The sequence below is a fragment of the Papio anubis genome, chromosome 12, assembly GCF_008728515.1.
Source record: "Papio anubis isolate 15944 chromosome 12, Panubis1.0, whole genome shotgun sequence".
NCBI lineage: Eukaryota > Metazoa > Chordata > Mammalia > Primates > Cercopithecidae > Papio > Papio anubis.
In genome coordinates this window covers 86,571,112-86,827,187 of record NC_044987.1, presented here as the reverse complement: position 1 = coordinate 86,827,187, position 256,076 = coordinate 86,571,112, and the positions used below count along the sequence as shown (strand labels likewise).

The 256,076-nt window shown below is 39.3% G+C and overlaps 3 protein-coding genes and 1 long non-coding RNA gene across 4 annotated transcripts in view; all 4 read left to right on the top strand.

Annotated features, from left to right (window-relative positions):
* LIN7C (lin-7 homolog C, crumbs cell polarity complex component) overlaps positions 1-7,615 on the top strand; it is a 12,222-nt gene extending 4,607 nt beyond the window's left edge. The window contains exons 2-5 of the mRNA XM_003910104.4: positions 307-425; positions 665-736; positions 2,507-2,716; positions 3,263-7,615. Coding sequence (XP_003910153.1) covers positions 307-425; positions 665-736; positions 2,507-2,716; positions 3,263-3,418 — 557 coding nt within the window. The 3' untranslated portion in view covers positions 3,419-7,615. The remainder of the gene's footprint in view (positions 1-306; positions 426-664; positions 737-2,506; positions 2,717-3,262) is intronic.
* Positions 7,616-30,810: 23,195 nt separating this feature from the next.
* Positions 30,811-137,898, top strand: LGR4 (leucine rich repeat containing G protein-coupled receptor 4). Its single transcript, XM_009186405.4, has 18 exons — positions 30,811-31,478; positions 90,537-90,608; positions 111,336-111,407; positions 112,683-112,754; positions 118,398-118,613; positions 119,438-119,509; positions 121,601-121,669; positions 122,897-122,968; positions 123,152-123,223; positions 123,521-123,589; positions 125,103-125,174; positions 126,658-126,723; positions 127,487-127,558; positions 129,790-129,861; positions 130,158-130,283; positions 131,440-131,555; positions 132,139-132,222; positions 134,713-137,898. The coding sequence occupies exons 1-18, from the start codon at positions 31,294-31,296 to the stop codon at positions 135,987-135,989; spliced, it is 2,856 nt and encodes a 951-aa protein (XP_009184669.2). The 5' UTR covers positions 30,811-31,293; the 3' UTR covers positions 135,990-137,898.
* A 1,700-nt stretch (positions 137,899-139,598) lies between these two features.
* Positions 139,599-163,632, top strand: CCDC34 (coiled-coil domain containing 34). The gene is made up of 6 exons (XM_031653388.1): positions 139,599-141,009; positions 145,843-145,981; positions 153,168-153,275; positions 160,586-160,744; positions 161,313-161,454; positions 163,109-163,632. The coding sequence occupies exons 1-6, from the start codon at positions 140,552-140,554 to the stop codon at positions 163,321-163,323; spliced, it is 1,221 nt and encodes a 406-aa protein (XP_031509248.1). The 5' UTR covers positions 139,599-140,551; the 3' UTR covers positions 163,324-163,632.
* A 931-nt stretch (positions 163,633-164,563) lies between these two features.
* Positions 164,564-193,804, top strand: LOC108581940. Its single transcript, XR_001894881.3, has 2 exons — positions 164,564-165,680; positions 193,586-193,804. It is a non-coding gene; the product is annotated as an uncharacterized LOC108581940 (long non-coding RNA).
* Positions 193,805-256,076: the final 62,272 nt, after the last annotated feature.

Genomic DNA, 256,076 nt, shown 5'->3' with positions numbered 1-256,076 from the left:
CATTTGGTATTTTGTGTTCAATTTGCCTGTGTTTCTCCAAGGTCTTACTTTATGCTTCTGTAATCTCAGTAGTTTTTCCTATCTACTGTAAAATTTAGTGTTCTTACATTTTACATTCTCACCCTTCATGTGTGTACACACGCACAGTCTCCTCCCCACCAAACACATGTGCAAATTTAATGCTTTTTTCCCCACTATTGTCTGTATATTATTAGCCGTTGAAGAATGAATCCTAAGTGCTACACTGTTACATAGGCATTGAGAAAACCCTTCGAGAAAATTATCTGTGTGTGTGTTTAACTCTAGATATTTGTAGAGCAATTGAATTATTGGAAAAACTACAAAGGAGTGGAGAAGTACCACCACAGAAACTTCAGGCTTTGCAAAGAGTCCTTCAAAGTGAGTTCTGCAATGCTGTGAGAGAGGTGAGTAAACATCTTTAAAATTTACTAAAAATTTGAGTTAATTAGGTCAGATAATACTCTAAATTTGCGTTCAAAATTTCTTAAGAAAAACTTCAGAAAACGTTAAAACCAATCCCTTTCATTTTTGGAATTTCTGATAGAAAAAACATTTTATAAAGATGCATAACTTTGCCTGAAATTTTAACTTCACAGAGAACTCAAGCGTGGTATATTCTGAGATATAACTTTGGCTTTTACAGGTATATGAACATGTCTATGAGACTGTGGACATCAGTAGCAGTCCCGAAGTGAGAGCAAACGCTACTGCAAAGGTAAATTTTTTTGTTTACCAAAAGTGAGAATTCTTCATAAATTAGAAGTTTAAAATATGCAATTATTAAATTCGTAATAAACTTACTTTGAAGACTAACATGTATCTTTCAAGCTACACCAAATTTCTCAAGTACTAAGAAGACATTTGTTTCTACTGGCTTTACATAAATGGTCCATGATAAATAGCTTTACATAAGCTATGTTACGCAGTTTAGATAATGCAATAGAAATGTACTTGCATACAATATCGTGCAATATATAATTGTGTTGTATATGTTACATATATGATACTATATAATATTCATTATACAAAATCTAATCATAATTTTAAGATATGAATTACTATCCTCGTCTTATTGATGAGGAAGCGTGAGGTTATTTGCCCCAAACCACACAAATAGCATATGATAGAGCTGTGGTACTACCCTGAGCTGATTTGTGCTTTCTTCTTTACATTATCTGCATTTCTGTGCCATTGTTTTCCGCAAATAATTTAGGTATTGACCTCACTATTCATGATAGGTGGTTTGAACAGGATAATACCAGCAGTCGGTGACTTAAATTAATCATCAGCAGATAATTTTTTATGGATAGTTACTGGCTCTCAGAAGGAAATGGTGGATTCTTTGTTGAATACAAATGCTTAAACACGTGGATGTAGTTTGTCAGTGTAGAAAAGACCAGAGAAACATGGTTTTAATTGCTGAGTTGTGTGACTTTGATAGCCTACTGAATTTCTGAGCCTTAGATAACGGGTATTCAGTAAATCTTCATTTCTTCAAAGATAACGAGTGTTCAGTAAATCTTGATTTCTTTGAAGATAACAGGTATTCAGTAAATCTTGATTTCTTTCTTCCTCCCCATTTTTGTGATCCATCACAAAAAAAAAGGTACTAGACAATTACCCTTAAAAGCAAAGTGAAACAAAATCTCAACTTTATAATTAGTTTGGATTAGTCTAAATTTGAGCTTTAAATAAGATATGGCTCTGTTTCATCTTCTATGGGGATTTTTAGTTGTGACTAGTTAACTAAAGCAACAAAAACATTCAGATTGGCTATATGTACCTCTCTTTTTCTCATTATTGAGTTATTTCTTGATATCTTAGATATTTAGTATATGGTACAAATAGTGTAGAAGCCAAAATGATTACATATAGGGACAACTCCATGTTGATTATATAGGTAGGTTGTGTCCTGCACAGAGGCTCCTGAAGGAGTTGGGCAATCCCGATCTAAAGCTCAGGGCTGCTGGCATGGTGGGGGAGGGGTTTTCCTCCTTACCATGTATAATGTGCATCTGCCCAGCAAGTCTGCTTGCCAAGCCCTGTGCATATGGGACTGCACCAAAGACTGAGACTGGGTGCTGGATGGGCTAGGAATGACCTGAAAAATCATAACATTTCCTGTGTAACTCAGAATTATTCATTTGTCATCTCTAAAATACCTTCTGTTTAGCTTACCTTCTCAGAGTCACCAGTGAATTTGTGAGTATTCAAATGTCAAAAATACGTGCTCAAAAGTAGTTTTTAAAAAGAGGCCAGGTGCGGTGGCTCACGCCTGTAATCCCAGCACTTGGGAGGCCAAGGTGGGCAGATCACGAGGTCAGGAGATCAAGACCATCCTGGCTAACACGGTGAAACCCTGTCTCTACTGAAAATACAAAAAATTAGCCGGGCGTGGTGGCAGGTGCCTGTAATCTCAGCTAAAGAGACATAAGAACCAAAGTAAATAAAAGTCATACTTTTAATACGTAAAACTTGCTTTCAGGCTACTGTTGCTGCATTTGCTGCCAGTGAAGGACATTCTCATCCTCGAGTTGTTGAGCTACCAAAAACAGAAGAGGGCCTTGGATTCAATATTATGGGAGGCAAAGAACAAAATTCTCCAATCTATATATCTCGAATAATTCCAGGTGGAATTGCTGATAGACATGGGGGCCTCAAACGTGGAGATCAACTCCTCTCTGTTAATGGCGTGGTAAGGATGAATTTTATTTCTATTTGTAGTGATCTGTTGTGACCACCTGGGGGCGTATTTGAGTTGTAGGAGAAACCTAAGAAACTTGTGGTTTATAAATGCCTTGAGGGAATCCTAGGCAGTACTATTAATACAGTGATCCTTTTTTTTTTAAGCACTGTAAGTGTATTTTGCAGTGTAAATTAGCAGTGCTTAGTGTATGTAATTTTTATGACATAAGCTCTTTATTAAAGGCAATACATTAAATCAGAAGTCTACCCTAATTTTACTCTTACGGCAATTGCTTGATCTACTGACATAATAAGGCATATAGATTGATATGTTAATTATTTGGAACTTAAAAGCCAGTTTTTAGATTATAAACAGAATATATGTAAGAGAGGATTTCATATAGATTAAAATGGTAAGGCAGGATTATTTCTTAGTTTTATAATGTTGGAATAATATAACATTAAAACTTTCTTCCTTATATATATTTTAATAATTTTTGCATTTTGAGTTACTTTCAAAACTTAGTGTATGGTTGTTTGTTTGTTTTTCCCCTAGAGTGTTGAAGGAGAACATCATGAAAAAGCTGTAGAACTGCTGAAAGCTGCACAAGGAAAGGTTAAATTAGTGGTGCGATATACACCCAAAGTCTTAGAAGAAATGGAGTCGCGCTTTGAAAAAATGAGATCAGCAAAACGCAGGCAACAGACCTAATACATTTCAAAACTTGATATTTCATTTTGCATTTTAGCTAGAGAAGTTTTCCTTGTGACTTACTAATGGCTGCAATGCCAATGATTGTAAGAAAACAAACAAATTTATCATGAAATTCTCCTTGCCATTTTATAAATGCCTATTTTAACATCATTTATGGTTCTAGAGATGCATACACTTTTTTCTGACAAGAAAAAGTAAAAGGTGATGAGGGCAATTCTGTCCTACTGTTTTTACAGGCCTTTTTCAAATGCAGATTTTGTCATAAAGTTGTTATAGATTTTTTAAAATGCTTTTTTAATATTAAAATGTACTTTTACATTCTTAATCTTTTTTTAGAAAGGAAAAGTTTTCTTCATTTGGCTGCTGATTTAAAAGTAAAGTTCTCCAATTCTTTTTTTGCTTACTCTGTTTTTTTTAACCTGTGAAATTTCTTTACAGTTTTCCAAGAAGTTAAACATAACAGTCTCACCTAAGCAGTTCATTACACCGTCAATGTTAACATCATTGCTGCATTTTGTACTTTGAACACACACACAATATATATAAAACCAGTGGTAAATCATGACTCAGCCCAGTGCAAGTTTTTTCACTTTTACTTAAGCATAATATATAATGGATATTCATTTATATTGATTTTTAAAAGTAAGTTTTTAAACACTGAAACAATCATTGCTAAAGGATGTATTCTTAATATTTGAACATTGAAGCAAGAGGATGTAATCGATAGCATTACTTATTACATCCCTATTTATATTCAACAATACATCAAATTATAAATGCAAAACAGGTTCAGATTTCATCTTTTGCAATTTATTTTAAATACTATTCATTTTTATTTAAATGCACAGTATTTCCCCTATATTTTGGTCCTTCCATTCCTAGAGAGAAACCAGTTATTTTGTGGTGGGAAGTAGCTGAAGCAAAAAAGGAAAAGTAATACCGTTAACCTCACTAGCTTCGAGAGTAGACATTCTTACTAGCTCAATTTAAATAATTGATTTTAGGAAGAAAAGAGGATATATTTAAGATACATAGAAATTATGATGTGATGTTTTCATGAGAATCTGTAGATTCCATCAAAATAAGTAGGAACTCATACTAAAATTGTTGGATTTAGAGATGCACCTTTTGTTTATGATTCAAATATGGGAATTTGAGAAATATTTCATTTGTCCACTGGATGTCACTATTTCACTAAAAGGCAGCTATTAGTGTGTGACTGTGACTGAGGTCTTAAAGACTGAGAGTTGAGGTTCATTTTCTCTCACAACTTACAGGAACATGTGTACTTTAAGAAAAACTTAAGTGACAAATGTTAGAAGATGATGGATTGAAAAATATAAGTAATTTGGCATCGTTATTGACCTTGTATAAAAGAGTGGGCATTTTGTAACATTCCTTCAGGAAGAATAGTATGCTTTTATCTGCATGTTTGTGATCTCTGTGAGTGAGTCTCAGATGATTATTCCAGTTTTCAATGATTTTTCAAAACAAAAGTCAATCGGCATTGTTATTTATCATTTAGGTATTGAACACTGGATTGCATGGTTGAATGTGTCTTTAATCCACTGCAAAATGTGCTTGTTATTGATAGGATCATGTTGTTAAATTGTATATTTTCAAAATTAATTGATGTTTTAAAAATGTTGAGACCAAAGTAGTATAGAAGTATGGACTTAATTTAATTGTAAAATTATTAGAGGTATTTGTTGTAGAGCTTTATATATTAAAGAGAGGTATTGGTGCATATAAAAACAGTAATATTATTGTTATGCTTGTATTCTTGCATTTCAGGTTAAGTAAACCCTGAAGAAATCTTATTTTAGTATAGCTACAGCTGCAATAGCTTTTACGGATGTATCAACGTTTCATTATAAATTATAGTTTCCTGGGTCTGTGTCTCAGCTGTTTAAGAACTTTCGGCCAAGTTAAATCTTTTTTGGTGTTGAAACTTTTAGTAAGTTGAGTAAGCTATTTTTTTTTCCCTACGGTAATCCCAATCTGTTCTTTGTGTGGGTTGACACCTATTTATAATTCCTAAAATAAGGGTAGCTCAAAGGAGCCAAATATAGTAGTTTAGCTTGCTACTGTTGAGCATGAATAGCAGTAGTTGTTTTCATTAATGCAGTTTTCATAATGTATCCCAGAATTTTAAATCTTGACCATAGAAAAATACAGTCATTCATTGCCAGAGATGTACAGTGGTGGTTTAGTGCACTGAGGAAATGATGGGAATTTTTATCTTAGAAATGGATGATTCATGAATAAAACTAGGTACATAGTATATGATAGATGTTTGTCAATTACAAATATAAATTATCACCCCCATTTCCATTTATTTTCTTGATATATCAAAATGTGTTGACTTAGTGATTCTCAATCTTAGCTACATATTAGAAAGCCCAGCAGAGCTTTAAAAAATTGATACCTGGGTCCTATTCCGTAACAACTACATCAAAACCACTTTTTTTTTTTTTTTTTAAGCTTTCCAAGTGGTTCTAAAGGACACCTAGGGTTGAGAACCCATTATAAAATGATCTGATTACACTGGACACTGTCAGGAAGTATCAGAATAGAACAGTTTAATTTGCAGCTACTTAATGATTAATTATATTTCTTAGTTTTTTGTTTTTTGTTTTTTTAAAGAGACAGGATCTTGCTTTGTCTCCCAGGCTGGAACACAGTGGTATGATCATAGTTCACTGCAGCCTGAAACTCTTTGGCTTCCACCTCAGCCTTCCAAAGCATTAGGATTATAGGCCTGAGCCACTGCACCTGGCCAAGTAATTTCTTTAGGAATAAAAGGTACTTGGCATTTCTTATTTGGGAAGTAATTACAGTCTTATCTTTTTTTTTTCTTCTTTTTTTTTTTTAAATAAAATCTACCAGTAGTTTAAATGTGAGCTTTTTATGTCTGTCATCAATCTGCCCCCTTTGCCTTTAAAACTTACAAGAATACGTGTCTGTTACTTGAGAAAGCATGTTTAAAAATTGCAGATGAGCAGTATTGTCGTTAATTTATGTGCTATCTTAATGTGAGCACTTGATTTGTTAGTGTAGTAGTAGATTATAACAGCCTAGTTCTTTAGGATTTGATGATTCAAACATGTTTTTGGTTTTTTTGTTTCTTTTGTTTTTTTTTTTTTGAGACGGAGTCTTGTTCTGTTGCCCAGGCTGGCATGCAGTGGTGCAATCTCAGCTCACTTCAACCTCCGCCGCCTCAAGGCAGTTCAAGCGATTCTCCTGCCTCAGCCTCCCAAGTAGCTGGGACTACAGGCGTGTGCCACCACGCCCAGCTAATTTTTTTGTATTTTTAGTAGAGACGGGGTTTCACCATGTTAGCCAGGAAGGTCTCAATCTCCTGACCTCATGATTCACCCCCCGCGGCCTCCCAAAGTGCTGGAATTACTGGCATGAGCCACCATGCCCAGCCTCAAATATGTTTTTAAAAAATATCATTGTCCTCCTCCTCTAAGATTTTTAAAGTTCTTTTGCTCAAGTACTTAAGTAGTTTGGCTCAAGTACTTTGTTTACAATTAAAATGGATATTATAGCATTTAATAGAAGAAATGGTTATGGCTTATCCAAAAAGAATGTCAGCATGACGACTTTAAAAACTACATGTTTGTGAATATTTTATAATGTGGAATGATCATTGAAATATCAAGGATTCTAGTAATTGTATTTCCTGAATAAATGTATGTTTATGAATTTTCTAACCTACATTTTGTTGTGTCCTCTGCCAACAATCTGGTTTTATAATTGTTGTCTAAAGTTTGCTGGTAGTGTTTCTTCAAAGGTTATTCCAGTTATGGTTAAGTAGTGGGAAAAATTACTTACTAATTTTCAAGAACTTTGAGACTAATTTGTATTGACTCGGTTTTTAAAAATACTGGCAAATACTATGCTTCTACTTTTAAAATTTGTGGTAATACCCAGAATGGATGTAAAATGGCACTTTTTCAATAGATTAATTCATTTATCAATTTAATTCTGATTTTAAGGCATATTTAAAATAAATTTGTATGAGTTATGTCCTCGTTCTTTGGAATTGAAAAAAGTTGATATAACTACACAATAGATAATTTTTGGGAAAGCTATGTATAAAAAAGCATAATTCATGGTGGCTGCCGAAATGAAACTTTGAATTTCTATATTTTGGTTTGTCTTTCATAAAATTAAAAAAAAAAAAAACATTTTCTTGTGTTATTTCGAGAGTGGCAATATGACATGTGATTGAGAGCACAGATTCTGAAGCCAGACAACTCTGGTTTCAATCCCAGTTCCACCATTACCGTGTGTCACCTTAAAACAAATTGCTTGATTTCTTTGTGCCTTAGTTCCCTCACCTGTCATTGGTAATAAAAATACCTGTAAGTGTCATGCCATTTTCTGTAAGGCCCTTAAAAAGGTGCCTGGCATAGTAAATACTGTTTGTGTTTGCTTTTGTTCATGTAAAATAGCTTCAGAACCTTATGAGCTAAAGGAAATAATTCTGGTCAAAAAATTAAAATTAGCAAGTTTTTATTTTTGATGTTTAGAAAACAGCCTTTATGCTTAAAAACTTTAGAAGAATAAGATTCATAAGAAATTATCAAATTTCTATTTTGGTCAAAGAAACTCAGAATTTTTAAATTGGAACTTTGAGGATTGAGGCCATATTCAAATGAAAATCATTGGAAAATAAGTCCAAGTAAGGATTTGTTAAACTGTAAGGCAACAACCTAGTTCTAGAGATAGTAGACTGCTGGACTAGGTGTTAGTACAAGGCATCACCACCATTAACTTTAAAAAAGTGTGGAAATGTGCCATGCAGCCACGGAACAACAAAAAGCATTTAGTGTTAAGACTCAGTTTTTTCAAAACTTTCGTAGACCAGAGTATCCATTTGCTAAATTTTTCGAGTTGGGTTTTGTTATATTCATTATTTTGATTATTCTGATTTTAATATAATCAATTACTGACCCATATTTTGTACATGTATTTATTAGTGGCAGATAATCTCCCTGATGGAATCTTTAAGATTTACTTTATATACAGAGCAAAAGGTAAATTCATACAGAACCCATTTATCGATTTTATTTTTTTGAGGTTTAAATTTTAAAGGGACAAATGCTTCATTTCAATAAGGTATATGTAAGACCTCTCCTAATTCTCATAAACTACACCTGTTGGTTAGAATGAGAAGTCATCCACACTTTCTTACCTAGAGACAACTTTAAAAACATCAAATCTTTTTTTTTTTTTTTTTTTTATTTTGTGACAGGGTCTATTTGGACACCACAATATGTATATTTAAAATCACCAAACATCAAGATTTGGTGTTTTGGGGCCAGGTGCAGTGGCTCACACCTGTAATCCCAGCACTTTGGGAGGCTGAGGCAGGTGGATCGCTTAAGCCCAGGAGTTTGAGACCAGCCTGGGCAACATGGCAAAAACCCGTCTCTACTAAAAAGACAAAAATTGAGGCCCAGCATAGTGGCTCACGCCTGTAATCCCAACACTTTGGGAGGCCAAGGAGGGTGGATCACTTGAGGTCAGGAGTTCAAGACCAGCCTGGCCAACATGGCGAAACCTTGTCTCTACTGAAAATACAAAAATAAGCCAGGCATAGTGGCATGTTCCTGTAATCCCAGCTACTTGGGAGGCCGAGGCAGGAGAATTGCTTGAACCCGGAAGCCAGAGGTTGCAGTGAGCTAAGATTTCACCACTGCACTGCAGCCTAGGCAACAGAGTGAGACTCTGTCTCAATAAAAGTACAAAAATTAGCCAGGTGTGGTGGCACGTCCCTGTAGTCCTAGCTACTAGGGAAGCTGAGGTTCTCATGAGAATTGCTTGAGCCCAGGAGGCAGAGATTGCACTGAACTGAGATAGCACCACTACACTCCAGTCTGGGCAACAGAAACCCCATCTCAAAAAAAAAAAAAAAAAAAGATTTGGTGTTTTTAGAGTTATCTCTAGGTAAGAACCTGTGGATGATTTCTCATTCTAACCAATAGGGATAGAAATTTTAGCCACTGCAGCAGGTAAGTTTCCTGTGTATGGCAGTTACTGGAAGTAATTCATTTCATCAGAGAGTATTAAAAACCCAAAACTAATTTTGTGTTTGTTTTTTATTTGACAAAGAAATGCAATCAAACCATGTAGAAGGAAGTTATTCCTGGTATCTCTTATTTGACATAATTTTGAGCCCAGACTTTAAATACTATCTAACCTTTGTGTTTTACAGAGTTACGGGTTGAATTGTGGTCCTCTAAGATAGGTTGGAGTCCTAACCTCCAGTACCTCAGAATGTGACTTCATTTTGAGATAAAATCTTTACGGGGTAATCCAATTAAAATGAGGTCATTTGGGTGGGCCCTAATTCAGTATGGCTAGTACCATACTTTTTGAAAAGCTGAGAGAGATTTGAACACAGACGCACACCCAGGGAGAACACGATGGGTAGATGAAGGCAAAGATTGGGGTGATGGTTCTACAAATCAAGAAATATTGAAGATTGCCAACAAACTCCCAGAAGCAAGAAGAAAGGCATAGACCAAATTCTCCCTCACACTGAGAAGGAACCAAGTCTCCTGACACTTTGATCTTGGACTTAACAGCCTCCAGACCGTGAAACAATAACTCACTGAAGCCACCCAGTTTGTGGTACTTTGTTATGCCAGCCCTAGAAAATGGATATGTGAGAGAATCCACCTTTCGGCAGCATCACTACCAAAACTGGGTACAGAAGCAAAATTAAATGTTGGTTCTCCAATGTGTGATAAAAACATTCCAGTAGAAGTGGCTTTGGCTAAGAAAGGATGAAATTCCTGGCCCTTGGGGGTGAGGAGAATGCTGGTTTCTTTGTTTTCTATGGTTGAAATGCTTCCTTGGACACCTGTGCAGCTGTGTAACTGAGCTTGTGCCTCCACGTTGGCCCCCTGGACTCATAAGCACCTAAGCACCTAGCTGTTTCTTCACTTTAGGTTGGCAGTTACTGCATGGCTGCGTCTTAACCCCGGGACTTGTCAGGAGTTGGTATGGTCAGGGCATTGTCTCCTTCAGCACTGAGAGTAGTTTCTGCAGCAGTCCTTGCTCCAGCTGGAGTGAGATGAGGATTTGTCTTTGACCTGGGGCATTTCAGCCTGTAAAGGTTTGTACAGGTTCCTTATGATCCATGGGCCTAGTACCAAGCATTAAGTAAGTCAGAACTGATTGTGTTGCTCCCTCTTTAAAACTCTGCATTGTACTTAGGATAAAATCCAAATATCTTGCCATGACCTCAAAGGTTCCGCATAATCCATGCCCTACTTCCTCTCAGGCCTCATCTCGGTCCGCCGCCCTATTTGTTTTGCTCCACAGCCTATTCCCTTACCGGAAGGCTTCCCTCTAGTTATTCCACTAACTGGCTGCCCTCGTTCAGGTGTCAGCTGAAGTTGCTTTGCCTGTTAAGTTCACCATCTCAAGGCTGATTCCTCATCCTTTAATATGGCAACACCTTGTTGTTTTTGATTTTTGGGGTGTTTTTGTTTCTGGTTTTTTGTTGTTTTTTTTTTTTTTTTTTGAGAGACAGTTTCACTCTCGTTGCCCAGGCTGGAGGTCAGTGGCGTGATCCAAGCTCACTGCAACCTCCGCCTCCCAGGTTCAAGCGATCTTCCTGCTTCAGTCTCTTAAGTAGCTGGGATTACAGACATGCCACCATGCCCAGCTAATTTTGTATTTTTAGTAGAGATGGGGTTTCACCATGTTGGTCAGGCTGGTCTCGAACTCCTGACCTCAGGTGATCCACCCACCTTGGCCTCCCAAAGTGCTGAGATTATAGGCATCAGCCACCGTGCCCAGCCAAAACCTTGTTTATATTAACATGCTTAATCGTTTCTTTTCCATTAGAATTTAAGTTACATGACAGCAAGAAGGACACAACTGTACCCCTATTAATACAGTGCCTAAAACATGGTATGATGACTTGTTATACCTTGTTGAATTGACTGGCTTTCCATAATTCCACAGGTAGATCAATAACTTATATTAGAACTATATAAAAACAAACATGTGTATCAGGTAGACACAGTATCAACTGATCTTGATGTTAGATGTCCTAGAACGGATCAAAATACTAAAGGGACAATACCCTTGTCAATCTTTTATTAGCTCACGCCATTAAAATGCCAAGTACCGTTTGTGGAGGACAACAATTAAGGTTACTTTCATCTTTTATGTAAAACTGTTCCAACTAATGTTAATAGATAAAATTTGTACAGTAACACCTAATTTTTAAAAATAGACGCCGGGCGCGGTGGCTCAAGCCTGTAATCCCAGCACTTTGGGAGGCCGAGGCGGGCGGATCACAAGGTCAGGAGATCGAGACCATCCTGGCTAACACCGTGAAACCCCGTCTCTACTAAAAAAAATACAAAAAACTAGCCGGGCGTGGTGGCGGGCGCCTGTAGTCCCAGCTACTTGGGAGGCTGAGGCAGGAGAATGGCATGAACCCGGGGGCCGGAGCTTGCAGTGAGCCGAGATTGCACCACTGCACTCCAGCCTGGGACACAGAGCAAGAGTCCGTCTCAAAAAAATAAAAATAAATAAAATAAAATAAAAATAGAACAAAGATTCTCTTTCTTTGGGTATTGCAACAACCAAAATTAAATGAAGAATTGTGCACTGCTTGGCCGGGCGTGGCAATTCACGCCTGTAATCCCAGCACTTTGGGAGGCCGAGGCAGGCGGAGATCGAGGTCAGGAGATCGAGACCATCCTGGCTAACGTGGTGAAACCCCGTCTCTACTAAAAATACAAAAAAAAATTAGCCGGGCGTGGTGGTGGGCGCCTGTAGTCCCAGCTACTCGGGAGACTGAGGCAGGAGAATGGCATGAACCCGGGAGGCTGAGCTTGCAGTGAGCCAAGATCGTGCCACTGCACTCCAGCCTGGGCAACAGAGCAAGACTCCGTCTCAGAAAAAAAAAAAAAAAAAAAAGAATTGTGCACTGCTACCAAGACCTAGTTTTTAAAATGTCTATTGTGTAATTTTAAATAAAAAATAGCCGGGCTGGACACAGTGGCTCACACCTGTAATCCCACCACTTTGAGAGGCCAAGGCAGACAGACCGTTTGAACCCAGAAGTTCAGGACCAGCCTGGGCAACACGGCGAAACCCTGTCTTTACAAAAAATACAAAAGTTAGCCAGGCATGGTGCACACCTGTAGTCCCAGTTACTGGGGAGGCTGAGGCAGAGAATCAGTTGAGCCTGGGAGTTCAAGGCTGCTGTGAGTCCTGATCATGCTACTGCCCTCCATCCTGGATGACAGAATGAGACCCTGTCTCAAAAAATAACAGCAATGACAAAGTGTAGTGGAAGAAACACTGGACTTATGTTCCAGTTCTGCCATTAACATGATCCTTAAGTCTTCATTTTCTTGATTGTATAATAAGGGAGGTTGGTAGTTTCCAATCTGGTTTCATTTCTCTATTCCTTAGAAAAGTCCTCTCTTCAGCCAAAGCCTAATATATAGAACTATGCTGTTTCAAGAAGGCTGTCCCTCTTCAACCCACCGTCCCATGCTGCAGACAGGAGTTCCTCTGAGCACAGTTTGAAAACCTTTGTCCTAGAGCTGAGGTCCCCAACTCCACGCTGCAGATCTGTTAGTGTCTGGTAAATCTGTTAGGAACCAGGCTACACACCAGGAGGTGAGTGGCAGGAATGCGAGAGCATTATCGCCTGAGCTCCGCCTCCTGTCAGATCAGCGGTGACGGCATTAGATTCTCATAGGAGCGTGAACCTTATTGTGAACTGTGCATGCATGCAAGGGACCTAAGTTGCCTACTCATTATGAGAATCTAATGCCTGATGAGCTGAGGTGGAACAGTTTCATCCTGAAACCATTCCTATCTCCCCGTAAACCACCGCCTTCCCCCGCAACCCCTGTGGAAAATATTATCTTCCACAAAACCATTCCCTGGTGCCAAAAAGGTCAGGGACCAGTTTAAAGTCCATTACTGTTCTAAAAGTTCAATAACATTAACATGCAATTGGTTTGATGTGAACTATTTTGTATCATGTGATGACATATAAACTAGTTTATGCACAAAGGGGGTATTTGTTAAAATATCAGAAATATTGATAATCGGCCGGGCGCGGTGGCTCAAGCCTGGAATCCCAGCACTTTGGGAGGCCGAGACGGGCGGATCACGAGGTCAGGAGATCGAGACCATCCTGGCTAACACGGTGAAACCCCGTCTCTACTAAAAAATACAAAAAACTAGCTGGGCGAGGTGGCGGGTGCCTGTAGTCCCAGCTACTCGGGAGGCTGAGGCAGGAGAATGGCATAAACCCGGGAGGCAGAGCTTGCAGTGAGCTGAGATCCGGCCACTGCACTCCAGCCTGGGCGACAGAGCGAGACTCCGTCTCAAAAAAAAAAAAAAAAAAAAAGAAATATTGATAATCATGCATGGCTGCCTTTCATAAAGCATCTACTAAGCACTGCATCTAATCCTTATACCCCCCAATAAGATGGGTGTTATTCTGTTTCACAGAATCAAAAACACCAAATAGCTTATTCATAATTACACACTCATACTAACTCATGGACCAGATTCTAATCCCAAGTTTGTTCTCAAAACCCATAATTTTTCACCAATACCGCCTTGCACTTTTAGCAAGATTTTGTCTCTCATTCATTTTATTTTAATTTTTTTAGGTTTCTTGTTGGATTTGTTGCAGTTGTTTTTTTTTTTTTTTTTTAATCTAGAGTCGTGTATGAAAACAAAAAAGCAGAGTATGAATCTAACTAGTATATTTATGTGAATATTCAACTGGATATTTTTAAGTTGATATCTCTTCACCAGCATACAGGTATTATTATTTCATTAAATAGCATTAGTACGCTGAAAATACCACCTATTGTTTTCTACCTTTGTTACTTTGTATCACAAAATTATAAAAAGAATGTTGTAGCAATTAAAAATTTTTAAGCGATGAATGCTACAGAAAATGGCAGCAATCTGAATTATTTCCATAGGAAAAAAAAAAAAACATTCAAAAAAAACAGGCTGGGTGTAGTGGCTCACGCCTATAATCCCAACAATTTCAGAGGCTGAGGTGGGAGGATTTATTGAGGCCAGGATTTGGAGACCAGCCCGGGCAACATAGACCCTATTTCTACATAAATTTTTTATTAAAAAATAATGAAATAACATTTTATTAACTGTTGATGATAGTGAAAGTAACTAACTAAAGAAATGACAATGGGAAAAATTGGAAGAAGAAAGTGATCAGCTATGGTTTTATACATTTCAATAAAATGAGCTTGATTTTGAGTCTTGTTTTACTGGGTACATACCATAAAATTAATTCATTCATTTATTCATTCACTCAACATGTATTTATTGAGCATCTATTATGTACTGGACAGTGTACTTAAGATATAGATATAGCAGTCTACAAGATAAAATCCTGCTGATAAGGAGCACATATTCTAGTGGGAGAAGCAGAAGAACAAGAGAACAAATAACGTAATTTTAGGTAGTGACAAGTATTATAAAGTCCAGCAGGCTCGGGGAGCTGGAGAGCAATAAAAAAAATAAGACTCACGGACATTCAGTCACTTGTCAAGGTGCCAGCTAAATCCCACAGTCCCTTCTCCTCACACTGGGGTATGTCTGGGGTGGACTCAGGGACCTGGGCTCAACGTGTCTAAGCAGCTTATTGTAGCTTTTGTCAGAATCTCCATACAGCACCAACTGCACTTCCCATCATGCTTGTAATTACTAAGCACTCATATTACCATTTTTTTCTTTTTTTCTTTTTTCTTTTTTTTTTTTTGAGACGGAGTTTTGAGCTCATATTCTGGCCCTCTGTCACCCAGGCTGGGGTGCAATGGCACGACCTCAGCTCAGTGCAACCTCCGCCTCCCAGGTTCAAGCGATTCTTCCTACCTCAGCCTCCCAAGTAGCTGGGGTTACAGGCACCCGCCATCATGCCCGACTAATTTTTGTATTTTTACTAGACATGGGGTTTCACCATGTTGGCCAGGCTAGTCTTGAACTCCTGACTTCAGGTGATTTGCCTGCCTTGGCCTCCCAAAGTGCTGGGATTACAGGGGTGAGCCACTGCACTCAGTCAGCACTCATATTATCTTGAAAGCACTTGCTGTGTGCTGGTGAGTCCTTTCTACCAGTTATCCTTAAGACATCAGTTGGCTGCCCAGCCCAGTTAGAATAGAAACCCAAGCCCCTCACCATGACCCACCAAGCCCTGCATAATCCAGCTTCTGCTTCCCTCCCCAGCCTTCACTCATACACTTTTTCCCTCTCTGTCTCCAAGTATCTCCAGTAGGACAGACCTTCACACTTGCGGTTCTCTCTACCTGGAACCTTCTTTACCCTCTGTTGCTATGTATTTATTTGTCCATTTTGGCTACTCCCTCCTCAAGATTATAAACTTGAGGGCAGGCAGGACACTGTGTAGTTTTCTGTTATATATTTATAGCTGAGAACAGCACCTACCACATAGTAAACAGTATTTGTTCACAGAAGAAACAATTTGAAAGAAGACTGGTGGTGTTTTTGATAGGGCAGGTAAGGACATCTGAGATGACATTTAAAGAGAGATCTGAATGGTGTGAACTGAAGAAGCCACTCTTGGACTGTCTGGGAAATCGGGGGTTTTGACAGGGATCAACAAAGAGTATCTCCCTTCCCCACTTGGGTTCTAGGTACAGCAGGAAATAAATGAGTGGCAGATGAGGGCCAGAATATGAGCTTTATTACTTATTAATTTATACTGACCACAAATGTTTGTCAGATGTCCACCATTTACCAGCCACGGTTAGGGGCTGGGAATTCTGTGGAAAACAGAACAAAGCTGTTGCTCTCACAGAGCTGACATTCTGCTCAAGGCTGGGCAGGGGCATGTACCTGAGGCCTGAGAAGAAAATGGGCATTCTCAAAACTGGCCAGAGAAGCTTCTCAGAGAAGCCTGCGGCTGGGGGCTCAGTCTGGACAATTTTCAGGCATGGAATGGGCATGGTCGGGACTGAACTCTGATGGTGCCAATCCCGCAGGGGCAAAGCTTGCCCCCTCTCTAGGCGTGTCCAGGATAAGGGCCTGTTGCTGCCTCCCAGATTACCAGTCAGTTGCCACTCTACTCCCATGGAGTGAATTTTACCAAGGGTGGAAGCAGTTAGGAGTCACTCACGTGATGACACCTAGAAAGTATGGTATCTCTGCAGCCAGGTAAATACATGAACATATCAATAATTATAAAATAGAATGGCTGCTAACAAAATTAAAATCACTTTTGTTGCAAATATTGGCAGTATTGGAATTTATATATGATATTTTCCTTTCAAAGCTAAAGACAGAAGGACTTCATCACACACACACACACACGCACTGATCCCCACACTGCCTTCTGTAAATACATACAACTCACAGATTTATTATACTATTTGCATAACCCTTTTCTCCTAGCTTTTCACATTTCACCACAAGGTGGCGCCAAAGCGCTATTGTTTCTATTTTAGACTTCTCTAGCAGTACTTGCTAACTGAAGCTCAGACCTAAGCTTTAAAATGTACTCCAACTTTTCTTTTTAATTCAAAATTAAAATTGAAATGTATTTCACAAAATTCAAAGCTTTGTAAATGTGGAGAAACAACTCCTCCCAAATAAACCCTAAAGAAAACAAACATGTAAAATATCAAATTACACGAATAGTCATCTACCATTTAGTATAAAGGTTTGGGAAGGTGGTGGGGTGGTGTAGTTCATACTGTTTTTTGGCCCTTCTACTAAATATAAACAACTTTAGATGATTGGAAATTATCTTTGGCTTTGCTTCTCTTACGTGTCTTCACCCTTCACAGGATGTTTGAGAAAGGTAATTTCAGAGGGCATGTGGCAACTTCTTTTAAATAAACTGGAGACCATCTGAATCATTGCGATTAACTTGTTGTGTGTGACAATAGACTTGTCAAAAATTTTCTTTTCCATGAAAATTTAAAATAAAAATTAAACTGACTACAGAGTAGAAAGAGCAATTGACCTAGAAATTAGCTCCAGTTCTGTCTGTAACTAGGTACGTTGTGGCCTTGGGTAATTTGGTTATCCTCTGTGGGTCTGATTTCTCACTATTAAATGAGGGGATTTAGCACATATCCCCAAAGTTTCTTCTATTCCTGAGGATCTTTTTTTTTTTTTTTTTTGAAACAGTGTCTCTTTTTGTCACCCAGGCTGGAGTGCAATGGTGTGATCATGGCTCACTGCAGCCTCAACCTCCTGGGCTCACGTGACCTCCTACCTCAGCCTCCTGAGTAGCTGGGACTATAGGTGCAGGCCAGCACATCTGGCTAATTATCATATATATATATATATATATATATATATAGACATTTCATGGGAAATTATAATTGTTTCATACTGTTTCCTGAAAACGCTAATACAGCATAGGTCAAAGAAAACACCAAAAGTATAATAGAAGAGGCTGTATACGTATATTCTTTAGTATATCCTTTACCTTTAGAAATTTTTTGGAGACAAGAGTCTCCCTGTCACCCAGGCTGGAGTACAGTGGCATGATCTCGGCTCACTGTAACCTCTGCTTCCTGGGTTCAAGCGATTCTGGTGCCTGAGCTTCCCAAATAGCTGAGATTACAGGCATGCACCACCACACCGGGCTATTTTTTGTATTTTTAGTAGTGACAGGGTTTCGCTATGTTGGCCAGGCTGGTCTCAAACTCCTGACCTCAAGTAATCCACCTGCCTCGGCCACCCAAAGTGCTGGGATTACAGGCCTGAGTCACCATGTCCAGCCTAAAAACAGTTTTTTAAAAAAAATATTAACTGTAATTTTAAAACTAAACTGCCAGGCGCAGTGGCTCACACTTGTAATCCCAGCACTTTGGGAGGCCGAGATGGGTAGATCACGAGGTCAGGAATTCAAGAGCAGCCTGACCAACAGGGTGAAACCCTGTCTACTAAAAATACAAAAATTAGCCGGGCATGGTGGCAGGCACCTGTAATCCCAGCTACTCGAGAGACTAAGGCAGAAAAATTGCCTGAACCCAGGAGGCGGAGGTTGCAGTGAGCCGAAATCGCCCCCTGCACTTCAGCCTGGGCAACAGAGAAAGACTCCGTCTCAAAAAACAAACAAGCAAACAAAACACTAAAGCGTGCAGTTTGCTCCAATGTGTCTCAAAGTCAAACTGGCAGGAACAGACTTATAAAAAGCTAATAGATATACCTAACTTGGAAGACTTGTATCCTTATGCCATATTTTATCATTTGTCTACTAAAAAAAGAAACTGAATTAAAAGAATCCATCTCAAGCATGCTGAGATGATAGTATTAACACAATGCAAACATCAGAATATCCAATAAAGTTAACAAGCCAAGGCAATTTTGTTACATAAATTAACCCACTTATTATAGGCCTCTGATGGTGACTTTACGGTGACAGCAGAGGTGGTATTGTAGGTCCAGGCACCGCCAGCCACTGTCTTCATGCAGGAACCACCGTGCCAGATCCCCACAGCTCATCTCTTCATCTTGGTTTTGCCACAGAAAGAGCAAATGTACTTGGTGCGCTGGGTGATTTAAGTTTTTCTTCACCATTTTCCGGAGGGAGGCCCCATAGCAGGTCCCACAATTACGGATGATTCTGACTTTCTTGGTGCATTTGGCCATGTCGCCGCGAACTAAGTCCGAGTCCAGAGGGCTATGTTTTGTTTTTTAGTAGAGATGAGGTCTCACTGTTGCCCAGGCTGGTCTTGAACTCCTGAGCTCAAGCAATCCTCCCACCTCAGCTTCTCAAAGTGCTGAGATTACAGGCATAAGCCACCACACCCAGCCTTATTTCTCATTTTTAAAGCATCAAGAACACACAGTTTGTCACAACATAATAGAACTTTCTAACAGACAGAAGTGCCCAAAGATGGACTACTCCCCGTGGAGGTATGAATATGCCAACTCTAAGGTATCTAAGAATAGCAGGGATGCTGTTCAGCCTTCTTAAGCCCTAGGTAATTAAACTAGTGTTAATGTCTTTTCTAACCCCGCGTTTCTACATTCTGAAAGTTGAATTGTAAACTGCTTGAAGGAGAGCTCCATGTCGTACCTTATATCCTGGGGCTGCGGTGAAAGGCACCTGTCAGACCTCTGACTGTGGGGACACTAATTGAGTAACAGTCCTAAGGTAAAATCCTTCACCCTGTTTGTGCCAAGGCCACACTTCCTACGGGCTGGTCCCAGGCAATGACTGAGCATGGCGGGGATACTAAGGCAGTCTTGTTCCTGGGACATGTGAGACTCTGGCAGATCATTTTTGTGGCCTTGCTGAAATTTTATGGAACTGCAGTGCAATCTAAGACTCTTTTCCTTCCTTCACCTCCTCACCTGGGGCCAGACCCACACATCTCAATCTGATGGTTTTTCAGACGCTTTTAGCTCCCTCCCCATTTTCCCTTCACAATCACTTCCCCTAACAAATCTCTTGCATGAGTAATCCCATATTGATGTCTGCTTCTCAGAGGACCCACATTTGCCTTATCCTGTAGCAAAAAGTCATACATCTATGTCAGAATCTGGAACTTTTTAAACACTGGGAATTCAGGGACCCACAGAGACCCTCTATAATAGAATCAGTGGAGATGGAATCTTGGAACTTCTGTATTACAAACCTTCCCAGGGTGATTTATATGCAGACAGCCCAGCATCAGTTAAAACTCTTCAGTGCCCAAGATAGTAAATTCTGAAAAGTAGGTGTGTGGTAAATAGTCCTTGAAAAACAAAATCCAGCCAGGTGTGGTGGCTCCTGCCTGTAATCCCAGCACTTTGGGAGGCCAAGGCGGGGCAGATCACCTGAGGTCAGGAGTTCGAGACCAGCCTGGCCAACATGGTGAAACCCCGTCTCTACCAAAAATACAAAATTAGCCAGGCATGGTGGTGCAGGCCTGTAGTCCCAGCTACTTGGGAGGCTGAGACAGGAGAATTGCTTGAACCCAGGAGGTGGAGGTTGCAGTGAGCCGAGATTGTGTCACTGCACTCCAGCGTAGGCAACAGAGTGAGACTCCATCTCAAAAAAAAAAAAAAAAAAAAAAATTCAAAGAATGTTGAAAAGTCTGACAAGTTTGTGTTATTTTAGAATAAAAGGGGCAAATTGGCAGAGTTACTATAAAGTTTTTCCCTATTATCTCAACATCCTTCATTTTCTCTTTCATATCAAACATTTTCTAAATTTTCTCTTACATTCTACAGATCGCCAAGTATGTTTTAACATTAGCCTGAGGCAGAGGGAGAATGAGAGAGAGATATTAGCAGATATTACCAGATTTTGCCAACCATCTTCAGTATCATCCTGACATCCAGCACCACGGACCCAGCCTTGAAGCTTTGCTTTGCCCCTTTCCAAAGTAATCTTGGAAATTACAAATGGCTGGCAGTTTGCCTGTGTCTTTAAAAGCACTGCTTCAGGGTTTTTTATTTTGAAAATTAGAAGACATTTTCAAAAATTTTCGGATTGCTAACATTTTCATTCTGACTGCCGCTTTTCTTATTTGAAGACAGCCATGGTAGCTGTCACTAGACAAGAATAACAGCTTGGGAATTACCAAAGAGGTATTTAAGAGTGTTCCTTTTTTTTTTTTTTTTTCTTTTTTGAGACAGTATTTGGTGTCTAGTTAGGAAAAAGACAATTTACAGAACATGGAGTCTTCCCTCCACATCCTACCCAGTATTTCTCCTTGGGTCTACATTTAATTTCCTCTTTCTTTTCTAGACTTCTTTCACAACATGTTCCTGTAGACAAAGAAGAGCTTTTCAGAACATTTTAGCACCACCACCACCACAGCCCCCTACTCCACCCTGAGTGCTGGTTTTCTGATTACACATCAGCGTGGTATGCGCAGATTTTGCATGTAGTTTCTTGAAATAATTGTGTCATGCTAATATCTTTCTAAAATGTTCAAAGTTTCATTTGGGATTCTGAGGGAGTGAAAACTACCCAATTCCATGGCTAAACTTTGTGTTGGTATTTTGGTCTTAACAAATTATCAGTTTGACCAGCTGGTAGTCTTCCTGCCTTTCTATTCTGATTTTTCTACCTTTACTTTTCTATCTCTCTAACATCTGGTTTCTTGAACAATCATTTAATTTTTGCCTACTTCTATTTCTCACCAGTAGTTTATGCATTCAGACTTTGGAACCCACACGTGGTTCTGTAATTCAGAAGTTGCTCCCTTGAGTCTCATTTTCCTCTTGTGTTAGAATTGAAAGGGAAAGATCAGGAAAAGAAAATCAGATTTAGAAAAGATTAGGCGGCCGGGCGCGGTGACTCACGCCTGTAATCCCAACACTTTGGGAGGCCGAGACGGGCGGATCACGAGGTCAGGAGATCCAGACCATCCTGGCTAACACGGTGAAACCCCGTCTCTACTAAAAATACAAAAAATTAGCCAGGCGCCGTGGCAGGCGCCTGTAGTCCCAGCTACTCAGTAGCCTGAGGCAGGAGAATGGCGTGACCACGGGAGGCCGGAGTTTGCAGTGAGCTGAGATCGCACCACTGCATTCCAGCCTGGGCGACAGAGCGAGACTCCGTCTCGGGGAAAAAAAAAAAAAAGAAAAAGAAAAGATTAGGCATGGCCGGGCACGGTGGCTCACGCCTGTAATCCCAGCACTTTGGAAAGCTGAAGTGGGCAGATCATCACCTGAGGTCGGGAGTTTGAGACCAAACTAACCAAAAACAAGAAGAAACCCCGTCTCTACTAAAATTACAAAATTAGCCAGGTGTGGTGGCACACGCCTGTAATCCCAGCTGCTAGGGAAGCTGAGGCAGGAAAATCACTTGAACCTGGGAGGCAGAGGTTGCGGTGAGCCGAGATCGCGCCATTGCACTCCAGCAACAAGAGCAAAACTCTGTGAAGGAAGGAAGGAAGGAAGGAAGGAAGGAAGGAAGGAAGGAAGGAAGGAAGGAAGGAAGGAAGGAAGGGAGGAAGGATTAGGCATTTCCATATTTCTGATATGTATCCAAATGTTTTGACATTTTGGGTCAATATGGGTCTTCAGAAGTATTGAAAGGCTATCTGACCCCGTAATATCCAACCAGCTCAAGAGAGTAAGATTCCTTTAGGTGATGTTTTGAAAAAGGGCTGGCTTCAAGAGTGGCCTTCAGCCAGTCCTGCCAGAAGCCTCACTACCAGCCCTCACTTCCCAAAGGTCCTATCATTTCTACACAAGTGGCATGTGCTGCTGTCAGCCATCTTTCACCCTCGCTCCAGCTCTAGGTACAGTTAAAGAGGGCCAAGAAGCCCAAATTTGGTCACATGTGTAGCTTAAAAAGATGTTTAAAATTTGTCAACAATTTTACATTGTTACTTTTTGTTCAAAAAAATCATTGTTTTCAATTAGCCCAAAAAATTAGATTCTGTTTCCTGTGCGTAATAGGACCACTCTAGGAATGTTGATAAGGTGGGTAAAAGTACCTTGAGACCATGATAGAATGACTGCAAGCCTCTGGGGCCTAATGTGAAAGCTCTTCCATCCCAAAGCTCCCCATGCAAATATGGAGGCATCAGAGCCTAGAAACTATGCACTACCTTGAAGATTTACTCACTAGAGTAGGTGCATATCAGATATCTGATCAGTAGGGATTAGACTTGATATTCTTTCCTTTATTCCTTAATCCTATCATGTTTTGAAATATGTATATATGTATATTTATGTATTTCTGTATACAAATCTATATACACACACACAGTTTTGTTTTGTTTTGTTTTGTTTTTAGACAGAGTCTCACTCTATTGCCTAGGCTGGAGTGCAGTGGCATGATCTCGGCTCACTGCAACCTCCGCCTCCTGGGTTCAAGCAATTCTTCTGCCTCAGCCTCCCAAGTAGCTTGGACTACAGGTGCACGTTGCCACACCTGGCTAATTTTTGTATTTTTAGTAGAGACAGGGTTTCACCATATTGGTCAGGCTGGTCTGGTTTTGAACTCCTGACCTCGTGATCTGCCCATCTCGGCCTCCCAAAGTACTGAGATTATAGGCATGAACAACCACGCCCAGCCAATACAGGTATATTTTTAATGTATAGCCAGCTTCTCACTTCAGGTAGCTTTTTTGCACTTATGCTTTTGTTTAAGCTCTGTAACTATTTCTCACAGGTTATGTTATTATTTGGGTCAAAAATATTTAGGGTGCCTTTTACACAAAGGGTAAGGTAAACTCTAAGTGCCCAGGACTCCCTCTGTGTCCTTCATTGTAGAAAGCAGGGCATTTTAAAGCTTGCACTCTTCATGGCTCAGTCTACAATATAATCTTCAGCATGAGGTCACCATGGAGACTGCAATTTTGAAAGTGCTTGATCTTAACTTGCAATAAAAGATCGTTACCTTTGAGGTGTGTCCCTCTGAATTTTACATAATCATGTAAATTGTTTCCAAAACAATCAGTAGGCTGGGCGTGGTGGCTCACTCCTATAACCCTAGCACTTTGGGAGGCTGAGGTGGGAGGCTCCCTTGAAGCCAGGAATTTGAGACCAGTGTGGGCAACATAGCAATACTAGGTCTCTACAAAAAAGATAGTAATAATAATAATTAGCTGGCATGGCGGTGCGAGCCTACAGTCCTAGCTACTCTGGAGGTTGAGAAGGATGGATCCCTTGAGCCCAGGAGTTTGAGGCTGCAATGAGCTAAGATCATGGCATGCAATTGGGTGACACAGGAAGAGCCTGTCCTTTAAAAACAAGCTAGCAAACAAAAACAAACAGAAATAATGAGTATATTTTAATAAAGGATTAACATCCTATAAAACAGGGTTAGCAAACTATGACCTATGGGCCAGAACTAGTCCAATACCTGTTTTTGTCAAAGAAATGTTACAGGAATACAATGATATCTATTGTGTATTACGATTGCTTTTGTGCTGCATGGCAGAATTGAATAGTTGTGACAGAGACCATATGGCCCACAAAGTCCAAAATATTTACTACTGGGCCCTTAACAGAAAACCTTTGCTGATCCCCACTATAAAACCATAAAAGCAAATATAAACAACTCAACGGAAAACAAACAGGCAAAGGAAATGAATGGGCAATGCATAGAACAGCACACAAGAATGTCCAATAAATACATGAAAATATGCAGTTGGAATCAGGGGAACTCGAATTTAAACCACACAGATTTCATTTCCTATGCGTTAGATTCGTAAACATTTAAGCCTTACAATATCAGGTATTGGTAAGATGTTGAGTAATAGGGGTTGTTATTCTCTTCTGAGGGAAGCATAACTAACTGCAGTCACTTTTGAGAGCAATTTAGCAACATCTAATAATGCACATAATCTACAACCTAACAATTCTGCTTTTTTTTTTTTTTAAGACCGGGTCTTGCTCTTGTCCTAGGCTGGAGGGCAATTGTCCAATCGTACTCCCAAGCTACAGTGCAGTGGTACAACCTTGACCTCCCAGACTCAAGCCATCCTCTCACCTCAGCCTCCTAAGTAGGTGGTACTACAAGTGTGGACCACCAATCTTGGCCAATTTTAAAATTTTTTTGTAGAGATGGGGTCTTGCTGTGTTGCCCAGGCTGGTCTCGAACTCCTGGACTCAAGTGATCCTCCCATTTTGGTCTTTCAAAGTATTGGGATTACATGCATGAGCCACAGTGCCCAGCAGCATTCCACCTCTAGACACACACACATACACACATATACACATGAGTATTTAAAGAAAATATACACATTTTAGAGAAACTGTTACATGTATGAACAAACAAATATATACAAAAATATCCATAGTCAAATTGTTATTAGAAAAAATAAAAATAAACAATATTAACCCAGAGGATGGATAAATAAATACTGAGAATAATGATGAATTTTATGTGTCAACTTGACTGGGCAAAGAATGGCCAGATAGCTGGTAAAACATTACATCTTGGGTGTGTCTGTGAGGGTATTTCTGGAAGAGATTCAGTAGACTGAGTAAGAAGATGCCCTCGTGTCAGTCGGGCACGGTGGCTCACGCCTATAATCCCAGCACTTTGGAAGGCCAAGGCGGGCAGATTACCTGAGGTCGGAAGTTTGAGACCAGCCTGACCAACATGGAGAAACCCTGTCTTTACTAAAAATACAAAATTAGCCAGGCATGGTGGCACATACCTGTAATCCCAGCTACTAGGGAGGCTGAGGCAGGAGAATTGCTTGAATCTGGGAGGTGGAGGTTTCAGTGAGCTGAGATCATGACATTGCACTCCAGCCTGGGCAACAAGAGTGAAACTCTGTCTCAAAAAAAAAAAAAGATGCCCTCATACAACCCATTGAGGGCCTGAATAGAACAAAAAGACAATGGAAGGCTGGGCGCAGTGGGTCACACCTGTAATCCCAGCACTTTGGGAGGCTGAGGTGGGTGGATCACTTAGGCCAGGAGTTCAAGACCAGCCTGGCCAACATGGCGAAAACCCTTGTCTACTAAAAATACAAAAATTAGTTAGGTGTGGTGGTGCATGCCTGTGGTCCCAGCTACTTGAGAGACTGAGGCAGGAGAATCACTTGAACCCAGGAGGCGGAGGCTGCAGTGAGCTGAGGTCATACCATTACACTCCGTCCTGGACCACAGAGAGAGACTCCATCTCAAAAACAAAACAAAACTCCTTTTAAAAAAAAAAAAAAAACAGTGGAAGGATGAAAAGGTAAATTTGCTTTCTGCTTGAGCTGGGACATCTGTCTTCAGCTCAGACTTCACTGCTCCTAATTCTCAGGCCTTCAGACTTGGACCAAAACACTATTGATTCCTTTGGGTCTTAGGCCTTCGAGTTTGGACTAGAACAAATCCACCAGCTTTCCTGGGCCTTCAACATGTAGATGGAAGATTGTCACTTAGTCTCCATAATTGTGTGAGTCAATGCCTCACGATAAATCTCTTTTTGTATTTCTATATATATCCTATCAGTTCTGTTCTCTGGTGAACCCTAACACACTGGGCATATTCATTAAGTGGAATATTATATAGTAATGAAAATGAAGTTACAATAGCCATGTAGTTCATGAACATCGATTATGCTCACAGGTTAAGTGAAAAAGCAGGTTGCAGAACAGTATACAATGATGTTGATTTATATATGCAAAACAATAGTGTTTATTGTTTAGGGATACATGCATAGGAAAAGCATGAAAATATGCATGGGAATTAATTACAAAGTTTAGGAAAGTGCTTCTCAGGGAGAGGAAGAAAAGGAATATGATTGGGGAGTGGTACAAAGGGAATATAAACTATATTTGTAACATTATTTCTTAAGCTGATTGCCATTAACAATTTCTAAGTTGAAATATTTCATAAAAAGTGAAATTCTACATGTTTGAGGACTTTTATCCAGTCAATCATGATAGCACTTCCTGAGAGCCCCCACTGTCTCTGAGCTGTTATTGCTGTAACAGAGCACCTGAAACCATTCACCCAACAGGTAGGGACTCTGCATATACTTGTTCAGGTTCTATGTTTATAAGAGTTCTCGGGTAAAGGGGTGATAGAAGGGAAGTCCAGCTTATCCACCAGTCAACAAGCCCTGTGTGCTCTGCACAAAGACACCAAGGCAAGCATCACTACAATAGGGTACTTTCTTCATGGCCCAAAAGCTCCATGCCACGTGTACAGAGGGGTTGCAGCCCAGTTCTACTTTTTTTTTTTTTTTTTTTTGAGACGGAGTCTCGCTCTGTCTCCTGGGCTGGAGTGCAGTGGCCGGATCTCAGCTCACTGCAAGCTCTGCCTCCGGGGTTCACGCCATTCTCCTGCCTCAGCCTCCCGAGTAACTGGGACTACAGGCGCTGCCACCTCGCCCGGCTAGTTTTTTGTATTTTTTAGTAGAGACGGGGGTTCACCATGTTTGCCAGGATGGTCTCGATCTCCTGACCTCGTGATCCACCCGTCTCGGCCTCCCAAAGTGCTGGGATTACAGGCTTGAGCCACCGCGCCCGGCCAGTTCTACTTTTTCTCTAGTCTGTGGATGCTGCAAATTTACTTATCCCAAAGCAGTGAAAACTTTTTTTTTTCTTTTTTTTCTTTTCTTTTTTTTTTTGAGGCCAGTCTCGCTCATCGCCCAGGCTGGGAGTGCAGTGGCGGATCTCCAGCTCACTGCAAGCTCCGCCTCGGGTTTATGCCATTCTGCCTCAGCCTCCCCGTGCTTCTGGGACTACAGAAACATCCCGCCACGCGCCGGCTAGTTTTGTATTTTTTAGTAGAAGCGGGGTTTCGCAGCATTAGCCAGGATGGTCTCGATCTCCTGACCTGCGTGATCCGCCGTCTGGGCCTCAAAGTGCTGGGATTACAGGCAGGCCACGCAGCGCCCGGCCAACCGAGTGAAAACTTTAAAGAGAATTGATCTGTAGACAGAGACCATATTATTTTTGCTTGCCATCAATTTTTATTTGATTTATTTCAGTATCTTTTTCAGTACTTATGGTTTTATTTAGAGTAGTCATTTTTTTCTCCTAGTTATCACGAGGTAAAGTATCTTAATCATTAGTTTTTTTGGTTTTTGTCTATACTCTCTTAGGACATCTTATTCAAGAGATGGAACTAATTTACCAATTTATCTTTAATGCAAAGCACACAAAATGTAGCAAATAAGAAATAAACACTTTAATGCTCTCGTCCTGTTGTTCCCCTACCCAAGTCTTTTTTTGTTCTGATCTTTTATCTTCCTGTAAGCTAAGCTACAAATTGAATCTTCCTTTCTTACATTTGTCATCTAATGAACAATAGGAATTTATTCTTTTACTAGTAAAATCTGCATCTTTCCTTTTTTTCAAATCTGAGCTCTCTTTTCACCTAAGTTTTCAGCCATAAGACGTTATTTGAAGACAAAGAGAATAAAGTTCTCAAGTGTGGTTCATGGATCACCTGTGTCACTTTCACTTGCTGTGCAAAAATGCTGGTTTCTGGGCCCCACGCCAGGCCCTACTAAATCATTCTCCATTTTTAATCAAGATTTGCATGTAAGCCAGGCTCCATGGCTCCTGACTGTAATCCCAGCACTTTGGGAGGCTGGTGGAGTGGATCACTAGGTGAGGGAGTTCGAGACCAGCCTGGCCAACATGAGAAACCCTGTCTCTGAAGTAAAAAAGTGGCTAAGCACAGTGGTGGGCACCTGTAATCCAGCTACTGAGTGAGGCTGAGACAGGAGAATCACTTGAACCTGGGGAGGTGGAGGTTGCAGTGAGTAAACTGTGCCACTGGACACACTGAGACAGTCTCAAAAAAAAAGAGAGATCTTTTTGAGGAGTGAGGGTCTGGCCCTATGTCCTGCCCAGGCTGGGTGCGGTAAAGCGATCTCGGCCTCACTGCAGGCTCGCCTCCGGGTTTCACGCCCATTCTCCTGCCTCAGCCTCCCGGTAGCTGGGACTGGGCGCCCGCCACCTCGCCCGGCTAGTTTTTGTATTTTTTAGTAGAGAGGCGGGGTTTCACCATGTTAGCCAGGATGGTCTCGATCTCTGACCTCGTGATCCACCCGCTCGGCCTCCCAAAGTGCTTTTAGATGAAACTTTTAGCTTTCCCAGCGCCCGGCTAAAAAGAGAGATCTTAAAGAACCGATTACAGAAACTAACTTTACAATTTCTTCCTTATTTCATTTGTTCATGAAATTTGCTAGAAAATAATGGAAATGATTTAGACGATGAAAGCCAACTTAGGGAAGGCTCCAAGAGCACCAGATTGGGAGCCAGGAGCCAGGAGCCCAGGAGCTGTTCCGTGACGATGATGGGCAGAACACACTCTCTTGAGAGCCTCAGATTTCTTATCTATAAAACCAGAGTTGTCCGGGGATCTTTAAGTTGTCTTTCAGCCCTACAGTGAGAGGAGGTATGTCATTCCTAAAACTTGAAATGAAGGCATATTAAACTCTCTAGCTTCTAGACATATTTACTGTATGTGACTTATGTGTCCAACCTGACATTATCTTTTAGATAAACTCCCAAATACAAAGATGATAGAAGTTTTTCATTTTAAACTTATAGGTCTGCATCAACCTGTTTCCATTGTTCTAAGTTTTATTTATATACGATGGCTAGTCAACTTTATATGATAATTATTTTTAAATCCTGCTTTTTTTGTTTTGTTTTGAGACGGAGTTTTGCTCTTGTTGCCCAGGCTGAGTGCAACGGCGCCATCTCCAGCTCACCGCAACCTCTGCCTCCCGGGTTCAAGCAATTCTCCTGCCTCAGCCTCCCGAGTAGCTGGGATTACAGGCATCTGCCACCACACCCGGCTAATTTTGTATTTTTAGTAGAGATGGGGTTTCTCCATGTTGGTCAGGGTGGTCTAGAACTCCCAACCTCAGGTGATCTGCCCGCCTCGGCCTCCCAAAGTGCTGGGATTACAGGCGTGAGCCACTGGGCTTGGCCCGGCGAATCCTGCTTGTTTTAATGTATTCATTAAAAATGTCTCCATTATAGAGTAAAACAACGCCACAGCAGAGAGCAAGAAAGGAAGTACCCCTAAAGCAGTAGTTGGTACAGATAATGTGGGGTCCACAGATTCTGTGGGGTCTATTAGGCCACAGGGACTCAAAATTCAGCAGAGGAGGGAATGCTGATAATTACCTAACACCAATGTTGCTGCCGGCTTCTCAGCCGTAGTCACCTCCCACTCAGATGTTTTGGAAATTGTCCAGTGTTCAGAAACATCATTTTCTCCGACCTTTACAACATTCCTGTGTTTCAGGATTTTAAAGTGTGTGCGAAAGGAGTCTGATTTGCAGTCACCAAAAACACCAAATACAGAGAGAGGACTGGGGAGAATGAATTGCTAAGTAAGACTTAGCTACCAAATGCATATCAAGATAGGTGTAAAGATCCCAGGTGAAGTTACGCACTGGAGAGGGTACACTTTTAGCTTAGTGTATAGCTAAAATCCAAAGATGTGTGTCACATCGAGGGAAACTTCTTTCCTCCTCTTCAAAATCTTTTTTCCGTTTACAGAGCTCCAGACGTCCTCGCCCTTTGGAACAGCGGAGAGTCATTTGAAACTTAACTGAACGCTGGAGGGAAGTTCTACTTTCCAGGTCATCCAATTTAGGAGATCCAATTTCTGCGGAGGGAAGAAAAAGATGGCTGGGGGAGGGAAAAAATAGACCCCTTGTCCGCTTATCCTTCTACCTTCAATCCACAACCTGCCACACAAATCCAGCCAAGTCAGGGATTTTGCCTTGAACCACCACCACCACCACCACCACCACCACCTTGTCACTCACACCCGAAAAACACGCCCCTCTGGTCCTACTCTTGGCCAATGGCGGCTCTCTTCTCTGCATACTAATGAGCTCGAGACCTCCCCGGGCCAATGGCGCTCCGGGAGAAGGGGTAGTTTTGCATGTACCTAAGTGATTTGCATAAGCCAGCGGCCGGGGGCTTGGGAACCAGAGCGTGCAACCCTAGAAGGGAAAAGGACGGGAAGAGATTGATCCGCGGCGGGGAGAGAGCGAGCCAGAGTCTGGGCGTTTGTGCGAGAGCCGCGGCGGGGGCTGGGGCGAGTGGCCGGCATGGCTGAAGGCTGCGCTCTGCAACCTTGAAGAGCCGCTGCATTGGGAGGCCGGGGACAGGGAGGCGGGTGCGATGGCAGAGTGCGGCCCCCGCCGCTGCGCCGGGCCGGCCCTGCTGGCCTGAGCCGCCGGAGGAGCGGGGCTGCCTCTGCGCGTCCATGGAGCAGCGGGAAGGGCGAAACTCCGGAGCTCCGCGTCCCTGCGCGGCTGCGGCGGACTGCTGAAGGGGCCGAGCCCGCGCGGACCGCCGAGGAAGAGACCCCTGCCCCAGCCCGCAGGCCGGCTGCCCAGGGGAGGAGGGGGGCGTCGGAGGGCAGCGGAGCAAGCGGCGCCGCGGGAGAGGCCGGCGCCGGAGGCGGCCGCAGCAATGCCGGGCCCGCTGGGGCTGCTCTGCTTCCTCGCCCTGGGGCTGCTCGGCTCGGCCGGGCCCAGCGGCGCGGCGCCGCCTCTCTGCGCGGCGCCCTGCAGCTGCGACGGCGACCGTCGGGTGGACTGCTCCGGGAAGGCGCTGACGGCCGTGCCCGAGGGGCTCAGCGCCTTCACCCAAGCGCTGTGAGTGCGGGCGGCGGGGACGCGGGGGAGGGGGCCCAGCGGGGGGCGCCGCGGGGCGGAGCCAGGGGTCAGTCCCACCCCACCCCGCCCCGCCGCCGCCCGGGCCTGGGAAGGGGGTCCGCCGGTCACCTGCGTGCGGGCTGACTGGCACCCACTCCTGCGCCACGGGCTTTCCGCACTTTGCCAGTCCATGGTCGAGCCAGCAGTAGCTTTCGTTCCCAGACTTTTTGGGCACAAGCACCCTCCCACCCCACCGCGCACACCCCCAACTCACAAGGGCATCTGGGGCCAAGGAGGAGGAAGGAATCTAAACACGCTTGCCCCGGACAGCCTGTCCACGCGACCTTCCCTTCTCTTGCGGGCCCTCGCTCAGCTAGCAGGAGTTCCGCCACTGGCGGGGCTGAGGGCGCCGAGAACTTGGCCTCAGTCTGCAGACTGAGGCACGTCTCGTGGGGAAGCACCTGGAGCCTCCTGGGTTCCAGCATGTGGGGAGAAGAAACACCTGTACCTCAGTCAGGGCGAATCTCCTTCCAATTTGGCCCCATCCCGGTAGTGCGTCCTGGCACCTACTTCCCCCCAGTTCCACTCGGGACTAGCCCTCTAACGCCCAGGCTTCTGCAGCACGCAGGGGAATCCGAGAAAACAAGGGAGAATTACAGGGTTCTCTTGGTGGACATGATGTTACCCAACACGGTCTTTTAAAGAAGGAATGCTGACTTGAGGTGCAGGATGTTGGAAGAGAAGCAAGTTCCGGAGCATATGCTCAACCCAGGCTGCAAGGTAGCAGCCGGTTTCTAATGCACCTTCACGCAGCCAACAGATCTTTTCTTTTGAGCTGTCTGAGATCGAGAGACACTCAAATGTTTCAGGCTTCCAAAATCTCCCTGTTCAAACGGGGACTTGAGAGCTTTAGATGTTCCCTTGAGAAAAGAAGAGGAATCTGAACTAGGTTGTGAGGTGGTAGCAAAGGCCACGGATAGAGGAGGAAGAGGTTGACTGAGGGCAGGGCTTGCGTGTTCTTATTGCTGCTTATGTTGCGTGGCCAGCTGAATGCTTAAATCAGGAGGAGTCAAAGAAACGTGTGAGAGAGGAAGGGATCCTGAGGGGCCCGAGGGTAGACGGAATTTCCTTTTACCTATTGTGGAAGGGACCTCTTAGAAACAGAAAGTTTTAAAGGACCCTGTGAAGAAATCTTTATGCAGGCAGGAGCATTGCTGTATTTCCAGGTCGGTGGTGGCAAAGGTGTTCTCCCTGCCCTCTCAGAATGGACTTTTAGTGAGCATCGAGGCCTGTTGTCTGGGAACCTGTTTCATTCTTTCACCCTCAGCCTTCCCCTCCCCATTTGTTATTTTTCCTGTCTCAGGTTAGTTTTACTTATGTATTTGAGGTCTTTTTTTTTTTTTTCAGTATAGTGAAGTTTAACTTATATTAAAAAACAAAAGTTAACTTTGCGGTGAAGAGCATTTTGTTCACAAAGCTACATTAAGTGGGAAAATTTGAGCAGGAATGAATTGAATCAAGAGAAAGAAGACCTGTGGAGAGGAAATGGGGCTAATTTTTCCCCAAGTTCTCTACAAACGTTTAGGGAATTTGTGCAGAAAGAAAGGTCCCTCTACCTGAACCTCTTGCAAGGCTCTGCATAGAACAGAAAAGCATGATTTTACTATTTTGACTAGTTGTAAAGACCTTGTTTAGCAGATTCCTCACATTTTAGTGAGTAGACTTGTCCTATAAGGAAAAGGGCTGTTTTACATTAGTATCTAAAACCACAAAGAAATAATCACATTTTTATGGGAACATACTCCTCTCTCCAAAGCATCTTCTGGTAGAACTCACTGAAGGTAGTGAAATGCTGTATCTTCAACTTTGGGCCTTAGATTAAGTTAGTGTTCATGGCTTAGGAAACAAAAATAATTGGTACCAGTCTAAATTGGAGTGCCTAAACTAGCATTATTTTAGCACTTTCTGAGCTTTGGTGGTGTGAAAATGTGTTTTATTTTCTTAGATTTGTGACCCATAGGTAGAGTGATCATACATTCTGGTGACTCCTTATTTCTCCCTACTACTCATTTCACCCTCAAAAATATATATAACCACCCTCTCTAAAAGGGTTTTCAAGAGCAGCATATTTGCGTTTTACTCATGGGGACACTAGCTCATTCAGTGATTCTCAAAAGCCATGTATGAAGCGAGGCCAGTGCTGCAGGTCTGCACACTCCAGTCGATCGTATATAGGACATGTTGTGATCAGCTAGGGTCTTTTTCCAAGTACTTCCAGTCTGTTCTCCCATCGCAGCTTTACTTAGCTACAGTTACACATCAGGAGACTAGTTCCGTGGTCTCTAAGCGTTTGTTCACCTATTCTTAATTTCTGGAGCATGTGAACCAAAAACCTCTGTAGTTATACAGAAAATTACAATCATGAAAGTAGAAGTTAAAAAGATGAGACTATAATTACTAATCAGAGTTCTTCATTTTCTTCTCATTGCTCAATGGCTTGTCCTGGAGTAGTGCTTTCACCTCCCCTGGGGACAGGGGTGGAGGGTGCATTCCACTTTAGAGATCCTGGGACTGACAGAGCAGTGATTTTATTTTACTCAACTTGGGGTCCCCAGAGCCTGGTATATAGGAGGCACTTAAAAATGCTGGAGTGAATAAATAAGGATGCAAGGCCACACTGAGAGCAGAACCATGGCATGGAATTCAGACACCATTCCTACAGGGGATTTTCAGATGCAACATTCTCAGCACTTAGCCTTTTGTCCAGATTTGAGAAGGTCCCAGAGAGAGAATACCTGCTTCTTCTCCTTGAGGCTCGTTGAAACTTGTTCAGTCTAACAGTGTCTATTTCCTGGTGAAAGCTGCTTTACCGGAGTCTGGGGACAGCATCAAATGTAATCCTCAGTACTGTGAATGGGATTCCTGTGTTCACACCATTTGCTGCACCTGTAGTGACTATTTATGTTTTTGAACGACAGTGTTCAATCTTGTGTCACAATGGACTGACCTGTCACAATTCACCCTGAAGAGTGTTCAAGGCCGTAATCTTACTAATATTAAAATTCCAAAGTTTAATCAGAAGGATTCAAGGTTATTACCGTATTTGTGGTAATAACTCAATCACCTACATTCCAAGATTGGGAGAAAGAGATGAAGTCATGGGGAGGGGAATGTGTATGTGAGTCCTCTCATTTGTGTGTTATTGCTATGGTGTTTGAGAAACGTAGACCTTGAGCACAAATTTGCACGTCCTAGGTTATGTTTGGCATATAGTTTTAAGATTAGCAAGGCTATTTCTGTGACCTCGTGAAGAAAGTGGTGGACCTGAGTACTTGATCACAGCCTTACTACGCCACTGAATAATTGTATGGCCTTGGGCAAGTCATTCACTTTTTTTTCTTTTTTTTTTCGTGACAATTTCCTCATCTGAAAAATGAAGCAATTCACTGACAATTTCCTTATCTGAAAAGTGAAGCAATTGGATTCACTTGATCACCTCTAAGGCTGCTGCTTACTTCCAGAAGTTTTATGACTTTATATTTTTTATGCAATTTTAGGATGGCAAGGTGACAATAAGGTTATGATCCTCTCATAAAAGTATCCCAGGAGTAGCAGAATATCCTTTTAGTTGAACTCACACGAACCTGTTTATTACTTGGAGGAGTTCTTTGTGTTTAGAAGTGTGTGTTAGGAAATTTGCCATGGAGACTTGTTGCAGAATGCATGACTAGCTAAGGCACTCTGCTAGGGTAGAATAGCCTTGGTTGTTTCCTGTGGGTAGGCTTAACACTTGGAAAAGAAAATCACTCTGTTTCAGTAATTTGGATACTGTACAAAAAGTTACTCAACATCTTCACTTCCATATAATTAGTCATAATCTCTCAAACCTTCACAGTATGTATCCTGTACATGAGCAGGTTGTCCAGCTTTTTATATAGAATTGAGTTACCTGAAGGGCTTTAGAGTGTTTTTAAAGAATCTCCTTTTGGAAAGATCATCTCAGATTCTTCCCTAAGGTGTATTTTTTTTTTTTTCACTATTCCAAGCACCTTTCTTCTTTTACTAATACCATTTGAAAGTATTTTTTTAACATATTTTCTGATATCTACTGTATATTCTCTGGCAGGTCTGGTTAGTAATCAGTGGCTACATGTTTATATTTATTGATGGTAGAGTTTTGTCATCTTTTGATTTCTGAATTACAGAAATCAATTGTTGGCTTAGTTTGTGTTGTGTGTCTTTCTAGAGATGCGTTAGTTTATTTATATACAAGTGAACTTTGTTCAAAACAAGAACGATGTATGAATATCTTTAAGTATAGGTCCTTTATTTTCTGAACTAGTGAACCATGGATTCTCTTTAAATATAAGCGAGGAAAAAATATTCTGCCAGGCATAGGGAGAGCTGGGTTCCAGATCTGTCAATAATTCACAGGAGTGACCTTGAATGAATCACATGCTTAACCCTTCAGGACCTTATTTTCCTCATCTGTAAAACAAGCCAACAACTCTCACTGCCAAAAGTTTTTTTGTTGTTGTTCTCTATTTAATTTAATTAATTAATTTTTTGAGATGGACTCTTGCTCTGTTGACCAGGCTGGAGTGCAGTGGCACGACCTCGGCTCACTGCAACCTCCGCCTCCCAGGTTCAAGCAATTCTCTGCCTCAGCCTCCCAAGTAGCTGGGATTACAGGCACCTGCCACCACACCTGGCTAATTTTTTTGTGTCTTTAGTAGAGTCGGGGTTTTACCATCTTGACCAGGCTGGTCTTGAATTCCTGACCTTGTGATCCACCGGCCTCAGCCTCCCAAAGTGCTGGGATTACAGGTATGAGCCATCATGCCCGGCCTTAATTTGATGTTTATACATTCTTTGGGTCCTCTGTATTGTCTTAAATGAAATATAGGTGTCTAAATTGTAGACTGTCTCACCTACCCAGGAGACTCCTCCAGTTGTCCAGTTCACCTGAAACATTTCCACTGAATGGGGAACTCATGCCTCACAGGCAAAAGTGTACTGGATATGACCTGAGCAATTCTTAAGACTTGAGGCCAGGTGTGGTGGCTCACGCCTGTAATCCCAACACTTTGGGAGGCCAAAGTGTGTAGATCCCTTGAAGTCAGGAGTTCAAGACCAGCCTGGCCAACATGGTGAAACCCGTGTCTACTTAAAATTTTAAAAGTTAGCTAGGCATGGTGGTGCACGCCTGTGGTCCCAGCTACTTGGGAGGCTGAGGCAGGAGAATCTCTTGAACCCAGGAGGCAGAGGTTGCAGTGAACCGAGATTGTGCCACTGCACTCCAGCCTAGGCAACAGAGCGAGACTCCTCTCAAGAAAAAAAAAAAAAGAGAGAGACATGAACCAGTAATTCCCTCACTTAGGGGTCCTTAAGGCTTATAGTAACCAATAATGTTTTATAATTTCCAGTCAAACTAAATGCTGTGCCGGTTATGGTATCATAAGTGATTTTTAATGTCCAGGCCCTTGGCTCTTAACATTAGGATTGTAAGGTAACATTTGACAACTTAATCTCTTAGGAAAGATCAAAGTTCTGTATTAGTAGGTGGATCCAGGCAAGTTTAGGCATATTCTTGGCCTCTGTCTCTGTCAAGTCTATCTGTCAGCTTCTTATTTTAGTCATCTTTATAATAATGGAAAGTACTGGCAGCTTGCAAGTTTGGAGTTTAGTTTCTGGTCTCCTTGATGGTGCCTTTTATTCTCATTCTTCTAATCAATAAATAATGGACATTTGACTAGATGATGGCTAACGCCTCTCTCTTTGCTTTGAATTTCTGTGAATCTGAGTAGAATATTAAGTAAAGTTGTAAGAATCGTTTAGTAATTCATGGAAATATTTTTAAGACTGTCTCCCACCTTTTCTCTATTAAAAAATGATAACTATCTTTAACAGTACAGTATTTGTTGATATACTTGGGTTAAAAGTTAAAACCCTGCAAAATGTGCCTTTAACTCTGAAAAATAAAAGTAATGTAACTTAGAGTATTCTTTATAAGACAGCTTTGCTCTTTTAATGTTTTAAACTTGATCTCAAGGTTTTGGATTGAGAAATATGTTACCCAGCTTGCTATTTAACCATCCTGTGCGGCCTTCAAGTTGTTGGCAAGGTTAAAGCTTGTTTTCCTATATATAAAAGAATATGGATGACTTTTTTCTTTTTTTCCCCAACTTTGTTCGGTGAAGTGTGGTTTTTTAAAAGCTTGATTGAAGATGATAAAATGCTGTAATTGTAAATCCTGTCAGTGAAAAAAAAAAAAATCTAGGACATTTAGCAAATCAGTACTCTTACACAATGGCTAATTTGTCTGCCTCTCTTGACATTTCTTTTGTGCCTTTCAGCACCTGATGGTCACACTGTATGCTAGGTGTCAACTCTATTGTCTACAATTGGGTGAGTTAAAAATTGAGTTTAGAAATCAGTCTTAGCATGAGACAGATCGTGATTTTTAGCTCATGTACAGTTAATAACTTCTCAATTTTCCAAAGACTAACAAGTTAGTATTCAAACACCTCTTTTAAATTGCAAGATGTAATTGTGTGGTAGTATACTCTCAGTTCACTCACACATAGACAAATATTTGTTATTAAACTTTGTGTATGGCTGAGCTATTTTTAGCAAGATTTTTAAAGCATACTAAAATATTCTGTGTCGTGTCCAGGCAATTAAAACCCTGAATAATTGGGTTGGTTGATTTTAATCTCTAAAATGTGTTTTTTATACCATTACATATTTTAATTGTCAAAAAAGCTCACCAGCCTGGTCTTTCCCCAACCACAAGATTTGGCATTATGCACCTCTTATTTTAGATGCAAGTGACCGAGGTTCAGTAATACCCTTGTAATAGTCCAGGTCCCAGAAATGAATATTTAAAAAATATATACTTCTTAGCTTTCTGTCATTAAAGATCTTATGGGTAAGGCATTGAACCACCCTCCTGTGGCAACATGTTGGTTCATAAGTATATAAGCATATCCTTGTAAGGAAATGTAAACCATAGATATTTTGGGAGGCAGCTGGGCCAAGATTGGGTATACGTTTAGATCCCAGGCTGGCCTGCTGTTTGTGCTAGTGAGAAAATGTGCAGAGGAAGCATATTTAATATGTTACAAGACATTTAGTGGTTCTTTATTCTTTATATTTAATTTGTAATTAAGTATTCTGAATCAAGATAAGCCTTTTTAAAAGGCCATGTAAACCCCTTTAGCTGGTTGTATTTTCTAGATTTGCACTAAGAGAATGTAGTTTTTTTTTTCTTTCAAAGTTTTAAAAACAAAATTGACCCTTGAAAGAGTGAAAATCTCATTGTACCCTGGCAGCAAAGTATTTTTGGTATTTGAATCAGGATGTAGAACCCGATATCCAGAAAAAATAACAAGTTAGATTCTCTCTATCCCCTTATATTTTTAAAGTTCTATTTGGGGAAATTTTTCTTCCCAAGAAGAGTGACATAAATTTGGCAGGGAGATAGCTCCTTACCTTGGAGCTGTAATAGGCATAGCTAAGGAATGTGCCTGGGATTGCTTCAGGTCGCACTTCTCCACTCCCCTCAGGCTTTGAGGTTCCTTGTGTAGCTCTTAGTGTAAACAGCAGAGTCATTTAGTACAAGTGGTGACATCAAAACTCCCCTAAAGAGCTTTATTAGAGCTGTTTTCATGTGAGGGGTGATGAATTTTATAATTCTCACTCTTCAAGTGTCTGGTTTTGAAGTTGCTGAATGGGAGGTGTGTTTGCAAACTGGCGATCTCTTCTCTGAAACTCTAGGGAGTAAGGCGTGGGCTATACCATGGCTAACTTCCTGGTTTTTCCCATTTCCGTAAGGGATCAGCTTTATGTTTAGAAGCCCTTGAAGAAACCATAAGGGTCATATATGAAGGGCTTGGCAGACCAGATATTTTCAGGAGAGAGGAAACTAATGGTTGCCACTCCATTCTAGATTATCAGCCTTCTTCTGTGTGCAAACCATCTCAGAGAGCTGGATTTTTGCAGAATAATTCTCCAGAGAAGGAGAGAACACTCTTGAGTAACTTAACAGGAACTCTTAGGCTAGCCTATCAACTCTTTTCTGTAGTAGGGGAGAGAAAGCAGATATGTTAACTGTGGACCTTCAGATTTCAGTTCGTGGAAACTGTTCATGTGCTCTTCAGCCTTCTGTTTTAGATACTAAATTAATCCAGTCTTTGCATATTTTAAATGTGATAATTGCTCTTTAGTTGCCCTTCAGGATCTCCTTCTCTCACACAAGTTGAAGTGTACACAGAATTCTTACATAATTTAATCTGAGTTCACGAGAAGGGAATATTAAATGAATTTAATACATTTCAAATATCTTTCTGTCCTGTTTTTGTTTTGTTTTGTTTTGAGGTGGAGTTTCATTCTTGTTGCCCAGGCTGGAGTGCAGTGGCACGATCTCAGTTCACTGCAACCTCCGCCTCCTGGGTTTAAGTGATTCTCCAGCCTCAGCCTCCCAAGTAGCTGGGATTACAGGCACCTGCTACCACACTTGACTGGTTTTTGTATTTTTAGTAGAGACAGGGTTTCACCATGTTGGCCAGGCTGCTCTCGAACTCCTGAGCTCAGGTGATCTGCCCGCCTCAGCCTCCCAAAGTGCTGGGATTACAGGTGTGAGCCACTGCGCCCAGCCAAGCGGCATGTTTTAAATATTCTACATTATAGGTTTATTAACTGATATTTAGCAGTTTATCATAATCTCGGTTTTCATCCCTTCTCTGCTATTTCTGCTATTTATTTCATTTGATTAATTTTTAAACATCTTAATGTTTTTCTACAAAGAAAAATTTTCTGGTTGGCCTTCCATTCTCCAAGTTCATTTTGAGTCCATGGTCATGTCATCTAGCTTTTTAAGTTACTATCAACTCCCCATTCTTTTTATTTTTGAGACAGGCTCTCACTGTGTCACCCAGGCTGAAGTGCAGTGGTGCAATCACGGCTCACTGCAGCCTTGACCTCCCAGGCTAAGGGCATCCTCGTACCTCAGTCTCCGAAGTAGCTGGGACTACAGGTGAGCGCCACCTTGCCTGGCTAAGTTTTGTTTTTTTTTTTCCTTTTTTAGAGACAGGGTCTCACCATGTTGCCCAGGCTGGTCTCCAACTCCTGGGCTCAAGTGATCTGACTGCCTTGGCCTCCCAAAATGCTGGGATTACAGGTGTGAGCCACTGTGCCAGGCCCTCAGGCTTCTTTTATAGGCGTATTTTTATGAATAGATTTTCCAAAATGGTTTTTTTTCCTTTTTTCTTTTCTTTCTTTCTTTCTTTTTTTTTTTTTTTTGAGGAGTCTGACACAGGACATGAACACCTCTGAGTTCAGAAAGGCATTGTACAGCTTGGGCAAATCACTTAACCACTTTGGACTTAGCATTTCCCTTGTGCAAGAAGAGGGAGCTTGCATTATCTTTAGGGTTGCACCAAGGAAACGCTTCAGCATGACTTTTTTTTTTTTGAGACAGAGTCTTGCTCAGTCGCCCGGCTGGAGTGCAGTGGCGCCATCTTGGCTCACTGCAAGCTCCACCTCCCGGGTTTTACACCGTTCTCCTGCCTCAGCCTCCCGAGTAGCTGGGACTACAGGCGCCCGCCACCGCGCCCAGCTAATTTTTTGTATTTTTAGTAGAGACGGGGTTTCACCATGTTAGCCAGGATGGTCTCGATCTCTTCACCTCGTGATCCGCCCATCTCGGCCTCCCAAAGTGCTGGGATTACAGGCGTGAGCAACCGCACCTGGCCGCAGCATGACTTTTTTGAGTGACACCGAGTGAAAACTCAATTTGTTGTCATTTCTTGTGGGAGTGACTAAGCCGTTGTGTGTGTGTGTTATAACAGTGACTTAAAATTCTAACCCTGTTTCTTTGGTTCTTTGAATATATATCAGGTTCAAAGCCCATAGACTTCACAGGTGAGCCACTGTGCTAATGGAAAAAGGCTACTCATCTGGTAGATTTTTCGTGCAAAAATCCATAAAGACCCTGTTAGAGAAACAGTAGTACATCTGATTTTATAAAGATACCTTCTTGTAGATGGTGCCACTTCCCTCTAACAAGAAAGCCTTATGGAGGAGAGATACGGTTTATCTGGAGGAGGGAGCTCAAGGGAAATCTTACATTTTTTGCCTGGGTCTCTGTGACTTGTTGCTGCTTTCCTGAGATGGCTGGTCAAGTGCCGGGCGCGGTGGCTCAAGCCTGTAATCCCAGCACTTTGGGAGGCCGAGACGGGTGGATCACGAGGTTAGGAGATGGAGACCATCCTGGCTAACATGGTGAAACCCCGTCTCTACTAAAAATACAAAAAACTAGCCGGGCGTGGTGGCGGGCGCCTGTAGTCCCAGCTACTGGGAGGCTGAGGCAGGAGAATGGCGTGAACCTGGGAGGCGGAGCTTGCAGTGAGCTGAGATCCAGCCACTGCACTCCAGCCTGGGTGACACAGCGCGAAACTCCGTCTCAAAAAAAAAAAAAAAAAAAAAAAAGTGCTGTCCTAACAGGCGAATGTAGGGTTTCTCTTCAGAGCAAATGGGTGTGTGATAGCCCATCCTTTAAAGACAGTGTCAATGTGATCTGTAGATACTGACTTTCTACTTCCAGACTTTTTGACAATGAGGACTTTCATTAAAAATCCTAACTCAGTGGCTGGGGACGGTGGTTCACGCCTGTAATCCCAGCACTTTGGGAGCCAAGGCGGGTAGATTACCTGAGGTCAGGCGTTCAAGACCAGCCAGGCCAATGTGGTGAAACCCTGTCTCTACTAAAAATACAAAAAAGAAGTTAGCTTGGCATGGCAACGGGCGCCTGTAGTCCCAGCTACTTGGGAGACTGAGGCAGGAGAATTGCCTGAATCCGGGAGGCGGAGGTTGCAGTGAGCCAAGATCCAGTCCGGACGACAGAGTGAGATTCTATCTCAAAAAAAAAAAAAAAAAATCCTAACTCAGTCTTTGGGAACCTTCATGCCAATGAGAGCCCACTGTAGTTTTTCAGATCACTTTCTTTCTTTCCATGTGGACATAAGGAGCACGAGTGTCCAATCTTTTGGCTTCCCTGGGCCACACTGGAAGAAAAATTGTCTTTGGCCACACATAAAATATACTAACAGTAACGATAGTTGATGAGCTAAAAAAAAAAAAAAAAAGTGCAGAAAAATCTCATAATGTTTTTAGAAAGTTTATGAATTTGTATTGTGCTGCATTCAAAGCTGTCCTAGGCTGCATGTGGCCTGTGGACTGTGGGTTGGACAAGCTTGATGTAGAAGATGGGTAAGATTTACTTATCATGGACAATTTGGCTGCATTCTTATTTTTCACATCAGTTTGTTCTAGAAATATGCAGATTACAAAAGAACTTTTTAAGTATTTTGAAAGTATTTCTTTTACGATTTTACTGGTTATTGGATACCTGTGTGTTTTTTATTTTTATTTTTTTAATTTATGGAGATAGGTTCTCATTTTGCTGTCCAGGTTGGCCTCGAACTCCTGGCCTCAAACGATCCTCTTGCCTCAGCCTCTGAAAGTGCTGGGTTTACAGGTGTGAGCCAGCGTGCTCCTATTTTTTTTTTTTTTACATTTGCAATTAATGCTTGGTTTTGTGGCTAAAGAAAAGCTTATTATCTTAAAAGTAAATTTAAAACTAAAATCCTTTCTTTAAAGTATTACATATTTTTAAAAAGTTATCTGACATTCTTAAGCACAGTTAAATCTTTCTCAGAAACTTTAAAAACTTTTCTGAGTTTTGATTCAGACCTGATTTGAACATGAATTATAAAGCCAGAATAGTAGCTAACATATGCAGTAGCACTCACAACCTATTTAGATTGGCTGAGTGTTTCAAATACAGTTGTGCATTTTCTACCCTGGGTCTCTTTCTTAAAAAAAAAAAAAAAAAAAAAAAAAAATGTTTGAGATGTTTTTCCCATTACCATCTTGACATCTGCCTGGTTACACATGAATAGCTTGACCCAGTCCCTCAGCAGGGAGACTACCGTGGCCTTGCTTTCAATAGCCTTGTCACTGACAAAGAAAACATATGGAATATTTCATTCCTATCCTTCACACACAGAGTCTGGGGCTGTGAGGGCATGCAGCAGAATGCTTTGTACTTTATGGTAGGTTGGCAAATCTGTGCACAAACCACAGGCTCTGCTGTTAGTAATCAAACTGTGTTTTCCAGAGCCTCATTATATTCTGTGGAAAGAAAATCCCTTGTTTTGGATAAATCAATTTCTAATATCAATTTGAATTAACTTAGGATGGCCTGCTTCCATAATGGGTTTTCTACCTAATCATGTATTTCACCAAAGGGCATTTGGGTATTGCTCTCCCACATTTGATATGTGGTGTGTGTTGGGATCACAGATGCTTGAATTCCCAGTAGGATAGACCTTGAAGACTGCCTGCCTTTATGTTTATCTTCTTGTCAGTCCACAGAAAGAGATCAATTGATCATTGTCCTGCTAGCCAAACACTGCTGCAATGACCTTTAAAAGTTTCTGTTGCATATAGTACTAGCCTTCTACTTGGGGGCTCGATTTCAGCTCAGCTAGCATTGAGGACTTTTGTCTGTGGCATCTAAATCTATAGTATTGAGGCTCATCAGCAGGTGTGATAGGAGATGGTCAAGAACATGAAATTGAAGAGTAAGTTAATTCCTGTCTTTCTCAGCTCTTATTCTTTTGTTTGAGACGGAGTCTTGTTCTGTTGCCCAGGCTTAAGCATAGTGGCACCATCTCGGCTCACTGCAGCCTCTGCCTCCCAGTTCAAGTGATTCTCGTGCTTCAGCCTCTCGAGTAGCTGGGACCACAGGCACATGTCACCACGCTTGGCTGATTTTTATTTTTTTTAGTAGAGACGGGGTTTCACTATGTTGGCCCCGCTGGTCTCAAACTCCTGACCTCAGGTAATCCACCTGCCTCGGCCTCTCAAAGTACTGGGATTACAGGAGTGAGCCATTGCGCTCAGCCTCTCAGCACTTATTCTGTGTTAAAAGAATTTGCCAGCCAGGCACTGTGGCTCATGCCTGTAATCTCAGTACTTTGGGAGGCCGAGGTGGGTGGATCATGAGATCCGGAGTTTGAGACCAGCCTGGCCAAGATAGTGAAACCCTGTCTCTACTAAAAATACAAAAATTTGGTGGGTGTGGTGGTGAGTGCCTGTAATCCCAGCTATTTGGGAGGATGAGGCAGGAGAATCACTTGAACCCAGGAGGTGGAGGTTGCAGTGAGCCGAGATCGCGCCAGTGCACTCTAGCCAGCATGACAGCAAGACTGTCTCAAAAAAAAAAAAAAAAAAAAAAAAGAATTTGCCCTTCACACCATCCTGGCTGAGGTGGCATTCCAGAAGTAGGAAAAAACCCCCGCTGTGACATCCAAGGATAAGAAGATTTATGATTTTGGCAGAGGAAGTAATGACATCCATTTCATCAGGGTCCTTCCCAACCCTCAAGTTACTCCAGCCTGAATTTCTAGTTTCATTGTTTTTCAGACATGTTGACTGGTTTTGACAGAAGTTGATGATTTATCTAAAAGGCAGTGAGCTGTAATCCCAGCACTTTGGGAGGCCGAGACGGGCGGATCACGAGGTCAGGAGATCGAGACCATCCTGGCTAACACAGTGAAACCCCGTCTCTACTAAAAATACAAAAACTTAGCCGGGCGAGGTGGCAGGCGCCTGTAGTCCCAGCTACTCGGGAGGCTGAGGCAGGAGAATGGCGTGAACCCAGGAGGCGGAGCTTGCAGTGAGCTGAGATCCGGCCACTGCACTCCAGCCTGGGTGACAGAGTGAGACTCCGTCTCAAAAAAAAAAAAAAAAAAAAAAAGGCAGTGAGCTCCCATTGATTATTTTATCCCTGATATAGCCAAATATTTAAATTTATATAGACATCTCTTCTAGAAGTTATTTCTGATGGTTCTTGGTATCATTACTGAACATAAGCTGAATAACAATGTGCTAATAGAAATTATTGGCCTTCACGTTTTCTCATAAGAGTGATTCCTTTTGTAATTCTTGATTATGATAGATTTCCTTTAAATTTATTGGCTCTTTTAAGGTTAAATTTTTAAAAGTTTCTGTTTTATGGTTCTTCATAAACGAATCTGTGGTTCCCTTTTTATTTATTGCCTCCGTATTTTTATCCTAAAATAAATGGTTAATCTTAGATGTTCCATCTTCCTTACTTTGACCGCTTCCTTGACTTTCAAAACTATAAATTAAAGGCCTGGCATGGTAGCTCACACTTGTAGTCCCAGCACTTTGGGAGGCCGCGGTGGGTGGATCACCTGACATCAGGAGTTTGAGACCAGCCTGGCCAACATGGTGAAACCCCATCTCTACTAAAAACACAAAAATTAGCCAGGCATAGTGGCAGGCGCCTATAGTCCTAGCTACTTGGAGGCTGAGACAGGAGAATTGCTTGAACCCAGGAGGCAGAGGTTGTAGTGAGCTGAGATCGTGCCGTTGCATTCCAGCCTGGGTAAAAAGAGCGAAATTCCATCTCAAAAAAAAAAAAAAAAAATTAAAAAAACAAAACTGTGAATTCATAGAGAAAACTTCCCCAAGCTCCTCAATTTTAAAATGCCTCCTTTTTAGTGTTCAGTTCTGTGAGTTTCAAAATGTATACAGTCATATGACCACAGTCACTGTGAATATATAGAGCATTTCTTCACTAGCTGAATTTCCAGGCCTCTCTGTAGTTATCTCCTCTCTTCACCTCCAACCTCTGACAACTGCTGAACTGTTTTCTACCTTGGTTTCCTCACTTTATGTAGTTTTGCCTTTATTAGGATGCCATAAAAATGTAATAGAACAATGTAGCCTTTTGTGTCTGGCCTCTTTTACTCACTGTACTGCATTTGAGATTGTAACATGTTGTTACATATATTAATATGTAATACTCACTTTCTTTTCTTTTTCTTCTTTTTCTTTTTGAGATAGGGACTTGCTTTGTTGCCCAAGCTGGAGCACGGTAGCATGATCACAGCTCACTGCAGCCTCTAACTCCTGGGCTCAAGCAGTCCTCCTACCTCAGCCATCCAAATAGTTGGGACTACAGGCATGTGCCACCATGCCCGCCTGATTTTTTTATTTTTTTGCAGAGATGGGGTCTTGCTGTTTTTCCCAGACTAGTCTTGAACTCCTGGCCTCAAATGAGCCTCCTGCCCTGGCTCCCGAAGTGCTGGGATTACAGGTGTGAGCCACTGTGCCTGGCTAGTACTCATTTTCATTGCTAAGGAGTGTTCCATTGTATACATATACTATAATTTGTTTCTCCATTTGCCGGTTGAGGGACATTTGCCCTATTTCTAGATTTTTGGCAATTATAAATAAAGCTACCGTAAATATTCACATAGAGGTTTTTGTACGAACTTAGGTTTTTATTTCATTTGCGTAAATACTAGAGTGAGATCCTGGGTTATATGCTAAATGTATGTTTATAAGAAAATCTCAATTTTAATGTCTTGGACTGTGGTGAGGTTTGTTATCACCAATTCCTTATAGTCACAATATATTGTTAGCATGGTGTGTAGTATTAGCAAAAGCTGTTAAAAACTGATTTTGTTTAAATGTTTGCTTTCTTTTTTTAAGTTCTTTAAACTCTTCTAAACTGAGAATGTCTGCTTTTAAAAGAATTCTTAGCTTGCTTTATGATACCTAGCAGTTACTATAATACCCGCCAGAGACTCCTGTAGAAATTACCCTAACGTGAAGCATTTTGCTTACAGTGAAAAAAGTTTGAATTATTAATATATTCATATTTGGAATGTCTGATTTTTTTAAAAACGGAAATTTAATGAAGAATTGCAGGGCCTATTATGCATCTTACATGTGCTAATGGGAATTCCCACAGTAACCATCTTGGTCCATGGCAGGATTCCCATTTTGTCACTGAGCAAACTGGGATTTAAAAGGATTAGGTAACTTGGTCAAATATCCCACAGTTAGTGGATGGTAGTTTGTGAAGCTCAGGTGTTCCATATTTAAGTTTGTTCATCCCTGTAGTTTGCTTAGATGTTTGACAATTTATCAGAAGAGGAAAAGGTGAAATGAGAAACAAAATGGTGAGAAGCTACAGGTTATTACAGGAAAAAAAAAAAAAGAACAGAAAAAAATGTGTATCCAAAAAGCACACACACACCTGTATGTTTGTATACACTGGGAGACTATGACTTGATTTAGATTCAAAATCTATTGTGTAAAATGAAGTTATCTGTTATTCGTAGCAGAACTTTTAAAAAGTATCTCTAACTTAGTCTTTTTGCTTTTTATACATACTTGTTTAAAAACTTTCACATCATTTCCCATGTTAATAGTGTTTTTTTGTGTGTGTCTGGAAAGTATCAGTCATATGCTTTTTGACTTGCTTTTTCTTTCTTGCATGAACTTCACTTACATGGTATATGAGGATCAGATCTGTTAGTGGACTCACTGTTCTGTTTCTAAAGAAGCAAATTTCTGAATATGCTGCTTTAAACCAAAACCTTGCAGTCGATTAAAAAGCAAAATGTGCAGTATGATGGTTTCCATATAGCTGCCCCCATTCACTCACTGGAATTTCCTGCCTCTCCTGTTGAAGATGTTTTTATAGGGAAGTCAGCATAAAAGTGAATCACCCATGAGCCTTTTTTTCCCCCAAGGCATTCATTTAGTCAACTTGGTATTAATTTAGTTGGTACTCTTTCGTTGACTCAAATACCGTGTGTGTTGATGGTGTGAGCTGATGTTTATTAAGCTGTTAATGTTTTACAGACTTGATGGGTTTCCATTTGGATCTGTGTGCTCTTTCCTTTAGCAGCAGGGCTATTCATGATTGAATCTGTGGCCACAGTTTTAATTTTGAATGTACTGGTAATAGCCAGCCTCATCCTAAACAGTCATTTGCTTGGTGATTCTAAAGGTTGTCTTCTTCCCCTGGAAGCATTTTGCTTTCTCATTTCCCTTATGTTGCATTCTTACTCATGAAGAGCTCTCCAGTCTGTCCTGCCATTCAGATAATATCATCACCATCCTCTTGTTATTAACTTAGATGCTCATAATAATGTTATTGAGTGCCAGGTACTAAGGGAAATGCTTAACACATATTATCTATTTAATCCTCCCAATAGGCCTCTAAAGCAATGCTGTTATTATTCTCCCCATTTTAGAGATGGAAAAACCATGGCAAGTGAGGACTTATTACCACTAGTAATGAGAGGTTTTGCAGGCAGGGTGTTGGATCTTGCTTTTATAGACTAGGGTTATTTGGTTGAGTGGGTTGTATAACAGTGTCTTTCAGTGCTCTTCCTAAATGTAGGCGTTCATCCATTGTACATGTCTTAGGTATCGTAAACTTCTCATTATGTAGATGGGGAATTAATTCTGGAGAGGTTTTGTTTTGTTCTGTGCTTGAAGTGTTCTCAGCTCCTTAGAATGTAGATTTGGAAAGGATCTAGTCATCTAGTGCAGTGGAGCTAAAACTCTTGTGTATTATGGTCCACCCATCAAAAAGGCTATGTCGTTCCATGGGGAAAGCAAAAAATCAATTTCTTCCAATGGCGTATATTTGTTTATAGACATGGTAGTTATTATTTGCTAAACTTTTCAGCCACGTAAATCGTAACACCAAATTCTCCTGTTGATTTTTGTTTTTAGACTTTTCTCCCTTCTCAGTATACTTCTGTTAGGAGCTGGCAGTTGCTCTGGCCCAAATTCCCCATTTAATGGGGGAGAAATTCAGTTACATTTAGTTGTACGACATGACCAGAAACATTTATAGTGCTCCAGGGTATGTTAAAAATGAAACACCCCGTCTCTACAAAAAATAAATTAGCCTGGCATGGTGGCACACACTTGTAGTCTCAGCTACTCAGAAGGCTGAGGCAGGAGGATCACTTAGAGACCAGGAATTTGAGGCTGCAGGGAACTATGATGTTGTCCCTGCACTCCAGCCTGGGCGACAAAGTGAGACTTGAAAAAAAAAAAAAAAAGAAAGAAAGACAAACAAGGCAAGTGGAAGAGCATTATCAGAAGAGATGGTCCTTTGACTGTGTTAATCTTTAACATTTAATTTAATATTAACGTTTAGTGAGACTTTTGACTTGTGTTGCTGTGGCTTGTGTCTGTTGGATGACAATATAAAATTTCCTGTGCGTCTTCCTCGTCTTCCCAGTTTTCCATGGGCTCGGTACTTTGTTGAAAATGTTGGAGATAATTTGTGGAGGTAAATAAAAATGTTTAATGCAAATAATTTTACTTTTTTTTTTTGAGACAGAGTCTTGCTCTGTCATCCAGGCTAGGGTGCAGTGGCACGATCTCGGCTCACTGCAACCACTACCTCGCTGGTTCAAGCAATTCCCCTGCCTCAGCCCCCTGAGTAGCTGGGATTACAGGTGCACGCCACCACATCAGGCTAAGTTTTAGTATTTTTAGTAGAGACGGGGTTTCACCATGTTGGCCAGACTGGTCTTGAACTCCTGACCTCAGGCAATCTATCTGCCTTGGCCTCCCAAAGTTCTGGGATTACAGGCGTGAACCACCATGCCCAGCCAATAATTTTATTTATTCAAACTATTCTTTGAGAGCTACAAATATTTGTATAATGGTTCATGGAATTGTCAGCCCAAAAGTATCTGTGACAGATCTCAGTCAATTTAGAAAGTTGATTTTGCCAAGGCTAAGGACTTGCCCATGACACAGCCACAGGCAGTCTTGAAGATGTGGTTGGGGTACAGCTGCTTTTATACTTTTTAGGGAGATGTAATATATCAATCAATACCTGTAAGATGTACATGGGTTTGACCTGGAAAGGCGGGACAACTTGAAGCCAGGGAACTTCCAGGTTATAGTTAGATTTAAAAATTTTCTGATTGGCAATTGGCTGAAAGAGTTTAGTTATTATCTAAATGCCTGGAATCAAGAGAAAGGAATGTCCAGGTTTCAATGATAAGGGTTGTGGAGACCAAAGTTTTATCATGCAGATGAAGTCTCCAGGTAGCAGGCTTCTAAGAGAATAGATTGTATTATAAATGTTTCGTATAAGTCTTCAGGTCTGTGTTGATGCTCAGCTGGTCGACTCTTACTGAATTCCAAAAAGGTGTATGTAGGATATAATGAGGCATGTCCAACTTCCCCTTCCCATCATGGTCTGAACTAGTTTTTCAGGTTAACTTTGGAATGCCTTTGGCCAAGAGGAGGGTTCCATTCAGAAGGTTGGGGCCCTTAGAATTTTATTTTTGGTTTACAGAATCAGTACTCTTTCAACTTTTAAGTAATAATTACTGAGATAATAAGTTGGAACTTTAAAAATTAATTTGTTCAACATTTGTTTATTAAGTGTCTGATGTGTTAGGGACTGTTTTTGGTCCTGGGGACACAGAATTGAACAATATCTGACGCCATCCTTGCACTGCTATAACTTACCTGGTGTGGGGGTGGAGCGGGGAGTTTTGGTAGGCAGTAAATAAGCACAATGAATATAAAACAGGTAATATTAAATACTGTCAAGGAGAATAAAACAAGATGAAGGTGGTTTGCTGTTAAAGTAGGGTAGTCAGGGAAGGCTGCAATGAAATTTAGATATTAAGATAATTAGTCAGTATCTATCAGAATATGAATCCATCTTAAGCAATGGCAAAACAAAGTTTAAAAAGTTCCTCCTGGCCGGGTGCGGTGGCTCACGTTTGTAATCCCAGCACTTTGGGAGGCCAAGGTGGGCAGATCATGAGGTCGGGAGTTCGAGACCAGCCTGGCCAACACAGTGAAACCCCATCTCTACTAAAAATACAAACATTAGCTGGGCGTGGTGGTGGGTGCCTGTAATCCCAGCTACTCGGGAGGCTAAGGCAGGAGATTGGCTTGAACCCGGGAGGTGGAGGTTGTGGTGAGCCAAGATCGCACCATTGCACTCCAGCCTGGGTGACAGAGCTAGACTCCATCTCAAAAAAAAAAAAAAAAAAAGTGTCTCCCTACCCCATAGTGACAACTTAATTAAACATAAAAGTCACTGTGCGTGTAGGAGCATTAAAAAAGAAAATAAAAGAAAAAAGAAAAAACATAAAAAGGTTTAAAATCAATGTGGCAGAGTAAATTGGTATGTCAATACAACAGGCTCATGTCTGTAAACCCAGGACTTTGGGGGGCCAAGGCGGGAAGACAGCCTGAGCCCAGAAGTTCGAGAACAGTCTGGGCAACAGGGCAAATCCCTGTCTGTACAAAAAAAATACAAAAGTAATACAAACTATTGATACACATGACTATGGATAGTTTTCAATGGTATTAAGGCTGAATGATTAAAACCAAACTCAAAAAGTTGTATACTGTATGATTCCAGGTTTACTATAAATGACAAAATTATAGTGTTGGAGAACAGAGCAGTGGTTGCTAGGGTTGGGGATAGGAAAATGATGCGAGAGAAAGGTGTTGCAGGAGGGCATTTCTTTGCAGTGATGGAGCAGTTCTTTATCATGATTGTAGTGATAGTTACATGAATCCATCTAAGTAGGGTCTGTAGTGTTAGCAGTGTTGCATCAAAGTAAATTTCCTGGTTTAGCTAATATATTATGATTATGTAAGATGTTGCCATTGGGAAAAGCTGTATGAAGGGCATGCAGGAACTGTCTGTACTATTTTTGCAACTTCTGGTGAGTCTTATTTAAAAAACAACAACAACAAGTATACCAGATCTGTTGAGAGTCCTGAGAAGTCGTAGTCATGGCCTTACCCCTTAAAGAAGATGAGGAAACTGAGTCTCTGAGGCAAGATGACAGCCTGGGGTTGCAAAGCCAGAGTCTCAATCTAGATCTTTTAACTTTCACATCAACATTATTTTGCTCCCTGAGAGCATAACCAGTTTTAATTTGCTATTGAGCAATTGTTGGAAGATTATGTGGGTGTCCATTTTTCTCCCCAGCTTCATGCCCACATTCCCCCCAGCTATGTATGTGTGTATGTGAATTCTCTTTTATGTTCTGAAGCAGAGAAAGTACAATATACAAATTATGCATTAGGTTTATAATTTAAATGGTTTGAATCATAATTTTGAATGGAATGGACATGGATCTCCTATTATGAAAGTATTTCATTACTGAGTGCTTGGTACACTCTAAGTAGTATGAGGAATGACCTTGGATCTCTGCCTGTGAATTAGTAGCTGAATGGTGTTTTACTTCTGATGATTCAGTATATTTGCCTTAATTGCTGGATTAACCAATTTCTTGCCTCCCACTAAAAGCACACACAGTTATCTAAACAGAGGATGAATGAATGAAGTTTTAGGGACTAATTTTTGTGGTATTTAAGCAACAATAGTCTAGATTACCCACAACCTTAATTTCCTTTCATGAGTCCTGTAGATGGGCTTTGTCACCATTTACACTTGATTACTTCATTGTTAACCCCAGTGATGTGATTTAGCATGCAAAGACTTAATTATTCCTTTCTGGCCTAGTGAGAAATTTCCTTCCAATAATTGCCTCCACTGCCCTTTAGCCTCTTTAAAACATTTAGTTTGTTTGAAACAACGTGGTTGCTCAGTAAGCAATTCCAAGCTCAGCAGTGCCTGGCGCTGTCTTTGGACCATAATTTGTACCTTTGACATGGTGACTTAGGCCTCAGTTCTTAAGTGATGTCTGGTCGGTACTCTTCATTAAAGTAGTGGTGTGAAGCATTTGTCTGAAGTTATGGTTCCTAACTAAATGGTCCTAAACAGTTCTCTGGTAGTCTCTTTAAATTTAACATTACCTTATTTTAAGTGAAAAATTGTGCCAACTTTGAAAATAAAAGTAGACTCTTTAAACTTTAGTTTTAAGTATTGAAAAGTACCATTCATTTAGTTGTGAATACTAAAAACTGTAGTATTTTTAAGAAGTGTTTTTTTAAGGAGTCCTAGAAATAGTATAGATCCTTACATAACCTAGAAATAGTAATCCTGGAAGTAGTATATAGATCATTACATAACCTGCCACTGGACATTATTCTGTCCCAGGGTATCAGACTTGTTGGAGAAATTGAAACGTTTATGAAGAGTTGGCAAAGAGATGGTTTTGTTTTGTTTTTAAATACAGGTGCATTGCATCTAGCACCCCAAAGCAAGGAATAGATGTGAGAGTACAATTTCTTTCTTTCTCTCTCTCTTTCTCCTTCCTTCCTTCCTTCCTTCCTTCCTTCCTTCCTTCCTTCCTTCCTTCCTTCCTTCCTTCCTTCCTTCCTTCCCTCCCTCCCTCCCTCCTCCCTTTTTTCGCAGTTTCACTCTTATTGCCCAGGCTGGAGTGCAATGGCATGATCTCAGCTCACCGCAACCTCTGCCTCCCAGGTTCAAGCGATTCTCCTGCCTCAGCCTCCCAAGTAGCTGGGATTACAGGCATGTGCCACCACCCCCAGCTAGTTTTGTATTTTTAGTAGAGATGGGGTTTCTCCATGTTGCTCAGGCCGGTCTCAAACTCCCTAACTCAGGTGATCCACCCACCTCAGCCTCTCAAAGTACTGGGATTCACAGACGTCAGCCACCACGCCGGGTCTGAGAGCACAATTTTCTGTGAGAGTATTTTTTATTATACAGCAAAAACATTATGGGAAGTTCCGTTTCATTTTCCAAGTGGAAGTTTGTGGAATTGAAAGTGTCTATTTTCTACCAGGAGAAATTGAAGATATTCTGCCAGAAGGAAAGTATTCTGCCAGGAGGAGTTGAAAAGTATTAATTGTACCATGTTTCAAGTAGAGGAATATACCTGTGTCTCTACTGACAATGTATAAGGCTTGTTGAATGTTGCTTTTTAAATCTTTTTGGTAGCATAGGTTTAGAGCTTTAGTCTTAAGGCCCTATTGTCCGTCTTCAAAATTCTGTCCCTTCCCATGTCCTTAATATTAACAGCTTCATTTTGCTCAGAGGATCTAGAATAACAATAGCATATAGGGAATTGGATATTCTACATTAAAAATACTAGCATGCCAGTCTTTTGGAAAGCAGAATATTACATTTATCAGACATAATAAAAGCATTTTTCAGGGAAATGTAGCCAAGTTCCACCTTTCAGTTTGCATGTCGTACAAGGCATTTTTGCTTTAAATCATCAGCTTTTAGGGGAACCAACTTTTAGGTAACCTAGAAATAAGTCAAAGGAACACTCACTGAAGAGATATCGATAATAAAGCAGTTCTAATTATTAAAATACTGATCAGGAAGCATAGCAGAAACAATTGAAGCTCATCCTGTTTTATTTTCTGGAGTGTTTTTAAAGAGTTTAGACTATTTAACTTATTATAGACATATGTCATTTGAATTCTGTAAGTGATATCTCCTACAGAATTTTTCTCAGAAATGATATAATTGTCAACATTTTAAACTTTATTTTTATTTAATTTACTTTTTAATTTATTGGTCTTTTTTTTCTTTCTTTCTTTTTTTAGTAATAGTAAATAACCAAGCAAGTTTTTGAATTTTTTAAGAGACAGCGTCTCACTTTGTCACCCAGGCTGGTGTGCAGTGGCATGATCATGGGTCACTGCACGCTGAAGCTCTTAGGCTCAAGTCACCCTCCTGCCTCAGCTTTCTGAGTAGCTGGGACCACAGGCACAGACCACCATACCTGGCTAATTTTTTATGTTTTGTAAAGGTGGTGTCTCGCTGTGTTGCCCAGGCTGGTCTTGAACTCCTGAGCTCAAATGATCATCTTACCTCAGCCTCCTGAAGTGCTGGGATTATAGGCATGACCATCTCGCCTGGCCGACATTTGACAAAATGATTGAAATAGATTTTTGTTAAACTTTAATTATTATGATACTGTACATTCAATATCAAAAAATAAACTCTTAGGCATGTCTTGAGGATTCACTCATTATACTTCAGTAGGTATTGGTTATTTTATAGCAGCTGATAAGTATCTGGACAGTTTTGATGATAGGCATCATGTTCTCTTGGATGAAGGTAATACAAATAATATTCTTTACTTTTGATAGTTTTATTATTATAGTTTAGCTAACTTGTGATAGTTAGATATTGTCAACTAGGTGAGTTTTACCTCCCATTTGCATACTTCCATAGAAAAATAAGAAAAGATGTAAAAATTTATTATAGTATGTGTTTATTATGTTTTATTTAGTTTTTATGAAGTATCAGTGAGTGAATGAGAAAGGCATTTGTTGGTAGTCTTAATCTAGTGAGAGTAGAGGTGAAAGGCAGTACTCCTGCCCTCAGGGGGCTTGCTCCAGTGGTTGATTTAAGGAGCTCATTTTTGTTAGTCTCATGACTCTCTTCTAGAAAAATGGAATACAGTAAACCTGCCTGATATTTTCAAATGCAAATACATATCTGTAGCTTTAATGCTTTATTCAGACTCATGAAATTAGTGTTTCATGACAAAATAATTTGGATTATGAACAAATGTATAGCAAAATCATTTTGTTTCCATACATTCTTTTCAGCTAAAGAACAACTGAGGTGGGGTGTGGTGGCTCACGCCTGTAATCCTAGCACTTTGGGCGGCTGAGTCGGGTGGATCACCTGAGGTCGGGAGTTCGAGACCAGCCTGACCAACATGGAGAAAACCCCATGTCTACTAAAAATACAAAATTAGCTGGGTGTGGAGGCGCATGCCTGTAGTCCCAGCTACTTGGGAGGCTGAGGCAGGAGAATCGCTTGAACCCGGGAAGTGGAGGTTGCGGTGAGCCGAGATCGTGCCATTGCACTCTAACCTGGGCAACAAGAGCAAAAGCTCTGTCTCAAAAAGAAAAGAAAAAAAGAACAACTGAAACTCTGGATGATTTATTCTAATTTAAAAATGATTCTAACTTACTGATGATTTTATTAAACTAGGTCTTACTAGATTGCTACATTTAAGCCAGTGATCCTGTATTTCATGGTAAGGTCTTTGAAAAGAGCATTATGGAAACAAAATGATTTTACCACACATTTGTTCATGATCCAAATTCTTTAATTTCATGCATAAGTAGTTTTGACTCTTACGGTGCTACAGAGAGCAATAACTGTAATCATAGAACCACAGGATATAGACCTGGAACGCATACACGGTGCTATGTTAACATGAAGCGTTAGTGAGAATTATAAGGTTCATTGAAGTATATTAAATATAACATACATAAACCCTATTACTTTCTATTCCTTTAGTGAAATGCGATACTTTGATTGTACATATATTTTAAAAATATTTAAAGACTTTAAAAATATTTAAAGTCTAATGAGAAAATGCACATTAGATAAACATATTGTGAAAGCGTAGTGTCAGCCATGAATACAATAGACATATAGTTCTAGATGCTTTGTCATAGGATGAACCCCAAAATTGGGGTTCAACCTACGAGACCATGGGAATTCTTGGCTTTGCACAGGAAGGAATTCAAGAATGAGTGACGAAGTTAAGTGAAAACAAATTTATTAAGAATGTAAAGGAATAAATTGGCAGAGCAACCCCAAGGGCTGCTGGTCAGCTATTTTTATGGTTATTTCTTTATCATATGCTAAACAAAGGGTGGATTGTTCATGAGTTTTCCAGGAAAGGGGCAGGGAGTTCCCTAGAAGTGAGGGTTCCTCCCCCTTTTCAGACCAAATAGGGTAACTTCTGGACATTGCCATGACATTTGTAAACTCTCATGGCACTGGTGGGAGGTTCCTTTAGTATGTTAATATATTATAATTAGCATATAACGAGCAGTGAGGATGTCCAGAGGACGCTCATGCCACCTTGGTTTTGGCAGGTTTTGGCCAGCTTCTTTATTGCATCCTGTTTTATCAGAGGGGTCTTTACGACCTGTATCTTGTGCAACCACTCCTGCTGACCTCCTATCAGCTTCATGCTCAGAATCATTTGTAGGCTCTCTCTCTCTCTCTCTTTTTTTTTTTTTAATTATACTTTAAGTTCTAGGGTACATGTGTACAACATGTAGGTTTGTTACATAGGTATACATGTGTCATGTTGGTGTGCTGCACCCATTAACTCATCATTTACATTAGGTATATCTCCTAATGCTATCCCTCCCCACTCCTACCCCACGACTGGCCCTGGTGTGTGATGTTCCCCACCCTGTGTCTAAGTGTTCTCATTGTTCAGTTCCCACCTATGAATGAGAACATGTGGTGTTTGGTTTTCTGTTCTTGAGATAGTTTGCTCAGAATGATGGTTTCCAGCTTCATCCATGTCCCTACAAAGGACATGAACTCATCCTTTTTTATGGCTGCATAGTATTCCATGGTGTATATGTGCCACATTTTCTTAATCCAGTCTATCATTGATGGGTATTTGGGTTGTTTCCAAGTCTTTACTATTGTGAATAGTGCCGCAATAAACATACGTGTGCATGTGTCTTTATAGCAGCATGATTTATAATCCTTTGGGTATATACCCAGTAATGGGATGACTGGGTCAAATGGTATTTCTAGTTCTAGATCCTTGAGGAATCGCCACACTGTCTTCCACAGTGGTTGAACTAGTTTACAATCCCACCAACAGTGTAAAAGCGTTCCTATTTCTCCACGTCCTTTCCAGCACCTGTTGTTTCCTGACTTTTTAATGGTTGCCATTCTAACTGGTGTGAGATGGTATCTCATTGTGGTTTTGATTTGCATTTCTCTGATGGCCAGTGATGATGAGCATTTTTTCATGTGCCTGTTGGTTGCATAAATGTCTTCTTTTGAGAAGTGTCTGTTCATATCCTTTGCCCACTTTTTGATGGGGTTGTTGCATGACTAAAACACCAAAAGCAATGGCAACAAAAGCCAAAATTGACGAAAGGGATCTAATTTAACTAAAGAGCTTCTGCACAGCAAAAGAAACTACCATCAGAGTGAACAGACAACCTACAGAATGGGAGAAAATTTTTACAATCTACCCATATGCCAAAGGGCTAATATCCAGAATCTACAAAAAACTTAAACAAATTTACAAGAAAAAAATCAAACAACCCCGTTTGTAAGCTCTCTAAGGGCAGGAATCAACTCTCACTCAGTATCTTTTTAGTTCTTCCCTTGCTTATATTTGTGCCTTGCATGTAACATACTCTTAAATGTTGAATAGTTTGAAGGACATAGACAGATTGTCTTTCAATATTCTATTATATTTTACTGGCGACATTTTATTAATTAACTTGCTTAGCCAAAGTTTATACCGTGAACATCAAATGTGTGCTTACTGCACTTTTTTTTTGAGACGGTCTCACTCTGTTGCCCAGCCTGGAGTACAGTGGCACCATCTCAGCTCACTGCAACCTTTGCCTCCAGACTCAAGTGATCTACCAGCCTCTGCCTTCAGAGTAGCTGGGACTGCAGGCATGCACCACGAGGCTTGAATAATTTTTAAATTTTTCTGTGGAGACGAAGTCTTACAGTCTTGCCTAGCTGGACTCAAACTTTACCTCACACCATCCTTCTACCTCGGCCTCCCAAAATGCTTGGATTACAGGTGTGAGCCACTGAAACCAGCCTCTATTGTACTTCTAAGTGTGCTGCTGTATTCATGGGGGGAGGAGGGACAATATAAACTCTTCTTCCTGTTTTAACATTTATGAAGCCCTTCATGTGTACCAGATATCATGCTGAGAGCTTTATATATGTGAGTTTACTTGATCATCATAACAGCTGTGTAAGAGGTATTATCTCCATTTTAAGCTCAGAAAACTGAAGTACAAAATGTTTAAATACGCATTAGTCAAATATATTGAAAATATATATCCAAGGTCATGATTTATAATCTCTAACCAGAATTTGAACCCACATAGTCTGACTCCAGAGCTTGTGCCGTCCAGTCTCTCACACTGGCCCGCACGTGTCTGTAGGTGATAGGGTTTGGTGGAAAAGATAGACATAAACAAATAAAATACAGTATGAGAGTACCCTAAAGGAGGGATGAACAAAGGGCTGTGGGAGCAAAGAGGAGGGGAATTTACTCTGCCTTGGGGATTGGAAGGCTTCGCAGCAGAGGTGACATTTGAGCTGGGTCATTTAGTCTTCTGTAGGGCAGCTGCCCGAGTTCTGCCTTGTTTGAAATAAGCACATTTACAAGAGAATAGTGGAGCACATTCCACTTGATGGATTGGATTGACAGATTGAAAGTAACTCCCCAGAATGATGGCTTTGTTAGGTATTTGTTCTCTGAGAACCCTACCTGCCACTCCCCTTTGGTGAATTGTGGCAAGAAAGCTGTCACATTAAGCTGTCACTCAGGATACTTGTGAGAGGGGGAGGGAAGAACAAATTATGGGCAGAACTAGGTATTTTTAGAACAGTCTAAAACCCGGAAAGATTATATTTCAGAGCATTTAAAAATGAACACAACAGCCTTTTTTTAAGTTGTGCAAAAAGAAAATTGAATAATGAAAACTTAATTAGGCTATGGATATTTTTAAAGCTGGACATTCTGATTCTTATCCACCCTAATTATATGAAGCTTTTTAAAGGTCAAGATAGAAAAAGAAATCAATTATAGACCTACACAAAGTTCTTATAGAGATTGTTTAATTGTAAAAATATCTTTTTTGTGTGTGGTTTTTAAGGAGTGTTTCAGAAGCAGATTCAATTCCAATTTGTATTACCTTTTGTCTCGGTTGACTAGTTGTTTGCTCTAAGAATATTTCATGTTTTGCTGTTTCTTTCAGTTTGTAGGTGCTAAGCTATTGAAAGGTCTAGAGACTAATCTAGGTCTTTCTAAATTATGGCTGCTTGCAGTTTTATTCCTGGCGAAATGGTTTAACAGCACTTCTTTGAGTTGGCACTCTTCTGCCTGTCTCAGCTTTAACTTTCCCGCCTCCTTCTCAGTAGTCCCTCTTTCACCCTCCACTCCCCAAGCCTGAAATGGAAAGAACTTGCTTTGTTACTGATGATAATATTTAAGCTCTAAAATTTTAACAGTATTTCAGTTGCAAATAAATGGAAATTGTGTATTCTGTTTAATGTGTTTCAGAAAATCCCTGCTATTTTTTTTTCTTTAAATACAAGAAAACAGGCGTGTAATGCCTCATTGAAAAAAGCCTGTAGGGGTGCTTTGTGCAGGTCTTAATTAAGGGCTTTGAAAGACCAAACAAAAGGAAAAAGGAAAATGCTACAGGGTTATTGTTATTCCACCCCATTGGCTCAGCTAGCTGACCATCCATTGGAGCATTTTGTCCATTTTGAAACTGAATGACACTTTTGTTCGTGATTAACAGAGGTGAAAGAAGCCAATTATTGGGCCGTCTTTTTCCATAGAGCAGCTGCTGTTGGATTTAACTGCAGGCAAATATGGCCTTTTACTACCACAAGGATGTTGTGATGACAGTTTATTTTTATAGAACTCTGGTAGAAAACAAAATCTGTCTGACTCCTGTTATGAATATGCCCTGGAATTTTCATGAAAGGGTCATTTTAATGTTCTAGCTGTCCCAGAGGTCTCTTTAAAAAACAACATATATGTATATAAATACCTATGTACATATTTTTAACAGCTCCTTGTGTATGGATTCAGCCTTAAAGTTATGTAAAGATTTTTAAAATTTGTACATTTGTAAGCTGCTTCAGCCTTCCCCCATTTCCATTTTAATAAAATCCTCCAAAGCTTGTTAAAGTGACCAAGTAATTAGGGGAAAACAGAGTAGTCTTGCTCAAGCTGTTTTGATATACAGGCTACTTAGGTGGGACGCATGAGTCTCAGAGACCACCTACCCATTAGTTCAGACTTCTAGCCTCTCTGGTGTTCAGTGGTAGGAATGAGCTTGGGGAGGAATTTCCCATTGTGCGATGATACTACATGAGTGTGTAATAACAGGTGTAGCTGGGAGAGGGGCACATGGTTCAGTTCTCAGGATCCACCCAACTCTGATATGCCCTTAGACAATGGAGTAGGAGATGGGGTTCGGGGACCAGCGATCTGCCAGGATTTCTTTCAGTGAGACTCCAGGCCTTCCATTTTTGAGGCATCCTTGTGCTGTGGATAAAGTGCCCTGTCCAGTGTTTCCTTGGGCAAGTTTCTTAACCTTTCCGAGTCTCAGTTTCATCCTCCAGTTGGAGTTAATAATACCTGTCTCTCAGAATGCTTCTGAGAATTAAATGAGTTGAGCATGATATGTGTCTATCACAGTCCCTGTTATATAGGAAATATTTGATGAATACTAACTTCCTTTATTTCTCTTTTGCTGTGAACATTCCTTATACCAAAATCTGAAACCAAACTCTGCTTCTTACCCAGTTAGTCTTCTTCCTCTCAGATTTTCAAGTAGCAGAGGATTCAGTTTTCAGGGATAATTTAATGAAAAGAAATGGCTTCTCTCTATAGCCCTCTCTTCTTCATTTGTCTAGAACAGAACCAACACAGCTCTGTGTACAATGTGAAGAACATGGACTATTGATCCTTTGTTTGTGATTGATTGTCATAATTCATTTGAGAGTCTTCTCAGGTCTGGTGCTGTTGTGCCCTGTAGTCTTTTGAAAATCACCTGTGTTTTTTTGTTTTCGTTGTTGTTGACAACATAGTGGTAACAACATTTAACTCACTACCCCTCAGATGTGTTTTGAAGATGATTATAAGTGGTTTATAAGCCCTCTGTAGATATCATTACATTAAAATGGAAGGATGAGGCCCCTAAAATTGTAAAACAAAACAAAATAAAGTTTTCTGGCAAGGTAGGTAACGTAGTTGTGTAGCTGCATGAGACTAAGTTATTAGTTGAACAAGGTGTTTAATAGTGAGGTTCATCTTGTTGCCTATCAGGTTCTTTGGATGGCACTTTCACCCCCACAAAAGAGTGAGTAGTTCTATTTGTAGACCTCCCACAAAAGGTGGTATTGGAGCTGGGTTGCTTGTCTCTTCTTCTCTGGTTTGATTTCCTACTCTTCTTCTTAATCCTAAGCCCTTGCTTGCCCCATTCGGTCTAACCCTCTTCCATGGTTGATACACTTTTCTCCGTCTCAGCCTGTTCACTGGCTCTTCCCTGAGGAACTGCTTCCCCTGCAGACTTTTGGTTAGAGGCTGCTCATCTTCCTACACTGTTAAGAGAATAGCATTGATTCTCACCACTCCTCGTTGCTGCCCATGGGTCACTGGGCTTTCATCTTCACTCACGACCTCTGTTCTGTCTGTGGTCCATGACCTTTAGTTCTGATCCCTCGCAAATACTGTCATCTACTGGCTCCTCTATTGGTCCCCTTTAAAGGAGAATTGGGTGCCAAGTTCATGATCTTATGATTTCTGCTATCCTCTCCCCTGCCTAAGTTCTGTCATTTACCCAACATGAACAATCCTTCCAACACTTTTGCCTCTCATTTCATTTATCTCCATCACATTGGTGAGCCCTGTCTTAACTCCTCTTCAGCCTTTTCCTCCCATGACCACATCTTGGACCTTGTGAACACAGAACTGCTAAAGCACTCTGACTACAACCTCTCTTGCTCTCTTTTTAAGAAAAATTTTAGCTCAGTGTATACAACTTTTTCCGCCTCATTAAACCCTCATGCCCCTTGAACTTTTACTTTCTATCATTCATTTCTTTCTCTGGTTAGATTAAGATCTACTGTCCATTCCTTTAACCTCAGTGTCCTTAACCCTCTTACCCTGTTGTCTTATCAAAGACATTCAAAGACATTCATTTTTATGTAATGATGAAATCAGTCTTATTTAATCACCCATGCCACTTTTTTTGTGTGTGAGATACTTAGTAAGTCCCAAACTAAGTACTTGTCACACACAAGTCATCATTTGAGGAGGTAGTTAACTAGTAGAGGCTGACTGCTTAGATGGAATGGTTTGATTGAGAGTGAGGATGGCACTTTGGCAGGAGAAGAGGCTTTCCATTTGGGCATGTGTGATCTTGTTCATATCATTGAGGCTCTGGGTTGTAGTCGCCTCACCTGTGCATTGAGGCTACTTGGTTACGTGATCCCCAGTATTTCTCTAGTTCTATGAATTTCTTATTCTAACTGTTTGTTTAACTATGTCACTTTAGGTAAGTCAGGGGACTCCTCTGGGCCTCAATTTCCCCATTTGTAAAAGGGGACACTCTCCCAACTCTACCTGCCTTGTAAAGTTGCTGTGAAGTCCAAATAATTTCACGAGCATAAAAGTGCTTTGTGAGAGCTGGGCAGTGGTTCCCCATTGTGCCGCCATAATGTGTATTCAGATCACTGGGAGGGCTGTGTAAAACACATTGCTGGGCCCCACCTCTAGGATTTTTGATTCTGTCAGCCTGGGTGGGGACCCAGTTACTTGTATTTCTGGCAGATTTCCAGGTGATATTGGTGCTGCTAGTTCTGAGAGCACAATTTGAGAACCCCTACTTTAAGGAGTTCTGGATATGTGAGGTACTACCTTACCCTTTCAGACAGTTCCATGCGGGTATGTTAACCATACTTCTTAGTCAAAAGTAAAGACAAGCCTCCGGGTCTTTGTGGGAACAAAGTTACAAATTAATTGAAATCCATACTCTTCCTAAGCAGCTTAGACCTACTATTGTAGGTATGCAAAACTACATTTTGCCAAGAATTAACTCGTGAAAACCATTGAACTTGTATTTAAAGTCAGCTTAACAGTGGTACTGTGCTCTGTAAAACCAGAATATTTTCCCACAAGATGCATGTAAATAAGAGACCTCAAAAATAGAAAGACTCTGTTTTTCAAAGAATACAAACAGGTGTCACATAGAAAACTTGAGATGACATGGGGATTATTTTTCTCAGGTTTCACAGACTGCGGTCCCGGGTGGCTTTCAGGATTGATTTGGAGAAGGGTCTATCTGCTGGGTGGGCAGGTAGGTATCTTCCTTCCCATGTGCTCTGTGCCTCTCCACACCCCTCCACTGTGGTCAAGATGCATTGTAGAAATCCTACCTCAAGACCAGGCGGAGTGACTCACGCCTGTAATCCCAGTACTTTGGGAGGCCGAGGAGGGAAGGTCACCTGAAGTCAGGAGTTCAAGACCATCTTGACCAACATGGTGAAACCACGTCTCTACTAAAAATACAAAAATTAGCTGGGCGTGGTGGTGGGTGCCTATAATCTCAGCTACTTGGGAGGCTGAGGTGGGAGAATCGCTTGAACCTGAGAGGCGGAAGTTGCAGTGAGCCGAGATCGCACCACTGCACTCCAGTCTAAGCAACACAGCGAGACTCTGTCTCAAAAAAAAAAAAAAAGACATCCGCCTCAAGGAAAACCAGAGAGTGACAATTCATATTTAAAAAATCACTCCCTAGGGTGTCTTTAAGAGTGCCCCAGTTTTTAAAGTATTGGCCCACTACCTGCTTCATAAAATGGCCAGGGTACAGGGAGGGAAGTGGAGCAGAGAGAGGTAGACAGAAGAAAACTTCTGCTATTGAGAGCATTGCTGATTAAAAATGCACCCAAGGGAATGTAAAATGGCATAGCTTCTGTGGAAAACAGTGTGGTGGTTCCTCAAAAAATTAAAATAGAGTTTCCATATGGCCCAGCATTTTCACTCCTGGGTATATGCATTCCCCCCAAATTGAAGGCAGGATTTTAAAAGAAATATTTGCACACCTGTGCTCATAGCAGCGTTATTCACAGTAGTCAAAATGTAGAAGCACCCCATATGTCCATTGATGGGTAATTGGACGAACAAAATATGGTATATACACACATACAATGGAATATCGTTTAGCCTTAAAAAGGAAGGCAATCCATCCTGACACATGCTACAAAATGGATGAACTCTGAAGACATGCTAAGTGAAAGAAGCCAGTCACAAAAGGAGAAACACTGTATAATTCCCATTCATATAGGTACTTAGAGTAGTCAAATTCATAGAGACAGAAAGTAGCATGGTGGATGCCAAGGGCTAGGGGGAGTGGGGAATAGGGAGTTACTGATTAATGGGTAGAGTTTCAGTTTTGCAAGATGAAAAAAGTCCTGTGTGGATGGATGGTAGTGATGGATGCTACTGAACTGTACATTTAAAATGGTAAATCTCCATTTACCATCATGACATCTCCATTACGAAAATGTCAATATTCTTTTTTTTTTTTTTTTTTTTGAGACGGAGTCTCGCTCTGTCACCCAGGCTGGAGTGCAGTGGCCGGATCTCAGCTCACTGCAAGCTCCGCCTCCCGGCTTCACGCCATTCGCCTGCCTCAGCCTCCCGAGTAGCTGGGACTACAGGCGCCTGCCACCTCGCCCAGCTAAGTTTTTTTAATGTATTTTTTAGTATAGACGGGGTTTCACTGTGTTAGCCAGGATGGTCTCGATCTCCTGACCTTGTGATCCGCCCGTCTTGGCCTCCCAAAGTGCTGGGATTACAGGCTTGAGCCACCGCGCCCGGCCGAAAATGTCAATATTCTTATACATTGGGTTTTTTAACCTTGGCATTGACATTTTGTGCTGGGTAATTCTTGTTGTAGGGGCCAGTATTAGCATGGGTTTTCCAGAGAAATAGGACCAGTGGAATATATATAGGATACATGTATATATGTTTACTGAGATTGATTAAAAGAAATTGGCTCAGGTGGTTATTAGAGGTATAGTTCCAGTCCACGACTGAAGGCCTGGGACCCAGGAGAGCTGATGAGATAAGTTTCAGTTAGAATCTGAAGGCCTGAGAGCCAAGAGAGTCAATGATGTAAGTTCTAGTTCGAGTATGAGTTGGAACGCCAATGTCTTAGCTCAAAGACAGTTAGGCAGAGAGAGCAAATTCTCCTTTACTTTACCTTTTAATTGTTTTCTAACCTTCAACAGATTGGATGAGGCCCACCCATATTAAGGAGTGCAATCTGGTTTACTCAGTTTACTGATTAAAATGATAATCTCATCCAGAAACACCCTTACATATATACCAAGAATAATGTTTAACCAAATATGTGGGAACTCCATGGCTTAGTAAGTTGACACATAAAATTAACCATCACAGGGCCTGTCCTATGCATTGTAGGAGGCTTAACACCATCCCTGGCCCCTAATCATTAGATACCAGTGACCTCCCAGCTTCTGCCTGCCAAGTGGTGGCAACCAAAAATATCCTCAGACATTGCCAAATGTCTCCAATGCCAAATCACCCCTGGTTGAGAACTATTGCTAAACATTCTTCAGAAGAGTATAAATGTTTTAGGTAAGGAAAGTAGATATTCATTCTAGACTTGCATTTGTTTTGCCATCCCTTGCAATTTTTAGATTCTGATATTTTTATATAACACATGCTAGTTATCAGGTTGTATTGGGAGAAATGTGGGAAATGCACAGACCAAAATTTGGGTCTTGATTCTGGTTGTGTGGCCTTGAAAAAAGAAATGGCCTTTGATTTACTCGTCAGTACAAGTTCCAAAGGTGGGGGTGAGAATGACTTGAACTAGGTCATCTCTATGGTTTCTTTCTTTTTTTTCCTGGGGCAGGCAGAGAGTCTTGCTGTGTTGCTCAGGCTGGAGTGCAGTGGAGCAATCATAGCTTACTGCAATCTCAACCTCCCAAGTTCAAGTGGTCCTTCCATCTCAGCCCCTTCACCCCTGTCTTGAGTATCTGGGACTACAGGGGCACGCCACCCCTCCTGGCTGTATTTTTAATCTTTTTTGTAGAGACAGAATCTCACTGTGTTATCCAGGCTGATTTCAAACTCCTGGACTCAGGAGCTCCTCCTGCCTGGACCTCCCAAAGTGCTGGAATTATAAGCTTGAGCCATTGCACCTAGCCTTATGGTTTCTTTTTAGCATAAACACACGCGCACACACCACCAGCCCTTTAAAAGACATTCAAGTAAAAATCCATAAAGACTTTAGAAATAGGACCACCTTCTTTTCATGCCTAGCATTACAAGGATTTGAAGGACGGATCTAGTCCCTGTTCTTGCAGGAAATACCTGACCAGGTGACATGCAATAAAAATAGCCACTCCGTCTCAATTTTGACTCGCTATTTATTTTTAAAGCGCTTGATAAAAAGTGCATTTTATGGAGGTACGTTAGTTTTAATGATTGCTTCTAGGTAGCACTTTGAAACTTTTCTCAACACTAGAAAATAGTAGCATGTCTTTGGTCTGTTCAACACACATGGATAATCATAATTTCTTTTCAAAATAGCAATTTATAAAAAAAAAATGGCCAAAACAGTAGGGTTCCTTGACTATTTTTAGGGAAGAAATTACTAAGATGCAAAATAAGTTTTAAAATATAAACAAGTGTGTGTATATTTGGACTAACTTACATGTTTACGTTGGTTGTCCTGACTCAGCCACATAAGTGGCAGTTTGCATTCTGGGCCAAGCTTTTTAGCCTGCTGGCCCCCAAATTTAAGACCCATCCCAACTTTTTGGCTCATGTTTCTATCTAAATATTGGGTGGAAACAGCAGAAGAACCAAAGTAAAATGGAAGGGGGGATTATTTGAAATTAAAACTAGTTAGTAACCAAGCAGGCAGATATATGCCAGATTTTTTAGGGCCATTCCCACCCCCTCAAATCCCTCCATCTCCCTTCACCCCTTCCTATTCCCACTTTGCTTTGCTTAGACAGGTATAGCTAAGGTGCCTAGTGATTAGGGAGATTCAGGATTTTGCAAGCATGAGTCATGGAGTGGTCAGAGTTACCTGCAGCTGTGACATCATTGTGAGTGATAACATTATGAACAAAGTTCCATTTGGCCGGGCACGGAGCTGGCTCACACCTGTAATCCCAGCTACTTTGGGAGTGCCGAGGTGGGCGAATCACGAGGTCAGGATGATCGAGACCATCCTGGCTAACACGTGTAGAAACCCCGTCTCTACTAAAAATCACGAAAAATTAGCCTGGGCTTGTGTGGCGGGCGCCTGTAGTCCCAGCTACTACAGGAGGCATGAGGCAGGAGAATGGCGTGAACTACAGGAGGTAGAGCTTGCAGTGAGCTGAGATCGGGCCACTGCACTCCAGCCTGGGGACTCTGTCTCAAAAAAAAAAAAAACAAAGAAGTTCCATTTCCAGTTCTGTAAAATGAGAATAGTGATAGGACCTACCTCTTAGGATTATTGTGAGGTTAAGGTATGTGGAATCATTTGAATGCATTCAAAGTAGTTGATGAGCTGGACACAGTGGCTCATACCTGTAATCACAACACTTTGGGAGGTTGAAGTGGGATGATCACTTGAGGTCAGAAGTTCAAGACCAGCCTGGCCAACATGATGAAACCTCATTTCTACTAAAAATACAAAAATTAGCTGGCTGTGGTGGCGGGTGCCTGTAATCCCAGCTACTCAGGAGGCTGAGGCAGGAGAATAGCTTGAACCTAGGAGGCGGAGGTTGCAGTGAACCAAGATTGCACCACTGTACTCCAGCCTGGGCAACAGAGTGAGACTCCATCTCAAAAAAAAAAAGTAGTTGATGAACAGAAGAGGCACTTGGTCAAATAAGTGTTATCTAGAAAGGATAATACCATTATTAGAATTTGATCATTTAAGAGACTCTGTCTAGTAGCATTGTTATCTCTGAGTTTTTTTTGTTGTTGTTTGTTGTTTGTTTTTTGAGACAGAGTCTCACTCTGTTGCCCAGGCTCGAGTGTAGTGGCACAATCTCAGCTCACTGCAGCCTCTGCCTCCTGGATTCAAGCTATTCTCCTTCCTCAGCCTCCCAAGTAACTGGGATTACAGGCGTGCGTCATCATGCCCAGCTAATTTGTATTTTTAGTAGACGCGGGGTTTCACTATATTGGCCAGGCTGGTCTTGAACTCCTGATCTCAAGGGATCTCCCGCCTTGGCCTCCCAAAGTGCTGGGATTACAGGCATGAGCCATCGCATCTGGCTGAGTTTTAATATATAAGTAGCTTGTCAGGAAGGTCATCTGGTGTAATGATGTGGATTTCCAGCTACCTGTTTAACAAATTGCATGGCAAAATATGAAAACTAGGGGTATTGTCTTGATTTTTAAGTGAATCTATTCTTATTCTATTTAATTTCCTATTAAATAGAATAAGAATTTAAAGGGCCGTCTTTTATTCTAAGATCATACCCTTTGGCTCTTTAGATTGATGGAGTTGTTTTATAAATGTGCTTACAAGTCAAGTCAAAATAAAAAGTTGACAACCTTGAATTGGTCTCTCCAGTTGTGTGGTATTTCAGGGGGTATGGGTAGGCATTGTATTGATTTAAGGTACCAGAACTCCAGGAGTCACATTCATGGTAGGAAGCCTTTCTCCAGTGTCCTTGACAGATTGTCTTTAGCCACTGCCTTTAGTATCTCTGGCAAGGCAGGTGCTTCTCTTACTGAACAGCTCAAGACATTAACAGTAATCTTTTTTGTTATATTTTGTAACAATTAGCTTCCCAGTTCAGTATAGTGGACAGACCATGGACCTCTCCTTCACCAAAAATTATTTTACTTTGGGTATGTAAGACCAGAGTTGTGAATATTAAATGGGGAAATGAGATGGAAACACTAAGCTATATTAAACATTTTGGAATTACTAGTTCCTTTCTTCCTTCCTTTCCCATCGAAAGCATCTATTGATTGTACTTAATTCACGTATCTAGAGCAATGGAGATATTCTTCCCTTATTTACATGAGAGCTCTTCAAGTTTCTTCCTCAATCTTATCTTCTCCAGACTAAATAGCCTCTCTTTTCAGTGGCTGCCCTCGTCAGGTTCCAGATCCCTCACTGTCCTAGCGTTCAGTTTTGGAGGCTGAATACGTGAAGTTTCTATGTTTGGTTCATGAATTCTGCATGGGCATCTAGTATATGTAGAATAGTAATAAAAATGCCTTAAGTTCCCAGAAGACTGTAGTTTTAATGGTGCTTTCCAATCTTCCCAGCCCTGTGGTAGGGGAGATATTTTCCCTTTTGACTGTGAGGAACCTGAGAGCCTTTCTAAGAACAAACAGACATCATTTAATTTTAGAGTTGGGAAGGCTTTGCATGCCAAGCCGACCTCATATCCCAGAAGAGAAACTAGAAGCTCAGAAGAGTTAAGGGACTTGCTTCAGGTCACATGGCCAAAGCTTGGCTGTGGCCCATGGGAATTGGACTCCATTTTTAAGTCCCATTTTAACCCAGAAATTGAACCACCGCACTGTGCTGCCTCTGTGTTGTGCAAAGGATGAGAGAAGCATAAGGCAAATAACAGGCTCCTTAGTGCAAAGAACTTGCACAGGAATAGAGTGAATTATTTGTTTTGACTTTCTGTTTAATTCATTAAAAAAATTCCAGCAGCTTACATGATGATAGGGTACAAACTATAGGAGAAACCTTCACATTGGGTGAGATTGTTCATGGAGGATAGTTTAGAGCACACTCTGAAGAACATTAGGTTGTGGGAGAAAAGAATAGAAGAGTGGGCCTGGCGTGGTGGCCCATGCCTGTAATCCCAGCACTTTGGGAGGCTGAGGCAGGCAGATCACGAGGTCAGGAGATTGAGACCATCCTGGCTAATATGGTGAAACCCCATCTCTACTAAAAAAAAAAAAAAATTAGCTGGGTGTGGTGGCGGGCACCTGTGGTCCCAGCTACTCGGGAGGCTGAGGCAAGAGAATGGCGTGAACCCAGGAGGCGGAGCTTGCAGTGAGCTGAGATGGCACCACTGCACTCCAGTCTGGGCGACAGAGCAAGACTCTGTCTCAAAAAAAAAAAAAAAAAAAAAAAGAAAAGAATAGAAGAGTGTTCCCTGTGAGTGATCTAGGGTAGTGTTCCTTAACATTCCTGTGCTGAGGTGCCAGTTTTGTTTTGTTTGTTTGTTTTTTTAATTTCCAATCCAATATGGTTCATGTTTTTATAAAATATAAAGATTAATTTTCAGGAAAATAAAATGGAACAAAGAAAGTCTACATAATACAAACCCAAAGTTCTTATTGTTGATTCAAAGTCATAAAATTTGTCCTGTTGCCATGATGTGAACTTTCAGTAGCTCTGCTTGTCTCATTGTGGAATGTTAACAGTTTACAGACTACTCAGGTTTTGAGTAGCATTGGTGTAGTGGGAACAAAAGTGGGAAGAAACCAGCTGTTGTGGTGGGGAGGATATAGGGGTAAGGAGATCTAGGGGAAGAGGACCTGGCCAGAGCGGAAGAGTATAGGTAAAGCATGCAAAGGAAAAGGTTAAGGCAGTGTAACTGATGGAGAATCTCAGTTTCTTCCAGTGGGTGGAGAGGAATTTGAATTTGCCTCTAGAAGCACAATGGGGGGCCTCTATAAGATCTTAGGCTTGTCAGAGCTATGCTTTAGACACTCTTGAGTGTTCCTAGTAATTCTAAGATATTTACTGCTGTCTGTAAGTTCTGTGTATATCCAGAACTTCTTTGTTATATGTCAATTGTTCTTCCACGATTTCTTTTCTCTTAATTTTCCTCTGTTATTTGAAGGGCAGAAATTGGCTGCTTTTTCTGTGTCTTCCTCTTTGAATTTTGCCATTGGGTCTTCTCTGGGACAAGCACTTTGTAGGTCAGCCAGTCTCCTGTACTCCTTGTCCTGTGGCTTGACCACCTCTGGGCGATTTCATTCAACTGCAGTCATCTTCCAGGAAATGTCTAATTTGTTAAACAAATACTTGTTTTATTTCTGAGCATTTTGAAAGCAAGATCAAAGATGGTGGCTGGGGAGAGAAGGTGTTCAAGTGGAAAAGGCTACTAGTGTACAGTAGGAAACTGTGAGAAGGAGGACTTAGGGAATTATAAAGACTAGCTCATCTTAAGGAGGGTTAGTGCTCCTGGTATGTGGAATGCCTTTTTATTCCTTGCCTAGGAGTGAGTGGTAATGCTCTGCTATATAGATCAGTATTTCAGTCCTGAACCATCAGGGCCAAGAATTTGCCATCCTACTAGGGATAATAACCAGCAGGATGTGACATATTACAGTCAATGTGCATAGAGTACTTTCCTTATGTCAGCATGATCCAAACACTTTACGTGATGAATTACTTTATTCTCACAGCAACGTTGTGAGGTGGATGCCATGATTCATTATTTATAGATGAGGAAGCTAAAGCACAGAATTTAATCCATCTGTTGAAGATTACACAGCTAATACATTGTAGAACTTGGATTTGAACTCAGGCAGCCTTGCTGAAAGTCATGTTCTACTTCTTGAGACTGAAATAATGTTGTATGGATGTAGTACTCTTGAAGATTGGTCATCTTGCATGGATTAGTAAGTTCTTTGGATGGACAATCCTTTTGTCCTGAGCATCAGGAAATATGGAAGAAAAATATCGTGACCCAAGAGTCATGGAAGAAGAAAAACAGAAGGAAGAGCAAACCCAGGCTAGGCAATGTCTTTGGGGGATGATGAAAAACAACAGACCATTTAAACGTCCATGATGTTTACATAGCTTTAGTTTAGTAACACAAATACTGGTTATGAAATAGGATATCTCCTCCTCGTGAATGTTTATAGTATGTTAGGTGTTGGGCTAGGGGTTAGAAAATTGTTGGTGAACAAGGCAGACTAGATCTTTGTCCTCATAAATGTTCTCTTCTAGTGGGGAAGACCATGAACACATAAGGGGCCACTGTAATATACTGCAGTGGTTCTCACATGTGAACGTGCATCAAAATCACATGGAAAGTTTGTTAATACCCCTAGAGTATTTGATTAGTTGGGCTGGAGAGGACACAAGAAAGTGCCTTTCTATCAAATTATCATTCCCAGGTGACATAGGACAACTTTCTGAGAACCCCTAGCTCAGTGGTTAATGCTGAAGAAAGTTTGTTTTCGAATAAAGTAAAAGGAAAGAAGATAAATCCAATGATAACTAGACAGAGGAAATAAACTGGTTGGTAATATAGAGTTAACTGGTGGCCATTTTAGGGGGGCTAAGGAGAGACTGTGAAGGGGTGACATTTGAGATAAAACCAGGATATAAGAAGGAGGTGCTATGGGAAGAGCTAGGGAAGAGTAGACCAGGCAGAGAACAAGTGCAAAGGTGGAAGGAGGAGAGGTTTGCGTTCTTGTGGGAGTTGGGGGAGCTGGGAGTGGGGTGAGGATGATTTGAGATGATGTTGGGGAGGATGCAGGAGCAAGTTCAGGTAGGGCCTTGATATAGAACAAAGAGAGTGCTAAGCACTGGATGGGCATGAATTGTCTTCTTGTTTTAAAAAGATTGCTTTGACTGCCATGTGTAGGTTGAATTCAGAGGGGCAAGCATGGAAAGAGGGAGACCAGACAGAAGGCTACTGTCGTGGTCCTGGGAGAGATGGTGATGGCTTGGATTGAGGCAAGGGGTCGAGGGGTGGAGAAACAAGATAGAAGTGAGCTGGAGGAATGCACTGTTTTTGTTTCTACTGGCTTATCACCGCCTGGGGATGTTCATAATGGAGGCCCGTGAAAAGCTTAAATTATATTTCCTATGTGCTGTTTTAGAAAGCAGAGAAGCACAAATAACATATTAGAAAAATAGTCATTATCAAGTTATTTAAGTGTCTGTGCCTCCACCTCCTCCATTCCCCTGAAGGTAAACCTCAGCTATCTGGAAAGCTTGGCTGTCCAGGGCAACTTGTTCTCTGAGATCTCTGATTTAGCCCTATTAACATGGAGTATAATCTGTGTGTGTGTCATTGCTTAATTGTTGGCATGTAGTGACTCAACTGGTAATTTAAATTAAAAGACTGCATATAAGCATACTATTGTTCTTCTTGGATCTCGATGGAGCTTTGATTGGCACTTAAGTGATGGCGTCTTTGAATTAATTACTATAGCTGGGGAAGAGCTGAGAAAACACACTAGGAAAAAAATACATAGTTGTGATGTAGGAGTGAGAGGAGTACATTCAACGTGAAAGTGAGCCTAGAATGAACCATACTGGAGTCAGAGAATAAAGGAATAGATGCCAAGTACTCACAGATGTCTGGGGCCCCATCTACACCACTGCACCCTGCTGAGGTGTGGTCAGGAGGTAGCCCCACCTGCTCACTGATGGGGGAACTTCCCCCTGCCCTGCAGGGCTGCAGGGGGAACAGTCACATGGAGGTCCCCCCTCTTCCTGTCTCTCAGGATCCCAGCCCAGGAAGATCCACCTCAGGCAGTCTCTTTCTCACATGTTTACACACATCCTCTTCAAACCTTGTGTTTCTTTTCCTTTGCTCTTTTAAATCTTGCCCAGTCACCTCAGGAAATTCTCTCCTTTTCTTTGTTCTGCTCCAGAGCCAAAATAAGGGAAAAAAATTTTTAGTCATAGTTAATATGCGTGAGATTCATGCTATGATAAACATATAGACAAATGATCTAATTACTAAATCCTGTGGCTCCTCTATTTACAGATTCCTTTGCAACCTTGGACAGCAGAACACTTTCTGTCCTGGAAGCTTTTCTTTTAGGTTCCTCCTCTGTTTCCTGATCACTCCTGCTTCCCACCTCCCCTTCCTGTTTCTATTCCTTTTTTTTTTTTTTGAGAGGGAATCTTGTTCTGTCGCCCAGGCTAGAGTGCAGTGGTGCAATCTCAACCCACTGCAACCTCCACCTCTGGGGTTTGTGATTCTCCTGCCTCAGCCTCTTGAGCAGCTGGGACTACAGGCGCCTGCCACCATGCCCAGCTAATTTTTGTATTTTCACTAGAGACGAGGTTTCACCATGTTGGCCAGGCTGATCTTGAACTCCTGACCTCAAGTGATCTGCCCACCTCAGCCTCCCAAAGTGCTGGGATTACAGGCGTGAGCCACTGTGCCTGCTCTGTTTCTATTCCTCAACTTTGGTTATGTCTAGAAATGTTTTTCTCAGCCGTTTTCTTTATTTTTCTCCTCTTTATCTCTAAGTGATGCCATCCACTTCTGCAGTTTTAATGCTCCATGTTGCCCATTCCCTCACCTTTACCTCCTCTTTGACATTTCTTCTCAATTCTAGGCTTGAATTTACAACTCCCTGCTGGATAACAACACATGACCCAACAGACCCAACACACAGTTTCCTCCTGTTGTGTCTCCAAGTGACGGCAGCATCACTGTACCGGACACATGGACCAAAAAACCAACATGTCATCTTCAGAGTTTGCCTTTAAGCTGGGCACAGTGGTACGTGCCTGTAGTTCCAGCTACTTGGGAGGCCAAAGCAGGAGGATCCCTGGAGCCCAGGAGTTTGAGTCCAGCCTGGGCAACATAGCAAGAGCCTGTCTCTTAAAAAGAAAAAAAGAAAAAAAAGAAAAGTTCACCTTTTTTTCCAACCTCTAATCAGTAACATTCAGTAACAAAGTTCTACTGGTTCTGCGCCCTGAGGGGGCTCTTATCTATCTATCCCTTTCTGTCCCTTGTGCTGCTCTTTTGGCTCAGGATCTCATTTATCCCTCAGAGTTGATCTTTCCTTCTTGACTCTGCAATCACCTTTTTATACTTCCAAGCAAGATATGTTTGGGCATTTGTTGGCGTATGCATGCCAGGCACATAGAGGCTGCTCACAAGATACTAATATAATCCATTTTATTCCAAAAAGAGTGCAAGATAAGCCGGGTGCAGTGGCTCATGCCTGTAATCCCAGTACTTTGGGAGGCCAAGGCAGGCAGATCACTTAAGGTCAGGAGTTTGAGACCAGCCTGGCCAACATGGTGAAACAGTCTCTACTAAAAATACCAAAAAATTAGCCAGATGTGATGGATGCCTGTAATCCCAGCTACTCAGGAGGCTGGAGGAGGAGAATCACTTGAACCTGGGAGGCGGAGGTTGCAGTGAGCTGAGATTGTGCCACTGCACTCCAGCCTGGGTGACTGCATCTCACAAAAAAAAAAAAAGAAAAAAAGAAAAAGAATGCAAGATAGCTTATCAAAAAAATGCGTAAGATAAAATGCAAAATAAGTCGATGAGATGACCAGGAACCACCCCCAACCCCCGACTCTTGCCAAACAGGGTGAGAAAATACGAATCCAGGACAGGAATTACTGAAGCTGCTCACCTAATGTACGCATTTGTAAACATCAGGTTACAATTTTGGCTCACAGAATCTTTAGCTGATAGGGAAAGAGGGTCCATTTCTGTGATTCCACGTTGTCCATAAGATAAAAAAGATGAGTCGTGAAGGAGAAACGCAGCTATTCTTGGAATTGAGGTCAGAGAGAACTTTTTTCCCAAGGGCTCTGATAAAGGGAATTCGGTGTAGCTTCCTGAATAGTAACCTCATTGGCATTCTTGGAATATGCATAGCAATCAGTTTCTTGAAGCTGCTACTTCTAACATCACTCATTGTGGGCCAGGAGAAGAGTGCCAATGTGCTGTTTCAATAAAAGTAGTTGCAAAGGTGTAGGGAATGTAAAAATTGTGCCTACCCACCAGAATTTCTTTGTAAAGCAAACTTGTTTATGTTCCTTAAAAAATATTTCATACCTTCTTGTTCCATTCTCAAACTCTATATTATATGGAACTTCCCTGGCAACTGTAATATGAGCCTGGGTTATCTTTCTAGGTTGTTCAGAGACCCCAGCCTCCATCTGCCAATGTGCAGCCCCATAACCCAGCCATACTTGTCTACTTGCAGTTTCCTGAATGGCTCTGTCCTCTAGACTCTACCTTCGTGCCAGCTGTTCTTTCGTTTCAGAGGCCCTTCCCTGTACTCCTTTACTTGGCTGTCTTCCCCACTTGCATACAGCTGCTCTTTTTCCCCTTAAGATCAGAGGGAATGTTTTGCTCATCACGCCAATAAAGATATGTTGATCAACAACCAGAAAAGCTGTGAGTTTTTTAAGTAAAACTGAACATATTACCATCAATAGCACATCCACTCCTTTTAAAGGTACCCAGAATTCCATGTTATAAATTTTGCCTCATTTTAAATTTATTAAACTTCTACAAGGGCCATTATTCTTAATAAGCAAGAAGAGACTTTTCCTGCATTTCCTTGGTTAGGTACTGGTAGTACTGTTTTTCTCTTTGTTTTGATGTTTTGTTGTAACATTAAGTCATTAGTTTAGCTACAGGGAGGGGCTCACCCCGCTCTGACCCATTAACCTCATAGTCTAAGCACCATTTGACCATTGTTTCTGGGGAAATTATTTTCCCAAATTCCAAAGCATATTTTTAAAACATAACTGCAACACAATCCAGCTTAAGGTAGTGGAAAGAATCATGGACCAGGATTTATCATTTGGAGTCTGATCTTGGTGCTTTAATTAATTATTTAACCCCTCTGGGTCTCAGTTCCCTCATTATTAAAATGAGATGGTTAGATTAGATGGTGTTGCATGTTGGTGGTAATAGAAAAATAATAATAACTGACTCTTTGCTATGAGCTGGGCATTCGCCAGAGCTCATGTCATCTAATCTTTATAGCAGTGTTCTAAAGTCAGAATCGTTATCCCCGTTTACACTTGCAGAAACTGAGGCACAGAGATTAAGGGACTTGCCCAGGGTTATACATCTAGTAAGAGTTATACAGCAGGCTCTTGGGCTGGCTTGGGGAAATTGGTAACCACTATGCTTTCTAGTTCAGTGGTTCTGTGAGATACTATTTATAGGATAAAGCATGTATTTTGAAATTTTGAGGAAGAAAAATTAGTTTTACTGAAATCCAGTTTTACATCATTCCCCCCAAGCTATTTTTAACGCAGTAACTTGTATTTAAATGAAAACCTTACTCTCTTCCCTGCTTTTTCCCCAATGTGTTTGCATGTAAAATTATTTGGTTGTAGCAATAGACAGGGAGGAAATCTGTTGTTAATGCTCTGTCCATAGGAAATACTGGTCTTTCCCAGAAACTTATTAGGTGTCACATGTAAAGAAGATATTTTATATGTCTTCCCTTTCTTTCCTCCTGCAACCAGCCCTTTGATTTAGATGGCTGGAAAACTATTAGACCTGTTTTTCTTTGGAAGTGCCAAGTAAGTACTTGCTACTATTACTATGTAAAGCATTTAATGCAATGTCTGGCACATCATTCACTCAACAGTTGCTATGACCACACATGGTACTAGAGGCTTGGCATACAACAGTGAGCAAAACACAGACCCTACCCTAACAGAGGAGCATAGGGGTCCAGGAAGAAGAGCAGGGGATCGATCAAAGAGATATTGATAAACTTTACAGATTCTCCATAAGTTTAAGTTTTTCTTAATATTATAATATTGTACAGATGAGGAATTAGCCTTTTATTCAAGCTCTTTTCCCAAGGCAGTCCAAACCAAAAATTTTACCTCTTCCCATCACAACCCACCCAACTTCATTCAGCCATATCTACTGCTATTAGTGGAATGGTCAGTTCATTTACTGTCCATAGTAGGATACCTTTGAGAGTGAAAGGGTGTACTATTAATATTTATGATGGAGGCTGGTTATGGTGGCTCCTTCTTATAATCTCAGCACTTTGGGATGCTGAGGTGGGACCTTCACTGAGGCCAAGAGTTCCAGACCAGCCTGGGCAACAAAGCAAGATCCTGTCTCTACAAAAAAATTTAAAAAATTAGCCCTGCATGCCTGTAGTCCTAGCTACTGAGGAGGCTGAGCTGGGATAATCTCTTGAGACCAGGAGGTCGAGGCTGCAGTGAGTTCTGATTGTGCTACATGTATTCCAGCCCGAGTGACAGAGTGAGACTCTGTCTCCAAAAAAAAAAAAAAAAAAAAAAGAACTATGCTGAGACAATAACTATAAACTGGAATTGTACCAGGCCAACCAGAATATATTATTATTGTCACCTACTTCATGGTATCTGAGTTGACCCTCCAACTTACATTCTTTATTTTTTATTTTATTTTTTATGTATATTTTTTTTTTGAGAGACAGGGTCTCACTTTATCGCCTAGGCTGGAGTGCAGTGGTGCCATCTTGGCTCACTGCAGCCTCACCCTCCCAGGTTTAAGCAGTCATCCCACCTCAGCCTCTGAGTAGCTTCCCTCAGGCTCCTGAGCAGCCTCACTATGTTGCTGAGGCTTGTCTCGAACTCCTGGACTCAAGCAATCTTACTTCCTCGGCCTCCTAAAGTGCTGGAATTGCAGGGGTGAGCCACTGTGCCTGCCCTTATATTCTTTAAGATTATTCTCTTTATAATGTATATGTGTGTGTGTAGGTATGTGAATCAGAGGTGTGTGGCTGGTTTTGCTGGAGGTTAGAGGAATTAGGTATTCTCTTCCTTGTAGGAGCTTATTTTCTAAGACATTTGTTTTTCTGCTTACTAATTTAGTAACAGAAGCTGCTTCAGTAAAAAACCAGATCAGCGGCAGAATTGAGAAATTTTCTCAGGTAAATGTCATAAAGCAGTAACTCTCAGTCATCTTTCTCTGGACAGAAAACTATGTTCTGCTGTGAAATTTGTGTTTGTGTCTGGGTGTGTGTATGCCTCGTTCTCTATTTTTTCTTATTAAGCAAATTTCATGGCAGCACGTTGTTTTCTCCCTAGAGAAAGAAACAAGGGACCATATTATTCGTATTGATTGCAGAAATTAAAAATAATTTAAACTTTTTGTTTCTGGGACTTTTAGAACTTAAAGACTTGTCACAAGTGGAGCTGTCCAGGAGTATTACAAACCAGGTTTAAGAATATTTGCTCCCCAAGATTCAGGACCTTGTCATGCTCTGATGGCACAGCCTCTTCTATACTGAATAAATCATTAGTGATTTTAATGAGTTATAAGTCATTCCCAAGGGAATATCTCTAGTGACATTTTATAAATCATCATTATCAATGTCTGTTGTCTTACAGTTAATAGAAACAATTGAGTCATTCCAGTTATAATTTTGAGTCATTTCTTTAAGGAGAGAATACATTTTTATAAGCCTTTAAAAAATGGCCATCAGAGCAGAGGGGAGAAAGGAGAGAGAGAGTGTGTGTGGGGTATGTGTTTGGGAGGGGAGTCTGCACGCCTCATCGCCTGAAGGGAAGTGATTGCTCCACAAGCCTGCATTACAGGGATGGTGAAATCCCAGGGAGCCTGCCTTTGGGTTCAGGCCCTGACGGTTGGCAGCTGGTCTTCAGGGTATATAGATTGCCTCATCATTTAGAATTCTTCTCTTGCCTCAACATAATGAGGTCAGTGCCTTAGTGTCTTAGAAACTGGAGCTGCTCTTGCCTAGGTCACTTATTGGATGTACAAACGGTGCTTATTGGAAGGCCCCTTTCAGACTGGGGGCATTAGGAGGGATTTACTGGAGTGTAGGTTTTTTGTGGTTTTTCCCCCTTGTTTTGTTTTTTTAATCTTAAAATCAAAATACGTAGGGATGATTTTATCAAGGTTGTGTATAAACATTTTATGCACAGGAAGTGAAAAAAATGTCACAATGTTACTGTATACTTATAAAAACTCAATAGAACCCAGGGGTAGCAGAGTGAAAATAGAGCTATCTCAGTTTATCACCCCACCGGTTCTATAGAAACAGTGGAAAATAGAAGTGTAAGAAATTCTCTTAAATACCCCATGGGATCTCATTGGCATTCTCTCATACTGTTACTGTCAGTTTTAGAGAGCCCATGTCACTAAAATATTAAAGATTAGGATGTGGACAAAGAAAAGGGAAACTTTAAAGGTTTTTAAAATCACTGGGCCAAGCTTGTGGTACTAGGAAGGCAGCTATAATTTTGATTCAGTTTAAGTGGAGGAATAAGAAATATTTGACTTGAGTAGGCAATTCCTTGAACTCATGGTTTTAACTCTGTTTCATGGACAATATATTCGAACTTGGGGCTAAACCAGGGCATTCAGAGTTTGCAATCAGGAAGAGAGAAGCAGGTACATGCTGAAACAAATTTTCCTGAATTGATAGTTACCTTTACAGCATTTGATGCATTCTGGCATTTTTCTGTTCTATTCTTTCCTATTTCAATTTTTTAAAAAAGTTGGCTCTGACCCATTGAAGTGATTTCACAATCCATTACTTGTTGTGAGCCGAAGTTTAAAAAATACGCGTCTAAACAGAAGTTTTCGTGGGCGTGCATGTTTGAAGGCAAGGACGGTGAAGTAATGTTTTCCTATCAGTCGTGTTAATAAGTGTAGCCATAATAAAACATAAACCATTTAGTTAATTAGAATATTTGCCATACTAAATGCTGTTGGATTGTTTTCTTTATGAATAGTGCATTTTGTCTGCTAGGATGAAGTAATTGAGTGTTTCCAATTTGCCCAGACGATAATCTTTATAATGCTTCTTGTTGATGTTAAATGGACTACTGAAATAGTATTTTGTCTGTGTGTCTTGGCTGGTAATAAACACCGTTTTGTCATCGTAAGGTTACCAGAACAGCTGTTGACACCCAAAGAATGCCTGGGAACACCAGTTAGGTAGGAAGAAAACAAGGAATATTATAGTTTTAACCCTTATCTATTCCCTGTGATGCCAGATGGTAGGGTTCTTGATCAAATTAGAGACAGGAAAGTAATTTTTTTTTGTCTTTGGCATTTATTTTTCTTTGCCATTTAATAGACATTACTCCAGAATTAGAGCATTTTATATTTTTCTCTTTACAACATATCCCACACTTGTGAAAACTAACCTGTTTAAAAAGACCAAAAGAAAAACAGACAAACAAAAAAACACAAAAGAAGCTGAAACTTGTTTTAAAGCTAGAAAATATTGAATTAGTCTAATTAGTTTTATTTGTTTTATTTTATTTTATTTATTTCTTTGTAGGTGGGCACCATCCAATAGTTTTATTTTTTAGTTACCCTTTAAGAATTTGTAATTTAAGCCACACATACCTTTTGTTGTGTTGTGATATTTACACACCAGTGTTTTATCCTCACTCTTTTCTACCTTCTAGCGTTAGCATCCTCTTGAAGAACACACCCTTAAATGTCTCCTAGGCTGTATTGCTTCATCAAGAGTGTAAACAATTACAGCATAAAATAGTACCTTTGGAAATGAAGTCATGCATCTTTCTTAATTGCTGAACTCTTATAATTCTGAAAGGGGTCTATTTTAGCCTGTACTTACTCCCATACTTGCTAACACAAGCAAATGGGCCTACACATACAGATAGGAAAAGCATGAATCTAAGGGTTTCTTAGGGTTCCATAATTATGCATGGAATGTGCAGGAGCAGGAATGTCGAAGTAGGAGTAATAATGATAGATTTAGAAAGGGCCTTAGAGGTTAGTTGGTATACAGTATTTTACAGTGAAGGAAGCTGGAATTGAGCAGGTCTGGGTTTCTTCTTCCTAGTTTCCCCTCCCTTCGTCCCATTGTAATATGTGGCTGTCAGGATGACGTTTCTACAGCAAACTTGATGTGCATAAACTTTGCTGGCAGCTTTCTACACTTTTAGAATAAAGTTCTGATTTCTGAAGGTCACATATGAAGACCTTTTGGGATGTAGTTTTTGCTTGTCTGGGTAGCTTTTCTCACCGCTTGTACACATACTGCCTATAATGATCAAATTCCTTGGTGGTCTTATCTTTTTTGACCATACTGCTTGTAATTCTCTAATTCCTTGATGGTTTTATCTCTTTGACCACTGTGGTTTAATCTCATTTGACCATGCTTTCACACATGATATTCTTTCTGACAGGAAGGCGCCCTCCACCTTCCCCCAAGACACACATTATCTAGTTCAGAGGCTTCCAAAAATAAATTTATTTTAGTATAAACCCAGTGTGGATTACGTTTATATTATGACCATATACATATATAGGCGTGTGTGTATGAATGAACATGTGTGTATGTATATTATATGTAATATATATTTTATATGTAAATCTAAATAATTGTCATGAACATGCTTATTTTTATATGTGATATACTTAACTTTATATTAGTGAGATCTGCCCTTTGTAACTGCACAGCAGCTTTGGTGTTGGAAGGCTTTTTTGAGCTCCAGGTCTGATTCGATCATCTTCACTTGCTGGGTCACACATGTCATAGTATTTACTTGTTTTGTTCCTCTCACTGCCTCAGACAGCTCTTGAGGGTAGAGACTATGTCTCACTCATCGTCGCACACAGGCACAGACCTAATAGGTGCTTAGTAAAGAGATAATGAAGAAACTGAGCCCAGTGTTCTGCTACAAATTGATAGCCAAAATCGCAAAGACAGAAAAGAGCCCCCATGTTTCTCGATTCTCAAGACAGAGCTATGCATCGCAATTTTTCATTTGGAGTAGGACTTGCAGAATGGTTAGACATAGGATGAATTATTTTTTTTCTTGAAGGAGAAATGTGAGGAGACACTATCATATATGCCTTAGTTATAAAGGAAAAAATCCCACAAAATACAGGTATTAAGGCTTAATTACATACAGCCAAATTCACACTTTTTAATATATAGTTGTTTTGAAAAACTGTACAGTTGTGTTACTGCTATCAAAATCAAGATATAGATCATTTCTATCACCACATAAATGTTTTTAATGCCTCTTTGTAGCCAGTCTTTTCTCCACCCCCCAGCTGTTACCACCTCTGATCAATTTTCTGTGTCTGTAAGTTCACGTTTTCCAGAATGCTGTATAAATAGAATCATGCAATATGTAACCTGTTGCATCTAGCCTCTTTGTCTTAGTATAAGGTGTTTGAAATCATCCATGTTGTTGCTTATATCAGTAGTCTGCTCCTTTTTGTGCTGGATAATATTCCATTGTATAGATATACCAGAATTTCTTTATCCATTCACTAATTCAGGTTGTTTCCAGTTTGGGGCAAATATATATAATTTATGTCTAGGATTCCTGGGTCATATAGTCATAAGTATATGTTTAATTTTATGAGAAATTACCGAACTGTTTTCCAAAGCGGTCGTACCATCTTGCTTATTGCCAACAGCAGATGAGAGTTCCAGTTGTTCTACATCTTTATCAGTACTTGATATTGTCAGCTGCTATTTAAAAAAATTTTAGCCATTCTAATAGTTGTAAGATGTCTCATTGTGGTCTGATTTGCATTTCCTTATTAACTACTATGCACATCTTTTCCTGTGCTTATTTGCCATTTGTGTATCTTATTTGGTGAAGTATCTGTTCAAATCTTTTGCCCATTTTAAAATCAGACTTTTCTTATTATTGATTGTAAGAGTTCTTTATACATTGTAATAGAAATTATTTATATTTTTGTAAATATTTCTTCCCAATCTTTGTGTTGTTTCATTTTCTTAACAATGGCAGCACAGCTTTGAAAGTCTTTGAAGGGAATATCCTAAAAGGTACTAAAATAGAGGTTTTACCAGCCTGGGCAACATAGTGAGACCTGGTCTCTATAAATAATAAAAAAATAATTAGCCGAGTAAGGTGGTGCTTGCCTGTAGTCCCGGCTACTTGGGAAGCTGAGGTGGGAGAATTGCTTGAGCCTGGGCAGTTGAGGCTGCAGTGAGCCATGATTGTGCCACTGCATTCTAGCCTGGGCAACAAAGTGAGACTCCAGTCTCAAAAAAAAAAAAAAAAAAAAAAGAAAAAGAAAAAGAAGAAAAATATTTCAATCCAGTAAAGTAGATGATCATAAAATGAATTAAATGTTTTTCTGATAGAAACAAGTTTTTTAAATTCATTTCTAAGATTTGAAGGTGACATTTTCTCTAGCCTTTCCAAGTTGTTAAGAAAGATTATACTTAGGATGTTGAAGTACCTTAAATAGATGACTTTACAAGTTGATAACTTGTCTCTGCCGTAATTAATGTTTATTTTTAAGTGTCAATATGGGTGTTGTGGCATCTGTCCCCTTAAGAATTCCAAGGCTGTAGAGAAGCATGTTTTGGATTCCTCTTGCTGGGAAGTACTGAGCCTTGGTACCTGAAAAAAACAGAGAAGATGTCAGACAGCATGGAGCCAGTTTATCCTACTGCTCAAAACTGTTTGTAGTAGAAATGGTGCACAGACATTAGAAGGGTGTCTATTGTGACACTTGGTTGGATTCTAGTCATGCTAAAACATGTAGGGTCAACAAAAAATATCTTTGGAGCAAAATCTAACATGGCACATACACTGTTTTGGCCGCATTTCTGCAGTTTAAATAGCCATATCTTCATGTAGCTGTTCTTGTTTTCAAAATGAAATAATGCAATTTTAAAACAGTTAAATTTAATTGAATGTTGCAACAATATCTTCAACAGTAATAGCAAGTTAAGAATAGAGTGGACTGATGGAGTTTAATACAAAAAAAAAACCCTATTGATAACATCTTTTTGCATAAAAGCCTTACTATCCTCGCACAGTACCTTGCACGTATGTGCATAATGGATATTTTGTAAATATTTGTTAAATGGATGACAGGATATCTCCTTTTCCTCTTGTAAAGGAAAGCCCTTAATTAACCTCTATTCCTTTTGACATGGTGGCTTTCAGTAGCAAAGATGTTCCAATCCCATGATGTATGGGCTGCTAAAAATAGATTGATATATATTAGGCTTCAGTGTTTACACTTTCATTTGAAGGTATTTTCGAGGAAGACTTTTTTCATTTTGCAAATGAAGAATCTTTTTGGTGTCAAGAGATGAACATGTTCAGAACTATACGATTTCAGATTTGTAAAAATATGTACCATACATAGAAAAAATACGTAATGAAATTCATGAAATATGGCAGTGGTACCAGTGGGTGTTGATATTGTGGATGGTTTTCTCTGTATTTCAATTTTTTAAAAACAATTAACAGTGGTTACTTTGGTTATTATAAAAAGGTGGGGAGAAAATGAGATTACTTGCCCAAAGATATGGAATAGTGTCAAAAATCAAATCCTTAATGAACTTTGATTAGAACTTTGGTGTTATGTGTGTCTTTACTACTTGTGGTTGAGAGAGACCTTCCCTTCAAATTTGTTCCACCGGAGGCATTTTGCAAAGTTCATTTTTAGTTTTTAGTTTTTGGTCATACTATAGACCCTGGAAAAGTCATTGGGAGAGTTGTTTTTTTTTTAATTTATTTTTAAGATTTGAAGGTGACCTTCTTGGTCATTATCAACATGTGTTTTTTGAGTTTATGGACATCACCATCATTTTTTTTTTCTTTTCCTAGAGAACACTTTAGAGAACCCTGTGTTCTCTTGAACCTGTATATAATTCAGTGACTTTTTAAACTGCCAGGTAATATTTGAGATAAAATCAACAATATAGTAGTAGCAGTACAGTTTTATCTAATACAAATAGGAGGGCTTGTTCAAATTTAGATAACATTGGGTCAATCACAGTATATTTAAAATTAAATAATTCTGTGGCAGAAGGCCCAGACCCAGTAAGGATGCAGTGTTAGAGTCCACAGTGGTACATGCTTACCCATCAGCAAACTGGTTGGGCTCGCTTAGGGATCATTTTACAGGGATCTTAAAAGGTACCTTGTTGAAACATGATATTCTTTACTCTGTAGATACTTTAGCATTAGTGAATTTTATGGGGGAAAAAAGATGAGAGTTTAACCACTGGAGAGATTTGGCAGTTTCAATTAAACAATTGCACCCTTTAAATTTTAATTTTGAAATCAATGACTGCTGGTATTTGGGAGTTCATGTTTATTTTTCTGGGAAGGTGGTGTGCTTTTGTATTTCTAATCTTTTGTTTAAATGAAGTATTTGATCTCGAAGGGTTCTCCCAGCTTAAAATCTTTGTCTCCTGGGGTTCTGGAGTTTAGTTTTGTGTTTAGGAGCAACCGCTCCAAGTTTTAGGTCTTCTGTAACATTTAGTGTCTTCTGTAAAAGTGATTTCTTTCTGAGAAGGCCAACAAAGGCAATGTGGTGTCTCCTTTTAGTCTGGTCTTGGTCCATTGTATTCAGATGGCTTCCAGGAGCAGCAAAAACAGGGGATGATGATGAGATAACAGCTTTTTCTTGTTGAACTTATTACACATGACCTGACATTTTCTGATCTTCACAGCAGTCTATAAGGTTCAGTTATTACTGCCTCCATTTTACAAACGAAGAAACCAGGGCACAGAAAAGATGAACAATTTGCAAAGATCACACAGCTAGTGGTAGTGAATTCATATGTAAACCTTGGTCTGTCTGGCGCCAAAGCCTGTATTCAATGCTGGCTCCAAGTAAGGCCATCAGCTTTCTGGAAATTGCCCTTGTGAGATATTTGTGAGTTGGTGGTGCTTTGACCTCATATGATATATATTTATATTTAGTTCTCTATCCCAGAAGGTGAATTCCTGGGATTTATTACTGATGCCACTGGTAAGATTGTGCTACTCATGTGAATTTGAAGGTACTAATCTGTGGGAGCATCTTCTGGCTGAAAATTCTTTAAACAACGTCCTTTTATTTCCTTTTATTTATGTATCATAGTAATTTATATGGCTTTTGAGCCTCATACATTTGTAATTATTGTCATAGGTCATCATTTCTAACCTCTTATTTATAAAGTCTCTTTATGGTGTTGGTAATGTCAGGTCTAGAATTTACTCTTAAGACTATCCATAGGTTGTTTATCACCATCAGCCCTCATTATTTTAAATGGATACCCACGCATCTATACTCTGTCACCACAGGTTTCCAGAGCTTCTCCAGAGATAGCATCTTGTAGCTCACCACTGCCCCCACCCCCAACTTTTTACTTCATAAATGTTGTAACTGAATCCCAGAAAGTATGAGAGAAAACATCTGTAAAGAGGGAACCTCTCCGGGTGTGTGAAATTAAGAAAAATTTAGAAATAAGTATTGCTCCTGAATCTGAAGCTTTGAAAGAAAAACTCACTGTGTGTTTTACATATATTAGTTTGTAAATATGGAGTCTCACTAATTGCATTAACAGCTCACAGCAAAACTACCTGTTATGTCTTGTTACTATAAGGAAAAAAATGAGAGCTGTGTGTGTGTGTGTGTGTGTGCATGTTTTAAAAAACTGGAATAGTGTGGTGTAAATTGTCTCTAATTATGTGTCTTTTTCTGGTGAGGTAATTAATTGGTTCTCTCCCAGACCTTTTTCTGATGAGGAAATTAATCAGTTTTTCTGTTACAGTGATATCTCACCTGAATTCAGGTGTGCCAAGCTTAGAGGAAACTGTGCAGAATGCCTCATTTTGTAAAGCAGTTATTGTTGTCCTTTCTCTTTTTATTGGAATGACTAAAAAGCACCACAACTGTGTGATATTTTACAGAATGATTGTTTACTCATATCGGATCATTATTTTGCTTTCAATATGATTAAATGTTTTGTTGTATTCTTGAGAAGGATTTTACTGGTTAAGGCCAAATGTATCTCCCATGAGAGTGACTTAGTAATTTAACAATGACAGAGGGATAGTCTTTAAACTTTGCGTCGTGATAAATTTTTCAGAAGCATTCTGTAAAATGAATCTCATCTGTTTTTATCTGAAAAGGTGGACTCCTCCATGAAGAAACTACAGAAAAGGGTGAATCAGCATATAATGTCAGTATAAAGGCGACAGTATATCATGTCAGGCCAGGAAGCCACCCAACCAATCAGCTTCAACTTACTGATGAGCAGATGGAGGCCCAGTATCACACAATGGCTATGTGGCAGGGTGGGAGTTGCGCCTGCCTTTTCTGCCCCTGTTTTGATGCCATTTCTCCAGTATCTTGCTAGAGTGTTTATGAAACACAAAGCATTTCCTCTCCCCTTCCCCCAGGGCTAATGATCACTGACTAAAGTAGTATTGAGGCCTGGGTTTTAAAATAGTAATTCCTAGAGAAGCATAGTAATTTGACTTTTCTTATAAGTTTCTTTAGTAGGACTTGAGTTGTTTTCAGTGATATAAAATTTTAGAGTGCACTTATGTCTCTGTGGTCATAAGATTCATCTAAAGGGAAATTTCTTGTGCTAAGAAATGTATATTAGTATTGGTTAATGTTGGTTCCTTAATTGCTAAAGCTATTCCTGGTCCTCCTTTTTTTTTTTTTTTTTTTTTTTTAAACCCCAGTTGTCAAGCAAAAGTGCTCTTCCAGAGATTCATGGATAATTATGTGAAGGTGTTAGGGGCATTATTCTTCCCAGTTTTTAAGCTTGATGGGACTCAAGTATTTGTTTTACATTTTGACTACCACTGGAGAGAAGTATTAATAACAGGATTCAAATAATACTTAAGAAGACTCATGATTTGCACTTAACGTCATAGGCTCTGGTGTTTTCTGTTATACCGCTTGTTGAATGGTCTTGGGGAAGCTTTTTTAACCTCAGTAAGCCTCAGTTTCCCCATTTGTAAAGTAAGATTTTCTGTCTAGTCTTACCATGTTACAAGCATGCACTGCATCTTAGCTGCTGCTCCTGCTGTTTTTGTTGCTGCTACTGTTACTGTTATTCCCAAGCCAAAAACTTTTCCAAACCTGCATTGGGAAAGTCTAGTAAGAAAGGATGTGGATTCCATTTCTAAATTTTAGTGAGAGGAAAGATGGGGAGAAAGGTTGTACCTGGCATGATACTGAAGGTGTCGCCTCCTTTAAAAGAAAATTTTACCTGATGGAATGGATGTAATAACACAGTATTAGTATTGTTAGCTGACTTTGATATGCTTCATTTCTCTTCTCCTTCCTCATACCAATATATGTACTGTACTAATGGGCATGTCTCACATGTGAACTTTCATGCCAGGTTCTCGAGAGGGGAGACCCAAGGGCTCAGCCACAGAATTAAACACCATGGAACTGAAGGAGGCAGCTCCACTGCCCCAGCGCATGCTGGGACTTTCCCTTATGGGGCTGTTTTAACCTGTCTTTCACGGTGCTGACCTCAAGTGGAGTGTGGCAGAGAAAGCCAGTTCAAAAGGCAGCTGCCAGGGAAGAGGGAAATGGTTAATAAAGTATTTTTTAGCTGTTTGAACTAGTGAATTGTTGAGTTATATTGTTGGGTGAGTTTTCTTTCTGTGGACGCTCTTAAGGGAAAACTGGAAATGGACCGCATACCTATCATGTATGCACTTGCCCTTAGCCTGCATCTGTTCATAGGCAGAACATGAAATCCACTGACAACTGTTACCTGGAGGACTTTTATAGGTTTTGAAGAAAATATGACTAGGGTAGAGCTAGGATATGCTTTTATTGTCCTTGAGTGACTCCAGAAGCCACCCTCACCTGCAAATTCTATGTATCGTTCCTAGAGTAGTCATTGGTTTATTTTGATAGGTATGTGTACTGCCATGAATACCAGAGCACAGGGAAGTCACCCTGGCCCACTTATTGTAGGTAGTTTGAGACTTTTTTTCCAATGATACTTAAGAGGGGAAAATACAGGATCTGAGTATATTTCTAAATTATGTGACATAATTTATAACAAAACATTTAGCTTTTCTGTGTTTTCTGAATTTTGCATTCTGAAGCCAAATTGTGACTGTTTCTATGTGTCTTCTATGCCCTTTCACAAAATTGTAGCACCTAGTTAGTTTTCTGTTGGATTAAATGCTTTAAGCTTCATGCCACTTAATTAACAATATTCTTAACTTTATGTTTTCCAGGGATATCAGTATGAACAACATTACTCAGTTGCCAGAAGATGCATTTAAGAACTTTCCTTTTCTAGAAGAGCTGTAAGTATTACTTTGAGAAATGTGTGTGTATGACTTTTTCCCCAATTCATTTTGGAAGCTTTTGCTACAGAGAAAGTCTGATGTTTTCTGTTAGGAGACATTCTGATAGCTTAGTTTCAGTGGGCTTTGTGAGGAGGAAATCATGTTTCTTGGAGGAAATAAACTTGGTTTTCTAAGTAGCGTAGTTGCCGAAGCTATTTTTGAAAGCCGTAACTTAAAAAATGCTACTTCCACAGGACTTTTTTGCTGCAATTATTATAACTGCAAATGCTGCAGTGACACCAGTTAATTACAGTGTTATTCTGAGATAACAAGGCTGCTGTATAATTACCATTGTTGCCAAGGAGTTGCTATATGGGTAACAGAACCACAAAAAATAACACAAGGTGTTTCAGGGTCATTGAGCAACAATCTCAACAGCAAGCCAGCAGAAAACTGAGGGTAGGACCCCTTGGACAATTGCAGATGACCTTTGGAAATGGGGTGAAGGCATGAAACACTGTCCAGGTCTCTATGAGCACCTTTAACTTTGAGAACGTTTCTGAACTTGTCAGTTGCATCTTACATTTCCAGTTTAACAGTTTGCACTGTAGAAATATTTTCTCCTTGTTTCAACCTCCTTTTTGTTGTGCTCTCCACACTTTTTTGAAATCCATAATCAAAATAGGCACTTTGGGTTTTAAAAGAATTGGGAACTGTATATTATATTTTAAGAATCCCAGAGAAAAAATAAAATCGACTTGAATTAAGTTAATATAGGCTTCTAAAGGCCAAGCTAATGGATTATATAATATATAGAGGTAGGAGGGTGACAGTTTGATACTAAGAACATCAAAGAGATATAGCCCTGAAGGAATCTAAATTCATATTACAGATTGTGTCATACAGCCCAGCTGTTGAGTATTAGATCCAAGTCAGCGAATGTCCTCCATCTTTTAGCTTGGCCCCTCCCCTAGAGAATGGGGAACAGGAGTCAAATAAGATACCCAGGTTGTGTACTCTCATAGAATATTGAAGTAGTAGTTAAAGATTTAATACAGAGAAATGTTTCCTCCCACACTAGTTAGTCGAACATAATGCTCCCACAGCAAAAGTTGAACAGAGATTATTCGCCACTTACAAGTTTATGAGCTAGGTCAAATTATTCTTTCTGCTCAGTTTCTTTGTCTGAAAGGTGCAGCTAATAATGGTCCCTCCCTCATAGTGTTCTAGTGAAGACAGAGTGAATTCATTTATGTTAAATGCTTAGGACAGTACATGAAACAGAATGAATGTTATATAAATGCTGGCCAATGTTTATTTTACTATTTTCAAAGTGCATAAGAAAAAAAAGCAGAAGAGTATATACCAAATGTTATCTTTGGGTAAAAGTATATGTTTTATTTTTGCCTCCTATGTTTTTTTTTTCCTATAGTGAACATTAATTATTTTGTAATAAATTTATTTTTAATTAATATTTTTCAATTGAGTTTAAAAGAAGCAAACCATCCATTTGAAGTTTCCACCTCCATCCCCCTTATCCAGCCTTAAGATGCTTTACCTCTTCCTTTTTATTTCACATACAATTTGACACTATAGGATTAGTCTCTCTTTACAGAAGTAATTATGCAATGGAAGGACATTAACAAATGGTTGTTCAGCCATTGTATAATTTAATCACTATGGGATAGGTAATGTACCAGGCCAGCAATGGAGAAGCTCCCCTCATTCTGGATGGGGCCATTGTGTGCAGACCATCTTTGTTGATGCCTTTGATTGTCGGTTATCTTTAAGGAATTTGGAAGTGAAGACCTGGATGTGGAGTCAAACCTGGTTAATCTGCTTAGCGAAGTTCACGTCTTGGATTTCTTAAAATCTCAAATAACCAACCATATGCCAACCTCATGAATTCTGCCAACCAGGACTTTTAATTGGAATCAAATTGAATTTGGCTGCTCATTCTTTGTAGCAAGGTCATATTCTCTCCATATTCTCCTATCATAGTAATGAAACCCATCAAATCAAGTCCGTATACTCTCTCTAAATGTTGTATGGTATTTCAAAAATGAATTCAGTTAAAAATGAATTCAGTTAGGAGAGCAGAATGTTATTTTTAAAGAATACTTCAAAATAGTCTTTAATAACTTTTACAGTACTGTAGGCATTCAAGGGAATTTATTTTTCACATTAATATAAATACTAAAATAAATATAAAAAGCCTATGCTTTTTCCTTATTAAACAATGTAGTTGATTTTGACATTCCAAAATGATGCTGCCATGACTATTGTAATATTTCATAAACAGCATAACTTTGTCTTGGAGTCATCTGGAAGTCATTTAAGAGTGATCATGAAGCCAAATGCCCTGAGTAGAAATTATTTGCTGAGGGTTTTTTCCATGTTAGTTAATGAGGTGTGCTTTACAAGATGTGACTGGGTTTGGCAAAATTTGATGTAGTGAATGTTTGAATGTGATAGAATGCTTGGGGTATTGGGAGAAATCACTTCCCAAGAATACGAAAGTATGTATGAATACTTATACATTTCCTTATTCTTTCAATAAACTCTGAATCCTACACTATGCAAGGTGGCAGGTGCTGGGAATACAGATACAAGCATGACCCATCTTCAGAGTTGACTGACCCTCTAGAGTTGTGCTGTCCAGCATCGTAGCCACTAGCCACAGGTAGCTATTATGTTTAGATTTAAAATAAGTAAAATTAAATAAAATGAAAAATTCAGTTCCCTAGTTGAACTAGCCACATTTCAAGTACTCGTATAGTTGCCTGTGGTTAGTTGCTACTATATTAGACAGTACAGATGTAGATCATTTCCATCATTGCAGAAAGTTCTATTGGACAACATTGATCTAGAGGGAGAAATGAAACTAACACTTGTTGCATCATGGTGAAGACGCATGTGCAGGGACAGAGGCCTAAAACAGTGTATTTTCTTAAGACTGTAGCATTTGGGAAAGTCGTCCACAATAGCTTCTGCTGAGTGTTGAAGGACATGTAGGAATTAACCAAATGAGGGTAGTAGTAAGGGTGTTCTAGGAAGAACTTCATAGCATGTGGAAAGCATGGAGATGGAAAATTTCAGAAGTTTTAGGACACATAAAGTTGTGTCTTGTTATGGCAAGACTAAAGGGTACATACGGAAAAATGTCAGGAGATGAGGCCAGATAATGAAGGGTCATTTTAAGATAAGAAATTTAGATTTGTCCTAAAGGAGTTTAATTTGATATTTGGATGAGTAATAGGAATGAGACTAGGGTTTTTGCCCCAAATAACTGGGTGCCGTTTGCTGAGACTGAGAACACAGACAGCTGATCTATTTGGGGCCCAAAGAATTCCATTTTATAAAGATAGGATCGTAAATAGTATTGTGTCTAGAGCTTTACAATGAACAGAAGTCCATTCCCATAACTCTGAAAGGAAAGTCAGTTTCACAAAGGTAGACATTGAGCTGACGAGGTTAATGGCCTATTGGAGTTCGTGAGCCTGGTATGTTGTTTTGCTGGGACTTGAAGTCAGGTCCCTAGAGCCCAGTTCTTTCTGGAACACTGTGAGTGATAATATATTTGTTCTCAGGAAAATATTCCATCCAACTTTTTCAGTGAAATGTACTTTAGATACTATTGTTGCCAGTTGTTTTGTTTTCACATTTAACCTTTTTTTCTCACTCTTTTTCCAATCCTGCTCCTTCTGTATATTTAACCTACTTTCTGAAAGTTTTATAGTTCATAAATAGTGTTACCTAGTGATTCCTGCTCTCCCCCAACACCTTTTGGGAATATAGAAACATAGATTGTGGCCCCAAATTCCGTACATGCAAGGTTCTGAAATCTTTGCACTTTACTTTCCTATTCTTTACAATGGAACTTCTCACAGAAGTACTGTAAAGGGAATATGGGATAATTGATGTAAAAGTGATTTGTGACCATAAAGTGCTATGTCGCCGTGAGAAATTTCACTAATCATCTTAAACATTGCAGTCTTCCTTAAAGTTATTTGGAAGAGAGATGGTTTTGCTTGGGGATAGAAGTTGCAGTTTCTGTTTGCATTGTAAAAGGAAAGCCAGATTAAAGAAAACATTCACTTAGTGTTGACAGGCTCTGCTGCCTGACCTGATGTTGTCAGACGTGGCTTTGGCTCTCCTTTAGGCTTGTTGGGTATCAGTAGTCATTTGGGGGATGGCTGAAATTTGGAGCTGTGAAAATGATTGAGTTAGAAACAGTAGAAGGAATATCCAGCTAATTTTCCATAGTCTGTCACTGAAAAAATTGCTGTGGCTGTTACTTTGATGTGGCAAAGCAGTAGAAGCCATTGCCAGCTTTGGCACTTGGACAGTTACTGTTTAATGCACACTATATGACTAGGATAATTCCAGTCGTTTCAAAACATAATTTGACTTTGGAAGACTTCACGATGCTAAAGTGAAACTTACGTCTCTTCACAAGACCTAAAGTGAAACTTAGGTCTCTCAATACTAATTGAAGATTACCTGTCATTTTATTTCACCTATAGGACAGTTATTTCTAAATGGAATTACTGCTTTACAGAAGGGGACTGGTAAATAATTTAGACAGAAAGTTTTAAAATCAAATAAAAACAGGGGTGGGTCAAATTAAATAGTTTGAAATAATTGAATTACATATTTATACACACATATAACATATGTCAAATACAGCTATCAATTCATATATGTAATTCAACTCATAATAGCATATACAAAACATATTTAAAAACATTCTGCACACACATCAATATAATATTCTGTACTAAGGTATTTTCAGACTTAGAAAATATTGCAAGCATAATTTTTCATATATCCTTCACTCCGATTTCTGAAATGTTAACTTTCTCTCTCTGTTTCTCTCCACACACATACAAAATATATGTACATATTTTTCGGAACCATTTGAGAGTAAATTGTAGATAAATCTTTAAATATTGCATTGTGTAGTCCAGAAACGCAAGGATATTCTCTTGAATAACTGCAAGACAATTGTCAAACTCAGAAAACTAGCTTTGATATATATTATCATCTGATCTACAATTCTTATTCAAATTTCAACAGCTGTCCCACTGATATCCTTTAGAGAAAAAGAAAAAAAAAATCTGGTCCAGGATATTATCCAGAATAATAAATTATATCTGGTTCCTGTGTTTCAATAATTCATTTTAAATTTCTAAAACTATTTTTTCATAGTCTTTACCAAAGTTAATGCTAAAAATTATGTGCTAAAAATATATTCTACTGCATTTAATACTCTTGAGACCCCTATGAGGAGTTTATTATTACTTATTTACAGATGATGACATGGAGGCTTTAGAGAGGTGGAAAACCTAACTGTGCTCATAGAATAAAAGCACAGCCAGGAATTGAATCTATGTTAATCTGATTCAAGTCATTGCTCTTAATTTCTAAGCTATAATGTTGCCTCAAAAGGCACAGAATTGGAGGGAAGCTAAAGGGACCATCCACTCACTATTACCTGCAACTCTAAGTAGGTCAACATCTAACTGTCAAAGGTGATCAGCTGCCCAGTATTTCCTGTAGTAAGTTTACTGAACAAATTTGTGAACAAGGAGTTCTTCCCAGAATAAAATTTCCTTAATTAGCCATACCATTTTACAGATGGGAATATCAAGACCCAATAGTAGATAAGTGGCTTGTCCGCAGTAACACAGTTAATATGTAACTGAGCCAGAATTAGACGTTACAGAGTTCAATGCCATCTCTTCTATATCTTACCAATTTTTGTATCTCTGAGATGCCTAGTCTCAAAATAGTCTTTCTGGGTTGTTCAGAGCTGTACAAAGTAGCTATTGTTCTCTTCTAATACAAGGAATTCCCTTTGCTTCCAAACTAAAGTTTGACTCACTTAACGTTTACTCCCCTGATGTAGCCTTCTCAGATAAGCTCTATTGACTGCAGTAATGTCCCAGAAAAAGCAAAATAATTCCTCAGTTGCTCTGGTGATGTTTCACAGTTAAAAATATTAGCAAAGATCACCGCCCTTATTGTTGGGAAGCACATACAGAAGTCATATAGGAGTATTACTTATCTTACTCAAGCCATTCCCTATAGTGTGTCATTTGGGGAGCTCTCAGAGTAGAGATTAAGGGTGAAAACAGAGAAATCATGAGGGAGCTTGTACTAATACGCCACATAGGCCCTTCTGGAAAACATTGTTTTGTTTTAACTCATAAAACTCTGTGAGCTATCTTTATTCCCATTTTGCTGATGGATAGCCTGAGCTTTTCATCAGAGAGGTTAAGTTACTGACCCAAGTTTACATAGCTCATTATAAGCTAGGTGTCAATCCCAGATCTGACTATGCCCCTATAGATGTGGAAAGGGGAATGAGGAAGGACTTGCTAGACAATGTATAATACATTCAACAAACTTTTGTTGGCTGAACCACTACGTTCAGTGCACCAAAGGGGATTCTTGCCTTCAAGGGAGAGGGATGGTATACTTGTTATGGGAGTTCAGATCAGAAGGGAAATTACTTCTAGCAAGAAGGAACAATGGCATTTCTGGAGAGCCTTGAGGGATAGGAGGAGTTATTCAAGAGAACATGTGCAAGGATCTGCAGAGGAGTGTGAGCAAAGATGGGGACAGAGACTGGGATAGGTGGTAAAAATGGTTGGTTTGGTTGCAATTTTGAATTATTGAAAGGAAGTTATGGAAAAGATACATAGAGTTTGGGGCTAGACTAAGGACATTTTGGCAGACTGACAGAGTTTAAACTCTTGAGTGACTCTTGAAGTTTTTTTGAGCTAGGGAATGATTTGTTCAATATGACCTTCGATAAATGTAGTCTCATGGCAGAGAGTTTGAAATTGAGAGAGTTCAGGGAGAAATGAAAATGCCAATGGCAATTGTCTAGGTGAGAATTATGAGAATCCGAATTAGGGCAGATGGGAGGCAGGAAGAAGGAGGAGGGCACCTATTCAAAAGATGTTATGGAAACAGAATCAGGAGAATGTCTTGGCTGGGATGATAGGGGTAACATCATTAACACTGAATTTTAAGATTACCAGGAGTCACTGGGCATGGTGGCTCATGCCTGTAATCCCACCACTTTGGGAGGCCGAGGCAGGTGGATCACCTGAGGTCAAGAGTTCGAGACCAGCCTGACCATGATGGAGAAACCCTGTCTCTACTAAAAATACAAAATTAGCCAGGGTGGTGGCGCATGCCTGTAATCCCAGCTACTCGGGAGGCTGAGGCAGGAGAATTGCTTGAACCTGGGAGGCGGAGGTTGCGGCGAGCCGAGATCACGCCATTGCACTCCAGCCTAGGCAAAAAGAGCGAAACTCCATCTCAAAAAAAAAAAAAAAAAAAAAAAAAAAAAGGATTACCAGGAGTCTGCTGGTGCTTTGACAAAATTAGCAACAATGCAGAAAGAGAAAATTTTTTAGAAGAGAAGATAATTAAATGCTGTTTTTAACATACATGTGGAGTTCAGGTGGGATTATGGTGGAGGCATCTGGAAATTCAGGAGTAGAGTCCACGATAGAGATTGAAGGGCATAGATTATAGAATAGTATATCATGGGTATAGATTTAGGAGTCTTTTATTTTGAGGTCATTACTGGAAACATTAGACTGAAAGAGCTTGCCAAGGGAAAGAGGGTAGAAGAAAAGGGAAGAAGGCCAAAGACAACTCCTTGGGAAACACTTGAATCAGGGTGTGGGAAGAAGACCGAGTGCCAGAGGAGCAGGAGAACTGGGGCAGAACTCTGCCCCAGGAGCTGTGGGAGGAGAGGTTTTTCACAAAGAAATGAGGGATCAACACTGACATGCTGGAGAAAGATGCCCATGACTAGATACTGAGAAAGGGCCTTGACTTCTTTAAGTATTTTGGAATCATTTCAGTAAGTTGGTGAAAGTGACTTTTGGGTAAAGAAGCTCATCGAGAAACAGGCATTTGGGGACTGCTAATAGGCGGTTTTTGGAGAGTGGCTAAAACTTAGAAGTTGTACTGCATTTGACTGGACTTCATTGGGTTTAAGAGACAGAAACCCAGCTGAGGCATAATAGAGGATTTATTGTTGCATGTAGATAAAACTAGACAGTCCAGAAGTGGAGTTGGCTTCAGATGTTATTGGATCTCGAGGCTTAAAGCTACAAGGGTTTTCTCATGCTTTCCGTTTCTTAGCTTCAGTTGTCTCTACTTTTGTGTTTTGGCTTCATTCTTTCCTGTTGCAAACAGCCTGTCTCCATAGAGTGGGAAATACACCTTTCAGTACATTGTTGCATCTAGGCACCCAAAATAAATATCTAAAAGTGTTCCTCACTGCAAAACTCCTAGGGGGATCCTGATTGGCCAGACTGACCTCATATGCCTATCCTTGCACTCTGTTTGGGATGGTATGGTGCCACCTGGGTTTTGGACTCATCCTGGTAGGACTGCTTGGAGTTGAGAAGTCCCCAAAGGAAGCAGAAGAAAAGAGAAAGGAGGACCTGCTGGGCAGAAGGAAACCGTAGTTATTCACAGGACACTAGGATCTAGGGACTAGGCATACTGTGGGAAACATTTGTTTAATTGGGTCAGTCTGAAATGAAGAAAGTATTATTGAAGAATTGTAAGGACCGAGTTGGGCTTAGATGATATAAATTTGCAGTGAAACCAACTACATCTTTCATTTTGTCCCATAGTGCTTAGCAGCCCAGGAATGAAGGTGATGAAAGATGTGATGGAATCAGAGTTTGGATTTGATTAATCAGAACTTCATAGGGGACTAGTGGAAATCAAGCAGGAGAATCAAGTGGTTCAGTATCACAGTGTTTGGCATGGGGTTCCAAAAGTGTAGAGAGGCAAATGAAACCATGGTTTGCTGGTTCATTTATTTATTTTAATCAATACTGACTATTCTTTGGCTAAATATAGTAGTGACTATAAGTGAATGAAAATGTGTTTGATTTTCTACTAGTGGGATTCAATTTTCCAGCAAGAAAATAGGCCAAGTCATTTCTTTCATACATTGACCACTCTTAGTCAAGCCATGCTTATTCAACTCAATACATATGTGCTTTAGTGGGACCTTTGACTTAGAATTTGTTCATCATTTTCCCCTGTTCACTACCTGTTAGTTTGGACTATATGCATACTTCAAAGATGATCATTTTAGATATGCTAGAATATTTGTATCACAGATACATTCAGCTTTTTTTAAAAATCGTAGTTATAAAAATGCTTAATAAAAACTGGACTTAATAAAAAATGCTTAATAAAAAATTGTTTTTAAAAACAATTACAAAAAATAAGTGGATACTCAGTTTTTTAAATCTTGAAGATTTATCGTATTTGAAAGATATGGAGCCATTATCCTACCATGGAGAGATAACTATGGTTAATATTTTGTACATCCTTCCAAACTTTTCTCCGAGTATATGTATACAATTTCCTTTAAAAATAGACTCCTACTATATTTGCCATTTATACTATATCTGCCATATTATAATATTTACATATTAATGCATCTAGTTTTTACCATCATCTAATAAATGCATAGTGCTTTATCATTTGGATGATTCACATTTTATGTAACAAATCTCTTGCTTTGTGGTGGTGTTATAAACAGCAGTTTTGGACAGGGTCTCACTCTATTGTCCAGCCTGGAGTGCAATGCAGCTTACTGCAACCTTGACCTCGTGGGCTCAGGTGATCCTCCCACCTCAGCTTCCCGAGTAGCTGGCACATGCCACTGTGCCCAGCTAATTTTTGTATTTTTTGTAGAGATGGGGTTGCCCTGGCTGGTGTCTAACTCCTGGGATCAAGCAATCCTCCTGCCTTGGCCTCCCAAAGTGTTGGGACTACAGGCATGAGCCATCGCACCCAGCTGTGAAACATTCTTATCCTATCTAGTCTTTGTTTATTAGATGTACTGTCTTTAATTGTGCTGCTTTTATTACAGTGTGGCTTGCCAAATTTAGGTCTTTTCCTAAATTCTTGTATTACAATTAGATTTAACTGTTTATAATGGAAAACTCCAAGTAACAGTGTCTTTAAACACACCAGGCTGTATTTTATTTACCTGAATATGAAATCTGCAGCCTGGTGACCTGGAGCTACTATGATGTGCCACAAAGTTGGCAGAGATGTAGGCCCTGATATTCTGCTCTGTAGTTCTTCGTGTATTCACTTACATGTCAAGATCACTAGATGACTGTGTACTGGAGCTGTAGCCATCAAGACCCTATTCTCAGCAGTAGATAGGATGAAGTAGGGAATAAAGAGGGGCATAGTTCCCAGTAGCCAGCTTCCTTTAAGAAGCCATCTTGAACATACCACACAATGCATCTGTTCACATCTCACATGGCCAAACAGCAGGGGATGCTGGGAAACAGGACTTTTGGGCTGGGTATATCATTGTCTGGACTAAAATCAGCATTCTATTACTAGGTAAGAAAAGAAGAATAGTTATCATTTAGGCAGTTAACGTGCTTTTGGCAGCAAGTGACAAAACTCAATTAAAAGTAACTTAAACAGTAAGGAAGTGTATTATCTTACATGACAAGGTGGTAGAACTATTCCAGGGCTGATTCATGGAGTTTCTCAGCCACGTCATCAAGAACCCAGGCTCTCTCCTACTTCCTAGTGTGCTCTCCCCAGGAGGGGCTGTACCATCCTGTTATCACTCCACATAGAATACTTAGACAGGAAAGCACCTAGAAGGAGAAAAGGGTCATCCTTCTAATGTATTCTCATTTAGGAGTAGAACTGTCTTTCTCAGATACCCCTGGTAGACTTCCTCTCACTTCATTAACCAGAGCTGGGGTCACAGGTCTATCCCTAAACCAGTTACCGGAATGGGACCAGCAGGATGGGTTAAGGTCAGTTGGTATTTACTCATGGAGCTGAGTCATGTGGACGAGAGGATATTTGAACAAATATAGGCTCTGCCAGGAAGGCGTGAATGGGTGTTAGGTAGGCAACCAACAGGGTCTGCCAGAGTACCTCTCTATATTCACATTTTACCCATGTTTATACAGCCATTTGAGCCCTTTCTGCCATGTGAAGCCTTCTCTGATCTTCCTTTTCCAAGCCCCTCTTGCACTCTCTCTACTCCTCACCACTTAGCAGCGTATTGCATGCCTTGTTATTTCATGCGTCAAGTGTGTCAGTGTGTACTTGTCTCCTCAACTCTATTGACTTTTCTCTAAGGAAGGGCAGGGCCTGTTGTCACACTTCTATATGACCTTGGTGGCAGTTACCACATTCTTGAACTTGAAATGGAGGGAGGGATTAAGATAAAGGATTTCTTCTCATTTTGAATTGATTGATGTAAGAAACCTTATCTGTCTATATAAAAATGGAATTCCATTGAAGTTTGTGATTAATGAACTGTCCTTATTTAAAAGAAATGAAACAAGAAATGTCATGGGAAAACTCAGTACCTCCTTTGCCATACCTAGGGTACTTGGCCTGTAGTAGAAACTCAATAAATATTTGTTGGTTGACGTTGGCTGTAAATTTTTTTAAAGCTGGAACATATTATTTCCTCACATGGGCGGATATTGCATGTGCTTATTTCCAGAGGGTAAATGACTAGGTTGTCAGGATAACTTTGCTCAGGAAGTGTAACTGTTGCCTGGGTTTTTACTGATTTACCTATAAAATAAAGTATTCCATGGGTTCCTGTAAGAAGTGGGAGACACAAGGCCAATTTGGTGCGGGTGGAACTTAAAAAGTTTCCTTGAATTGAATATAAAGCTCTTTAGTAGGTAGAAGAGTTCTAGATGGCCTGTAAACCAAGTTTTAGCAGAAACATACTTATTTTTTGTTAAGCATTACGGCTTTCATTGTCGTGCATTTAAATAGAAATATATAATATGAAATATATGTGAAATAACTTCTCCCTTCTCGGCAAAGGAAAGCTATCCTAAAACCTTGAGAATTTCCATAATAAGGGTTTCTTAATTCATGTACATTCTTAAAACATAAAATTTTTACATATACTTTCATAAGAGTTATATGAAGATGCAAGTCTTCCCTAGTATGTGAAGAAATGGGGTAGTACATCGTTAGTTGATGTAGAACTATTCTGATGTGCTGTCTCAGATGAGGATTATACTGATAGCAACAGTGTCGAAGCAGAACTATAAAGGATGCTGTTAGTCGTTAGCCCTCTTTATTCACTAAGTAACCATATCCTCTGGTCCTCTTGAAGTCAATGGTAGAAAATAACACAAAACAGGCCAGGTGCGGTGACTCACGCCTGTAATCCCAGCACTTTGGGAGGCCAAGGTGGGTGGATCATTTGAGGTCAGGAGTTCAAGGCCAGCCTGGCCAACATGGTGAAACTCCATCTCTACTAAAAATACAAAAATTAGCTAGGCATAGTGGCGGGCGTCTGTAATCCCAGCTACTCGGGAGGCTGAGGCAAGGGAATCGCTTGAACCTGGGAGGTAGAGGTTGCAGTGAGCCGAGATTGCACCACTGCACTCCAGCCTGGGTTGACAGAGTGAGACTCCTTCTCAAAAAAAAAAAAAAAAAAGAAAGAAAAGGAATAAAATAACACAAAACAACACTTTTCTGTTTCTAGGATTTACATTAGTTTATTTACATTGTTTTATTCCTGGGATTTACATTATTTAGGTGCTGTAGGTCTTTGGGGAAGGCACGTAGGAAATAGGCTCATATTCCTTTTCTTTAAAAAAAAGAAAAACGAAAAAACAGGAGGACTGGGGGGGTGATAAGCTTGCTTGGCCCATGACACAGGGTGGTTTTGTGGGCCAGTAGGTTCAGTATCCCTTATTTGAAATACTTGGGACCAGAAGTGTTTTGGATTTCACATTTTTTCAGATTTTAGAATATTTCCATTGCTTGAGCATCATAAATCTGAATATCTGAAATTCAAAATACCCAATGAACATTTCCTTTGAGTGTCATGCATGTCAGCACTCAAAAAGCTTCGAACTTTGAAGCATTTCAGATTTCACATTTTCAGATTAAGGATGCTCAACCTGTATAATAATAGGACAAGGAAAATGAAAAGTACTACACAAATGATAGTTTTTTGTTACGTATATTGATACCAAATGCTCCTACATGGGAACCAGTATACCTCTTTCAGTCTTTATTTCTCACAGGAGCCAACATAGTTCTGAACACATAGCCCATGACATATTAATAAATATATGGCCCAGGACTTTAAGAAGTATGTGTTTTGCTTTTTAAAACAGTTGCCACCCGGGTATGGTGGCTGATACCTGTAATCCCAGCACTTTGGGAGGCTGAGGCAGGTGGATCACCTGAGGTCAGGAGTTTGAGAGCAGCCTGGCCACCATGGTGAAACCCCGTCTCTACTAAAAATACAAAAATTAGCTGGGCATAGTGGTGGGCGCCTGTAATCCCAGCTACTCCAGAGGCTGAGGCAGGAGACTTGTTTGAACCCAGGAGGCGGAGTTTGCAGTGAGCTGAGATCATGCCACTGCACTCCAACCTGGAAGACAGCACAAAACTCCACTGCATCTCAAAAAGAAAAAAAAAAAAAGGCAGTTGCCAAAATTTTGGATCTTGATGATTTCAAATTATATTTAATAAAAGAATGTCACTCGCATCCTGTTAAATGCTTTAGTTCAGTTTTGAACTAGAAATGCCTTCTCTGCAGGCAGTGTCATGGGCTGGTGGTTGTGCCTAGTGTGCTTCACACATACACGGCACTGCGGTGATCCACCCACTTGAGGGAATAGAATGGCATCCCAGGAGAAGCAGCCTGGCTATGTTTGGGTACCACCTGTGATACTTCCTATGTGTGGTTTCAAAAGTAGGTGTAGAACAGTGAAACCCCATCTCTACTAAAAATACAAAAAATTAGCCGGGCGTGGTGGCAGGCGCCTGTAGTCGCAGCTACTTGGGAGGCTGAGGCAGGAGAATGGCGTGAACCCAGGAGGCGGAGCTTGCAGTGAGCTGAAATTGTGCCACTGTACTCCAGTCTGGGCGACAGAACGAGACTCCGTCTCAAAAAAAAAAAAAAAAAAAAAAAAGGTAGGTGTAAAAATAAACAAGGAGAGCCAGGCCCGGTGACTCAGACTCACACCTGTAATCCTAGGGCTTTGGCAGGCTGAGGGGGGTGGATCACCTGAGGTCAGGAGTTTGAGACCAGCCTGACCAACTTGGTGAAACCCCAGTCTCTACTGAAAATACAGAATTAGCCGAGTGTGGTGGGGCATGCCTGTAATCCCAGCTACTTGGGAGGCTGAGGCAGGAGGAGAATTGCTTGAACCTGGGAGGTGGAGGTTGCAGTGAGCTGAGATCCTGCTGTTGCACTCCAGCCTGGGCAATAAGGACGAAACTTAATCTCAAAAAAAGGAAAGAAATAGAGAAAGAGAGAGAGAAAGAAAGAGGAAGAGGAGAAAACATTGCTGAGGGGTAGATAAATGTTGCTCAGAAGGGAATGGTGGTGTTCAAAGTACTTTTCAGGCAGGACTTGACGGGAGCAAAATACCAGGCCATCTGGTAACCACCTCTGCAAAGGGAAGGTAGGAACATAGTGAATGGGAGGCTGTGGTCACTCTCTTCTGGCTTTATCATCTACTCTCCAACCTCTCCATAAGGGGAAAGGGAAATTGCCATTAGTAAGAAAGTACTCTATTATTTGTGTGCACAGTTGCTGTAGCCTCCCTCTGCTTTTTCTGCCCGACGTCTCCTCACAACAGCTGCTAAAAGCCACTGAATCCTCATGTGCCCTCCCCGCTGCTCAGTCCATATGTCTAATCAGTGTGTATATGGTATTTCTTACTCTACTAATTCTTGGCTAGAATTCCAGCCAAATGGCTACAATGAAATTTCTGTAATAGACCACAAGAAACCTAGTCACAGCATTTCTCAGAGAAATAACACCAATTGGTAAATTCTGTATTTCACACTTGCCTCTCATGTTTTTAAAGTTGCTTCCCAAGGGAAGAAACTAGTGTAGCTCAGTGCATTTCATGAAGAAATTAACTTTGGCCCAGGTTACCATCTGAAATGTGGCCTAGTCCTTCACACACACCCTTGACCAGTGCCCCATATTTAGACAGCGCAGTTTCTACTTCTTCCCCCTGCTGGAAGGGAGAGCAGATAGGAAATTTCCGGTCATATATGCATTAAGAGTCGAGGATATTATTGAAAACTTGCTTTCCAAAAAGCTTTCCCTGGAAGGAGCCCCTAATGTCAATCCATGGTCTTTATGAATAATAAATGCACACAAAACAGATTCACAGATACATTACACACTGTCACTTGTATGCCGCTTCCTGGAATGGTTCCAAATCCAATGGGAAAGCGGAAATCTAGAGGATTGCTTTTTGCCTCTCCTCTGCCCTTTCTCTTTCTCTCCATTCTCTGTCTTTGCTCTCTTTGCTTCTGGGACTGTTGTAGCAAACAGAGTAAGTGGGAGTTGTCTTTAGGTAAACGGTGTCCCCTTTGAAATCCTGCTAGACTTGTTTTAATTCTGTGTGATCATGTGCACAACATAGCGTGTGTTGAGATACTACTGTGGACCAGTGGACTGATGTTCCTGTGTTTAAAGTTCCTCCCCACCTTTCCTTAAGAAAATATACTTCCAGCATATGTCAAGAAAGAAAATGTCTGCCCTGGCACTTGACACTTTAGCCACGTAGTTCTTTCTTTCCTGTTAGGAGACTGAGGGAGTAGAAATGAAATGAGAAAAGCTGCAGAAAAGGGAAGATAATCAGGAAGCTTTCTCACCCTTTCAGTAGTAATATTAGCTTTGCAAATCCAGAGTCTTACAATGGGGCTTAGTGGAGACATTACAGCAAATACCAAGTGTCTTCTCTTTTTAAGGGATCGTACAAAGGAATACAGAGTAAAGATGACCTAGTCCCTGCTCGTGAGGGACATGTAAGATCATTGAAGAAGATCAGAGCAGTACAAAGGAACTAAAGGCAGACTAAGATGCACCCAATGAGACAGCTTTGTCTAAGATACCTGTGGAATCAAAGGAAGGTGGTATCATAATGAGTTCATACCGGTGGTAGTGTACCCTACTTGGACAACTTGAACAAGGCTTCAGTTTGCAGAGGGCGGAGTTGTGGGTATTTCAGGTGAAGGAGATGGTATGAGCAATGAGGCAGAGGTGGCAATGCATTGTGTGTTTGGACGTAGTAACAGTGCTAAGTTGCAGTAGGGGAAAAGAGAGCCTTTGGGAAAATGCTTAGAATTGTGCTTTTTCAGATTAAGTGGTTTGAGGCAGGAATACTGTGGAAGTTCATGGCAGTAGTCCAGGAGGAAAAAACATCAGGTGATAACAGGAGGAGTCAAAGAGTGGATGGGGTTGAAGCCTTGCAGAGAGACACTTTCTGTGGTTTTTGGAAACAGAACACAAAGGGGAAAGAACTGGTGCCTGGGTCCGTCCACCTTTACAGACAGAAAACCATACCACTTTTACCCTGATTTTTTCACCCTGATTGTTATTTTTTTTCTTTAGTATTTCACAGGCTCTGGAAAATAGTAAAAGAATATTGTTTGTGGGGCAAAAAGAAAAATATAAATAACATGATTTAGTCAATGAAAAAGGTTTTCTGGGAGTAACCAATAGGTCCTGAAGTAGTGAGAAACTAAGAAAACTGTTGGCTATAGCACTGAAGTGCAAACCCAGGCATGGAATGGGAAGTGGCTGGTCTTTGCTAATAGAGGGCCAAATTCCTCCTCAGGATCAGCCACCTCTTTTTCCTTGGGAGTTGCCTAAAAAAATAAAAAAAATAAAAATAAAAAAACAAACAACAGAGAATGCTGTATATCCTTAACCAAGTCTCACTGAGTTTAGGACATAACCTACCTTTGGGCACTCAGGTAATCCCATTCTCAGCCCCTCTTGCTGGTCATCTTTGGCTATGGGAAGGATGGCACTGTAGGTCTGTTGGAAACTTCTCTGTAATTGCAGTTCTGAGCTCCTAATGCATAGTCTCTCCTTACTAGCTTTGTTCTGCTAGGTGACAGCTATTGATACTCAGACAAGGCTATGAACTTGCCCAAGTCCACTCTGCCCCATGTTTTCTGAGAATTATTTCCTAATCTTTTGGTGACTACCAGAGGCATCACAATACAGGTAGAAGTAGATACGTATTTCAGCCAGCCAGGCCAGAGAACTTGAATGCTGGCTCCTTTATGTACCAGCTGTGTGACTTAGGCCAAGTCACCTAACCACTCAGGGACTCAGAAAAGCAGGGCGGTTGTCTTGAGATGATTAAAATGAAAGAATGTTTGTGTACCATCTGTCACTATCACAGTGTCTGCAACTACTGTAGGCTTATAGTTTTTTTCTTCCAAAGAATTTGGGATTTTGTTCCTAACCCTGCTATTTATTTACTTTGCACTTTTCTGAATCTGAGCTTTTAGACATGAAGCATCCCTAAGGTTTGCTATAAGAAATACTAGCTCATAAAATAAGCAACATGTGAAGAGCTTCTGGAGGGTGCAATTACTGAAGCTGCAGAGCTTTTACCAAGCTGCTGTGCTTGTTACTCATTAACACAGCAGCTCAGTAAACTTAGGTAGATACATTCCTGAAGGCTCCACAGGATATGTTTACTCTTCTAACAAACTAAGTAATCAAAGTAGGGTGTCCTCTTGGAAGGCATTATCACTGTCCACCACATACCAGCAGTGTTTATTTCTTCAGATCGTTGGCTTGTATTTCAGGATAAGCCTCATGCAGAGCTCATTTTGTCATTTATATAAAGATAGAGGAGAAAGAGAATGCTTTTTGAAGTTACGTGACTTTAGTTTTCTCATGGTTTATAAAAGGGGCAGAGATTTGGGAAAAGGAAGCAAATATTTTGGCTAATGTGGTCAAACACTCTTTTCTGTTGACAAGTTAAGATAATCAGGTGTTCTTGCATTTTGCTACTTTTCTTTGTTACTTTATAAAATACTTTTCTTTTTTTTTTTAATGAGCCCAGCACAATAGGCTGAACTCAAGGAAAGCCCCATAGATAAAAGGACATTCAAGACTCCTATTAGAGACAAAAGAATAATAAGAATCCTGCAACAGCCTTGGTCTGTTTATAGTGTTTCTTTTTTGGAGGACTCTAGCTTTTTAACACTTGGAAGAGCAATCACAGGGCTATCTGAGGCCCTGGGGAAAGATGACTACTGCCTCTTATGGCTCTTATGGTGCAATTTGATCTTTTAAAATGTGACCTTTTAAACACTTTGCATTACAGCTGTGAGCATTATCAGTTGAATTTAATGAGTGAGACAGGTCCCTTTGAGATTGCTTGTACCAAGCTTGCACTAAGGTAGACTTTGGGATGCTATGGCCTTGGAATGGTGAGCATTTTCAAGGAGGAGCTTCTGAGAAAGCAGTTTCTAGCTAATGAATTGGCATGTTGGTGGGTGGTAACAGAAGTTTGAGATGCACACCCTGCTCTTGAAGGCATTTGTACTTGGCCCACAAGACTAATATACAAGAAGCAACCAGTAGACGGTAGCTTGTGACGAAGTTTATGAGCTCTGAGTGTTCATGCATAGGGCACATTTATAAGAACTGAAGCTTTCAAGAGAAGCAGCATTGCAGTTGAGTGTTTAAGGGGGTACAAATGAGGTTGCTAGGTGAAACATTTAAAAGATGTAGTGCTTTGGGAGGCCGAGGCAGGCGGATCATTTGAGGTCAGGATTTCGAAACCAGCCTGGCCAACATGGTGAAACCCTGTCTCTACTAAAAATACAAAAATTAGCTGGGCGTGGTGGTGGGCGTCTGTAATCCCAGCTACTCTGGAGGCTGAGGTAGGAGAATCGCTTGAAGCCAGGAGGTGGAGATTGCAGTGAGCCAAGATTGCACCACTGCACTCCAGCCTGGGCGACAGAGTGAGACTCCATCTCAACAAAATAAATAAATAAAATAAATAAATAAGTTAAAAATATAGTGGGAAAGCTGGCTAGTCTAGAACCAAGAGGATTTGCTAAAGAGAAATATTTTAAAATGGAAGCAACTGAAGAGGACTTAAAACCATCTTCTTCAGTCCCTTGTTTTACTTCTGGTGGGCCCTGAGAGGTGAAGGGCTACAAGGCTGACGGCACAAAGCAAGCTGTTGTGAGCCTGGGTTATGGAGAAATGTTGAAAGGCAATGCAGTGTAGCATGTAGGTGCTTGGATGCCTTGTGAGAAACAAAGTGCATGGTGGAAGGACTTTTTAGGAAGAATTTAGTTTAGGAGCATGAACTGTGCTAAACTTGGTGGTATTGCCTGAGAATCCAGCATTGTTATTCTTGCCATTGAAGAAATAATTCTTTATACTTACCCCTTTTCTGGGTCTTTTGGCTGTTTGCTTTCCTGTCCCCTTGCTGCCCCCTATCTTCAGTGCAATCGCCTGTGTGTTAATGTTACGTAAGGATTACACTTCCCAGGCCAATTTGCATTTTATTAATAAGTGGAACACCACTTCAAGAGAAAACAATGCATCTAAAAGTAGAGCTTCAGGCCACAGTGACTTCAGATTTTAAGGCTGGTAAAGTATCTTTCTTATATCCCTAAAATCAGGATATATAAGTGGAATAGATTAGAAGAGGAGAGGGGGGAACCTAAAGATGTTGTGTGTCTGGCACTTACTAGGTACTCATTTTTAAATGAATGAATAAATTGATGAATAAGGCTTAGGGATGCAGAGGTTTTAGGGAGGGAATAGGAAGAATAGTGGAAATGCATACCTTTTAAAGGAGGGATTATAAACATTAAGTTTTATAAATTTTTAAACTTAAAAAATTTAATTATAAATTTTAACAGAGGAATTTTAAAGGAGGACTTGGTGACTATGTGATCCTGAGACATGTGTGGAAAAGAGCATTAAAAAATATATATACATAGTTACAGAATCTAGCTGTTTAGGAGAGTATCCCTGACAGAACCAGGAACCAGGAGTGTCCTGTGTTTGATCATATGAACACACAATCATCATTTTTGAGTACACATTTGAAAACTTTCCTTCACTTCACCTGTCTACAAGTTAACTTCGTGAATCACTGCCCTGCATCCTGATTCTTCTCCCTAATATCCTCTGTTCAACTTTTTCTTCTATTTCTCTATGCACAGGGAAATGGGAGGAAAAGTAGGGCTCAGAATGAATTGGGTGCCCAGATTTCTTACAAAAGGATCCAAAGAATTCTTACAATTTCCTTATTCTACTTTTATCCCCACTTGAATTTGTCATGTCAATATTTCTTTAGGAAAACCTGTTTACTTCAGAAAAAAATATATAGGCCATTGTTTGGAAAGTTATGCTTTCAATGACTCACTTTTTGCCTCTCTTTTGCACTGGATATGCTGCCCTTGGTTATGCAGAGATAACAGGCTGACTTGCCTCCCAAAAGCATTCTTCCTTGACAGACTGGTTTGCTCTAATCTGTATAAACACTCTTGCCTGCTGACCAGTAGTCTTGTGTTTATGAGGCCCTTAGAAAACACTGCAAGCTGCAGAGTGACCATGAATAGCAAACTTAATTTGGTTTAATGTGTTTTGGCTTGCTTGACCTCACCAGAATAAAAATGTGCCTGCTTAAATTATTGTATTGGGACTTAAAAAAAAAATTCTAGAGACATTTATCTCATTGGAAGACTCGCAGGATCATTTTAGCAAGGGTTTAAGTCCACGTTTAATGTCAGATAGACTTGAGAAATGTTTAACGTAGAGCTTTAATCACAGATTAGGTTTTTGTAAATTCGGAATTTTAAGTCTGAATCACTATCTTTTTTTCTTGCTACTTTTTTTTTTTTTTTTTTCTCTAGACAATTGGCGGGCAACGACCTTTCTTTTATCCACCCAAAGGCCTTGTCTGGGTTGAAAGAACTCAAAGTTCTGTAAGTAATGCAATTTTAGAGTTTCACAGCTGGCTGTGTATTTTCTTTCTGCATAGTCAACATGCTTGGAACTAGGTTAAGCACAGTTTCTTTTAGTTCAGGATTAAAAGATTTAAGGAGTGGCCAGTGGGGAGTGTGGGAGGCTAGAGGCTGATTTGGGCAACCCTGCATCTAGATAACAAAAGTTAAAACTCTAACTAATAGGTATTCTGACCTCCAGCATATTACAGTTGAATGTTAGGCTTTTTGGGTGCCTAATGCATTGAAGCAAACCCATACTTAAGTTTTACCGGTAGGGTTTTGTTTCTACTTATAGCTGTAAGAACTTTGAATTACCTGACCGTAAAAGGGAAAAAGGCTTACAAGCGCTCCAAATGTTAAAATAATTTTAGAGCTCAAGGGAATTCAGATGCCTACAATTTATATAGCCAGCGAACAGTGAGGAAGTAAATTCCTGGCAATGGTCAGGAGCCTGGAGTGTGGCAGATTAGGAAACAGGGGAACTGACTGCCCCCACTTCTGCCACTACCATGCTGGATGACCTTCAGCAGGTCATTAGACCTCTCTGGTTCAGTGAGCTAGGTGGGACCTTTATCTCTTCTATTCTGTGGTTATGATTCATGTCAGGCAGTCATTTTATTAATGTGACAGGAATGGCTTCAGGCAAAAAATCAAAAGGATTTCATTTTCAGTATGGATCTATGCATCTATTCGGCAGGCCCTAACTAGTAGATGATCAAAGCTCTGTTTCTCTTCTGGCCCCACATGCATTGAGGACATTGCTGCTATTCCTTAAGAGCTTGGGATCTGCCATCCGCTTGGAAAAATTGGCTTTACCTGATGTCCGTGTTTCTGGGCTCTGCTTTATTCCAATTTGAAAAGGCATTAGGCATTCCAACGGATTTGCTTATTATACCTCCCAGTTAACTTGTTATAGCTCCTAATTAACATTAACTGATAGTACCCGGGGTGATGAACATTAACTAGAGTGCCTTAATTACCAGAAACAAAACCACCCTTGGAAACGTGGATTACCCAGCAAGTCTGTGTTAGGGCATGGCTTGGGATAGCAGTATAGGTTTCCTTTCTGGCTTTACAGCAAGTGCTTCCTAGAGTTTTGCAATTCTCTTGTCTTAGATGCTTTCCACCTCCGCCTCCCCCCACATTTTCCCATTGGAAATATTTTTTTGGAAAAAAAAAAAAAAGGCTCTGAATTTTTCTAAGAAAAAATGGTAACTATCACTTGTTACTCACTAACCAAAAATTTTCTTTCAGAACGCTCCAGAATAATCAGTTGAAAACAGTACCCAGTGAAGCCATTCGAGGGCTGAGTGCTTTGCAGTCTTTGTAAGTAACTTCTTGATTTCTTGACTCACCAAGAGACTACTCTGGCTGTTAAAGGTGTAAAGAACTGGAATCCTAAGGAAAGAGGAGATTTATCCTTTCATCTGAGATAAAAACAGAGATAGCTAGTCGATGTTATCAAAATGCCCTTTGGTGAGGGAGAAGGAGGTGGTTCTGTTTACCTCCTCTCTTGTCCTAGAGGCTGAGAGAAAGCTACTGGGTATTCACTGCTGGGTGTACTTCCATGAACTTGTGCACAGCTGGTGATCAGCACCTCTTTGGAACCAGTTATATGTGTATAGATATTTTAGTGTCTTGTGCCTTGACTGTCAAGAAACAGCCACAAAGAGGTTTCTGTTTCGTGTAGTAATGATAATCAGAACAAATCGATTGTAATTCCTCAATGTGGTCAAGGGAACTTCTCGGAAAAAATGAAAAAGTGTTCTTCAAAACAGGGAACTTCATTAGCTTCTACTAGAATAATGAATACAAATTTGCATTGCCTCACTTCATGTCCTAAATACCAAATACAATGGGACTCTGGGGCATAGTTTCTCTAAGTGTGGTACTTTGACTACGCTTTGCAACAGACTCACTAGGGGGAAATTGCTAAAATGCAGATCCCCAGGCTGTAACATAGAAGTAATGCTGGTTTTCTTTTTAAAGGTAGAATTCAGAAGTCTAATTTTAAATAGCAACCTCCCCAGAAGCACTCTGAATAAAAAATGTTAATAGTTATCACCTTTATGTGTGCTGGTATAAAATTGCATTTTAGCGACACAACGTATTTGTATATTAATTTGTCTCTTAGGTTTTGTATTATACTTTGAAATAACTGCAAATAGTAGGAAATACGCGCAAGTTAGAAAATGTACGGTGAAAATGATTGAGCTGCTTGTCCCATCAGTTTGCTAACATAAAGCCATTTTTAACTGCACCAAAGAGACATCCCTGGAAATTATAAATTATAGCTTACTATTTGATTTTAGGTTAGATATTCTAGTAGTTAATGAGCAATGAATGTGAAAATAAAAATATATGCTGTAAAGTTAAACTTTAAACTGTATCTAACCCATAAACAAGGAATATCCACGGTGTTGGCCATTTAATTCTTAGTTTAAATGGAAGTTTAATTTAAGGTGGTCTGTATTAAGTAGCTCCCTTCACTAAAATGGTAAGTTATGGAATATAAGGATTTGTTTTTCACCACAGCTAATTGAGTAGGTTCTAGGTAGATGCTTAAAATGAATCCATGGGAATGAGTTCCCTTATAGAAATGTTACTTGCTGACTTCACACACTCTCTCACCTCGGATGGATGTACACAGGGCAAGTCATCTAACCTCTCTTGGACCTGAATTCATCAGACATTTTAAATAGTTATATTTTCTTTTGCTTCTTAAGAATGTATTTTACTTCAAGACCTTCATATTGAATTGTCATTTTGTAAGATCTAATAATCAAAATACTCAATTATTTTGTCTAGTTTAAAGGGTAATAAAGAGAAGACTAAAATCTTACTTTCAACTGTAGAACAGAAAAATTACCAAGAAAACATGCAAATATTCTCTCTAATTTGTGGTCAATAAGTACATTAAAGTACATGAGACATTTATTGGTAATGTAGATGATTTAAAGTGGTGTTTTTCACAGAAATCATAGGTTTCTCTTTCATGTTTTAAAAAAGCATACTGTGATTATCATTCATGGAGCAAGTTGCTTAGTTTAAATTATCTCCAAAATTGGGATGAGTGTATGGAGTGGAGATAAAACAAACTTTTTTTTAAAGGCATTGAGATGTTTTCATATATATCAGAAACACAAGGATCTGCTATGTGTCAGGCCTGTTTTCTTTAAGAAGGAAATGTTCATGCATTTGTTAGTAGAGTGGGTGCAGTGGTGAAGTTAGATACAGTTGAAGTTCTCTCATGGTGTAAAACAGTCTTATCAGCACTTGAGTCATTTTGAAAATCTGTTCTTCAGATCTGAATTACATGAAAGATTTCATTGTGGTTTTGAATAGTGCTTAAAAGAAGCAAAGTTCATTAGGGATTGAAATTGATCAGAAGTGGTTTGATGCAAGTGTATGTTTGATAATGACTATAAAATCTGAAAGCCAATTGTTGATACTAATAAAAAGGTAGCATAATTCCCTCCCATAAAACTAAAATGACTAAAGCATTACCTCAGCAGAATATTAAAATGACATGTCATAATTATCTCCTCTAGAAATTTTTTAACATCAGATTACATTTTTATTGACTATTAAAATATCTCAAAGATTAAATTTCCTAGGTTTTTCTCAGTTTTAAAATATGTTTATAATACTTACATTATTGGTAAGTTAGAATAGAGAGAAAGGAGATCTTTTGATTACACAGGTGTTTATTGATAACAAAGACTTTCAGCAGTTAAATATCTGCATTTAATATTATTTTGTTACTGTAGTTTGTTTAGACAAGAAATTTAAAAATACATGAGTCTCAGTCAATTGTAAAATTGGCTTTTGAGAATAGAAAATAGAAACATGTTTTCCAGACAAAAATAACAAAGAAATTGAGCGAATAAATATGTTATTCACCGTTAAACAAGAAAGCTAAACAAAGCAATAGTTTATCTCTTACCACATGGAGTTTAAATAGAAAAATACCTTGAATAAACCTTCATATTCTTTCCATTTTGTGAGATAGCTGATGCTTTTCAGCATCTGCTTAAAGAATTATAGTATTTTCTTCATCTGTTAGTTAGGATGAATACTAATAGCATAGATCATTGCTACAAAGCCACACTGAGACAGTGCTCTGAAGCACTGGTCTCAGTATAAGTACAGACTCTTCACTTTTATGGGTGTCTCACCACACCTACATGTGAATTGAGGGATAAGGATTAACCATGTGAGTCACCACAAATTGTTTTTCTCGTTTAACCTCTTATTTAAGAGTTTCATTTTTCCATAGTTCTTTTTAATCTCTACTTATGTGTGACTTCACAATTTTTGGAAATTTTTAGTACAGAGGAAATTGTGTCCGTGCTTTTATTGTTGTATTAGGCTATTTTATTGTTGTACCTATGCTATTTTGCATAGAAGATAGTTTTATTACTGTCTGAGCTCAAAACTCATCTAGTTTTCTAGCAGTAAGTTAAGGCCATCTTTTTTCCTTGATGACACAGAATTCACAAGAGTTTAAAGGTTCTATACAGTACTGAATTTATATTAAAAAGGCACTGACAGCTTTCCTTATTATACTATTTTCTGAATCAGTAGAGGCATTGTAGGTATTTGGAGGTGCATTACATACTATTTTATTGAATAGGAATATATATCATCAATATGATAAAATAAACAATTTAAACTTTTCAACTGCAGTAACACTAAGGAACTTCAAATTGTAACGAAAATACAACCCAAACCCCTTACCTGGCCTATAGGGACATATGGAATGTGGACCCTCTTTGCATCTACAGCTGTATCTCCCTGGTCCCTCTACTCCCTTCCTCCTGTGTTTTAATCACTCATACCTTTGGGGAGTTGCTGGATCATACCAGCAACCATTCTGCTATTGGGTCTCTGCCTTGGCTCTTTCCTTTGCCTAAAACACTCCTTGCCCAGCTCCTACTTTGACTCATTCTTGCTTTTTCTTTAGGTCTCACTTTAAATGTCACCTTCTTAGAAATACTTTTCTTGAGTAACTACCCTCCTCCTCAGAGTCCATCAGTCTGTAACCTCAGTGCCCTGTTTATCTACTTCAGAGGTACTTTTTAAAGAACTTCGTTACCATTTTGTGACTTGTTTATTATGTTGTATGTCACCTCCGCCACTGGAATGTCAGTCTCTTGAGGACAGGCCTCATGCCTGTTGTGTTCACTATCTTATCCTTTGTACCTAACAGGATGCTCAATTTAACTGTGTTGAGTGAACTGCAGGTAATTAAGTTATGTACAAGTATAATTTAGCTACATTAATTATTTATTTATATAATATGCTTAATTGTATGATTATGTGTTTAAATCTTTTTCTTCCTAAGAATGGAAAAGTTCCACAAGGGGTGTGTGTGTGTGTGTGTATGCGCGTGCACGCGTGCACACGTTTGAACACATTCCTATCTGCTCGTTAAAGCAAATCTCCTAAACAGCTCTGTAGGCAGTACTTTGCCACTCTGTAGCCAATACTTTGCCAGTCTGTTATGTAAAAGTTACCTGTCTCAGGGCAAGTTCTAGAAAGTCCAAAAAATAAACAAGTCTAAAAATGTGTGTTTCTAGATAGATTCTTAAGGCAGCTGCTCAGTGTCCTAAGCTCTCCCTTTTCAAGTGTTCTTTCAGATATCTTGACTATTAGAAAGAAAGCTTTCATCAGATACTCACCAGGACCAACGGTCTTTAACCCATGCTATTCCGTCATTAGGAAGGGAAAATGCATCTGGGGCTGGGAGCAGTTAATTGGGACCAGGGGCCCAGAACTTGACTGTGGTGGAAACGGACAATTATGGCAGGAACTGAAGTTGGAACAGCATAAGGAAACAGGAGGCACAAAAACCACTCTAAAACTCTGAATTTCCTCAACTTGAAAGTTGTCAAACTATTTCTTTAAAAAGATGCTGTCATTTTGAATTTTTAACCAGTGTTTTTGTGTGTGTGTGTTCTGTAATTTTCACAAAGAGGTTCAAGGCTGTGAGGCATGAATATAAGTAATGAAGATGCATCAACAAGGGATTTGTGAGGAAAGCTGTGATTTGCCTGGCATAGTGTCCATCATCATATTAATAGCAGATTGTCTTTGTGTTGAAAAGCAATTATTCCAACAATTACATCTCGTTGTGCCAACAATAATACGTAGGACTTAGTTTCCTCATTTTCAGATGGGGACTTAATTTTAAATATTAGTAATCCTATTAGTAAGGTGTTCTTAATTCCAAAATTTTTGGAAAAATTGAAGAAGCTTTTAAGCCACAGTAACATTGATTTGAGGAGCTGCTTGATTTTTCCAACAGATAATTTGACCTTTTCTTAATAACTGTTAATTTTAGCACACTGATTTTTCAAAAGCACTTAACTGCTAAGAGAAGAGGAAAAAGTTGCTTTGCCTGTACATGGCACTTACATTTTTAACTTGCCTAGAGGTAATAAGGATGATTGAAAATCTATTTAGATTCTTTATTGCTATACAAAAATTTTAAGTATTTTCTAATATTTCCCTTTGGTATAGAATCAGAGTAGCAACTAAATTTAATGTCTAATAGTAGTTTTAATGTAACATTGGAAGTAAAGTAGCTTATTTGGTCAGCTTAGTTTCTTCTTTTTTTTTGTATATCTGATAATTATGCTCTAAAACATAATTTCAATAAGAACTTTGCAAGTTTTTTTTTTTTTTTAAATATATCTTTCTGCTATAAAGTTACTTCTTAGCCAAAGATAGTTGAAGAATATAGATTTGGATACATGCCATTCTTACGAAGGAAGAGAAAGAACTGACTTTCATATACAATACTGATCATGAAAAAGTTATTAGATTTTATGAGGACTTCCAGTAAAATTAAAGATGATCATTTTTATAAGTCCTTTTTGTTTTGAAAGCTTTGAGTTGTGAGACTTGGACTGACTCATTTCACTAGAATTTGTTACTGAACATGGTTGTTTCTGTTTCTGTTAGGCGTTTAGATGCCAACCATATTACCTCAGTCCCCGAGGACAGTTTTGAAGGACTTGTTCAGTTACGGCATCTGTGGCTGGATGACAACAGCTTGACAGAGGTGCCCGTGCGCCCCCTCAGCAATCTGCCCACCCTACAGGCGCTGACCCTGGCTCTCAACAAGATCTCAAGCATCCCTGACTTTGCATTTACCAACCTTTCAAGCCTGGTAGTTCTGTAAGTATCTAACCCTTTTAATTCCATATATTTGTGTTAATTGGGGTGCAAAAACAGGCTTCTTCTGACAGATTATTATCAAAGCACCTCGCTGAATATGCTCCTGAATAGTTAGTGCTTGAGGGAGCTGCTTTTGTACAAGACTAAACAAAATGGGAGAATTAAAAAAATTAATAGCTGGTGATAATTGTTCAATCTCCCTAAGATAAATGACCAGTTGTAATCATGAGAATAAATTAGGTCATTCAGCACACATTCATACAGCTTTTACTTGTGTCCCAGCAGCGTATTCAGTGTTAAAAGAAGAGAAATCATTTCAAGGTGGCCATAGAAGTTAGTCCCAGGGATGTTTCGTGTTTTCCACTTGTTCAGAGAGTATGGGATGCAGTGCTTTTTTAATCTTCCAAGACATAACAAAGTAGCACTTCTTTTAAAATCTGTTAGAGATCTCACTGGTGTAAACTACACTTCCTCCACACTGTTACCCTCATGTCCTCAGTAGGACAGCTCATCAAATTTTGCTTCATATAATTAAGAGCTAATCAAAACTTTATTTTGATGAGTAAATATTAAATAATCTTCCATGTACATACCATATTTCCATTAGAGATACTTTCTCTTTCCATGGGGTATTCTATGTTTAGTGAGTCTGTGCAGTGTACATAGCAAGAGATAACTACCCAATGCCACTTGTTTTCTGTGGTCAACTGTTGATATGTTTAGCTACATCATTCCTTTACACACCAATTCAGACATATAAAACAATGATAATAGTTGCCAATGGGAAATTGAAAAGTCATTTTATGCTTTTTTTTCCTCCATAGGCATCTTCATAACAATAAAATTAAAAGCCTAAGTCAACACTGTTTTGATGGACTAGATAACCTGGAGACCTTGTAAGTATATTCATATTTTAGGCAACTGCATTGTGATATTGAAAGTGCAGTTTTGTACTTCATTACAGAAAAAGAAAAAAATATTGGCCTTGAGTTCAGCTTCTTATTCACTTTGATACTTGACTAAATTCTAGCTATCAAATAACCCAATTATGAATACTAATCTAAGTCCATGGCTAAAAATGGCAAAGGATGAATTGCATATTTCCCCCTAAAGAATACGCATTCAAAACAGCTCAATCTACACATTCAAAACAGCTCAATCTACAAAGATGTATACCTTTCCAGAAATGTTGGTTTTGTTAAATGTATGACAGTTTTGGAAGTTAGAAATTTCTAAAATGAATTCTGGATAGTTTTGTTTTTTTCCATGACCTCAGTTGCCTTCTAATTGTTAACACTGGGTTTGAATACTATATCTGCTTTTACATGTAACAAACGAAGATTTTATATTTTGCTGTGATACTTTTGTTGTTGTTTCCACTAGCTAAAGTGTTTGAGACCTCTGGCTGTTTCAACTGTACATTGCACCACTATATAAGTAAAAGGCATTGTGCAGCTGTGTATAATTGAGAGAAGGATCTTTATTTTTGTTCTTTTAGCCTATATTAGTTGCCTTTATTGCCTTTATTCAAAGATAATGTAATGTTTGCTGTTGTGATGAGTAAATGATTCAGAGAAGGTCTCAATTACATGGGTGAGTAAAACCTGATTGGAATGCTCAGGGTTTGTAGTATTTTATTTGATGAATTTTCTGGTTAACTGTCAATTAATGAGAAGTCTTAAAACCTTTTAGGACTCTATTAATTCACTTTCCTATCTAAATTAGAGGATAGGAAACTTCAATGGATATATGAAAGTTGAAAATCTTGTAGAAGGTAGTTCCAAACTCAGATCTCCTTTGCTAAGTGTGTGAGTTTCAGTGTTATAAATAAAAGATTGAAGAGGTTTCCTAATCCTAGGCTGTGTACACTATTTCAATTATGTTAAAATTAAACCTCTTCCCAGTTAAATTTTTATTTGCCATTTTTTTCTTCTATGTTACAAAAAGGAAAAGGAAAACAAAATAGGTCTCAAAGGAGCTGAGCTTTTTAAATTTTACTTTCATTCTGAAGTCAATCATGCTAATCATATGCCAATGTGCTCTTTATGTTAAAAGAAATTAAACTTTAAACACTCTCAGAACTAAGACTTTTTTAGTGCAGATCACTATGGCTTATCTGTCCCCTAACTAATATAAAATTCCCAATAATTCATAACCTATATGAGGACAACAGTTGTGTGAATCTACCCTTGTCGTTCTGATTATTCTTTTTTTCTTTTTTTTGAGACGGAGTCTTGCTCTGTCACCAGGCTACAGTGCAGTGGCATGATCTCGGCTTATTGCAACCTCTGCCTCCCAGGTTCAAGAGATTCTCTGTCTCAGCTTCCTGAGTAGCTGGGACTACAGGCATGTGCCGCCATGCCCTGCTAATTTTGATATTTTTAGTAGAGACGGGGTTTCACCATGTTGGCCAGGATGGTCTCAATTTCTTGACCTCATGATCTGCCCGCCTCAGCCTCCCAAAGTGTTGGGATTACAGGCGTGAGCCCCTGCGCCTAGCCTCCTTCTGATTATTCTTATCTCAGGTCATCATGCTGATGGTGGAACTGAGATCAGCTGCTCTTATACCAGAATTTCAGGAAGCCACTGTGAACTCCAAATGGAAACCTCAGTTTCATGCTGTCATTTACAAATGGATATTCAATGAATTATTTTCTATAATGAATTTTCAGAGAAATACCATTCAGATGATTTATGTATTTAATGCATCAGTAATACATGATTCTGAAAATTCTTTGAACTTGTAAGTTTGTTGACCTAAAAACATCATGGAAGAAGAATGATTTATCTCTGTTCAGTATTGTAAGAAAAGGTGTAAATTCAGTTAAACTCCTACATGGTTTTGGTTTTGAATGATGATATGGTTGGTAAAGAAAGATTACCATACAGAGGATGTGATTAAAAAATATATATCTGTAACAAAATGCCTTATGAATTATGACCACTATTTAATATTTTGATATATTTTCACCCATTTTTTTTTCTAGAGACTTGAATTATAATAACTTGGGGGAATTTCCTCAGGCTATTAAAGCCCTTCCTAGCCTAAAAGAGCTGTGAGTATTGCTTCATTCTCTTTATGTCTTCATATCCCTGAAACTCACCATTTAATGTTCCGACAATGAGATTTTAGCACATCTTGGTCCATTGCATATAATTGTAATACATGCACACAAACACACAAATAATCATACAACTGGATTGTGTTCGATGGCACAGACAATTTTGAGTATAGATTGCTGTATAGGGTTAGATGCTGGTAAAACAAGAAGGCCTGATATACAGTGTCTGCCTTTAAGGAGCTTGTAGTCTTAGTCTCACTGGGGAAACTGATCATGTTAAGACAGATAGCTGTTTCTAGGTAGAAATAAATGCTGAATGAATAGGATAAATAAATCATTCCAGAAGAATACCTAATTGAAGCTTGGAGTTACTGCAGAAAGCATCACCAAAGGGAAGGAGTTTGACTGAACTTGAAAGAATAAAAATATTTAAACACAGGAATGAGGGAGCATTTTTGTTTTTATTTCTTTCTTTTTGTTTGTTTGTTTGTTTGTTTTGAGACAGGGTCTCACTCTGTCGCCTAGGCTGGGGTGCCACAGTGCAGTGGCGTGATCACAGCTCACTGCAGCCTTGACCTCCCAGGCTCAGGTGATCCTCCCACCTTAGCTTCCTGGATAGCTGGGACTGCAGGCATGCACCACCACGCCCAGCTAATTTTTAAATTTTTTCTAGAGATAGGATTTCATCATGTTGCCCAGGCTGGTCTCAAACTCCTGGGCTCAAGTGATCCCCTCAGAGTGCTGGGATTACAGGCATGAGTCACTGTGCCCAGCCTGAGGGAACATTTTGGACATTGGGTTTGTCATGGGTAGAGATAGTGACTGTATATGGCACAAAAGGGACTATGTGTCATGAGCTAGTTAATGGTTAACATTCTAAGATGCATTGCCAAGAGACTAAATACAGGCTACAGTGAGAGAGATTTGGAGGTTAGAACACCTGTTTCTCATGGTCTAAAGCTTTTTTCTATGATGAAGCAACAGATAAATGCATATGAGGGATCTGATAGATACCAGGCTAAGCAGTGGGTTAAAAAAGAATTAGGTATGATACTGAAAAAGATTAGATAAAATTAAAATTTGAGATTTCCTATGTTTTTGAAAATTTTCATGTAGTCATTATCAGTTGTATTTTATATAATGCTGAACTGCAGTAGATACTTGGATTTTATTTCACAAGAGGCTAATGCATTTCAAAATACTTTTCTCCTATCTTTCTAGAGGATTTCATAGTAATTCTATTTCTGTTATCCCTGATGGAGCATTTGATGGTAACCCACTCTTAAGAACTATGTAAGTATTTTTGAAAGTTTCTTTTAACGTATAATTATGTGAAGCTATGTCTTTACAATGCCAAACATCCAGATAAAGAACGAAAATTCAGACTTTTAGATATATGTACATTGTGAACATAGATTTAATATTAGATTGCTTGTGAACATATGAACATGTTACTTTTTTTGGGTATTTTCACAGACATTTGTATGATAATCCTCTATCTTATGTGGGGAACTCAGCATTTCACAATTTATCTGATCTTCATTCCCTGTAAGTATGTGAATTTAAAAACAAACCTGGATATTTATACAGTTGTTTTAGTGGAAAACAATAATTTGTTACTGGAACTCCAGAAAACAAAATCTTTAAAATTTTTTTCTCCCTTGGGCAGAATTTATAATGGTTCTTATTTTTGTGAACACTTGGCCATATTATCACACTTTCAAGTACATTCAAGAGATGAAACTAGTTTTATTTTTAGTTATAGTTGCACTGTAATTTTAAACTGTTTAAAAGATAAAATATGAAAAAAATTAAAATTACTTTGTCTTTCTCAATTTCTTAAAGAGTCATTCGTGGTGCAAGCATGGTGCAGCAGTTCCCCAATCTTACAGGAACCGCCCACCTGGAAAGTCTGTAAGTATGGCCCTTTGAAGAGGGCTTGTATAAAGATAACACTACTGGACTGCTAGCAGGGTGCCAGGGTCTGTTAGTGACAGTTTATGTTGATTCCTTCAGTTTCCCTTTGTACATTTCATGCATGGAAAAGAATATATTGGGTTTGGGGTCAGTGAGCTTAGACAGAGTAGAGCTGATTATGTGGATAAGATCTGAGAAGTTCACAGAAAATACAAAGCAGCAACAAAGTGGCAAATTAGAAGCAGTGCTTTCAGAATTTAGAAGTGGGAGCAATCGATGTAGACTATCACAGAAGGTTTCACGAAGGAGGTGGAATGTTTGAATACTGTCAGGTTTCCTAGAGCTGACTCTTTTATTTAAGGCAGGATTAGTAAAACTGGAAATACCAAAAGTATTCTCAGAGATGGCATATAGATGAGCAAATATAGCTAGAATTACATGTTTATAATAGGATGGGGGTGGTATGGAGACATCGGAGAATTGTTTGTGATTAGACTTTAAAATGACAGGCCTTGAACATTGGACATTTGGTTGTGGCAGTTTCCCAGTGAGTGGTCTGTGCATGGGTTTACAGGTGCACTTAAGATCTTGATGACCTCAGCCCTTCAGACAGTCAGGTGGGGCCTGAGGCAGTTAGGGCCTCTAGCCACAGGAGTCTTACTTCAGCGTGCCATTTAAATGTTACAGTGGTCACATGTGACAAGATTTTTTTAAAAAAGAACTTGGGAAGCACTGAGGTAAGGAGTTTAAACTTGACTCTTAAGGCAGTTGGAGATGTTGAGAATGTTCGAGCAGGTAATGTGAGGAGGGTAAGGAGAAAGAGACTAGAGATGGGGAGAACAGTGAGGCAGCCGTGGGAATAGTCTGCCTGACCAGATGAACACACTGAATTATGAGAGCTCCAGATCTTTAATCCATCACTGGATTTGCACCAGGACAATAGTGTGGTCTGTCTGAGATTCCTCCATCCCTCTCTGCCTCACTTCACTCTTTTTCTGAAAGAATTAGATGCTAGAAACACAACAGAGGAAAAAATAACAGGAACTCGTGATAGACTAGAGAAGGGAGGGGAATAAGAAAACATTTGTAAATGCTGACCCAGGTTGACTGAAAGACAAGACAGAAACAAGGTTTGGGGGCAGAATGCAAGTTGGTTTCAAAGGTCTTGGGTGTAAGAAGGTGACAACTTGCAATTAACTGTGATCAGACTGTGTGACTGTAGATTAGTGTTTTCCTCCTGGTCCATGTGGAGAATCAAGCCCGTCATCTGGACAATATCAGCATCTAATGTCACAAGTGTTTTTGAGTTCCTGTGGACATGATATCACATTGGGGTTCAGTTCACCTTCCTGCATGTCTAACTTTATGGAATAATTAGGCCATGGGATGTATAGAATCTAGTCCATATGTAAATATGTGAGCACTTTTTTCCTATCATTTTTCTATATGGAAATAAATTTTGCTTACTATTCTTGAGTTGAATTATTACATGAATAATGTTTTTCCACAGGACTTTGACAGGTACAAAGATAAGCAGCATACCTAATAATTTGTGTCAAGAACAAAAGATGCTTAGGACTTTGTAAGTTGGATTCTTCTTCCGTTCCCCTCATACCTTTTGTTTATATATTCACACATGTTCAGTTTTATTTTTAACGATCTACTTTCCATAAGGTGGTTTTGAGGTATAATTACTACTTAGTTGTTCCCTTTCTGTAAAGAAGCAGATATTTGAGTCATCTCCATGGTGGGTAATACGCATTTGAATTAGGTTTTAGGATTATGAATATATCATATACTTGTGACTTTATTTGAACAAAGTAAAACCAAGCTAGGTTCTTTCTTAATTTTTTCTCATCCTGACTCTTTGTCTTTATTCTAGTTTGTCCAGGGGTATATCTCCTCATATTCTCCTCTCTGTCATCTGCAACCTAAGCAGAGCCTAAATCTTTATTCAATCAGGAATGAACTAAAGCATGTAGCTTTCTAAAAACTTTAGGCTGACCTAGAAACTAAAAGTAAATAAAGGATGTAAAAATGTCACCAGAATAAACAATTAAGTTATTAAGTTGTTAATAAGTATTCAGTGGTGGGAGATAGTAACAAGATAAATGACTGATTGATTAAGCAAGTAAAGTCACACATCCACTTAACAATAGGAATACATTCTAAGAAATGTGTCATGGGGCAATTTTGTCATTGTGTGAAAATCATAGATTATGCTTACACAAACCTCGGTGGTTTCTTCTACATACCTGGGCTATATGTAATCTGTTGCTTCTAGCCTACAAACCTGTACAGCATAATACTGTACTGAATACTGTAGGCAATTGTAACACAATGGTAAATATTTGTATGTCTAAACATAGAAAAGTTGGAGCAGAAATATGGTATTATACTCTTATGGGACCATATCATTGTATATGGTGTCTGTCATTGACCAAAACTGTTATGTGGGTCATGACTATAATTTAGTGATGTAGTGGTGTATCAAACTTAAACACAATGATCACTGTTGAGGAAAAACTGCAGTGGGACTGAAAGTTAAATAGTTCTGGTGTTTGATGTAATATAAATGTTTTTTAAAATGTTGATAAGCATACCATTTCTCTTAGAGCTTTTCAATAAAAGAACATATAAGTTATTTATGGGATAAACAATATTGAAAAAATACAAATTTTTAAACTGTATAAATACAAATTTAAAAAAATGTAGCTTTACCAACAAATTTTATATATTTTCTATATTTTTCTATATTTACATATTTAATTTTATATATTTATGTTATATACTTTATATATATACTTTATATGAATGTATTTTTACATATTTTATAGTGTCTATGCTCAAAAATATATTCTTGAACTTTCATCAGTCTTAGGCTTATTGTATCACAGAGGTATTTGAAAAGGTGACAAGTCTTAGGAAAAAATAATTGCTTTTCTTATTCAGGCATATCTCTTTATTAGTTATCTTAACTCTGCTTTCATTGCTTCTGAGTACCACTCTTTTAATATAATATTCTGATAACATAGCATTAATTTGTTAATTTCCATTGTTTTAAGGGACTTGTCTTACAACAATATAAGAGACCTTCCAAGTTTTAATGGTTGCCATGCTCTGGAAGAAATGTGAGTTGGTCTTTGACTTACTCCTTTTGCTGTGGTATATTGTTAGTTTGTTGAGCATTTCCTATTTTTAATAGATGGCTTTAATAGTAAGAAATTAGAAATCCCTGTAATCAGATGTTCCCATACATAACATGTCAAATTGAACCAGATGTATTCATGCAACCAGCATGTATTAGGCACTTACCTATCAGGCATCCCATGAAACACTATGCGGGGGAAGTTGGTGTTTTTTAAAAGAAATGGAAAATGAAAACTTGTCCAGCTATTGAGGGAAACCAGACATGAATGCCAGTTCCCATCATATCCTGTGTTGGACAGTTCTGGTGGAAGTTGGCTGGGAGACGGGAAGAGGGAGGCATTAATTCTCCCATTTTCACTCTATTTAGTCCTGTAACTTTATTCCTATGGTATTTGTCATAGTTGTGTTGTCTTTGTTCCTTTTCTCCCTGCATCATCTTCCTTCTCTTATGCCTGAGTGGGGTTGATGGGGGAGTTTAGATAGCATACCAATTAATTCCCAGTATAATATGGGATGAAATACCAATTAATCTCTTTCATTTTATAGATGAGAAAAGGGCAGTTCTCTTTCAACAAGATCACTGTTACATAATAGTTATTTAAACTTAGAAAAAACTCAACTAAGAAATGTTATAATGTTATTTTTCAAAATAGAACATAACTTTTTTCTCTTTCCTCTTCCTCCTGCTCTCTTCTTCGTCTTTGTCTTCATCTTCATCTTCTTTCTTCTTCTTTTTTTCTTTAGTTCTTTACAGCGTAATCAGATCTACCAAATAAAGGAAGGCACCTTTCAAGGCCTGATATCTCTAAGGATTCTGTAAGTTTGTCTATGATTATTAAAGACAATAAGTTTTTTCCAAACTATGTTAGTATGTTGTTATGATTTCCATGTTACTAGATATACTTAAAGATATAATTTTAATTTCAGCCTGAACAACATGGTGAAACCCTATCTACTTAATATAAAAAATTAGCCAGGTGTGGTGGTGAATGCCTGTAATCCCAGTTACTTGGGAGGCTGAGGCAGGAGAATCGCTTGAACCCTGGAGGCAGAGGTTGCAGTGAGCTGAGATTGTGCCATTGCACTCCAGCCTGGACAAGAAGAGTGAAACTCCGCCTCAAAAAAAAAGATATATATATATATATAATATTTGTGTTCAGTAAATATTATTTTTAGACTTTTCCTAAAATATTATTTTATGTATTGCAAGATTTTTAGACTTGCAACTTTATAAATAATCTACTTTCAATATTTTTTACTTTAGCTAATTGTTCATTGGCAAATAGAAAAATGTGTAATGTGTATAACTGAAGTGATATAGCTTATTTGTTTTCAAGTTATAATAGTAAGGTTTGCCAATTCATTAGGGCAAGGGTAGGCCAACTACAGCCTGTGGACCAAATCCAGTCTGCTTCCTGGCTTATCAATTAAGTTTAATTGAACACTGCCAGGTCTTTATTATTAAAGTGCTGTCTAAAGCTGCTCTCACCCCACTATAGCAGAATGGGGTAGTTGCAGCAGAGAGTATATGACCCACAAAGGTGAAAATATTTACTATCTGGCCCTCTACAGAAGAAGTTTGCTGACCCTTGCACTGGAGTATCTGTCATGACAAATAGAGTTCATAAGCCACAGAAGCACTTATTTAAAAAATCATTTGTATTTGACTACATATTTGTTCCGGGTACTCTCATAAGTACTTGGGAATATAGAGGTGACTGAGACAAAGCTTGCCACTCATTATATTCCTAGAACTTTAGTGCAGAAACATAGTACACTAAATTAGTGAACATTTTTCTTTTTTTTTGAGACAGGGTCTCTCACTCTGTCACTCAGGCTAGAATGCAATGGTGTAATCACAGCTTACTGCAGCCTCCAACTCCTGAGCTCAAGCAATCCTCCTGCCTCAACCTCCTGAATAGCTGAGGGACTACAGGTGCACACCACAATGTCAGCTAATTTTTTTTTTTTTTGTAGAGATGGGGTCTCCCTATGTTGCCCAGGCTTGTCTCAAACTCCTGGGCTCAAGTGATCCACCCACCTTGGCCTCCCAAAGTTGTTTGGATTACAGGTGTGAGCTACCTTGCCCAGCACAACATTTTTCTATTATAGAAAAAGTTTGAAAAATTGACAGTGAAGCGAAATTACGTGTATTGAATATGGTTTTTTAGTATATCCCCTTTAAGAAATATGACACACACTCTACTAGAAAATATTTAATTGGTAGTTGGGTTGCTGGATCATAGCAAGTTGTAGACTAACTTTCTGGAAGCCTGGGCAGTCATAGGGAAGAAGACTGGCTCCTAGTTGCCATCACTTCTAGAACACTGATAAGTGACAGTAAGAAGCTGGTCTTTTCGTAATTTGGAACCAAGTGTGTTGAGTTTCCTTGTTATCTATGAAATGTGTCTCGGAATGAATTTATTCAGTGTTTAAATTTCCTTTGAGGTTCAGTGTAAGTGTGTTTGTAGATTATTTCTGTTTTATTAATTCTATAATATCAGAATTTCTCAGGGTATGTTCCTGAATACGGAGCTGGCTCTACTGTTGATGCAATGTTTATTTCCTGCTTAGGAAAAGAAGGGTATCTGCAGCCCTCCTGGAATGCTCTTGTTTGCATATTGATTGTTTGTCTTCTCTCAGGGCCTTATCAATAACCTTTGAGAAAGCAAATAATATGAAGTCTGTTTTTATTTTCAGCTTTTTCAGAAACTGGGCTTTTCCTCACTGAGTTAGCAGTACCAAAGGTTTTATCATATCATTTATATTTTTGAATTGGTATCAGAATGATAAAGTGGGAAAATTCACAACTGTTTTGAAACAGACGCCAGCTAGAATTACTGCTGTACGGAACATATTCCAAGAAATAGATTGTTGTGAAGGAAAGGCATTCAACATAAACATGAAAAAAATATTGCTGGGCGAGATTGAAGATATTTGTTATCTTATCAGCAATATTGTGTTACTGCCTCTAATTCTAAAGTATAGTCTAAGTGGCATTTTGAGTGTTTATTTGAAAGATTAACATGTTACTCTTATAATTGCAGAGATCTGAGTAGAAACCTGATACATGAAATTCACAGTAAAGCTTTTGCCACACTTGGGCCAATAACTAACCTGTAAGTAGATGATTACGCAATAATGTCATGAAAGTAGTAACTAGTGCTGTAGAAACATCTGTTTTAACATTGTCAAATCAAAATATTTTTCTATTTAGTTATTCCCTTGTATAAATACTAAGCTGTATTTATAGTAAAATCTTCTGAAATGGCAAGATACATGCTAGAATTATCATTTTAGCACCCTACTTGAACTTCATCTTAGGGATCTAATATTTATGATGTTAATACATGTACGGATGTTTTCATGTGATTTCTATCTTGGGCATTAACTTGAAGTCTCATTCATATTTTAGAGATGTAAGTTTCAATGAATTAACTTCCTTTCCTACGGAAGGCCTGAATGGGCTAAATCAATTGAAACTTGTGGGCAACCTCAAGCTGAAAGAAGCCTTAGCAGCGAAAGACTTTGTTAACCTCAGGTGTGTTTTGTTTATTTTTCTTTTTTGTTGAAGTTATGGTAGGCTCCAAAATTATAGAGTGTCCTGGTTTTTTGTTGTGGTTCTCAGATTTAATGATAGGCTATAATGTAAGGGTATTTTCTACCTCAATCTTTGCAAATTTGGTAAAAAATAGAACATGAACATTATTCCATAGGTTTTAAGAACGTGAACTGGAGCCCTTGATGGCCTCAAAGAGATAATAGAGCTATTAGAATGGTTTTTTAATACAGTGGACTTTTCATTAGCAATAAGATGGCAGAAACCATGTAAATGTGAGCCTGCAGAAAACGGATACAATGCTATAGTACTTCATGAAGATTTTAGAGTTATGGGGGACTACATTAAATATAATAGAGGGAGAATATTGTTATGAGGCCGAGCATGGTGGCTCACACCTGTAATCCCAGCACTTTGGGGAAGGCCAAGGTGGGCGGATCACTTGACACCAGGAGTTCAAGACCAGCCTGGGCAACATGCTGAGACCCTGTCTGTACAAAAAGTACAAAACTTAGCTGGATGTGGTGGCACGTGCCTGTAGTCCCAGCTACTCAGGGGGCTGAAATGGGAGGATCACTTGAGCCTGGGAGGTCTAGGCTCCACTGAGCTGTGATTGCACCATTACACTATAGCCTGGGTGACAAGAGCAAGACCTTGTCTCTAAAAAGAGAGAGAGAATATTATTGTTGCAGAAGAAAATAAATATTTCCATTACATTTATTTAAACAAAGTAAATGTATTTAATGGTATAAATTCACAAATGACCTGGGGCATTAATTTTAAGTGAAACTATCAGTTTCATATGATAAATTGAGCATAGTTAATACATTTATAAAAGGAGTCATAAGATACTACTTTAAATTGCAGTACTGCTGTTAAATTTTAAACAGTTTGATTTACATCCAACTGTTAAGAGAGATCTTATAGAAAGGGAGAAAGTCTCCGTGTCATCTGATATCAGAGCTGTTTTCACAGATAAGGAAACTGAAGCCCAGAGAGGATGAATGACCAGCCTAAAGCACATGGCAGATCTTTCTGACTCCTAGGCTGGGATTCTCAAAGTTTAAAATACTTTTACAAAACAAAACTGTATCTGTGGAGTTGCTATTCAGTGTAGATTTTACAATTTTTTTTCCAGGTCTTTATCAGTGCCATATGCTTATCAGTGCTGTGCATTTTGGGGTTGTGACTCTTATGCAAATTTAAACACAGAAGATAACAGCCTCCAGGACCACAGTGTGGCACAGGAGAAAGGCAAGTGCATGAGTTTTGAAAAACAGAACACTCCTTTAAGGCATTGATTAAAGTTTCTGTTATTATAATCCCTTTGTGAATGATCAATAGGAAATCTGTGAGAAAAATGGCATTCTCTGGCCAGGCGCAATGGTTCATGCCTGTAATTTCAGCACTTAGGGAGGCCAAGACGGGAGGGTCATTTGAGCCTAAGAGTTCGAGACCACCCTGGGCAACAAAGCAAGACTCTGTCTCTATAAAAAATTTTAAAACTAGCTGAGTATAGTGGCATGTGCCTGTATTTCCCACTACTTGGGAGGCTGAGGTGGGAGAATCCCTTGAGCGGAGCCCAGGAGTTCGAGGTTGCAGTGAGCTATGATTGTGCCATTGCATTCCAGACTGAGCAACAGAGCAAGACCTTGTCTCTAAGAAAAACCAAAACCAAAAAAACAATGGCATTCACTATGCTACCAGCATCTTCAATATGCTACTGAACCTTCTATAAGGAGAACTCACACTTATATACAGAGAAAATCGCAGGAAAATATGGTTCTTTTGAGTTGCGTAAGGTTTTAATTAAACATGCTTTGTGTTATATGTTTAGGTACTGCTGATGCAGCAAATGTCACAAGTACTGTTGAAAATGAAGAACATAGTCAAATAATTATCCATTGTACACCTTCAACAGGTATGCCCAGCCTTTTTCTTCACAGTTACTCATGTTAAACAAACATTAGGCAAATATATCTAAATATCCTGGGTATAGATGTAATTTCTGTAATAGGGATGGTACTAGAGGATCCCGTGAAGCCTTCTGATTTGTGCTTTGTGTACCAACTAGCAGCTTAGGAATCTTTTGCAGAATCTCAGGCCCAGACCTACTGAATCAGAATCTGTATGTTAACAAGCTCCCCCAGGTGAGGGTTATACACATTAGAATTTCAGAGGCACTTTCTTAATGCTCCTTTAACTCTGGGACTAATTCTATCAGTTAGTAGTCTGTGAAGATTGTATGTGTGTGCTTAATGTAGCCTTGCCTTTCCTTATTTCCCCTCATTTACGTCATTGAACTTTGTAGTTTTGAGAAAGTTATAAAACTGACACCACATATTTGGTCATGATTGTCATAGTCTGCCTAATCTACTAGAGAAGATGTAGTTGTAATTTTACTGTAAAAGGGAGGCTTAAATATTTTAGTTAAATTGTGTGCTACAAAATAGATTCCTTTGTTAGTATAATATCATAGGATCATCTGGACATTAATTTTATGACTTGGAATTATAAGTATTATGGATTCACTAGTGATTGCTGCAGAATCGTGGCTTCTTAAAGGGCTGTGTATGTATTTTATGAATACTTTCTTCTGTAGAGAATAAGCTCTAAGTTTACCAGATAAGTGACTGCGATTGGCAAGAATCATCTAAGTTTATGTAATTTATTTTATTGTGTGTTAGTGTCTATATTAATTTTTAAAGGTTGGGGTGCAGCTTGCTTACTTCTCTCCCTGGAGTTCATGTGCCAGAGAATGTACATAAAGAACTGATGATCCAATGAGAAGGGAACAGGTTTCTTAAAGGGGAAGCTGGACTTGAACGTGAGGCATTTCCATTTCTTCCACCCCGAATCTAAACTTGGAGACTGGCCAGGAGGAAAGCTGGTCTGAGCTCATCTCCTTGGGCTGCCATAGAATGAAATGCAGGCCTGCCTCCCCCTACTCAGTTGTAGCAACACACAGACACGATGTGCTTGCTGCCGAAGCTGGAAGTGCTGGAAGTGGAGGAGAGCTGGGATCCTTCTGTTAGCACCAGAGGAGGCAGCAGGCTTCCAAAGACAGGGATTGGGTGGAGGCTGCTTCCCAGGTTTTTTTGGAGAAGTAACCTTTCTCACCCGTAAAAGTGTTCTCAAAAGGTCTCCTGTTCTCTCAGATGGATGAGCTACCCCTCCTTCCATGAAGGATGAGTTTAGATAACAGAGATAACGATGATAATGAGCTTTCTCTTAGCACTTCCTGAAGGGTTAGTAAAAAGGAAATTAAAATAAGAGTTTCTTACGTTATTTGGAAGTCAGATAAATGGTGCAGAACTGGCTTTTGAGGTCTGTGAATATCCTAACAATTTAAAATATTTTATTGGATATATCGTTTTCATGACAGTTCATATAACATGTTTTTTAGACAATTGTAATACATAGTTTTCTTGTGTTTCATAGTCAAAATCTTGTTTCTCTTTTCTAATTTTTCAGTAAAACAGTTGTAATTCGTGTCATAACTAACATGTGAAAGTCAGTTACTGGAACATACAGTTCAGCGACTGAATGAGTTCTTGCAATGCTAGTTTGTATTATGTAGGATTTTATTGTACATAGCTTTGTATGAATAGTTAACATCACTGAGGTATAGTCCTAGCTATATTATCTTACTGAATGGCGTTTGTCAGGCCAATCAAATGATTTGAAATATCAGTTTCTCTGGATGAAAAATGGGGATAATTATACTATCTTAACCTGCTTCATCAGGTTGCTTTTGAAAGCCATAAGAAAATGTATTAAAAATATGTGAGGATACATCCATATACATACATGATTATAAAGTATATTGGGGCTAAAAGGAAGAAGAAAAGGGAGCTAATGTTTATTGAAGTCTAACTGTATATCCAGCATCCTGCTTAGTTCCTTATGTGTATAATTTTACTTAAGCTGCATAAGTGTATGAAACAGGCATTATTATTCACAAGTGAGAAAATTAATACAGGTTAAAATTTATACAATTTTAAGTTGCTTTCTTAAGGTAAGAGTAGCAAGTTATCAACCATCTCATTCCAGACCCCCAGTTTATCAAATACCTCTTATGCCCTAGACATTGTGCTATGTAAATTAGCTTAGATGCAAGAAAAAATGAAAAATTTCACCTAAATATCACTGTTTATCAAATATTTAATATAAAAGAAATATTTATAGCCTTATCAAATATTTAATAAAAGAAATTAAAGTCAGTGTATTTTAAAAATAGCCTGGTCCATGACCAGACTATCTTAGAAGTCGTAATCAGTTCAGTTTTGGTCAAGTAGAGAGCAGATTTAATTAGTCTATATCATTAGTTTTTCTATCAAGCCATATCATTTTCTAAATTGTTTTCTAAGTTATCTTTTGTTTCTCTCTCTCTCTCTGTGTTTTGTTTTAGGTGCTTTTAAGCCCTGTGAATATTTACTGGGAAGCTGGATGATTCGTCTTACTGTGTGGTTCATTTTCTTGGTTGCATTATTTTTCAACCTACTTGTTATTTTAACAACATTTGCATCTTGTACATCACTGCCTTCGTCCAAATTGTTTATAGGCTTGATTTCTGTGTCTAACTTATTCATGGGAATCTATACTGGCATCCTAACTTTTCTTGATGCTGTGTCCTGGGGCAGATTCGCTGAATTTGGCATTTGGTGGGAAACCGGCAGTGGCTGCAAAGTAGCTGGGTTTCTTGCAGTTTTCTCCTCAGAAAGTGCCATATTTTTATTAATGCTAGCAACTGTCGAAAGAAGCTTATCTGCAAAAGATGTAATGAAAAATGGGAAGAGCAATCATCTCAAACAGTTCCGGGTTGCTGCCCTTTTGGCTTTCCTAGGTGCTACAGTAGCAGGCTGTTTTCCCCTTTTCCACAGAGGGGAATATTCTGCATCACCCCTTTGTTTGCCATTTCCTACAGGTGAAACGCCATCATTAGGATTCACTGTAACCTTAGTGCTATTAAACTCACTAGCATTTTTATTAATGGCCATTATCTACACTAAGCTATACTGCAACTTGGAAAAAGAGGACCTCTCAGAAAACTCACAATCTAGCATGATTAAGCATGTTGCTTGGCTAATCTTCACCAATTGCATCTTTTTCTGCCCTGTGGCATTTTTTTCATTTGCACCATTGATCACTGCAATCTCTATCAGCCCCGAAATAATGAAGTCTGTTACTCTGATATTTTTTCCATTGCCTGCTTGCCTAAATCCAGTCCTGTATGTTTTCTTCAACCCAAAGTTTAAAGAAGACTGGAAGTTACTGAAGCGACGTGTTACCAAGAAAAGTGGATCAGTTTCAGTTTCCATCAGTAGCCAAGGTGGTTGTCTGGAACAGGATTTCTACTACGACTGTGGCATGTACTCACATTTGCAGGGTAACCTGACTGTTTGCGACTGCTGCGAATCGTTTCTTTTAACAAAGCCAGTATCATGCAAACACTTGATAAAATCACACAGCTGTCCTGCATTGGCAGTGGCTTCTTGCCAAAGACCGGAGGGCTATTGGTCCGACTGTGGCACACAGTCGGCCCACTCTGATTACGCAGATGAAGAAGATTCCTTTGTCTCAGACAGTTCTGACCAGGTGCAGGCCTGTGGACGAGCCTGCTTCTACCAGAGTAGAGGATTCCCTTTGGTGCGCTATGCTTACAATCTACCAAGAGTTAAAGACTGAACTACTATGTGTGTAACTGTTTCCCCCGTCAACCAAAATCAGTGTTTATAGAGTGAACCCTATTCTGATCTTTCATCTGGGAAGCACTTCTATAATCACTGCCTGGTGTCACTTAGAAGAAGGAGAGGTGGCAGTTTATTTCTCAAACCAGTCATTTTCAAAGAACAGGTGCCTAAATTATAAATTGGTGAAAAATGCAATGTCCAAGCAATGTATGGTCTGTTTGAAACAAATGCATGACTTGAAAAGGATCTTAGGTGTAGTATAGCAATATAATGTTAGGTTTTTCTGATCTGTAAGAAGCAAATTTATACCTATTTGTGAATTAAGCACAAGATAAAGAATAGCTGTTAATATTTTAAAAAAATATATTTTAAAATGTGATTTTCTATAACTGAAGAAAATATCTTGCTAATTTTACCTAATGTTTCATCATTAATCTCAGGACAACTTACTGCAGGGCCAAAAAAGGGACTGTCCCAGCTAGAACTGTGAGAGTATACATAGGTATTACCTTATTATGTTTTCAATTGCCATCCTTGACATAAGAGAATCATAAATTTTGTTTAAACAGTTTATAAATCTAAAACCTGAAGATGTTTTTAAAACAATATTAACAGCTGTTAGGTTAAAAAAAAAGCTGGACATTTGTTTTCAGTCATTATACATTGCTTTGGTCCAATCAGTAATTTTTTCTTAAGTGTTTTGTGATTACACTACTAGGAAAAAAGTAAAAGACTAATTGCTGTGTGGGTTTAGTCGATTTGGCTAAACCACTAACTAATGTGGGGGTTTAATAGTATCTGAGGGATTTGGTGGCTCCATGTAACGTTCTCATTAATGAATACTTCCTAATATCATTGGCTCTACTGATATTTTCCAATTTGTTGGTATGTCACCTAGTAATAGTTTAGATTATATAGAAAGTAAACTGTGGTCAATACTGCATTTAATTAGAAGAAACGGGGAGTAATTACGACACAAAGTACTTATGTTTATTTCTTAGTGAGCTGGATTATCTTGAACCTGTGCTATTATGTGGAAACTTCTATACATCTTCCCCATACTATTTTTTACAAAAGAGCCTATTCAATAGCTCAGAGGTTGAACTCTGGTTAAACGAGATAATGTGTTATTAATAAAAATAGAAGAAGAAGGAATAAAGCTAGGCCTGTGTCTTTAAAAATTAAAAATTTTACTTGATTCCCATCTATGGGCTTTAGACCTATTACTGTGTGGAGTCTTAAAGTTATAATTGTTCAATATGTTTTTTGAACAGTGTGCTAAATCGGTAGCAAACCCACTGCCATATTAGTTATTCTGAATATACTAAAACAATCCAGCTAGATTGCAGTTTAATAATTAAACTGTACATACTGTGCATATAATGAATTTTTATCTTATGTAAATTATTTTTAGAACACAAGTTGGGAAATGTGGCTTCTGTTCATTTCGTTTAATTAAAGCTACCTCCTAAACTATAGTGGCTGCCAGTAGCAGACTGTTAAATTGTGGTTTATATACTTTTTGCATTGTAAATAGTCTTTGTTGTACATTGTCAATGTAATAAAAACAGAATCTTTGTATATCAAAATCATGTAGTTTGTATAAAATGTGGGAAGGATTTATTTACAGTGTGTTGTAATTTTGTAAGGCCAACTATTTACAAGTTTTAAAAATTGCTATCATGTTTGTATATTTACACATCTGATAAATATTAAATCATAACTTGGTAAGAAACTCCTAATTAAAAGGTTTTTTCCAAAATTCAAGTTATTGAAAATTTTTCATTTTATTCATTTAAAATCTAGAATAACAGATATATAAAATGTGTTAATCTTTGTGCTATATGGTATGAAATACAATATTGTACTCAGTGTTTTGAATTATTAAAGTTTTTAGAAAGCAATCTATTTTGCCTTAATTTAAAACAAGGTATACTAATGAATTTAGTTTTAAAGTAAGCAAATTAAGTATTTTTAAGTGGACAGTATTAGAAGAAATGTTGGAAGTAACCATTAGAAAACACCATTTTGATATTTATTTGTAAATATATAAGAACATTTTGCTGAAATTTAGAAAAAGGCTTTTATCCTAAGTCTGAACTATACTCATGGAAAACAGATTATGAAATTTCAGAAAAACCATTGATTCAATCTTTATCTAAAAAGCAAATGATTAAAAAGTCTGTATGATATTAAATGTAGTCGGTTGCCCAGATGCTTAGAAATACTTCAGTATTTACAATCACTAAGTCCTCATTTTACAGATGAGAAAACAAAAGGCTTAATGAAATTTAAGTGAGTCCCTGAGTCACAGCAAATTAGACCCCAAACCAGAACCCAGTGCCTCTTCATTCGGGACATAATTTTGTGTGTGTGTTTGTTTTACACTTCATATATGCTTGAAATTTCCATAACAGAAAGTAGAGTAGTATAATTACCTCACCTCCCCACCCTTCACCCCATACCTGTCACTGCTTTGACAATTATCTGCAGCGTGTAGTGAACCTTGTTTCATCTTCATCCTATTCACTGACCCCCTCCAATCCCTCCGCCCCTTGCATTATTTTGAAGCAAATTTAAGACATCATATTGTTTTATCTGTAAATACTAATGTCTACGGATAAATTTTTACAGTTGCATAATATATTGCCACAGGGCTAACTGGTGATGGAATTATTTAAGCAAAAGTCCCTCTTATACAAGTTTCCAGAGCTAGCAAAACATAATTATCTCAAATATACCATGGTCAAAGTACCAATTGTATGAAAAGATGTCACTAAGTGAATTACCCTAAAACTTAAGGGGAGAGACACTCTTTTACACATTTGTACATTTATATATAATTCTACCCATCTCGATTATGGCTTCTCAGCTCCAGTAATGAAAAGGCACTGTAAGAAATGAGACCGCTGGAGTTAATTATGTTCAAACACCAGCACCAGCACCATCTGACTCTGCCTTATAGCCTTGGGGGTTCCAGCATTGCTAGTGCATAATGTCACAGTTGGTCATAATGATGACCCTGGTGCATCAAGAAAAGGGTATACTTTGTTTAGGAAAACATTTTAAGGGGACAAAGAAGTATATGACATTTAGATTCCTATGCGAAGAGGTTAAAGTGAAGAAGTTCTGGAGTTTACACACAATTTTTCATTGTATCTGTCTGATCCTGAGCTTAGAAACTTTGAGAATTAATGAGATAATATGACCCTGTGAGGTAAATTTTTTCCCCCATTTTCGGAGGAGTGTTAGGAATGGAAAACCTATCAAGTACCAGGAAAACCACTGATTCCAGGTCCCTTTCATACTAGTGTTTTTTCCCACTACAGTTATGTTTGGTTATATCTATTGGCAAACAGCTTCTCAAGCTTACCTTTTTATGAGGCCCTCACACAGCCCAGTGCCTTTTGATGTTACTGATTCTAGAGATGTTCTGATAAAAGGTTTTTAAATGTCATTATTGAATAACTAGGGTCGACAACGAAAACTCCATTAGGTCAGTTTTATTCCTTGATCAACTTTATTACTCATTTGGAGTGCTCCAATTTTCTTCCATTTTCATTTTGTTTTCACCGAAATTTTGAACAAAATACTCCATTTAGATTTAACCAAGTCATATTTTATTAATTATAGCTCTGCCTTCTGAATTGTCTTTGGTGGCTATTACCTCTACCATAGCTAATTCTCCTGTGTTAAATTTTGCAGATCTAGATTTCGTCAAAGATTTTTGTATCACTCTGGTCCCTAAAGAGTTTTGTGTGCTGTGGTAGCCATGGTCAGTTTTCATTTATGATATTTCTACCGGTAATATACATTATGAACTGGACAAAAGCCCTATTTATTTACAAATGTACAGTTTTGTCAGCATGAAAAAAGCATCCACCTCTCCTTTACTACCTTTATCCCCATTCCCGAGTGACCCTAAGATCCCATATAAAATGCACATCAGCATATTTACTGAGATGATTTTTCGCCACAGAAGGATGAGGAACTTAAGGGAGAGACTTTTAATAATCTATCCCTTGTGCTTTACGCAGGCCCTACCGTACACTAGAGGCTTCGAAGAGGTCAAAAATTCACACGTGTAGACAAATTATGTCCCTTAACATGCCAGGCAAACGAAGTGCTACCAAACACGCAAAGACTGTCCTAAAAGTGCGTTCTGGAATAAATCTGTAAACTTGGATCTAGTTCGCTCCCCTCTCCTCAAAATATATCGGCTTGCGCTGAAAGAAATCAGACCGATGCTCATAATTCTGACCCCTTATATAGGGGGTAGTTTTGGTTTCTGCTACTTTCCCTGATTCAGTGACAGGTAACATATTTCATGTACCAAATGAACTGCAACACCACGGCGAACAAGGGACGGGCCCTCAAAGTTGTCGGTAGGGAGCCAGGACCCCGCCCGTGGCATGGGGAGGTACCGTGCTAAACAAGCTTGCAAACAGCAGGCACCTTCCTCCTACAGAGGCGGAAAGGCTGGCCAAGAGAGGCCGGGGCGGAGGAAGCCAAGCTCTGCAGGCCCAGACAAAGCCCTTCCGGCCTCCACGCGTCGCCATGGCAACGCAGGGTCTGTGCCGGCCGGGATTGGCTGGTCTGGCGCGCGCAGTGCCTGCTGGGAAAGCGCGTCCCCGCCGCGGCTCCGCCAGTTTGAACTTGGCGGGCCAGATGTGGGCGGCTGGGTGCTGGGGGCCTACTTCTCCTTCTTCCTACGCTGGTTTCACGGGTGACTGCAGACCCAGGTCACGGCCCTCCTCGGGCTCCGTCTCCGTCCCTATGACGGGCGCTCGTGGGCAGGGGTTGGAGGTGGTGCGCTCCCCGTCGCCGCCGCTGCCGCTGCTGCTGAGCTGCAGCAATTCCACCAGGTCACTGTTGTCTCCCCTTGGCCACCAGAGCTTCCAGTTTGACGAGGACGACGGTGACCGGGAGGATGAGGAAGACGTGGATGAAGATGCCCATGGTTCAGAGGCCAAAGTGACGAGTCGGAGAGGAATGGAGTTACAGGGGTGTGCCAGGTAAACCCGAGACTGCCCGGCAGATTCAGCCTTTTTCAAGATTCCTTAGACTCTCTTAAGTACCCCCTTCTAACACCTTCCTGCCCTCCGACCCAAAGGCAGAGCAGGCACTTGCAGACTGAGGTGCCGTGTTTTTTGTTTTTTGGTTTTTGGTTTTTTTGCACATAAAGAGCCCTGTGCAAATTCTTGGAAATGACGGTAGATTTCCTACGGCTCTTAATCCTTTTTTCCTGAGATATGATTGCTGCGGTCTCACTTCCCAGAAAAACTCACATAGTCTCAAACACACAGAATTTTGCTACCATTTCAGGTGTTCTATGAATCCTTAAAAGCCAGATTGTGAACTCCAGAACTCTTATCCCAAACCTGAACACCAGAACGTGGTTTACTGCACCTTAGTAGTACCTGTGGTTGGTTATTCTGAAAACATACTGATGGCTAGTGAAGGAGGTTGTAGTAAACAGGTCACTTTTTATAACAGAGTGCTGAAGCACAGAGATTAGCAATGTCAACCTCAGCATGTGGCGACGTGGTTAGATAGGATCTGAGTACGCACAGAGGAATGGATGTCATTGTATCAAAGAATGCTAGGATCAATGGGGTTATTAAAACTACCTTAATTTGTTTATTTCTACTGTTATTCACTCAGCAAAATTTGTGTGCCACATATTAGTCTAGGTACTGGAAACCATAAACAAGATACTGGTCTCTACTCTCATGGAATTGAATCCTAAATCAGTCCACTTATTTTACAGATAATAAAACCATGGCTCAGAATGCTAAAAGTGACTCAAAGGCGTGCCCCTAGTTATTAGCAGACCTGGGTCTACTACGAAGATAGACCGATGATGTTCTCTTTCCTAAACTGCGTGCCTAGTACTGGGTATATAGAAATGGAACAAAGGGCCTATCCCTGTAGGAATATTTCTGAGACGGGCCCGGTAATGCAGCTCCATTCTGGGATAGACTTACTGCGTTTTCTTCGGAAATCATTTACAAGTTTCTGATTGTCAGGCTGTGTAAGGCACAGTACAGGAGGTCTGAGAAATACAGGCCAGAGAACCCATGCTTTATGTGTAAATAGCAAGATACCCCCTTCAATATAGGGTGTTCATATCTAGCATGAGTGAATGGAATATGGAACCCGTATGAAGTAACCCATATACATGGTTACAGGAGTGAATTAGTTACGGATGAGAAGTGAAAGTAAGTACATTGGTGGGAATGGAGATCAGAAAGAGTAACCAAGTAAGCCACTCATCCAGGCTGGTTGTAGCAACAAGAAACAGGCCTCCTCTGATCAACCTGATAGTAAAATTTAATGGTGGAGTTAGGGTTTCAGTAATCTGTTTTCATCTGGGCCTTTGTAGGTATTCTTCAGGACTGAATGGGTCTCAAAGGTATTTAAAGTAAATTTGAAGGCTTTGGGAAATACTTTCTGAGCATAATCAACTGGACTAAGCAATCTGGACACAAAGTTAGTGACCTGCAGAATAAATGACCATCAGAACTATCGCTCAGCTACTGAAACCTTGCATTAGTTTCCAAGAGCCAAAGCCCTGACTAAATGGAGCGTGCCAGGGGAGGAGGCAGATGTATGTATGTCTCACTTACGCAAAGCCAGAATCAACTGGTTAGCACCATAGGGCTAAGGCTGCCTTCCTTATCACATTTCAGTCCCTGTGAATCAAAGGAGTAGCTGGGACGTGGGTTTGAAAAGAGAATGCTGAAGTTATCAAGCGTTGTGTGTGGCAAGTATCAGACACTTATTAGGTGCTCAATAAATGTGCTGACTGCATGCCCATTTCCCACTTCCTAAAGAACAGATACATGCAGTGATCATTGTCAAATGCTTTAGAAACTTAGCACTTCCTTTCAGGAAAGGTAGGTGTTTAGAAAATTTCCTCATTCCTCCTCCTTACTATGCTGACCTCTGTTTGGTGCCCTGGACAGCTTGTGGGTGACAGGATGAAGAGAGCAGGCAACCTAGTCATAGCCCTTTCATTATTCTGGGCTGCGAATATTCTGTGGAGCAGACAGCAACCTAGAGCTGTGTGGGATTTTATGCCTTTTCTCCATGCCTCACCTGCCACATTGATCTGACTGGCAAAACGAATCGGGTAAGGCTTCTTTGAGCTAGACTCAGGCATCAGCTGCACATAATGGTTATTACCTCAAGGTATTTTTGGTATAAATAGTGCCATGTTTAGAAGATGCATTGACCTTCAAGGGTATTGGTCAGAACTGAGATTAAGCTCAAAGTTAGCTTCAGAGAAGATAATGAGAAGCGTTTTTCTGGAATATTTTATAATGTGCTCTGGGCTTGCTGTTTATCTATTCAGCTTTATCCTGGTTTTTCTACCACTATCCATTAGGAAAACCATGCTGTAATTAATATCTTGTTCACAAATAGCCGCTTGTCAAGCCTTTCTTGATTATAAGTAGAGCTATAGTGTATGCACCACGCAGTTTGAACACATTTGTTACAAATATTAAGGCAGAAAATTTAACATTTAAAGTGTCATTTCTTAAAAGAAAAACCCACTGATCTGATTGTCTTTCAACAAATGTTTCCTAGGACACTACTATATTCTAGACCGTAAAGCCAGGCTCTTGAAATTAAAAAAAATGAGTTAAGATATGTTTTCTTTAAGGAACTCGTGGCCTGTGGCAGAGATGAACAAGTGACAGGAAGCCCAAGAGTTTTACTGGCAGTGCTGGAGTTGAATTTTGAAGGGACAGTAGGAGTTCGTCATAGTAATAATAGTAAATGACTTACTAAGTGCTTACTGAGTGCCTGGAACTATATTAAGTGCTTTAGCATGGATAGTTTCATGCAATACTACCTGTAAGGGAGCCAGCCACAACTGTCATCTCCATTTTGTAGACAAGAAAACAGAAGCTTAAAGAAGTTTTTTTTAAAATGTACGTAGCTAGGAGGAAGCAGATAGGATTTCACCCCAGGGTGTTTTACGCCCAAATCTAAGCTCTTAATCTGACCCTATGCGGAGGTGGAAGAAAGGAATTTCAGATTTAGGTGAAAGTTACAGGGCATGGGATGTGGCACATTCATCAACCTGCAGGAGTTCCTAGTAAGTGAAATGTAGAGTCTGGATCAGCTATTGGTGAAAGAAGAGGCTGGAAGTTAGGCAAAGGGCCGATTCACGGGTGTCAGGCTAAGGAATTTGGATTTTATCCTGTGGGTGAAGATGCCATTGAAGAACTTTAAGATGAGGAGTGATATGATAGAAGGATACATTTGAGGGATGAATCTGGCAAAAGGTGTGGATAATTGTTTGAAAGGGAGAAAGGGAGGCCAGTTTTGTCCGGATGGTGGTTGTAAGGTTGGAGGAAACAAGAATGGCTTTCAAAAATGGAAAGAGGAATGAACATGACTAGGTGATCATGTGGGTATGGGAGGTGGGCGGTCTAGATGTTGACAAGGAGCAGGTGGAGTCAGAGAGCTAGGGCTTCTGGCTTGAGTAACTGGCTGGAGGGTGATACCATTCACTGATGTAGGATTGTAAGAGGAGTACCTTTCTTGGTGGGAAGGGTGGTGGGTGGATGGTAGAGGATGATTAGATTTGTTTTCAACTGATTGATATTTAAGTTGAGTTATGTATCACGTAGTTGGAAAGATCTGGAACTCAAGATGACGATCTGGCCTGGAATTCTTGATCTAGGCATCATCATGTAGTGGTAGTTGAAACTGCACTACAGTGGGGGCAGATGGGTTCCTTCTGCGAGACTGAGAAGGAAAGACTTATGTAAGAAATAACATATCAACAGTGTCTCTTTCCCACTAGAATACAAATTCCATAAGGGCATGAATGAATTAAGAAATAATAGTAGCAGAATATAATGAGTAAGCTGAATCTATGAAGTAGAAAAGTTGTGCAAAGCAGTGGGTGAAGCAGTTGGTTGCTAGAAGCAGGAATGTGAAAGAGACGAAGAACTGAGTCTATAAAACTAGTCTTTAGAGCTACCTTATGTCCTGAACAACCTTGCTTTCTATGGCTTGATGGTTAAGCTTTTTCTAAGTTTCATGAGGTTTGTGGATCTGGCCAAGTCCTTGTGTTCTTTATTTATGTATGTACTTATTTCCCTGCCCCTCTTCTCTTTACCCTGAGTTGTTATTTTTCCTTATACCCGGAAGAGACAGACTGACAGAGGTGTATGGTGGAGATGGAGACTGTGCTAGGAGGTAACCAGACTGGAGAGTCATATACACCCTATCTAAGGATTGGCAAAAGGGATTCAACCAAAATGTTAAAGAATGTTTTGTGGCTTCTTATTTCAAAACAATTTCAAACTTATAAAAAAGGTGAAATGATATAAAGAACTTTCATTTACCCTTTACCCACAGTCCCTAATTGTTAACATGTTTGCTTTATCATTCTCTTTATGTGTACTACATAATCTTTTTTTCCTAAACTACTTAAGGGAGGGAAAGGGAAGAGCCCGCTTCAGGATCTGCTTAGGATTATATGTTGTAATGAGTAATTAGTTATCCAGGTAAGATTTTTAGAAATAAAAAAGTGTTGGCATTGAGGCAAATGGATAGGGTGTGGATTATCCCAATGGGGTTTTAAATAATGTAGTTTTAGAAATGAAGGAATTCAAAGGCAGTTTGTTGGATAAACTAATTCAAATATTAGAATTTCTTTACATGATTTCTTAAATGTATGCTTATGTATAATTCGTGTATGTTTGTAAAAATCACAGTATTGTAAATGCAGTATTAAATTTTGCTTTTACTGTACAGTTAAGTGATTTGGACTAGGAAGCAAAAGAGGTTCTTGCACAAGTACTATAGTAGCCTCTCTTTTGTAGCACTGAGGTTGAATCAGAAGATAACCAAGAACAACAGAAACAGGTGTGCTTACCAGAAAGCCGCCTGACACCATGGGAGGTGTGGTTTATTGGCAAAGAAAAAGAAGAACGTGACCGGCTACAACAGAAAGCTCTAGAGGTAAAACTAGACAGTGTTCTTTTTATTTAATCTGTGAGCTCACAAAGTAGAGCTGCAGTTGTAAATTAAAATGTTAATGTTATTATTCCTGAAAGCAAAGTCTTTGCATGTATGTTAGTTTACTATATCAAATTTAATAACTAAGTTATAATATAATAATAGAAATATGTTCATTGTTAGAGCGTTTGGAAAATACAGCTAAGCATAATTAAGAAAATTAAAATCTCCTCTAATTTCACTGTCTGAAGATAATCATTGTTAGTATTATGACATAGCTTTCCAGATTTTCTATGTAAATTATTTTGAAATAAATATGTACAAATGTGTATATATGTTGTATGTCTACATACACTGGAGCATCAACATATGTACATTTAACTAAGGTAAATTCAGCTGTATATACTCAGTAAAATTTTTAACTTTACTGAAACAAAATAGAGGCAGGAATCTACCTGCCCCTCCCCGCCCACCCCATCCTACCGTGTGTCACTCAGTGAGCATGTACCCTGTGTGCTGGGCGATGGGAAACTGCTTGCTAGTCTTTCAGGGTGTTTCAGTTTCTCTGTGCCTCCCTCACTTTTGGACATTTCCATGCTTGAGTCTCTTTTGAACTTTTACTATATGAACTCAAAAAACAAATAGTTTTAGATGTATTTTTTTGAACTCTTACTGTTTCAGGACATGGCAACCAAATAGATTTGAATAAATTGGCATCCCCTAAACTCACTATCCAGACTCACTGTCTGAATTCTTCCTATCCAAACACTGAAGCCAAATAGATTTGGATGATGAGGGACACTTCTTGTTTTTAATGAAACAGGATAAAATTATTTTTCTCTATCATTAAACATTTTTATAACATTTTAAAATGACTCTCTAATATTTAATAAAATACATTTTAAAATGTATTTAAAATGTATTACATATTTGTTAAAATATAGTTAACTGGTTCACTCTTGTTGGATATTTCAGTCTATTAGTAACTGTTGCTAAAAAAAATCCTGGGAATTGGCAAGGCACGGTGGCTCACACCTGTAATCCCAGCACTTTGGGAGGCCAAGGCAGGTGGATCACCAGAGGTTGGGAGTTTGAGACCAGCCTGACCAACATGGAGAAACCATCTCTACTAAAAATACAAAATTATCTGGGCATGGTGGTGCATGCCTGTAATCCCAGCTACTCGGGAGGCTGAGGCAGGAGAATCGCTTGAACCGAGGAGGCGGAGGTTGCGGTGAGCCGAGATCACACCATTGCACTCCAGCCTGGACAACAAGAGTGAAACTCCATCTAAAAAAAAAAAAAAACCACGCACACACACAAAATCATGGGAGCAAAAGCTTCATGATCTTCCTTAGAATAACTTTTCTGTTAGTTTTGAAACCAGTTATTATTTGATAAGTTTCTAACCAGGCAGGCAGTCACATGTTTCAGAGGCTTGGCATAATTCAAATGATTATGAAAACTAGTACGTTCTGCTATTTTCCTATTGTATGACACTTTGTATTCTAGATTACAAATTTATTCCTGGAAAAGGGCGCTGTGAGAGTGGCACTTATTTCCTCTTGGCAGTACACAGGGCTTGAGAAAGACCTTACGGTTGATGTTAGGCAAGAATAATAAAAACCTGATTCTTTTTATTTGCTGGGTGTAAGCAAGTTATTTAAACTTTTATGTTTCCATTTTCTCATCTGCTTAAGAGGAATAAAATGATACCTGTGTCACAGGGGTTTTGTGAGGATTAAGTGTAACAAAGTATAAAGATGCCTGGCTTTGTTTTTATTTGTATTGTTATTTATATCATTACTATTCATAGCCTTCTTAAAGCTTTTTCATTTATTTTCAGAATTAGGGTGTATTTTTGAATTCTCAGACTTACTTCTCTTACCTCAGTGACTAATTCCATTATTTAGTTAGTAGCTTTTAAGAATATTTGTTCACAGTGAGCACTCTATTTTTTTATGTTACAAAAACACGTACCTACATATATATCTATATATATGTATTTATACATATGTATGTGAAATAGCATCTTAATTTTGTGCAAAACCTGGTGTTCTTTTTTCAAAAGGCTGGTCATAATTCATTAAATTGGTTTTAAACTTACAATTTGGAAAATACTGATCCAGTGAGTTAATGGTAGAACAAAGTTCAATTTCTGGTTTTGGGCTTTATCTGTAGTCTCACAAGAAGTTACTTGCTATATTAAGAAAAGGCGGGTTACTTCAAGTCATTTTTAGTCAGTATACAGAGAAAAGTTAATCAAATTTCAGAGATAGTAAGAAAGCCTGGGCTTGGTAGTCGCACAGAACAAGGCTGAAATTTTAGCCTTGCCATTCTAATTCTGTGACGTTAGAAAAGTTAATTAACTTCTCTAAACCTCAGTTTCTTCATCTATAAGCCAGATGTTAGAGAGGCAATAGTGGAGTAGTTAAAAGTGTAAATTCTGGGTTTTGTTTTGTTTTTTTGAGACAGGGTCTCACTCTGTCACCCATGCTGGTATATAGTGGCGCGATCACAGCTCACTGCAGCTTTGACCTCCCCTCCTCTTCCACCTCAGCTTCCTGAGTAGCTGGGACTGTAGGCACACACTACCACGCCTGGCTAATTTTTGTTTTTGTTATTGTTTTTTAGAGAGGGGGGTTTTGCCATGTTGCCCAGGCTGGCCTCTAATTCCTGGGCTCTAGCGACACCTCCTAAAGTGCTGGGGTTACAGGTGTGAGCCACGGTGCCTGGTTTAAAAGTGTAAATTCTTGAGCCATACTTCCTGCATTGAAAATTTGGACTTTCAGCAAATCCTTAACCTTTCTGTGTCTCAATTTCCTTATCAGTGAAAGGGGGAGAATAGTATTTACATCATAGTGTTGTTATGAGGACTAAATGAACATTAGGATATGTACAAAGCACTCAATAAAGTTATTATATGTGAAAGGAGATCATAATAACTGCTATGAAGGTTTGTTTTGAGAAAAGATTAAAATAATGAATATAAACCCTACCACAATGATAAGCATGTAGCAGGGTATAATTATTTGTAATTTGACTGAAAGATTAAAACCTTTTTATGTATTTAGTAGTTTGACATTTCTTATGGCTACTTTATTACTTAACTCTGAAGTGATTCCATTTTAGCATGACTCTTACGTATCAGTTATGCCAGGGATATCCTAACATATAGGCCAACTAAGCTTGCTGTAAACTCATGTTGAGCTTTTGTGTTATTCACATTCTTTCACTGCCTTTTCCTTTATTTTGTTTTTATCTCATGTTTTCCTTATTTTTCTGTCTTATTTACTGTGTTCCCTAATTTGTTTATAAACCATATCAAATTTTTAACCATAAGGAATAGTCATCTCACATCCCTATTAAAACTAAAAACCATGAAAGGCAGAAACGTAATTTTGCCAAGGCTTCATTCGTGGCAGAACTGGGACTGGCACCTAATTCTTTGACTTCCATTTAAATGCTTTTCCCATAATATCAAGATGTATTTTAGAAATAAGTGAGTCAGACTTAGTATTTATTTTTTAATGAACTCTGGTTTTCTAATTTTCTTCCTTTAAGATCTAAGAGAACATTTATAGGATAGTTTAATCATTAAAAAGATCATCCACACTCATAAATTTGATTTGAGCATCAGACATTTAGGTTTGTTTCAGACATCTCTGTGGGACTCAGGTTAAGAAATTATTTTAATTCATAAAAATTACCCACTTACAGAATGTTATACATTTGTAACTTTTGTTGAGATAATAAATATGGTAAACATTGAATCAGTTACCAAGCATTATGAAAAACTAGTATATTGGTTTTGTAGGTCATTTAATTTTTGTTTACTTTTTAATTATTAAAAATAATCCTTTAGCCAACTGCTCCAAGTTCCCTATGGTCTTTGGCTGATTCTAATTTTTAATATTTGCTTTAACATATTATTATAATCAGTTGTAAATTATAAAAATTACCTAGTTTGTGAATAGTCCTGGTGCCTTCTTTTTTCTTTTTTTAAACCATCTTGCCTTTCCCCATTTAATTCATCAGTCCTTAATGAAGGAATAGGGTAGGATATAGAGCTGTTGGAGAAACTCAAAACTGTCAGTTTTTCTAATATTACCTTCAGTGGTAAAAAATTATTTGAAAGTAGGCAAAACCTATTGAAATACAAATGCATGTTTAAGATCTTCTTTGGATTTTGGTTTTCCATAATCAAGTGTTGTATTCCATGGGAAAATATTAATAGCTATCTCTAATCCTGTTGCAATTCAGTGGTATACCAGAAGACCATGTAGGGACCTTTTGAAGGAAGACTCCAGCTGTGTCCAGAAGGAGATTGGCCTTTGTGGTAAACATGGAGTCATTCAGGGTGGGAAATTCTAAGTAGGGCCAGCCTTGGAAGGGAGGGTTCTGTCTCAAAATATGATGTATATTCTGGTTTGGCAAATTACTTGAACAGACATCCTGAGATTTGAACACTGTTTGGATTATTGGTAGCATTTTCTAGGTACATTTTGACCCTTTTTCTTTAACCCCTCAATCAACGTTAACTAAAATTTGTTAACCATCAAATAGGAGTACAGGGCTTATTTTTTTCTGATTTTTTAGTTTAGTTAAATGAAGAATCTTAAAAAGGACATAAATATATAGTAAATCATGTCTTTATACATTTAAATAATTACTTTTCTTTTTTTTTTTTTTTTTTTGAGACGGAGTCTCGCTCCATCGCCCAGGCTGGAGTGCAGTGGCCAGATCTCAGCTCACTGCAAGCTCCGCCTCCCGAGTTTACGCCATTCTCCTGCCTCATCCTCCCGAGTAGCTGGGACTACAGGCGCCCGCCACCTCGCCTGGCTAGTTTTTTTTGTATTTTTTAGTAGAGACGGGGTTTCACCATGTTAGCCGGGATGGTCTCGATCTCCTCACCTCGTGATCCGCCCGTCTTGGCCTCCCAAAGTGCTGGGATTACAGGCTTGAGCCACCGCGCCTGGCCAATAATTACTTTTCTTGAAAATAAAATTTAGGACTATTTTGGAAAAGTTTTGATATATTGTTGTCAGGTCTATATCTAGCCCATTAATCAATTAATGTCTTTCATATTTATATATTTGTATATATACATATATAGACATACATATATACACATGTATTTGTGTACATGTATATATATATATATATATATATATGCATAATTTTTCCCCCCTTTTGTTTCCTGACATAAGTCCAAACCATCTTCTTCTTTTCTTTTTTTTTGAGATGGAGTCTCACTTTGTCATCCAGGCTGGAGTACAGTGGCATGATTTCGGCTCACTGAAACCTCCACCTCCCAGATTCAAGCAATGCTCCTGCCTCAGCCTCCCTAGTAGCTAGGATTACAGGTGCCTGCCACCACACCTGGCTAATTTTTGTATTTTTAGTAGAGACAGGGTTTTACCGTATTGCCCAGGCTGGTCTCAAACCCTTGACCTCAAGTGATCCACCTGCTTCAGCTTCCCAGAGTGCTGGGATTACTGGCATGAACCACTGTGCCTGGCCCAGAGGCCCAGACCTTCTTTTTCTTATAACCCATATACTATGGCAAACTCAGTCTTCCTCAGAATAGTTCTCATCCCTTCAAATGCAATCTTCAGCCTTTGTCATTAAGAGCTCCGAATTTTCCCTTTTGCCAGGTATTCTTGTTTCATAACATTCACTTTACTTTGCCTGTCTCAAAAGACCTTCCCCACCTAGCTAGTACCACACTTAAATTTTCTAACCCCTCTCACCTCTCAGTCTCTCTCCTTTTGAAGCCATCTTTTCACTATTCCTCATATGGTGCTCATTTCTTACTAGCCTGGTATACTAGGCTGGGGGGAAGGGAAGATGTTTCTCCTCATCTTCCCTTCCTTTCTCTGAACTTTTATAATATGCAATAACTCACAATGTAGCACTTACTTCTTTGGTGTATAGAGAATCACATTAGATCAGAGACTTCTGGGATTTCATCTTTATATCAGTTCTTGCTAGGTTCATAGTAGCTGTACCATAAAAGTATACTGAGTAAGTAATCAAAGAACAATAGTTGCTGAAGTGATGAAAAATCCTTAAAATAAAGATGGATATTTGCTTTTAGGGGTATAGTGTTTAAAAGTTGGAAGACTTCCTGAGTGAGGGTAGCTATCTTCTATGCAGCAGAATTTTAGGATGAGAGGTTATGGAAGACAGATTTCCTGTGACCAGTTGTTTAAAATGCAAAAGAGATGTTCTTGGTGTCAAGTTTTATCTTCATTTAAGACACTGGAATTAGTCTGAGGGTTGGAAAATTGTCTTTCCCACTACCACCCATGCCCGTGTAGGTAGGTCTTTGGGAAACAGGGGCCTGGGGAGGAGAGTGGAGACCAATAGAAGATACGTAAGGTATCTGACTATTAGTATCTAAAGACAGAGAAGAAAAATAACCAGTAATTATGGTTGTGGAGCCCTAGTGAAGTCTAGTTTGAACAGCATTCTCAACCAATGGAGTAATTTAACTGAAGAGTGACAGAGTGGTGGCATTCAACTTGTAGTTTTATTTGGCCATACCTTTCACATTCTTTTTCCTGAGGAAATGCCCAAACGTGTAGATTCGAGTGACAGCAAGGCAGTTAAATAATCTGGGATATGAATGTGGTTTTGTTTTACACTTCAGCAGCTATAAAATCAGTGAAGAAAACTCTGGGTTTTTTTTTTCCCTAAGGAAAATTGAATGGTTTCTTTGTATTTCTTTTGTGTAACTCTAAATTAAAATTTTAATATAGGGATTATTTAATTCCTATGCTTTATCTTTCATCAGAAATCCAGAAGCTTCTTATAACTTAAAAAAAAAAAAAAAAAAAAAGTTGCAATTCTCTTGAGCTTCTGCCAGTAGCTTAGAGTGATGCCAAAATTTATGTGTGGGAAAGTTGATTTCAATGAGGGTAATTTAGCTGAAGTTTAGTCTAGGAAACTAGTGTTTTGCTGCCAAGCAATTATTTGCACATTTCTAAAAAATGACTTATACTTTTACCAATGCTTTTTTTCATCATAAACTGGTTACTTAAGTAAGTTATTGCCACTAGTGGCATATACTGTATAAAGGAGACTATATTCTTGTTTAATTTAGTTAATAACCTCAGACTTTTAAAATATACATTATTTGGGTACTTCTATTAAATGTTGCCTTTTGTCTAAATAAAATCCACAGGAATTAAATCAACAACTAGAAAAAAGAAAAGAAATGGAAGAACGTGAAAAAAGAAAGATAATTGCTGAAGAAAAGCACAAAGAATGGGTTCAGAAAAAGAATGAGGAGGTAAGGAGGGAAAAATGCATACACACGTTGGTATCTCTTTCGCAAAATCTTTCTTCGTATTACACTTCATTACCTAGGTTTTAAAAAATATTTATCTTAGAGTCTTTCTTCTCTGGCTTCTTTTATTTTTCTATCCTGGTAGACATTTATCAAGTCTCTGTCTTCTGCCCTTTGCCCTCTACTTTTCTCCTTTTTCCCTCCTGTGGCTTGCACTAATACTTGCCTGCAGGCAGTCACCAAGTCTGTATCTCTAGGCCTGACCTTCTGAATCCTTATGGCAAGTGCCTCCAAGTCTGCAAATCTAAAACAACCCGTTTTGCCCATTCCTCCTTCATAAAACCATTCTGCCATTTCTCTGTTTCATTCAGCTGTCTTCTCGGTCACCAAGGCTTAATTAGAATTCTTCTGTTGTTCCTAATTGTCTCCTCCTTTTCTTTACAATTACTACTTTCCGGTTTGTGATCTCTTTCCATTACATCTTTCAATTTATTGTTTACTTCTTATACTGGATTGTAAGCTACATAAGGGCAGGGATTTTTGCCTCTTTTGTTCAGTTTGCCAGGAGCTAGATGAGTACCTGCACATAATAAATGTACAAAAATAGTTGAGTGAAGATGTTCATTGAATGGATGCATTTTTTCTTTTAATTTTAATATATTCTTGTATAGATCACACATATTAGAAATTCTAAAAATACTTATTCTGTGGCCAATTTGTCTTCTGTTGTGATTTTTACATATTTAGAATGGTATTGCTTTTATTATTGTAATCCAATCTTACAGATTTGGAAAATGTTTAAATTGCAGGACAATATTTTAAATTTTAATTCTAACTTTTTATTGTTGATCTAATGCCCAGTGGTGTTAATAAGAGTACTATGTAAATAATTTCAGTAAATTGAAGATGATATAACCTTCTTCATCCGGGTATTACAAGAAGGAAATTGGTTAGATGTATGTGTGTGTTATAACCATATTTGTTTAGAAGTCAATTACTTTGGTTTTTTAAAAAAGGTTGCTTCATCCCATGATATAACACGAAAGAGATCTTTGTGAATAAATTCAAAAATAAGTCTCTGTGACTGTTATAAAAGTTTGGGTAGTATCTTTTTGAAATTTGTAACTATAAAACACAATTATTTTATACATGCAGAATAGTTTGCTCTTTCCTCTAAAAGTCCCTCTTATCTTCTAACTCCATTAAGCTAATTTTACCATGCCCGTCAAACCTAGTTGTTGTTTGTCTAAGAATGTGAGATACTGCTGGGAGACAATATATTCACTGTTTTAATTACTGGCAGTAGACCTAATCCAATTATTTGAAGAAAAAAAATTATTTCTTTTGGAGGGAAGTGGCTTGCCCTGACATGAATCACTAGTTATTGAAGGCAAAATTCCATAATGTTGAGAATTATTTAAAAATAAAACTGAGAAGTTATATTTACCTGTTCTGCAGAACTTTTGTTCATGTTAAGGAATAATTGATTATTCTAAATTTTTTTTTTTCTTTAAGACCTATCAGATTTCTTCTTTCAGACATAGTTACATTTACCTCTATTTGTAAAGACTGCTCTCCTGGTTCTTCTCTTCCTGTCTGGCATCTAGCTTTTTTCTCCTCTGTTTACATTTCATGGTGTGTGGTCTTCAGCTGCCTCCAGCTTCATTCACATTTTAGCTGTATCTGTGGCTGCTATTTTCTCTAAGTCATTTTCACTGTGTTCTATCAAAAAATCAGACAAAAAGAATTTATGCATTCATTAGCAAAGCTAGTTTCTTATAATATGACTGTAAATTCTTAAGTGCTTTTAAAATGAATGTTTTATCTCATCTGGTACTCCTAACATTTGTGTTACCATGGAAATTTATTTTCTGGATGTGTTTATGACAGTGTTATCACATATTTTATAAAAGGGCTTTTACTTTTAATGTTTTAAAAAATCATTTAAAAACACAACTGATTTTCTAATGTAAGACATTAATTCAGATCAACAAGGTGTCTGATTGATAACACTGTTATCACATTATTCATGCTTTCAACAAATATTTACTCAGCTTTTACTATGTGCAAAGCACTATTGGATAAAGCAAAATAGAAATCCAGAAACTTAAAGTAGCCAATTGTTATATTAGTTTCCTTTAGTTGTGTGAAACAAAGGTTCTCTCAGTGCAGCGTCTTTAAAGAAGGAAGATTTATTGTTGTGCTCTGTGTGGTGTAGAACTAACATGCCAGAAAATCTGAAGCCAGTTAGTGGCTGCTTCCTCTCTCAGTAGTAGTGACTACTCTGAGTGCCTGCTGTGTCCTCCTCTTGCTAACTAAAGGCATTCTGTTCACTCTTCTTTAGTTTAAATCCTACAGAAGTCTGTCTGATTTTTTTTCAGAATTAATTCCCTTGAGCTATAGTTTGCATACAATAAAATACAACTATTTTAAGTTTGATGACTTTGGCAAATTTAGGTACCCATGTAACCAGCACCAGTAAAGATATAGAACATTTTCATCACCCCAGAAAGTTCCCTTGTGCTCCTTTGCATTCACCCCCACTCCCTGCCCCCAGCCAGCCTCAGCTCCAAGGAAACCGTTAATCTGCTTTCTGTACCTGTAGATTAGAGTTGCCTTTTCTATAATTTCATATAAATGGAATGATAGAATATATACTCTTTTGTGTTGGTCTTTTGTTTTAAAACTTACCCTATTTCATGTCTTACTCCTTTTTATTGCTGACTATAGTATTCTATGAAATACATTTCATAGAGTATGTTTATCTGTTTCATTCAATTTCATAGAAATTGTTTATCTGTTCACTAGTTGATGGACAATTGAGTTTTCAGTTTGGGATATTATGAATAAAATTCTGTGACCACTCATGTACAAGTCTTTTTGTGTACACTTGTTTTCATTTCTCTTGGGTGAATGCCACCCAAGAGAATGCCACCCAAATAACTGGGCTATATGGTAATTATGTGTTTAACTTACAAGAAATTGCCAAACATTTGTTTAAACTACTTGTACCATTTTACATCTCCACTACTGTTATAAGAAAGTTCCAATTGTTCCACATCTTTGACAAATTTGGTATGGCCAATCTTTTGTCATTTTTAGTAGTTCTAGATGAGTTTTGCCAGTGGTATGGCCAGGCTGGTTATGAACTCCCCATTTAATTTTTCTTAATGGTATTTTTTATATTTTCACTAAGCATAGAAGATTAGTCATCTAGAGCTTACATGGTATTTTTTTTTTTTTTTTTTTGTTTGAGACAACAGTAATATCACTCTTGTTGCCACAGGTCTGGAGTGCAATGGCACGATCTTGGCTCACCACAACCTCCGCCTCCCGGGTTCAAGCGATTCTCCTGAGGCCTCAGCCTCCACGAGCTAGTCTGGGTATGTCCCCACAGTGCTTTCTCTGTGCACACCTACCCCTGGCTAATCTCTTGTATCTTCTTAGTAAGGAGACGGGGTTTCTCCATGTTGGATCAGGCTGGTCTTGAGCCTCCTGACCTCAGGTGATCCACCTGCCTCGGCCTCCCTAAAGATGCTGGGTCCAATTACAAGCGTGAGCCACCGCGCCCTAGGCGATTTAACGTAGGTATTTTTTAAAGAGCAGTTTTAAATTTTGATGAATTTCCGTATTTCAGTTTTTAAACTACTTGGTGGTTTTTTGCGTTCTATTTAAGAAATGTTTGCCCACCACAAGAGGGTAAAAATACTCTCCACTATTTCCTTCCAGAAGCTTTATAGCTTTAGCTTTACCTATATGTCTATTTCAGTTTAATTTTAATGTATGGTATGCATTAAACGTCAAGATTCATTTATTTGCATGTGGATATCCAATTGTCCTAACAATATTGACAAGATAATCTTTTCCCTATTAAAGTACTTTGGCACCTTTGTCTAAAATCAGTTGACCATATATTTATAGGTCTGTTTCTGGATTCTATTCTATTGTATTGATTTATATCCTGTGCAGTACCACACTAACTTGTTACTATAGTTTTATAGTTCTGATTTTATTATTGTTGAAATCAGATAGTGTAAATCCTCCAGGTCTTTAATTCTTTTTCAAACTTGTTTTAGTTGCCCTGCATCTTTCCATATACAGTTTAGAATCAGCTTATCAATTTCCCTAATAATGCCTGTTCTAATAGTGCTTGACACTATTGGGATTCTGCTAAATATAAATACATAGATCATTTTGGAGAAAATTGCTATCTTAATAATATCAAAGTTTAAATCTATAAACATGGTTTTTCTTTCCAGTTATTTATGTCTTCTTTAATTTCTCCCAGCAGTGTTTTTTAGTTTTCAATGTATAGCAGTATTATCTTTTGTTAATATATTTCTCAATATTTCATGTTTTTACTGATGAGGGCAGTTACCTTGCCTTGTTCCTGATATATAATATATATTTTTTATATATACATATATATAACATACATATGTTTATAACATTAACATACATGTCTATAACATTAACATACATATGTTTATAACATGTATGTAACATACATATGTTTATAACATATATGTTTATAACATATATTTTTTTTTCTAGCCACACTCCTCTGGAACGTTTCTGATATTACCTTGTAATTTCCGTGCCTGGTTTTGATATCAGAATAATGCTGGACTCTTAAAATGAGCTTTAATGTGTTTACTTTTTCTCTATATTCTAAAATCATTTTTTTAGGATTTGATACTATTAAGATATGCCACAATAATATTTTATATTAAAATATGGAATATCTTTAACTGTGTAATAGAATCTACTAGTGAAGCTTTCAGTGACTGGAATTTTTGTAGGAAAGTTTTTAATTTTGAATTGTTTTTATAAGTAGAGGATTATTCAGACACTACTTTTTCTCAAATTAGTTTTGGGAAGTGACATATTTTAAGGAATTTTGACATTTCATTTAAAATATTGAATTTATTGGCATAAAATTGTTTTTAGGATTCTCCCATTTTGATTTCTGTATGATGTCTGTAGTGATCTGCCACTCACCGTCTCTATGACCTTAGGCAAATTACCCTCCATGTGCCTTAGTTTCCTCCTTTGTAAAATGGGATAATAATAGTATCTACCTCACATCATTATTGTAAGAATTAATTGACAGTGTGTACAAATAAAGTACGTAGAATGGTAACAGGCATAGTTAGCACTCAATAAATGTCAGCTGCTATAATTAAAAACAATGTAAGAACTGGTTGATTCCTTGTAGGTAAAGTTGTGGAGGACAGTCATGAGTCACATGGAAATTAAGCAAGATATGCTCTAAGGTCCTTTTCAATTTGTAGATCTTCTGACAGTTTGAAGTAGTTAAAATCCAGTATTGTTCCAATGGCTATTGAGTTCTCAGCATGAAAAGATTCTGTTTCACAGCTATTGGCTGCCCAGCAAGAAGGAAATACAGCAGCTTTGATACTCCTTGGGGGAATTACTTGAGTTTTTTTTTTTTTTTTTTTTTTTGAGATGGAGTCATGCTCTGTCTCCCAGGCTGGAGTTCAATGGCACGATCTCGGCTAAGTGCAACCTCCGCCTCCTGGGTTCAAGCAATTCTCCTGCCTCAGCCTCCCAAGTAGCTGAGATTATAGGCGTGCGCCACCACGCCGAGCTAATTTTTTGTATTTTTAGTAGAGATGGGGTTTCACCATGTTAGCCAGCCTGGGCTCGAACTCCTGGCCTCAGGTGTTCCACCTGCCTTGGCCTCCCAAAGTGCTGGGATTACAGGCATGAGCCACCGCGCCCATCCTGAGCTTTGATTTTTAAGACTTGTCTTTTCCTGCACAGCCCTAGACATACCTTGTCTATAACCGATGTTTGTTGGTTGAGTCTTAATTGAATTGCTTATATTAATGTATTCTATTAGCTGCTTTCAAGGGAAAAATTTCTTTTCTTGGCTCATAATTATTTGCCTGGGTGATATGTATGGCATTTATTTTGCATATACTTTTTATGCCTTGCAGATTTGTTTCCAAACCTTTGATAAAGAAGACTAGCTATGTCATTGGTTATTTAGAATTTAGCTGTGTTGGCAGATTATCTTTTAAATAAGGAGGAAAAAATACTGAGTTATAATCTGTATCAAGGATCAATATTTTTTTTTCTATAAAGGGCCAGTTAATTAATATTTTAAACTTTTGGGGTCCTGCAATCTCTGTTGCAGCCATTCAGCTTTGCTATGATAGTGCAAAAGCAACTATAAACAATAAATATGTAAACAAATGAGTGTGGCAACATTCCTATAAAACTTCATTTAGGAATACAAGTGGATGGTGGACCAGATGTGACTGGCAGTCCTTAGTTTGCCACCCTCTGGTCTATGGAAGAATTATATAGCCAGAGATTTGTCTGGATGTGCCCTTACATACAGTGTTTAATGAGCATTATTCATTTCTCCTCTCTTAATTCACCGATGGCAAAGATTTATGCAAATATTAATACTGACAAACTGTCCTGGAAATATGTGTGTGTGTGTATTTATATATATAAAAATTTATATGTATATGTATATTATATAAATATATGTATATATACATATATTTTGATTTTTTGACATATATATATAAATTGTGTGTGTATATATATAGCCCCTGTTTTAGAATGAGAGTAAATATCCATTAAAAAATGCTAAGATTCAGACAGTCTAACAGATTGTAATTTTTATTCACTGTTATTTATTCAACAAATTTTGATTGAACACTGTATTAGTCTGTTTTCATGCTGCTGATAAAGACATACCTGAGACTGGGAAATTTACAAAAGAAAGAGGTTTAATTGGACTTACAATTCCGTGTGGCTGGGGAAGCCTCATAATCATGGCAGAAGGCAAGGAGGAGCAAGTCACGTCTTACATGGATGGCAGCAGGCAAACAGAGAGAGCTTGTGCGGGGGAACTCCTTTTTTTAAAACCATCAGATCTTATGAGACTTATTCACCATCGTGAGAACAGCATGGGAAAGAATTGCCCCTATGATTCAGTTACCTCCCACCAGGTCCCTCAAAGATGATATTTGGGCGGAGACACAGCCAAACCATATCAAACACCTGCTCTTCACTCAGTACTGCCCCAGGCTCTGAGTGGATATTGGTGAGCAAGATCTTTGTCACTGACCTCATGAAACTGATAGCTCAGCAGGGAGACTGACATTGAACTGTTAATTGCAGGTATGTTATATATTTTTATAAACCATGTTGTGCCAGCTGTCATGATACCATGTCTATTTTAGTTTAGAAAATTGCTGGATACAACAGTTTTTCCTTAGATGAAGATCATTACTGGTATTACAATTAACATTTATCTATTTTTATTTAAGAAAAGAAAAGAAAGAGAACAAAAAATTAATAAAGAAATGGAAGAAAAAACAGCAAAGGAACTGGAGAAAGAATACTTACAAGAAAAAGCAAAAGAAAAATATCAAGAATGGTTAAAGAAAAAAAATGCTGAAGAATGTGAGAGGAAGAAGAAAGAAAAGGTATTTTTATTAAAGTGACCAGTTAGAATACATAACTTTGGTGTTCATATGTGTCAACTACATCTTAGAAAAAGTATCTAATAGAAAATTGGCACTAGCTTAGCATAAAATAAATGCGTGAAGCTATCCTAGTTTATCCTGTTATGCTGTGTTTAAGTTTCAAAAATGAATATGCATTTGTAGTTTTCTTAAGTTGAGAAATAGTAAGCCTGTTGATATTATTTTAGTCAAGTCTAAAACTTGTTGCTGTTATTCCTTTTGAATATTTTTCAATGCACTTTATGGGAAGTCTTACTACCATTTTATAAATTACTATTCTTTGAAAACAGCAAATAGTTTTTTCTTTGTGGGTTTGATGTCTTACTGTTTTTCAGAGCTGGACACCTTAGCGTATATCCCTGATCATGTTCAATATTCTACTCATATTATAAAAATATGATTCAGTATTATGGCCAGTAAGCCATTGGAGGTAGAAAGCTACTGGAGAAAAAAAAAAAATCAGTAGAATTTGAATGGAATATATAGTTACAGAATATCCCTGGAAATATTTTGGTCTTGTCATTTTAAGGAAAAAGAAAAACAACAGCAAGCTGAATTACAGGAGAAAAAGGAAATAGCAGAAAAAAAGTTTCAGGAATGGTTAGAAAATGCGAAACATAAACCTCGTCCAGCTGCAAAGAGCTATGGTTATGCCAATGGAAAACTTACAGGTTGGTTTTTATGTTGTGTGGCTTACATAAATATGGTTTGCAGAAGCAAATATTATACTCTTTTTGACAGAAATAGAAATGTGTAAAAATTATTTTTCTTTCAAATTACTATTTTCTGGAAGATTATATTATAAACATACCATGTTCCTATGGAGATGCTACAAATGTACTGTCATTCTCCACATTTGTATTTCTTAAAAGCAATAGTTACAAAACTGCAAACTTATGCTTTAAAGTAATGATTCCTAACATTAAGAAATAAATAATGTTCTCTTACACTTTTTCAATGATAAAGCCTTAATCAGGATATATTTTAAGGGGTCGTTTTGCCTCCTCTCTTTCTAACCCTCTCTAAGGCAGAGCCTTCCGTGTCCTTGGCACATTCTTTGTGTTAGGTAGAATACTAGACAGCACATGAACCAGACACAAAACTGACTGGCCTTTAGTCTTGGTCTGATTATAAAGGGCAGTGCATGTTTTTCTTTGTGCTTCATGTTAGAAGTTCATACCTTGCTGACAGCTGCCTTCACTTGTTTAAGTGATTTATTATTAAAATACTCCCATTCTGTTTTGTTCACACAATAGAACATATTCCAGACTTTGTTTTGACCATCTTGGTGAAGTGAGTGTTGACATATCTATGCAAAGTGGGTTGCCAGTGTCTGAAAGACACATTCCTGCTGTCAGGATTAGGCCTCTCTCATATGTCACGAAGGTCATCTGTTTTAGCTACTGAGCATGGCCTGCTCCTTTTTGTTTCTTGCTTGAAAAAAAGAGTAATAAGCAGTGGCTTTAACCCAGTAATTGAGTAGTAAATTTAAAAGTTTAGGTGGGAATACTAAACATATTGACTAGAAGTTAATTACTAAAATAATGGATTGTTTTATTAATTTTTGGCATTTTTAATGAGTTTAATTCTAACAAGCAGCATATTTGTCTGCAAATGTTGTACTTAAGTTTCTTTATTCTTTATGCTGATGTCATTTTTATAAATTATGAAATAAAGGAATTTTTGTGCCAGTAGTGACTGAAGGATGTGGAGATGATTTGTAAAATGTTCTTCCTTCAAATGTGCTTATTAGATGTCAGACATCACAATACTTTAAACATTTCATATACATTAGCAAAAGAATGCTCCATAACTCATAACACAATTACAGTGATATTGTGAAATCTTATTGACACTGATTCAGAATTTCTGTGATTCTAAACAAGAATCTTGATTTACTATAACTTCATATGAAAAATAAATGTTTTTCTGTAAACTTCATTATCTGACAAGAGGAAGCTAGTACACAATCAGTGGTTTCCCAGACTGAGTTAAGAAAATGAAAGTTTTGTTCAATTTAAGGATTGTAAAATTAATTTCTTAGTAAAAATTTTATAGGAGTTTGCATTTACATAGGTTTTAACACTAATGTTATTTGGATTCTTAGAATTATCATTTATGTTTTAATTTTAACTGTAATATTTACTGTATTTGGAAAGTGTTACTTTGAAAATATCAAGGAGTTTAAGTTTTAAATAAATCACATTGGCTTATTAGTGATAATTTGTCCACTTGACATTTTAACATTTTTCTAGAAGTTTTAAGTGGCTTCTTTGATGTCAAGAAGTTTTTCCTTGTTTTGATCTGATTTTTCAATAATTTTAGGTTTTTACAGTGGAAATTCCTATCCAGAACCAGCCTTTTATAATCCAATTCCATGGAAACCAATTCATATGCCACCTCCCAAAGAAGCTAAGGATCTCTCAGGAAGGAAGAGTAAAAGACCTGTGATAAGTCAGCCACACAAATCATCATCTCTGGTAATTCATAAAGCCAGAAGCAATCTTTGCCTTGGAACTCTGTGCAGAATACAAAGATAGCATATGTGGAAAATAACATGCTTTTATCTGGAGCTATTTAATTTAAAAGTCAGAAATTGTTTTTTACTGCTCAGTCAATAACTCAACACTTAATGTGATTATTGACAAATAGCAATTTTTGCACTTGTATATGGAGTCCTTAGAGTTGAGGAAGATATTTTCTGGATTTTGGTTTTTATGAACTTTTCAAGGTTGATCTTGTCATGTTGTTTTGCAGAATAAGTGGCTGAATATGTAAGAATTGTGTTTATATTTAGCTTGTATTAAAAATATACTGTAATACCAATAAAATTAACAGTTTTTCTTGTAGTGTTTTATACTCTGTTACTAGTTTACATTTATGAACATAAGATTAATTTGTTCAAAACAAGCACCTCTAAACTGCATGCTTGAGTAAGCCTTAGAAGAATTTAAAGCAAAAAAAAAGGAAATAGAAAAAGAAGTTTAAGGGATGGTGGTTTAGAATTTAAGTGGGTTAGCACCCTAGAGTAATCAAAAACATCTTTGCTGATGGGTTTTGGCATATTTTTCCCTGTGTAGATATTTTAATTTTATTTATATTATATTAATTTAATTATTTATTTTGAGACAGGGTCTCCCTCTGGCTCTGTTGCCCAGGGTGATAGTGGCTTACTGTAACCTTGAACTCATGGGCTCAAATGATCCTCTTACCTCAGCCTCCTGAGTAGCTGAAATCACAGGAGCATGCCACCATGTACAGCAATTTTTCTTTTCTTTTTTTTTTTTGGCAGAGATAGGGTCTTCCTATGTTGCCCAGCCTGGGATATTTTTAACTAACTGAAGGCATGTTTTGTTACAAATAAATCAGGGTTGGGATTTCCAAAGGAAATTTTTTTTTTTTTTTTGATGGAGTCTCGCTCTGTTGCACAGGCTGGAGTGCAGTGGCGTGATCTCGGCTCACCGCAATCTCTGCCTCTCAGGTTCAAGTGATTCTCCTGCCCCAGCCTTCTAAGTAACTGGGACTATAGGCGCACGCCACCACACCCAGCCAATTTTTGTATTTTTAGTAGAGACAGACTTTCACTGCTTTGGCCAGGATGGTCTTGATCTCTTGATCTTGTGATCCGCCCACCTTGGCCTCCCAAAGTGCTGGGATTACAGGCGTGAGCCACTGCGCTGGCCTCTAAAGGAAAATTTTAAAACATTGTTTTATATGCTGGCTGGGCACGGTAGTTCATGCCTGTACTCTCAACTCTTAGGGAGGCCGAGGCGGGAGCATAGCTTGAGCCGGGGAATTCAAGACCTGCCTGAACCATATAGTGAGACCCCATTCTCCACAAAAAGGAAAAAAACAAAAGACAAAACCATTGTTTTGTACTCTTATCTTAGATTAATGTGTAGAAGTCTTGAGACACTGATAATATTTTGCCACACTGTAAAAATATGTAAATATTAATTATAATTAGGTTGCTAGTTTCAAAATTAGGATTATTGCATTATTTTTTAATATTAAAAATGTTAAATGTTAAGAATAATGGTTCAAATGATTACCAAAACAATGCCTAGCATTTTTTATTAAATTTAAAAGTCTTTTATCTTTTTTAGAGGATGATCAAGACATGAAAATTTATTGCGGCAGTATAAGACTCAACCAGTTCATTTAAAAGTGACTTCTATTTAGAATATATTCCATGTTTCTGTCAGATGAGTCATCTGCCAAGTTTCTGGTGATCTGCAGTGGTGTTGGTCAATGCAAGAAAACAGCAACACACTCTTTGAAGGGTATTCATGTCATCAGAAGTCTAGGAAAATTTACTTACTTCTAAGCAGAGAACAGTTTATTGAGAATCAGTAGGGTTCAGTGGGTCCAAATGTTGCTGAGATTTAGAGGCATGAGCATACTTCTCAGAACCTGTCAGATACAGTGAAACTTCCAGATGATCATTCTACTTGAGCAAATTCACCTATATAGAGAGAACATAGAGTTTGCCTGGGTAGCAATAATCTTGTTTATAAGAAACATATGGTATACATATTCCTGAATTTGTGAGGGTTTTAGATACAGTTGTTATATCTTACAAACCAATTCTACAGAGTAGATTAACTTTCAGCTATAACTATAATCCTAATAAGTCTTTACAGTCATTCAGTCATTATTCATATGTATACTGAGTTCACTAGTTTGAATTTTATTCTAATCGTAATAGGAAGTGTCTGGAAGATTTTAAGCAGGCAATTGATAAAATCTGGTTTATCCTTTGAGATTACTATGGCTGCTCTGAGGAAGCTGGCCTGTTGGGGGCAAAGAACGGCAGCAATGAGACCCATTAGGACGACTTTGCAGTATCCAGCAGAGAAGTCGTGATAGCTTGGATTAAAATGGCAGCAGTGAGATGGTAAGAAGTAGAGATAAATGTGGGATTTATTTTGGAGGTGGAACAAACAGGACCACTAACATTGGGATGTCAGATTGAGAGAAGGAGGAAAAATCAGATATGACTAGTGTTTTGGCCTGAATACTAAGTGAATGATGATACTATACCAGAAATATGAAGATTGAGAAGAGCAGGTGTATGGGCCGAGATGAGGAGAGGAAAGTCTTTACGAATTCTTTCCTAGATTTGTTAGGTTTGCGATACCAACTTAATAACCTGGTAGAGATGGTTAAATATATGATGCTCTGAGGAGAGCCAAGATAGGAGATACAAATTTGAGCAACATCAGCACATACATGGTATTTAAAAGCACGGGACTTGATCAGGTTACCTCGGAAGAGTTTAGATAGTAAAAAGGGAAAGCTGAGTATTCCAATATTTACAGATTAAGCAGCCAGCAAGGATCCTGAAAATATGCAGCCAGTGAAGTAGAAGGAAACCCAACAGAGTAGGATGTCACAGAATTCATGAGTAGAAGTGAGGTGTGGACTTTGTCCAGTGCTGCTTGAGAGAGAGGAACCTTCATTGTTGGATTTCATAAGATGAAGCAGGGTCATTGTTGACTACAATGGCAAGCATGTCTTGAACAATTTCTATATGACTGGTATTCTTGTGCTTTTATATGTGTTATTTTAATCCTCACAACAGCCCTATGAGATAGTTACTTTTATTATCCTCATTTTATAATTGGGGAAACTGAGGCACAAAGAAGTTACATTGCTTTTATACCTAGTAAATCACAGAACATGGATTAGAACCCATGAGGTCAAAGCCCAAACTTAATAACTATATTTCCTCTCCTATATATATGAGATAAGAAAAACAGGTATAAAACTACAATCAAATAGGCTGGAGAGAATGGAAAGTGAGAAAGAGCCCATACCTAAAGACATTCTGGAAACATTTTATAGTGAAGAAGAGAAGAAAAGTGGGATAGGGGCCAGACGCAGTGGCTCATGCCTGTAATCCCAGCACTTCGGGAGGCCAAGATGAGAGAATCATCTGAAGTCAGGAGTTTGAGACCAACCTGGCCAACATGACGAAACCCCGTCTCTACTAAAAATACAAAAATTAGCTGGGCGTGGTGGCAGGAGCCTGTAATCCCAGCTAGTTGGGAGGTTGAGGCAGGAGAATTGCTCGACCCCCAGGAGGTGGAGGTTGCAGTGAGCTGAGATCACACCACTGCACTCCAGCCCAAGCGACAGAGCAAAACTCTGTCTAAAAAAAAAAAAAAAAAGGTGGGATAGGAGCTGAAAGAGAACATAAGGGTCAAGGACATTTTCTGTTTGTTTTGCTTAAGCTGGGTGATACTGAATATGCTTCTCTGAGGCTGGTAATGATCCAATTGAAAGAGGGGACCTGAAGATTTAGGAGAGATTAGGGGTGATTTTAGGAATGCATTTCTTAAATAGCAAAAATGCTGGTTTATATAGAAGCAAGGAAATTTCTATTCACAGGGAGAACAAATTGTACATATAGTTTCTGATGTGGCTGGATTGATAGTTTTGGTGGCAGGAAGACAAGACAGACAGTTCTTGTCAAATCACTTCTTGTTTCTCAGTGAGGTGTGAAGGGAAGGCAAGGTCATCAGCAGAGGGATAGAATAGGATGTTCCAAGTTTGAGGAAAAGGAAAAGGTAATAGAAAAGTAAGCATTTTGGAGAAAGAAAAATTTACCAGAGAGATTACTGAGACTGATGGGCAATGTTGTTGCCGTTTGATATTTTTGGCCATAAAGACCAATTAGTGAAGTTCTGTCATGTTTCTCTTTATTTCTGAAGAAAAATTTGGCTAATTAGATGTAGACCCAGATTCACTTATAATTGGGGTTGGACAAGTAGGATGGAGGGAAAAAGGAACAAAGCAGTTAAAGTGTTCTCAAGGGAGTGATTATAGTACTGAAACATATTACTTAACACAGGTGGTGAGGAAGGGGTCTTCTGTAGATTTCCTGTGCTGTTTTGAGGTTGAGTAGGGGGTGCTTGAGGGAAGCTAGAGAGATAGGGGCTTTTGGTCAGGATGTTGATGACAAGAACCAGAGTATGACCATGGCAGTGAGTGGCCCAGATGGAACATAACAGCAAAGTTGAAGAAATTAAGAACGTTAGAGGCCAGAGCCAGGTACAGTGGCCAGCACTTACAGTCCCAGCTACTCAGGAGGCTGAGGCAGGAGGATCACTTGAGGCCAGGAGCTGGAGTTGCCGTGCACTGTGATTGCACCTATGAATAGCCACTGCGCTCCACCCTGGCAACACAGTGAGACCCTGCTCTAAAAAAAAAAAAGTATGGAAGTAACTTTTTAATGTGGATATTGAAATAGCCAAGGTTGTGATCGAAGTTGTGGTAGAGGAAGATGGCAAGCTGGGTGCTAGAATTTCAGCAAACCAGAGTAACTGGCTAGCCAGATGATAGTCAAAAGGAGCAATATTGGCTAATATGGTCAGATGGAAAAATCTTCAGAAGAGTGGGAAGTTTTGAAGGAGGAAGGAGATGAAGTGGTTTGGAGGTGCCAGTGGGGAACAGGATGGGTAGGGAAAACGCCTTCCTACATACCAACTCCAAGCCCCTGGAGGTTGGAGGCTACAAAGGGATAAAAAACTGTTCTCAGGAGTCCATTGCAGACATGAAAAACTTTTAAAAGCATGGCCATAGCAAGATGGTTTTGAGGGACAGAGACCAAAGACGGAGCCACCAGTAATGACATTATGGAACATTCCAGGAAGAGGTAATTGAGGATCCAATGAGGGTAGTAGGGTTGAAGAGAAGAAATGTGTGAAAGATCCATCAGAAGTAGAACTTACGCCAGGTGTGGTTGCTCATGCCTATAATCCCAGCACTTTGGGAGGCTGAGGTGGGAGGATCACTTGAGCCCAGGAGTTTAAGACCAGCCTGGACAACACAGGGAGACCCCATCTCTACAAAAAATTTAAAAATTAGCTTGGCATGGTGGCTTGTGCCTATAGTTTCAGCTACTCAAGAGGCTGAGGTGGGGGGATTGTTTGAGTTCAGGAAGTCAAAGCTGCAGTGAACTGTGATCGTGCCACTACACTCCAGTCTGGGTGACGAGCGAGACCTTGTCTCAAAAAAAAAAAAAAAAAGTAGAACATAAAGGGCTGTTTTGGAGCTAACGGGTGATAATATTAGCAGAGAAAGGGAATACAGAAAGGAATGACAGCTTTGGGGGTAAGAATCTGAGGGGTTTTTTTCCCCTTTTCAAATTGTTTATCAAAGTAATATACGCACATAGTTTAAAATTCAAATAGTACCAAATGTTGTTTGATGGAAAACAGGAGGATTTTGCTTTATTTCTCACTGCCTCACAGTCAGAAATTTTGCTTTATTTCTCACAGCTCCCAAGGGAATGTTTTATTGTATTATTTCTTTGATAATTTCCTCTCATAATATTCTGTGGTCCCTTTTTTCTAGAATCCTGTTAGGCAATTACTAGTCTTCCTGAATTAATTCTCTAATAATTTAAAAGGAAATATTTTTCTCCTGTCTTACTTTTTTTCCCCCTATCCTGGTGAGGGGGACCACTTTCTGTGAGATGTCCTTGATGTTATTTTCTAATTCTTGAATAATTTTTTATGGCTACCTTATTTTAAATTCCAAACATGCTTTTCTGTTTATTCCTGTTTCATAGCCTCCTATACTTACTTTATGGGTGCAGTATCTTTTCTCATCTCTAAGGACATTAGTTGCAATTTTTTTTCTTAATTGGCTCTGTTTCTTCCAGATGCCTTTTTTTTCTTCATGTTCTCTTTTTCTGAGATTTTATTAGAGGCTTTCCTCAAATGTTTGTTAATCTTTGTCTGACATTTATGTTCGTAATATGAATTCCTGTCTGTTCCTATTTAAGAATAGGGCATTAAAAGGCTGAATAGAAGCTATGTGGGCATAGGTAGGGCTTGTTGATGGTGGATTTTTTTACTGTTGTGGGTAGACTTCCAAATACCTGGAAGTCTTTACCCCTTAGGCTGTTCATTTTCTGAGAAGGATCTTCTAATCTTCCGGAGAGATATAAGCCTAGCTTCCAGCATTCCTGAGTGGAAGCTGGGAATGTAGTTCTGTATATCACAGTTCATTTCTTGGTAAACTGTCACTTCCTATGTTTTCAGTCTAGCTAGTTAGTGTATAAGCTTCATTCTCTTTAGTGTCTAGTGCTCCGCTATGCTGAGCCCTTCCAGGATTCTACAGGCTGAGTTGTTGTTGTTGTTGTTGTATTTATTTCAGCATTTAGAAACCTTTAAACAGCAAAGGAGAAAAAGAACAAAAAGTCACTCAGAAGAAACAGAGCCAATTAAGAAAAAAGAAAAAAAAATTGCAACTATCATTAATGTCCTTAAAGATGAGGAAAAAAACTACATCCATACTCTCCTAACTCCAGTACTCTCCAAAGTCAGTTGTTTCACCTCTATCCTCTTTGCACCATTGCACCATCCCAAAACTTGTAGGAATCTGTGGTTAACCATTGTATTCTCTTCTGTTTGACCTTGTGGATTTGTACTTTTTTTCTTAAAAGAAATTTCTTTGCCATCATCTTAGCAGAGATTGGAGTGGGAAAGGAGACAATTCTGTATGATTAATCTGCTATGTTTAATTGGACATCCTAAATTTAGTTATGAACATATTGACATAAGGGGGCTGTTAGAGATACAGATTTGTTGTCCAGATGAGAAGTGTAGTTTTGGGAATATTTAGACCTTATCAGGTTAACATAATCATTGAAACTATGGAGATGAGTAGCATTTTTCAAGGAGAGTCTGAAGCATGACATTATTTTATTCCTTCATTCCACCCATATTAAGTGCCTGCCATGTTTGGCCCAGAGAAGATACACTAGGATGGAATGTAGAGGTTGAGTATAAAGGTAAGGCGGAAGGAAAGAAGCCACTGGAAGACCAATGAAAATGGTGGGAGGCGCACAAGAGGAGAGTGTGCCACAGTGAGAGAGGGGAGCTTTCAGGAAGGAGAAGTAGAAAGTCTTCTAGAATAACAAATGTTGCGAAAGGGGTCAGGTAGAATGAGCAAGGCATTCTAGTATGTATTGAATTCCTAACACTAAAATGCTAGAACCTGGGGATTCTAGTGGTAAACAAGACTGAACTAATCCTGAATCTTAGCATTTACATTCTAGCAGAGATTACAGTTAAAACCGTACTTACCTTAAAGCATAAGCTGTGAGGGCATATGAGGAGGTAGCTAACCTTTGTTGGAGTCAGGAAAAGCTTCTGGGAGAAAGTGATTAAGCTGAGACTCAGTCTTGAGGCACCTGAATAAACAAAATTTAGAATTTAATCATTTTGGAGGCTGGAGAGTAAGGAATGGACTTAGAACACTGGTGGTTCCCTATGTAACCTTACTTTCAGATTCCAAGGATAGGTGATATGACAGTTTTTGAATATCAAAGGGACTCAGACGCTTGTATATATTGACATATTACTACAAAGTTACAAAGGAAATTTCTAAAATCCTGGTCATTTGTAAAGAAAATATTTAACATTCCGTGGGAAAATATACTTTGAGGTTTGATGACAAAAATAGGCCATCTGTGGCCTCAGAGTAATAGAGTTGGGGCTTCTTAGTTTGAAAATAAATTGCTAATGATCTAATTAGCAATTCAAAGCGTATTCTTTTATGGACTTGCTTATTATGATACCTAAGGCCCAGGTGAATCAAGAATACAGTAGTTATGTTACACTAACAAATTACACTGTGATTTAAATGTAATACCTCAAACTATAAAAATCCTAGAAGAAAACTTCAGAAACACCATTCTGGACATCAACGTTGAGAAAGAATTTATGACTAAGTCCTAAAAAGCAATTGCAACAAAAACAAAAACTGACAGATGGGGCCTAATTAAACTAAAGAGCTTCTGCACAGCAAATGGAACTATGAACAGAGTAAATAGACAACCTACAGAATGGGAGAAAATATTTGCAAATTGTGCATCCAACAAAGGTGTAATATCCAGAATCTGTAAGGAACTGAAACAATTGAACAAGCAAAAACCAGCCACGCTAAAAAGTAAGCAAAGGACATGAACAGACACTTCTCAAAAGAAGGCATACAAGTAGCCAAGAAACATGAAAAATGCTCATCATGACTAATCATCAGAGAAATGCAAATCAAAACCACAATGAGATACCGTTCTCACACCAGTCAGAATGGTTATTAAAAAGTGAAAAAACAACAGGTGTTGGTGAGGCTGTGGAGCAAAGGGAATGCTTATACACTGTTGGTGGGAATAAAATTAGTTCAGCCATTGTGGAAAGCAGCTTGGAGATTTCTCAAAGAACTTAAAGCAAACTACCATTTGAACCAGCAATCCCATTACTGGATATATACCCAAAAGAAAACAAATTGTTCTACCAAAAAGACACATGCATGTGTATATGTTCATCACAGCACTATTCACAATAGCAAAGACATGGAATCAACCGAGGGTGCCCATCAGCAGTGGATTGGATAAGGAAAATGTGGTACATATACACCATATAATACTACACAACCATAAAAAAGAACAAAGTCATGTTCATCCATGCAGCAACATGGATGAAGCTGGAGGCCATTATCTTAAGTGAATTAATACAAGAACAGAAAACCAAATACTGCATGTTCTCACTTATAAGTGGGAGCTAAACATTGGGTGCTCATGGACATAAAGATGGGAACGGTAGACACTGGGGATGACTAGAGAGGGAAGGGAGGGAGAGGGACAAGAGCTGAAAAACTAAATGTTGGTTACTATGCTCAGTACCTCAGTGAGGGGGTCATTTATACCCCAAACCTCAGCATCATGCAATGTACCCAGGTAGCAAACCTGCCCGTGTACCCTGAGTCTAAAATAAAAGCTGAAAAGGAAAAAAAGAAAGTGTTTTCTCAAGCTCTAAAAAAAAATAATAATAATACACTTTATGACAAAAAACTAATTTTTCTTTCTCTAAAAAAATATAGTAAATGATATTCATGTATTTACTGTGGTCATTAATATCATAAATTAACTTCATATGTTGGCTTGAGGGAAAAAACAGTTACTTTACAGTGAATATTTACCTACTACTGTTGATAATGGCAGTCTGCCTAAGAAAGCAAATTTTTCAGAAAAAGCAATTGTATCTTGAATTACCTTTTAAAATTGAGAAGGGAAAATATTCAATTATCTGTCATTTGGGAGAAAGCTATGCCTTATGCGTAGAAGTCAGAGGGAATACTACCCTTTTCTTTGCTAGAAACAACAGAGCTACCTCTCCCTTTTCTGTTCCTGGGCTCTTGGCTGATAGAATGCGCATATGACCTTGGAAAAAGAAAGAACCTCTCCCTTCCTCCTTGTTTCATGTCCCTGGGAACCACCTGAGGGGCAGCAGGAGATGGAAACTATCATTGTTTCTCTGGTGGTGGCAGCACAGGGTGGCGTGGGAGTGGAATGTGTTCTTAGTTGAAAAAATTTACCAAAACAACCATCCAGTACATACCAGTCTGCAACTCCCTCTCCCTGGGCCAAGAGTTTTCTTCCCTTGGTATAGGCTGAGATGCAAAGTGCTTACATAGGTAAATCTAAAACGTAAGTCTTGAAAGATATCTCTCAGTAAAATAGAGGAAATGCTCACTAGTTTATTGGTTCAATGAAGATGTTAGGCTGATCTCAAAGGCCCCTTTGTATTCTAAAAATTCTATTTTGTATGGTTGATTTTTTGTATTTTGAGTATGTGAACATTGGTCACTGCCTATCTCTAGTAAAGGCAGTGAGGACAATGTCATTCCCATCTTAGAAGAGTGGGTGTTTCATAAACAACTGACTCCAGGAAGCCTTCCTATGGGCTAAGCCCAGTTTCTGCTGGGAGGCAGCCTGGCTCAGGAGAGCTGTAGGGACTCACCTGAGGTTAAAAACATGGTCTAGGCCAGGCACAGTGCCTCATGCCTATAATCCCAGCACTTTGGGAGGCCGAGCCTGGTGGATCACCTGAGGACAGGAGTTCGAGACCAGCCTGACAAACATGATGAACCCCTGTCTCTACTAAAAATACAAAAATTAGCTGGCCGTGGTGGAGGGCGCCTATAATCCCAGCTACTTGAGGGGCTGAGGCAGGAGAATCGCTTGAACCCTGGAGGTGAAGGTTGCAGTGAGCCAAGATCGTGCCATTGCACTCCAGGCTGGGCAACAACAGTGAAACTCCATCTCAAAAAACAAACAAAATACATGGTGTACTACCTACACTGTGGGAACTTAGACAAGTCTCTTAACCTCTCTAAGGCTCAGTTTACTCTTCTAAAAAATGCGCTTAATAATACTCGCTTCATAAGGTGATTGCAAAGATTAACAAACCACATAAAGTACTTCATACAATATTTGACACATAGAAGATGCTTAATAAATCATTTTGTGTACTTGTTAATAACAGCAGTAGCATATGCCTACTGACAGATTATATGATGCTACACATTTTCCAATACATGATTCTTTATGGGATTTAGAAGCTTTAATGCAATCAGTTTCTTTGTTATGATTTTGCAGAAATCTTCCATATGAATTCTTGAGGGAAATGCAGACATATTTTGGTTTTCTCTGGCTAGATTGGTTTGCCTAATTAAATTTGATACTTTTTTTTTTTCTTTTTTTAAAAAATTATACTTTAAGTGCTAGGGTACAACGTACAGGTTTGATACATAGGTATACATGTGCTATGTTGGTTTGCTGCACCCAACAACTCGTCATTTACATTAGGAATTTCTCCTGATGCTATCCCTCCCCCAGCCCCCAGCCCTACGACAGGCCCTGGTGTGTGATGTTCCCCACCCTGTGTCCAAGTGTTCTCATTGTTCAGTTCCCACCTATGAGTGAGAACATGCGGTGTTTGGTTTTCTGTCCTTGTGATAGTTTGCTGAGAATGATGGTTTCCAGCTTCATGCATGTCCCTGCAAAGGACATGAACTCATCCTTTTTTATGGCTGCATAATATTCCATGGTGTATATGTGCCACATTTTCTTAATCCAGTCTATCACTGATGGACATTTGGGTTGGTTCCAAGTCTTTACTATTGTGAATAGTACCACAATAAACATACGTGTGGATGTGTCTTTATAGTAGCATGATTTATAATCCTTTGGGTATATACCCAGTAATGAAATTGCTGGGTCAAATGGTATTTCCAGTTCTAGATCCTTGAGAAATCACCACACTGTCTTCCACAATGGTTGAACTAATTTACACTCCCACCAACAGTATAAAAGTGTTTCTATTTCTCTACATCCTCTCCAGCATCTGTTGTTTCCTGACTTTTTAATGATTGTCATTCTAACTGGCATGAGATGGTATCTCATTGTGGTTTTGATTTGCATTTCTCTGATGGCCAGTGATGATGAGCATTTTTTCATGTGTCCATTGGCTACATAGATGTCTGCTTTTGAGAAGTGTCTGTTCATATCCTTTGCCCACTTTTTGATGGGATTGTTTGTTTTTTTCTTGTAAACTTGTTTGAGTTCTTTGTAGATTCTGGATATTAGCACTTCTTCAGATGGGTAGATTGCAAAAATTTTCTCCCATTCTGCAGGTTGCCTGTTCATTCTGATGGTGGTTTCTTTTGCCATGCAGAAGCTCTTTGGTTTAATTAGATCCCATTTGTCTATTTTGGCTTTTGTTGCCATTGCCTTTGGTGTTTTAGTCATGAAGTCCTTGCTCATGCCTATATCCTGAGTGGTATTGCCCAGATTTTCTTCTAGGATTTTTATGGTTTTGGGTCTAACATTTAAGTCTTTAATCCATCTTGAATTAATTTTGTATAAGGTGTAAGAAAGGGATCCAGTTTCAGCTTTCTACATATGGCTAGCCACTTTTCCCAGTATCATTTATTAAATAGAGAATCCTTTCCCCATTTATTGTGTTTGTCAGATTTGGTTGTAGATGTGTGGTGTTATTTCTGAGACCTCTGTTCTGTTCCATTGGTCTATATATCTGTTTTGGTACCAGTACCATGCTGTTTTGGTTACTGTAGCTTAGTGGTATAGTTTGAAGTCAGGTAGCATGATGCCTCCAGTTTTGTTCTTTATGCTTAGGATTGTCTTGGCAATGCAGGCTCTTTTTTGGTTCTATATGAATTTTAAAGTATTTTTTTTCCAATTCTGTGAAGAAAGTCATTGGTAGCTCAATGGGGATAGCATTGAATCTATAAATTACCTTGGGCAGTATGGCCATTTTCAAAATATTGATTCTTCCTATCCATGAGCTTGGAGTGTTATTCCATTTGTTTGTGTCCTGTTTTATTTTGTTGAGCAGTGGTTTGTAGTTTTCTTTGAAGAGGTCCTTCACATCCCTTGTAAGTTGGATTCCTAGGTATTTTATTTTCTTTGAACCAGTTGTGAATGGGAGTTCACTCATGATTTGGCTGTCTGTCTGTTATTAGTGTATAGGAATGCTTGTGATTTTTGCACATTGATTTTGTATCCTAAGACTTTGCTGAAGTTGTTTATCAGCTTAAGGAGATTTCGGGCTGAGACAATGGGGTTTTCTAAATATACAATCAGGTCATCTGCAAACAGGGACAGTTTGACTTCCTCATTTCCTAATTGAATACCCTTTATTTCTTTCTCTTGCCTGATTGCCCTGACCAGAACTTCCAACACTATTTGAATAGCAGTGGTGAGAGAGGGCATCCTTGTCTTGCACCAGTTTTCAAAGGGAATGCTTCCAGTTTTTGCCCATTAAATATGATATTGGCTGTGGGTTTGTCATAAATCACTCTTATTATTTTGAGATAAGTTCCATCAATACCTAGTTTATTGAGAGTTTTTAGCATGAAAGCTGTTGAATTTTGTTGAAGGCCTTTTCTGCATCTATTGAGATAATAGTGTGGTTTTTGTCATTGGTTCTATTTATGTGATGGATTACGTTTATCGATTTGCATATGTTGAGCAAGCCTTGTTCCCAGAGATGAAGCCAACTTGATTGTGGTGGATAAGCTTTTTGATGAGCTGATGGATTCGGTTTGCCAGTATTTTATTGAGGATTTTCACATCGATATTCATCAGGGACTTTGGTCTAAAATTGTCGTTTTCTTATGTCTTTGCCAGGCTTTGGTATCAGGATGATGCTGGCCTCATACAATGAGTTAGGGAGGATTCCTTCTTTTTCTATTTATTGGAATAATTTTAGAAGGAATGGTAGCAGCTCCTCTTTGTACCTCTGGTAGAATTTAACTGTGAATCTATCTGGTCCTGGGCTTTTTTTTGTTGGTTGGTAGGCTATTAATTATTGCCTCCATTTCAGAGCCTGCTATTGGTCTATTCAGAGATTCAACTTCTTCCTGGTTTTGTGTTGGGAGGGTGTATGTGTCCAGGAATTTCTCCATTTCTTCTAGATTTTCTAGTTTATTTGCATAGAAGCATTTATAGTATTCTGTGATGGTAGTTTGTATTTCTGTGGGATCAGTGGTGATATCCCCTTTGTCATTTTTTATTGCATCTATTTGATTCTTGTCTTTTTTCTTCTTTATTAGTCTTGCTAGCAGTCTATCAATTTTGTTGATCTTTTCGAAAAACCAGCTCCTGGATTCATTGATTTTTTTGAAGGGTTTTTTGTGTCTCTATCTCTTTCAGTTCTGCTCTGATCTTAGTTATTTCTTGCCTTCTGCTGGGTTTTGAATATGTTTGCTCTTGCTTCTCTAGTTCTTTTAATTGTGATGTTAGGGTGTCAATTTTAGATCTTTCCCGCTTTCTCTTGTGGGCATTTAGTGCTATATATTTCCCTCTACACATTGCTTTAAATATGTCCCAGAGATTCTGGTACCTTGTGTCTTTGTTCTCATTGGTTTCAAAGAACATCTTTATTTCTGCCTTCATTTCATTATTTACCCAGTATTCATTCAGGAGCAGGTTGTTCAGTTTTCATGTAGTTGTGTGGTTTTGAGTCAGTTGCTTAATCCTGAGTTCTAATTTGATTTCACTGTGGTCTGAGAGACAGTTTGTTGTGATTTCTATTCTTTTACATTTACTGAGGAGTGCTTTATTTCCAATTATGTGGTCAATTTTAGAATAAGTGTGATGTGGTGCTGAGAAGAATGTGTATTCTGTTGATTTGCAGTGGAGAGTTCTGTAGATGTCTATTAGTTCCACTTGTTGCAGAGCTGAGTTCAAGTCCTGGATATCCTTGTTAATCTGTCTTGTTGATCTGTCTAATATTGACAGTGGGGTGTTAAAGTCTACCATTATTATTGTGTGGAAGTCTAAGTCTCTTTGTAGGTCTCTAAGGACTTGCTTTATGAATCTGGGTGCTCCTGTATTTGGTGCGTAAATACTTAGGATAGTTAGCTCTTCTTGTTGAATTGATCCCTTTATGATTATGTAATGGCTTTCTTTGTCTCTTTTGATCTTTGTTAGTTTAAAGTCTGTTTTATCAGAGACTAGGATTGCAACTTCTGTTTTTTTTTTTTTTTTGCTTTCCATGTGCTTGGTAGATCTTCCTCCATCCCTTTATTTTGAGCCTATGTGTGTCTTTGCATGTGAGATGGGTCTCCTGAATACAGCACACCAATGGGTCTTGACTCTTTATCCAATTTGCCAGTCTGTGTCTTTTAATTGGGGCATTTAGCCCATTTCCATTTAAGGTTAATATTGTTATATGTGAATTTGATCCTGCCATTATGATGTTAGCTGGTTATTTTGCCCGTTAGTTGATGCAGTTGCTTCACAGCATCAATGTTCTTTACAATTTGGCATGTTTTTGCAGTGACTGGTACCAGTTGTTTCTTTCCATGTTCAGTGCTTCCTTCAGGAGCTCTTGTAAGGCAGGCCTGGTGGTGACAGAATCTCTCAGCATTTGCTTGTCTGTAAAGGATTTTAATTCTCCTTCCCTTATGAAACTTAGTTTGGCTGGATATGAAATTCTGGGTTGAAAATTCTTTTCTTTAAGAATGTTGAATATTGGCCCCCACTCTCTTCTGGCTTGTAGGGTTTCTGCAGACAGATCCACTGTTAGTCTGATGGGCTTCCCTTTGTGGGTAACCTGACCTTTCTCTCTGGTTGCCCTTAACATTTTTTTCCTTCATTTCAACCTTGGTGAATCTGACAATTATGTGTCTTGGGGTTGCCCTTCTCGAGGAGTATCTTTGTGGTGTTCTTTGTATTTCCTGAATTTGAATGTTGGCCTGCCTTGCTAGGTTGGGGAAGTTCTCCTGAATAATATACTGAAAAGTGTTTTCCAACTTGGTTCTATTCTCCCCATCAATTTCAGTTACACCAATCAAACATAGATTTGGTCTTTTCATATAGTCCCACATTTCTTGGAGGTTTTGTTCATTTCTTTTTACTCTTTTTTCTCAAACCTTGTCTTCTCCCTTTATTTCATTAATTTGATCTTCAATCACTGATATCCTTTCTTCCACTTGATTGAATCAGCTATTGAAGCTTGTGCATGTGTCACGAAGTTCTCGTGCCATAGTTTTCAGCTCCATCAGGTCATTTAAGGTCTTCTCTACACTGTTTATTCTAGTTAGCCATTCATCTAACATTTTTTCATGGTTTTTAGCTTCCTTGCGATGGGTTTGAACATGCTCCTTTAGCTCAGAGAAGTTTGTTATTATCGTCCTTCTGAAGCCTACTTCTGTCAACTTGTCAAAGTCATTCTCCATCCAGCTTTGTTCCGTTGCTGGAGAGGAGCTGTGATCCTTTGGAGGATAAGAGGTGCTCTGGTTTTTAGAATTTTTAGCTTTTGTGCTCTGGTTTCTCCCTATCTTTGTGGTTTTATCTACCTTTTGTCTTTGATGTTGGTGACCTACAGATGGGGTTTTGATGTACATGTCCTTTTTGTTTATGTTGATGCTATTCCTTTCTGTTTGTTAGTTTTCCTTCTAACAGTCAGGTCTCTCAGCTGCAGGTCTGTTGGAGTTTGCTGGAGATCCACTCCAGACCCTGTTTGCCTGGGTATCACCAGCAGAGGCTGCAGAACAGCAAACATTGCAGAACAGCAAATATTGCTGCCTGATCCTTCCTCTAGAATCTTTGTCCCAGAGGGGTACCTGCCTATATGAGGTATCTGTCAGCCCCTACTGAGAGGTGTCTCCCAGTTAGGCTAAACAGGGGACAGGGACCCACTTGAGGAGGCAGTCTGTCCATTCTCAGAGCTCAAACACTGTGCTAGGAGAACCACTACTCTTTTCAGAGCTGTCAGAAAGGGATGCTTATGTCTGCAGAAGTTGTCTGCTGCCTCTTGTTCAGCTATGCCCTGTGCACAGATGTGGAGTCTATGGAGACAGGCCTTGATGGGCTGCAGTGGGCTCCACCCAGTTCGAGCTTCTAAGCTGCTTTGTTTACCTACTCAAACCTCAGCAATGGCGACACCCCTCCCCCAGCCAGGCTGCCACCTTGCAGTTCGATCTCAGACTGCTGCGCTAGCAGTGAGCAAGGCTTCGTGGGCAGGGGACCCACTAAACCAGGTGTGGGAGAGAATCTCCTTGTCTGCCAGTTGCTAAGACCTTGGGAAAAGTGCAGTATTTGGGTGGAAGTGTCCCATTTTTCCAGGTACAGTTCCGTCATGGCTTCCCTTGGCTAGGAAAGGGAAATCCCCCGAACCCTTGCACTTGCCAGATGAGGCGATGCTCTACCCTGCTTCAGCTCGCCCTCCATGGGCTGCACCCACTGTCCAACCAGTCCCAATGAGATGAACCAGGTACTTCAATTGGAAATGCAGAAATCACCTGTCTTCTGCGTCGATCATGCGGGGAGCTGCAAACTGGAGCTGTTCCTCTTTGGCCATCTTGGAACAGAGCTCCCCATATCAAATTTTATGCTTTGTTAATATATTTCTTGGAAACTAAATTGTCTTTGACTGAAATTATGGAGAATTGTTCCCTACATTTCATAAAAATCAAATAGAAAAATTAATTTTAAAACAGTTGAAACCTTAGTGTGTTATATTGGATCCTCTGAGAAACAGTAAGACAGTATTAGTCATGCAAGAGATTATTTGGGTAATAGTCTGTGAGGGAAAATGGGGAGGGAGCCAGAGGAGGCCAGGAGAGCCATAAGGCCATGATATAACTCTAACCCCTGTGGAGGAGAGAGGGAAGGAAGAAAAGTTGGGTAGGAAGAGTCTTAGATTGCAGTGCAGTTCTAAAAACAGTTCGGCAGGGCTGATGTGGGAGTCCTCCAACCAAAGTTGTCCATCAGAGAAGTCTACTTCATGCAGTTATGAGCCTTAGAATCCCTGCTGTCTTCAGTCATTGTCTGGGAGCACACACGGGAAGGATGGCCTCAGCTGGAACACAGTGCCACTGCCAGGCTGCCTTTCCCTTTTTTGCATTTCCAGGCATAAAAGTGGATCAAAAAATTCAAATTTATTCTTCAGATTACTGAAATGAATGTGTTTCAGATAATCTTTGGGAATGCTAGATGTCAGAGGGCTTTCATGTACAGTGCCACATGACTTCAAAAGGGGAGGAAATTACTTTCTTAAAGAGTGGTCAGGGGCCGGGCGCGGTGGCTCAAGCCTGTAATCCCAGCACTTTGGGAGGCCGAGATGGGCGGATCACGAGGTCAGGAGATCGAGACCATCCTGGCTAACACGGTGAAACCCCGTCTCTACTAAGAAATACAAAAAAAAATAGCCGGGCGAGGTAGCAGCACCTGTAGCCCCACCAACCCGGGGGGCGGGGCCGGGAGAAAGCCGAGAACCCGGCACTGCACTCCAGCCTGGGCGATAGCGCGAGACTCCGTCTCAAAAAAAAAAAAAAAAAAAAAAAAAAGAGTGGTCAGGGAAGCCCCCAGGAACCAACATTGGATGCTGGAAGATGGTAGATTTTGACTTGGCAGAGAGGAAGACAGTGAGCTTGCAGGCTGCAGGGAGAGTGTCCAAGGGCTCAAGGGGCAGGGAAGTATAGGATATATTTGGGAAACTATGAATAGACAAAAATAACCAGCATCTTACGGGGTATGAGTCGGAAATAAGATGGAAAAGTACATTAAAACCAGAATTGTAAGGTTTTTAAATGCCTAAGGAGTTATAAAGATAGATATGATTGAAGATTTTTGAGTAGGGAAATGACCCAATGAAAGCTCTATTTTAGGAAAATGAATCTGACATTGGTGTGCAGCATGGAGCTAGTTGGATGTTAATTTAGAGGAGCCTAGGAGAGTCATCTTAAATATCAGGATACAAGGGCCTGAACTAGGGTAGAGGAGGAGGGTTTGGAAACTGATCCAAGGGATAGGAAGGAAGCATCAATATCTCAAATTCAATGCATATGAAACTGAAATTGTTGTCTTCTCTCCCAAAACCTGCTCTCTGTCATCTTCTCATCTATTCAACTGATATGTATTGGATGTCCACCATGGACCAGTGGCCCTGTGGGGTCCTGAATAACTTGTTTGTTGGTTCAACTCTGCCAAGTGACCCTTGCTAGAAACCTAGGGTTTCATTTATCCTTGATTCCTGTCCCACATTCTCACCTGCATCTAGTCAGTAACTGATTTCTACTGATTTTATACCCTTAGTCATTCCCTCCACATAAAAATAATCTGGGCAAAATTCCAAAGGCCAGACCACACCCAGATCAATTAAATCACAAGCTTCTTTGAAGACCTCCCAAATGACGTGCAGACAAGTTTGGAAACCACTGCCTGAAATGTTTTTCAAGTCTGATTCTCTCTGCATTCCTACTACCAAGGCCCTAGTCATTTCTCACTTGGATTACTCACCCACTTTCTGTTTGTCTTGATGCTTCTAATCTTATCCCCCTCGTATCTATCCTCTCTACAGCAACCTGGTGACCTTCCAGAAACGCAAATCTGACCATGTCACTTCACTGCTGTGCTTTCAACTCTTCCAAGGCTCCCACATATACAGCATTGCTTCTCAAGTCTTTCTCTTTTCCTTCCTGCCTCCGTAGCTTTCACCAGCATAACACATGTCCTTATGTCCTTCAGTGAGTATAGTACATGACGATTTTCAACCTATTTGGGCATGTTGCCCCTGGGGGAACAGTGTAAGAATATTGGAGAAGGACTTAATCTGTGCAACTTTAAAAATACTTTCTCTCCACCACCTCTTTTTCTCTCTGTCCCCTTCTCCCCATTCTGATATGTTTTTGCTCACTAAGGGCCCAACCTTTAAAATGGAGTACAGCACCACACCACCTTTTGATCTAGCCCTGTCTCCCTAATCTCATCTTTTATTTTACTAATCTTTACCTTGTTACTTTTACTTCATGTACTCCAAACTTCTGAAAGTTGCTAGTATAAACTATATTGTTCCCATCCTTTAGGCCTGCCTTTCCTTATATCTTCTCTTTATGGAATGCCTCACCGTTTACTTTCTCCTTCAATGCTGTTGCTTAAAGCAATTTGACATTTTGAAAGTAACCAATAAGTCTCAATTCAGGGGTTACCTTGAATAAAGCCTTGGACTCCCTACTCCAGCTGGGTTGAGGACCCTTTTTTTTTTAATCGAGGTCTCTGTGTGTTTTTCTCATTAGTCTTGCTATGTTGTACTGTAATTAGCTGTTGCAATGGGTCTAGATTTGTTTTTCTCTAAGTTCTCCAGATTTAAAAATTTTATAATACTTTGGTTTTATTTACTCTGAGGTTTTGAAGCTAAGTAATTCAGCGAAGGGCATTATGATTAACGAAGCTAGAATCATAAACATCAAAATTGGAAAGGACTTTTAAAAGTAATTTGGTCAGGCCAGGCGCGGTGGCTCAAGCCTGTAATCCCGGCACTTTGGGAGGCCGAGACGGGCGGATCACGAGTTCAGGAGATCGAGACCATCCTGGCTAACACGGTGAAACCCCGTCTCTACTAAAATACAAAAAAATTTAGCCGGGCGAGGTGGTGGGCGCCTGTACTCCCAGCTACTCGGGAGGCTGAGGCAGGAGAATGGCGGGAACCCGGGAGGCGGGGCTTGCAGTGAGCTGAGATCCGGCCACTGCACTCCAGCCAGGGCAACAGAGCCAGATTCCGTCTCAAAAAAAAATAAATAAATAATTTTGGTCAATCACCAAAGTTGATTTTTTAAAATAATTAATGAATTTGAGGATAGTGCTATCTATCCAAATGGAAATACCCCAGCATATTTTAGAATATGAAATTATAGTACATGCTGGAGAAATTAATAGAAAATGTATGTGAAACTTCCAAAGGAGAGAGTACAGGAAGAAAAGAACAAAACACAGAAGACTGATCATTAAACAACACCCATCTTCAGGAAACCTGAAGAGATTAAGAGATGCCAGTTAAGAAGACAGAAGATTTGCAAAACGGAATCAGTGCAGTGTCACAAAAATCAGAGAAAGGGGTGTTTTATGAAGCAGGGATTGCCTGTGAGGCCAGTACTCCAGGGGAGGCTCAGACAGCACGTGTTCCTGCAAAGTGACTCTTTGCTGTGACTCATGCTCTGGGAGGGAGCATCCACTGGGGGATAATCTGAACCTCTAAGGGATCAGACTGGAACAAATTCATGGAGACCCTAAGGCCTCGGCCATAACCTAAACTGAAGTAGTTCTTGGCATTTTTTGGGACTCAGGACCTTTTGATAATCTGATGAATTCCAATGACTCTATCCTCAGGAAAATGCACATCAGCACACATATGCATACAATTTTACATGCAATTTCTCATGGCTCACTCTACCACCACCCCAAATATCCTCAAACCTCTCCATGGTTTCCCACGTTAGTACTTACAGTTCCACTGTCAGATACCAAAACTTACTGGGGTCTCAAGGACAGGTGACGGTCTAAACCCATGGAGGCCTTAGAAGAAATCCTCTGTCCTGCTTTATCCTAAGGAGCAATAGGCTAAGTAGAGGTATTTCTTGGTGCCTCCAAGACTGCCCAGCTTGCCAATTGAACATTTTCTGGATTTGTGGCTACTGACTAACCAAGTCACTAACTTAAGTACTGCTGGCTACTGTACTTCTCCAAGCCCTCGTTTCTGAAAAGGCCTCCTTCAGAATTTTAACCAGCAACATGACTTACCTCATTTCCACCTGTCTGGCTTTTGACTTTCACTTCTTTTAAATGGCTCTCCTTCATTTCTTCCTTTTTCAAAGTAAATAATTTAGGAAAGCAATGAAAACATTTTTAGCTTGCACAAATAGAAAAAATGATGATTTAAATTTTTATGGGAAAAAGTAGTAGAGTCAGTTAACTTTTGTCAATCTCAGCCCCAGAAAAGAGCAAGGATGTGGAAAATTCAAGCACTGGACAATAAAATGCTATATTTGATTGTGATTTATATTATGAAGCTATTTTTGTACCTATTTTTCTGATTTTAATTTCTTTGGTTGAGCATGGAAATGATTCTGCAATGGCCGTATGGACAAGGACATGTTGGGAACTTTACTAAATCAAAGTGTGTTTGGTTGATTCATACATGTCATTAGTAATTGAGACTTGAAATGTCTTCAAGAGAGAACTTTAGAGTTCTGTAAATAATAGGAGTTTCTTAATGTGGAATATGAACTTTGAGTGAAAAAAAATAAAAGCAAATGTGAAAGAATATTAGTCTAGAAATAATTATGGTGATCAATTAAATATATGAGTTTTTTTGTTTGTAATTTCTTAATTTTTTTAGAGACAGAGTCTTGCTCCATTGTCCAGGCTGGCACAATCATAGCTCACTGTAACCTCAAGCTCCTGTGCTCAAGGTATCCTCCTGCCTCGGCCTCCTGAGTAGCTGGGACTACAGGCATGTGCCACCATGCCCGGCTAATTTTTGTATTTTTTAAAATAGAAATAGGCTCTCACCGTGTTGTCTAGGCTGTTCTCAAACTCCTGGCCTCAACCAGTTCTTCTGCCTCAGCCTGCTAAAGTGCTGGGATTAATGGCGTGAGCTACCATGTCTGGCTGTGTATTTAAGTTTTAAAGGAATATGGGTCTAGATAAAAATGCCGCCCCACTGCACAAGGAGATTTTTTTAAGGTGAGAAGCTGATCTATATAGTGCTGTGGTATTGGATTGCCTTACTCTGCATTTTCCAAAACCCACAGAATTGTATAACACAAAAGTGACTTTTACTGTATGCAAAAATGAAAACAAAACAAAACAAAACAAAAAAAAACACAAAACAACAAAAACAAAAAAACTGAAGATATTAGGAGAATCCAGGATGGAATGCAGACTATGATGAATAAATTTAACTTTATTACAAATATAGCTCTCTGAAGGGGCTGGGGTAAGGAAGGAATTGACCTAAATAACTGTGGAAAACCATATTTTGTCTAGATGCTATTGTAAGGATCTAAAAGAAAAGACTAAGTAACTGTAACAGATTAAAGGAGACTTTAGAAGGCAACTAAATGCAATGCAGTGTCCTGGATTGGCGGCTGGAATAGAGTAAGGCCATTAGTGGAAACAGTGGAGAAATCCAAATAAAGTTTGTAGTTAATGGTATTGTGCCAATGAAAATTTATTAGTTTTGATAAATGTATCATAGTTATATAAATGTTTATAAATGGTTATATGTTAATGAGCCATAGTTATAGCTAAGAGTAAGATGAAAGAAGAGGACATCTCAATGCTATGCTTTCAACTCTTGTAAATCCAAAATTATTTTAATATGAAAGTTAAAAAGAAGCTGCCCTGCAAATTTTACAAATTCAAAGTGTGTTTATTATTTACTTATTCTTTAAAATGTTAGATATCTTGTTATTCTTCTATTTTAACATGATAACTTGTCATTTGGTAGGAGAGCATTTACGCGTACTTATAAATACCTGGGATTTATTTAAAGTAAGATCTTCACCCCACTTATTTATAGGTCTTAAACAGAACTAAAGTCGAACTGAATAATCATCACAGCTAAGGTAAGGTAGGTTATGAATGTGCAAGAATGGCTACATTTCATTCAACATAGTGCTTTTGCTGAGCAGAGAGCTAGTGTTTAAAATATTTCCAACAGAACATTATCCACAGAGAAAAATTCATTATTTCAGATTAAATACATGAAAGGGAACTGTAATTTCATGGTGGTGTTGGGAGGAGAAAGTAGCTTCTTTTTTATATCACGGCGTCGTCTATCTAAAAAAAAGTGCATATGTGTGTATAGCTATAGATATTAAGGTAAAACACATTGTTATCTTAATTAATCCACCTCTAAGAATTTGAAATCACAAAAAATACAATAAGCTTATAGACAATTAAAGATATTCTGATTTAAGTTGGGATTGACTATGCCAAGTTTGCAAATTGGTAGCCCATGGGATGCACTTAGCCCTCTGTTTTCACTGACTGGCATAGTTATAAATTTTTTGAATTAAATGGCAATATTTAAAATAGGGAGTATCCACATTAAAATCTGAGTTTCCATTTTCTCTTAAACAATCAGATCTGACAACACCAAGCCCACATTCTGATATGGCAGAACTTGGTGAGGCTGGGTAGTAGATGTGTCTATTGGAAGGTATGCCCTTTCTGGTTTACCATAGTTCTTTTGTTGTTTTTGTAGATAGATTTCTTTTAAACTGAGGTGAAATTCACATAACAGAAAATTGACCTTCTCAAATTGAACAATTCAGTGGCATTTAGGACATTCACAAAGCTGTGCAACCACCACCTCTATCCAGTTCCAAACTTTTCATCACTCCAAAATAAAACTGCATTCCAATTAAACAGTTACTTATCATTGTTCACTTCCTCCACCTCTCCTGACAACCACCAATCTGCTTTCTGTTTCTAGGGGTTTATCTATTCTAGATGTTTCATATAAACACAGTCATACAATATGTCACCTTTCGTCTGTGGCTCTTCCACTTAGCATAATGTTTTCCAGGTTCATCGACATTGTAGCATGTGTCAGTACTTCATTCCTTTTTATGGCCAAATAACACTTTCACTATATGGATATACCACGTTTTGTTTATTCATTTATAGGTTGACGGATATTTGGCTATTACTACCTTTTAACTGTTATGAATAGTGCTGCTATGAATGCTTGTGTACAAGATTTTGTTGAAATGAATATCACATTTTTGGTATTTTTGATTCATGTTGGGGTATTTCAGCCACAGTTCTTTGTTTTTTTGTTTTTTGTTTTGAGACTGAGTCTTGCTCTGTCACCCAGGCTGGAGTGCAGTGGCACTATCTCGGCTCACTGCAATCTCCACCTCCCAGGTTCAAGCAATTCTCCTGCCTCAGCCTCCTCAGTAGCTGGGATTACAAGTGCGTGCCACCACGCCCACCTAATTTTTTTTTTTTTTTTTTTTTTTTTTGTATTTTTAGTAGAGACAGGGTTTCACCACGTTGACCAGGATGGTCTTGAACTCCTGACCTCAGGTGATCTGCCCGCTCGGCCTCCCAAAGTGCCTATTTTCCCACACCCTGGCCTGATCTACCCACTTGCTATATTATTCTGCCTCCATAAACTTTGCATTTACATTTTATGATCTTTGTAAAGGGCATGAGTGTATTTGTTTCTCCACAATTTCTGCATTTTTTTCAGTACAAAACTTAAACTAATTAATAAAACTGTTTCTTGTTTTTTTCTTAAAAATATACAGCTACACTAAATTTCTTTGTTTTTTCTCCCACAGTTGTGATTACTCTCTGGTAAATATTGACGATGGATGAGGGTTGTTTTTATTTTCTTCTATTTTTAACATTAAAAAATTGGACAGTTTGAGAAGATCTAAATTGGAGATAGAGCTTTGCCCCATTTATACTAAGCAGTGACTTTATGTATGCATCTGGGTTTAATTATAGTTGGCATCTCTGAACTCTGAGGCAAAATATGCATTGCTGAGATGTCATGTGTTTTTGGCAGTCCAAGAGTATAATCACTCCAATGTATAATCACCCCTCGGGCTTTTTAAAACTCAACCTCAAGGTCTGTCTTACCTCCCTCTTTCTGCCTATGCACTCCTGCAAAGGCCTATTTTTCACTTCAATCCCTATCAGTGCCTCCCTGATTTCTCTTTATTTGCCGTTTTTCATCTACTCTAACATGACTTAACTTCTCTATGGTTATATTTTGCCTCTCTAACTAGATTATAAATCCTTCCTAAGCAGAATCTAGTTTTGTGTTTAGTTTTTAAATGTTACAGTGCAGAACAAATGTGATCAGTGTGCAATAAATGTTTGAATTAGTGACTCCTCAAACCAGAAAAATGACTCTTTACAGTATACCTAACTTCTCAGTATTATGTTGAACAACTCCATGTTTTAGTATAATGCTTATAATCAGGATTAACAGCACATTGAAAAAATAAGTTTTGTGCTATCATTATTGCAACTAAATCCCTTTTCAAGTCTGATTAGTGTATTGGTGTAAGTTGGTGATTCTGAAGACATGTATTGGGAACCACCTGCATCAGAATTGCCTGTAGTGTTGGTTAAAAATGGAGATCCTGAAACCGAACTTTGAATTTACACACTAGTCTAATGGTTGAGCCCAAGAATCTGCATTTTTAAAAAAAGTTCTCTTGGAGTCTTATGTACTCTAAATTGTGAGAACCACTGAGATTGTTTGAGAAGTTAATACCATTGTTTGGCCTAACTCATGTAGATTGGAGGTTTAACTTAAGTTGGTATGGGGGAAAATAAACAATGAAATTGTATGTTTAATGTATGATGATTTCAACTTGATATTTGGGAAGTAATTTTTTTTGGTGTGAGTCTACAAGTAAATGTTACTGATCTTGTAGTTTTAAAATTTAACAAATATAATATGAAAATTTAAGAAGCCCTAATAACCTGAGCATTATTGAGGTTAAACAGAATAAAACCATTGAAAAACACTGTATATGATTAACACGTAAGTTACTCCCACATAATTACATAAAGAAATGCTACTTTTTCTTCCAAAAGCTGAAGGTGTAGTTGAAAACAATTGCTACAGAACACCTTCCAAGTTATAGTTAATATTCACTATTATTTTTTAAAAGTCCTGCACTAGTCATTGCTATTAGAAAGAAGCTCTGAACAGGGCTGAACAGGCTTTTAAAGGCATGGCATTCAGATAACGCACACTTTTGTGTCCTAGGAATTAAATAAACAAACCATTAATAAGTAATCCAGGAGTATTATGAAATGATCACAAAACAAAAGTGACACAGTACATTGCTTGCTAATAGCAAGTAATTGAAATGAAACAAGTTTGTTATACTTTGGACATGTTGCAGGCAATAAACTAGAGCTTTTTGTTAGAAAGATCAGTAGTTTTTTTGGCAATCTGTTTCATCCACTTGTAAATGTTTTCCTCCCTCTTGACCTTTTGACATTTTTCACTTCTTAAATATATCACTTTATGTAAGTATTCATTGGGTTGCATTGGTGTTTTTCCTTTACTTTGCACAGACGTTTAAATATATTTTTCTTGTGGGATTATATTTAATTCTTATCCATACATTGATAATTCACCACATGATTTAGTTTGAGGTTGAGCTTCTTCCCACCTAAAACTAATATAATGGAGCTATCATTTTTACAGAATTAAGTGTGATTTGCCACACCATCTCATTTAACCCTAACCAGAATCAGCTCATATGTAAAGGAAAGGAAACTGAAGACAGTAACTTACTTAAGATCATCCAAAATCTGTTTATCCTTATTCATGCATTGTGTGGCCGTATTGATAGCCACTAGAAGGGTTTTCCACTCCATATGCAATTTTCTCCCTTACTTAATGGAAGATGTAAGCCTCAAAGACTACAGGCTGAAAAAGGAAAAGTTCCACTTGGGTTGTTAATCTGGCAAATAAAAGCTCAACTCCTGATGGAACTGAAAGCAGAAGGGGTTGAAGACAAGTTCAAGGTAGAGAATCTGGGCTGCTTTTCCTGGTTCTTTGGGTCAAATAGTGTGACTTCATTATTTTGTTTCAGTTTCCAATTCCAAGAACTCAAGACATGCCCAAGATCAAATGTAAATACAAAACGCATTCCAAAATTGAATAAATAATGTTTGGATTATCTGGGTCACTGGTCCTCTTCACTAATGTGTATCATCAGGAGGTGATGATGCCACGTATGATCAGCAATCCTTGATGAAAGACTTGATGCTTCATTCCTTGTAGGAGTTCAGAGTTCTGCCAGTTTTGACTGTTCAGTCCTCTGGATTTTAGAATGTCATTTGAAATTCTTAGCCATTAAAGAAAAGGAAAACGAAGTCAAGTTTCAGAAAAAAAAAAAATGACTCCAACTGGGAATAACAACTTGAGCCAGGTAGGACGTCATAAAGCATTAACTATGACTGTTGAAATAACAAGTTGGCAATCATAAACCAGAGTTCCATCAAAAATGAAGCAGTTGGCTCCCACTTTATTCTTTTCTCTTACTTACAACTTTTATAATGCACTTGTCAGGCCAGTCATTAAATTCACATTTGTATGCTGACCATGAAGACTGTTTTGGCTCCCAAGTTGGTCAAATTGAACTGCTTTGAAGCTAGTAATCTGCTGAATTAGCCGACTTCTTTCATGGTATTCCAGAACAAACAGATCCCCTAAAAAAAAAAAAAATCCCCACTTTTGTTATTTCAGGTGGTTTGAGTCTGTTATTCTTACATAAAGATGTTAAGGTTCTTCCAAGAGAGGTTCAAAGAGAATTTAGAAATAAAATGTTAAGCAGATTAAGAGGAACTTTAATATAATGATCATGTCACTGGGTGAAAGATGAGGTTAAAATTGGTCATCACTTTACTGTATAGACAATCAATTACAAAAAAACTTGCATAGAAAGTTTCAAGGTAGCCCTAAATATCAAAAAGAAATGTCATCATTAGGACAAACATCAGACTAATAATAATAATATTTATTGAGTGCTTACTCTAACAACCCTGGGATGTAGGCATTGTTATTGTCTCCACTTTACAGATGAGGAAACTGAGGCACACAGACTAAGACCATATGTTCAAGGTAAGATTGAAAAATTATCAGATTGAGGAGGCAATGTGACATAATAGGAAGCATGGGTTTCAAAGGCATGCAGAAATGGGTTCAAATTCCAGCTGTGGCTTTTATTAGCTGAGTGTGCAAGTTTATTGGCCTCTGAACCTCAACATCCTCATCTGTAAAATGGGATTATTATATCTCCTTTAACGGGTGGTTTTGGGGATTAACTTAAATAATAGTAAGTAATAATAGCACTGGACATTTATTGAGTGTTTTCTATGTACCACACATTGTTCTAACCACTTAATGGTAATTTTTACAGCAACCCTATTATGTAGGTACTTTTATCTTTGTTTTTACAAGTAAGGAAACGTAGAGAAGCTAAATTGCTAATAAACAGCAGAACTGGGTTTCAAAATATCTAGCATAACAGTTGACATATAATAAGCATTTGATAAAAAATAACTCTATTATTGGTAACTAGAGAAAGGGAAATGTTTGTAATATATCGGAATAACAGAATAACAGCAAATCTTCCTTTTTCTCCTGAGGCTTTACTAATATATCTTGGAGAAGGACAAGGGTACAAAAAACAAACAAACAAACAAACAAAAACCCGTTTCATGGTGTCTAATTAGGATTACCTAAACCTGTGCATTAGGATGAAATCAGAAAGGAATAAATAATTTTTAGCAAATTCGATTTCAGCTCTGTCACAGATGACGCATTAAAACAACAGTTGCTACTTTTTCATCAATGGGGCCAGTCGAATGGATATACCTAAGCAAAGTATGAAGAGTAACTGACAATCATATCTAGATATGTATCCTCATATTTGTGTATAATTAGGTTTTGTTGTCTCCTAAATGAATTTAGTCAGTGAGAACCCTAAAATCACGTTTTGGGACTGTTTTACTTTTGTACATTTTGCTATCTATCTTTTTTGACTATGAATGGTTGCCATGTGAGTTCACTTTTAAAATACTGTCAATCTTCCAAGCTCCATTTTCTCTTTTTTTCTCCTTTATCCCCAGCCCTATCCCCAGCCCCAATACATACACACACACACACACAGAGCTATACAAAAGTAGGCTTTTAAAACTCCATCATTAAGCACAAAAAAAGCCAAGGAATGTTTGAAACTGGTACGTTGGAGCCAAAAGGGTTTATCACATTCTAAAAAAGAATCTTTGGCATTAATGGCAGAACCAATTGTAAAGCATGATTACTGCACAAACATGCAGTATGTGTGAAGCTATGATCATTTCTTTAATCACTCTTACCAGAGAAAATCTAGACAATGTGTCTGTTGTTTGAATTCCCATTCACACTCCTCCCATATCCTGCTCAAACATTGCTTTGCTTATACATATATTCATATAAAATGCAAGCAAACACCCAAGCTTAACTTTTTGGAAAATATGGTTTGAGTTCCTGAAGTAGATTCAGAGTCTGGGCTCCTCATACACATAAAAAGGGTAGGTCACATAGCTTTATGGCTCCAATTCAATAGCCAAAGGGTCTCATGCAAATGAATGGACAACTTTCACTACCAAGCAATGGTGCTGCTTAGGGAAGCTATGTGGTAAACCCACTTTTAGGAAGGAAACCTATTTTTCACATTTGTGAAACAAATTTCCCAGCAGTATCTTAAAAGTGTCTTGGGTTTCTTTCTACCACACAAGGATTTCTGTAACCTTCACCAACTTTTTTTTCTTCATAACACAATTACAATGAATATTAATTATTATTATAACTAATAGATTATTATGTTGATAGTGTGTGGGGGAGGGCTTGCTATGTTCTAAGCACCTTGCTAAGTCATTTATATGCATAGCCCACATAATTCATTCAATACCACCACTTGGTAGATGCTATTATTATATTCATTTTCTTGACGATTTTATTTGGTCTGTCAATTTGTTAAAACACCATTCCCTAAATCTTCAGATTTTAGATAAAATGTGTTTTTTTCTTGAGAGTCATTTTAATTATTATGCTTCACATATTAATTTCTTCTTAATTTTCCTAAAATGTATTTTTGTTTATTCAGTACATGGTTTTAGGAGGAAATGTAGGGAAGGGATGGAAGACATCAAGGAAAACTGGCTGGATGACCTAATGCATGAACTGGAGTTTAAAGGACAAGAAGAGTTAACCAGATGAACAAAGAAGAAAGAACAAGAGCAAGCAAGAGCAAGAACATGTGCAAAGGCACAAGGCATAAAACACTTTGTATGTTTAGATAATTATAAACTCACTATGTATATTATTGGCAATAATGTTTGAAGTGAAAGGGAAAGAAAAGAAGGTAGGAATCTGGTTGTGAAGGGCCAAGAAAGCAACGCTAAGGTGCTGAGACTCTATTCCATAAATGATTAACTTGTGTAGGGCTTTAAAGAAACAATACAGGCTTATGTTTTAAAAAACCCACTTCAATGGCTACTGTGTTAGTCTAAGCAAAAAATATTAAAGTCCTGAACTTAGATTCCAGCAGTATAAAATGAGCAGTAAGGGAAGATTTGAGAGCTATTTAGGAATCGAAATAAGCAAAATATGTTTAATGCGGTGCAGGGTAGGGGACAAGGAGGGGATGGCAAGGAAAAAAAAATAACCTAGTATGACTGAGGTTTGAGATTTGGGAGAGGTACTAGTTAGGCCTAGACTTGCTGCTTATAACACTCCCTGTCTCCTCCAAAATAATGGAAGCTCACACAAGATTTACTTCTCTCTCATAAAGAAGTTCAGAGGTTGATGGTTCAGGCTAATATGGCTCCATGGGGTCAGTAAAGACCTATCCTTATCCTCGTAGTACATGGCTTCCAACCTCACAGTCACCTCTTGTCCCAAGACAGATGCTGAATGTCCATAATCATTCCAGTCATGTTGTAGGACAGAATTTGGAGGGAAGACAAGCACAGAGAGGGGCCCCTCCTAGCCAAAGCAGCTCTCTTCCTTTCTTCCTGGAAATCCCATACAACACTGCCATGTCATTGGCCATAACTTAGTCACAGGGCTCTATTTAAATGCAAAGAAGGCTGGGAAGTGGGTCATTCTGAGAAGTATTATGCCAAATAAAATCTGCAAATTTTGGCCAGGTGCAGTGGCTCACACCTGTAATCCCAGCAACTTTGGGAGGCTGATGTGAGTGAATTACTCGAATCTAGGAGTTCAAGACCACTCTGGGCACATGGCAAGACCTCGTCTCTACAAAAAAATTAGCCAGGTGTGGTGGTGTGGGCCTGTAGTCCCAGCTATTTGGGAGGCTGAAGTGGGAGTATCACCTGAGCCCAGGTGGTCAAGGCTGCAGTGAGTCAAGATCATGGCACTGCACTCTAGCCTGGGCAACACAGCAAGACCATGTCTCAAAAAAACAAAACAAAACACCCTGGGGATTTTTACTGAGGAAAGAAAAAAAAATGGCTTTGAAGATGGCAACTAGTAGTATATAGTTTGTGAGATTTGGTAAAAGATGATGCTGCAAAGAGAAAATCAAGGAAAAACTTTTGCAAAGTATTGAAAAGGAATGAGCAGAGAAAGAGGATCCAATGAGAAGGAATGACTGGGGAGGCAGAAGTAGAATTAGAATGATGTAAAAGAACCTAAAGAAGAGAGAATGTCATACTGGAGAGAGTGATCCAAAGTACCAGATGTTACATATTAGTCCAGAAAGATAGGACTGTTTATTGGAGTTGGCAGGTGGAGGTAATCATTGTTAGTTTTCTAAAGACCAGTTTTACTGGAGATGTGGAGGCAGATGCAGATGACAATGGGTTAAAAGATGAATTAAAGATTATAAAATCAAGATGACTGTAGTCAATTCTTTTTAAAAACTTGGCTGGGAGGTAGTGTGAGAGAATGCTACAGTTAAAAGAGAGGATCTAGGGTTAAGCAAGGATTTTTTAAGGATGGTAGATACTTGAGTATGTTACCAGCTGATGAGAATGAGCCCCTAGAAACGGTCTAAAGATACAAACAAGAGTCTTTATTCTGTCATGATAACAGAATAGGCATTGTAAAATTAAAATAGCTAAAATTCAGAAGTGACATTTTACAAGGAAAATGCTGAAATGCCATAAAAATAAGGAATCTACAGGCACTTAAAACAATATTTTTGTTCGGAGGATTTCTGAACCCTGAAGATGCTGAGCTTCTCTTTTGATGGCTGAATGGCATGTGGGGGACAAGACGTAACACCTAGGCCCTATGTTGCGTTCCCAATAGAAGCAGCATGCATAAAGCTGGGATCCCAAAGGCTAACAACTCAGTATAATGGTGAACAAGAAATAAGCCTTGTCTTGCAGAAGGTGGCATTAAGAAAACTTTCCCCTCTCCACAGTAGTGTCAGAGGATCCTTGGGGTGTCACTTCACCAGCCAGAAACCTCTGTGGCCAGTGGTGCCTTTGCCCGAGTTTTGCTCAAGCCAGCTGGGCTTGTTCCACCCACTTGGCCTGGCAGGCTGCACTTGGGTTGCGCTACAGGCCGGGATCCCATGCCTGCCAAGGGTGAGCCAAGTGTGGAGTGGCAAGGGGTACGTGAACAAGCAAGTGCAGTGTCCAGCCACTGTGCATAACCAGACATGCTGACTGCAGTGGGGTGGGCAGCTCCAGGCACCCGCATGTGTGCCAGTGCCCTATGAGGCTGTGGCTGGACCAGGCATACTGCAAGTGGCTTTCACTGTGGGCACTGGGGAATGTAGTGGCGCCCAGAAGCTTGGAGGTGCCAGGAACCACAGAGCCCCAAAGAGGGTGTCACAGCCCTGGCTCAGGGAGCTCCTAGGTCTGGGGTCCCCAAAGGGCCACCACTCTTCTCTCTCCTTTTCATTGATCAGAACATGGCAAGCTGGTGGGGGGAGTGGGGCAGGCATGTTTTAGCCTTGTTTGTGTTACAGCTCTTTCAGTCCTGCCATTTGGTGAGTTCTGAGTTCTTGTCCCATGTCCAGGAAGAATGAGGTATGCAGCTATCTGGAGGGTGAGCAAGGCGAAGGGGTGCTTTACTAAGTGATAGTACAGCTCTCAGGAGACTGGAAGTGGGTAGCTCCTTTCCACAGTCAAGTCATCCCAGCATCTGTGCAGCCCTCAACAGAGAGGAGATCAGGAGCAGGTAGCTCCTTTCTGCAGGCAGATCGTCCTGGTGTCTGTGCAACCCTCAGAGGAGAGGAGACCTGGAGTGGGTAGTTCCTTTCTTCAGGTAGGTCATCCTGGCGTCCGTGCAGCCCTCAGTGGAGAGGAGACCTGGAGTGGGTAGCTCCTTTCTGCAGGCAAGTTGTCTCAATGAGTGTACAGCCCTCAGTGGAGAGGAGATCCACAGTGGGTAGCTCCTCTCTGCAGGCAGGTTGTGCCCATCTGCCCAAGTCTGGCTGAGCCCTGGAGTTTTATGGGTTTCAGAGGGGGAGGAAGTGCCTGCTGATTGGTCAGTGGGCAGTCACGAGCAGGCTTGGAGAAAGCACCATAAGGTTTGTGGAACTGGCAGCCAAGCCCAAGCCCCCAGGCTTCAGGCCGTCCCTGACTTGAAGGTGGGATTTCACTGGGGACCTTCCCCTTTCAGCCCAGGAGCTGCCTGCCTCCTACTGCTATTCATGGTGCCAGGCTGTTCGTGCTGAGGGGTGCCTGCAGGCCTGCGCCAAGCCACCCTCAGCACCCCCTCGGCCTTCCTCTCATGCTTGTCAGTGCCCAAGGTCTGGAGGGAGCCAAGGCGGCAGGGGGCTGGTGTGTCAGTGCCACCCTGAGGGTGTGGACACCGGGCCGGATCATGACAGCACCTGGGCTCAGCCACAACTTTGCTCCAAAATCAGAGCAGGCGCCAAGGGCAGGGAGAGGCCAGGCAGCGGGAGCAGACACTTCCAAGCCTGCAGGGGGAGGGGGGATTCCTGGGCCCCAGAGAGCACAGAATGCCAGGGTCTGTAGCCATGGCTGGGTGGCTGCAGTTGTGCCTGGAAGCGGGGGCTCCTGCCCCTCCAACTTGGAAGGGGGCGGGGCTCCCGCCTGTTCCTGGCTCCGGCTTAATCTACGGAGTGCAGCCCCTGCCACACCTCCCGGACTACAGCCCAAGTCTTTGCAGCAGCCACTCCTGATGGGCTGCTGCTGGTATCAGTAGTGCTGAGTCAGGGTTGGGGGAATTCTGCCTGAGAATTGATAACCATACACTCATTCACACAATTCAAGTGAAGAATTTAACTTTAAAGTGGTCCTTAACTGATAATGTTTCCAAGTCATTGACAGAAGCAAACACAAATCTCTTCTGAAGGAAATCAGCTCTAAATTGAGCCTCAAAGAATTATCCTAAAAGGTAAGTTGCAAGGAAAATCTGCAACTCCTAGTTAGATGTCAAAAAGTACATAAGGATACGAGTCAGGACTTTCACTTCCAGCCATGATGGAGTAAGAGGAACCAGGTTTATCCTCTCACCCCCCCCCCCAAAAAAAAAACACACACACACAAAAAAAATAGAAGATAGTACATGAAACAACAGTTTTTCAGACTTTGGACATCAGACCACAATAGACAGTGACTCTGAGAGATGGGAAACTAGCCAGGTGATCCCTAACATTGTTTCAGCTTACTGCCTGGAGAGAATTTCCTGCCTGTGTACAGGTAGGGGTACCCCAGGCTGAGAGCAGTGGTAGGCCTGAGTTGAGGAGATGGAGCTGGAAGTCTAGGAAGATCAAGATGACTAGACATCACCGGGCACTGTTACTGGCGTGGGAAGAACTGCACAGAAAGAGGACTCTGAAGATTTGCAGAGAGTCCCCCTCATGTTTTCAGCTCAGTACTACTCAGTGCATGCAGGCTAAGAAATTACCTGAGGCTAGGAAATAACCACCTGAAAGGATTACAAGATACAAACTCCAATGCTCACACAAGACTAGTAATTGTTTCTGCTTCCACTAGCCAGAGTCAAAATTCTCCTACTCATGTGTTAGAATACTACTTAGCAGTGAAAAAGAATGTGCGGTAGACACACAATATGAATAGACCCCAGAATAATTGTACTAAGTAAAAGAAGAAGACGAAAAGGAATACATACTGTATGATTTCATTTATCATAGTTCATTAACTACAAGTTAGTCTATTCTGATAACAAACTGGTTTCTTAGAAACAGAAGTGTGGGGATGGGCAGGGAAGTTGCTGAGGGAGGATTCACACAGGGCCAGGAGAAAATTTGGGTTCTATCCATTATTTTGATTGTGGTGATGGTTCACAGATGTATACGTATGTCAAAATTTATCAAACTGAACACCTGAAATATGTACAGTTAGTTCATTGTATGTGTTCATTGTATGTCAATTATATCTCAATAATGCTATTTTAATCATGTTATTAAAATTTTAAGAAAAATCACAAGAAAAGAAGAAGCCACAAGTAAGGATCATGAAAATGACAAATAAAATAATAAAAATTCTTTCTATAGAAAGGAACCTCCTTAACTTATAAGGGAACTCCAAAACCTACAGCAAATATGTTTTATGATGAAATGTTGAAAGTATTCCCTTTAGGATCAAGGGAAAACAGGGAGGTCAGCTAGGATCTGAATGCACTGTGGATCCTGGCCAGTACAATAAGATAAATAAAAGAAATAAAATGATAAAGACTAGAAAATAAAAACAAAAGATCATCATTAATGCCAATAATTCTAAAAGAGCCTACAGGTAAAACATTTTATCTAATGAGAGAAGTGGGCAAAGCTCGATATAGTCTCAACATAGAAAAATTAGATGCATTTCTATTTACCAGTAGCAATCAGTTAGTTGCCTTTTTATAATAGCAATGCAAAATACAAAGTTCTAAGGACTATAGACCTCTTTATGAAGAAAATTATTAAATATTAATGAACATATTGAAAATTATTAAATTAGTAATTGAACCAGATAATCTAAATTATATATATACCATAATCTTGAGTAGAAAAACTCAATGTTGTAAGATGCCAAGCATCTCTAGATTCACCAATAGAGTAAATGTGATTCCAATAAAAATCCAAATGGGTTTGTGAGCAAATTGAAACAGTGATTTTAAAATGTACATGGAAGTAAAAAAGTCAACAACAGACTAGAAACTTGTGAAGAAGAACAAGTTATGGGAGGATTGCTTTACCAAGATTTAAGTCTCCTTAGACAGCTATAATGATGAAGACATTGTATTGCCCCAGAGGTAGACAAATGGATTCATGGATCAGAATAAAGAAGATCTAGAAACAAACCACTCACACATGCAGTCTTGATTCATGATGAAGTCACTGCAGATCACTAAAGAAAAGATGAACCATTAAATAAAAGGTGCTGGGGTAGTCCATGTGTATTAATAAAATAAATATCTCAACCTTGCACCATACATAAAAATCAATTTTAGTGGATAAGAGATTTAAATGTGAAAGCATAAGCTTAGTGTTTTTACAAGACTAGGTAGTAGAATATAATATTTTGATACAGAAAGAGGCCTTTTGACATTAAACAAGGACAAAAAACGCAAATCATAGAAGAAAAGATTGTTACATTCGACCATGTTACATAACTGCAATTAATTAAGAAACACAATAAAATCAAAAGACAAGCCATGAAGTAGGAGATGATATTTCAATTTATTTCCAAAAAACAACCAGCACCCAGAAAATATTTAGGACTTCTATGAAAATATCAGATGTGGATACCCTAATAGGAAAATGGCCAAAATATAAACAGGCATTTCATGAAAGAGGAAACACAGATGGCCTATAATATAGGAAAATATGCTCTATCTAACTGTGAAAATGCAAATTAAAACCACAATGAAATATCATGTAATAACAACAAATGGAAAAAAAAAATTATAAATTAAAAAATTAGCAAGGCCATAGAACAATGTAACTTACGTTTTCTCTTGATGGTAGTATACATTGAGAGTGTGCCATTGGAACATGATTCATCGAAAAGTTAAAATATACATGTGCTTCACAACTCAGCAATGTCACTCCTAGGTATGTCCTGCGGCACTTTCTAATTTTTCTTAACTGGGATCAGGTCACGCTGGTGGGTTAACCAGCATTTTAAAAATTGAATTAGAGGGGCCGGGCGCGGTGGCTCAAGCCTGTAATCCCAGCACTTTGGGAGGCCGAGATGGGTGGATCACGAGGTCAGGAGATCGAGACCATCCTGGCTAACACCGTGAAACCCCGTCTCTACTAAAAATACAAAAAACTAGCCGGGCGAGGTGGCAGGCGCCTGTAGTCCCAGCTACTCGGGAGGCTGAGGCAGGAGAATGGCGTGAACCCGGGAGGCGGAGCTTGCAGTGAGCTGAGATCCGGCCACTGTACTCCAGCCTGGGCGGCAGAGCAAGACTCCGTCTCAAAAAAAAAAAAAAAAAATTGAATTAGAACAGGATATGATAGCGTTAAACAGAACAACAAAGAAACAGAAAATATCAGAATGCATTACTACAGTGTTTTGTTAATCTTTTGGGTTGCTAATAGTCACGTTTTGTATTGTTCTGTTCATCTTTTTGGGTTATGTTATAGAATGTGTTTCTTAGTGTGAGTTGTGATCGAGAAGTTTTGAAAGCCATCTCCCTAGAGAAATCTTCATATGCATCAGGACACAATACAGGAATGTCATAAATAATAGTATTTCTTATAATAACTAAAAGCTCAAAACAGCTCAAATACCCAACAACAGTAACATGATAAATACATTGTGGATTAGTCACGTAATGGAATATTCTACAGATGAAAGAACCTTGTGGATCAGTCATGAAATGAAATACTCCACAGAAGTGAAAATAAGGAAACTATCACCATACACACCCACATGGATAAACCTCTGGAGCATAATGTTGAGAAAAAGAAATGAGTCAGAGTATAATCAGTATGATTCAATTTACATAAAATTTAAAACTAAGCAAAACTAAAGGATACACTGCTTAAGTCTACATATACAGGTAGTAAACCTATAAAGAATGGCCAGCTTACACTTGGATGGGAGGGGAGAGATACAATGAGGACATGCACAAAGCATGTTTGAAGGTATCAGTAGTGCTCTATTAACCTGAGTGATGGGTATATGGGTGCTTGTATTTTCTTTTTTATTTATTTATTTTTATTTATTTTTTTGAGACAGAGTATTGCTCTGTCGCCCAGGCTGGAGTGCAGTGGTGCGATCTTGGCTCACTACAAGCTCTGCCTCCTGGGTTCACACCATTCTCCTGCCTCAGCCTCCCGAGTAGCTGGGACTACAGGAGTCCGCCACCACGCCCGGCTAATTTTTTGTATTTTTTAGTAGAGAGGGGGCTTCACCATGTTAGCCAGGATGGTCTTGCTCTCCTGACCTCGTGATCTGCCTGCCTCAGCCTCCCAAAGTGCTGGGATTACAGCACACCCAGCCTGTATTTTCATTATTATTTAATTTGAACAAATATGTTTATATTCATTTCTATGCATAACATTTCACAATTCAAAATAATTAAGATAACTACAAGCAAGAGAGAAGTTATTTGATGGAGTAAGGTCCTTAAGGCAGTCCACTGGGATAAGCTTAAGAACACAAGCAAGTGGACATTTCTTGAACAGAAAGAAGGACAATTTCTGAGAGAGAGCAAGTAGATGCAAGGATGGGAACCAGAGGAAGGAATGCTTTCAGGTCTGTGTATAGAGTAGGAAGATATGGCGAGAAGCAAGTTGAGGGAATTCAAATCTGACGGACTCTCTTTTTCAAGAAGGTGGGGTGGTCTGCTGAGAATGAAGAGATAGTTTGGGTAGGAGGCATGAGGTGGGTAGTGGGGGCTTTAAAGAGTATTTCACAAAGTGGAGCAGGTGTGCCATGGATAATACTTGGAGGTGATTATCATGGCTACATAGGTGTTTTTAAACTTTTAACAGTTATGAGATTATTTTAATGCATTTTTTCATTTTAATAGTTTTTGTTTAATGTGTATTCATGAAAAATGGCATGTCAAATCTCATATTTCACGAATATTACAGTACTTACAAAGCAAAAATGATGTTTAAAAGTTGAGTTAAAGAAAGCTTTTCAGTAAATATTAGCTCAGGTGCTACTTTAATATGGCAAAAATCCTGAAGGTGGAACTCAAACACCTAAAATTTGGGAAATTGTGATTTAAATAAGATAACCAATGATTGTGAAAAGAGAAGCACTATGGGTGAAAAGTCTGGTGAGTGATGGTTAGGACCCAACTGCACTTAAAATCCCAGCCTTGTAGTGGCTTAGACCTTAATTTTTCATTGAGAAGCATCTGTGCCTTCATGACAGTGTTGCCAGTAACTGCTAAACAAAATTGGATTTGTCAGAATCAAAATAAAAAATTGAATTGGCAACCAAGATAAGCAAAATAAGCTGGAGAATGAGAGGTATAGTTCGTTCTTGAACTCAGTACCTCCCTCTCCTGTTGTTGGATTTACCGCCATATGGGGAAAAAGGGGAAAAATATATATAATCATGGTAGTATCATAGCACAGTCATAAAGGTACGAACTCTGCTATGGAAACAAGCAGGAGTTGCCAACCAGAGGAGCTGGAAAAGACATTTTTGAGGTGACATTTCAGTAGGTGGACAGAGTCTATGAGAAACTCGGGAAAGTTATATGATAGAAGCTCAGACACATGGAAAGGCATGATGAATAGGCAGTACATAATAAGATCCAAAAAAGCCTTCCTAATTCAGAGGAATGCTTAGAAGTCTGCCTTGATACTGAAATGTTCTTCTAGTCATTAGAATCTTGCATTTTTACTCAAATTTTAAAATATCCCTTTTAAACTGTGATACCGTTTCTGGGAGGTTTAAGGTAGGAAGCTGTTATTATTACTTAGGTTGGTTTGTCACCCAAACTAGACTGCAGGAGAGGATCACGGGGTAAAGAACAGAACTTTTCATAAGAGTGGCCCAGTATCCAGAGCCTGAGGTAGTCTGTATGTAGAATTCTAGGGGAACATCCCAGATAACCAGAGGCCATTGATTAGGGGGAAATGAGAGAGTTCCCAGAAGGACTGACTCAATGAGGACCATTCACATATTCATTCATTAAGTATTTGTTGAGTGTGCACTAGTGCCAGGGGTGGTGTTGGGTGTCCAGAATTTGAATGAACAATATAAACATGCTTCCTACCCTCATGGAGCTTACCTGGAAGAGACTCATGTTAATTAGTGAATTAGTCACTGTTCATTCATGCTTTTCCAAAGCCATTAGAAATGCCAGGATGAAAAGAGCTAAGAATTTAGAGTCAGTGTTTGATTTTGTTGACTGAAAAAAGCCCTTCCTATATTCACTGTGTTGCTTGTTTAGGCTCTTCTCAGAGCTAGCCAGTGAGACTGTGGTGAGCTCCTACATTTGAAAAAATGCTTCCAAATTGCTACTTTCCTAGAAACATCTCAATTTGCTACTAATCTTAGGCATGCCTGTGGAAATGCTAGAATGCCTTCCTTGATTGCAATATCCACAGACTTTTTCTTAAATGTTAGTAAATATACACTGATTTGTTCCTTCTTTGAAAATACTCTGAATAATGGGCTGACGAGATTACTGGATAAGCATGGAAAACACCATAATTAAGGGAAAGAGTAAGAGCTACAAAGTTAATCTTCCTTAGGTTCTTGACATCTCAAGATTGTACCAGTAGATGTTGATGAGTTCTTAACTTGGGATCCTTGGAGTCATGGAGGATCAGTGGACGCCTTTCAATGTGGTCCACAAATTTCCTGATATTGTATGGAAACATTTATAAGTATGGGCTCATAGCTCTCATCTGATTTCTAATGGGATCCCTTGAAAATCAAGAATCACTTCTATAAATTCCCTGAAAGTGATTTCATGAAGGTAGAAAGGATAGTAGCATTTATGAGAGTATTCATGGATAATCACTATGGTGTGAATATTTATCCTCTCCAAAACTCATGTTGAACTTTGATCCCTGATGTGGCAATATTGAGAAGTAGGGTCATTAAAAAGTGATTGGATCATGAAGGCTCGGTCCTCGTGAATGAATTAATCCATTTGTAAATTAATGAATTAGTGGGTTAATGGGTTATCATGGGAGTGGGACTGGTGACTTTATAAGAAGAGGAATAGAGACTGGAGTTAGCTCTCTTAGCCCTCCCTGTCATGTGATGCCCTGTGCCATCCTGGGACTCTGCAGAGAGTCCCCACCAGCAAGAAGGCTCTCACCAGATATGGCCCCTCAACCTTGGAATTCTTAGCCTTCATGACTGTAAGAAATAAATTATTTTTCTTTATAAATTACCCAATTTCAGTTATTCTGTTTTAAGCCACAGAAAATGGACTATGACCATGACTTTATATAACTGTCATAGAATATGAGGCAGTGCAACAGAACAATAGGGCCTAGGAATCAGCAGACCTGATCTGTAGCTCTAGTTTCCTAGTTACCAGCCATGTGACCTTGCATAAGTGTCGGTCCCATTTCAGCCTCAGTTTGCCTATCTTTTAAATGGAGGAATCCATACTTCATGTGGCTTTGTTTTAAATGATCAGATGTATGTGGAAATAATATTGAAACTTCAAGGCATTATCTAAAAGCAAGAGAAGTTAGATCCCATTTACTGTCATACCTGTAGTCGGTGTATGTTCTTGGTCACTAGAGGGAGCTTTAGCATTCAGGGGAAGAATAAGCCAGTGATACTTATTCTTGAAAGCTTGAGGCCTCTATGAGGAATTAATTCTTTAAAAAACTTGCGCTTTATAAATATCCACTTCAATTTTTTAGAAAATTCAGAGAAAGGTCTATAAAAGCAAATATGACCACAGTTCCTTGGGACACAGATTTTCCCACCATTAACCCACAGGATTCTTCCTTTTAACTTTCTCTATGATAAATTTAGCTTGTGGAAAATTCTAATATTTATGTAGAATCAATTTAACGCAAGAAAAAGAAAGTAGAAAACACAACTTTCCAGAAGGCCATAGGAAAAAAGTACTTTTCCACTAGCAAATCAATCCATTGTAAATTCAATGGCACATGGCAATGCTGTTAGAGGATTTTTGTATCCAGGCAGGACAGGGGAAGTACATTGTCTAACTTTGGCTTTTGATGTCCTATTCAGACCTTCTGAATTTCTTAACTGGTGTGTTTTCCTCCTGCTGGTGCTAGAGTGGGAGGAATCTTACTCATTCAAAAAGAGCTTGAATGTTACATCAGAGGACGCTGGGACAGTCTGAAGGAGGAGGTATGAGATAATGAAAGATACTGGACTTAGGCTGGGCGTGGTGGCTCACACCTATAATCCCAGCACTTTGGGAGGCCAAGGTAGGTGGATTACTTTAGGTCAGGAGTTTGAGACCAGCCTGGCCAACATGTTGAAACCTTGTCTCTACTAAAAATACAAAAATTAGCTGGGCCTGGTGGTATGCATGTGTAATCCCAGCTACTTAAGAGGCTGAGGTGGGAGAATTACTTGAACCCAGGAGGTGGAAGTTGCAGTGAGCTGAGATCGCGTCACTGTACTCCAGCCTGGGTGACAGGGTGAGACTCCATCTTTTTTTACAAAATGATACTGAACTTGTACTTCAGGGAATAAGAATTTCACTGACTCATTGTGTATTTTGAAGATAATATTTGTCCCCCTTTGGGACCTCAGTTTTTCTCTCTGATTCTGACCAATACCCTATCCCATGTACTCCACATGTATATACTCATGGTCTGATGAGCATTCCTTACCAAGTACGGGACATTAGGTGATTAGACTCAGGCCCCAGATTGTGAAAGACAGTGTTTTGCAGGGGCACAAAGGTCCTAGATTTATCTGATTTTCAACCCAAATGTATTTGGAGAAGGTGGAGTCTTAATATTTTTCTTTATGGCCCTTCAGATTGTGTTTTCATTCTGCAGTACAACAAATATCTTCAAAAAACAGTGAACTTCATTTTTTCACATACATTTGCAGGAAGCTGTAAAGGTAAACTGAGGCTGGAGCCGAACCGGGAACCAAGACACAAGGCAAATGGCAGTGAGAATAGCCTTTATTAGGACTCACGGGCGAGGTTCCCTGGTCCAAAGGTGCGGGCTGAGGAAGTCACGCTGAGGGAGGAGGGTAGGGGCTTCTTATAGCCTGAGAGGTAGGGACGCTGGTTGTGCAAACAGGGCCTGGGGGGTCTTGAAACTACTAGGGCGGGAGTAAGGGTCACGAGGAAGGGGTCTTTGGAAACTGTTAACTGAAACTGCTGTTTACGAACTTGTGGAATGCAGGTGAGCTGCAGGTCATGGGGGAGTGTGGTTGCCCAGCCGGAACTCTGACGCATGTGAGTCTGCAGGTGTGTACAAGGGTGAAGGGAGTCTTTAACAAAAGGCCTGCTATGCCAGGTAATGCCGCCATGTTGGGTCTAGATTCCTGCCTAACAGAAGCAATGTAAAAACTTAATTGCTAATGTTTGTTAGCAAAACTGGCCAATGAAATCGTCAAGCACTGATCTGCCAAGTTTCCTTGATTCTAAGACATACTCCCACAAACCCTCCCCTCCTCAATTTAACTTCTTTTAAAAACAGGGACATGTCTGTGTCTCATTTAAGGAAGCATCGACTACCCCTCCTGAAGAGCTATTATTAAATCTATTGTGTTTCCTACAGTCAATGGCCCTTTTGAATTCAGCAAGTGTTTTTGGAAATACTTGATATTTGTTTTGTATATTTCTCATACGTGGAGGTTCAATAAGCTCTCCTTTACTACCACATTTAAGCTCGAGCTTGCATTGCAGCTATTAGTGTCTCCAAAGTCATCCCAGCAGGAAGGGATTTCTGTCTGTTGACAAAGGCAGGAGACTGAAGGTTATAAAGGATGAATGAAGCCCTGCTAGGATTGTTCATTGCAGTTTATGAGAAACAGCTGCCTTTCTTTGTCAAAGCACTTGTTTAAGGCTTTCCTCTCCTTTCCCCTGAAGTGTAATAATTACCCGAGACTAATCAGCTGACTTGGGTCAGAACAAGCCAGAGGCTCTGCTAGCCCATTTAAAGCATGCCTGTACCATGTTAGCAATAGGAAATTTTCTAGAACAAGGCAAATGGATTGGTCAATGATTCCATTCATGATTATAGTCCAAGTAATTTTCTCCTCTTTTTGTTTTTCACAGGTTGTTTCTTCTTAAAGCTTTCAAGTGGTGTATAAGTCCCTTTTTGCCGCTATAAAGGAATACCCAAGACTGGGTAACTTACAAAGAAAAGAGATTTATTTGGCTCATTGTTCTGCTAGCTATACATGAAGCATAATGCCAGCATTTGCTCTGGTGAGGGCCTCAAGAAGCTTATAATCATGGAAGAAGGAGGTAGAGAGGCAGCATGTCACATGGAAGCATGAGAGGAAGCAAGAGAGAGCGGGAGGAGGTGCTAGGCTCTTTTAAACAACCAGTTCTCTTGTGAACTCAGAGAAAACTCACTCATTACTGTGAGGACAGCAGCAGCAAGTCATTCATGAGGCATCCACCTCCATGACTCAAACACCTCCCACTAGGCCCACCTCCAACACTGGAGGCCACATTTTAACATGTGATTTGGAGGGGACAAGCATCCAACCCATATCAGGTGGGGAAGGTCAGAAAGTGGACAAGAGAATCATTGTTGCCCAGTTTAGGACTTCTCAAATTTTAGTGTACATGGAAATCACTGGAGTTCTTGTTAAAATGCAAATTCTGCTTCCGTAGGTCTGGGAGTGAAGTCAGTGGGTAGAAGAACTGAGATTCAGCATTGCTAAGGCATTCCCAGGTGATCCAGTACAGCTGGTCTTTGGACCACACTGAGCAGCAAGGCCTTAAATAATTTTTATGTCTTGTGTTTCCTGTTTCAAGCTGATGCACGATGTTAGTAGGATGAAGAATACATTTTATAACCTATCCTCCTATCTGTCAGAAATGAAGAATGAATAAATAATGATTGCAAAGCATATGAAAAATCATGAGGTCACAGATTCTGTCTTCTGAATTAACACTTCAAGCAGATCTGGTTTTTCTCATGAGATTGCAAAGCAACTGTTTATTTGAGCATCCCCTCCCTTCCCCACCCTTCTCCTCTCCTCCCCTCCCCTTCCCTCCCTTCTCGTCCCTTCCCCTCCCCCCTTCTCCCCCTCTTTTCTTTTCTTTTTTCTTCTCTTCTCTTTTCTCTTTTCTTTTCTTCTCTTTTCTTTTTTCCTTTCTTTTCATCTCACTCTGTTGCCCAGGCTAGCTCACTCACTGCAGCCTCCACCTCCTGGGTTTAAGCAATCTTCATGTCTCAGCCTCCTGAGTAGCTGGGATTACAGATGTACGCCACCACACCTGACTGATTTTTGTATTTTTAGTAGAGACAGGGCTTTTCCATGTTGGCAATGCTGGTCTCGAACTCCTGACCTCAAGTAATCTGCCTGCCTCGGCCTCCCAAAGTGCTGGGATTACAGGCATAAGCCACCATGCCCAGCCTATTTGAGGTTGTTTTTCATCGGCAGGCATCACATTCTATATCACATTTATGCAGGAACACAGGAGGACAGCATGAGACTCGGTCTACCAATTCCTCTGGCCCTAAATTATCTGTTTTCTTCTTCTTTCTCTTATCACCAGGAAGCAATCCAATTATTGCTTATGCAAAGGGGTGAGAAATTTCAGGTTTTTCTTGAATATTCTCTGGAGAGCTGGATTTTGGAATTGTTATGCTGAGTTTTTAGACCATTAATTTGGCCCATTTTATGTTGTTTTGGAGCTGCTGTTATTTTTACAGTTTGTCTTATCTTGGTGAAACTGTAAGTTCATTGTAGTTGGAGGTCATGCCTCTATCTTTATAGGACTGGAAGATTGGAAGTGAGCTTTAAACTCATCGTGTCCCATTTTCTCTTTAATATTTGAATTTCTACAAGCCAGCGTTTGCTTGAAATATAGTTGGTGATGGAGATCTTGCTACTTTATACCTAACTTTTGAACAGCTCTGAGTGTGAGAAAGCTTTTCTATTATTGAATTTAGAGTGGTCTCCCTGTGGCTTTTGTCCACTAGCCCAGTTTTATTGACTGAGGGCAATTCTTTTGTCTTGAGTAGAGTGTGGACACTTAATGCATATTGTTAGATAATGACTTGTTCAGGCCCAGGATGTGGTGTTCTCTGTGCCTATGGCAGTTCCTCAGGCAGCAGAGTAGCCTTTAACTCCCGAGCTGAGGAATAAACCCGGGGCAAAGTCCAAAGCTGCACTGCCAGAAATTGCCTGAGCCAGGGTGAAGTAAAATAGTCACTCATAAGGACTTTACCCTGCTTGATTACAGGGGTTTACCATTTCCTGCATTTCCTTCTTACACCCATCCTGACTTAAGCCTTAAATCAAATGCAGGATGAAGATTCATGATTACTCATGAATTTTCACACAACCAGATCATTCAATAGGAATCTTTAAAATAGTGTCAATTTATAAAATACTTGTTTTTTCTTTAGTCCTTACCTAATGCAAAATTTTAAAACTGGCAAAGTTGGACTTTGGTCCTCCTTTCCTATTCCTCTTTTGGAACCTTTCCACCCTTCCTGTTTTATGCTCCATGGGTGATCTGATCTCCAGGGATACTCCCTTGCAGTGTCATCTATGCCTTAGAGCATACATTTCCTCTTTCCTCCTCAAAACTTACCTGTTTCCACTGTCTGACTCTCTCAGCAGCTGGCTTTATGCAATGGGACCTTGCTTGCTAATGGGTTTTTCTCCCCTTAACAAATCCTTCATAATGTGTAAGATAGTTCTTGCTTTATCTGTCTACCTCAGTGTCATAATCTCTTAATCCTGTCAAACATGTGTTTCCAGATGACCCATATGGAATGGCTTTATAGTGAGGAAGGATAGGTATCATGATAAGGTTATGGATGAGAAAATGTTTTGGTCTGTGTGTCCCTCAGTACAATTTCACATCATCCATTTCCCTCATTATATCATAGTAGTCTCTATAAACAACAATAACAGCTCTTATTACATGTGATTATTAATTACAGCTACTTGCTATGTTCCAGGTACTGTGTCCAGGGCTTAACTGATTTCTTATTTTATGTTCACAACATCCTGCCATGTAGGAAGAATTATTCTTATTTTACAGCAAACTGAAGTTCAGAGAGCATAAGGAAATGGTTGTGCTTTAGTCAGGGGTAGGCTGAGGTGGCCTTCTGGTGCAGCATGACTCAGCAGGTTTGGAGTGCAGGTGCACAGCTCCGCACATTATGTAACCACACCACATGAAGCACATTAGGTGATCACCCACGTGAGTTCCTGCTTAGCTCAGAGCCACTATTGTATGTGAAAGGTATAACTACCCTGCTGATGCTGTACATACAGCTTGTGCCCAGGCTCGCTCATGCCCAGAGAGAGAATAAAGTCATGTCAAAACTGTTTACACTTCCTCAAGTGTTTTTCCAGCTACCTGCCACTTGCCCACCAACTCCCCTTGGACCTCAGTTAGAACCTGACAGAGAGGTTAGGTAATTTGCTTATCATCACATAGCTACTACATTGCAGAGACAGGGTCACCAAGGTCTGTCTGACTGAACCCCATGTGGCCATCTTTTCTCTGATCACCCAAAGAACGGAAAACCAGGATTAGTGAGATTCCTTAGACAAGCCCTGCTTTGTCCACTTGGAATGTAACCTTCCTACTTCATCTAAGTGTGAAAAAACTACCACCTTGCTCTTCCCTGTTCTCTCAGCTTTCACCTCTCCCAGTTTTCTATGCTGAGAAAGGCTTTTTCTGACTTTTGCATGCACAAGAATAAGAAATATTTGTTTTTTAATAATAAGAATTTATTATGGAATGGGAGGGAGAATACTAACAAATCCCATCTGGGGCCAATTAAAAAGAACTGTGTTTCCAAGTATATGTGGTTTTTCTTTTTTCAGGAGAAGAACAGTTTCATTAGCTCTTTGGTGCAGGAAGCATGGCATGACTTCGCGGGAGCTGGGTGACTGAGATATCTCTGTGCTATTTCTCAGAAGGCAAGATGGGTTCATCACCTTTATATGACCAAGGCTCTATAGTGTCAGCCTTGGACTGGTGCATTTGTATCTGTGCTTAGATTTGCCACATTTTTCTTAATGGGCATCCCCATGAAAGTTTTTTGGAGGGACAGAGGGAATAAAAAGATGCCAAAATGCTGCTTTCAGGATAAACACATCAGTGTGCAAAAATTCATAGAGTTTCCCAGGGTGGCCACCCACAGAGAAGGCAACATCTGGTGGCCATGCTGTCACAACAGGGAGAGCGGTGCTTGGGCACAGGACAAAAGAAAACATTCCTTATAACTGGATGGAATACATGTAGTTAGACTAGAGCCACGAGGCAACGGACCTCTGCAGGTCCAGAAAGTGCTGAGCTGAGAAAGGTCACCGGACCCGATGTGCAGTCACACTTACCCTATGATGCCTCAGCAATTTTGAAACAGACGTATACGTTAATCAGAAAAATAGGAATCTCCAGAGAGATTGTTGCATGTTTTTAGAACACAAGTAGAATACATTTATATTTTTTCAGATGAATAAGGAAATATCTCCATTCTTTAAAATGTGTTTGAGGCCCCGTTCCCCATGAAAGACAATTTCCATTTGTTCATTCATCAGATGTTTATGAAGTGTCCCCCCTGTGCTGAGATCTGTGCTGTGTACTTGAGATACACAGAGGGATGAGAGACTGCCTTTACCCTCAGGAAGCTCATAGACTAACAAAGACTTAAATCTAAATGTGCTTCTAGGAACCCTGACGAGGGCACCTAACCAGCCTGCAGGCATCCATGAAAGCTGCCTGGAGGAGGTGTCATCTCAGCTGGCTCTTGCAAGCATAGTCAGAAGTTATGCTCCAAAATCTGTATTTGCATAATATTCCTCTGCCACCTAATAAGGGAAGAGATGAAATGACTAAATAGATAGTGTGGGGTGTGGGCATTGGAAAGTAGTAAGTAAATAATAAGAATTAAAACATTCAAACTGGAGTGTTTGAGGGAGGGTGTCGGACAGTGCAGGTTCTGACTTTGGATGACTGAGGTTGGGATCTCTACCATTTCTAGGTGTGTGAGCCTCAGTAAACTGTTTAACATTTCTAAAGATCCAGTTCCTCACGGGGTTTTCAGGTTTCAGGTACTTTGCTCAGGGCCTGGCTTATTTAAATGTTAATTAGTAATTGTCAGCTCTTATTATTAATGTTATTATCATCAATGGTTCCTTTTAGGATTTTCCTTCTAAGCTCCCTGAAACTCCTCTCTTTGGTTATTGCCCCAGAAGAAAAATAGGGGAACAGGGAAAAAGAAACCTAAGAGTTTTGTTTTGTTTTGTTTTGTTTTTTTTGAGGGTATGATAGTGATCTCAGTCAGAGTTGGTGGACTGAGAAGAATTATCTTCCAAAGAACAGGAACACAATGCTCTTTTCTCCATCCTATCACTAATCTTGCTTTCAGGTCCCTAATCTCTTTGCTCAGAAAGGCGAAAGCATTAGTGACATGCAGTTATAAAATATAATTAAAGCTGGGTGTGGTGCCTCATGCCCATAATCCCAGTACATTGGGAGACTGAGACAGGTGGATCACTGGAGATCGGGAGTTTGAGACCAGCCTGGCCAAGATGGCGAAACCCTGTCTCTACTAAAAATACAAAAATGAGCCTGGTATGGTGGTGTGTGCCTGTAGTCCCAGCTACTCAGGAGGCTGAGGCAGGAGAATCGCTTGAACCCAGGAGGTGGAGGTTGCAGTTAGCCAAGATCACGCCATTGCACTGCTGCCTGGGCAACAGAGTGAGACTCTCTCAAAAAAATAATTAATGAATTAATTAAATAAAAAAATAAAAATAAAATATAATTAAGACAACTTCCAGGTCTGCTGGGACCAAGTAATCTAAACCCCTCCTACTGTAAAACTTCTTTTAAAAAGTACTAGTAAGATAAGTGAAATTCCCAGAGGCAGGGGGAAAAAAAAAGGACAAAAGGGCATAAAAACTGAAGGAGAAAGGGTATGAGTTGAACTGATGCTGTGGCTCCAAGTGGTGAAGGGAGATGAGGCAGTGGGCCTGCCTGCGGTGAAAAGTTAAAACTTAGACCATTCACGGAGCAGGGTTATGTCTTTACTACAGTGGGGGCTAGAAAACAATCTACCGTCCGTACAAGAAGATGACAAAAAAGAGAGGCCTACATCACAGGGGCTTGGGGCTTGACTTTAAACCATGTGTGCAGTCCTGAAACCACATGCCACACTTCCCTAGCTGGGAATTTAATATGAAAGGTGGCTAAGGCCAGTGATGTCCCAGGCAGTGATAACTTTGGAGCACCTTACAGAAGCAACTCTGACAAATACATTTTAAGACAAAGATTGTTTTACTAGTCTAAGGCAGTTCACTACTTGCATGTACTTAAGGTGTCCTCAAATATATTTAAAGCAGAAATCAATCAAGTTAAGAGAAAATAAAAAACCTATAGACAGTGAGTTATAAAAAACATCTCTCTTAGTAATTGATGGAGAAAAAATTATAAAACAGTAAGGATATTGAATATCTGAATAACCAAATTTACTAGCTTAATCTAGTCCACACATGCAAAACCCAACAACTGATTGCTTGCTAGGTCATGAAGAAAATCTCATCAAATAGCAAAGACTCAGTAACATATAAGACATATCCTCTGACCACCTTCTAATAAAATATAAACTTGAAAGAGGCACTTGAGCTGGCCTGGCGCGGTGGCTCACGTCTGTAATCCCAGCACTTTGGGAGGCCGAGGCAGGTGGATCACCTAAGGTCAGGAGTTTGAGACCAGCCTGACCAACATGGAGAAACCCCGTCTCTACTAAAAATACAGAATTAGTCGGGGGCATGGTGGCACATGCCTGCAATCCCAGCTATTTGGGAAGCTGAGGCAGGAGAATTGCTTGAACCCAGGAGGCAGAGGTTGCAGTGAGCCAAGATCATGCCATTGCACTCCAGCCTGGGCAACAAGAGCGAAACTCCATCTCAAAAAAAAAAAAAGAAAGACACTTGAAATTACTCTATACATTTGAAAATTAAAAAGAGAGAAGTAAAGATACTTCTAAAGACTATTTGGTGAATGTAGCATTCATAATTGCATAAGTTATGCTGCAATAATACACAAACTGAAAATATCTTAATATTTTAAAATGAAGGTTTATTTCCCATTCATGATACATTTCCAACGTAAGTCAGCTGGGAGCTCTCTTCCACATTTTCTTATGTTGGGACCCAAGCTTATGGAGACTCCATCACCTGGCGTATTGCCTGTTACAGTGGTGGAATGAACACACATCACTTTCGCTTGTATTCTGTTGACCAAAGCATATTCATTGGCATAGCTGACTTCAAGAGGATGGGGACCTGGCCAGAAAGAGGTGAACTGGACAGGTCAGTGACCAGTACTAGTGATTATCACAAAGAGAAAATAAATATGAAAATGAGAAAACATTTACACTTTAAAAATAATGAAAATGAAATGCATTCAAATTTGTGGGATGGTTCCTTGCACGGTGGCTCATGCCTGTAATCCCAGCACTTTGGGAGGCTGAGCGGGGGCTGGATCACTTGAGGTCAGGAGTTAGAGACCAGCCTGTCTAACATGGTGAAACTCCATCTGTATTAAAAATACAAAAAATTAGCCAGGAGTGATGGCACATGCCTGTAGTCCCAGCTACTCGGGAGGCTGAGGCAGGAGAATCGCTTGAACCTGGGAGGTGGAGGTTGCAGTGAGCCAAGACTGCATCACTGCACTCCGGCCTGGGCGATGGAGAGAGACTCCGTCTCAAAAGAACAAATGAAACAAAAAAACCAAAAACTTCTGGGCTGTAGCTAAAGCAGTGCTTAGAGTAAAATTTACAGCCTTAGATAATTATATTAAGAAAAAGAGACTGTGAATTAAGGAGCTAATCATCTAATCCAAGAAAATTAAGTATCCCAGAAATAGTAGGGAAAAAAAAAAAGAACGGTAAGAGATGCATTAATGACACAGTCGAAAACAGAACACAATATAAAGAATCAGAAACAAACAAACAAACAAACAAAAATAAACCTGTTGTTTTCTTGGTTTCCTCGGAAGTAGACTCTGAGATGAAGATGAGTGTGTATTTGACCTGTGAAGGAAAAGCTCCGTAGAGGAGCAGGTAAGGGGGCAGTGAAAACTGGCCAGGGAAAAAGACACTAGGCAAGGGTACCATTTCAGGCCAGGTCCCAGGGAGAACAGCTTCCACCTGATCCCACAGTGGGTTTCTGAAGTGTGAAGTACACTCAGCGTTCTTTTTCTTGGGGCCTCCATACTCCCACAGCTGTCAGTTATTGGCTAAGGGCTAACTGGAGTGAATGTGGATTCCTAGACACTTCAGTGTCTCTGCATAAGTGGCCAAAGTGGCTCCAGTAGCCTGAGGGCAGTCTTCTGAAAAAAAAGTTTTAGGTGCTGGCCACGGGAAGGGAAACCACCCTGAATTTGGAAGAGGAATAAAAGAGCCCTAGGGAATCTGGATGGAACTAAAGCAGTCTATTCTAATTGAATCTGTGAAAAAAAACGAATAGACAAGCATTTAGCCAAACTTTTTGAAAAAACAAGTCAGCATTTACAAACAATATCAGAAATGAAAAAGGGGTCAAAACTGCTGATGCCATACAGATGAAAAAGAAGATATTACACCAATAAATTTGAAAAGATGGAAATGATCAATGTCCAAGGAAAATATGATTTACCAAAACTACCTCAAGAAGAAATTGAAGCAGGAGTACAGCCTTAACCATTAAAGAAATGGAATCAGCTATTAAAAAGCTTACTCTTGCCCCCCACATAGGCCCAGATGAGTTTGGCTGAGGATTCAAGGAACAGATAATCTCATGTGGGTGTCCATTTAACTGAAGAATAGAAAACAAAGGAATATTCCCCAACTCAGACAAATAGAGTATAAAAAAATGGAGATTGCAAATCAACCTTACTTATAAATGTATATGTACAACTAAACAAAAGACAAGAATGTTAATAAGTGTATTAAAATAAAATTAAATTCATCATAGGAATGCACAGATAGATTTATGTTAAAAATATTAAATGAGAAAAGCCATATGATTATCTCAATAACATTTGATAAAACTCAATACCTATTCATGATTAGAAAACTCTCTTAGCCAACCCCTCGCAAAATAGGAATAAAAAGAGTCTTTCTAAATGAAAGATAGGTACTAAAAACCTCAAGTGACCTTTTTTTTTCTTTACTTTTACATATTCTTTCTTTTCTTCAACTTTTATTTTAGACACAGGGGTACATGTGCAGGTTTGCTACATGTATATTGTACCTTGTACCCAGGTAGTGAGCATAGTACCCAATAGATTTTTTTTTTTTTTTTTGAGACAGAGTCTCGCTCTGTCACCAGGCTGGAGTGTGGTGGCACGATCTTGGTTCACTCCAATCTCTGACTCCTGGGTTCAAGTGATTCTCCTGCCTTAGCCTCCTGAGTAGCTGGGATTACAGGCAGGCGCCACCATGCTCAGCTAATTTTTGTATTTTTAGTAGAGACAGGGTTTCATCATGTTGGCTAGGATGGTCTCTATCTCTTGTGATCTTCCCGCCTCGGCCTCCCAAAGTGATTAGCTCCCACTTATAAACGTGAACGTGTAGTATTTGGTTTTCTGTTCCTGCATTAATTCACTTAGGATTATGACCTCCAGCTTCATCTATATTGCTGCAAAGGACATCATTTTATTTCTTTTGTGGGACAGCAATCATCTTTAACGATGAAATGTTAAAATCTTTTTCTCCAAAATAAGGAACAAAACAAAGATTCCTTATGTGGATGGGCAAAAGAAAGTATAAAATAATTTAAGAAGAAAAAAACTATCATTATTCACAGGCAATATGACTATCTCAATAGAAAACCCAAGGACATCTATAAATTATTAGAACTAATAATGCCCAGCAAGATTTCTGGATAAGTTATTAATATACAGACTTCATTTGAATTTTTATAAAACATTTAGAAAAATATCTTGTAAAAACACATCACATTAGCATAAAAATTAGTGCATTTGAGAATGTGTGTGAAATAATGTACAAGACTTCATGGTAAAATTTTATTTTTAGAAATTTTTCTCAAAAAGTTTTAAGAAAAGCTAAAGAAATGGAGAGACATATCATGGTCATTAATGTGATGATTCAGTATCAAGAAGATAACAGTTCCATCTCCAAATTGCCTTGTAGATTATGACAAAAATCTCAATAGGGTTTTTCCTAGAACTTAATTGAGTGATCCTAAAATTGATATAAAGGGCAAAGGTTAATGTCAAAAAACACGATAGATAAAATGGAGGGGGAAGGGTATTGGAGTTGTCCACATTACAAAGCTGTAGTAATTAAGATTGTGGATATCATAACAGGAATAGAAAGAACAGAGCTCAGCAGATAACCCACACAGATATGTAAACTTGACATACAAAAAACGTGGCATTACCAATGTGGAAAGAATGGAGGTAGTGGGAATAAGTGAGACTGGGAAAATTTATTCTCCGTGGGAAAAAGTAAATTAGATTGCTATCTCATTATTTAATCCAAAATAAGTTTCAGATAATTTATATACCTAAATATAAAAATTGAATATTTAAACCTTGTAGAAGAAAATGCGGAGGAATTATTTTGATTTTTGGGATTTAAAAAAATTCTTAAACGAGAAGGAACAGCCGAAATGATTGATAAATGTGACTCCTTTAAAATAAAAATAATACTTCTGGACAAAAATAGCAATCACTGTTTGTGAGGACTAAATATATCAATACATGGAGAGCAGTGAAGCTTCATTGTGACTGAACACACAGTAAAGACTATTAGGTATTTGCTATTACTTCACGTATAGGTTATTTTCCCCCACAATAATTACAATAAAGCCATTTTTACAATGTATTTCTTTTCTCCGTCAGGGAGAAAAAATGTACCTTCTAGATCTCCATCTAATGATGCAACTAAAGGAAGAGACTATTATCTGAAAAACATGTTTTCATGTTAATGAAAATGAGTATTTTACTCTTAGGCAAACTTGCCAATTTTAATACAAGCATTTCTTCCATGGGAACCAGTCGTCATTTGCATAAACTCTGTAGCTTGTGGTCTTTTCTTGGTAATGTTAACATGGAGCAAATTTCTCCTGGTGACTTGTTTTGTGTGCCCAAAAATGCAACCACTGGCTTTTCACAGGAATGTAACTGTTGGCAGGCCCCCAGCAGGTCTGACGCTGCCATATTGCTGGGGACTGAACTGGTTAGTGTGAAAACCAGGAGTCTTCTCTGTTTTCCCTTTTGACCCTGGGTCATCATTTTACATTTTCATCTGGGCCCTTCTCCATTTGTCTTTTGCAGGCTGCTGAAATAAACAAGTGAACTTCATTCCTGCTTCTATATCAGACTGCACCAAAATATTGGTGTAACTAGAAGATAAACATTTGTAGAAGCTCTGGAGGTCTTATTAATAGATATTCATCATTCAAAAGATAAAAATCAGATGATCCTGGGTTAGTGTTGGTCATTGGAGGTGAAGGGTGGCCATTTTTAAGAAAAAGTCTTTCCTCAAAATGATATTATTTCTGGCTCTCTGGCCAAGTCCCTACTATTTAAAATGGTGATCTCTCTAAACCCAAGCTCTTCCGCATTACAAATAAACTATTACCATGCACCTCTTAAGCAGCAGCAAGAGCTGTTTTTGCTTCAACCCATAGCACAGTTCAGAAGGTCAGACGTGACCACAGTATCTCCTGTTATTTCAGAGCTCACATGTGTTTGCTTTGGCTCTATTTCCCTGGCATTTGGTTTCCGTTATTTTTCCATGGGTTTGGCTTGCAGAAATCAAAGAAACATTTTTTAAAATAAGCAAACTTTGTAAAGATGAAGTATTCTGAACTGGTGATGACTGGACACAGTTGGAGGGAATGCAGGCCTCCCAGTTTATGTTCAGTAGCACGGCCCTGACCCCAACATGATGAATGTGAGTAATGGCGAGGGCAGAGGGCTGTCCCACTTGGCCAGACTGGCCAGGGCCTCTGTCCTTGCTCTCCGTCCAGACTCCAGCACAGCTCAGCTTAGTGAGTACCTCAGTTCAGAGTACTTACTAAGGCCAAAAGCTAAATACGTAGGAGAGCTGAGGGCCTCCCTTGATGAAACATTTTCTATTTCAGCCTCAGTTGCAGCTGATTGTTCTCAATGGAGAGATACTGTGATTGTCTCATTGCTGGGGCTGGTTTTGGTTCCTGCTGTTAGCTCTCTGCAAAATGTGTCTGGGAAATAGATATTCACTCTGCATAAAGCATGATTAAGAACACTACTGTGGGGTTAAACCGACAGCAGAGACCTCAAGGCCAGATGTTATCAGCCTGTTGGTTTGATATGGGAGAAAGGTGGTAGACTGGGTGGGGAGGAATGGAGTGAAGTACAGTGGTTCCCAAGTTTGTCTGCACAATGGGATCACCTGGAGAGTTTTAGAAACTACAAATACCCATGTTCCACCCCAAGAGGCTGTGACTTAATTGGCCACCTGAAGTTAGGACGTTTTAAAAGATTCCTGGGTGATTTGGGAAGCAATGATACAGTGGTCAAGACCCCAGACTTTGATGTTGTGCAGCCCTGGTTTGAATCCCAGTCCCACCACTTAATAACTGTGACTTTGACCAAGACGTTAAACCTTTCTGAGTCTCAACTTTCTCATCTTTAATCCCAGTCCCACCACTTAATAACTGTGTGACTTTGACCAAGGTGTTAAAGCTTTCTGAGTCTCAACTTTCTCATCTTTAATATGGGGATGCTCTTTTCTCCTTTATGTGGTTATTATGGGAGTAAGTATAAACATGCCAAGTTTTAAATACTAAAAATGTTGTATCCATAGTCAGTGAGCTGAGCAGGAGTGCAAACTCTGTCACTTTCTAGCCATACACTAGAGAGGTCATACGGTAGAGTTGTTGCCAGTCTGGGTTTTGGAATCATATTGGCCTACGTTGGAATCCTGGCTCCCCTCTTGGACCTTGGGTAAATGTCTTCACTTTTAAGTCTTCATTTTCCTTGTTGATAAAATGCACATTTTTACCCTATAGGCTTCATAGGAGGATTAACTTACACAATGCATTTAGCGTTTAGGTTGAACAATGTAAAATTACCTTTCCTGATAGGTTAAATGATAAAATATCAGCAGTTTCATTTGTTCTTCACATGAGTCTTCAAAAATGTGAAAAGTCTTCATAAGCCTTCAAAAATGTTAGTAGTAATGGCTGTTATTATTATTAATCAGTATGACCTTGATGGAGTTACTTTACTTCAGAGGGTCTCAGTTTCCCCAACCATATAAAGAACACATTGAAATTCTGCCTCTTTCGGCCAATTGCTACAAAATTTAAGTGAGTTGATGTTTGTGTAATGACTTTGAGGATTATAAAATATGAGAAAATCATGATAATTTAGAAAAAAATCTTCTTAGAGCCGGGTGCAGTGGCTCATGCCTGTAATCACAACACTTTGGGCGGCCAAGGTTGGTGGATCACCTGAGGTCAGGAGTTCGAGACCAGCCTGGCCAACATGGATGAACCCTGTCTCTACTAAAAATACAAAAAAAGAAAAAAAAATAGCTGAGTGGGGTGGCACACACCTGTAATCTCAGCTACTTGGCAGGTTGAGGCACAAGAATGGCTTGATCCTGGGAGGCAGATGTTGCAGTCAGCCAAGATCGTGCCACCGCACTCACTCCCGTCTGGTAACAAGGCTCTGTCTCATATGCACACAAAAAAAAGAAAAAGAAAAAAAAAAAAAGAAAAACATCTTCTTAGAAACAGCATTTCATGTATATAATGGTAAATATTCTGGGAAAGAGGGGTATATCTGTAAAGTATGAAACATGGGAAGGAAATTGAGTCATACAGAGCTTGGCTTTTGGGATTCAGACAGGAAATTATTTAAGTCTACTCTGAGTTGAGCACCACTAAGCATTGTGGAGAACAGAAGGGGAGTGAAACCCGTGGCTCCTGCCAAAGAAAAACTTGTGTCATGATTGAGAAGATGCATTGCATTATCTGTGTAGAGAATAATAACTAATACATAATGCTTACCACATGCCAGACCCTGCTAAAGTTTCCTGCATGTATTATTTCATTTCATCCTCACAAAGTCTTATCATTATCCTAGTTTTTCGTAGGTGATTAACTGAGGCACAGAGAGGTTAAATAATGTGTCCGGGCATAATAATAAAAGACATTTAAGCAATGATTTTTGTGAAAAGTATTTGTGTCAAATAAATAAGTTCAAATCTTACAATCAATATCAAAATACTTTACCTAGAGCTCTCTGTGCTTTCCTACTTTTTACTTTTAACATGGACATTTCCACTAGCATTATAAACATTCCTCACAGAAAATGTCTCATGGCTCATGTTGAGGACTGATTACCCATGTTTTTGGTTCTTAACCTTGTTTTTATCCCTGACACTTTGGGTGGCCTTGGGTGGGCAAAATAACATCCCCATGGCTATAGTTTTTCCACCTACAACACAAGTCTGATAATGCCTCCCTTGAAAGCATGTTGTGGAGGCCAATTATCATAAAGTCATATGTTTTTTTTCGTTTTTTTTTTTTTTCCTCGGATTTAGACTGGAAACCCAAAGGGCCACCCAGACTTCAGCCCTGTGGTAACATCTTGGCGTCTCTGGGACAAAGGCAAGAGTATTGCCTCTTGGTGGGCTTCCAAACCCTCTTACTGTCTGTTCGTTGCATAGGGCAGTTCTTGGTGTCTTTTTTCACATGCAACATTACTTGTAGTGAGTTACCATAAATACCCTGTGGTCAAGGAGTAAGTGATACCATTTATTATAAAGCTAGCTGGGAAATATTTTCAACTAATAGGGATCATTAAGGCAGTAGCAATGTCACTCGATATGCTCATGGTCTTATAGGGAAAATATTATTCCATATAGGAAAAACTTAAAAAGGATTGACTGTCTTTCTGGGCAGAGATAGTGGCTCCTGTGGATTCTAGAGCCTCACCTCTCCAGGTGTGGTGCACAGTTCAGCATAGATATCACCTGGGAGCTTATCAGAGATGGAGAATCTCAGGTTCCATTCCAGTCCCATTGAATCAGACTCTGCATTCCAACAACATCCACAGGTGTGTGGCACACCCATTAAAGCTTGAGATGCACCACTCCACTTGGAGCCATAGCCAAGATGATACAGAAGGTGGTGGAGCTAGAAACCCAATTGAGGTCTACCACGTTCTGTCCTCTTTGCTGCTCTGCCTCCTCTGTTGGTGGATGCGGGTAGGGTCTGAGTTTTTGCTGAAATGCAGTCAGATCTGTTTGTAAGAAGCCTGAGCATTGCTCCTACAGTGGGTTGCAAACTCCTCAGCTCAGGGAACTTCTGAATTAAAAACAGTTTTAACCACAGTGTTTGTAATTTTGTTACATTTTGATTTTTTGCCTTTATTTTTGAAAAACTCAAGTTATTTTCTTACTTGAGGGAAAAAAGAGAGAGGCAGGGAAAGAGGGAGTAGAGAAAGAAAAGAGAGCAGAGGAGAAAGAAAAGCAAAAGCAATCATTTGAGCAAACCAAAAGTTTACTTTCGTACTCCAGTTATTTATCCTGGTTATCGGGCAAATGAATTTACTGTTAATCTTTAAGGGCTATTGTTTTATTTCAGAAGTTTTTTTAAAAAATAAAAATCTTTCTGAAATCGTTGAACAGCATCAGTGAAAGAGAATGCCAAAACAACTTATTCCTGTTTTCTTTCCCTTTCAACTTACTTATTTTTACAGACTATTAAAATTATCAAACCAGCAGGAGGTACCCAATAAATATTCATATCATTAGAACTTGATTTTGATTGTCATTCTCATGAGGTTGCACCTAATTAAAGAGCTATTACAGTTATTCCTTTTTAAGATAACTTGTCCTATAGTTGGAATGATCTTTGAAAATTTAAACTTCTGATGAATTATTTTATCTAGGCATTTGATCTTCAGTGGCTGTTAATATCATAAAAAGACAAACATCATGTGTTATGTGCCTCCCAATGGAAGCACACAATACCACCATAGGAAATATTCTTTCCAAAAGATAGAATCTGGATCTCATCAATATTCTATATCTAATTGTCAAAGTACAGGAAATATGGAAGTCTCTTAACTGTCACCTGAGCCTTTTGGAATGCTTGCTCTTGGGTCGCTTTATCTTGGAATCCAACTGCCATGCCCTGAGAAGCCCAAGTCACATGAAGAAGCTATGCACAGGCAATTCGGTTGACAGCTCCAGCTGAGCTTCCAGCTGACAGTCACCATCAGCTGTCACTGTATGAATGAGCCATTTGGATGTCCAGCTGACACATGACTGCAACTGCATGAGAGACCCCAAATAAGAACCACCCAGCGAATCCCAGTCAACCCACAGAACAAAGAGGGTAAATAATAAATGTCTGGAGGCACTACATTTTGGGAGGTAATGGTAGTATGGACTGAATGTTTGTGTTCTCTCTCTCTGTCTCTCTCTGACATGTGAAGACACAACTAGAAGGTAGCTGTGTGCAGACAAGGAGGTGAACTCCTACCAGGACCTGACTGCCACCTTGATCACGGACTTCCTAGCCTCTAGAACTGTGAGAAATAAATGTCTGTGATTTAAACCATTCAGTCTATGGTATTCTGTTATAGCAGTCTGAGTTGACTAAGGCAAGTAGCAATAATCATATCAGTATGTAGATCACATTGACTCTGAAAGATAAAACATAGTGAGGATACTAACATGATCCCAGGTTTTGGGCTTGGAAAAATGTGAAGATCATGGTGCCATTCACTGAACTAGGAAACCCAGGAGGAGGAGCAGTTTGGGGATGGGAGGGCAAGAAGAAATAACTTAAATATTTTCCATAATTATCTTAATAATATATACCAATTTTAGAAAATTTGTAATATGCACAAAAAGTGAAGAAAAGGAAATAAAAATCCCTTGTAATCCTACTACATAGCTAACCATTCTTGCTATTTATTATAGTCCTCTTCAGTGTTCGTTTGTTCTTTGTTTTTTACAAAATTTCAGAGGCAGTTTTCCCCAAACTATATTAAAGCTTACCAACTTGGCAACCCTTTTGGAGAGGAGCTAGTTAACTCAAGATCTTGGACCAAAAAATCTAACGTTAACTTACTGTTGCAACTCTTTTTATTCTCTGCATAAAACTTTAAATTAAAAAAATGACATAAATGTTGGAAATTATTTGTTCTGGGGAAAAAAGGTGATTGTTTTCCAAAGAGTTAAATTTTCAAGGAAATTCTAAACATCTTCTCTGTGATGGAATTGCTGGCCTATGAGAAAGGGGCAGACGAGGCCATGCTTCAGTGTGTGCAGAAACAAAATTTACTGGATAATTGTCTATTCAGTCTAAATGGGAAAGGTAAGATGAACCTGGAGAATTTATGGAAATAATATGAATCCTCGGTTGTCCTTTGGTCTGTTCACTCAATCATGTATTTTTAAATCAAGAAATACTTACTGAGCACCTACCATCTATCAGCTCCTGAGGTAAGTGTCAGAGATTCAATGGTAAGCAAAAGTCATTAATTTCCTCCTGTTCAGTGGGTGAGACAATCATTAATCAAATAGTTTTACAAATATATACATAAATACTATGACCAAAAAGCCCATAATAAGTAGCTACTGAGTGCCTACCATGTGCGTGTCCTGTGCTTAGTGTTGTGAGTGCTACCAGGAAGGTTGAGGGGGCGTTGGTCTTCAGCATCATTACAATCCAGCTGGAGAAGCATGTGTTCCCTGCAGTGATGAGGGAACTTGGGTGCTCCTTTGTGTGGTGTAGACTTGCTATGACAGGAGATCAGAGACAGGAGTAGTCAGTGTTGGAGCTAACCAATATCTTAAAGTGGAAAACTAATACACAATAAATACCATGGTGTCTTAGTTCTGGATGCTATAACAAAAATACCATACACTGAGTGGCTTAAACAGCAAACATTTATTTTCTTATAGTTCTGGAGGCTGAAAGTCCAAAGATCACGGTGCCAGCATGGTTGAGTTCTGATGAGGGCTCTCTTTCTGGTTTGTAGATGGTTGCTCTCTTGCTGTGTCTTCATGTGGTGGAGAGAGAGATTATCTGTCTTGTGAGCTCTCCCTATAAGGGCTCTAATCCCTAATCTTGGCTAGGTAGCTCTTGCCTTTAAGTTCATTTCTGGAATTTGCATTGTCAGTGAACGCAGTCAAGGCACAATGGCTGTGAAATAGATGGAGAGTGAGGTTGAAGCCTTAGGTATCAGTCTCCATCCTGCTCACAACTAGCCTGATGCAAGGCTAACCAAGGTGCAAGACACCTTAAGCAAGTGCCTTCCCTTATCGGGATTGCAGTTTGAATAACTGAAAAATGAGTTGCTTAGAGAATGACATTGAATTGAATAGGAAATATTTTGCATGCATTTAAAGTACTATCTGTACTTTTAACTGACAAACAAAACTCAGCTCTGAAATTTCTTTAGCACCCACCAGAATGTTTGCCTCACAGCTTCCAGGTGGCACAGGAGGAGAAAAGGTATTTTCTGAGCCCCACCATAAATATGCAAGTGCCAAGTTCAAGGAGGAGCTATAGAGCCTAGAGCTCTCTCTCCACTTGGATTGAGAGAAAAAGAGAGAGAGAGAGAGAGAGAGAGAATGTTTAGAGGGTCATAGTATAAAATGTATTTCTCAGGTGAGCCATGACCAAAAAGTTTGAAAGCTGATAGACTAGAGGACTCTATGCTATGGGTTTAAGTGATTGGCCAAAGATTGTGAAAATGAAGGAACTTGAGATTTTCAGTGCAGTAGACCATTGGCATAGAAAGAACTCTCTTGTGGTATAAGCAGTGGGGATGGAGCTGCTTCTTCCCTGAATTTATTTGTTGCTGAGGTCCAGGGCCAGGAAAAAGATCCCCTTTCAATCAATGGCCCTAGTACTAGATATTTGGGGTCATTTTGGTCACCTAGCATGTTTTGAGCAATTCCCAGATTGGTGCCAGTCCTAAGATCATACTCTATCATCTTGATTTAACTTCTGACTCCCTCAGTCTTGGTTGTCTTTCTGGTTATGCTGCCTGCATCCTGGACCAGACTGTGTTTGCAATGTCCTTGGACTTCTGTTGCCACTGTGACACAGTGAAGTGTGCATTTCTGTGACACTTAATGGCTTCTTTGTTCTTTGTGTCTCCTGATTCATATTTAGGACAGAGGAGATGGTGCTCCAAATAGCTGAAATGTCTGCACTCTAGGTTGGAAGTAGAAGACTAATTTACAAGTGCTAGCAAGGAGGCAAAACATTTTTAGACCTTTTTTTTATTTTTGTTCTGACATTCTGAAATTGAAACTGAATTTGACACCAGATGGTTAAGAGTGGGAAGATGGAAAGCCCTCAAGGCACAGGTTTACCAGGATCCCCCAGTATATTTATCCTTTTACTTCCTGATGTATTTCAAGGGCTGTGGAGAAAGTCACATGATTTAGAGTTCTAGGCTCCATAGCTCCTTCTTGAACTTGGCACTTGCATATTTAAGGTGGGGCTCAGAAAATACCTTTTCTCCTCCTGTCCCACCTGGAAGCTGTGAGGCAAACATTCTGGTGGTGCTAATGAAATTTCAGAACTGAATTTTGTTTGTCAGTCCTAGGGCAGGCCCTGGCAGATTTGGGGTGAAAGAGCACAATGAGGTGGGCTCCACAGGATGTGTACACTTAAGTGGAACCCATTGTGGTGTGTCTCGGGGAGCTGGGATTTATTTTTTCCAACCATGCATACTCCTGGGAGCTGTTAGATTTCTCCAAAGCCTTCACAACTCGTGACCCTAGGTAAGCTCAGGTTCCATTTTCCTACCTCCTGAATCTTATCAGCTTTGCTCTCCAAAATAAAAAGAGCAAAGTCTGTTAGAGTGGACACTAGTTGGAAAGGACTTCCCCGATCAGTTTTGGGAAAGCATTTTACAAGCTCAAAATGACTACACATCTGGGAGGTGGGGTATTTGTTTCTGGAGGTTGATTTTTCACACATGTTTTCAAATGACCAAACAAGGCTTATCTTTCAAAATGATCACATTGTAGGCTTGTTTCCTTCTTCCACATTTGTGCCTGGGCTCAGAGAGTGTTTGCAATGGTATCCAGAGCCAGTTAGAAGACATGTGATAGATTTGGTATCTGTGAAATTTCACCTTAGCTTTGACCTGAACATCCATCTCTGGCTTGATCTCCAGGATTGTTCACTAGCTTTGGCACTGAATACCAGATGGCTTTTCCAGAAATGAAAACCTCTTTCTGGGTTATGTGCAGTGGCTCACACCTGTAGTCCTCACACTTTGGAAGGCCGAGGTAGGTGGATCTCTTGAGCCCAGAAGTTTGAGACCAGCCTCCATGGTGAAACCCCATCTTTACAAAAACACATGCAAAATTAGCCAAGCATGGTGACATGTCCCTGTAGTCCCAGCTACTTGGGAGGCTGAGGTGGGAGGATCTCTTGAGACTGGGAGAAGGTTGCAGTGAGCCAAGATCATGCCACTGCACTCCAGCCTGGGCAACAGAGCAAGACCCTGTCTCAAAACAACAACAAAAACTCTCCTTCTGAAGGTCGTAATCTTGCCATTATTGAGGAAATCAAAAAGAATATATTGAGACTTTCCAGGCAAGTTCCAAAGGGGTGTTTTAGAAGTACACTAAATTGCTTTCCAGATTCCTCCTCCCTGGGCAGGGCATATTTGAAAGAAAGGCAGCAGTCCCAGTCAGGGGCTTATAGATAAAACTCCCATCTCCCTGGGACAGAGCACCTGGGGGACGGGCAGCTGTGGGCGCAGCTTCAGCAGACTTAAATATTCCTGCCTGCTAGCTCTGAAGAGAGCAGCAGATCTCCCAGAACAGTGCTCAAGCTCTGCTAAAGGACAGACTACCTCCTCAGTTGGGTCCCTGACCCTTGTGCCTCCTGACTGGGAGACACCTCCCAGCAGGGGTCAACAGACATCTCATACAGGAGAGCTCTGGCTGGCATCTGGTGGTTGCCCCTCTGGGACGAAGCTTCCAGAGGAAGGAACAGGCAGCAATCTTTGCTGTTCTGCAGCCTCCACTGGTGATACCCAGGCAAACAGCGTCTGGAGTGGACCTCCAGGAAACTCCAGCAAACTCCAGCAGACCTGAAGCAGAAGGTCCTGACTGTTAGAAGGAAAACCAACAAATAGAAAGGAATAGCATCAATATCAACAAAAAGGACATCCACGTAAAAACCCCATCTGAAAGTCACCAGCATTAAAGATCAAAGGTACATAAATCCAAGAAGATGAGGAAAAACCAATGCAAAAAGCCTGAAAATTCAAAAAGCCAGAATGCCTCTTTTCCTCCAAAGGATCACAACTCTTCACCAGCAAGGGAACAAAACTGGACAGGGAATTAGTTTGATGAACTGACAGAAGTAGACTTCAGAAAGTGGGTAATAACGAACTCCTCTGCGCTAAAGAAGCATGTTCTAACCCAATGCAAGGAATCTAAGAACCTTGAAAAAAGGTTAGATGAATTGCTAACTAGAATAACAAGTTCAGAGAAGAACACAGATGACCTGATGGAGCTGAAAAACACAGCACGAGAATTTCGTGAAGCATACACAAGTATCAATAGCCAAATCGATCAAGCAGAAGAAAGGATATCAGAGACTGAAAATCAACTTAATGAAATAAAGCATGAAGACAAGATCAGAGAAAAAAGAATGAAAAGGAACAAACAAAGCCTCCAAGAAATATGGGACTACGTGAACAGAGCAAACCTACGTTTGATTGCTGTACCTGAAAGTGACAGGGAGAATGAAACCAAGTTGGAAAACACTCTTCAGGATATTATCCGGGAGAATTACTCCAACCTAGCGAGATAGGCCAACATTCAAATTCAGGAAATACAGAGAACACCACAAAGATACTCCTTGAGAAGAGCACCCCAAGACACATAATTGTCAGATTCACCAAGGTTAAAATGAAAGAAAAAATGTTAAGGGCAGCCAAAGAGAAAGGTTGGGTTACTAACAAAGGGAACCCCATCAGACTAATAGTGGATCTCTCTGCAGAAACCCTACAAGCCAGAGGAGAATGGGGACCAATATTCAACATTCTTAAAGAATTTTCAACCCAGAATTTTATATCCAACTAAGCTTCATAAGCAAAGGAGAAATAAAATCCTTTACAGACAAGCAAATGCTAAGAGATTTTGTCACCACCAGGCCTACCTTACAAGAGCTCCTGAAGGAAGCATTAAATATGGAAATCAAGAACCAGTACCAGCCTCTGCAAAAGCATACCAAATTGTAAAGACCATTGACACTATGAAGAAACTGCATCAACTAACGGGCAAAATAACCAGCTAGCATCATAGTGACAGGATCAAATTCACACATAACAATATTAACCTTAACTGTAAATGGGCTAAATGTCCCAATTAAAAGACACAGACTGGCAAATTGAATAAAGAGTAAAGACCCATCGGTGTGCTGTATTCAGAAGACCCATCTCACGTGTAAAGACACACATAGGCTCAAAATAAAGGGATGGAGGAATATTTACCAAGCTAATGGAAAGCAAATGGAAAGAAAAAAAAAAAAAAAAAAAAGCAGGGGTTGCAATCCTAGTCTCTGATAAAGCAGACGTTAAGCCAACAAAGATCAAAAAAGTCAAAGAAGGGCATTACAAAATGATAAAGGGATCAATGCAACAAGAAGAGCTAACTATCCTAAATATATATTCACCCAATACAGAAGCACCCAAACTCATAAAGCAAGTTCTTAGAGACTTACAAAGAGACTTAGACTCCCACACAATAATAGTGGGAGACTTTAACACCTCACTGTTAATATTAGACAGATCAACGAGACAGAAAATTAACAAGGATATTCAGGACTTGAACTCAGCTCTGAACCAAGTGGACCTAATAGACATCTACAGAACTCCCCACCCCAAATCAACAGAATATACGTTCTTCTAAGCACCACATCACACTTATTCTAAAATTGACCACATAATTGGAAGGAAAACACTCCTCAGCAAATGCAAAAGAACGGAAATCTTAATAAACAGTCTCTCTGACCAAAGTGCAATCAAATTAGAACTCAGGATTAAGAAATTCACTTAGAACCTCACAACTACGTGGAAACTGATCAACTTGCTGTTGAATGACTACTGGGTAAATAACAAAATGAAGTCAGAAATAAATTAGTTATTTGAAACCATTAAGAACAAAGACACAACATACCAGAATCTCTGGGACACAGCTAAAGCAGTGTTTACAGGGACATTTATAGCACTAAATGCCCACAAGAGAAGGGAGAAAGCAAGAAAGATCTAAAACTGACACCCTAACATCACAATCAAGAGAACTGGAGAGGCAAGAGCAAACAAATTCAAAAGCTAGCAGAGACAAGAAATAACTAAGATCAGAGCAGAATGGAGCAAACAAATGCAAAAGCTAGCAGAGACAAGAAATAATTAAGATCAGAGCAGAACTGAAGTTGATAGAGACACGAAAAACCCTTCAAAAAATCAATGAATCCAGGAGCTGATTTGTTGAAAGGCTTAGCAAAATAGACCACTAGCCAGACTAATAAAGAAGAAAAGAGAGAAGAATCAAATAGACACAATAAAAAATGATAAAGGGGATATCACCACCAATCCCACAGAAATACAAGCTACCATCAGAGAATACTATAAACACTTCTATGCAAATGAACTAGAAAATCTAGAAGAAATGGATAAATTCCTGGACACTTACACCCTCCCAAGACTAAACCAGGAAGAAGTCAAATCACTGAATAGACCAATTACGAGTTCTGAACTTGAGTGAGTAATTAATAGCCTACTAACCAAAAAAAGCCCAGGACTAGAGAGATTCATAGCCAAATTCTACCAGAGGTACAAAGAGAAGCTGGTACTATTCCTTCTGAAACTATTTCAAACAATAGAAAAAGAGGGAATCCTCCCTAACTCATTTTATGAGGCCAGCATCATCCTGATACCAAAACCTGGCAGAGACACAACAAAAAAAAGAAAATTTCAGGCCAATATTCCTGATGAAAATCGATGTGAAAATTCTCAATAAAATACTGGCAAACCAAATCCAGCAGCACTTCAAAAAGCTTATCCACCATAATCATGTCAGCTTCATCCCTGGGTTGCAAGGCTGGTTCAACATATGCAAATTGGTAAACGTAATCCAGCACATAAACAGAACCAGTGACAGAAACCACATGATTATCTCAATAGATGCAGAAAAGGCCTCCAATAAAATTCAACACCCCTTCATGCTAAAAACTCTCAATAAACTAGGTATTGATGGAACGTATCTCAAAATAATAAGAGCTATTTATGACAAACCCATAGCTAATATCATATTGAATGGGCAAAAGCTGGAAGCATTCCCTCTGAAAACCAGCACAAGACAAGGATACCCTCTCTCACCACTCCTATTCAATATAGTATTGGAAGTTCTGGCCAGGGCAATCAGGCAAGAGAAAGAAATAAAGGGTATTCAAATAGGAAGAGGGGAAGTCAAATTGTCTCTGTTTGCAGATGACATGATTGTATATTTAGAAAATCCCATCTTAGTCCCAATTTTCCTTAAGCTGATAAGCAACTTCAGCGAAGTCTCAGGATACAAAATCAGTGTGCAAAAATCACACGTATTCCTATACATCAATAACAGGCAAAGAGAGAGCCAAATTGTGAGTGAACTCTCACTCAAAATTCGTACAAAGAGAATAAAATACCTAGGAATCCAACTTACAAGGGATGTGAAAGGCTTCTTCAAGGAAAACTACAAACTGCTGCTCAAGCAAATAAGAAAGGATACAAACAAATGGAAAAACATTCCATGCTCGTGGATAGGAAGAATCTATATCATGAAAATGGCCATACTGCCCAAAGTAATTTATAGATTCAATGCTATCCCCATCAAGCTATAATTTACTTTCTTACAGAATTAGAAAAGACTACTTTAAATTTCATATAGAACCAAAAAAGAACCCGTATAGCCAAGACAATCCTAAGCAAAAAGAACAAAGCTGGAGGCATCATACTACCTGACTTCAAACTATACTACAAGGCTACAGTAACCAAAACAGCATGGTACTGGTACCAAAACAGATATATAGACCAATGCAACAGAACAGAGACCTCAGAAATAACACCACACATCCACAACCATCTGATCTTTGACAAACAGAACAAGAAATGGGGAAAGGATTTCCTATTTAATAAATGGTGTTGGGAAATCTGGCTAGCCATATACAGAAAACTGAAACTGGACCCCTTCTTTACACCTTATACAAAAATTACCTCAAGATGGATTAAAGACTTAAATGTAAGACCTAAAACTATAAAAACTCTAGAAGAAAACCTAGGCAATATCATTTAGGACATAGGCATGTGCAAAGACTTCATGACTAAAACATCAAAGGCAATGGCAATGGAAGCCAAAATTGATAAATGGGATCTAATTAAACTAAAGAGCTTCTGCACAGCAAAATAAACTATCATCAGCATGAACTGACAACCAACAGAATGAGAGAAAATATTTGCAACCTATCCATCTGACAAAGGGCCAATATCCAGAATCTGCAAAGAACTTAAACAAATTTACAAAAAAAAACAGATGACCCCATCAAAAAGTGGGTTAAGGATATGAACCGGCACTTCTCAAAAGAAGACATTTATGCAGCCAACAAACATATGAAATAAAGCTCATCATCACTGGTCATTAGAGAAATGCAAATCAAAACCACAATGAGATACCATCTCATGCCAGTTAGAATGGTGATCATTAAAAATTTAGCAAACAATAGATGGTGGAGAAGATATGGAGAAATAGGAATGCTTTTACACTGTTGGTGGGAGTATAAATTAGTCCAACCATTGTGGAAGACAGCGTGGCAATTCCTCAAGGATCTAGAACCAGAAATACCATTTGACCTAGCATTCCCATTACTGGGCATATACCCAAAGGATTATAAATCATTCTGCTATAAAGACACATGCATGCATATGTTTATTGCAGCACTGTTCACAATAGCAAACACTTGGAACCAACCCAAATGCCCATCAATGATAGACTGGATAAAGAAAATGTGGCACATGTACACCATGGAATACTATGCAGCCATAGTAAAGGATGAGTTCATGTCCTTTGCAGGGACATGGATGAAGCTGGAAACCATCATTCTCAGCAAACCAACACAGGAACAGAAAACCAAACACTGCACGTTCTCACTCGTAAGTGGGAGTTGAACAATGAGAACACATGGACACAGGGAGGGGAACATCACACACTCGGGCCTTTCGTGGAGTGGGGGCTAGGTGAGGAATAGCATTAGGAGAAATGCCTAATGTAAATGACGGGTTGATGTGTGCAGGAAACCACCATGGCATGTGTGTACATATGTAACAAACCTGCACGTTCTGCACATGTATCCCATAACTTAAAGTATACCAAAAAAAAAAAAAAAAAAAAAAAAAAAAGAAAACATTATGCTAAGTGAAAAAAAGCCAATAATCACAAAAGACCACATATTGTATGACTCCTTTTTTTTTTTTTTTTTTTTTTGAGGGAATCTCGCTCTCTCGCCCAGGCTGGAGAGCAGTAGCGCGATCTCGGCTCACTGCAACCTCCACCGCCTGGATTCAAGCAATTCTTCATCTCAGCCTCCTGAGTAGCTGGGATTACAGGCACCTGCCAGCATGCTCAGCTAAGTTTTGTATTTTTTTTTTTTAGTAGAGATGGGGTTTCACCATCTTGGCCAGGCTGGTCTTGAGCTCCTGATCTCGTGATCCACCTGTCTTGGCCTCCCAAAGTTCTGGGATTACAGGCGTGAGCCGCTGTGCCCAGCCTGTATGATTTCATTTATATGAAGTGTCCAAAAATAGGTCAATCTATTTAAAAAAAGTACACTGAATTGTTGTATCTTTGGGAAAAGGGTCCAGCTTTAAGAGGAAAACAGTATGAAAGTCAATATTTCAAAAACTTTTATATATATATATATATATGTATGTATACACACATATACATATATATATATGTATACATATATATATTTATAACTATGTTATAAAGGGCACCATTAGGTGCCCTCCTACCATTTTATATACCTCCTACCATTTTCTAAATGTATTAATACGTATATAATTTTTCTTTTTTTTTTTGGCAGGAGAAGACAGTAGGTAACCAATTATGTATTCATCCATTATTGATTTGTTTATTCATTTATTCTGTCGAAATCTGCCTACTGTTCAGCTTTCAATGGTAGAATAGATGGTTCCTGCCCACATTCAAATGAGAGAGATAGTTGAACATTGATCAAAGAATCAGGCAAATAACCAAAATCCACTGTGATAAGGGTTGTGGAGGGGAGGAGCATCCTTGGAGCTAACGAGCAGTCTAAGGCAGAGCTCCCCGGCCAGGGAGGAGGAGAAGGAGTGGTTTGGTGAAAACGAGGGAAGTGGAAAAGGTTTCCAGCCAGAAAAGATACCTTATGTAAAGTCTCTGATAGGAGGATAATAGGGAGTTGGAGGAACAGAAAGAAGCCTAGTGGGGCTACTGCTCAGAGCACAGTAGGAGATAAGGATGGAGACATCTGTGATGAAAAAACCTCACGGGACATTAAAAAGAGGGGCCACATAACTTACCATATAAACTGAAACACTTGTGAGAGTAAAATAAAGGGGCAAACCCAAACAGGCATAAACTCCAATTACCCTGGGGACACCAGGACATATGCACACCTTACCTATAGAGCATGCTAGGGATTTTAGTCTTCATCCTAAAAGCAATGCTAAGCTACTGCAAGGTTCAAGATTGGGGATGAGAATGAATGAAGACATGATCACATTTGCATTTTGAATAGATCTTTCTGGTTATGCTGTGGAGACAGGAATAGTAGTTATTTCCTTATATGCCGAGAGACCTGGCTTGGGATTTTCTTTATGTGCCACTTTCCCTTCTCTGCTCCCAGCCCAGTTCTCCACACACATCTGTGCAGCAGCTGCAGAGTTGGATTCCAGAGGCTCTGGTAATTTGTAGCATTATGGAGATGGTGTCTGGCAGTGGACTGCTCCCATTAGTGCTGCTCATGTAAGCTTGATGCCTTCCACATGCTCCTGGTTTATTCCAGTCCTCCTGAGGCCAGGCCAGTAATGAACTCTTTGGGGAAATCTAGTCCGATCTAGTGTCTTTCATTGCTCAATATGCAAGAAAACAGGGTCTGTGCATGTAAATCAGTGGGAACAGTGCCTCAAGCCCACAAGGGGTCTATGTCTCTTCCAGAATCTCTTCTCTGCTTCCCATAGAGTCATCGACTCAGAAGGGGCTTCAAAAGATCTGAAACCCTCCCTTTGAGGGATATTGAGGGATGGCCTGTAGAGAAGTGGTCATCCCAGTTCTCTTGAGGGATGGCCTATTGAGAAGAGGTCATCCAAGTTCTTCCAGGGACCTGGACCACACTCCCTCCCAGGACTCTATCCCAGATCTGCTCTCTTCTCTCTGTCTCCATTGCCACCCCCTTGGTCCAAGCTGCCGTCTCTCACCTGGATCACTGCAATAGCCTCCCAACAGACCTCCTTGCTTCCACTACAGCCTCTCGAATCCATTATCCATAGCAAAGTCAGTGACCATTTTTTAAACAAAAATCAGTCAAGTATTAAACTTGACTGCTTAAACTTCTTCAACAGTTTCAACTTCTTGTGGCCTTTGAATTAGGATTCAAACTCCTTACTATGCCCATAGGGTGCTGTTTTCTGCTTATTTCCTCAATCTTCTCTCTCTCTCCATTCTCCTCTTCTCACACTATGCTCCGGCACCATTACCCTTCTTTCACTGTTTCAAACACATGAGCTCTTTTTTTTTTTTTGCCTCCAAGCTATACCCTGGAATATTTTGTTGCTGTTTATATGACTGGCTCCTTCTCATTCTTTAGATCTCCACTGAATTGTCACCTACATGGAAAAGTTTTTCTCAACTATTTGTTTGCAGTGGTCCCTCTCACTACTCTATTTCAGGCCCTTTTCTTGTTTATGACACACAATTTGTGATTATTATTATTATTATTTTTTTAAGACAGAGTCTCTGTTGCCCAGGCTGGAGTACAGTGGCGCTATCTTGCTCACTGCAACCTCCACCTCCTGGGTTCAAGCGATTCTCCTGCCTCAGCCTCCCGAGTAGCTGGGAGTACAGACGTGCGACACCACATCTGGCTAATTTTTTTGTATTTTTAGTAGAGATGGGGTTTCATCATGTTGGCCAGTCTAGTGTCGAACTCCTGACCTCAAGGGATCCATCTGCCTCGGCCTCCCATAGTGCTGGGATTACAGATGTGATCCACTTGTGCCTGGCTTGTGAGTTTTAATTGGTGTATTTGATTGTTTTGTTTCCGTTGTGTCTCTGGCTAAAATGTGGGCATCCTGACAGGGGAGCTGAGCATGATTGCCTTGTTCCCTGCTAGCACATAGTACTTGGCACATAGCAGGTGTGCTCAATAAATATTTATGGAATAAATGGACAAATGACAGTGGCTGGCTTTTTGTTTAACAGCTCCATTTGTTATGAAGTAATTTCTTAATTTGAATCTTATAGTCATGGTTACCTTTTGTTACAGTTCTCTTTAGAATTCCCTTTTCATAATAAAAATCCCTCAGATATTTGAAGACCATTATCTTGTCCATTCTAAGACATCTTTTCTCTAGTCAAAACATCCTCAGTTCTTTCAACTCTTACCCTGTGAAATGCCATCTTGTTTGATTCATTGTATTGTATTTTCAGCCTATCAAATTCTCTTTGGATTCAGAATCTGTCATCTACCATAATGGTTATGACTTTCAACTCCTAGGCCACTTACAAATTTGATAAATATGCTGGCTAAGGCCTTATTCAATTCACAAGCAAATATGTTGAATGCCCCTAGAGTCCTTTCTTCAGGTAATGATAACTTAATATGACCATGGAAAAAATTACAGAGACCATTGCATTAAATAGAAAGCAAAGAATTGAATGCTTCAACCAAGAAACAAATTATTTGTGGAGCTGTCTAGATGACATTTCCAATTGGATCTCTTGCCTGCTGCATACACTTAACATGTTTGAAAAGAAACAAATTAAGATACATAATAGTAAGTGGCCACTTAAATGGTGGTTATAAAGACTATGTAGCAATATAGAATAATGATTCTGCTATGTGATACATGGTAAATGGAAAAAGTACAATGCCAAATTATGAGAGAATTTTCTTCTCTATTTTGAAATATGTGTTTTTCATATTTATAATGAAAAACATACGTTTATAGGAAAACTACTTCTATTCCTCTTGTAAAAATCAGTACTTTCTACTAAGGAGTCTTGCTTTCTCATAGAAATAGGAATCGGGACTTTTTTTTAAGGAAATACAAGTATACGAATTTTTAGGGACTGGGAGAATCAATTCCCTTGTATCTTAACCACTTAGAGAGCTTAAAATTGTACCTACATACCATTTTGTAAGTTTGTGGCTCCTTTCTTTTGAATGACACTTTTTTTTCTATGAAACTTATTAGGAAAAATTGTGAAATGAAGACAGTTTTTTTTTTTTTTAAATTTCCCTTTTTCCTTTACCTTTTTTCAGTCCTCAGATACCTTGATTTCATGCTATCCCCACTATAGCACCCACCTTAATCCCAGAATTCTTTCTTTAATTCTCCTGACCTTCATCAAAGTTTACCTATTCTGATTCCTACTTCTTCCTACTCCAAAAGTAATATAGATCAGGAAAGGTCTCTCTATTTAAAAGATACATATAAGAATTCAATTTGGCCTAAAATGTTTATGGATGGTAATGCCTTAGTCTCTCCTGTGCCTTTTTTACTCTAAATGAATAGTGGTCTTTAAACTCCTGTACTGGAAGGAGTGGCTTATTGGCGGACATTTTATTTCCCGTAATGAGGTTGCAGGAGAATTTTCTTAGGAAGATCAGGAAGAAGGAGCTATTCACCTTCTTCAAATGAGACCAGTAAGCAGCCACTTACTCCATCTTCTTAGAAATGCATCCCCTCTTCAAGCTGCCATGTGGAGAAAATGCAACGTAATACTCTTCCCTTATTTCTTCATTCAATAATTTATCTCAGTCCTCACTTCCCACTCCTAGGCAGTTCTCCAGCTTCCAGTGCTGTTTATTGGGGACAGGCCACCCAGCTAGTCCATGTCTTCTCTAAATTCCTATTATATTTCATTGTCTATTCTGCTTGATTCTTTCCAGCCTTGTATTTTTCCTTAGTTGTTTCTTAGAAAGAAGGTCAGCCTTTCACCCAGACATGATTCAAAGGGCCAGCTCTGGGCCTTACGTAGGAAAATCTCATTTAATCAGAGTGATTCAGGGGGCTTAGGGCTGGTGCACTTTACTATAAATGTGAGTAAATGTGAGTAACCAAAAAACTAATCTGAGTTTTTTTTTTCCTTCAAAATATATGAAAGATAACTGATTCTTCTTTTATGTCTCCATAATAAAGTTTAGAGAATATCATGAAATTTTCCATAATTTTTAAAGAACTTGTAGATTCAGTATTCTGGGCAAAGGTTCTCATTTCCAAAAATCTTACTCTTAAAGCAAGAATATAAGATTCAAGGTTTCATAATCTCTTTCAGTCTTTATTCCCAAGAAAACCTTCAGTCATCATCACTTGAGGTGTCCAAGTCAATAGAAGTGATGTTGAAAGGGAGGATGAAAGATGGTGTTGGTAAGACAAGAGAAACTCAGAGTTATGGCCGGGGCTACTCATGTGATGAGGAAAGATAGCAGGGCACCAGGAGCCCAGATTAGGGCAGTCAATGCATTAAGTTTTCCTGAAGGAGTGTCAGTCCTGTACAATTTTTCATAGGGCAAAGGGTGGTTGTTTGTGATGCTGGATCCCAGAGACTCAACTTTTGACTAGAGGTAAAAACACATTTTACTATAATTTTTCTTTCCCCTCCCCAGCATCAAGTCATCTGTTCTCTTTGGAACTCCTCTGAGTATGTGATTGAGATGATACTGTTGAACATTTAATGGGTGAAAATATAAAATAAAGATTCAGAGTCTGAAACATAGAAAGCATTCAATAAATTTCTGGTGGCTGGATGAATAAGTACACAGATTTGAATTCTGCCTTTGCCTCAAATTTCCTGAGGGACCCTAGAAAGTCACTTAACCTCACTGAGCCTTAGTGTTGTCATTTGTAAAATGGGGTGCTAGTACCTTCCTTATAGGATTTCTGTGATGATTAAATGAGCTAATTGATATAGTTTGGCTCTGTGTCCTCACCAAATCTCATGTTAAATTGTAATCCCCAATGTTAAAGGTGAGGCCTGGTGGGAGGTGATTGAATCATGGGGACAGATTTCTCATGAATGGTGCAGTACCATCTCCTTTGTACAGTCCCCACAATAGAGAGTGAGTGAGTTCTTGTGAGATCTGATTGCTTAAAAGTGTGTAGCACCTCCTACTCTGTCTCTTCTTGCTCCTGCTTTAGCCATGTGAAGTGCCTGCTCCCCCTTCGCCTTCCACCATGATTGTAAATTCCTGAGGCCTCCCCAGAAGCCAGCAGTTGCCAGAATCATGCTTCCTGTACAACCTGTGGAACTGTGAGCCAATTAAAGCTTGTTTGTTTAATAAATTACCCAGTCTCAGGTATTTCTTTATAGCAATGCGAGAAAGGACTAATACACTAATGCATGTGAAATATAGAGTACAGTGGGGTTTTGTATGTATGTTTTCTGTACTTTTAGTTGTGTTTTCTTTTTTTTTCCTTTTAACATTAAACAAACTTTTATTTTAGGTTCGGGGCACTTGTGCAGGTTTGTTATGTAAGTAAATTGCATGTTGTGAGAATTTGGTATGCAGATTATTTCCTCACCCAGGTAATAAGCATAGTATCCGATAGGTAGTTCTTTGCTCTTTACCCTCTTCCCATCCTCCACCCTCAGGTAGGTTCCAGTGTCTGTTGTTCTCTTCTTTGTGACCATATGTACTTGATGTTTAGCTCCCACTTATAAGTGAGAACATGCGGTATTTGATTTTCTGTTTCTGTGTTAATTCACTTAGGATAATGGCCTCCCTGTGTTGTATTCCATGGTGGATATGTACCACATTTTCTTTATTCAGTCGACTGTTGATAGGCATTTAGGTTGATTCCATGTCTTTGCTGTTGTGAATAGTCCTAAAGTGAACAAACATGTGCATGTGTCTAAATGATTTGTATTCCCTTGGGTATATACCCAATAACGGGATTGCTTGGTTGAATGGTTATTCTGTTTTAAGTTCTTTGAGGAATTTTCCACAATGGTTGCTTTCCACAATGGCTGAACTATTTTAAATTCTCATCAGCAGTATATAAGTGCTCCCTTTTCTCCACAACCTCTCCAGCTTCTCTTGTTTGACTTTTTAATAACAGCCATTCTGACTGATATGGGATGGTATCTATTCATTGTGGTTTCTATTCACATTTCTCTAAAGATTAGTGATGTTGACCATTTTTCATGTTTGTTGGTCACATGTATGTTTTCTTTTGAAAAGTGTCTGTTCATGTCCTTTGCCCACTTTTTTATTTTATTTTATTTTTGGTTTTTTTGCTTGTAAATTTAAGTTCCTTATAGATCCTGGATATTAGACCTTTGTTGGATACACGGTTTATAAATATTTTCTCCCATTCTGTAGTTTGCCTATTTACTCCGTTGATATTTTCCTTTACTGTGCAGAAGCTCTTTAGTTTAGGTCCCATTTGTCAAGTTTTATTTTTGTCGCAATTGCTATTGGCGTCTTCATCATGGTATCTTTGCCAGGTCCTATGTCCAGAATGGTTTTTCCTAGGTTATCTTCCAGAAGTTTTTATATTTTATGTTTTATATTTAAGTTTTTAAATCTTGAGTTGATTTTTGTATATGGCGTAAAGAAGGGGTCCAGTTTCAATCTTTTGCATATGGCTAGCCAGTTATCCCAGCACCATTTAGTGAATAGGGAGTCCTTTCCCCATTGCTTGCTTTTGTCAACTTTTTTGATCAGATGGTTGTAAGTGTGCAACTTTATTTCTGTCTCTATTCTGTTCCATTGATCTATGTATCTGTTTCTGTACCAGAGTACAGTGGTTTTTATAAAGTAAAATGGTAGCAATAGTAGAAGTAAGCCCAGTAATAACTGCTATTATTGTTATTTTTAGTATGTAATGCCAGTAAATTAGGACTACTTTTAGTTATATTTCGATGTGTTGAAATTTGTATTATACTTTTATATTGTAGTAGTCTAGTTGCCCAGTATAGGTCTGAGAAGACTGTAGGGCCTCAATAAATGCTGTTGCTGTATTTTTGTTCTAGGGGCAGAATTGAAATCTATTCCTTTGATTCTTTCTCTAGCCTCTTAGACCATGCACCCTTCCTCATTATTCACTAAATTACTGCAAAGAACTTAATTATTGGTGGCAAAATTATTTCATGTATAAAAAATGTCAGATAACTTCTTTAATGATGAAATTGCCACTTATGTCATACGTGTATTTTGGGGGGAAAATGCTTAATTATTTTAAGATGTTGATCTGCCCACTCAGAAGAAATGACCTTTAGTGTCTAGTAGATTTTGTGGATCAAGCAAATAGGTTCTTTGGGAGAAGAAAACCAGTGATGGTTTGGATCTGTGTCCTCACCCAAATCTCATGTCAAATTGTAATCCCCAGTGTTGGAGGTGGGGCCTGGTGGGAGGTGATTGGATCATGGGGGTGGTTTCCAGTGGTTTAGTACCATACTTGTAGAACTGTTCTTGTGATAGAGTTCTTATAAGACCTGGTTGTTTAAAAGCGTGTAGCACCTTCCCGCCAGCCTTCCTCCTGCTCTGGCCATGTAAGATGTGCCTGCTCCCCCCTTTGCCTTCTGCCATGATTGAAAGTTTCATAAGGCCTCCCCAGCCATGCTTCCTGTACAGCCTGTGGAACTGTGGGCCAATGAAACCTCTTTTCTTTATAGATTAGCCAGTCTCAGGTATTTCTTTGTAGTAGTGGGAGAATGGGCTAATACTACCAGGTTCTGCAGAAACTTCTTAATCTTCAAAGTCCTGTCTTCATTTTGCATTTCTCGCTCTTATAATGAACCACACCTTCTGGTATTCATGCCTTTGTGTAGTCTTCATCCTCCTACTTTGATTGTAGGCTTGACCAAGTGACTTGCATTGGCCAATGGAATATTAATAATTGTGATGCAAGCAGAGACTTGATAAACACGTGCACATGGGAGCATGTCCTCTTGGAAAGTTTCCTCCTGAACTCCAGGCTTCATACTGTAAATAAGCTTAGGACAGTCCACTAAATGATGAGAGACCATGCGAAAAGAGACTGAAGGATAAGAGCCAACTTGGACATTCCTACTTCAGCTGAACTCAGAGTTGAATGCAGTACCTGAGTGACCTCAGCTATACCATATGAAACAGATGAACCACCTAGCTAATCCCAGGCAACCACAGACTTGTGGAATTTAAGACATTAAATTTTGGGGTGTTTTGTTTACGTAGCAATATACAATGGCTACATAACCTCTTTTCTCCCTTCCTCCAGCACTCATGGACAGACCAAATGGAAGCATCGCATGATGTATCACCAAAAATATATTGGTGTTCAGAATAGTCACAGCTCTTATTTATCCTGGGAAAATATCATTCATCTCTTCAAATGCCTTTGCTTTAAAAATGTGAATATTGAGGCTCAGAGGGAGTAAGTAACTTATCCAAAATTACTTGTTTAGATCTTTGGATTCAGCATCCAATGCCTTTTCTATGAAGAGCCATGAAAATATCTTCAGTTTCAGAGAGAATTTCAGATCAAAATCATGTCATAACATCCAATGTACACATAGAAGTTTCTATCTACTCACACAACAATCCTTGTTTATGGGATGGGATTCTTTTATAATATGAACTAGTAATGAAAATATCCTAAGGAGAGTCATGTTGGCCATGGAAATTAAAAACTAACTTAGCCCAGGGAATGCAAATAAGATGCTAGCAAAAATACAAATGGATATAATAAAATGAATATAGATGCAATTCCTACTGATTCTTGCTAAAAGTTACACAACCTTTTATAAGTTCAAATCATGCCTCACCTATTTCTGCAAACTCACTCATTCAGCACCTATTCATTGGGCACATCCTTTGTGCCAGGTGCTGTGGTGGATGTTAGGGATATACTGTGAACAAGACAGTCCTTGCCAAGGGAATTTAACGTAAAGTTTAAGCAAATCATTCAGGGTCATATAGTTAGTTAGTGATAGATCTTGGGCTATACACAAGGGATGGTCTTGTCTCCTTAGTGGCTGCCAAAGATATGCCGATGGCACACTGGAATTGTCGCATACTCTTAAATTTAGTAACTGTGATCTCAACGGGGATATTTTCCTTGGGCCTCTATCTCCTTTTAAGATTAGAATTGTGATTTCCGAGGCTTTGCCATAATTTACTCTTTCTAATACTCTCCTTTGTATGTCAAGAAAAATTTTCTTATAGATTAGATTCAGCTTTTCTCTCTCTTATTCATTGAGGCAGAGTATAATCTGTGCTATAGTGTTATACTTGGATTCCTGAGAAGTCTTTTTATATAAATCACTTTAAAAATAATTATTTCAAAGAGTAAATAGGGGATTTGGGGATGGGCCATTTCAACTCACAATAATAATTTTGCCTGCAGCCATTTCAATAATACTGGTGTTTTTATAGCTTTAAGTCTATAGATATAAAGCTAAATATCCCTGGGCAAATCCAGCCTTGATTACATCTCGCTTTTGATCAAGAGGAATGGCCTTTGTTTTTCTATCCTCCCAAGACTATCACTGGCACAAAGCTTTTTAGTCATTTTTATCACATTTATTACCCATTGTTGGATAAACATATCACAAAGCCACTCAAAGAAGCTGAGAGCAAGTTTTTTCCTCCTCGTCTGATATAATGTTAGTTCTAGCATTATAATCATGTGCATAATGAAAATCACATGTCCCATCCTTTATTTGACAAATATTTTTTGATGCCTACCTAGTGATAGCCATTGAGTTAGGCAATGGGGATATACTGGTAAATAAGACAAACAAGTTCCTGCTGTCATGGAGCTTCCATTTCAGTAGAGGAGATGGTCCATAAACAGATAAACAAACATACAATATCATGTCACCTGATGGTAAGTGGTATGGAGTCAACCATGATAGGATCAGGGAATGGCCAGTAGCCAGATCATGGTGAGCCTCAGGAGTCATTGAAAGTACTTTGGATTTTATTCTGTGTGTGATGGAAACAATTAGAAGTTTTTGATCAGGAGAATGGCATGTTATGATTTACATTCTAGAAAACCTACTCTGGCTGCTGTAGAACTGACTCTAGAAAATTAAAAGGGATTGCTGGGGGAAATTAGGAGGCTGCTGTAGCCTGAGTTGCTCTACAAAACCAAGCTTGAGACAAGAGCTTGTGTGTAGCAGTTTATTTTAGGAAGTTATTGAAGGAATAGAAGTGAAGGAAAGGGAAGTGTTAGACAAGAAAGGAGGCAAAGTCAATCTGGTGGGGTGGAAGATACTAATAAACTCTGTAGGAATCTGAGCCACTGGAGATCCTCTAAGGAGTAGGGTGGGAATACAGCTCTGATGTGCTCAGCTCCTGCCCCACATTGGTCCAGGCTGCCCATGGGGATAACTCCCTTGCACTGAGGGATGAGGCAGACTGAAGTAGAATGACTGAGCAATCCCCATAGGCATCCCACATTTCAAACAGCAGTGACAGAAGCAGGAGTTCTGTGAAGCATCTGAGACTCAGTGAAGGCCAGTTACATGCAAGAAGTATCCAATATAGATAAGCTGGTGGCATGCGAGATGATGCGAGGTTGGAGTTGGATGGCAGAGGGAAGGTGATAAGGACTGGACAGATGCCCAGGTAACATGGTTTGGATTTATGTCCCTGCATAAATCTCATGTCAAATTGCAATACCCAGTGTTGGAGGAAAGGTCTGGTGGGAGGTGGGGGCAGATTTCCCCCTTGCTCTTCTTCTGATAGTGAGGAGTTCTCATGAGATGTGGTCATTTAAAAGTGTGTAGTGCCTCCTACTTCTCTCTCTTTCTCCTGCTCCAGCCATGTAAGACGTACCTCCTTCCTCTTTCCCCTCTGCCATGGCTTCCCACGACTTCCCCAGTTGTGCTTCCTGTACAGCCTGCAGAACTGTGAGTCAATTAAACTTCTTTTCTTTATTGACTACCCAGCCTCAGGTAGTTTTTTATAGCAATGTGAGAATGGACTGATACATCAGATTACATTCAAATTACTCAGTGAAAATTTGCACTGGAATAGAAATATCTATATTTCTACAGTGAGGGCAGGCCACTAATTTCATAGTTACTTGCCTCTATGATGTTGTATTAGTCCATTTTCATTATGCTGATAAGGAGATACCTGAGACGGGGCAACTTACAAAAGAAAGAGGTTTAATTGGACTTACAGTTCCACGTGACTGGGGAAGCCTCCCAATCATGGCAGAAGGCAAAGAAGAGCAAGTCACATCTCACAAGGATGACAGCAAGCAAAGAGGGAGAGCTTGTGCAGGGGAACTCCTCCTCTTTTTAAAACCATCAGATCTCATGAGACTTATTCACTGTCATGAGAACAGCATGGGAAATACTTGCCCCATGATTCAATTACCTCCCACCTAGTCCCTCCCACAACACGTGGAAATTCAAGATGAGATCTGGTTGGGGATACAGCCAAACCATATCAGATGTTGTCTTCATTCCATAGCTGTGTTCTCATTCATACTGACACAATTATCCATTTTGTGAACATCAAAACTTAACACTTACAGTGATGAATGAAGAGTAAAAACCACAAGGAAAAATAAGGTAACTATGAAAGGTGATAGATAATTTGCTTGACTCTAATCATTGCACTATGTATTTGAATATCAAAACATCATGTATACCTTAAATATATACAGCAAAAATAAATTAATTAATTGAAAAAAGATTCAAGAACCCATGAACAAGTCTCTGTAGCCTTAGAGGTCTTCTGTGTATAATATATTTGATAGACTGTAGAGGCAAAGGAAGGTGAAGTAATGGGAACAAGCTTGAACTTGCTATATATTTGGACAGGAAAATGCATTTTGGTTTAGATAAATGTCTGAAAGGGTAGAAGACTTATGGGAAATGTCAAAAATGTCTGTTTAAAAGTCAGAAAACAAAAGATTATCCCTGCATTGGTCATGGTTATTCAAGTTTCTTATATCATGCTAACGCAAGGCCAGGAACACAAGTTTCATGGCATGAAACTCAACATTTTGAAAAACAATATGTGTTAGGGTGTTTCTCAGGAAAAGAACATCTGTAATTTGTCAAAAAATATTTTCTTGTTGATGAAGGTGCCTAGGAGAGTGATTCTGGAGAACAGCAATTCAAAGAATGCTGCCAAAATCCTCAGTAAAGAGGTTGGGGAGAAATGCACTCGGTGTCAGAGGTAGCTGTGCATCTCCTGGGAATATTTCAGGGTGTTTTCACAGAAGCATTGTCTCTCTTGCCTAGAACCTGGCCATTCTGCATTTTTGTCATTCCCTACAGTCACTGTAAGCTTTCTGTTTAAGCTCACTTAGGCAAAGTGACAATAATAATGCTAATAGTAATAATAATAATTTCCATTTAATGAGTCCTCTTTTGTGCAAGCACTATGCAAATCCCTATGCATACATATGCATTGATAAAGAAAAAAATGTTTTCTTAGTAGATGATGTGAGAATTCTTTGTGGAGAGAGATTTTTTTTCGCTGAAAAGTTAGTTTCTTCAACCCACCGAGGTATAGAAGGAAACCTCTGGGGCTTGGGCGGGGCAGGTTTAAAATAGGGTTCTGTGTAGTAGAAAGTGGGGCAAAAGGAGCTGACAGAGGATACTAGCCTGCTATACATGAAGGGTGAGGAAAGAACTGGCACCACATGGCTAGAACCAGGAGAAGCGACTTGGGAATAAGACTTGTCTAATGGGGACTTTTTTTTTTCTTTTTTCTTGAGAAGGAGTTTTGCTCTTGTTGCCCAGGCTGGAGTGCAATGGCATGATCTCGGCTCACTGCAACCTCTGCTTCCCAGGTTCAAACGATTCTCCTGATTTAGCCTCCCAAGTAGCTGGGATTACAGGCATGTGCCACCATGCACAGCTAATTTTGTATTTTTAGTAGAGACAGGGTTTCTTCATGTTGGTCAGGCTGGTCTCGAACTCCTGACCTCTGGTGATCTGCCCGCGTCTGCCTCCCAAAGTGCTGGGATTACAGGCCTGAGCCACTGCATCTGGCCTAATGGGGACTCTTTTAAGTAAATCATTTGTGCTCCTTGTTTAGTGAATCCTCCTGGTGAAAGTCATGCCTTTAAGCAAAAGTGCTGTCTGCTCTCAAGGTGGACATGGAACTGAGGCACCAAGGGCTTTGCAGATATGGAGGAGAGAAGCTAACTGGTTTACTCTCAAAAGGCAATGGAGTGAGTGGTTAATAGTATGGATTTGAATCCTACCTCTACTGTGTTTTAGTTTTTCTCCACTTGCAAGTCCTGGTCCATTCTGGGCCCTATTCTGTGTCCTGGGATGCTGACTTCTATGTCCAATGTCACCTGGGATCCCTTGACCTATGACTTCCAGTTGAGTTTGATCTGTGAGAAGTACTGACAGAAGATTAGAGGTGGAGAGAAAAGAGAGGTCAGGATATTAATCCCCTTTCTTCTCTCTTGCCAAGATGTGGTTTTGGCAGTGGCTGGGTTTCTCTATGACCGTCTCTCCCATGTGTACAGTTCTCACCTGGTTTCAGCTATACTGGTCTCTCTTCTTGTCCCTTCTGGCTGAGAGGTGAGAATGACTCTGTTCGGTAGTCCCTGGATCTGCCATCTTATTAGTCGGTTTTCATATTGCTATAAAGATTCTACCTGAGACTGAGTAATTTATAAGAAAAGGAGATTTAATTGACTCACAGTTCTGCACGACTGGGGAGGCCTCAGGAAACATACAATCATGGTGAAAGAGGAAGCAACCACCTTCTTCGCAAGGTGGCAGGAGAGGGAGAGCATGTGTAGGAGGAACTGTCAAACACTTATAAAACCATGAGATCTCGTGAGAACTCACTCACTATTAGGAGAACAGCATGGGGGAAGCTGCCGCTATGATCCAATCACTTCCTATGAGGTCCCTCCCTAGACACATGGGGATTATGGGGATTACAATTCAAGATGAGATTTGGGTGGGGACACAGAGCCAAACCATATCAGTCACTATCAAACATTCTCAGTTCACCCTTTGAACATGTCTGCCTCCCTGTCTTAGTCTGTTCAAAGTGCTAAAACGAATATACCTTAAACTGGGTGGCTTGTAAAAAAAAACAAAAACAAAAACAGAAATATATTTCTTACAGGTATGGAGGCTGTCAAGTCCAAGATCAAGGCGCTGGCAGATTTGTTTCTCATGAGAGCCTGCTACTTCTTAGAGAGTACCGCCTCACTGTGTCCTCACATAGTAGAGTGGGCAAGCGGTCTTGCTTTGGTTTATTTTATAAGGGCACTAGTTCCATTCATGAGGACTTCATCCACATGACCTAATCACCTCCCAAGGGCTCTACTTCCTAATACCATTGCCTTGGAAGTTAGGATTTTGATATATAAATTTTGGAGGAGCACAAACTTTCAGTCCGTTGTACTCCCTGACTGTTGCAGTGAGTGATCTTGAGCAAGTTACTTAACTGTTTTGTGCCTCTGCACTCTCATCTGCAAAATGAAGTTGATAATAGTGTATACCATAGGGTATTGACTGTTGTAGGATTAATTAACATATATAAAATACTTTGCATGCAATAAGTGTTAGCTACTATTATAAATCCAGTTTCTTATTTAATCTTTAAAACTAGAAATAATGTAGGCATTTTCTTATTTTATATATGGGGAAACTGAGGCATAATAAAATTTAGATGACAGAGTTGTGATTCAAAAACCAAGTCTGATTTAAAAGTTATTTGTCATCTCATTGCATTAAATAAGATTTCTTTTCTAGTTAAGGGGCAGAGAACAAATGGTAAGATTAATAGCTAGCAAAAAAAAAACAAAAACAAAAACAAAAAAAAACCTACTGAAACACTCTAAGTGATGATGGAGTATGGAGTAGATTTGTTTTTAGAGAAACCAATCTCCTCAAAATGACTTTGGACAGTAAAAAGAACATTGATCAATGTCATGCCAATCATGCCATGAAAAATGGCTTTTTCCCTCCTCAAAAAGAGCTTTTCACTTATATTTTTATTTATTTTTTAAGCCAATTGATTTTTTCTTTGGCCTCAGGGGCCTTTCCCTTTTAGTATGCTTTCGTGTCCTCAAACATGGATTCTAGAAAAGGACTATTTTCATCTTCCCTATTGCCCACTGGAAAAATCTGAAATCCTGTGATTAACCAAATAATTTTCACTCTCATTTTCCAAGGTAGGGCTTTTGTACTGAAGGTAGAATGGAAAAAGTGAAACTGGAAAGTCTCAGTTTCACATTAAACCTTCCTTTAGAAGGTTTTGTGTTGTGTAAGGGAAGACAAGGAAACAATGCATGTAATCAAGTTGGATTTGTCTAAGTCAGTAATACAGGATCTCCTGAAACCTCTTTGGAAGGAAACAAATTCTTCTTGGCTTCTACAGCATGAAGGAGGCATTATTTTTCAGACTGAAAACAAAATGATGGGCTCCAGACAAAGATAACTCGGGAATCTGTGCATGCCAAGTTCTGTCCAACAGTCTCCCCTAAGGCAGCTGGACCAGAAAGAGGAAGTGTAAAGCAGCTGTGTTAGAAAGGAGATTGGCCGGAGCTGTCAGGAACAATGTTTCTCTACAAGAAGGCCCATTGAGGGTAGAAATTAGTAATCAATTACATTCAAATTGAGTACGTGAATATATATTATTTATATATAAATTTGTATGTATTATGAATATATATATTATTTTTCTTCCTGGGAGATTACATGAAGATTCTCCCAGGAAGAAAAGTAATTCACTTGAAAATAAATAGAGGAAAGATTTGGTGGCATGGGAGAAAAGCCAAGCCTAACACATTTGATTTTCTGAGGTTTTGGACAGAGGTCATCATTCACTTGAGTCTGTATAAAACATATCCAATTCACCAACTTCCTTTCCTTTTCCTTTTTCTTTTTATTTATGGGGTCTCACTCTGTTGCCCAGGCTGGAGTGTGGTGGCGCAATCATGGCTCACTATAGCCTAGACTTCCCGGGCTTAGGTGATCCTCCCACCTCAGCCTCCGAGTAGCTGGGACTACAGGTGTGCACCACCATACCTAGCTAAATTTTTGTATCTTTTGTAGAGACGAGGTTTCACCATGCTGCCCTGGCTGGTCTCAAACTCCTAGGCTCAAGTGATCTGCCCACCTAGGTATCCCAAAGTGTTGCGATTACAGGTGTGAGCCACCGCGTCCAGGCCTCCTTTCTTTTCATATCCCCGCCAAACCTGGCCAGTGTGTAGTGGTGCCTGCATTAGCACACATAGGCTAATTGTGATAAGAAACAATGAGATCCAGCCACTGCACTCCAGCCTGGGCGACAGAGCGAGACTCCGTCTCAAAAAAAAAAAAAAAAAAAAAAAAAATCTTTACATCTCAAGACAAGCACAGTAAAGCTTATTTTGTGGCTCACTTATAGACCAATACAGATCAGTAGAACAGATTTGCCAAATTTGTTTCCCTTTATCTTAAAAATTTTTAAGCCATCCTTTTTTTCCCTCTCCCCAATGACAGGAGCTCTATGATCAGGAACTGTCCTTGTCAGTATGCCTGTCATCATTATCAGCATCATCACTAACAGGTGGATGAAAGCAGCCACCATTTATTGAGTGTTACTAAGGGAGGAGACCACCCCTCATATTGTCTTATGCCCAATTTCTGCCTCCAAAGAAACAAAAAGTAAAAACTAAAAGGCAGAAATGAAATCTACAAGCAGACAGCCCCGTGCCACACCCTGGGCCTGGTAGTTAAACATCGACCCCTGACTTAATCGGTTCTGTTGTCTATAGAATACAGACATTGTACAGAAAAGCACTGTGAAAATCCCTATCCTGTTTTGTTCTGATCTAATTACCCATACAGCAGCCCCCAGTCATATACCCGCTGCTTGCTCAATCGATCACGACCCTCTCATGCCCACCCCCTTAAAGTTGTGAGCCCTTAAAAGGGACAGGAATTGCTCACTTGGGGAGCTCAGCTCTTGAGACAGGAGTCTTGCTGATGCCCCTGGCTGAATAAACTCCTTCCTTCTTTAATTTGGTGTCCGAGGAGTTTTGTCAGCAGCTTGTCCTGCTACATTACTTTGTGTCAGTTACCATGGCAAACATTTCACATAGATTGTTTCATTGATCCTTTATAAGGAATGATCATTAAAAAGAATATGTCATTGGTTCCTACTTAATAAATTAGGAAACTGAGGCTTAGAATCACATAGACCTGGAACGCAGACCCATATTTGTTGAAATCCTAAATTTATATTCATCACCACTTTTCCATAGTGCCCTAATATGTCTCAAACATGGAAAAAAATTGAAAAAGGTAGAAGGTAAATTATCAATTCAATTCACTTTCCACTTAGAATAAAAGGGAGAAACCACTAGAAAATTTAGCCAATTCTTAGGGGTTGAACCCAGTATCATTATGGTCCCTAACCCCTACAACCTGAGTTTAGCAACACACACAACTATCTCTTTTCCATATTGACCTAGAAGCGAAACTCAGGCTTTTTTTGGGGTTTGCATAAGGCCGTACTCACACAAAGCCATGTATGTATTTATTAGATTTTACTGAAATGTTGAGATGTGGTTAGGGGGTAAAAGAACAGTTTATATTGCCCAAAAACAATGAACTATAAGTTGAACCTCAGGTTCTTCTATTCCCAGGACTTTGTATTGGGTGCTTGGCCCTAGCCTCAGGCCATCTCCTCTCCTGGTCACCTTTCCCTTCTGTCCTGGATGGTTATTCAAACTCTAAATTTTCCTTATTCTATTAAGTAGGATCATTCAGTGTTCTCTCATTTCATACCCTGCTTCATGCCCACCTTTGTGCACATGAATCCATCAAGGTGCCCAACAGAGCAACAGAGGTGTCCATTTAACAGATTCCACCATCCTTAGAAGACATTAGAGATTTCCTGTACTACCTTCTCTGGAGCCAGTGCCCTGGAGAGATTGGATCTATTCCTGCAAGGACCTAGCAGAGCCTAAGATCAGCATTAATGGTAACTCCAGCATCTCACACGTCTCCCGACAGCTTGGATTAAGCAGATTCCCTGGAGACTAATTTGACTGGAGTCTGGGTCTGTGTCTCTACCTCCCACTGACTCTGGGTTAGGCTGGGGTTTCTGGAACCCAAGAGACTGTTTTGGGTTTCTAGGCTCCTTAAAGGGCATTTGGCACCTTGTAAAAGCTGCTCATTAAAGGAAACAGTAGGACTGCTTTCCCTTTAATAGCCTAGCTATGGAAAGCTTGATCCATTTGGGGAGGTCGGAGGTGGAAGACTGCAGAGTTTGAGAGGGTGGGATGAGCCCGTTTGGCAAGGCGATAGCAAGGCTACAGAGGGAAGACCAGGCCTCTGGAGCCCTGAGGCCTGGTCCTCGGTGGTCAGGAAAGCTCAGGGAAGGCTCTATAAAAAATAATGATAGCAGCTAAACGCTCAAGGGTCCAGTTTGGAGCTGCAATTCCAGATTTTACTTTTTTCCCCCCCTCACTCTTGAGGTTTGGCTCACTGCTATTTCCCCTCTCCTAAGGTCCTGTTGACACATGAGTGTTATGAAGGCTTCCGGAGGGTGGAATGAAGGGCCGTCATGTCACAAAGGAAGGCTAATTGGCTGGAACTCCCTCCTCTGCCCCCTCCAGCTGGCCTGAATCTTTTTGGTTTTTAGTTATTCCTAAAGGGTCTTGGCATTGGTGGCCTATCACTCTTTTCAAAATAATTAAAACCAAAGAAATTCAAATGAGAGCCTTTCTCATTGTCAGTGCCGTTTTGCCTTTGTGAGGTTGGCGGAAGCAGTGTTCTGTTGGGATACTGGGGCTCCCTGGCTGGACCTGAACCAGTTAACTCCTCCTGCAGACTATGTCCAGGTTGTGACATCCCCTAAGCAGGAACGGCAAATTCTGGGCAGGCAAGTGGTTCCCAAACTTGTGGTAGATCTTACTAACGGGCAGAGGTTTGTTTTTGTTTGTTTTTGTTTTTGATTTTGTTTTTGTTTTTAACGTTTCCAGCTAAGCCTGGGCAAAACCTCACATTTCTTCTTACTAGAACTCTCTCAGCAGCTACCACCAGGAAGCAATGTTGGTGCAGGGGTTGGAATCTATTTAGCATCCTTGCCCTTACCCTAAGTTGCTCTAAAACTCAGAAGGCATTGCCTTCTTGGTAGGGGCTGGGCCACGGTTAATTGGGTCTATTGTAGGTTTGTTTCCAAATCCAAAAGAACCTCCTTTCTATGTCTTCAGTCTTCTTCTGTGCCTTCCTTCTTCTCTCTCCCATCTGCCTCCACTCTTCTTCTTCAAAATGTATCATTATAGCTTCTGAGGGGAGGCTCTCTGCTTTCTAAGATGCCTGCTACTGAGAATCCCAGTATTAGTGATGGAAGGGTTCACCCAGTCCAATTGAGGCCCCTCCAGCCCAAAAGTTATACCACTTACAGACAAACTTTCAGGTTAGGCCCCCAGTTAAAATGAAAAATACGTTACCTAGAAGGAATTGAGCCCATGATGGCATCTCTGTAATGTCAAGTGAGCAGAGCAGAGTGATTTAGATTCAAGGTACTAGGACCTGATACAGCTGGACCTAAATTGCAGCTGGACCACTTCCTTGCTGGATGACCTTCAGGAAGTTAATTAAACTTCTTTGAATATCTGCTTCCTAATTAGTGAAATGGAGAAAATAATAAAATCTTATCTTTTGTTGTGTTTTAAGGATAAAGAAAATTCATATCTATAAGGTACTTGGCACATTTTGGCAAATTCTGTGCATGTGTGAGGCCCCTTCCTCAAACTTGTGGCAGACAATATTAATGGACAAAGCATTTAATAGAGTTGGGCTGATTTTATCCTCTACTTATTGACTACTTGAGAAAGCGGTGAAATTTGTTGTCCAAGGTCACAGAGCTGATAAGACAGATTTAAGCTTTGATTCTGTCTGCTGGATTTCAAATACCATGCTCTTAAACACCTTGATGCTTCCTGTTTGACCTTAAATAAGCTACTATGATTTTTAGCTTCCTGGAGGGAGAATTAGTTTCCTCATCAGTAAAGTAGAAATAATAAGATCAATTTCACTGAGTTATTGTAAGGATTAAATGCATCATTGCTTGTAGAATAGTGCTTGGTTAGAAACACATGCTATCGCGTATTTATCATGATCATCAGCATTATTGTTTTTATCTGAGTTCACTCCCTCTTCCCTATCATCTAGCACCATAGTTGGCACATACCAGGTGTTCAGTATACGAGTAGCTCTTTTGAAGCAACATATGGTATTATTACTCCAGTAAGAGAAGCGGAATGAATGACTGTCAGGACTGCGTACTCTGGCTGACCTTCTGGTATCCTCATAAATAATTCCAGGAAATCTCTTTCTGGCTACCTGGGGAAAACCCTGGAGAAGAAGCTTAGCCAAGCAAGGATCAGAAGCTCTTCCCACTCCCAACAGAATCCCTGCTTTCTGTGACTGTTCTGTAGAGGTTGGCCTTCTGAAGAGTGAGTGAATAAAACTTGAAGGAGATCTCATTAACTGTTGTGTCCTTATCTTTAACAGCCAATGTCTGGGATAGACAACTCATGTTGAGATTGTTAAGAGAGGTGTATTTTGTCACCAAGAGTTCTAAGAAAAGCAGCATTCCTTGAGCTTTTGCTTGAACTGTGCCCAGACAAATGCTAATATAGGATGTATTATCTGGATTCTTATACTTCCCCATCCCCATTAGGGGATCATTATGATTCAGGCAGTCTTCCTTAAGCTCTGAGTGATCATTTCCGTCTTAAAAACATGTCAATTTCAGTGATGCCAACTTTATATTTCCAACGGGCAAATGACAGTGGTATTCTTTGCTTCCAGTCTGCACATATCTGTTATTCCTCATGGTTCACATATATTTTTTTTTTTTAAAACAACTTTTTTCTAGATTACATTTTTAGAGTAGTTTTAGGTTCACAGCAAATTTGAGAGTGAGGTACAGAGATTTGCCCCCACATATGCATCGCCTCCTTCATTATCAATATCCCCTTCCAGAGTGGTACAACTGTTACAATTAATGAACTTAAAAAGACATAACATAATCAACCACAGTTTACTTAGGGTAAAGTTTACTTAGGGTCCATTCTTGGTGTTGTACATTTCATGGATCTGGACAAATGTATTGTGATGGTTAACACTGAGTGTCAACTTGATTGGATTGAATGATGCAAAGTATTGATCCTGGGTGTGTCTGTGAGGGTGTTGCCAAAGGAGATTAACATTTGAGTCAGTGGGCTAGGAAAGGCAGACCCACCCTTAATCTGGGTGGGCACCATCTAATCAGCTGCCAGTGTAGCTAGAATATAAGGCAGGCAAAAAAACATAA

Excerpts from the sequence above, each read along its gene's own strand:
- LGR4 (XM_009186405.4), top strand. The coding sequence starts at position 31,294 with ATGCCGGGCCCGCTGGGGCTGCTCTGCTTCCTCGCCCTGGGGCTGCTC. Across the intron at positions 90,609-111,335 it reads TTTCCTTTTCTAGAAGAGCT|ACAATTGGCGGGCAACGACC; the intron begins GTAAGTATTACT and ends TTTTTTCTCTAG. Across the intron at positions 122,969-123,151 it reads AACCCACTCTTAAGAACTAT|ACATTTGTATGATAATCCTC; the intron begins GTAAGTATTTTT and ends GTATTTTCACAG.
- CCDC34 (XM_031653388.1), top strand. The coding sequence starts at position 140,552 with ATGGCAACGCAGGGTCTGTGCCGGCCGGGATTGGCTGGTCTGGCGCGC. Across the intron at positions 153,276-160,585 it reads TTCAGAAAAAGAATGAGGAG|AAAAGAAAAGAAAGAGAACA; the intron begins GTAAGGAGGGAA and ends TTTTTATTTAAG. Across the intron at positions 160,745-161,312 it reads AGAGGAAGAAGAAAGAAAAG|GAAAAAGAAAAACAACAGCA; the intron begins GTATTTTTATTA and ends TGTCATTTTAAG.